This window comes from Micromys minutus, assembly GCF_963924665.1.
Source record: "Micromys minutus genome assembly, chromosome: 20".
In the NCBI taxonomy this organism is placed as follows: Eukaryota; Metazoa; Chordata; class Mammalia; order Rodentia; family Muridae; genus Micromys; species Micromys minutus.
In genome coordinates this window covers 20,802,737-21,091,094 of record NC_137955.1, presented here as the reverse complement: position 1 = coordinate 21,091,094, position 288,358 = coordinate 20,802,737, and the positions used below count along the sequence as shown (strand labels likewise).

Sequence of the window (288,358 nt, the reverse complement as noted above, 5' to 3'; positions counted from 1 at the left end):
ATATCCAAGGTGTACAAGGAACTCAAAAAGCTAGACACCAGAGAATCAAATAACCCTATTAAAAAATGGGGTACAGAGCTAAACAAATCATTTTCAGTTGAGGAACACCGAATGGCCGAGAAACATCTGAGGAAGTGCTCGACATCCTTAGCCATCAGGGAAATGCAAACCAAAACAACCCTAAGATTCCACCTCACACCAGTCAGATTGGCCAAGATCCAAAACTCAGATGACAGCAGATGCTGGTGAGGCTGCGGAGAAATAGGAACACTTCTCCACTGTTGGTGGGGTTGCAAGCTAATACAACCACTCTGGAAATCTGTCTGGCGATACCTCAGAAAATTGGATATAGTACTACCTGAAGATCCAGCTATTCCACTTCTGGGCATATACCCCAGAGACACTTTAATACACAACAAAGATATATGCACCACAATGTTCATAGCGGCTCTATTTATAATAGCCAGAAGCTGGAAGGAACCCAGATGTCCTTCAGAAGACGAATGGATACAAAAATTGTGGTACATATACACAATGGAATACTACTCAGCCACCAGAAACAATGACTTAACCAAATTCTTAAGAAAATGGCTGCATCTAGAGAAGATCATCCTGAGTGAGATAACCCAGTCACAAAAGAACAGACATAATATGCAGTCACTGATAGTGGGATGCTAACCCCAGAGGCTTGCACTCCCCGAGAAACAACTCACAGACTGTACGAAGTCCAAGAAATAAAGAAAACAAAAAATATACATATATTCACAAAACAAGAAGACTTTGACTATTTCCATGTTGCGTTTTGTTTTGCATGTACTTTACGCTTATTGCAACTAGTCGGTTTTCAATGCATACTGTCAAGCCCTTGAAAAAATCAAGTACTGACTAAAAAACATATTCACATGGTTTTATGTAAAATTTATTTTAATGTCTGAAAAAACAGTACTGACAAAAATGTATAATTTTAAGCAAAAAATGTTTAAAATCTTTACATTTATCTTTGTTTTGCAAAATAAAGTCGTTTTAAAAAAAAGAGTGACTATGGGGCACTGGAATGGTGCTTTCTGTGTTCAGGTTTATTCTAAAGAAGCAACAATCATCAAGATTATGAGGTCTTTGCTATCTTAAAATTTACTGAGCACATCAACAGTCCTAATTCAACCCAAATCACAGATAAACTGAATTATTCAATTCATACCTTGCCTTGATTTTTCTTACTTAGTAGTCTTTGCTCTTTGAATTTAATTGTTCTACTCTTCAGGCATACATATGCACATATATACATAGAAACATGGAACTTTTTGTATAAAGTTATCTATCAGTTTCCTTTGGGTGTGTGGCGAACTCACAGATGAAAATATCCAGAAAATCTGCCTTTCAAACTTTGAAAAATTTCAAAAAGTCGACTAATGTCTGAGTCACATCTAAAGCAATTCTAACATAGGTGAAACTGAGATATAATATTTTTATAGCTTCTCAAAATATAAGAAAGAGGTCTGGAAATTCTGGGATTAATCAAATAAATACAAGAGGCAAGTTGAAGAAGCTTTCAGTAAACAAGTCTGGGGTAATCAGACAAAGATATTAATGATGATTTAAGGAATAAAATAAAATGCTATATGTCCATATTAAATAAATATAGCAATTCTTTATAGTAAAATTCCTAATAATAACGGTATGCAGATAATTGGGGAGGGGTCTATTACATGATAATAATGGTTGTTAACAAAAATCACAAATGGATAGAAAAGCTATAGAGAAGTATAGTAAGGATTATAGTTATGCATGGCCCTCTGAATGTCTTACCAATGTGAAAAACAGTAACAACTTCTGGCAGAAGACATGGTGTGATCCAAGCCTGGTCATATAGGATTGTATCCACATTATGTACCTCCTGATATGATGATTGCACCCCCTGATTTGAACTGTTGCAGAACTACTAAATAAGCCTAAATTAAGGAACATTCTACAATACAACTGGCCAAAACTGTTTAAATGTACCAAAGACCTAACACACAAAAACAAAGAGACTTCTCTCTATGTCAAAAAGATATTGGAAAAATAAAAATTAGATGAAACATACTGTCCTGGATTAAATGCTGAATCACACAGAGACCTATAGTGGGTCAGTGGATAATATATGAAAAGGCCTGATGATTAGCTTAAAATATTACATTTTCTTAGTCAGTGTTTTATTGTTGTAAAGAGATACCATGAAGATACCCTTTCTGTCACTGTGCCTGCCTTCTGCTGTACAGAAACTTCTTAATTTCATTTAGTTTCTGCTGGGATTCTGTAAATCCCACTCCACAGTTACCTGACAACAGCCAGCTATGCTCTGCCCCACAGTCACCTGACACTATAAAAGGGGGCTATTTGCCCCCTCGTCCCTCTCTTTGTCTCCCTTGGCCTCTCTCCTTCCTGCTCTCTTGCTCTCCCCCCTTGCCTCCTCTTCCCATTCCCTCCCCCTCTCTCCAAGTGCTCATGGCCTGCCTCTGCTTCTCTACTCCTCTCTCCTCTCTCTCTGTCCCCACTACCCTCTTAACTCCCCTCCCCATGCTCTGAATAAACTCTATTATATACTATACTGTCTTTGGCTGGTCCCTCAGGGGGAAGAGATTCCCAACATGGGATCCTTCAGAAGCATCCCCCTTGCCCCCATGCCTCGCCGCACCTCCATGGAGCATAACCGCCCACCCCCATTTTGCATCTTTTTCCTAACAGTTTCTCTTATTTTTCTATTTATTATGTTTGTGCTTTAGGTGAGATCCTTGCCAATACCAATTTCAAGAAACATTTTTTCTGTTTGCCTTTTTAAGTATTGTTCAGTTTCTAGTCTTATGTTTAGGTATAATCTACTTTGATTTGACTTCTCTGTCTAGTATAAGGATCTAGTTTTTTGATTTTGTTATAAATTCCCAATTTTCTCAGCACCATTCAATGAACAAAGTATCACTTTCTCACATATACTTATATCTTTATATTTTTTATATATTTATGTGCAATTATATAGAAATGTATATGTTAATATCTTTATATGTATTTTATATACATAAGAAACTTAAAAGAAAAGTTGGAAATTGATAGACCATATTTGTTGGTGGAATTTCTTATCTTCTCTGCTACCACAATGCAATGTCTCTTTGTCTGTATTTCTAAGCTACAAAAATATAGTTTTAATCACTTTTTTCGTAACATAAATTAAAATTAAGAAGAGAGTGATGTTTCAGATTTTTACATGAGCAAAAATCTTATCCAGGATAGTTTTATCCAGATAAACTGAGACATCATGTCGTAAAATCCTATCTACATAGTATCTGTCTAGAGAGTATGGGCTACTGTAATTCAACCCTGAAAAAAAGAGTACTTCATTGATAAAAACAAGTTAAGTACTTGTTGCTGAATAGGAAAGCCTCAGAACACTAGACACATACGGTGAGTTACAACACAAAAGTGATGTGGTCATGCTTTAAGCAGGGCCCAAACCAGCCTTGAGAATTCTGGGAAAGGAAGAACATTTCCAGACTTGAAGAACAGCTCACTCTGGGGAGAGGATTAACATTCAGGAGATTTTACAACTGTTTAGTTTGGGTTTTTCTCAGAAAAAATGATTCTGAAATAGCACACAGGAGGACATTCCTCTTATACCTCAGGTTTTGTTTTCTTCCCTTTCCCCCAGTAAGTTTTGAATATGTGGAAGAAGGATTTGAAGTTGAAAAATGTAAAGAAGCTCTACTTACACCACTTAGGCGAATTCTAACTACTCATTGCTGCTGGGCTCTGTTTTGTTCCCTAGAAAGTAATTTTTTCTAGAATCTAACTCAGTGGTCCTCAACCTTCCTAATTCTTCAGCACTTTAATAGAGTTCCTCATGTGGTGGTGACCCCCAGCCAAAACTTTTTTTTTCATTGCTGCTTCCTAACTGTAACTTTGCTACTGTTGTGAGTCACAATGTAAACATCTGTTTTATCTTAGGTGACCCCTGTGAAATGGTCGTTTGACCTCAGAGGGGGTTGAGACTCACAGGTTGAGAACTGCTCATCTAGACTCATCTTTCAGCCTTGGAGTCGAGAAAGGAGTCATGTGAGAATTCTGAGTCCTTGTGAGAAAACTCCAAGAAAACAAGACAAGAGTCTTGTGACCTCAGTTTTTTTTTTTATTTTTTTAACCACAGAATAGTTCTTGGAATGTGTTTTCATGCTCCTCCTAGATGTAGCAGACAGGAGTGAGTTTTACTTGAGTTGCTGTTATTCAGATGTCTCTATGAAAAAACGGGTTTCTGGCTTATGTGGATTGACCTTTTGCCTACATATTTTACTCCTGTGACTCTTCCTAACCTTCACAGTATAAGTTTCCTGGTGCTCTAATACAGAGCATTAGTCTTCAGTACCCTTCGTTTGTAGGTCCTGCTTTCTCAGGTTCATGTTACCAACTTGAGCAGTCAGTGAGTGGTACCATAAATCAGAGTCCTGAGGTCAGCTAAGAGACCGGGTGAAAGTATTCTAGCTGGCCTGAGAATAGCAAACATTGCTCTGGCAGGCCTTCCTTGCCTTTCTCTCTCATTCTTTCTACCTTGTTCCAACCATTAAATTTTATCCCTAAACCTCTCAGGTCTATTCCTTTATTTGCCCATGCCCTCCTTATAATGCTGACTTCCAAGGACCAGCTCTCAAAGGATTGAAATTCAGCTTTCAAAAGCCCCCTTTGATGTCTTAATTAACCTGACTAATCAAAATTAAACATCATCCTAACATGGGCTTTCTCATTCACCTTTATAAACTGTCATCTGCCTATCCAGAAGCAGTCCTTGTTATCCAGGACAAACCCTCATACCCACCTCCCTTGCTTCTTTCTCCCTTGCCCTTATCCCCTCTCTCCTGTCTTTGTGTTTTATTTCCTGTCCTTTGTCTCTCTGGGGCAAACAAACCTCTTTTGTCCTGAGAACTTAGTCTCATGTGTTTTATACCAATACTGGTTCCTTTAATGGGGACACTCACAGAAGTCATGAGTGAGAATAATGGGGCAGAAACAAGGTATCATTTATTTTTAATGTAAGGAAGAATAAAGGTATATTCTCTGTTTTTCAGAGGAAGGAACTTTAGATGAAGAAGTATATGACAAATTCTGGAAGAATATTGAAGGTGCACCAACAGGGAGGAAAGATTCCTGCTCCATGTTGGGTCACTTGGGCACAGATTCAAACTGTTACTAAAATACTTAAGGAAGATGCGAATGTAAATACTTAAGGAAGATGCAAATATTAATCATGAGACAGAGGTGGCTAATTCTCTGAATGACTATAAACTGGATGATCAAACGTTAAAATTGTGGAAAGAGTCAACAAAAGGTCACCATTCAGGCAGCATTGAAAGTAAAGACATCAATCGCCACACGCATCTATGCCAGTGCTGGTGACCAGAGCCGCCTTTAGATATGTATCCTCGATTGCCTGAAAATGAGCCTGCAGCACGGGGTAGGTAAAGAATCTAAAATTCCAATACTGAGTTATTCCTGCTTTTTGATATGCATGTAGGAAAGCCCATGAAAGAGCTAACTTTACAACCTAGGCAAGTCAGGGCACTGCGAGCAAATGGGAGCCTTGATCAGCTTCTCCCTGGCCCTATGAGTTGCACTTGGTATATGTTGTGCAATTTCAACAAAATCAAAATGTGTATATGCATGAACCAACCTAGTTAAAACTCTAGAAGGAGAGGTAGCTTTGGACAGTCCTTGGATATTATCTTGAGAGACAAGAAACAAATTACAGCTATTTAAATCCAGACTAAAAGAAGCATTTGTGTGTTGCGTGGATTCTTTGCTGCCTTTAAACTTAGTTGTTTTTTTCCCACTAAAATGTCTCCTACAGGAATTATAGCATTAGAGGTTAGAGCTTTGAAATGGATTTATTTACATGAAAATAACTACTTACCTTACAATTCTCCTTCAATTAGTAAATCAGAAGAGATCCTGATGTCAAGAATTATACAGCTTTGATCCTTGTATCATATTAACCTTAACTAATAATCATTTTTAAGAGCACAATACAGCTCTGTGAATTTATAAATTTTACTTGCAGATTACTTTGGAAGGACAGGAAAATCATCATTCAGCTGTAATCTATGGGATTGTCTGATATAAACTGACTTGGGATTACAAAATTGTCCACCCTTTCTCTTATTCTGCAAGCATGTACTCATTTAATTTATAGCTCTCCTAATGGTATCAGAGGGATTCACGGGCTCAATGTTGACCCATTTTCTTTAGCCCAACAGGTTCATCTGGCTGTTTTGATTCATCTATTATGGCTAATTTATAAACCCTTAAGAATTGTTTCAGATTTTGCTTTTTGTTTTAGAATTATTTTCAGCAATAGACTCATAGTCTCCTGCACACACTAACCTTCCTGGTTTTATTGCAGAAGGAAATAGGCAGCTGGTGCATTAACCTGCCCTATTTTTACTTCTTCAGAAGAAAATTGGATCCACTAAAACATTATGGATTCTTCTCTGACTCCTCTGGCCTTGAGCTATCAAGGACATGGCAGAGGGTGAGAGACAGTGAAAGAGCAAATCTTCAGTTAAAGGGGAGAAGGAGATATCTATTTTATCTTCAGAATTCAAGTCTGGCCTTCTTAGAAGGGAGAGCAAAACATTCATGGGAGGAAATAAAGGGACCAATAGAGGAGCAGGGATTGGAGAAAAGATCATCCAGAGACTGTCTCACCTGGGGATCCACCCCATATGCAGCCACTAAACCCAAGCACTATTGCTGATGCCAAGTAGTGCTTACTGGCAGGAACCTGATATGGATGCCTCCTCGGAGGCTCTGCCAGAGCCATACTGATACAGAGGAAGATGCTTGCAGATAACTATCAGACTGAACACTAGTGAAGGAGCTAGAGAAAGGACTGAAGGAGCTGAAAGGGTCTGCAACCCCATGGGAAGAACAAAATGATCAGCTAACAAAATCCACCATGACTCCCAGGGACTAAAACACCAATGATGAGTTCTTATAGAGAGACCCATGGCTCCAGATGCATATGCAGAAGAAGACAGCATTTTCTGGCATCAGTGGGAGAAGAGGTCTTTGGTTCACTGAAGGCTCATTTTCCCAGTGTAGGGGAATGCCAAGGTGCTGAGGTGGGAGAGGATAGTTGGGAGAGGGAGCACCTTCATGGAGGCAATGGGGGGGGGGGGTTGGAGGAAGGGGATAACATCTGGAATATAAATGCAGAGAATATCCAATAAAAAAAGAATTCAAGTCTGCTCATCTGGGGCCATGTTAGGGCCCTATGCACCAAGGAAGAAGTCATTTTACTAATGACTGTGTCTATGAATCGACCTTGGAACTGTAATAGACTCATTCATTCATCTGAAAAAGGAACTATGTTTAATTTTTTCTTAGGATTAAATCACTTTCATTTGCAGAGAACACCATAACATTTGTATCTCTATTAAAGACCAAAATGGGCTTACATTCTGTTCATAGCTTGGGTCTCTGTTCTTGGTGGCAGGTATTACATTACAATGGTCCCACTGTCCTAATGTTACAATTTTATTTGTAAAATTAAATTTTGCTTATAGGATATTCATGCATTGGTTGACAATTATGTTTAACCACAAAATCCCAAATAAAAACTGTTTTGTATATTCACCTTTTAAGTATAAATAGGGAGGTGTTGGAACATGGAGTTGTGTGAAAATCCAGAACGCTTTGAGAAATCTCCGAGAACAAGAGTCTTGCGACAGCTGTTTCTTCGAAGCAGAGAGTCATTCTCGGAAGGTGTTTCCGTGACTTCCCAGGTGTAGCAGATAGGCGTGCCTTTACTTTAGACTCTGCAGAAAAACATGTTTTTGGCACCTGGGTCTTGTCCTTAAGATTGTCTACTCTGTCTGCTTCATTCCAGGTGGTTCTTCTGAACCCTCAGAATGTAAACTGCCTGATGCTCTCGATAAAGATCACGATTGCATGAGACTTTAGTCAGACTCATTCTTAACCCCCTCTCTCTACCTGCTCTCCCTGGATCATGTTGCCACATAGAGCAGCAAACACACCCGTAATTCTCAGCCATGAAAGGTAAGGAAAACAGTGTGGGTATTATAGCAGATTAGGGACCAGGGACACATTGCAACAAAGAGATTCTGATTGAAGCCTAGAAAAGGCCCTAAACTGGGAAATGGGAAAAGCAAGAAAACGAACTTACAGCAATGCTCATTTTCCAGCTTTTGACTGTCATCCACCGGGAAAGGCACAGTGTAGAGTACAATACTTTCTGTGGTAGTTTTCAGTCTTTCTTCATGTCTAAAATGACTTCAAAATCAGACTTTAAATACTGGTTCTATTTGACATTTGTTTACATGTATGTCATGCATGCGAGTGTTTGTCTGACTTTATGCTTGTGAAGCACATGAATACTGTGCTTCAGGAAGCGAGGGGAGATGTCAGATTCCCAGGGACTGGAGCCACTACAGAGGGTGTGAACTGCCCTGTGGGTGCGATGCCCTCAGGAAGAGCAGCCGACGCTTTTTTTTTTTTACCTTTTAACCATTTCTCCAGCCCCAAATGTTATTTCTGAAAATGACGCATGAAGTCAAGTATACCCTGGCTTGTGTGAATTTTACAGACACTTTTTCTTTCCATAGATAAAATCGGTTGTATTGGGACGCGGCCGCCATGGTTAGTAGAGGAAGTGCATTTTGAAGAATTCACATAAATGTCCTGGAATTCTCTGGACTAGCAACAGAATCATAAAGACCGGGGAGTATTTCCTTCTTCTTGGTACTTGATTTAGAACACCGTAGATATTTCTAGAACACTATTGATTTGTTCTCACGTAACTGAACCCAGCAAAAGCTGGTTTCTCAAGGAGCTGCCTAGTGTAGAAGAAAGTGGCTATGCTGCATACAAAACTCTTTCTGGTTCCTTAAGCATCTGTTTCTCCCCATCCACCTTTGTATCTATCTGATGCTCAATACTGTTCCTCTTTCATTACCCTTTGATGTAAAGTGAAGACATATGTTAGAAAAATTCCAATATATATACATATTGTATGTGTACATATATATATATATAGGCATATGTATATTTTCATTAATTCTCATAGTATCCACAGGCAAGCACAGCTAGTCCTAAATGCAATTAGTCAGTTCACATTTGCTATTATAATTCTAAATCCTGTGGTTTTTCTCAAATAGCATTTTCCCCATCAATCACTCCTTTTTACACAAGCAGCTCATTCCCACTAAAGGAGAAAGGAATCCAAAAGCATTAATTATACTATTAATATAATTAATACCTGTCACACTTAATCATTTTCCACTCATGAATGACCCAGAGGACTGTACACAGTGCTATGTGTTACACCAACCTCAGTGAGCAGGAAAAGTTCCCAGCCAGCCAATAGCTTGAGTGTGAAGATGGGGATTTAAAAACATACAACTTTGGAGCAAGATGCCAACTTTGCAAGTGTGGTGGTTTGAGTATCCTTAGTCTAGGGAGTGGCACTAATTGAAGATATGGTCTTATTGGCAGAAGCTCGTCAGTGAAGGCTTTGAAACCCTTCTCTGCCTAGATGCCAGTCTTCTCCTGTCTGCCTTTGGAACAAGATGTAGAACTCTCAACTCCTCCAGCACTATGTCTGCCTGGACATTGCCATGCTTCCTACCTTGATGGTAATGGACTGAACCTCTGAACCTCTACACCAGCCCCAATTAAATGTCGTCCTTTATAAGAATTGCATTGGTCATGGTGTCTCTTCATAGCAATAAAACCATTACCAAGACAGTAAGTTATTGACAATGTCTATCAGCAGAGCTCAGGTCCACCCTGGGCCTCTCATAGACAGTTCTTGGGTACAATTTGGTTTGCTTCTTCCATGCAAATGTGAAAACATCCAGAGAAAGGCCCTCGTAAGACATTGATCCTCAGTTGCTTCCGGGTGTGAAAATAGTATTCAGAGATTGTGCATCTTGTTAATTAATAGATATTTTAGGGCAACAACTGGGACGCACAACATACTGAGTGGATCACAATTTCTATCCAGGGTTTCTCATGGATCCTTTCTTTCCCATTCAACCAAAGTTAAAATACTGAGAATTTCCTAGAATTCTTATTCAAATTTCACCTGTTTTCCCATTAATATCCTATGGCGTTCACAGGATGGCCCTTTGCATATGGCTGTAAAGAACCTTTGGGTTCAATCTTCCACTGTACCTAATGAAATAGTTTCTGACTAATTATATAGGGTTGGTTGGAGCCAATGAGATCTTCTTCAAGAAATCGATACACCACAAGTAAACAGGGACCTATAATACTGCGCAACCTTGCTTTTCACCAGTTTTCCGACAGGACAGAGCAGAAATCAAGAGTGTCTGGGGCCTTCTGCCCCACATGTAAGGTACTCTTGTGTTTTACTGTATCTTTAGAAATTTTAAGTGCCTACAACTCTCCTCAAGTCATGCATGTCTATTTTGATTCAGAAAGAATGTTTCTCTTGTACCCACACTAACACGCCAGGGAGATTCGCCATGTTTGCTCTGTGTGTGAAATGTCATTTATCACTATGCTATTGTCAAGTCTGGTCTGAAAGACCCTGCCTCAGATGTCTAACTGTGCATGACACAATCTATCATGACCAACACTGTCTGTAGCCACCACCTAAAACTATTCCTTTGGGTAAAGATTCTCCAAATCACAAGCAACTGTCTTAAAAACAAACTTTTGGCCCACAATCCATTTATAAATTGGGAACTGTTTGTACTAATACAAATGCTTTTAGTACTTGCCATAAGTTTTTTTTTTTTTTAGAAAAAAAAAAATCAACTTCTATGTTCAAGTTATATGGCTGCCTTTTCTTCTAGATTACAAACGGACCTGCAGCAAGCTCCCTAGTATGCATATCTAGCTGGCAACATAGCCCAAAGACAACAAAAAAGATAAATGAGAAACCCAGTTTGAACAGAACACATTTTAACACAAGAGGCTTTGATTCTGGGCTTTGTTCCTTGGCTTTAGAATTCAATTTCCCTGCTCAATTTTCTGCTGTTCAAATGATGCAGTCATTTTGGGTGCCTGTCGATGACTTGGTTGGCCCCAGTTCTGAGAGCAACAATGTTGGTGAAAGGCTCAGAGGAAGCTGGCTCCTTCGTTTTTTTTCTTTGTCAAGGCTCTTTGTAACTTCAAAGCAAGCAAAAGCACAGGCAGGTTGAAATGATAATGCGGTCAGTGAACGCCGTGAGGGGTGGACTCTGGATGTTTGTTGTTCGTGGAAGACAGTTTCCACTGAAGACAGGAAGAGAGCTGGCTTTGTATAAACACATCCTAGGGGTCACCGGGGTCAAACTTCGAGCAGCTTAGCTTCCATTTTAGACTGAGGCTTTTGCCTTTACTGGTTCTATCTGTGGCAAGCTTCTGTCAGGTGCTGAAAACCTTTTATTTCTCTTGGAAGATCATCACTATTCCTGCCGCCAACCTCCTTTCAGGTATGTGCATAGTAGCAGCAAGTCTTTCATGATCCTTACTGGGTATGGGCAACTGAGGATGTAAAGCAACACAGGAGAGGACTTGGAAAGGAACAAGAGAAGGACAGAGGAGACTTTAGAACAAGTCACTTCTGAGTAGTAAAGAACAATGCAGAAACAGAAGTAGAAATACGGGAAAGAGAGTGCAGCTAGTAAGAAGCTTTGCAAAAACCGAGTTGTGCATAGGTCATTGTTTCTCCCTTGCATAAAGAAAGTTTTCTGAACCAGGCAACTCCAACATCTGTTGCTTGGTAGGAAGAGAGCCTGAGTGAAAGACCAACAGATTTACTGATGGATGAGAAGGAAGAGCAGGATAATCAGAAGACAGAAGTATACTGGAAGGAGATAGAGCATTGAAAATTAGTTTTAACAACAGTGATGCATTAAAAAAAATGTTTCTGTATTTTTACCATTGGTCTTTTAAAAATTAAAACTTAAACATAAGCTTACTATATAAAAGGTATAAAGTTGTCCTGTCTCTCAACCATGTACACACACACCTCTTTCTCCATGAGTTTCCACAGTGTTCTCAAAGACCCCTCTCCCACAAAGTGAAAAAAATAATTGTCACTTTCTCATCCAACTGGAGAGAGTCTTGACTTTGGGGGGCGGGTTATTTTGAACCTAACTGGGAGGAAAGAGAAGGATATAAAAGATTGTCAAAAGTTTCCTTTCACACTGGTCTTGCACAACTGCCTTGAATGGTTTGTAGTGATGCTGTTTCAAATAATACTGCTGAGTTGACTACTTTCAGGTTTAAGCGATATTACAGTTCTTATAAATGTTAGCTTACAATGCCTGTGTGTCTACTGTAGGTCTTTTGGTTGTGATGCTGAGTGACTCCTCTTTCAGATTAAGAGCCATTCTTTCACTTCCAAATGCTGCATGTATGAAGTCTAGTAGATTAGAATTCCATGAAACCCAAATGAGTATGCATGTTTTACTAGCAGGGTGCCCAGGATCACACTAATCTTTTTCTCTAAAGAGTTCTTCACTCGTTCTCACTCTTTGCCCTCACGTGTCCAAGTTTTAGAAGACTGAGGTTTCCCATACCATGTTCCTTGTTTATTTGTTCAAATGATCAGAATCACCCACATTAGGAAGCGCGCACACACACACACACACACACACACACACACACACACTCACACTGTTGGGGTTTGAATGAGAATTGTCTACCACAGAATTATGTAATTGGTCTCCTATAGGCAATCATGCTTGGGGAGCCTTATTGGAGAAAGTATAGCTGGGCATTAGTTTTAAGAGATTATAGCATTATCTCACTCCCATTTTGTTCTCTCTGTGGCTAAAAATGGAATCAGCTAGATTCCTGCTCCTTCTGTCTGGGGCCCTATATCCTTGGCCATAATAGCCCTTCCCTCTGGAAACCCAAGCCAAATTAAGGTCTCCATTGTATGAGCAGTTTTTTGTCACATTATTTCATCAACACACACACACACACACACACACACACACGCACACGAGTGCACACACACACACTTTAAAAAATGACAACATGTCGTTCATTATTTGGACTTTGAAAACTGCATTAGCAGCATTTGTACTTTAAACAGAATGATCTACTATCTTGGAACATTCACTCAGATATGAACAATTAGGAACAGACAAATGACATCATATTCCTCAGTCTTCCCTCTAAATGTGGTCTAATGAAAGCTTTTATTTTCTATCAATTCTGCCCTCACAAGAAATACCAAAATTGTTAGCCCCAAGGTACCAGTTACCTGTACCAATTACGCAGAAGACTTCCTTAAGAATCCTATGACATCCAGTGTGAGTTCTCCAAAAGCACACAAAATGCTTTGTGATCGAGATTTCCTGTAAATCAAGTTGTTCATGTAAAAACAGAATCACTACCTATGCTCTCTACAATTGTTTCCGCTGTGAGCTGAAATCACAGGAAATTCTGCTAAATAAATCATTCCAGGCTGTGATTCAGCATGTGTAATGCTTACTGTCTCTGAATGACTTTTCTGTGTAAGGACATAAATTAGGGAAGAAAATTATTTCTATTGCACAGGTTGTTATAACTGAACAAAGGCATTGGGTTAACACAAAAGGACCATTTTTTCTTATGCAGATGTCCCGTCCAAATCAAGAGTACTTCAGAGCAGTAACACACACATTCTGACCAGAGTCATAAACCACTGTCAGATGGTTAAACCTCTAAAACATGCCGAGTTCTGTTCCCTCAGACTGATCCGCAAATGGATTGTTTGTGTCCTACTCCAGCCTGAAAAAAAAATTGAACTCTGTGTTCATACATGAAAGCATGTGAAGGTCAGAAAAATATCATCGGATTAAATGCCTTATGAGTCTGGAAATGAATTTCAGAGATAAAAAATTACTTTAGAATATTGTGATTCTTTTTGTAGTGTATCTCTGGCTTGCCGGCAGGACAAGGAAGGCGATGAGCTGATTGTTTTATGTGGAGAGGAAGGAAGAAGGTCAAGAGGTATGAAGTTAGCTGCTATACTGAGAATTAGTGTGAAAACAATTTATATGCTAATGGGGACCTGGACATGGAAGTAATGGTATTAATCCCAGTAATAGGGAAACATAGGCAGGCAGATCTCTGTGGGTTCTAGGTCAACCTGCTCTATATAGTCAGAAACCAGGGTTGGATAGTGAGGCTCTATCTCAAAAAAAAAAAAAAAAATCTAATGGGGATCAGTAGAGAAACTCAAATCTATTGGAAACAGATGGAATGGTTAATGGGAGGCTCCTGCCTGGAGCCCTAACAAGTTGCAGTGTTTAGAACAGGCTGGATAACGGTAGAATGTAAGAACATCAAACAAAACATTAACTGTCTGCTGTTAGCTGGCAAAGCCTTGTGTTGCAGTGTTGGTTGGCAGACAGCAATTTCAAAACACTGACCACAAGTCTAATTCTGAGAATCATCTCAGAGCCCAGGGTCTGTTCACAAGAGCCATTCAATGAAATAAGAACATGAATAAAATACATTGGAATATGCCATACCAATGATCTGAAGCTACAATCTACAATAAAGGGTTGGCTCCTGCCCTTTAGGTACAGGCATTCTAATGAGATGGACAAAATACACTGGGGAAGACTTCCAAGGAGCAATCTTCAAAAACTCCTCAAACATCTCCATATTGAGCCAGAACCTGGTCACAGTGTACCTGGAAGAAGGGACCAGAAATACCTAGTTATTTCTTTTTAATATTTTTTTTACATATAGTAAAAGGCACTTGGCATAACTTTAAATTGTTATGAACTGGGTATTTGTGCTTTTAAATTCATATTCAGAACTGTAACAGCATACTATCATGAAACCAAGGTGGGACTTCTGGAACATAACACCATTTCAGACCCCACACTATGCCCTTTGAGACTAGGTGAGGAGGGGCTTTGCTTATTTTATCTCTTGCTCCATCCCATTTGACGATCCAAAGAGAGAGCAGCCACCTCTAAACCAGAAATGAAGTTTTCTGAAATCCTGGTTCAAGATAGTGGACTATTCAACTGCACACACGCAGCAAACAAGGGATGCTGATGAGAGCAGTTGTGTAATTCAAAACAGGTTCTCAATCCCAACCTTTTGTCATTAGCAGAATGAAGACATGGAATCTCTGCAGTGTCTATCAGCCTTCACATTTACAGTTTTGGATATTAGGTTCTTGAGCCTCAGAATTGGCTCTGACACATATCAGTGAGGACATCCAGATAGTTGGCAGTCTCTACCAAAAGGCTTGGGCTTTGATGAGTTTATAAGATTAGTGAGTCTAACATGATAATCTCTCAGCTGTACTTTCCCACTCTGTCCATCCATGCACATATCTCTGTGTTCCCAAGATGCCTAAACTTGCTGAGCTATTCCCATGCCTACAAACTCTACCCATTCCCATCAGTTATACATTTCTACAAAGCAATCACCCAAATCCTAATGGTTTAAGTTTTTAGCCTTATAGTAACGGGTTTTTTTCTCTTTTTTCTCATGCAGGAGAGATGGGCTGGGCAGAACGTTTGATCTGGTCATCAACTGATTTCAGCTTGGCTCGCTTGTAATTCTTCAATCAATTAAGTCAATATGGCCTGCACTACCCAGGCTGGCTTGCATGAAAGGACAGGGTTTCAAAAGAAAGCATTCAAGAGCTAAGAATATAGCCTTATGGCAATTTTTGGTATTCAAAAATTATTATGTTTAATCTGTACACACCAAGAAAACTCTGACTGTTTCCATGTTACATTCTGTTCTACATGTACTTTAAGCTTATGGTAACTAGTAAGATTTCAATGCATGCTATCAAACCTTTAAAAGAATCAAGTACTGACAAAATATATTCATATAGTGTTAAGCCAAAATGCCTTTAAAATCTGCACATGTATCTCTCTTTTAAAAATAAAATTGTAAAAAAAAAAAAAAGAAAGCATACAATTGCTCTTATGCTTACACTTGGATGTGTTATCATCTCCTTCCCATATTTTATTAGCAATTTATGAGGTCAAATTCTACCTCTAAATAGGAGATAAGAAATCAAATTCTAAAAGACAGCATTATTGAGAAAAGAATCCAGACACTACTGAAAATGTGGGCTATTTTTCTTGTAATCAATTTATCATCAAGAATTAATTTTCTCACTAATGTCTCAGATACTTGCTAAGTGATGTTATACAATGTTTCATGAATAAAGGCTATGAGTTCTTTAAAGATTCAAAGATGAATATATATATAATCTCATTTCATTTATTACTCGTTTTCTTCTGGGGGAACACAATCCATTCCTATACTAGGGAACATTGTACTAATATCAGATAACAACTAGATAAAACAAGGGAAACTAATGTCATTGAGAAATTCTCAATATAGGTTGAGGTACTTTGTAATGATGTTATATAGCACTACAGTTCATTTTCTATATGGCTTAAGAAAGAGCAGCTTATCTTGTCTCCTTTCACTGGGAGCTATTTAGGATGTTATGGTTACTTATATGTTTAGCTCTGATGCCCGTATAACAACATTGTTGAAATCTTATTCACCATTTACAATTATGTTGAAAGTCTGTACTTCCAGAAATTGGTAGGCAGAGGCAGGAGGATTAGGAGGTTTAAGTCACTCTTGGTTAAATCATGAGTTCACAAGACCCTGGGTGATAGATACTATTTATTATCATCATCTCAATTTCTAGAATTATCTAGGGGCAAGCTTCTAAGCACACCTGTGAGGAACTGTCTTGGTTAAGTTAGCCACTGGCCAAGCTTGTGGGAGATTATCTTGATTAGGTTAACTAAAGTAAGAAAATGGATTCTAAAAGTGGGCGGTACCATTCCCTAGGCCTGTGTCCTAAGCTGTACAAACTGAAGTACAGTATAGTGAGTGAGATATATGATCTCTGCTTCTTGATTGTGGATGCAGTGTGATCAGCTCTCTCAAGTGCCTGCTGCTGGAATATTTTTGTTGTGGTAAATAATAGCCTCACACTATGAACCAAAATAAATCATTCATTTCTTAAGCTACTTTTGTCAGGATATTTTACCAAAGAAAGAGAAAAGAAAACTAAATAAAAGCAATAGTAAAAAATCTTTGCCGCAAGCTGGTTCTTCCTGTTAAGGATTGGATTTGTTAAGGCTTACTAACTGTCTTAATATGTAAGGAATTATTCTCTAAGGAGGGTAGAACATGAGAAGCATATTACTTATGGCTTGTTATTTCTTAGAGGAAGAAGCTGTATACAAAATAGTAATATGGACAGCAACTTAAGTTTTCATTAATTTCACAATAATAGTTTCCCCAAGAAACAATGAAAACATTGGGACAAATTGCAAGTTAGGACATTGGTTCACATTGTTTTCATCAGTGTAGGTTTGGATTATGGCTAACATTGACGATTGTTTAGAGTTCTATTAGTTCCTTTCTGTTTTCTTTGTAAGCAGAAATTATAACAGAACACATTCAATAGAGTATCTGTCAGAGCTAAATTACCCAATTTAAGCGAATATTAACTATAATGTCTAGCACATAGTAAATTATCATCACCACTAGCTCTGGTAATGATTCATGGATTACTCATTGCTTTTCCAAATAAATGGGTCTTGATGTTTTATTTCAACATGTGATGGCATTGCCTTCTAGCCAATCATAGAGTTTGGTACTATCATTGATCATAATCATATTAATAATGGTTACTAGAAATAACATATCACCTTTTCCAAAGAACTTACTTAGTAAAAAGAGAGTCCAAAGCACAATAGTACCACCAAACCTAAATGAATAACCTCTATGGAAAAGATTCTAAGATAAATTTCAGCATCCAGAAGGTACTGATAACTTGCAAAGGCACAGAATTGGTTGCAAAGCAAAATTGGGTGTTAATGCCAAATAAATATGTATAGAAATAAATTAAAACTATAGCCCAAGAATAAAAACACACATTTAAATTTATTGAGTTAAAAATATAAAAATTTTATAGGAACTAAATGTACCATATATAAGGTCTCATAAATAAATTTTATCGATCCTTGATAGAGAAAATATATGCTGCCTAGATGTCAATTGGTTAGTATATCAAAATATTTATAAATGAATGAAAAAATTTATCTAAGGAAAATGCCTAAGATATTAAAGAATGGTAATCAGAATACTGAATAGCCACTAAATATTAGAGAACACATTATACTTCCACAGTCCCTATTTAAAATAACAACGAGAGTCTATAAAACTTCTCAGCCTCACAAAATGTGTCAACAGTAATAATTGAGAACATGAGTCATTGCTGAGTGGGAAAAGGATTGGTAGCATTCTGGGAGTCCTTTATCATATTTAGAAAAATGTAACAGCTTGCAAATTGCATAACCTCGATATAACAATGTCCACTAAATTATCACAGAGAGTATTTCATGTACATAAGAAAAAGTCTGCATAAATAGGACGTACAGAATTAGCTGTAGATACGCAATTTATAAAATTCTTGGGAATTATAGGACCTAAAGGCAAACCTACTATCATTATTTTCTAAGTGGACACATTTAGAAAAAAATTGTCCTCTAAATTCATGTCTCAGAACCTACAGCTTACCATATATGCCTTTAGACCTCATTAGAGAAGTTTTTCTGTTCAGTGGATGGAAGTTAATACAGAAACTCACAATTGGTCAAGGTGTTGGGGAAAATTGAGGAGTGCTCGGCTATAAACAGAACAACTCTATCAAACATCTCTAGAGTTCACAGACCGTTGTGGAAGAGGTGGCAGAAAGATTATAAAAGCCAGTGGTTGGGGGGAATGACCCACCGCAGTGTCTTCTAGAAATGACAAGGCTGACACACTCATAATCTCAGTGTGGTTGACTGCACAGCATAAAGCCAGTCAATGGTTCAGTGTGGAGTAGGTGGATGCATAGGATTCCCTCACTTCTATTTATTGACAGTGGGTGGCTTCTGGGGAAGAGTCAGTCTTCTTTAGGGGGAATAGCCACTTGGTAGGTCAACTGCAACTCAAGTGCATGGCCACATACCCTCCACTATGTGGACAATACACAGTAGAGTCAGTGGGTTAAATAAATAAAAAGAGGACACAACATTCGGAAAGGGTGAAGAGGTGTGTGAAAGAGTTGCAGAGAGAGTAGAGGTACATATGATCAAAATATATTGTGTTCATGTATGGAATCATCAAGAATTAATAAAAGCACTGTATCAAAAAGGAACATCAGTTATTCCCATAATATATTTAAAAACTAAGCAATTTTTAAATAAATATGACTAAATAGAAGCATTATACATATATATGTATATATATTATATTTAAAGATGATTTTGAATTTTGGAAATAATCCTAATGAAAATGGAAAATGAACCAATCATTTAGGAACATTTATAGAGCCTCTAGTAAACCAATCTGTGCGACATCTCTGTCGCTGCTGCTGTGTGAACTCATCGTTATAACTATTATTACAAGAAATCCTCAGCCATTATTTACATCTTACTGGATCTAACCTTACTGGGTCTTAATATGCTGAAAGCAATAAAATAAGCAAAATGTTACTAGAAAAATAAACAGTGATAACAATATGTTTAAAATATACCTGGGCTGTCAGTATTCGTTAATAAATCTAGAGCTGGGGGTGAGTCTCATGAGTGTAAGTCTAGCCTCAGAGACATAGTCAACTCCAAATGAACCCTAGCTACATGAAAAGACACCATCTCAGAAACAAAAATAAACAAGCCACAACAATTAATTTTAACAGAATCATATGAAATGTATATAAGGTAACCCATAAAATCCTTTAATATTATACCAAAAGGCACAATATTTGTTGATGATAATACCAAATAATTGATAACATTTGCTATCTTATTTAATGTACATTAGCCTTTTCCATTTTCTTTAGAAAGAACATTAAAAATGTTAACTTTTAAATTTTTGAAAGAATGGGCTTTTTTTCTGTTTTAATAAAAGTTTTAACCAAAAATGTTAAAACTCCAAGGCTGGAAAATTATAGCACAGCTTAAAACCAGAAGCTTTAGAAGGTACAGAACACACCATTCCTTTAGATTCAGTTGGTATTTTTATGTATACAGCTTCCCAGGGAGTGTGTTTGGAATTGGTTATTAGTGGCGCAAAGGGGAAAGGCTGTTCTTACAGAACAAGGAGTAATTCTAAAATTCCTTATGTACAGACTTACCTCTTGAATGCTTATGTACCTAGGAATCTTCAACATATGTAATGTACCATAACCTATTTTTATATTAGTTCTCATCAAACTGTGACCTTTCTAGTTTAACTGAAGTCATTTGATGAACAGGCAAATACTTTTAAAAAGTAAATTGAACTTGAGTATGCTAATTTGCAAAGAACAAACAAACAACAAAAGGTCATGATGAAATATTTGGTGGTTTTCTACAAATCAATGCTTCTTAAATTGATGTGAGAAAACCTGTCTTGTAATACTGCCTTCTTGGCTGGAAATCTGAAAAATCTTATGCATGGCAGGTGCCTGTACATTCTTATGAATGGCTCTTTAGGATCAAAGTGCCATTTAACTCAATGGTGCCTAAATATTACCTGGAAGCTTTCTATTTTATCTGCTCTAATGACATCTTCTAAATATGGACATGTAGCTTTGAATAACTTCCTTTTATTTCCTAGATTAAAAACATTTAATTTTTTAAATAATTATACATATGTCTTAGTTAGGGTTTTACAGCTGTGAACAGACACATGACCAAGACAAGTCCTATAAAGGACACCTGGGGCTGGCTTATGGGTTCAGTGGTTCAGCCCATTATCATCAAGGAGCATGGCAGCATCCAGGCAGGCATGGTGCAGGCAGAGCTGAGAGTTCTACATCTTCAACTGAAGGCTGCTAGTGGAAGACTGACTTCCAGGTAGCTAGGACTAGGGTATTATAGCTTACATCCACAGTGACACACCTACTCTAACAAGTGCCACTCCCTGGGCCAAGCATCTACAAATCTAATAGTGCCATTCCCTTGGCCAAACAAAAACAAATCATCACAATATATAATAACCATTGTGCTGACAATATATATATAAATCAGACTAAACAAGGGATTTCTTCTCATCCATTTTTGCCCTTTCCCTATTTTCTCTCACATACCCAAATATACGCATTTTAGTCTTAAGTGCATTGTATAATACTCATATGTCATTTTTAAATTTTCTATTCACTTAAATGAGGCAGGGAAATATAACAAAGCATCCAAGTAAATTTACAAATAATACCACTGTAGGACAAATACTCCATTTACAAGTTAAACAAGTCAACTGGTAAGTCTTTCAGACCTTGTGATGCTCTAAAGGTAAAAGAGGAAAAGTAATTTGATGGTGGCAGAGAGAAAGATGAGGTACTACAGGTCTCACAGATGGCTAAAATACCTGCCTGAATTTAGATTAAAGAAAAAAAAAGTGCAGGCAGGTGATTGTCTCAGTGACTGTCATTTCATCACTCTTAGGAGGCAGAGGCAGGGGGATCACCAACTGTGGTAATTAGTGTGTTCGAAGACTAATGTGGACCATGGCATCCTGTCTGAGTAAAATACAAAAACTTAAGTAGTCTTGTCCAAAAATAAGTAAAATTACACAACACGCAAACATAACTATCAAGATATGTGGCAATCTCTAGTTTAGAATTTGGTCTCAGTTCCGAGACACAATGAGTAAGAGGTAGTTTGAGTCTGAAGTTTGAATAAATGCACAGCCCAGTTTTAAGTGTGCTATGATATACCATCTGATGAGGTGACCTAATGAGGCTTCCTGATGAACAGTACCAGCTCTTGGCAAGGACATGCGCCTTTCTTGTTTGCTTCTCTGCTGGTGCCACCACATTATTATAATGTTTCTCCAGTCTGCAAGAAAGTAGCCTGATGCAACAATCAGAGTCTATGCGGAGCTTAGCAAAACATACTTGAAGTCGAGACAAGGGAATGTTATGCTCCGTAAGTACTTGTTACGAGTAGAAAAAAATATTAAGAACTCAAAAAGCCCCACTGCTGACTCAGCAAAAGACACTAGCCATTACAGTCAAAATAAGTCAGAATAGAGTTACAATTTTATTTAGGAATGTGGCAGCAGTGCCTTCTCTTCTAGGGTCTTATGACCCCCATGGCTATGTTTAAAGTACCCGCATGAATTCCTTCCTAGGGGGTGTGAACCAGATGTTTATCCGCAGAGATCTCCGGCCAGGTGGGAGCACTCAAGGGAAGAGGGCTGGGCTAGCAAACAGGGGTGCAGCAGAGCTTTTAGTGAAGAAGGCTTAGAGAAAGCGTTTCTTTCTTTTTAAAAAATTATTCATTCCATTTGCTTACATTCAAATGATAACTCACTTCCTGGTTATGCCTCCACAAAACCCTCATCCCACACCTGCCCTTTCCTCCCTCTTCTTTGCTTCTATGAGTGTGCTCCTGCCTCACTCCAGCATCGCCCCACTCTGGGGCATCAAACCTCCACAGGACCAAGGACATACCCTCTTACTCCCCCCCCCACTGATGTCAGGAATGGCCATCCTCTGCTTCATATGTATCTAGAGCCATGGATTTCTCCCTGTGCACTCCTTAGTTGGTGGTCTAGTCCCTGGGAGTACCAGGTGATCCGGCCAGTTGATGTTCTTCCTATGGGGTTGCACCCACCCACCCCGAGGGTGTTGTTTTTCCAAGAAGTGTAACAGCTCTTATACTACTGGTGCTCTCAGACAATGGATCTTATATACAGTTTTGGGGTAAGCTGGGGTCTGAGGGCGGGTATTTCCTATTGGCTTGATCTGAGATGTTAGGTATGAGTCATCTATATGTGGAGCGGTTTGGGGACACTGTTCCTATGTGATTGATGACCAGAACTCTCTTTGGGAAACTGTAGCTACTTCACAGGCGCCTGCTTTTGGGTGAAGCTCCTAGCATCCGTTTGGGTTGCCTGGGCTTTCAACCCAACTCAACCTTCCCAGGCTTCCCCTCACAGTAAACCACCTCACAAGTTGGTTTCTTCCCCCATTACTCCTTCCCCTTCTCTTCAGAGGAGGAGCCCACTATGAGTACTTCCCCATACACACATCAAGCAGCATCACTAAGCACATCCTCCCCCACTAAGACCAGACAAAGCAGCCCAAATAGAAGAAGGGGACCCAAAGTCAGGCAACAAACTCATAGCCAGCCCCCACTCCAATTATTTGGAGACCCACTTAAAGACAAAGCTGCATATCTACTACATATGTGCAGGGGGTCTATGTTCAGCCCACGCATGCTCTTTGGTTGGTGGTTTATTCTCTGTGAGCCTGGATGAGTCCAGGTTAGTTGACTCTGTAGGTCTCCTTCTGGTATCCTTGAGTCCTCCAGCTCCCTCAAAGCAACCTCCTCCCCATGCTTCTGCAAGACTGTCTGAGCTCTTCCTAATGTTTAGCCATGGGTCTCTGCATCTGTTCCATCAGCTGCTGGATGAAGCCCCTCAGAGGACAGTTATGCTAGGTTCCTGTCCACAAGCAGAGCAGAGCATCATTAACAGTGTCAAGGGTTGTCTCTCTCCCATAGGATGATCTCAAATTGAACCAGCCATTGTTTGGCCATTCCGTCAATCTCTACTCCATCTTTCTCCCTTTACATCTTCTGGGCAGCAGAAATTTTGAGTCAAAGATTTTGTGGGTAGATGGATATCCCTCTCCTCCACTAAAATTCCAACCTGGATGAAGAAAGTGGCCACATACCACTCCTGGGCATGCAGCCAACAGATGGCCCACTAAACCACAGTACATTTGCTCAGCTATGTTCATAGCAGCTTTATTCATAATAGACAGAAACTGGAAAAAACCTAGAGGTCCATCAACTGAAGAATGGATAAAGAAAACACATTACATTTATACAATGGAATAATACTCGGGTATTAAAAATAAGGACATTATGAAATTTGCAGTCAAGTGAATAGAACTAGATTTTTTTGAGGCTATTGTGATTGGGGGCATTTCCTTTATCTCCTTGTTAGTGTATTTATTGTTGGTATATAGAAAGGCTACTGATTTTTGTAAGTTAATTTGGTATACTGCCACTTTGCTGCAAGTGTTGATGGCTACTAGAAGTTTTCCAGTGGAATTCTTGGGATCTCTTATGTATAGTAGCATATCATCTGCAAGTAGAGATAATGTTTTTCTTTCCCTGCTTATATCTTTACAAATTTCTTCTACTGTCTTACTGCTCTAGTTAGTTCTTCAAGCACTAAATTGCAAAGGAGTTGGCATTCTGGAAAACTTTGTGTCATTTCTGAGTTCAGTGAGATTGCTTTAAAGTTTTTTCTCCATGTGGTATGTTTGTCCTATATGGCCTCTATTAGGCAGATAGTGTCTTCCATATATGTTAGGAAGCTGCATCCAAGAAATCTCAACCATCTGCTTTCATAAGCAAGACCTGAACAAAGACTATATACCACTTAATGTACCAATATAGGTGAGGGAAATCTCACAAGGATCTACCCCAAGAAGAAGAGCTCAAATTAATGGCTACAAAGAGAGGGAGAATCAGCCTTGTCCAGGGAAAAATCTGATAGTCTATCCAGTCTCAAGTGATCAATCCTAGACACAACAGGTAATATAAGAGTAACACTAAATGGACTCAGCTGGTTACATAATACATATACATATACACATACACATACATATACAATTATATACATACATACACATAATACATACTTACTTATATACATACACATACATAATACATACTTATATATATTCATACATATAAACATACATACACATACATACATAATACTTATATACACACAATACATACATGAATACATACATATATGTGTGTATGTATGACAATAATAATTAATAGAGGAAGCATCATGAATTTGAGAGGGAGTGGGGATGATATACAAGGAGTTGGTAGGACAAGAGTTAGAAATGATATAAATATAGTAGTTGGGTATGAAGTTCTGAAAGTATTATTTTAACTTCAAAATAAAGAAAATAAGCTGGATATGAAGTCAACCTGTCTATCTGAGTGTGATGTCACAGGAAGCTGGGGAGTAACAGTAGCTGGCCTGAAAGGATGGAAGGAATAGAAACAGATGGTGATTCCAATATACTTCCTTTGGGATACCCTCCATTACTCTATTTTAAAGACATTTTCATAAAGTCTCCTGCTTCTGGCTACTCTTAGAGAACTTACAGTAATGTGTTACTCTAATATGTTCTTCTTATACAACTATCTCTGCAACAGAGTAATCACAGTTAGGACTTTTCTACCTACATGGATGATAGACTATACTGGGAGATGACCTTGATATTTATTGGCATCTCCCTTCACATCTACAGGGCTTTCATTGCAAAGTACACGGGGCTGTTGTCCTTGTGTTCCACACATCACCATAGATACTATAGGCCATCGTCCAAGTTACAGAACCAGTTCCCTTAAGTTGAATAATTTCCACACGTCTTGGAAAGTTGTGATTTCCCATTTAGAATCACTTTCTCACATTATTCACTGGGGCAGAGCGCATTGCTACCAGGAATTGGTTTTTGTGTGACTCTTTCCATGTCAAGTACCCATAAGCCCAGGATATAGTCAGTGCTGGATGCCAAAGGCTTGTTTCTTCACCAATGGAATTCTTTAGAAATACCATTTCTGTAGCTTTGTTCTTTTGCCAGCACCAGTAACAGTCATGTTGAAATGTTAGCATTACCTTGGATATTGAGTAAGAGAAACATAACTTTCAGCTTGACTATCCAGGTGAGATGATTCACACTGGATACAGAGTAACTGTCATGATTGATTCAGTCTTTTATGTATTGAAAAGTGTCTTGGAAATGTCTGGCCTTCTAACACACACACTGGGAGTTTAGAGCTGCTGGGAACCTGTCTTGAGATTCAGAAGAGTATGTACTTGTCACATGCTCTCTTATTGGATACTGGGGATATAATTGAAGAAAGAAGGTCACAGGCAATGAATGTAAAAAGAAAAATATATAAACATATGTATTTATATATAAAATGAAATTCTAATAGTTTTTAGCCCTTCTGGTGTTTGGAAATTGATTTTCCCTATGCATGTTTTTATCTGTTTTTGAACAAGTATAAGAATTTGAAAGGGCCAATGGTCTCCTCCTCATCTTCTTCTAAGCTTACGATGTGTCCCTCCACGTGCTGTAAATCATGGGGAACCATCATGTTTCCTCCCTTCCCTTCAAAATACATACACACTTCCTTTTCTCCAATGTCTACTAATACATTTTTACTTTACTCATGAAAGTCCTTTTAGTAAAAATGTTCTCATATTTTGCCTGTGCGGGTGTTTTGCCCGCATGTATGCCAGTGTACCGTGTGTGTCCAGTGTCCTTGAAGAGCAGAAGAGTAAGTCTGACATCTTTGCGCTAGAGTTACAGATGGTTGTAAGCCATCCATGTGAGTGCCAGGAACTGACCCCCAGCCCTCTGCAAGAGCAAACCAGTATTCTTACCCACTTAACTACCACCTAACCCCTTAAATTAAATTTTCAAATGAAAACTAACTAAGAAAAAATAAAACTAGGAAGACATGGAAACGGTTTAGAAAAATGAGACTTCTTGTGAGTTGTGTATTCATGAGCCAAGTTTACGTAAGTTTGACAAGTTAGATTGGCTAGGACACTCACTTTCCTGCGCTTCCTTTTTAATGGTGGAACCCTGTCCACACTCAGCACACTGGCCACTGAGAACAACCTCTGTGCTTAGGACTGAGTTAAGTCGCCAGCTCCTTCGCATTCGACCATGTGGTTTACAGCAGCTCTGTGCCTTTCTGCTGAAAACAAAACCGAATCGAAAGAGGAGAGGCATGTCTTTTTTAAACTCCATTCATTCCCCAATGTCTTTAAAGACAAGGCTAGACGTGTTGCCCGCTCTACTGAACCACTATGGAGTTGCTCCCCCTTCCATTGCTCCGAAGTTATTCCCAGTGTGGTCAGCGGTCAGCCGTCAGCCACAAGTCTGATTGCCAAACTCAGTTCCCACATTGCAGCTGGTTCTTTGACCCTGTTGGCCAATCCCCATTCTTGAACTATCTTCCCTCATTTCTGTGATCCCAGTTAAACCCTTACCAGGAAAGTCTCATGTTTATTAGTTTCAAAATTCACGTCCAAGGGCTGATAATCAGTGTAAGTTTCTGCCATATGCCCTTCAACAGCTTGGACCATCTCCTTACCGACAAATCTCTTTTGTCTAATCCTGCTTCTCCGGATGCTAATCCTGCTGTTCTCTTGGTTAGCAGAAGGAAATAAAAGTAATCTTCACTGTCACTGTTACTGGCAACCATGACACACTTTTGTATCTTGATAGTTTTCTTGCTCTTTAAGGAATCATTTGAATTGTACTTCATTTTCTAGTCAATCATCTTTTTATCAACCCAGAAGCCCTTGACTTTAAGACCCTTAACAGTATGTTATAAAAATTGGTCCACTTGTGTTGTTTGATGGGGTTAAGGCTAGATAACTTAACACTTTAAATGCAGAAATCTGCCTTGACTGATTACGCTGATTAACACGGTGACTTGTACTTGTTCATTCACATGTTCACTTATTCTCCTTAAGAAATAATTATAGGATAGATGGTAGGTCATGGCTGTAAGCTCAACACTAGAGAGCTAAGGGAGATAGAGGCAGGAGACTCTCAGCAAGTTCAATGGCAAGTCGCTGGATGTTAGTGAGTCACAAGCCAGCCAGGACTGTATAGCAAGAACTTGTCTCAAAAATAGAAGTAAATAAAACCAAAATAAAACAAAACATAAATAGTATGTAAATGTGTGTGTGTGTGTGTGTGTGTGTGTGTGTGTGTATTGAACAGCAACCCATGGTAGATACAATTCTCGATATTAGAACCACAATGCTTCACAAGACAAATGTAGGGTCTACTCTCAAGGGACCAGTTCAGAAAAATAAAACAAAGAACAAGAAGCAAGCAAACAAAGTGAAAACAAACAAATAAACAAACCTGTAGGGCTTTTTTTTTCAAAGCTCACAAACTCTGCAACTGTTATAAACCCGGCCAAATTTAAATTCATCTCCTATAGCAACCACCTTCCTCTCTCCCTCTCCCTCTCCCCTCCCCCTCCCGCTTCCCCTTCCCCATTCTCCCCTCCCCTCCCCTTCTCTCTCTCTCTCTCTCTCTCTCTCTCTCTCTCTCTCTCTCTCTCTCTCTCTTTCTCTCTTTCTCTCTCTCTCTCTCTTTCTCTCTCCCTCCAACTTCAGTTCCATTTGTTTATGTTTGTGTTATTTATATATCTGAGTAACTGAGTTTGAGGATTTACTTTTTACTTTTTACAAAATTTGACTTACAGAACAGATGCACAATTGAGCAAAGATTTTCTGTCATTGTATCCTGGCTTTTTCTGCTTTAATATATTTTTCATATGATAGAACATTTACAAAGGGCAAAGCAGATTCATTCAGATTTTACCAAGTTTTTCTCACTAACCCTTCTTTTATATACTACAGGAGTCATTATTGTATATCAGATTAAAGCAAACTATGCAACAAAGCCCCAATGAATCTCATTGTATAAGTAAATATCTTTGAAATATGGTTAAGACTATTTTTATTACCTTTGACCACAGTTATACTTAAACAATAGCAGTGGATTGTTATAACAAACACCACAGAGCCACAAACTCTCAAATGTTTGATGCTTGACACCTTATATTAGTGAATCTATTCCTGACTTAGACATGTAGCCCTGTGTCACTTAAAAATGTTTCCATCAGCAATAGACCCTGTATGACAGTGACCCCATATGACTGTCATCTTTAGTGTAGTTGAAAACATCAGCATTACCTAGTGGTGTCACCTCCAACATGATATCACACCACAGTGTAAAGATCATGTGCTTGTGGTGCTGCTGGAGAATGTCCCTACTATGTTACCATATGAAAGTACATGTAGTTATATACAGTAAGTATTACTAGACAATGATAATAAATGATTGCTACTGATTATGTGTTTTTTCTACCATGTGTCAATAATTTTAGATTTTGTAATTATGCTTAAATAAAACAAGAACTAGGAACACACATGTGCATATGTGCTGGAAGCAGCCTCATGCATCTCAGAGTTACTGTCTCCTGATTGCATCATTTTCTCCTTTGCTTGATTTAACCTTTCACCATTTTACTTATGCCTGTAACTGTATAAATTCCACTATTATTGTCGCCAGTGAGAATATATGAGGGCTGATAACCTGGAAATGAATAAATAAATATCTTCAATGATGGATATTCAAAGATATTCCTATTCAAGGAATGGCAGTCAAATTACAGTTTACTATGCATAATGCTATTCCATTTCAAACCTTATCATGACATATTTCTCAGACTATATCTCCATTAGTAAGTATTTGATCTGATTCCATTGGGAAATTCTTGAAGCTATTTCATGAAATACTATTCTATTCAGAAAGTTTTGTTTATCTTGAAGAATTTTCCCTATATTTTCTCTAGAGGTTTCTGCATTTTGGAATTTAAATAGAAATCTTTGATCCACTTTGAATTGATTTTTGTAAAGGGTCAGGGATATAATTCTAATTTAATTCTCTATCAAGTGTATATCCAGTTTTGGCAACAATATTTATTAAATAAACCACCTTTTTCTGGCTGACAAAATTTGGTGTCTCCAGCTGTGCATGGATTTGTTTCTAAATACTCTATTTTAGTTTGGTTAGGGGTTTATAAATCTTGCTAATTTTTCAAATACACCAACATTTGTTTGATTAATTTGTTGAATTGAGCCTCTATTTCATTAATTTATGCCTTTTATTTCTTATTATTTATTTATTTGTTTATTTATCTATACTGTTTCTTGCTATCTGCTATGCTGGGATATGATATCTTTTAAATTTAAGATTGTTAAGGTACAACTAAATGCTTAAGGATATAAACTTCTCTCTCAATGTTGCCTTGGTTCTGTCCTAGAGGTTCCAATGGCTGTGTTTTCTTTTTTTTTTTTTTTACTTCACTTTAGGATTTTACATTTTTCTTCTTTATTTCTTTATTGATTCACTATTTATCAAAAGTATACTGTCTGATCTCTAATTAGCATGTATTTTCTGATGTTATCCTTGCTATTGTTTCTAGGAGATTGTTAATTCACCACGATGCTAAATTATACTTCTAACATGTCACTCAGAAAGGCTCATTACAATAAATATTCCCAATGGACCATTTTCACCCACTGCCACTAGTAACCTGGCTTTCTTTTTATCAGTGATGAGACAATCACTTCCCTACAGTAAGAGAAAATTTCAGTTTGTTGCCTTAGCCAACAACAACAACAACAAAATGTTATAAATCCCAGTAGCAAAGCTGTTGTCCTGAAAATACACCCACAGAAGTAACATTATACAGAGTCAGCAAGTTACTCTTTGACAATTTAAATCTCTCTCTCTCTCTCTCTCTCTCTCTCTCTCTCTCTCTCTCTCTCTCTCTCTCTCTCTCTCTCTCATCTATCTTCTCTATTTATGGTCATACATATGTGATGCTATTATATGAACATATTAGCATATAAACAAAGAAAAGAGAGTAGAGGCAATGGCTTTGAAAGAGAGCAAGAGGGAACATGAGAGGGTTTGAAGGTGAAAAGGGAAAATAAATGGATTTTTGAGAAGGTTCCACATGCTTCTAAAAGAGTATGTGTTCCCTATATTCTGTGTAATATCCAATAAATATCTTTTAAATGCCATTGATATGTGATACCATTTAGTTATATATTTCTCTGCTAAATTTTAGTTTTTGAGCTCTACCAAGATTTAGGAGAGTGAAAAGCAAGCCCTTCTTAGCATCCCAGTTCCATCAACCTGAAGCCACCACACTACCAAACCCAACCTCAGAGGTGCAGCATGATTGCTTTCTACTTCTGGGACACATCCAGAACATCACACTGGACTTAACTGACATACCCTGGCCAGGTGAGGAATGGATCTACTTCACAGATGGGTCAGCAGCAGTTTCCAGACTTCCTCAACAACAGTATTTAGATATCCCCAGCAATAGTTTCCAGCCCCTTGTGCCCCAGCAATGATTATGGAATGTCCCTGGAGATAGAGCCATCAGATTAAAATAGAGGTCATCTACCCTTTTTCAGAATTCCCCTGATGTGCTTTAAATTGGATCGGTGAGCTCACTTGGGCACCTCCATCTTAGAAGATGGTAGACCCCACTATCCTGAACTTCTGCAGAATAAAAAGCTTTTGCACACTTTGAGTATGGGTACCATTTTTTGGCAAATCACAAACCCTTACAATAACCTGGTACCACGGCAAGTGCAAAAGTTAACATACTAAAATAATTAAAATGATACACACATAATTAAAAACTAAAAATTAAAAAAATAAATACTAAAACAGTACAAAGACAAATGGGCAATAAAACAAAATATGAAGTTTTATGTTTTGAGCCAATGCTTCTTCCTGAATTATTTTTAATTAATTAAGTTTTACATGTATAAGTGTTTTGTCTGCATGCATCTCTATAACACAAGCATACATACACTTTTGGCCTGAAAATAGCATCAAATCACTTAGGATTTGAGTTACAGATAGTTGTAAGCTACCATATGGCCATATGGGTGCTAGGAATTAAACTCCAGTTCTCTGGAAAGGCAGCCAGTTTTGTTAACCACTGAGTCATCTCTCTAGCCCTCTTGGTTTTATTGTTTTAAGCAAATTAAGCTTCATAAAAATGTGGCAACTCTGAGTCCTAGAAGTAACAGAAGGAGGTTTTATGTTGGAGTCAAAACTCAAAGGCATGAGACCTCATAAAGTGCATAGTGTGCTTGTTATTATTCCCTTCTAGGTCAAACTGACACAGAATCAAAATATTTTCTCTCAGAGCTACTGTCTAATTTTTACATTGTTTACTTTGCTTTTTGTTTGTTAGTTTTTCTTTGTATTAATTACTTCCTTTAGTTATGACACAGATGAAGTAAAAGTAATTCTCTTATGCATATTAATTGGGACTATTCTGCATTTTAACATGTTCATGTTTTCTACATGATACCCTTGCATAGATGAGGTTGTTTCTAAACATCTTTGTTTTTTCCTAGTATTAAGGGGAAACATGAAAAGCATTTGTGGATTAACTAGGATGCTTCTAAACTGATATATATATATATATATATATATGTATATATATATATATATATATCCATATCCATATCCATATCCATATCCATATCCATATCCATATACATATCCGTATACATATACGTATACATATACATATACATCATATACATATACATCATATACATATACATCATATACATATACATATACATATACATATACATATACATATACATATACATATACATATACATATATATTTACTTCTATGGGATCTCTGTGAGCTAAGAGAGCCAAGGAATTGAGCCTTGCCATGGACTAGAACACAACTCGAAGGGTAAGTCCCGAGCAATCATGAGATATTTGAGTTATAGGAATAGATTAAAGATCAAGGCTGACATTGAGTAGAATTTTGGCTGTATTTGCTGTGCAGAAGTCTCAGAAGTATAATTCTGAGCTTTCTTTCTACTGCCAGATCTGACACCTAGCCCATGATTACTCTAATTTCAGTCTTATACTTCAAAGGCCATAAAAGAAGAAATATAAACGAAGATGTTGCTTTCTATTGATTTTATGGATTCACTAGTTCTTTTGTGATTGGTTTCAAAAATAATAATAAAGAATAGCCTTATGACAGATTTTCCTTTCCCCAAATATATAGTTTACAGCAAGTACTGTATGATCAACATATATTTAGAAACTGGAATATACAGGGAAAATAAGCAAAGTTCAGACATCCTGGGATAAGTGAAGATGGTTGGGATAAAATAAATGAAGAAAGATACATAAACCACCTAACTGCTGAGAATGTTTTTAAAGAAAAATGAACCAATCAGAACACAGACCAAAGGGGCAGTCTTATGGTAGTGAAGTTCACTAACACAAACAAAAACTTACTAAGACTTTTGAGTCTTAGTAAGCCAGTCTTTCAAACACTTATGTGTATTGTTAGTTGTTGAGTTTTAGATTAGACTCTTTCAACTACTCTTTCAGTTTTACAAATAGATGAGAGTAAAGATACCTAAATTCAGGAGGCATACATGTTCTAAGTGACTTTTAAAAATAAAAAATGAAAATGTAGTCATCCAAGCTTGATGAATCATAATGTAAAATAGGGTATACATAATGAGAATAACTTTAAACAATGGATAAGAGGGAGTGGCATTCTATCTAAGTTGGTAGAATGCTTGCCTAGAGCACATTAAAATGCTGGGTTCAAACTCTACACCACATTTACTAAGTGTAGTATCATATACTAACAATCTTAACATTTGAATACACACAGTAAGATCAGGAGTTAAAAAACTTACTTTAGTTACATTGTGACTTTGAGACTAATCTATTACAAAAAGAGAGGATAGCCTGGTATACAGAGAGAGAGAGAGAGAGAGAGAGAGAGAGAGAGAGAGAGAGAGAGAAAGAGAGAGAGAGAGACAGAGAGAGACACACACAGAGAGAGAGACAGAGAGAGAGACAGAGAGAGAAGAAGAAGAAGAAGAAGAAGAAAAAGAAGAAGGAGGAGGAGGAGGAGGAGGAGGAGGAGGAGGAGCAAATGGAGAAGAAGAATAAGGAGTCAGAAAGGAATACAAGGAGGAAAAGAAGCATAAGGAAGAAGAAAAGTACAGAAAGTAAGAGGTGAAGAAAAAGAGCAGAAGGAAGAAGATGAGGAATTATAGAAAGTAGTGGTAGAGGAGTAGAGGAGTAGGAGGAAGAGAAGAATTATCAGTGAATAATGTCTAGCAGAGGAGAGGATCAAGAACTGAATTCCTGGGGATCCATTCTAAATGGGTAACTTTCTTTGGAGTAACAATGAATGTTGAAGAAAAGCTACAAAATCACAGAGTAAAACCTCAGCAATCCCTGAGTACCTACTATGAATAGATGTTCTAGGTATATTCATATCATAGCTAGTGGTAAACAGGGTGGCAAATATTTTAACCTCTCAGTAGTATTTTTTACCTACATCTCTCTAGCAAAATAAATCTTCATCTACAAACTGAGTTTTGCAATCTGAGGTAATGTCTGAAAATATTTTATCAGCCCTAGGTGGGTGGGCTCCTCACTTTATCCTTCCCCTCACCCCAGTTACATTTCTACTGGTACCTCAGTTCTACACAGTGATAGGCTAAAGGTTTTATCATATGATTCTCTTTTTGCCTACAAATGGATACCTCCCATTATCTCGTAGTACATACTGATTCCTCTCATGGTTTAAGAGTATTTTCCTCATGTTTTATTTGTACCTAAATACTATTTACCCCCAGTTTTATAAAGAAGCAAACATAATTCTACCTCTAAGAATAAGATAGCAGGAAACAACCATCACTATTGATTAATATCTCTTAACATCAATGGACTCAATTCCCCAATAAAAAGACATAGACTGTCAGACTGGATACTTAAATAAGATCTAACATTTTGCTGCATACAGAAAACTCATTTTAGCAACAAAGACAACCACTACCCCCGAGTAAAAGGTTGGGGAAAAACTTCCTAAGCAAATGGTCCCAAGAAACATGCTGGAGCCATTCTAATAGCAAATAAAATAGATTTTCAACAACAACAAAAAAAAATCATCAAAAAAGATAAGGAAGGACACTTTTTACTCATCACAGGAAAACTATCAAGATGAACTCTCAATCCTGAACATCTAGGCTCTAAGTAAAAGGGCACCCACATCCATAACATAAACTCTGCTAAACTCAAAGCATATATTGCACTACACATAATAGAAGTAGGAGACTTCAATATCTAACTCTCATCAATGGACAGATCATGGAAGAAGAAAATGAACAGAGACACAGTGAAACTGGCAGAGGTTATGAACCAAATGGATTTAACAGACATCTATAGAATGTGTCATCCTAAAACAAAAGAATATATCTTCTTCTCAGCACCTCACATTACCTTCTCCAAAACTGACCAGATAATTGGTCACAAAACAGGCCTCAACAGATATAAGAAGATTGAAATAATTCATGCATCTTATCAGATCAACATATACAATGTCCATCTTGCCTAAGGCAATCTACAGATTCCATACAATCTCCATCAAAATTCCAACTCAATTCTTACAGAATTAGAAAGAACAATTTGTAAATTCATTTGGAATAATAAATAAATCTAGGAAATAAATCTATTTTCAAAAATAAAAAAAAAAACTTCTCGGTGAATTATCATCTCTGCCTTCAAGCTGTATAAGAGATCAATTGTGACAAAAACTTCATGGTATTTGTACAGAGACAGGCAGGTAGATCAAGGGAATACAAGAAATGAACCCACATACCTATGGTCACTTGATCGTCAACAAAGAAACTAAAAGCATTCAATGAAAAAATGACAGGCTCTTCAACAAATGGTACTGTTTCAACTGGCAGTCAGCATGCAGAAGAATGCATATCGATCTTTTCTTATCTCCTTATACAAAGCTCAAGTGCAAGTGGATCAAAGACCTCCACATAAAACCAGGTACACTGAAACTAATAGAACCGAATGTGGGGAAGAGCTTAGAACACATAGGAACAGGGGAAATTTTCCTGAACAGAACATCAATGACTAATGCTGTAAGAGTGAGAATCGACAAATGGGACCTCCTAAAATTGCAAAGTTTCCATAAGGCTAGGACACTGTCAAGAAAACAAAATGGCAGCCAACAGAGTGGGAAAAGATCTTTACCAATTCTACATCTGATAGAGGGCTAATATCCAATATATACAAAGAACTCAAAAAGTTAGCCTCTATAAAACTAAATAATCCTATTAAAGTTGGGGTACAGAGCTAAACAAAGAATTCTCAACTGAGAAATATCGAATGGCTGAGAAGCACCTAAAGAAATGCTCTACATCCCTAGTCATCAGGGAAATGCAAATCAAAACAGCCCTGAGATTCCACCTCACATTAGTCATAATGACTAAGATAAAAAACTCAGGTGACAGCAAATGCTGGTAAGAATGTGGAGAAAAAGGAACAAACACTCGTTTACTGTTTGTGGGATTATAAACTGGTACAACCACTCTGGAAAGCAGTCTTGTGGTTCCTCAGATAATTGATCATAGTACTACCCGAGGACCCAGCTATACCACTCATGGGCATATACCCAAAAGAAGTTCTAACATCTAACAAGGACACATGCTATGAAGGACATGTTCATAGCAGCCTTATTTGTAATAGCCAGAAGCTCAAAAGAACACAGATGTCCTTCAGTAGACAAACGGATACCGACATTGTGGTACATATACACAATGGAGTGCTCAGGTATCAAAAACAACGACTTCATGAAATTCTTAGGCATATGGATGGAACTTGAAGCTATCATCCTGACTGAGGTAATCCAGTCACAAAAGAACACTCATAGTGTGTACTCACTGATAAGTGGATGCTAGCCCCAAATGTTTGGAATATCTTCAAACAATTCACCGAACTTAAGAAGCACAAAGAGAATGAAGGTCAGAAGGTGGATGCCTTAGTCCTTCTTAGAAGGGAGAACAAAACACTCAAGGGAGAAAATAAAGGGACAAATAGAGAAGCAGAAATTAGAGAAATTATTATCCAGAAAATGTCTCACCTGAGGATCCACCCCATATGCAGCCACTAAATCCAAGCACTATTGCTAATGCCAAGTAGTGCCTACTGGCAGGAACCTGAAATAGATGCCTCCTCAGAGGCTCTCCCAGATTCATACTGATACAGATAAAGATGCTTCCAGCTAACTATCAGACTGAACACAGGACCCTATTGAAGATGCTAGAGAAAGGACTGAAGGAGCTGAAAGGGTCTGCAACCCCATGGGAAGAGCAAAATGATCAACTAACCAAACCCATCACAGCCCTCAGGGACTAAAACAACAACCAATGAGTACCCATAGAGAGACCCATGGCTCCAAGTACATATGCAGCAGAGGATAGCAGTGTCTGGCATCAATGGGAGGAAAGGCCTTTGGTCCAGAGAAGACTTGTTTTCCCAGTGTAGGGGAATGCCAAGGTGCTGAGTTGTGAGAGGGTGGTTGGGAGAGGGAGCACCTTCATGGAAGCAATGGGAGGGGGAGGAGAGATGGGATTGGGGGAAGGGGATAACATCTGAAATGTAAATGGAGAGAATATCCAATTAAACAGTACTATTTACTAAAATCGTGTTTTTATTTTATATTCATTTAAGCTGTTCTTCATTTTCTCTCCTATTAAAATAATATTAAGGCAAGCTAGCATTGCTCTTACTACCTATTATATCCCTATCCCAATCCACTGCCTGGTTTAGGGCTATTGTTCAGTTAAACAGTTAAGGGAATGGCTAAGATTGCTTCTGATATGAAAACCATGGTCTTTCTGAAATAATTTGTTCATGTTGTAAATTTCCAATCTAGATCATATCTTTATGCTTGAGAAATATTTTGCCTATATGTAAATCTGAACCCCAACCCCCAGATATTTGGACTTATTTCTTATGAAGTGAAGCCCAGAAATCTTTGTTTTTACATTAAGCCTTTTAAGTGTGTCTGATACAAATAGTCTATGGTGAGTATTTTGAAAAACATTGCCACGGACCAGATGTTTCCAAAGAAAGTAAGTAAAAATTTGTTCTCCCCTTGGGTTAGATCCAAACTAAAGATAATTAGTAGGAGGAATAAAACATGCCTGTAGATTCAGATGGAGCTACAGAACACAAATAAAGGGTTTAGAATAGCTCTAGAAAAGGAGGTAGTTAAATCCTGAATTATTATATTTTGTATCTTTAGTATCTTCTTAGTACAGTTGTCAAAAAAAAAACATATGTCAATATGCTTCTATATATCTTGAATAGTCTTCTTTTACATGAAGTTCAAGATAACAAGAAAATGTAGCAAAATTTTATTAAAGGTGAGTTTTTCTGTGAGGAATTCCAATTTGAAAGTTTAGTGTCTGGATAGAAAAAATTATCCTGAAAATAAATCAACTTCTCTCAATACGTCTTGGTTTGGGGGGATTTTTTTGTTGGTGTTTTTAACCCAAATCATAGAAATAGTTTATTTATCCAAAATAGTATAGTTGGCATCTGAATCCTTTTGGCACAGTTGTGAGGATGCATTCTTACCATCAATTTGAAACAACACCCCAAACTTAGTATCTCTGCTGGTCAAAATCTTGGCAACCAGTTCTTTGTAAAGGCTCTTTGAGTTGTTACTATGCAAAAAGATCTTCGTTAATGAACATTAATCATAGAGATTATGACCCTATAAAATAATCATTTTGTGTAACATTCATCACAAAAGGCTTTAGTTATTCTGGAGCATGCATCTTTAAATATATATATGTATGTATGTTAGGACAGTGTTGGCATTCTGTTGTTAAATGGGAAAAGCATAATCTACATAAGAAATTCATGGCTAAAAGTCAGGAATGGTCATATCACTGGAGAAAGAAAGTATGAAGAAGTAGATCTAGCAGTTAAATTATAAATCAGTCTTCTATATGAGAAATGGGATACTAATGAAGGATACAATAGAAACCAAATGAGATATTTAGCAGAGCAATAAGGGAACTATTCACAAATATATGGAGAAAGTTAAGCAAAATCATAAGAGATGGTTTTTCTTAAAGGGCATGAAGAAAAACAAGAGGTAGAGGGAGGTTCAGAGTATCCAGAGCCTGAAGGTGCTGAAATCATGGGAGACAGTTTACCTTTGAGAAGACTTAAGAGGACCAGCCACTACCAGCTAAGAGAGGAATTTTGGAGAATAATCATTGAGATTATTGTTCTTCTTGGTTTTGCTAGTGTGTCCCACTGAGAAAACATAGAAGGAAGAGGGCAACAGAACTCAGTTAATGTAATCCATAGAGACAAATTTGCCAAGGACCAGCCTTGGCTTGGAGAGGGATTCTGGGAGCCATTTAACAAATGACTCAAAGTCAAATTGTAGTTCAGAGCTTATGGCCTAGGCTTGTGACAGCTTGCCAGACAGCTCTATGTTCTGCTCAAGAAAACTTTCTCTGGAGATCTCCAAAAGCTCTTTGCCCAAGACAGGTTATTTTTATTTTTGTTTGGATTTTTTGGTTGTTGTTGCTGTTATTTTATTTATTTATTTATTTATTTATTTATTTATTTATTTATTTATTTGCTTGCTATTCTAATAACTCTCTGGACAGCTCATCTCTTGCAGAGCAAAAGCCTGGTCTTTAATCTATTTATCAATTCAGTTATCACCTCAGATTTTTTTTGATTATCCCATGATGCTCTCCCCTTGATTCTTAGAAAGAGAGAGCAAGCACAAGTACAGACAATAAGATAGCTGGATTGGACACACACACACACACACACACACACACACACACACACACACCTAAAATTACTATTTGTTCCATCCCTACCATGCCTGGGCCTGGACCTAAACTCCTTCTTTCCCAGGCTGACCTTGAACTTGAGAATATACCTGCTTTTATAAGCATAAACAAAAAACTTAGATGAGTGAGATCTTGCCCTGTGATCATTACCCCCTAAATCTCTTTATTTCCTTCCTTAGCATCTTTCTGACAAGCTGGTTCATAGTGTAGCTGTCTCTGTTCCTTTAGACCTATGAAGTTCCTTATACAATTCATATTGCATCTGTGTATTTTGCATATTAGAGAAATTATATATTTTTGAACTCATGTTTTCATGATTTTTTCCCACAGCCTTAAGTACTGTCCTGAAGTTCACAGCATTCTACCATGTTTTTGAAACAGATATACCCTCACCTCCCAGACTTGTGCTGCCTCTGATGATTGTATAGTCATAAACTTGGCAGAGAGAGTATTCCCCAGTAATCTTGGCAGGGAAAATTTTTTCCAACAGAGAAACATGAAGTAAAATATATAATTTTTTTTACAAACAAGACTTATGCTTACAGAAACCATCAACACTCCTATTAATTTAGAACAAATGGGGTTTTTGTTTGTTTTGTTTAAAGGGGAAAGGGTCTAAGTCAGGATCTATGTAGCTCTGTCTGTACTAAAACTCACTATGTAGACCAGGCTAGCGTCAAACTCACAGAGCTCCACCTGTTTCTGCCTTTCAAGTGCTTGAATTAAAGGCATGTGCCTCAACACCCAGCCTCTAAAATGATTGAAATTGTGTAATATTAAGTATTTTATCAAGGAGCATGGACTTTCATGCTTAAACACATATTTACTTTTTTATTTTTTAAAAATATTTCATACCGTAAGTTTTACTCATGATTATTTTCCTCTTGATTTCTCCTATCTACCCAACTTCATGTTCTTTCTTTCTGTGTGCCACTCTCTCAAGAAATAAAACAAACAAACAAATAAAAAGCAATTAAACAAAAGGTAAAACAAAAGGGACACGCATACACATGTATATACATCTACACACACACATGCACACACACACACACACACACACACACACACACACAAATGGAGTCCATTTTGTTTTGTTCAACTATTCCTGGGTATATGGCCTTGCAGTGTGGTTAATACACCCAGTAACACTCAACTGGAGAAAACTTTTTTTTCCCTTTGCTAGTAATTATCAGTTCCAAACAGTTTCTTGTTTGTAGTGGAACTTTGTGTGTATTTCCATTCTCAGGTCTAGGACCACTCTGGCTTGAGCCTATGCAGTCCTGCATGCTGCCACAGTCTCTGTGCATATGTGCACCATCCACATGTGCACATTCATATGCACATTCATGTGTGCATCAGTTCTGTTGCATCTGGAAGGCACTGTTTGTTTGGTCTGGTAGCAGGCATCTACCACCTCTGGCTTTTACAATTTTTTACATCATCTTTCACATAGTTATCTGGGACTTTAGGAGAAGGGTTTTGATAAAGACATCCCATTTAAAGTAGAGTGCTCAACATTCTCTCACTTTTCTCACGTTGTCTGATTGTGGATCTCTGTGCTACTTCTCATCTACTGAGAGAAGAAGCTTCCCTGATGGCAGTTCATTCATGCAGTGATCTGTGGAGACAGCAACACATCATTTTATTGCTTTGTTCCTTAAGCAGAAGTCCATGATCTATCTAGTCTCAAGTTCTTCACCCCTTTACAGTGTCAGGAATGGATTTCATCTCATGGAGTGGTACTTACATCCAGTCAAAAAATGACCGATTACTCACATAACATTGGTGACATTTTTGAACCAGTATACCTCAGAAGTAGGCTGATGATGTAGGCTGTAGGGTTTGTAACTGGGTGATATTAATTATTGCTTTTAGCTTCTGGTAGCAGGCAGCACACCTTTCACACCATGAATGCCAATCAGCCATGGAGACACTTCTCGTTAGGCCCCATCTTTACTTCTCCAAGTTTAATCATATCACATAAGTGAATAAGTGAACTCTCCTCAAAAAGTGCTGTCCCTTTTCTTCAAAAATTCATTCCTAAACATGCTATTAAAATGGAGACTCTTGTAAATAAGATTGTTGCTTCATTCCTATTGATTTTTAAACTATTTTGAAAGTGATGATACATGCATACAAGTCAAAGTCTAAAACACTCCAGAACACCCCACGAAAGCCATCTTCTGGCACTTTTCCCAGACTTCCCCCTGTGGTTTTAAAAGATCTTTTCACATGTTTGATTTTCAAACAACAGAAATAATCTTATAGATAAAAAGTTACAGAAAATGTCTTCTATCCATTTCCATTCAGCTACACTAAAGCTCAGCATTATGTCACCCATTTGACCTCTTTCTCTGAGATACCTACTGAAAACATTTACATAATACCGGATGTCTTTGTAACTTATTTGATCAATCTCAATGAATGAACAACTTTACTACATCTGACAGTTTAGTCAATATTGATGTAAATATTCCTTATTTGCCTTATGCTCTTGTCTACTTCCTTTCCTAACCTCTAAATATTAAGATTCTTAGAGGAATGAGCTTGGACCACCTTTACATTCTCTGTTTGACTCCTTGATCCAAACATCATCTAGTTTTAAATATTTACGTATTTACTATGCCCAAATTATACCTCTATTCCTTTTCTGCATATGAAAATCTCCAATGACGCCCTGGCTTATCTCATGGCTGTTTTGTGGTCTGTTCTTCATCTCTGTGTAAATTGCTCACTTTTTCAAGGAAATATGCTTATCTAATAAGTCATCAGATTCTATGAGGAATAACATGTTGCTGCTGTGAATCCATGTATTTCTCTTGAAAGGACTTCAATAGACAGTTAACTGGAACATTCATTTTATCTTTGTGTTTCTACACTCATTCATTTGCCATAGGACAATCACTCTTTTCAAAGCACTCAAAGTCCTCTGCTTTATAGTTCCTCAGCATGGAACAAAGTTACTTGCTGCTCATGATTTAGTTTACGCCACCAAGAAAGAGGAGGTTTCTGCACAGACACTTTCTGAACAGCCTCCTCGGGCTATTTTCTAGGAGAGTGCCTCACTGTATGACAAATAGAAAATATCATAAACTAAAATGGTTCCATTTCCATAACATTTGCATTGCATTTTTCTTTGCAAGTAGGCTGTACGATAAATTCTCTCCAACAGGATCATTTAGTAGCAGAATGCCGGATTTTGTTCTAAGGCCTCTGGGAAATAAAGGGGCAAATAAATACCTCAGTACTGAGAGATGTAAGCCATAAAACTTGTTCCTACACCCATGCACATGCTTGCAGCACTAACTAGACTCCATGGGGTTTTTATTTTTTTAAAAGAAAGATCCCATGAACCTGGGAGGAAAAAGGTTATAGTGAGGACTAGAGAGGAGTTAGAGGGGAGAGAATGGTGGTAGATTTGAATAAATCATACTATATGCATGTGTGGAATTCTCAAACAATAAAAATTGGTATCCTGAGAAACACAGCAAGACAGAATAAGGGTAAGAGTGGATTTAAGAGACAGAAACTAATCATAGTGTAGGTTGAAGACAAAAAAATGTGAGTTTAATGGGAAATCAAGAGGAAATGAGTAGAAATAGCAGGAAAACAAAATCTTTCCTGGAACCAAGATGAAACTCAATTAATGTTAATAATAATAATAATGATAATAATAATAATAATAATAATAATAATAATAATAATAACTTATTAAATAAGAAGCAGAAATGCAGAGAAATGAATACATTCTCTATATATCAGGCCTCGAAACAGCACTGTCAAAGATTTTGGAAAGCTATAGTAGGTACGAGAGTGGGAGAAGCGTCTGGGAATGGAAACAGCAGAGAGAAAGTGTCTGCCTCCATGGGTTCCAGGAAGCAGCAAGACTGTGAAGTAGAGACAACAGAGTTTAGTGGTATCTTTAGGTGTTTAGAAAATGCATGCTACTATTAAGATTATAATCAGAAAGTTGAGGAATTCTCTAAAATAGAGTCTCACATTCTGTAAGAAATGTTAATACAACTGGGCCAAGGAAAGAGAAAGAATAAGATTCCTTCACAAGAATTTAAAGTAATTTTATTTCTGAAATTCACAACTGCAAAAAAACAAAAAATAAAAAAATAACAAAACAAGCAGACAAACAAACCTAAACTAGTGAGAAGAACCTTCTAATAAAAAGACAAGTACAATTACATGGGAGAAGAAGTTCTTACTCAGTTTTCTATCATCTGAGATGCAAGAATTTTACCAAAGGTTCAAGAATATGGCTCAGTTTGTAAAATGCTTGCCGTGGGAGTCTGGAAACGAAAGAGATCAGTCCCCATAGCCCATAGTAGAAAGAGAGAAGTGACTCCCCAAAAGTTGTCCTCTGTTTTTTACATGTGTGCCATGCCATATACCTCCACTTTCATACATGTACATCCTACACATAGACACACACACACACACACACATGCACAATAATAACAATTAATAATAAAAAGATTTTAAGTGAAATTGTGAATGCACATATTTTTCTTTAATCATATGTATTTCCCAGTCTATTGATCACCATCTTAAGATACTAATGTTTCTTTGACTCTAAGATACCTGGAATTGCTGACTAATGCTTTCCTGGCTCATCACCATTTCAGCCTGTCACAGCAGAATCCTCTTTAAAACCCAGTAGTTACTTACATGTAGGAGGAAAATGTAGTGAAGCATGAACAATGCTGTCTTAAAGGAAAGATGAAACAACAAAGTAGAATTCATCTGCTAGTTTATAGACTTTCAGTCACGTGCACCTGTTGCTTCTTAATAATCATTAAACTCAATATAAGGTGTACTTTATTGTTTCCATTGTGAAAATTAAACATAATCTCTACAATGACTGGTTTGGAATTTTTAAAAATTGAATGGCAAGTTACATATAGAAACACAAACAGGTAATTGTACAATAGAGTAACTTCTTACATATGTAAGTAGATATCACCCATGGATACAAAATGTCCCTAGCATTCTATTTGTCCCACCTCATACTTTCCTTCTTTTGTAGGATAAGAGTATATATTTTTCTTTTATTAAAAAATGTTTTTTCTCACATAATATACAATTATAGCTTCCCCATCCCCTACCGTTCCCAGTTCTGCTTTACCTCTCTTCACCTATGGATACTTCTTTCTGTCTCTCATAGAAAACAGCCAATAATGATGCATGCCATTAATCTCAGCACTAGGGATGAAGAAGCAAGTGGATCTTTGTGAGTTCAAGGAAAAAAACTGTTCTATCAAGTGATTTGCAGGACAGCCAGGACTGTGACAAGAGGCACCCTCTTGGGAAAAAAAAAAAAAAAAAAAAACAATTAAAAAGCAACAATAACAGACAGTCCCCTAAAGGAGAGAAATAAAATCAAATACAATTACTGAAAATAAAAATAACACATTGGAATAGAACAACAACAACAAAACCGCAAAGGAATGCAGGAACCACCTTATTCATTCATGACAGAGCAAAGGGTGTGTGGGATAAGAGAAAAAATGTATAATAAAGTAAAACAAAAATCAAGAATAAGATTCAAAACAAATAAACAGAAAACAAACAAAACAGAAGAGCCCTGATCCAACATTATGAGACAAGGAAACTCCAAAGATGCAAATGAGTTAATTTTGTTTCTCTTTTTTTATCCTTTCCCTCTATTGCAGATTTTTTATTTCCATTTCAAATGTTATCCCCTTTTCTGGTTTTCCTTTCAACCCCCCCTTCTACTTCTATGAGGGTGCTCCCCCCACCCACCTACCTACTCCCTCCTGCCTACCCTTCCTGTCATTCCCTACACTGGGGCATTGAGCCTTGGTTGCTCTCTGTGTACTCTTTGGTTGATGGTTTGGTCCCTGGAAGCCAAAATACTAACAGGAGGAAATACCAGGCAAAGTGTGGTGTGAGTTCATTTTTTGTTGGCTTAGAAGTAGTTTATTTCCCCATTAAGAGTCTCTTAGAGAAAACTCAAAAATGTAGTTGCAGATGGGATATTGTTAGGGGATGGTTTCTGGGTTAGGGACAGGGGCATGTGTTTACTTATTTCAGCTCTAGTCCTGCATCTGGTGCAGGTCCAGCATATGCTGTCTCAGTGAGGAGTTCATGTGTACAAAGATCATGTTGATTTAGAGGCCCTTGTTCTCTTGGTGTTCTACACCCCAGCTGTCTCCTCACTCTTCTGACCCCATCTTCCACAGGGTTCTTTGATCCTAAGGGGAGGGATTTGGTGGAGACATGCCATTTGATTGACAGGGGGGAGGGCTGAGTGTTCCAAGGTCTCTCAGTCTCGGTGTCACGTCTGGCTGTGGATCTCTCTGTGTTCCCCTCTGCTGCAGGAGGAAGCTCCTCTGATGATGGCTGAGCATGTCACTGATCTGCAGAGCTGCAATGCTGCCTTACGATACACAACAGAGATGTCTAGCCATGAAACTAAAAGAAAAGTTAAAGCAAATAATTAGAGGATATTACAGTAAAAGGGAAAAAAAGAAACTAAGATGAGGGAATTCTTGGAGCCCAGTGAGACCCAAGGGTGTATTTAACAGCAAATTGTTAAATTGCAGAACTAGTTTTATTGAGGAAAAATATCTCACAGAGGATTTGTAGGACATGATCTCTGGTCTCCATGGGAAAAAGCAGGGAAGAGCACAGGTCATTCCTAAGGGACCACTGTGCCTACTTCTATATGACTAAAGCATTGCCATCTACTTTGCAACATCCAACCACTTAACCAGCAGGTCCCTGAGTCTTGCTTTCATAGGCAAAAGAAAGCTTAATAATAATAATAATAATAATAATAATAATAATAATAATAATAATAATAACACACAAAGTTGGGTGGGTAAGGAAGGGGAATGTAAATCTGAGAAGAGTTTGGGTAGGGTAAATATGATCACAATTCACATAAAGAACTACTGGGAAAGTCGGATCATCTAGAAAAAGAAGAAATGAGGACTGAGAGCTGATAACAGGATTTAGCAGACTGTCACAATGTTAGAGGAAGTTATAGAGGAAAACCCTGGGTAGAAGGCAGCAAGAACAAAGGTGGAAATAGTGAGTGTAGGAAACCTCTGAAAGGAGTTTGGCTGCTAAGTGAGCGGTTGGGGTGAATACTATTCTTTTCTTCTTAAAGCAGTGGTTCTCAACTTTCTGAATGCTTTGACCCTTTAACATAGCTCAGCACGATGTGGTGACCCCAGCCACCAAATTATTTTTTTTGTAACTACCTAACTGTAATTTTTGCTACTGTTATGAACCATAATGTAAATATCTGATATGTAAAATATCTGATTTGTGATCCCCTCCCCTGCCAAAAAAGTCATAATTCACGAGTTGAGAACTGTTGTCTTAAAGCAAAAGCAAACATGGTACTTTTTCATGTAATTCCAGAGAAATGAAAGGGAACAAATGCTAATAGCAGAAGATGAGGATTACATCAAGGTCCGGATTGACATGAGCTTGTACCCAAGAGTCTTGCTTTCATGGGTAAAAGACAGTTAAACTACTAGTTTATGGATATAGCAACATATCATATGTGGATTGATGCTGGCAGGTGTGGAAGGTATGTTGGGTGGACAGAGAGTCCACCTGCATCCCTGAGTCCTTCAGTTTTCTTAGTGATGTCAACTGATCAGACAAGCTATGTTGGATATTTGAGGGAGATGGGAAGTCTGAGTACTCCAGGGAACTTACATGATCTTGTACATAGCTGGTAAGTCATTCTTGATGGCCTCAGACTGGGAGTAAGTAGCATTAGTCAGAAAATAAGTAGTTGAAATCCTAAGCATTATTCACCCAGAAAATAATCTAAGTCAAATTTATCCAGAAAAAAATATGAGCATGTCTGAGCACACGGCACTCATAAAGCATAAATCCTCAGTTATCTTTTATGGCTTAGTGCAGAAGAACTGAGTTTCAACATGTCTGCTTGTCATTGCAACATTTCACCTAGGCTACTGGGAACCATAGGCCAGCTCCCTTTTACACTCTCTGCATTTTACTTTAGTTATTATTTAACAGGAGCCATATCAGCTATGAGGCACATCAAGGGGAAGGGTCAGTTTTTGAGTTTCTGTTAAGATAGACGTGAGATTCTGCCTTACCTTGTTTCTCTGTTCCCAATGGCCTGTTTTCTGTGACTTGTGAGAAAAATCCAGTCTTTTCTGCTTCATGTTGGTGACACTGAGTCAGGAGGCCACGGACCTTATGAGAGACTCAGTTGATGAGGTTGGCGCCCCTCATAGGGACTCTCTGATACTATAGTTGGTCAATATTATCAAACTAGGAAGTTTAGGGTACATGTAAATGAAGAAAGAGATTTATCATTCTAAACACTATTTGATTCATTAAAGTTTATAATGAGAAACACTAATTAAAATTTTGTTGGAGGTATAGAGATTATTTAATTTATGAGTGAATTCAGTCATATATATATGCATTATATATTATATAAAATATTATATATATATTCTACAGTGATTCATTTATTTTAGATGATGATGTCTAGACTTCTTTCTGGCATTATACAGTCCCTACTCATTAGGCAAGGCTAAGTCCAACATTTTCTTTTCTTGTTATGTATGTCCTATTTTGTGTTAGAAAAATAGAGGAATAGAAATTCAAGTTTCAGAAGACTTGGTCATACTCAGCCATCAAAGGTGGAGGCCTCTACCCTAAATCACAGGTAATGCTTTTCTAGGAAATATGTTGCATACAATTTCTAATGTAGATTGGTTGCAGAGTAAAGAAATACAGTGTCAAGAAGGAGCTCTTAAAAAGGTTAGGACATCCAAGTATCTTCAGTTAAAGGCATTCTCCTCCCAGAAGTATTGGTGGAGATGTTCGTGTTATTTCAGATGCTGCCTGGCCTCTATCATTTGGTATGCAGGGCATTTCAGAAAGATATGTGTGTTTATAAAAGCATAAGCTAGAAGTTAAGACCAGTTCCCATTAAAATCCCTGATAAGCTGATAGCCACTCAATGTTGAACAAGTTACACAACATTTCTAAAGCTGGCTTCTTTATCTTAAGAAAAAGATAAGAGCATGGAACAGGATTATGTTGCATATTACAAGAAAAATAAACGCAGTAATTCACAGCACACACAAATGCATGATAAAATTTCAAAGAAAATGTACAAATCCTTGATGGAATTTTTGGTGATACTGAAATATGAAATAAACATAGTCTTCCTTATCTAACAGAATTTTAAATGGAATGGAATTTTAAAGAAAGCTTAAATTTTTACCTTTTGGTTTTATTATCTGCTTGGAAATTAATAGTGAGTCCAGCAGGTGATGCACCTAAAGAATCTATGTAAAACCAAAATCACTTCGAAGGATTTCTATACAAGCAAAAGGGTTGGTTATTATGCATACCCTTCTGAGGGACAAATGAGACATAATATAAACACACTCATTCCACTATAGTTTTCAGTATAGTGCCCAAGGCAGCAGCTCAAGCAATAAGATGAAACAGAAATTAAAGTGACAGGCGTAGAAAATAAAAACCCAAATTATCCTTTTATAAGTAATTAGTTTATTTACTTACATTCCAAATGTCTCTCCCTTCCTGGTACCCTCTCCCAGAGTTCTTTACCCCATCCCCCTCCTTTTTGCATCTGAGAAGGCACGCAAACCCACCCTACCCACCCACTCGACCCTCTATGAACATAATGGGACATGTGTCCTTGTGGCATGGTGGAGAATCTTTTGGGTATATGCCCAGTAGCAATATAGCTGGGTCATTAGGTAGAACTTCTGAAGAGCCACTGTATTGACTTTCAGAGTGGTTGTACCAATTTACAACCCCACCAGCAATGAAGGACTATTTTTGTTCACATCCTTGCCAGCAAGGGCTATCACTTGAGTTTTTTATCTTAGTCATTCTGATTGGTATAAGGTGGAATCTCAGGACCATTTAGATTTTCATTTCCCTGAGGACTAAAGATATTAAACATTTTTAAGTACTTCTGAGCCATTCAAGAATCCTCTTTTGAGAGTTCTATGTTTAGCTCTGTACCCATTTTTAACTGAGATGTTTGGTATCTTGGTGTAACTCCAACCAAACAAGTGAAAGATCTGTGTGAAAAGAACTTCAAGTCCTTGAAAAAAAGAAATCAAAGAAGACCTCAAAGAATGAAAAGATCTACCATGCTCATTGATCAGTAAGATTAACATAGTAAAAATGGTTATTTTACCAAAAGCAATCTACAGATTCAATACAATCTCCATCAAAATGCCTACACAATTCTTCACAGACATGGATAAAGCAATTCTCAACTTCATGTGGAAAAACAAAAACCAAGGATAGCCAAATTAATTCTCAGCAATAAAAAAAACTTCTGGGGAAATCGTCATCCCTGAAGTCAAGCTGTACTACGAAGCAGTAGAGATTAAAAACTGCATGGTGTTGGTACAGAGACAGACGGGTTGATCAATGGGATAGAATTGAAGATCCAGAAATAAAATTACACAGTTACAGACATGTAATCTTTGACAAAAAAGCCAAAATTATCCAATAGGGAAAAGGAAAGCATTTTCAACAAATGGTGCTGGTATAACTGGCTGTCTGCATGTAGAAGAATGCAAATTGACCCATATTTATCACCTTGAACAAAGCTCAAGTCCAAGTGGAGCAAGGACTTCAACATAAAACCATATGCACTGAATCTGATAGAAGAGAAAGTGGGAAAGAGCCTTGAACCCATTGGCATAGGGGGAAACTTTCTGAATAGAACACCAATGGTTCAGGATCTAAGATCAACAACTGACCAATTGGACCTCATGAAACTGAAAATCTTCTGTAAGACAATGGACACTGTCAATAGGAAACATGACAACCAACAGATTGGGTAAAGATCTTCACTAACCCATACCCAATAGAGGGCTAATGTCCAAATTACATAAAGAATCCAAATTAGTCTTACTTGTAGATTATAAGATATTATACCTAAGAAATTTAAAAAATTCTACCTAAAATCTTCTAGAAAAAAAACTGTTTTTTGAACAAACTGGTAGAATACAAAATTAATTTATAAAACTTAATAAACTTTCTATATATCAACAACAAACATGCAGAGAGAGATTCTAAAAACACTCTCGTTAACCATAAAAATCTAGAAATAAACCTTGCCAAGGAAAATAAACCTCTATAATGAAACCTTTAAAAATCTGAAGAGATTAAGGACGGTAAAGCAAAAATGTAAAAAAAAAAAAAAAAAAAAAAAGAAAGAAAGAAAGAAAGAAAAAGAAAGGAAAGAGGAAGGAAGGAAAGAAGAAAGGAAGGAAGGAAGGAAGGTAAGAAGAAAGAAAAGAAGGAATCAGCTTAAACGCATGGATTGATTATATCAATCTTGTGAAATAACCATTGTACCAAAATTAAGTTAGAGATTAAATGTAATCCTAATCAAAATGCCCATAACATTCTTCACAGAAATAGAAAAAAAATCTCAAAAGGCATCTTAATAGGGAATGGTGCTGTAGGCATGAACACCCCAGATTCCAATCTTTACTACAGAGCTGTAGGCATCGAGACACCAAGACACTTATCCAAAAACAGATTTGTAGATCAATGGAACAAAAAACAGAAAACCCAATACTAAATAAATCCCTAGATTACATTTATGAATGTGTATGTATAGATACATATGTAACAATGTTAGGTAGGACTTCTCACCTGGCTTGATAACTGTGCCACACTTTAACATAGATAATTCTCTTTGAAAGGAATTCTTAATCTCCAGTTCTATGTCTTAAGTGAGAGTCCTCAAGTCAGACTACTCCAAGTGCTTATCCCAGCTTTCACGTGGAGCAGCCCAGGTACGTGTTCTCCTATAAAGACAATAATGCCTTGGATAGAAAGTCAGTGGTCTTTCTTTGATAACCCTGCAGAGACTTGATGCACTGGGAAGGGTTACAGGGGGCACCCTCTCAGAGGAGAAGTGAGGGAGAGGACGAACTCTGTGATAGGGAGACCAGGGAGGGAAAGCAGTGATAGGATGTAAAAAATAAATCAATAAAGGTAATTATGAAAAATACTCTTCTGGAGTGTTTGGCAATCCACTGCTTGCTGTGTTGGGGGAGCTGGGTTCTGATGTTGCCAGGTTGTCTTGGTTTCCATTGCATAAGTTCTTTAGCTTTCCTCTTGCCATCTTGTTGTCTGTGATTATACGTGGTCTTGTCAGTAGTTGGTACCCATCACTCCCTGGACCTGAGGGCCCTTGGGTTCAGGAGGAAAACAGCTTCTGAGTGTTCGGCTTTTAGTGGGCAGGCAGTGAGTTCTGGTAGCAGTAACTCAGCTCTGTCTCTGTGGGCTCAGATGTGGGAGCTCTTGTGAGGCTGTTCTGGTAGCTCAACCCTGTGCCCACAGGTCCTGAGTACTACAGGCAGGGACCTGGTTCTTTCTCTAGGCCACAACGGATCCTTTTCCAGATAGCACAGTATTTTCTGCTCTTTGAGGACTCCCGATGTCCTCTCCCTGGGCTATGTGTCAGACTCCCAGAAAGCTCTGAATACCCCAGAAACAACTCACAGGCCATATGAAGCTCAAGAGAAACAAAGGCCAAAAAGTAAAAGCCTCAGTCCTTCTTAGGAAAAAAAAAATGTATAGCACCTCTCAGAGTGTGGTACACTTGGACCTTAAATCATTAATAATCCAAGAGCTAAGAATATAGCCTTGTGGCAATTTTTGGTATTCAAAGCTCATTATGCTTAATCTATACACACCAAGAAAACTGACTGTTTCCATGTTACGTTCTGTCCTACATGTACTTTATATTTATGGTAACTAGTGGGATTTCAGTGCATACTATCAAACCTCTAAAAGAATTAAGTACTGACAAAAATATATTCATATAGTGTTATGCCAAAATCTCTTCAGAAATCTGTACATGTATCTCTCTTTTTTGAAAAATAAAGTTGTAAGAGTAAAAAAAAAAAAGAAAAATACTCTTAAAACTATTTGCTTCTTAAGCCAATATACATGTGCTACTTTCGTCTTTACAAAAATAATTTCTTTAAAATGTTAGTTATCCTTCAAAGTGAAAATAAGTTCTTTATAAAATTGTATAAAGAATAAATACATTGACGCATAAACTTGCATTGTAGAATAAAAAATGAATGTCTGTCTTCCCACACATGTCTTGTCTAGTCATTTCTACCCCTAGAGACAACCAGCTCTTTGCTAGGCACCTTTACAGAAGTTAGTTTGTATTTTAGGTATGTTTCTGCAACTGTTGTTTTTCAATATTACTGACAGCCTCCCACAGCAGTGATTCCTTCTGTGCCCTATTCTTCCCGAAACTGTGCTCTTATCTGCTATATAAATGTTTATTAAGTGATCCACTACTCGCATCAGATTTTCTCTATTACCACTCCATTCAAGATAAATGTCCCCACTCATGAGTATCTTCAGCCAGTAAGCTTTGCGGCTACTTTAAGTGGACTCCAGAACAAAAACTAATGGATCAGAACATGCAGAATTTAACTTCTATTGTTTATTATTAAATTGCCTCCTTTAAAAATATTACTAGTAACCCATTGGCTGTTGCTAAATGGTTTTCTCTGCACTTTTGCTGTCAGTAGGAGATTTAGTAAGGCTCCAGCATGATTGTTCACACCTGAACACCTCTGAAAACAATAATACTTTCAAGAGATACGCTTTAAAATATGGAAATATGAAAATATCATTTCATTTATATCAATGTTTTAAGGTTCTGCAAGATATTAGTGCATTTTTATTATGGAAAAATTAAGAATTGTAAAATTAGATTTTTGCATCAGCTGCAAGTTGTTTGCTTCTCTTATTTGGGGCTCACAAAAGTTGCATGAATAGAAGGTTGTGATAGTGACCTCCAAGCTAGCTTCAAGGTTTCAGACTTCTCCATATGCCAAGATCAAGGCGGACATAGCAGGGACTTTAAAATTTGAACTGAAGTGGGACATCATTCCCATTCTTAGTGAACAAACCCCTGGGCTGCTCCTCTACCCTTAGTTTCCTGAGATGAAAGGAAGAGGTGCTGTTTCTCCACAGGGGCAACCATGTAACACTGAGCACAACAAATAGTTAAAAGGGATGATAAGCAAATTGAGAATTCTTTCATAAAAGCAATGAGCCATTTGTGACAGTCTTAATATTCACTGAGTTCTACCCCAAGAGCCTCAATTTTTAAAGTTCATGGGAAAGAAAAACTTTATAGAACATTTTGCCACTTGCTCTTAGATGGAACTCTTACATTAACTTTGTCACCACTAAAGGAATACACATGGACCCAAACAAATCCAAACAGTAAGTATTATCCTTATGGCACTGCCAGAGAAGCCTTGAGCTGGTTTTCTTCCAACCATATCCTTATTCTAGGAACAAGAAATACTTGGGTGAATGGGAAGTACCCACATACAAGTGTGCTTCCTTCTTCACTGGACCACACTCAGGGTGTTTTGGTTTGGAGTTTACAGCTTAAATATCCTAAAGTCTTAGGATTAGGCAGGAGCTTCTTCAGGGCATGAGAGTTGAGGTTCAAGCACATGTAGAGGAGCACCATGTATACACAGAGGAAAAAGTCACAAGGAAAGCAATGAGTCTGAGTAGTGAGCGTCAAACTAACCACCGGAAGACTTCAAGAGTGTTTTCATGGGTAGAAGTTCCTAACAAGTGAAATGTTTAAATTCAAACCTGTCTCTCTCTATCATTACGAATGTTTAGTTCTCAAAGCAAGATGAGGAAATACATTCTCCTTAGCAACTCGTCAGCTCAAACAGAACACATATGGAGACTTACTAGTCTCCACGTGCACTCGTATGGATTGCCTGTACAAGACCAGCTACTAAAGGCGAAATAGAGGAATCTCTCCTGTGCTCTCTGGTCACTACCATTAAGTATTTTGGTGCTTAGGAATTAGAGGACAATTTTAGTTCCTGCCACACATAGAGGCTGGCGCTGCTTTGGAAATGTTAATTTCTTTCCTCTGTTTTGATAAAAGGCAGTGGTACTTTACAGAACAACAGAATGGCCAAAGCAAAATCCTAGTCTCTGATAGCTGTAAGGTTTATAAAATGTATCACATGAAGCTGTGTAACCAGAGAGATTAAAACCTAGACCTAGTTTTGTAAATGTGAATATACCTAGTCTGATATCTAATTGCTTCCACTCTTTTGAACTATGAATTATATTTCTGGTTGAGCTGTCTGTGGTGGGGATAAGGAATGGGATGTTAGAAGGTATCCTTCTACATAGTAAAATACATTGGTCAAGATAGGGTTCAATGACAAGGCAATATTTAAGCAAAGATAAAGGATCGTGCAAACATTCAGAGAAGGGTGTTTGCAGCTGAAGAAATGGCACGAACTGTCTATAAGTTATGAGTGTGTTTGGTCTGCATAAGAGAGAACAAGGGAGTCCAGTGTGCCAGGAGCAAACTGAGTTCATGGGAGGTTAATGGCAATGGGGTGCAGGGCAGAAATACACAGCCCTTATGTGTCATTTATATTTGTGTATTAGTTCAAATGGGGATTCAGGCAGCAAAGGAATGGCATGGCTTGGTGCTTAAAAAGAATTCCATTCCTGACTTAGTTTAGACTGTGCATTGGATAAAGGCTGTTGGTAACAAGAAAAGCGAGAGTTGTTGGAACAGGGAGAGTAGTTGAATTTATAAAACAGGGCAGCAATAGAGGTAAGATTCTAATGTTTCAAGATAATTGCTTTTTGACCTCTCTACCAAGTAGACAAATGCTAAGTATGGAATTCCAGAGACAAAGAAGAGGCAAGCATGACCACAAATGTTCGGAATATCAGTAACTGGGGAGATGTAGTTGTTGTCTATTGAGAAGAAGACCAGAAAAGCTCTCATTGGAGAAGGAATCAGAGTTCTGACTTGAATATAGTTAGGGTTGAGATGTCTCTAAAACATCTATCTAACAATGGCTTACTGCTAGCCTGGAGATCTGTAGAGACATGAAGTTTGGGAATATGAATTCAAAATCTCTATCTATAGATTATTCTTTACTATTTACTTTATAGATAAAGCTTTATGATTTGCTAGCACTGTTCCAGACATTCCAAGTACAGATAGTAAGAACTCACTATTTTTCTAATAGTTAATGGAAGAACTCAGCAGGAAAAAAAAGCAACATATAACAACTGTAATATATAAAGGCTTCGATACAGGGAAAATGAAATAATTCCACATTTGAGATGACCCAGGAAGAGCTTCAGAGAGAAAATAAACAGTTGAGCTGGACTTGAAGGCTGGGGAGGATTACTGTGGGTGGGCAAAGTGGGGTGTCTCAGGAAGAACAGAGCACATGAGTCAAATGCAATTTCACTTCCATTGCTTGATGATAAAGTTTACTCACCACAAGGTTGTCACCTCAGTGCCAATACATTTCCCTTCCTAAATGGAAAATATATAAAGCATGTACTACTTATGGACTTACATATAGTCATCCATGAGACCAAGAAATACCTATTTCTGGAATTAATAAAGGGTGTGCTCCATATAAATTACAAGTTGTGCCTTGTATTAGTTAGGACAAGAAGCTGTTTACAGAAACTGGGCTTATATTTATTTCTTTTATATTTTATTTAATTTCTTATATGTGTATAGGCATGTGTGCATGTTCACAGGGGCTGGAGATACATGTGCACATTCATGCTCATGTTTGTGGAGGCCAGAGGTCGACCTCAGATGTCTTTGCTCACCTGTCCTCTCTCTGTCTTCTCAGTTATTTTGAGACAGTGTCTCCCAAAGGGACCCAGAAGTCTCTAATTACCATGACTGGCCAGTGAGCTCCAGGTTGCTGCCTGTCTTCCTCCCTGGAGCAGTGCTGACTGTGCACCAGCAAGCCACCAAGCTCTCCTTGCTTTTGTTTCCTGGTGCTAGGAACTCGGGTCCCAGGGCTTGCACAGCAAGTACCTTAGTCACTGAAGCATCTCTTCATCTCTGGTTTATTTTGACTTGGAGTTGAAGAGGATCCATTTATCCTGGGGCGGGGGGAGACAGGCTGCAGAAGAGCAGAGCAGCTGAACCGAGTGTGTCTACAGGCAGGAAGCAGAGAGAGAAGAACACCATTGTTTAGCTCTTCTCCTTTTTCTTGAGCCAGAGCTCTTAGCCCTTACAACGGTGCTTTCCACCTCAGTCAACTCAAACTAGGAAGCCACTCACAAAATGCCCAGAGATTTGTCTCCCAGGGCATGCTAGACCCTGTCAAGTTACATCACAACCCGTTTCCTTAATATCCCACACAAGCAAGTGTGTCTTTTCATATGCTGCCTATCCACGATGACATTTCTGTCCAGAGAAATCTGCTTTCATGTCTAACAGAATGGAGGCTGTAGTTGAAGCCAGAGCAGCACAAGGACAAGCTTTTGTTTAAGCATGGCCCTGAAATCAGCTTGGAACATGATCAGAATGTAGAAAATTTTCCACGAGCCTCTATGACCCTTCTTAGACTAGGTTCTAGATCAAGGAACTAAACTAGGAACCTGGATCAAGATTCTTTGGTCTCTGAGAGAGGGGGAAGTTGAAGAGGATCGAACACAGAGGGGACATAAGGAGATAGGATGTTACTGTCAGAACCCAAGGTGCACCGGTGGAAGGTCACCTAGGACAGAAATGGAGTCAGCTTGGTCCCCACGCCTGTCAGTACTGCCCTTTTAGCCAGCTTGGCAAGCACAGACCACCCAGCAGGAGTTTTGCCTGACCTCATGGTTTCCTTTCTCGGGTTTCTCTATCTGGGCAGCTCTCCCTTTAAAAGCTCCAGAGTCAGTAAGTACCCATCTAGCCTGGAAATCAAGGGACTGAGAGTACAGTGTCTTAGAGAAAGACCACCTGTGAAACAGGGCTGCTTCCATCCCACCCTCTATGCCTAACTGGTACTGGTACAGTCATGGTCATGATGTGTATCATCTCCAGAATCTCTCCCCCCCTTTCTGTATTCTAGGCCCATAAGACACAGCTGGAACACAGCTGCTCTCCTGAGAAAGGATACTAAGAAAGTTTCCAAATGTACGGTTACTTTGAAAACAGAAGTCCCAGAGATTTTGGTCCTCCGTTTCTACTTTTTTTTTTTTTTCACCCCATCCATCACCCTAGTGTAGAATTGGTATTTTATTCTTTTCAAGTGCTTAAACATTTAACTGTGACTCTGGGTCTGAAAGCAAGTGGGAAGAGGGGGCAGGGGTCCTTTTTTAAAGCAGAAGCTGTTAGGAAGGTTACAGATAAGGGAGATTACAACTAGCTGTCAGTACAAAGCAAACAGTAAAAAGACCACATGACCAGTTGTTCCTCCAGATGGGACAGCTGGACCGCCCCAGGCTGGTCTTTTTTACCTTTGTACTCTTTGCCTGGAGAAGCCAGTGGTAATTGGCCGTCAGGTGCTTCAGGGTGATACTTACACAGCACTCTGACTTTGGGAAGTGCTTTGACAACTCTGGTCTTGGGGTTTTTGTTGTTGTTGCTGCTGTTTTCAACTAATTGGAATGAGGTAGCAAGAACCTGTGTCTGATAGACAAACTATGTCTTTCCCTAGGTCACAAAGACAAACCTCAGGCTGGGTCCTATTCCTGCCCTTCCTGCAGACCTGTGTTCTGTACTAACAGAACTCTCTTCAAACACAAATGCGTTCTTAGTAAATTACCTGCTTTGTCTCCATTTTTTTTAACCTCTCGGATTGGGAATGTCCTTTATACTGAATCCCAGTGAGCAGGAGTCTGAAAATTGGAACCAACTAGACCGGTAAAGTCTAGGAGACTCATCACACTTCCCAAGGTGACGTCTTCCCGTACTCCGGTACCGGGAGGAGGTGCACTGCTCTTTTTGAACGTACAGCCTGCTCTTGAGGACTTCTAGAGACTGCCCTTCTTTGGGGGAACCTGGTGGGTGGAGAGGAGGAAAGTCTCCCGCAACTACCAATATTTTCCTCTAGGTGGAGCCCTGCCGCCCAGTTGAGAGTGACACGCACCAACTCGCAACTCCTTGCCAGAAAGCTTCATCCCAGCCCCTCGGACTGAGTGACTGAGTAGCGGGGGGCGGCGCTCAGCCTCCCCGCAGTGGCCCCGGAGCCGGCCGCCCTCAACTCCTGCTGCCCTTCTCCTGGGTCCCCGCGGCGGCGGCGGGTCCCTCGCTGAGCTGACCGCCTGTCGCCTTTTCCCACCCCTCCCCTCCCTTCCTCTCCCCTCCCCTCCTCCCTTCCCGTTTCACCCCGCCCCCTTCCTCCTCCCCAAGCCTGACAGCCCACGAGCTGCCAAGCAGGGCGCAGCCATGGGAAGAGGCGGTCTGGGGAGCGGCGGCGGCACTGGCAGAGGTGGCTGCTACAGCGGCGGTGGCGGCGACGGCTGCTGCTGAGCCCCGGCAGCCGCGGGGACCCCGGGCTGGGGCCACGCGGGCCTGAGGCCTCCGTTCCAGCAGCCCCCAAGCGGACGCGAACCCGCGCTCTGTCTCCCGAGGCGAAGCTCCAAGGTACTGGAGGGGGACTCCGGGAGTCCTGCTCGTATTTCCCTCAGTTTGTGCCAGGAGATCTGGGAGTAGACTCTGGCATGCCAACTGCTTATAATAATGGGGGTCATTTTTATGTATGTGCCCCGATTATTATTATTATTATTATTATTATTATTATTATTATTATTATTATTATTATTATCATTATCATTTTATTTATTTTTTTGGATGAGTTTAGGGTGGGTTGTATTCCCTTCTCAAAAGTTGTTTTCTGCTGATGGGTTGGTGTAACCTGATCCGTGTCCTGGAAGTGTGTGTGTGTGTGTGTGTGTGTGTGTGTGTGTGTGTGTGTGTAAATTGCTCTTAGTGCGGTGTGAAGCTGAAAGTTGGGGGGCAGCAGGAGAACCTTCCCAACCTGGAGCCCTCTCCAACCAGGCTGTGAGTTTCAAGGAGAGCTTTCTTCCTAAGACAGTTTTCTTAGACTTAAAAGTTTCGAGAGTGTGTTTGTCATCCTCAGCCTGCCAGCCTGGAGCAAGGACTGGAAAGGCTGCTGCTGCTGTCCGAAGGAGTCCCGGGGTGTAATGGTCTCAGGGAATCGGAGGGTGGGCAGTGAGCGTGCGGACCCCTGCAGCGCGCTGTCCTTGCACCTCTGTGCAGGCTGTAGCTGCGAGACAGCAGCAGAGGAGCTGGAGTCACGGCCACCAGTCTCCATGAACTGGGGTGGGTGGAAATTGTGGCAAGCCAAACTGTCCCAGCTCTGGACACACTCGTGATTATGAAATCAACCAGGCTCAAAGTTCTGATAGAACTGCAAAGTCTTGAGCGCTCAGCGGGTGAGTCGGGCAGGAGCAAGTCTGGAGAGAAAGAGAGAGAGCTGGCTGCAAGTAGTGGGTGCAGGATAGGACTGTCCACTTGTGGGTGCGTGGGGAAATCTATTTCTGGGCAAGGACTTTATATATAGCCCCCGGGAGTACGGTTCGCTGAGACCAGGCTGCAGGATTCCCGTGGTGTAAGCTCTGGTGTGTGTGCTGAAGGAGTGTGCAGTGTATATGTGCCGTGCGTGTCTCTGCACGCGTGTGTGGGAGCACACTGGGAGGTGTGTTGCTCTCCTGAAACAGAGTGTCGAGAGAAAGAAACCAGAAATGCTGCCTGCTGTTGGTATCTCCAGGAGATCTTGGCGGGACAGGGAAAGGTAGTGGGGATGTAGAGAGCTGGGAAGACACAGCTGTTCCTGAATAGGAACGGATTTCCTGGAGTTAAAAATACCTAACTTACCTGCCTTGGAAGGGCTGGGGGCTGGAAATGGTGGTTTCTGGAGTTCTTAGGAAAGCTGGGTGGGAGGGTATCGTTTGAGCATGTAGGAGATATGAGCTTGTGTGGTTACAGAGTCTGAGAGACCAGAGCAGATTCGCTGTGTCTCTGTGTGTCTCTCAGGGTGCTGCTGTTCGTGTCCAGAGGGATAAGAGGTCTCAGACAGGAGTGTTTACGCCTCAACTCCCCGGATGTGGCTGAGACACTGCTTACCTCTTACAGAAACTGGTTGTGTGGTAGCAACTAGTACTCTCGGCTGCTTTCTGCATAGATCTCAGGAGGTGTCTGTCCCCTTATTTTTGGGGTGGCTGCTACTGAAATATTTTCACAGATTAAAATGTTACATAGAAATGAAGTAAAATAACAGAAAACAAAGATTATATACATGTATATTATATATGTATATATTATATGTGTATATATGTATAGTATATATGTAATATTGTCTATGTTATACATATATACTCTATATGCTAGGCACACATATATGTATGTATGTACTTATGCATGTATGCAAATTTGAATGTATACGCCATAGCTGGGAAATTATCTTCCCTTTTGAGAAAAGCAAAGCTCTGCTGTGATGTGGGATTAGATGACAAGAGGTCTCCAGTCACTCGTTTCCCCTTTAGATAGGCCTCTGGATGGAAGGGTACACGCTTGCCAAGAAATTCTGGGCAAGTATCATTTGTAGACTACAAAGCCCTATCCAGTCTTCATTGCCTTCTTCTGTCCTTATAAACTTTTCCCTTCACATTAGTCTAGAGGAAAAAAATTGGTCAATCAACACTCAAATGTCCCTTCTTTTCTTTGGGGAGTAAATAGATCCCAGTGAGATCCCAGCTTTGCTCTCCTGAATACCCTGGAAAGCCAGTGGTTAATGAGAAAGGTGTGAAATGGATCTGGAAATGCAGCGAGCGCAACGTGAGGACATTACTGCATAACGTCCCAACACGAGCGTAACTCTGCCTGGCAAATATTTGTTTCCGTCAGGGTTTGCGGCTGCGTTTTGGATTCTTCACTTTTTAAACAGTAGGCTGTGCCTCATAAACCACTTTCAAAGGGACACAAGAGGCCTTGACTAGGCTATCTCTGGCGCCCGTGTTAACAGATGTTTACAGTGCTTGGTAACCTATGGGACTGTCATGTGGAGTGTCTTGTTAGCTCAGGACATAATGTTTATAGCACAGTGTAATAAATGAAGCCGCAGTTGCAGCCGGCTTCTGCCAAGTGCATGAAACACCCCAGTGTGGAAACAAATCTTGAAGTCACTCCAATTTGGCCAGTCTTTTTGGCTATCAGCTGCTAAGCATTGTTAACGTACAGATAAATCCTAGTGATATGAAGGAATACGGGACAGCAGATTGTTTAACTTACAAAAAAAGCATGGTCTCTACTTGTAAAAGTCTACTAACTGGAGGATTAAACTGCTTAGCTTTTTCCACCAGCAAATGTTATAGTTTTGGAGGTACAGTTGCTTTACACCCAGTCTTAGCCAAAAGACCAACAAGCAGTGTGTGCTTGCTCTCAAAGACTGGAGTGCTAAATATGTCAATAATGAAAATACTTCTGCTTCTTGGTGTGTGGCTCACCATTTTCTTTATAAAAGAAGGCTGGATGTAGCCGAGAGTCAACACTTAGTATGTGTAATGCACTAGGGTCAACCCGAAGCATGCAGGAGGGGGGAGAGGGGGGAGAGAGGGGAGAGGGGGGAGAGGGGAGAGAGGGGGGAGAGGGCTACCCTGATGGAGTCATGATTTGAATAATATGAGCACTTACATTTGAGTTGGTGAGAATTTGAGTTTGACAAGACTGAAGTCAACCCCTCAGCCAGTTGTGTAAGCAGAGCCGAAGGTCCTTTTTAGAACGTGGCGTTTTCCCCATCTGGAACAGCTGTAGTGACAACGTTATACCCAACAACAGCTGCTTAGCTTGATGGCTATTTAAAAGGTAACTTTAGGTAGTGTGTGAGTCTCCGCTTCAGTATCTCCACTTCGCCTCCTAGGAATAATGAATCGCAATCTCTCGTTCTCCCTGGCCAATCTAGTATAGAACTTCCTTTGGAGAACATTCTACCTGTACCAAATCAACTTTAAAAAAAAAAAAAAAAACTATTTTTCTACTCTTCAGTTGAATCTAATTTTTTTCCTGTTGCTTAGAAATCTTCCTATATTCAGAAGCCCTGTTCCCTTTTCATTTATTCTTGTTGCCTGTCCTAGGAGACTTTCTTACCACCATGGAACCTTACCTTTGCCAGGAATAATTTGTCTCAAGTTCCCCATTCTCTCTGCCCATATATATAAAATACAGAATTCTTGGTTTTATACATTCTATATCTATAAAAACATCTTAATATCTATGGTGTTTAATCAGGCATCTGATTTTTACCATTAGCTAATTTCAACCCTGTAGGGAAGATAACAATGTGTTCTTTTCAGATTACTGTGTATCTATTGTTAAGGTTGTGACCATTTCATGAGTTCTTCAAGCCCTCACTTGCTATAAATCCATACAAAGTGCAATAATAGAGAAAAATATAATTTAATATACTACGTAGATAGCTCATTAACTCCCCTCCCCCATCAAGGATTACCTATCAAGAAAATTATAGGATTAGAATTTTTCTGAAGATAAGGGAGTTAGTTGCAGCTTCCTGTTGCAGACAGGTTCTGACTATGATGCATTTCTTTCTTGGACCTTATTGTGGCTGCTTTCATGAACATGAGTCACTAATGGCAATCAAACATTTATTGAAGGCTTGTTCTGCCTGAGTCCCATAGAGTGTGCCATCTGGCCCCAAATGAGGTGAAAGTGCACTGGACAGAAATGCTTCCTTTGGCAACTGGGTTTGAGATGCAGGTAGAGGACAGGACTAAATCAACAACCTGCTTTTTACTCAGGAGGTAAATGGCTTGCTAATGTCACAGGCAACACTAAAGTGCTCAGTTTCCATTAGAAACTATAGTCGAACATCCGTATAAAATTAGGTCCCCATACCCTGCAGTATGTCTAACTGGGAAATGGATGAATGTTCTGCTCCTCATGATTTGTAAGGTCTAAGCAACCTTGATGTGAGACAGGAAAGCTGGCTTACATGTGAAAAGGGTGTGGCTAAAAAAAGCAAGCCCTTTAGGGCTTGTTGACTGGGAATTTACCACTCATGTGCTGATGAGTTCCTCTGGCACTTTTTTTCTTCCCTAAGAATATAGTAAGGTCTACCTTGTATTTCTGCATAGGATCTTTAGCATCTGTGACTCATAAAGTAAATATCTGTCTGCTGTGATTGGTTTGAGGTCTTCGGATTCTTAACAAATTATGAATCTTCTTGCTTCTTGCTCAGAATTGGCCGCAAGCATGTCTTCCTATGGGGGATTATTCATGGTGGATGACAATGATATCATTTCTTTGGAGGAAGATGATCCTGATACCAGTGAATTATACTTATCAGGTTATAAATGTGTTGAAGCAGAAGGAAGCCTATATCTGTATGGTTGAGTCAAAGTTAAAAGGACACCTTAGCAAGGAGATTGCATGTTAGGAACAGAGCAGAGGTGGTAGAAAATTCTTGGAAGAAAAAAAAACCACTTCAAAATTGGAACATACCCAGATTTTGCAAACTGAAGGTGCACTTTTATGAACCTTCCATCAAGAAACAACTTACAGTGATCCATATTCACATCTGATACAATAACTACTTGATTGTTTCTTCACTAGCTTAGAAAATAAAACAAATTTTAAAAAAAGATTTTCATTCAAAAACCTTAAAAGAGACATTTTTTTTTGTTCCTCTGATGTACTGGGGACTTAGGACAATTCATTTGTCAAAAAAAAAAAAATCTTTATTATTTTGCTTTGCAAATACAGTTAATGTATTAAGAATCATGTCCACTTTTCTCCTGGTGTTGTCACTGAAAGGAAAAGCAGACTGCAGCTATGCAGAAGAGTCACAGCAGGTCCCTCGCTTGCTTACAGCTCTTGTGATATCTGATGCTGTAAGCCCATCTGGACTTTGATGATGGCTGATCAGCTCAAACTTCATTCTTTCTTTCTAATTGTCAAGAAGTCAACTTTGTTGGGCAGTGTGATGGCTCAGGATTTGTCCTGTTAATTGCCTTTCCAGGGACTTTCAGACTATGTGCTTTTCAGCCTGGGAAATGTCAATTTGGCAAAACAAAGTGAAAATTTGCCTGGTAAAAGATAGATGGATGATAAATTGTAAAAATTGTATATATTTTTTTCAAAGTTGTTCTCTCATAAGGACAGAGAAAAGTACCAGAATCCTTGAAAAAGGTCATAGTAGCTGAAAAAATATGCAAATGTTTATATTGAGCAAATAAAAGATATTAAAACGAGAAGACAGAGAATGAAGAAAAATAAAATCTCTCATATTAGCACCATTGTATGCTATCTTTCTGAAAGATATTGCCCAAGCGGTATCTTACTTTTCACAGATTCTAAAGAAATATTCCATTGATGGCGTTGCCCTAGTGGTAGGACGACATACTGAGCAGTCCAAAGGATAACAGGAGACTTTAGGGCAAAGAAATGTAGAGAATGATAACACCTGAAATCTATCTAAGCATATTATGCAATTTCGTTGGAGTTCCTTAGTTCAATAATGGCATTTGATGACAAGTATCCCAAAGTGAGTCCTTCCCACAGAATCTTGAAACATCTACAAATTCAAGCAGAATGGAGATATTATGTTATTTTTTATTGAAAATTATTTGTATGTATATGGGTGCCTTGCCTGCATGTAAGACTGCACACCACATGATGCTCACAGAGATCCTAAAAGGGACTAACCTCTCAACTGCATGTACAGCCAGTTATGGCCTCCATGTGTTTGTTCAGTCCCTTGGAATAGTGCAAGCACTCGTCATTCGAGAGACACCTCTCTAGTCCCTTCTTAGGTATAATTAGGCTGGGTCTTCATACACCCTCATCATAGTCATGAAGTTTTAAGTTTGCTTGTGTAAAGTTGAGTATTTCTATGAGAATTATATCATCTGAAAAGTTACTTTTAAAATAATTAGGGGAACAATGCTGAATAATTAGTCCCTTCCCCCTAGATGCAAGTTTGGTCAAACCAAGTGGTATTATTATTATTACTATTTTGGTATCTTTGCAAAATATCAAAGACAGGGCATGTATTTGCTGAACCATTAATACATCCTTCGGATTGTGATAGACATTGGGACTGAAACAGCAGCATAATGTGTCACTCTGGAATTGGGACCCAGTGTTCAATTAAGTAAGCATTAATAATATATAATGATAAAATTATGGAACAACTGGTAAGAGTTGAATGAAAAGTAGTAAACTTTAAATCATAGAGTTTTCTTAAGTAGGGGAATTTATCTGGGCTGAAGGATTTAAAGAAAGAACTCAATAACTAAAGTAGGTCCGAAGGCAAGTCTTGTGATGTAGTAATTTCTTCTCTTATATACTAAGGATGTAAAATGTTTTATGCCAGGAAGTTGGAAACTGAGGGCCAGAATGTATACCCAATGCTCCCTAGGGTTATTAGTAGAAGATGGTGAGGTAGGACTTACTGTGGATTTGTCAGATTATAGAACCTCTTCCTGTACTTACAGATGTTGTGTATATATGCTTGCCACTTGAGTTGTGTATTCAGGAGGACATGTTGAGCCCAGGGCTTGCTGGAGTTGTGAGTAACTACTGAATGGTATTTCTGCAAACTTCTCCTTCTCAAATGTTATATATTTCAAATAGTAATAAATTTCAACATTTCTTCTCATGCCACCATTCTAAGAGGCCTATTAATGGTGCTAATAGTAAGATTTCTCTTTAAGAATATTCTTAAACAAGCCTTTTGAAGGAGGAGTCTGAGATGGGCTCCTTTCCTTCCATTTCCCTATCCCATGATGATCCCAACACCTGGTCTAAGATACCCTGAGGCTTTCTACCTTAAGGTCATGAACCTATTACTCTAAACTCTGCTTCTAAGCCTTGTAATGTAGAGGGCATTTGACAATATATTTACTATGAGAACTTAAAAGAGTTATATTTTTAATTCAGGGTTGCTGAATTTTGTGAGACCATCTTCATAAAAGATGAAAATAGGAGTTCCCTACCATGGGAAAGTGACAGATTTATAACTCAATTCTCTCTTTCTGCTGGGCTTTGTTATATTTTGGGTTTCTCCTATTAACCTAGATTATGAAAATAAAATATTTTTCTTAATATGGTTTCCATTGTTAACAGCATAATATTTGCTTGATCAATAATGTATAAAATAGGGTTGTTTTAGCTAACAGCCTGAACGGCTATGGATGTCAGGACACATATGAAGATTTTTATACTGCTGTCAGTTCGTAGTCAGTGCAAGGTAATACATAACAAGCGGCAGGGGACGAGAAAACGTGTCTTGCCTGGTCTTTTCCTCTCCTCTTGCAAAGCCATAACTATTTGGTCATAGGAGTCCCACCCCAGTGATCTTATCTAGTTCTAATAACCTCCCAAAGGCCTCGTCTGTAAACATCATACTTGGATCAACTTTCTACCCTTTCACTACCTCATAGGGATTAAATTTCAACACATAAATCCTTAGAGGACACATTCTGGCTACAACAAAATTGCTTATTTATGCCATTCATATGGAAGAGTGACAGTTAGTTGGGTTAACTATCCAAGTGGATAGATTGTGAGCTGAGATACCTGATACACTTGACCAACAGTTCTTTCTGCTGCAACCACACACAGATTTGCCATAAATTTCCGTTGGCAGATGCCTGTGAAGTGTCAGCTATTATGAAAGCCTAAAGATAGTCTGGTATTCTACACGAGACTGGTAGACGTTGAGATCACAGAGGAATGGCTTGTTTATTTGTATCCAGCTCTGCCTAGTTTTATTGGCTTTCTTTATGAATCTGAGCAGGTTAAATGTTCCTTAGATTTCTCGGCAAAAATAGCAGCAACAATCCTTACTTCACAAGGCTTCTGTAATTTAAATGACTGGAAACCGTGCCTGATACATATTGGACTCAGCAGAGATGGCTGGCTTTACATACTCGATACGTGTGTGTGTGTGTGTGTGTGTGTGTGTGTGTGTGTGTGTGTGTGCACGTTTGTGTGTTTAATTCTTTCTCTTTCTACAGGACAACTAAATTAGTGCTTTAATGAGTTCCTCGTGTGCTCATTTGTCCTGAGTTATTGAAATGTGTCTCTTTCCAAAAGCACTGTTCATCAGAGATTAACTTCTTGTGACATCTCAGTTACTGCCTAAGCTGTTACTATATTACAAAATATATATAATTTTTGGTGACTTGTGATGCTTTGGCTTTCACATCAATATTAGATGTCATCCTTGATACATGTATCTCTCAGGGATACATGCCTATGTTGGGAGATCCTCCCTAACCAAGGGGATGCTTTAGGAAAGTTAAAAGATGATTGACAGTTGACCCATTGAATGGTGATGGTTAGGTGTGGACATTTCTGGGTAAAGAATAGCCTCTGGCAAATACAGTGCAAAATACTGGAACCTGGGGAATCCATACAAAGGAACTTAACAATTTTAGTTTTGACACTTGTACTGGCTAGTTTTGTTTCAACTTGACACAAGCTGGAGTTATCACAGAGAAATAAGCCTAGGTTGGGGAAATGCCTCCATGAGATCCAGCTGTAAGGCATTTTCTCAACTAGTGATCAAGGTGGGAGGGCCCAGCCCATTGTGGGTGGTGCCATCCCTGGGCTGTTGGACCTGGGTTCTATAGGAAAGCAGGCTGAACAAGCCAGAGGAAGCAAGCCAGTAAGTAACATCCCTCCATGGCCTCTGCATCAGCTCCTGCTTTCTGACCTACTTGAGTTCCAGTCCTGACTTCCTCTGGCGGTGAAGAGCAATGTGGAAGTGTAAGCTGAATAAACCCTTTCCTCCCCAACTTGCTTCTTGGTCATGATGTTTGTGCAGGAACAGAAACCCTGACTCAGACACCACTGAAGAAATAAATTGTCCTACATAAACAAGTGGGCACACAATTTTTCAACTGTAGGAAAATTAAAAATTATGCATTGAAGAGTAATTGTTTAAAAAAGTTAAATACATAGCTCTACTACAATTGTAAAAGGAACACATAACTATAACACAGACATTAATGAGTAAACATGAAGAAATAACCATTTCAAGGGAGTAAAATAAACCTTTATGTAGTAAAAAAAAAATATGACATGAATTTGCCAGAAACAGGTCTATCTTTTCTGCTGGGTACGACCGATTTGCATTTATATAGATAAAAATAATTTTCAAACTGTCAATAATTTTTTAAACATTAGATTAGGACTCCTCATAAGCATGAAATAGCCTTATCAAAGAGAGACTCAGGCCATCTATAAGGCCATATATTTTTCAGATCAGCTTTTGGCTATGGGAAAATTTAAGTGCAAAGTAAAGAGAGTAGTATTTTGAGTCCCCGGTAACTGATTAGACAACTTACAATCATTTATATCAGAGCCCTTCTTTTCATTAGATATGAATTCTTTGGTATGCAACTTCAACCGAAACATCCCCTATTTTAAATATACATTTGGGTAGAGAGACTATGTTTTTGTCAGGCCAAACTTGGCTTACTAAAGAAAGCAAGTTCTGATAGACAAAGATTTTAGCACAGTAAGAAAGTGTATAGAGATCTCTTCTACACACAAGGCCATTTCTTTTCTCGTTCAAACCTTCTTGTCAGAAAGTGCTTCTCAGACCCTAACTACTGCAACTTCTGCTAATGAGGTCAAGTTTTGATTTGATCCTGTTATTTTTTTTTTTTTTTGGTACTCTTCATCATTGATATTATCTTATTTATTAATTTGTGACAAATTTAAAAAACAAAATGAATACAATACTGTCAGACAAGTTTTGGATATCTAGTTCCCCAATGCTCTGCTCCTGCTAACTGTGAGTTGCTTTTGTTATCTTTGACAGAAAAAAAAAGAGAGAGTCAGTTAAGTTTCTTGTCAGTGATGCACAGTAAGTAACAGGTAATTCTTCTCTTTTCTTTAATGCTCTAGTAATTTCTACCCTTCTACATATGCCTAGACACTAGCCTTGGTAATTTTGTTCTAGAAATCCAGTGTTTAAAAATTATGTCTTATCAAACTGCAATCAGAAACTGAATTAAGAGTCAGCCTTGAATTTGAAAATCATTTTAAACCTTATGCTTGTAAAAACTTGTTATTTTTAATAACCAATTTGCACATAAAATGACAGTGAAAGCTCTTTAGAAAGTTAACCATACTCCATTTATTAGTAAGCGATGTTTTGATACAGACCGATAGCACACATGAAGGCAAGTGTGTCCACGGCAGGATATTAATGCTGCACTAGGATTCAAAGAACTTTGTAATTTGTAGTATGTCTGAGTTCAAACCATTGACCATTTTTTCTCAATCTTTCTACAGTTACTGGGTATTTTTTGTCTGAGCTGTTACATGGGGGATGTAGACTATTTGGTGAGATTTCTGAGTAATCCTGTGTTTCCAATGCTCCAGCTAAAAATTACCCTCCATTGGGTTGGAACGTGGGGCATGAAGTTGAGAAATATGAGTTCTTGTAAATAATTTGAACTTTGACTCCGGGAAGACAAACAGCATGTGTGTTGGGGCTAACCAACACTGAAATTTCTCTAACCTCTAAATCTAAATTGAGAAAAGAATGAGCTTTCAGGTTTTTTGTTTATTTTTGTCTTGATTATAAGTTGCTGAAAATCTAGAGTTAGTATCTAATAACATAACATCTATGCAAAACACAAATTATTGACTTAGAAAGATATCTAATTTCTAAGATAAACACAGAAAATCATGTAAAATAGATTTTTTTCCTCAGAAGGAATAAGTAGAGATTGAATAAAAGGCAATATTTTGTGTATTTCAATACATAAAATATTAAACTTTTAAAAAACATGGTCATTCAGAACACATATATGAGATTGTTAGTTTTTACTTAAATGACTACATTAAATTGGTGTAGTTTTCAACAATGACCTTTGATCCTTTATATAAGCAATTATGAGCACAATCTACAAATCCATATTTGCAAAATGTACCTCATTACGCCTCCTCAGAGACCGTGTGATGTACGGAGGGCAGATGCAGATGACTGTTCTGTATGCCTCTAGCCAGAAAAAGGCTGTGCATTGATCCTTTCTACGCACATCACATCTTAAATCATTTAAATTGCAGAGACACATTTCTTCTTTTAACAAAATTCGCCCTGGGAAGATGACTCGGAGGATAAAGGCTTTGTCCACATAAGACAGACAGCATAAAGCAAACATGAAAAGCTGGAGGTGGAAGCTAAAGAGATAGCTTAATAGTTAAAAGCATTGGCTGCATTTCTACAGGACCTAGGTTCAGCCAGAGACGGAAGAACACTCCAAGGCTCACAAACTAGTTAGCTCAGAATAAGTAAGAGACCCTGTTCAGCAGCACAGAAGGAGAGACCTGACTCAGCTGTTCTCTGACACATGCATGTCATGGCACAAACACCCATATGCACACATACACACACACACACACACACACACACACACAATATACAAAAATAAAAATGTAACTCTAAGCATTTAGTGTAATTCTCTTTGTGTGTGTGTGTGTGTGTGTGTGTGTTTGTGTGTGTGTTTGTGTTTGTGTGTGTGTGTGTTTGTGTGTTTGTGTGTGTGTGTGTGTGTGTGTGGTGATGCTCTTTTTTCAGTTTCTAGCTAGGAAATACCCCAATTTATAGAGGGGAAAAAGGCACATTACTCTTTCAATGTCTGAGTTTCAGGATTACTTTTGTAAATGCTATCTTTAAGCATTTACCAAGCAAAGTACTATGAATTCTTATTTCTGCCTTTTTTAAAATAGATTGCTTATTCTGGGCTAACTAGCTTTTTAAAAATTTTTATGGGCCAATACATAACCTACAGAGCCCAATGATGCCTCTCTCATCCTTCTAAAAGGAAATATTAACTTCACCAAACTTAACATTTTTTCTTTTGTTTTATTTTTATTGGATATTTTATTTATTTACATTTCAAATGTTATCCCTTTTCCCGTTTTCCCCTCTGGAAACCCCCGATTGCATCCTCCTTCTGCATGCTTCTATAAAGGTGCTTCATCTATGTTATCTTCTGCCCCTGAGATTCTCTCTTCTGTCTCCTGTATTCTGTTGGGGATGCTTATGTCTGTTACTCCTGATCTCTTTCCTAGGCTTTCTATCTCCAGTGCGGTCTCCCTTTGTTATTTCTTTATTGTTTCTATTTCCATTTTTAAGTCCTGGATGGTTTTGTTCAATTTCTTCACCTGTTAGGCTTGTGTTTTCCTGTAATTCTTTAAGGGATTTCGTGTTTTCTCTTTAAGGGCTTCTACTTGTTTACCTGTGTTCTCCTGTATTTCTTTAAGGGAGTTATTTATGACCTTCTTGAAGGTCTCTATCATCATCGTAAGATGTGATTATAATTCAGAATCTTGCTTTTCCAGTGAGTTGGGGTATTCATGACTTGCTATCGTGAAAGAACTAGGTACTGATGATGCCAAGTAGCCTTGGTTTCTGTTGCTTAGATTCTTGTGCTTGCCTCTCACCATCTGGTATCTCTGGTGGTAGTTGGTCTTGCTGTGTCTGACTGGAGCCTGTTCCTCCCATGAGCCTTTGAGCCTGTGGTCTTAGGGGTGTCAGCACTCCTGGGAGACCAGCTCTCTCCAGGTGGGATCTGAGTCTGAAAAGCTATCCTCAGGTTAAATCTGGGGCGTAAATTCAAATTTAACATTTTAACACATTGATAAAGCAAGATGAGACTTTAAAAAAAGATTCTCTACCACATTTAAGTTGTAAACGGCAAGCAGAAAGAACACAATGTAGCAATGGCTGTGGAAATCTACGATTTCAGGTCATCTAGCTGGCTAAGTAGGTAAAGGTATTTAGTGAATCCTGGCAAAGTAAACCCACCTTCCAAACCTCAGGTGGTGGAAGGAGGCAACTCCTGCACGTTGTCCTCTGGTTTCTGTTCTCATACCCATACATACACAAACAGAAAGAGTAAATAAATACATTTTTTCCTGAAATTCATGATTTCAGAAGGATATTAATAACACTGTTTTTGATGATAGCATGTCAGACTTAAGAAAACAACCTTTGTGGGCAAATTTGGGAACAAGTTTGTTGACCTGTTCATCGCTCATGGTCTGAAACTGTCAAGAGCAAGATTTACTTTGCATGGTTTAAGGGAGATATGAAGCAAGGTTAGGTTTTAACCTCTTCCTTGGTTTCCCTCAGCTTTTCAGCAGAGTTCTGAGGGCCCATGAGTAAGGGCATGTCTTCCTTTCCTTTGCTTTACAAATTACAACCATTCTGCTTTATTGCCACTTGCTGTTTAATGAATGACTTGGGCTTGATTCCTATCTTTAGGAATCGAGTCCAAGAATTTGTATGAGATGCAGAAATACGGCATTCTAAGCTCATCTAAAGATGGACTCCGAGAAGGATAGATGGTGATCTACATTAATTTGTGTTCGTGTGCACATCCCACATTTGAGACATTTTAACTTCTTAAACAGATGCTTATTGACTTGTCTCTTAAAATCATATGCAAGTGACATTTTCTGTTATACTGACAACAAAGCTAAAGGAACCAAAGAATTCACTCATAAAGTAGATACTGGAAGTTCTTGTTTAGTATTCCAAGTGACTGCAAAGTAGAAATGCACATGCATACGCCTATATGTACGTGTGTGTATGTATGTATAAATACATAGATGTATAAGCTGTCATACTGCAGTTGAATATTTCCATGCAAACAGAAGACCTAGAGGCTATTCAGTGTCAATGACAAGAGATTTTATAAATGACGCACTTTGTATAGTAAAAATGCCACAGCAGGTAAGAGAATCTTGGGTGCTTGCAGATGGTAAAGAAACAAGATGCCCACCTCTGGCTGATGGTCTTTTGCATTTAGAAACTTTGCAAAGTTCCTGTTCCTCTGGGGGAATGACAGGGATTCATAAATGTGAAGTTAAAGCCAGAATGTTAAGAAGCAAAACAGTTGAAAATACTAACATGCTGTCTGTAGACAGAAGCCATAGTTGCCATGGGAACTGGGAGCGTCGGGAAAACCCCTCATTGTCCTCTTCCACACAAGAGGAGCAGCAGTAGTTGTTTGAATGCTGCAGGTTCCCATTGAGTGACTGTGTGGGTTCATCACTACGGACGTGCTGACTATGAGGCACCAGCTCTGGAGAGTAAGGTCGTTCATAGTGTATTCCAGTGGGAGACCAGAGTCCCACTAAAAGCAGTGACAGATGTCTGTCCCTGAAGAACAGACATGCAGTCTGGGTCTTAAAAGTTCGCGTGTTGTCGCTGCTGTTGTTTGGATAAATTTTACTTCTCGAGACAGAATCTCGGGATTGCAGTCCATACTGTAACACAAGCATATACTTCTCCTGACCCATCTCCTGAGGGCTGAGATTATAGGTATGTAACAACACCCCTGACTGATTCCAGAAAGTTCTGTAAGGTCAATCAGTAAAGGAGGGAATTACATGTTTTTTTAATTGCAAAGATATAATAAGGGTTTGGGAGTTAGAGATACGAACAACGTGAAATGACTGTGCCAGGGAGTGTCTGTGGACAGGTGAACAAAATGGAGGTGAGAAAAGTAGGCAGGGATCATATGCTCTGTTCAAGAATTTGGTTTTTATCTAGGAATCAGCAGCTACCTGTGCACAGATCTTTTCACATGGGTAATTGCCCTGATCATATTTGCTATTATACAAGTAACTCATACTAAAAGTTCTTTAAGAGGTACATTGGTAAAGAGACTAGAGTCTAGTCTCTTTACCAATGAGCTGGAGCTGAGTCATCATTGGAAATAGACTATTAAATATTTTCCTGGGAGGGAAAAACGGTGTGAGGACAGTCTGCATATGGTGAGAGCACAGGACTGTGTGAAGTGCAGACAGGCAGGGCAACCAGCAGCTCTGTGTCACATTCAGACAAGAAATCAGACCGAAAATGTACGCTAAGGCTGTTGCTTTTGGCAAAGGGTTCAGCTCCCCCCAAAAAGAAAAACTTCAAGTTACCGGCAGTAATGGTATTAGCAGGAAATAAATTGCCTTTTCTCTTCTGTGTTGTTGCTAGGAAAAGGAAGCCGAAAATGGAATGAAATCTGTTCTTGTGAACAGCAGGTTTTGTAACTTCTGCTTCTGCTCTTTACGGGCTGTCTGTCCACAGCGACACCCCCCCCCTCCTCCGTTCCCCTCCTGTGGGGGGCGCTCACTTGTTCCCTCCGGCTTGGATCTACATAAGCCTTTGTATGTTTGATTTTCCTTTTGAGCGTCACAGAAATTTCTTCCCGATATATAGTATAATAGAACTTTGAACAACTTGGAAAGTTACTCATTGACCAGGGAATATTGCCTGAAGCAATCGTACATATACCGCTGTGGGTGAAATAATTCCTTTGCCTTTGGAGTTTACAACCTAACATTGTTGCCTGTCAGTCAGTTTAGAAGAGACTCTAGCATAAAAACTGGACACATTTTTCAGCAAGATACTCAATAGTCTCTCTACATTAAAGATTACACACACCACTGCTTTTTAACAACATGCGGTGGAAAGAGATGAGATTTTCATCTGCATTCTTTTCCTCCTGAGGCAGTGGATGGCTGTAATCTCTAGGCCACAATTTTCTTATCTGTCTTTCTGATGACCAGCAGTTTAATGGCCCTTAAATCATTCTGCACATTTAAATCATTTGGTCCTTGATCAAATTAATCAGAATTTATGTTGGAGAAAAGAGGCTGGTAAAGATGTTTATAAACTTCCAAGTAATCATCCTTTCTTAAGTCAGGGTTAAAAAAATCACCAATTAAGGCAAGACCTTTCATTTGAAATGTACATGAGTTTTCTCTGTGTTAGGTATGATACCTTAATATTCTGAAGTTCATTGGATCTCTCTCTCTCTCTCTCTCTCTCTCTCTCTCTCTCTCTCTCTCCCTCCCTCCCTCCCTCCCTCCCTCCCTCCCTCTCTCTCTCCCACCCTCCCTCTGATTCATGTGAAAACACTAATGAACACTAATGGTTAGTTGATAATTATACATATTCTTGTCTAGTGAAGAGTTAACTAAATGAGCCAGTCTCTACCTGGTCTACTGTGTTCCCTGGCTTTACCTTCCTGACCCATGAAGACATCATATCCAAAACTAAGTTTGATGATCAAATCATAAATTATTTGAATTTCTTCTTTCCAAAGCCAGAGAGAGAGAGAGAGAGAGAGAGAGAGAGAGAGAGAGAGAGAGAGAAAGGAGTCTCACACTTCTCACACTCTTTGCTGATTGTCCTATGAAACCAATGAGAAATGAGTCTTTAAGGGTGGAAAAACCCCAGGGCCCAGTGGGAAGAGTTGCAGCTTGTTAAGAGTAGAGCTCCAGGCACTACTATGTGAAGGACGGGTGCTTATGGTCGAGGGGAAGGGCTGGAGAGCTCTAAATCCTCTCTGAGGATGTTTAATGAGGCTTCCCCACAGATGTGCTTTTTTCATCCTTTCCTGTGTGAAAGCTGAATCTTTAATTGGGAAGTGATTTCCTTACCCTGAAGGACAGGGAAAAAAAAGAAAAAAGGAAAAACAAAAGGATTGTTAGAGGTTTTAAACTCTCCCTTTATCTGCGGCATGATGATCCAGGTTCTGCTGTCCTTCAGTTTCCCGTGACTTCCATCCTGGCTCTTGTGTCCTCTGAGAGCATTTTCCTGAGTGGATGGGACTAATGGGGGCTTTATTAACAGTTATCTGGCATGGGGATTATCTGCATGTATTACTTGCCTTTTGTGTTGCTGTGACCAAATGGGCTCACAGAAATGACTGGAGGAGGGATGTGTTTATTTTCTCTCACAGTTTTCTAGGGTTGCCATCTAACAAGAGAGGGAAGGCATGATAGGGCTCAAGATGGAGGCGCATGTGGCAGCAACTGCAGTGACTAGGAAGCCAGTAAACAGGTTAGAACCAGGATCCAGTACAAACTTCCAAGACCCAAATCCTGGTGAGGTGCGCTGTCAGCCAGACTTTCCACAACTTCTAAAATTGTGCCATGAACTGGAGAGCAAGTGTTCAAGACATGAGCCCATGGAGAACATATCAGAGAGAAATCACAAGAGTGGGTGTGTTGCAGTCATAAGATTTTTTTATTTTACTTTCCCCAGGTTAATAATATGTACCTGAATTTTTTTTCTTCTTTCAACTGTATGCTGAAAATGTATTTCATTAGCCTGCTGATTCCCAGCAAAGTTGCCTTCTGTGATCTCTCAAGTTAACTTCGAGCAAGTCTTTTTCAGTCTGAGAAATAAATAAATAAATAAATAAATAAATAAATAAATAAATAAATAAATAACAAAGTAGGGGGTTGATTTCCCTTGAAGGCAATCTGTTCTTCAGTGCTGACACATCACAAATTTGTGTCCTCCACCCCTGCAAGAGGTGGGACACATTGTTCCTCTTGTGTAGCTCATTTTAACTTGTCAGTAAAAGATTTGTTGGGTACACAAGGGGAACTAAGGAGACCATATCTCCTCCCCTGTCTGCTTAATAATTTATTTGTCGAGGCCTTCACGCACTGTTTTGGGGGCAGGAAGGCTTGCTAGTTTAAACTATGCATTAGCTTTATGGCAGAAATTGCTGTGTTTTAAAATTGTACAAAATGCAAAATGACCCTTATTTTTCTCAGGTCTTAATTCTTGGGGAAGTGTGTGTGTGTGTGTGTGTGTGTTATAGACCGATGAGGAGGTCTGCTCATACTGTCACTAGTCCTCAGTATCATTCTTGTGGCCAATTCAACACTGGCAATAACAACTAAAGAGGACAGGAGTTGTGATCTTCACAACTAAACACATCAGCTACCAAGAAACTCATTTGTCTTTTTTATTGTGGGACAAAATAAATATTTATTCTAAAACAGCTCTCACAGAGGGTGCCACTGGGCACTCATAAAACCAGCATTTTTGAAGTCTTAGAGCAAACTGTAACTCCTGACATTTATCAGCATTTAATCTTACAAAGACAATGAAGGATATTCTGAAATCTATATCTATTTTGTGCAAAGATTTATAAAGCAGGTGACTTGAAAGGATTTATTTCCAGTGTAAGCAATTTACACGTGTATAGAACATAATATATATTATGTTTTTACAAACATAAGAATGTCTCCATGTTTTGATAATATATTTTTTGAGCTTTATATTCTTCTTAACTATTTTTAAGATCGCTATGGATACAGAAATTTAGCTCTTTTCGATTCTAAATCAATTAGTAGAAATCTCTGCTTCAAAGAGAAGCTTTCAATGCAACTTCCAAAGCAACACGACTAGAGCAAAAAGGATGCTAAATTCAAGAACTTATACAAATAACATCATCACACATCTTTCTTTCAGAGACAAATGAACTTTTAGCACTAAGTTTCCAAATTGTATCCATTTATCTCCATGTTCATAGTTCAGTTTTGAATGCATGGATGTCATCTTTGCTTATGCTTTAGCTACAGGGTTTCACTAAAATGTGTTACCTGATAGAAGACATGAACAGAGTGCTGTATTATAACCGGGGTGATTTTTAATCAGGTCTATGTGTTGAGGCTGTAACTGAAGCAAACATAATAACTGGAATGTCATAAACTGAATGATAAGCACGGTGTGCTCCGTGCTTATGTCTGTCTGCTGGGGCGGAGGCTACAGGACTGATAAGTCATTTTCCATTTCTTAGCATGACAGTGGTTGGCTAGCTCTAGAAACCAGAAATGTTGAGCCTCTTCTTATAAGAGATGATATGGGTGTCTGAGTACAAGTCCATGCAGAGCCCACAGGACGATGTGAGTGTGTGAATACATGTATCCATGCAGAGCCTATTGAGTACATGTATGCATGCAGACCCTATGGAGAACATGTATGCATGCAGAGCCTATTGAGTACATGTATCCATGCAGAGTCTATTGAGTACATGTATGCATGCAGAGCCTATTGAGTACATGTATGCATGCAGAGCCTATTGAGTACATGTATCCATGCAGAGCCTATTGAGTACATGTATGCATGCAGAGTCTATTGAGTACATGTATGCATGCAGAGCCTATTGAGTACATGTATCCATGTAGAGCCTATGGAGTACATGTATGCATGCAGAGCATATTGAGTACATGTATGCATGCAGAGCCTATGGAGAACATGTATGCATGCAGAGCCTATTTAGTACATGTATGCATGCAGAGCATATTGAGTACATGTATCCATACAGAGCCTATTGAGTACAAGTATTCATGCAGACCCTATGGAGAACATGTATGCATGCAGAGCCTACTTAGTACATGTATGCATGCAGAGCCTATTGAGTACATGTATGCATGCAGAGCCCATAGGTTGATGTCTAGAACTTTCCTTAACAGTGTGCCACCCTATATATTGAGGTGGTTCTCTCACTAAAATGGAAGCTTGCTGATCCCTTTGTCTAGTTGGGCTGCTTGCTCTGGGGAGTTTCTGTCTTCAGCTTTAGAAGTAGGCAGTGCAGTGAGGCCAACATACAACATACATGTTGAGCCTTTCTATGTACGTGCTAAGGACCCACACTCCAGTCCTCATACTTGTGTGGCAAGTGTTTCACCCACTGAGCCATCCCCCCGACCCACATGTCCTCATTAGTAAAGGCAGGTTTTTTTGTTTTTCCTTTTGCCCTTGAATATTGCTGTTCTGAGATTGAGGTCTTTGCTTTAGATGTTTGGTCATGAAGTGTGTGTGTGCATGTTCATCTGTGTGTGTATGAGAGACAGAGACAGATAGAGAGACAAATATAGACAAACAGACAGAGAGACAATGTATAGATGTACATGTAGGTAACCCTTCGATCCAGATACCCATCTACAGGGATGAAACACCAGTACTTTCCATTTTACAGTTTTATGTTGAAAAGCTGCCATCAAACACATTATTGAAGGGGGAATTACAATGTGTTAAAATGAGTATAGTAGTTACATTAAGTTACATACATTAAGGTATGACAAACATACCTACCATCCGACTTAAACTTTAAAAACAAAAATTACAAAATGGTTGGTAAGTTTCAGTAATGATAAATATTTCAAGAAAAAGTCAGAAAAACAGAGGGAACGAGTTACTATTTTAAAGGTCATATTCTAATTCCTGTGAAATTGCAGTATTTATTTAACTTCCTTGTTATTTAATTTAGAATGTCATATCTCTAAGCACTTAGGTAATATTGCTTCATTTACTTTTACATTAACAATTGCTAAGGCAAATAAAGAGTCTTGACAAATGAGATATAACTTAATAAGCCAGGTATTTCTGAGTAGAAAACTAATCAGAGTCGACTTCAAATGTGTATTGAGGGAGTAGCAGAACAGATAAGATTAAAAAAATTACTTGATGATATAACATCAACGAAAGTGTTTTTATGCCTTATTGCCCATCTCTTTGAATACTTTCATTGTAAACATGATTATATTGCCAAAGTATGCGGGTTGTAGAATATTATAATTAGATATTTAGTTCCTAAAGTGATTTACCGCAATATGAACATAGACACAGACTATAAGTTACATCTTGAAAGAAGGTTATTATGACATCATTTTATATAAATTACAATAGAAGAAGCAAATGTTTTCATGAAAATTTTCCAAAGGAGATAAATATTCATCTTTTTGCCTATATAAAATAAAGAACAGAGCTGGCTGGACTGAAAATGTCAACAGCGGCCTTTCAACTGTTACCCATCACTTATAAGTTGCATCATCATACAATTATTTGATTAATTGATTAAGTAATTAATGTACTGATTTATTCTACATCCTGACCACAGTTTCCCCCTCCCTCCTCTCCTCCCAATCCCTCTCTCCACCTTTCATACCATCCTCTCTTCCTCTGAAGGGACGGGCCTCCAATGGATATCAACCAGCTATGGTGTATCTGCTGCAGTTAGCACTAGGCACCCCCTCTCGTATTAAGGATGGGCAAGCAACCCAGTGGGAGGGAAGGGTCCCAAAAGCAGACGGAAGAGTCAGAGGCAGCCCCTACTCCCACCCTCAGGAGTCCCACAACTGTAACATATGTGCAGAAATTCGGTATCAGTCCCACACAAGGTCCTATACAGGGTCCCTGGTTGGCAGTTCAGTCTATGTGAGCTTCTGAGAGAGCAGGTTTGTTGATTCTGTGAGTTTTCTTGGAATTCTTAAAACAGAAAATACTTTGAAAATGATTTAATGCAAATTATTCTTCTTTTGCTGTTTGCTTTGCCTTTTGTGGAGAATAGTTTTATTTCCCTTATAATATATCCTGACCATGCTTTCTCCTCCCTCTGCTCCCCCCAGGTTCTTCCCACCTCCCTCCCATCCAGATCCACCCCTGTTTCTGTCTCTCATTAGAAAACAAACAGGCTGCTGAGGGATGTTAATATAAACACGATGAAATAAAATATAGCAATATAAGGCAAAACTGATCACATTGAAGTTGAGCAAGACAAAGCAAAAAAGGAGCCCAAGAGAAGGCACAAGAATCAGAGACCCAGTCACTGACATGCTCAAAACTCCTATGGAAACACTGAACTGGAGACATAGTATATACACAGAGGACCTGGTTCAGACCTGTGTATGTGCCGTAATCCTACCTCAGCTGTGGTGTATTCGTATGAGCTTTGATCGTGTTGATTTAGAGAACCTTGTGATTCTGGTGTCCTATCCCCTCTGGCTCTTATACCCTTTCTTTCTCCTGTTTTTGGATTCTTTGAGCTCTGAGAGGAAGGATTTGATGGAGACATCTCATTTAGAGGGGCTGTGTGTTCCAAGGTCTCGCTCTGTCTGTCTGTCTGTTTGTCTGTCTGTCTGTCTGTCTGTCTGTATCTATCTATCTATCTATCTATCTATCTATCTATCTATCTATCTATCTATCTATCTATCTCCGTCTCTCTCTCTCTCCTCTCTATATGTGTTTTCATCTCCTGCAGATCTTAAAACAAGTAACCTGATTAAAAGTGGGTTCCGTATCTAAACAGAATTCTCAGTAGAGGAAACTCAAATGGCTGGGAAACACTTAAATTTTCAATATCTTTTTAGCCACCAGGGAATGCAAATCAAAACTACTTTAAAATTTCCTCTCACATCAGTTAGAATAGCTAAGATCGATAACACAGTGACAGCTCATACTGGCAAGAATGTGGGATAAAGGGAACGGACACTCATCCATTGCTGGTGAGAGTGCAAACTTGTGCTGTCACTATGGTAATCTGTGTGGTGGTTCCATAAAAAGTTGGACATCGACCCACATCGAGATCCAACTATACCACTCTTAAGCATATACCCAAAGGATGTTCTGAAATCCTACCACAAGAATATGTTCACCAAGATTTTACTATAACAACCAGAAACTGGAAATAACCTAGATGTCCCTCAACAGAAGAATGGATAAAGAATATGTCATACATTTACACAATGAAGTATTATTATTCAGACAGCAAAACATAATGGCACCATAAGATTCACAAATAAATGGATTCAACTAGAAGGTATCCCAGACCCAGGAAGACAAATAAGGTCAGTACCTTGCTCAGCTATCATTAGAGAAGCAAAATTACTCTTTTAAGTAAAACAATAATAAAAAAATGTCCAAAGCCATAGGGCTTAACTCAGTCAGAGATAGACAGGTTGAGCGTGCCTTATTCAAATATCTGAAATCTAAAGTATTTCAAAAGTCAAAACTTTTTGAGAATTGACATTTTATCCCAGGTGCAGAATCCCACACTTGACTTTGTAGATGAGTTGTAGTAAAAATGAAAGTGAGCTAAATTATTGTATAGTACTTTGGGCTATGTAGATAAAGTATATACACAAAAACATTAGTATTCAACTGGATTCTTGTTTCTAAGATGTGTAAAGATGTCCAAATATTACAAATTCTGAAACACTTCTGATGCTAATCATCTCTGATAGGGAAACTCAACCTGCCCGGTCCTATGGTTTCTCATTTGCTTTCTTCTATAACGTGCTACCTGCTGCTGCTGTTGGGCCTTAGAGCTCCTCTGTGGTCTTCCTGTAGATTATACATCTGTGATGTACAGGTTCTTCCCTTAGTGGCAGAGATACGATGTTCCATAGAGTTTCCTGACTTGAAAATTAGTCTTCTATCCTATTCTGATTGATAGTCTCTGTTGCTTCTGTCTATAAAACAGAGTTGTGAGGTGGAGCGCTGTTCACTTGAAACTTTAGAGAATTTGTGGTGAGACAATGTGACGAGAAACATGGTCATGAAGATAACAGATTTGCCACGGGATGGTATCTCTGAAGCATGCAAAAGGATGTGATGGCCTAAATCCTGGACAGACAGTGGACACAGTCAAGAGAAAATTAAAAAAAAGAGAGAAAGGCAGGTGTAGGAGAGTAATGGCCATGGAAATTCTAGCCAAAGGACCTGTCAGTGTGGTAAGCACATCAGTGGTCAAATAACAGTTGAACTAGAGTTAGGCTGGCTAGAGTTCTTTATAGACCTGTGTTCTAAATTATGGATGGCTGTGTGAAGATGTTTATCATTATGTGTCTTTTGTCTTCTCCATGACAACTAGAGGTAGAGCATCAGACACTTTTTCCATGGTATAGGTGCCTAGACCATAGTCACCCAAATGAATGGATTAGACTGACTTAAATGGTGAGCTAAAATATATTCATTTAGGGAGAAATAACAAAGAAATGAAACAGGAAAGTGATTCTCTTTGGAGGTATCATTTGTTTCTGTTGCCAAGTGCATGTCTGTGAGTATCCATACTTCATAGATAAACTTCATAGAAATACAGTGTGCCAGAATTGTTAAACACTAGAGTTGCTGGTATCCTGGGGCAGTGCAAAGTTTCTTAAAGTTTGAGTTAGATATAATGAACAATCCTCTGTTACGCAGAGAGCATCTGAGCCAAGAACAAAAGCAGAACAGATGGGCCCAGAGGCTGGTGTTAACTCAACAGAGCCAGAAGAGTATATTTGGACATAAAGTATGGCTCTCTTTCAGATGAATGTGATGATTTAGAGGACATTTCTTAAAGCTTAACTGCAACTATCAAGCAATGTACATTTCAAAATATATTTCTACTTAATTGTGACTTTGGGATTAATTAAGACGTTTTCTAGATAACTATTCTAGAAGAAGCTCTTTGGTTCTGAAAAAGGGAGATTTGGAGAAACTAAAGCCAAGCCGGTATTATCTGTTTTATAACTTACATCTAACAAATTGCCTTTTCTGAGTCCTTGCTGGAAAGGGTACAGGTGGTGACACTGTGATAGCCTAATGGGATGTGAGAAGGCAACTCATTGGATGCTTGTGGTCCTTGTGTAGTTCACATAGGAAATGCTATAGGAATGAGTGGAATACACACTGGGCTTTTCGTGGATAATCTCCTAAAGAAGATGAAGCGGAATAACTATTTTGACCCTATGGCAAGGAGGTTTGACTCAGACATTTTCATTTTCACTTCTAGTACTTTCTACTTTGATAGATCAATCTAGTAGATGCCCCATCACACACCAGAATAGGCATTCAAGGAAGGATTGATGAGAGGATGTGATGGAGAAGGGCCTGACTGTGCCTTTCTCTTCCTCTGCCCACTCCTCATGTCGCTGCAGAGCATGTTCAAGAGCCTTGTCTGACAGTCACATGAAAACTTCCTCCTTGGCCAGAATTAAGCCATATTCCCTAAATTCTGATTCTTCTATCAATAGTCTCTGCCAGGATGTCAAAACCAGGTGCTGAAAGGAGAGCTCACTTTCAGCCCTCCAGAGACTTGGGACACCCCTAGTTTGTTGGTCTGTTTTGTTTCCTTTTTCTAGAAAGTTCCTGTGGGCATTTACTTCATGACACAAGGATTCATTTTTGTCTTTTAGAAATGATAAATGTTCCCAATAATCTCAAGCATTTGAACACAATCCCTAGTTGGTAGTATTCTGGGGGGAAGTTTAGGGAATGCAGTCTTGCTGGGAGAACTCCATCACTTCTAGTTCACTTGCTCTGCCTTGTGCTATGGTCACAGATGTTAGCCCCAGCCTTTTGCTCCAGCGGCCATGTCTGATGCATGCTTCTCGGTAGTGATGGACTCCTACCCTTGGGGAGCCATTCGGCCCAAATAAACTCTCTTATAAGTCACTTTGGTCACTGAGTTCTATCACAACAGCAGAAGAATAACTGATATACACACGCCAAAGGAAACTTGTCAACAGTAAGTCTTTACCTTGTCAGTGGGGGTAAGAGTGGGGAGGGGTTGTCCATATGCATGTAAATATTCTCATATGCACATTTACTGCATCATTCATTCAGAATCACGTCTTAGACTTGTTACTGCTCTGTTTTTGAACTCCTCATCTAATGTGCAGAGGAACATTTTAAAATCACTAAATGCTAAACCTCAATTCCTATCTGTATTCTCAGTAGGTTTCTCCCAGAACGGCAGGGGATGGTTCTAACAACAGCTTGAGTTGAATATGTGTACCCTGCTGCTTCTTTCAAACTAGGTCTGACTTTTAATCACTTGAAGAGCAAACGATATTTAATATTTATAACTAATATCAGTCACTGTAAACTTCTTCCAGGAGTAAACTTCCCAGCACAAAAGGTTGAATTTAAATACTACATTCCCATAGAGCTTAGATCCAGCTTAAAGAGAGTGCTTTCTATGAGATTCACTATAAAACAGAAGCTGTTTCCTCAGGACTCTGCCTTGAAGAGATGCTGCTCTTGGATGCAGTGGAGAAATACTCAATTAAATCTTAATATAACTTTGAAAAGAATGCTACTCAGGGCTCTTTAACTATTTTTTTACCTGCTTTTTCCTTCCACACTATGTACTTTTAATTTTGTTCCATTTTCTTAATGCTGGAGACTAGAAGCCAGAACCTTGTGTATGTTGGGAAAGTGGTCTACCTCAGCCTTCCTAATGCTAATTCTTTAATACAGTTCCTCATGTTGTGGTGACCCCCCAATCATAAAATCATTTCCATTGCTGATTCATAACTGCAATTTTGTTTTTTAGTAGGAGACACTTTTAAAAGGGTCATTCGTGGCCCAAACGGGTTGTGACCCACAGGTTGAGAACCACAGCTCTAAACCCTCTCCCAAGTCCCATTCTTGAGGAAGCTGTTACTTAGCTTTAGTGAACTTGTTAGTTTTTATTTTGAAATAAAATTTTGCACCAGATCCTTTAGAACACATACAGTGAGATTTTTGCCATTCCTTGTAGATAGTTCGAAGGAATACTAGTGGGTAACCAACTCCATAGACACTCAAATCTCAAGAGAAGTTTGCATTTAACCTACACATATCCTCTCATATGCTTTAAATAATGCAAATAATCTCTATTTCATTTCTTACAGCAAAGCTAATGTAAATTTCTCCTTAAATAGTTATAGTGTATAGTTGGAGAGATAATGTTAAGCAACATTCTAGACATACTCAATACAGATGCAGATTTTTCAAATAGTTTTGGTCTGTGTGTGGTTGGATCTAAGGATGTAGAAGCCATAAACAGGTAAATCGGTCTGTTGACATCAAGGAAATACTGGATCCCTGCAGTCTTCCTATCTGCAGAAGAAACCAGTAACAAGACATTAAGTTCTCAGAGTTTCCTTGTCTGTGACGGTAGAAGTTGCAATGGATACTGTTTAAAATTCTCTGATAACGAGTGCCTTTCTGCCCATACACTGGGTGCATCAGGGCTTCACTCTGGAAAACTATGTTTTTCTGAGAAAATGTGCTTTTCCTTTTCCTTTGGCTTTCTATTGTCTACTATAGCACTTTTTGATTTGCTGTTGTTCTGTAAATAATGTCATTTGGCTCTCATGGTCCTTAACATTTCTGGGAAATATTTCCAACAGTTGTGATTGGAAAGAATCCAGATTCACTTTAGGTATTTGTATCCACTCTGCATTCAAGGCTTGGTATTTTTAATGTTTTCATTGGTTAGTAACTTTAAAAATAAATGTGATACAGAGGAGAATCAGCCACAAAACCTGTAGAAAATCAAACCATTTTTGATGTAACACAATCCTCGGTTATGCTAGGGTATGATCAGAAATTTTTCTTTCTCCTTAAACACTGTGATGTCACAGTTTGTGAAAGCAAGCGTGACAGTGGATAAGAAAGCAAATGAATGGCAGACTTCCCATTCAGATCAACTCTGGCACTAGTGAGCTACACCATCCAGCATAAATGAGCCTTTCTGAGTCTCAGTGATGGCTGTCCAGATATTGATGTCTGTCCAATACTTAGACAAAGGCCTGCGGAGTAACAGGGACATGTGTTTTGTTTAAATAATACAGGAAATCTTATAGTTATTCACATCGTTCAGCAAGAGTCATGGGAAGCTTGGGAAGTTCCTTGAAATTTGTTTGTTTGTTTGTTTCGAAGTTTCAGAGCCAGTTAATCGCACAGACAATGATACATATCATGACCCCCTGCTACAATGGAGTACTATAACTCTTAGGCGTGACATGGAGAATGAACATGGTGGTGTATGTCTTTAAGTCCAGCACTTAGGAGACAGAGGCAGGTAGGTCTCTGTGAGTTCAAGGCCAGCCAGTGCTACAAAAAGAAAATCTGTCTCAAACAAACACACAGCAGTCGACATTCTGAATGGAAGAACAGGAATCAAGTATTTATTTGTCTAATGCATTAACTATTTAGTGCCCACTGTGAGCTCTGGTGCTCTTACACATTCTAGTGATAGTGTTAAAAAAAACTTAGGAAATATTAACCTAAGTGTGATAATTTGTCTTTGGGGGTGGTGGGTGGTGACAGATCACTGATCACGCAGTAGAATTAAACTATAGGAGGACTTTGACAAATAGTGAAGTGCCACTTGAACATTAGGCAAATTTTGATGACAAGCTTGTTGACCTTAGAATGGCCAACTTGGAAATAAATCAGTGAGTGTGAGTGGGTTATGATGGAGCCCCGTGTTTTAAACACCAACTAGAAGATGATCATTTCAACATGCTATAACTACTTCTGGAGGCATGTGATATGCTCATGATAGAACTTGGCTTAGAGTATAATACGTTCCGGGTTTATATGTAATTAATAATGAGCTTCATTTGAGCCAAACGTCTGCGAGAGCTGTCCCCCAACGTTAACTCAGTTGTGGATTTTATGAATACTGTTACCTAAAATAAAAAAGTATATAGTGCAAATATTTCCAGTCGGGCCTTGCTAGGTTAATAACCTCAAGTCTAGGTCACATGCTTTAAAACAGATATTGAACATTTAAATAGCATGTTTAAAGTGAATGCCAGGATGCTTAAAGGGCAAGAGAGACCATGCCAAGCAGCAAAATGAGGATTAGACACAGAAGTGGAACATGCTTTATAACGCCAACAATTATCACTGACTACTTCTAATGTAGGAAGGTGGGGGGTTTGGAAGACTAACGCCTATAAGTAAACAAATCGACAGAAGGGATGTTAAATACAGGGTCACTTCCCAAAGGATCAGCCTACCCTGTAAAGGACAGAACCTCTTGTGTGTAGATGGTCATCTAATGTCAACTAAGCAAGCTTATGTGTTTAGAGATGAGAGTCCCATTTCTGGGTGGGAGATACAGGCATCTGACCTTCTTGTGGCAAGACCCTGTCACTTGGATTACACCAGATATTGTTGAAAGTCGCATGATGGCCAAAAAAATAAATGCAATGCTTTGACAAAATAATTTTGTTGATTATGCTTTGGTAATACACAGCTACAAGGACGGTAGCTGTTTCTCCATGGGAAACATGAATGGCTCAAGGATAATATTCTCCGGAGAGAGACATTTTATTCTAGGTCTTTGCTAAATACAATGGGGAATAACCAAAATTTAGCCTAGTTGAGAGCATTCATGGTGGTACATGGTGCCTTGTGTAGCTTGGAGGTTAATTAATCCTCAGGCTCAAAGAAAGCTCCAAAAGGCCGCTAAGTAAATTCGAGAGGCTGCTATTGAAATAGTTGCTTTCCAACATGCTTGTGAGATGACCCGTCTTCTGACTGCTTCTGCCTGGCAGCGGACTGTAGCTGTTATCCATCAAACCAGTTTACTGCTATGGAATCCAGGTTAGGCTTCTCAAAGTCACTCTAAGTGAGAGTTACCAAAATAATTAGCTTTTCTTTATCTACAGAAGATATGTCACAATAACCTCCCTCCCCCCAGTGGATGCCTGAAGATGTTGGAATCTAATGTCTTTTTACATCTTATGCTGAAACTTTAGATATACAGGAGTCAGGTAGCATTTGCAGTTTTATATGCAACAGTACAAACACATAACACAAATTTATTTATTTTTCATAATTTCATAGATTTACTCTTGACATACAGCTCTGCAATCATGGATTATATTTTTTTTTTTATTTCCTTTCCTTGAGAACCTTCATTTCCATCCTTAATGAAAGCACTTTCGATCATCTCGAATTGCTGGTGTTACTGCTTTTACGCTTTAGGGGGCCAGATTAATAGAATCAGGTTTACTTAAACACCGTATTGGGATATTGCAACAGTGAACATGATGGCTGGGAAACCTACTAAGTAACCATGCACTCCGTAGGTAGCTGGACATAAGGCACATCACTCCGGCATGAGATTTCCATATTTTCAAAGTGGCACAGTTTTAAAGTATGATTTTTGTTTGTTCCCAGAAATTTTCCATTTGACATTTTTAAACTGCTCATTAACTCAGGAACTAAAACCGAAGATAAGGGAGTATGCCGTAGAAGCAGGCAGAGATGCTTGGCAAATCATTTCTGAATGAAGTGTATCTGAGCATCTCTCGGGCACGAGGCTAGATGCACAGTGAATGAAATAACCCATCTGAACGAGAAGACGAGGTGTGAAGCCCTTACGAGAGAAGTGTGTTCTGTTCACTGCGTGCGTAATGAAAGGGAGTAGTTAAAGTCTGTAAAGATGGTATGCATTCAAAAAGATGCCTAGACAAATGGATAGTTTCATGGACTGAAACTTGTGTTTTTAGATAGAATATTTCATGAACCAACTGGATCAGGTTTTTCAATATTTGTGAGTCTAATTATAAACTTGTGTGATTTTAATAATATCTCTTTTGTCTGTGATTTTAATTATATCATTTTTGAGAACCTAAGTCATCTGTGTTAAAAGGAGCTGATAAATAGAGGTTCCTTCATTCTTGGCGAGCTAGTTGGGTTTTTTGGGCAACGTGACACAAACTTGTCATCTGAGAAAAAGGGACTTCATTTGAGAATTTACTTCCATCAGATCTTCCTGTGGCAGGTTTGTGGCCATAATTTCTTGATTGATGTAGGAGGCCTCAGCCTATGGTAGGTGCTGCCACCACTAGGCAGGTTGTGTTGGGCTGTATAAGGAAACAGGCTGAGCAGGCCATGTGGAGCTAGCTAGAAAGAGTCTTTCTCCATGGTCTCTGCATTAGCTCCTGCCTTCAGACCACTGATCTGCTTGGGTTTCTGCTGTGGTTTCCCTCAATGCTGGACTATGTCTTAGGTTTCTATTATAATAATGCACTCTGACCAAAGGCAGCTTGCAGAGGAAAGGGTTTATTTGTCTTATAGGTCACGGTCTACCTACCGTCTGAGGCCTGCAGGGCAGAAACACCAGGCAGGCACCTTCGGGCTAGAACCAGACCTTCAAGGCAGGTTTCCAGAGGAAAGTAGCTGTGTGATCGTGTAATCAATCCACTTAGAGCTCAATTCTTTTCTTAATTAATTTTCACTTATTCACTTTCCATCCCATTTACTGCTTCCTTCCGGTCACTGTCTCCCACAATCCTTCTCCTCTGAGCAGGTGGGGGGAACCTCTGGGTATCCTCCCACCCTTGTATATCAAGATAGAGCTCAATTTTTAGATATCAAATACTGGCATTATATAAACACAATGTTTAAAAACGAAACTTGCACAAGCCTAGAAAAATCAAGAATTGTGGCATATGGGCATATTCAAAGAGAAAAAATTGACACAGACTTTTATCTCAAATTTAGGACCCTTCTCTTTTGCTGTTATCTTTGTACAGAGTCCAAAGTAAGATCATAATAGTGCTTGAAACTAGTACATACGGCATCACATGATGAACAGTATGTATTCTAAAAGTGTATACCCTGGAGGGGACATATCTTCTTTAGAGTTTTAAGGCTGTAGACATCCTTAAAAAGACCAGAAAGGGCATTTTCATGAAGAATCATGTGACTTGCCAGATGTAAACTTAAAGCCCAGGAATGTGGTGCTCTTTGACTAAATCTTCAAGGCTGGTGCACCTGGCATACAATTTTTTAAGTAAGACTAAGATGCCTACACCACTGCCAGAGGACCACAATGGCCTCAGTGAGGATGCCTCATGAGCCTCCTCCTCTCAAAGGTTTCAGAATCGGGAATATGTGACAGAGAAATAAGCATTTTCCAGAAGTGGGAAGGAGGCAGGAGGATGTTATCGATCAGTCTGCTGCTGCTTAGCCCCGGGAGCATGAATTGGATCAGAATGAAATGAATGATTTCTTCGCCTTCTCTTCTGCAAATGCAGAGCCTGCTGCTCCTCTGTCTAACCATGCTGCTGTGCGGAGCCCAGAGCTGCTTTTAAATTCAAGAGGATAGCTGCTTTCTGCTCACTCAGGTCCTCTGAGACATGACCCAAGGCAGGAAAAGGGTGCTTAGCAGGGGCTTGTTGCCAGAGATCCAATATATGAATTTTACTATGAGAATAAAAACTTGGCCCACTTTTAAAAGGTTAATAAAAAATTTATTACAGTGTGTTCTTTCTTATGATGGAATCAATTTAAATTCTGGCCTCAGAGAAGCAATACTTTTCAAAGCAGCAAGCAACTGTTGTAAGTGTCCTCAGAAATGCCTAGAATCTTCCACGTTAGGAGTACGGAAAATCTGAGGAATGGACACTCCTTTCATAAATCACACTCCAGTCAGGAAGTGTTCTGAAAGAGGCACTTACCCAAAATTTAATATTCATGAACTATTGAAAAGGAGTAACTGACAATGTGCTATTCCCCTATTATTTTCAGACTAGTGAAACTTACTCATAACATTGATCTGAAAGATAAAAAGACCACTTCATTCCCCCATGGCTTTAGGACTGAAATCTACATTGGGCATTTCCATTCCCTAGGATGGCTGTATGCTTTCTTACACTTCCTTTATGGCCACCCATCTAGTGAATGTCTTCTGATTCTTTCTTTTCTAGCTCTGCTGTACATATGAGCAATTCCTTGCTTACTTTCATTAGAATTTATTGCTCTTTCCTCCCTGCGCTCCCTCCAAGCACCAATGCACCCATTCTCAACTCCATCACAAGGTGGTTCCCACTGGGGTTCTTGATGAGCGTATTTGATTTCCTTCCCTCATCTACTGTTTGAACAAATGAAAGCTGGATCTGTCTCTAACATGGGAGAAAAGAAAATCTAAGGAGTAGGAACCTCTCCAGAGGCACACAGCTGGTTGCAGCTTCACTTTGGGAAACTTTGTTCTACTCGATTTTCCTTCTCCATTTGTCCTAAGATAAACCATTTCTTCTCTGTTCTCACAAACTATCAGTGCATGATATTCTTGAGGAATCTCTAATTTAAAATCAAATCATCACTACTGGGTGGCCTTCTCCTATATGAGAAACAGAACATAGTTTTGATTTTAGTAGACATATTATCACTGTCTAGAGAATGTAGAGGCAGGACTTTGAAGCTCAGGAAGGGATGCTAAGTTCTCGTGGAGTTAGTGGCTTTTATTAGCTTCCTCATGACAATGGCTGTAAGTCTCCATTCCCAACACCCTCACCTGCCTTCCTGCTCTCAGCAGGTGGTCATCTCTCCTAAAATATTTCGTTCTCAAACATTAATATAAATAGTCCTATGGAAAGCATGTTGTGTCGTAGCTTTGTGTTTCCTTCTCCCCAGAGACTCTGTAAATTGGGATCAGGGTGGGTGCATAAACCTTGATTTTTCTTTTTCTTTTTTCTTTCTTTCTTTCTTTCTTTCTTTCTTTCTTTCTTTCTTTCTTTCTTTCTTTTTTTTTGGTTGCTTGCTTGCTTTTGTTTCTAGCCAGTTCATAGAGTATGTGAACGTAACTGGTCCCAGAGCAGAAGTTTGAGAACCACTGATTTAAGCCATCCTATGGGATCAGATATTCCCTCCGATATAAACATCTCTATATACCAGGAGTCTAGAGGCTGAGGCAAGTATGCAGAGCAAACCTGAATTCTATAGTAAGTCCCGGTTTCAAAAGAAAAAAAAAGCAACAAAAATTTGCTGTTGACTATTTATCCTTCTTCTTCTACTGTGAAGGAGAGCCCAGAGGAAGACCATTCTCAGGCTAACTGTTTCCCATGCACACTTACAGCCCATTCCATCTATTTCTGGGGTGTTTAGCCCTTCTTAGCATCTAGTCCACCTACCACTTTGAACATTTTATATCAACCACTCTTTTACCTTGACTTCTCTCCTACTTCACTTACAATAATACTGCTTCTTTCTTGGGTGCACTTCTTAAGATACATTGAACAATTGCAGAATTGTAAGCAATATTCTTTTCTGTAAGAATTGATGTTATTATCTACCTGTGAAATGAGCCAATTCAAACCAAGTTAAAGTATTTAAAGGCAGATTTACTGAGAAGCCACTCTTGAGGGGTTTCACTGGTTTGAAGGAACAAGGCAGGGGCAGGGAGACACAAGGAAGGGAATGAGAATGATAGAGGGCCCACATACAGCAAGAGAGCAAATGCAGAAAGAGAAAGAGAGGAGAGGGAACAAAATGTTTGCATTATATAGGGAAAGCTTCTGGGGGCGGGGAAGCCCAGCACCTCAGCTGGAAAGTTCTGAGCAGAGGATGAGCTGTGCCAACTAGGCTCTCTAACAGGATGGGACTGGGGCTGCTGGGAGAACCTGGAAGCCAGGTTCATTTTAGTATATTAAATATGCAGTTCAGCTGTTTGTCCTGCATCTGAATCCCAACTTCCCAGCCTCTTGATGATAATAAATCAATAGGGGACAATGTAATCATCTATAACTACTTCCTGCTGACATTGGAGCACCATTATTGGAGGGGTCCAGAAAGCTGGAATGTTTGCCGAGTCCAGGTAGAGCAGGCTGTCTCTCTTGTCCAGATCATCTGTCTGTTTACTTTTGGAGCTGTCCTGGATGCAGATTTTGAAAGAACACCTGTATCTGGCAGGATGCTGGGACAGATACATTATGGCAGAAAATAAGATTAAGGAGTTTAAGAAGAAAACCATTTTCTTTGGCATGCATTTAAAACTTTTAGGCCCGTGGTCTTGGTAGTTTAAGTGGGGGTTGTCCAATGACCAGAGATAGAGGAATAGATCCCACCCCCAGGAATAGGCAGATAGGGAGGGAAACAGCCTGTTGATTGACATCACTTATCTGGAGTCTATTTGACTTGGATTTAAGTTTATTTCTTGAAACTTATAAGAATCTCTTTTAAGCTTACAAAGAAGATAAAGTTTAGATTTGTTAATATGACCACCATTTAATGCTGAAGCTCTGAACTTTGAAGTCTCAGAAGCACAGAGAGGGGACAAGATCTGAAACAGATTTTCATTTCTTTTACACAACTTAGAACACTTCCTTATCATTTAGGTTTTCCGTGTCCTTTAACCTTCACAACATGCATTTACTCTCAACACTTACCCTCAAACACTTTCTTAGATGCTTTTGTAACCTCAAATCTTACAAGAATGCCTAAGGATTCAGAGTTCAAGTAGTTGACTAGGAGCTGGGGGCTTCCATGGTTTAGAAACTGGTCTCTGAACATCTAAATTTAGAGCCAAGTTTAATTGTTTTTTTACAGAGATGACTATAGAGACACCATAAAAGAGTAACTAACTGCATATAATTCTGTAAACTAGCAAGATATGGATCTTCTAGTTCTCAGGAAGCAGACTCAGCTCAAGGAGCTGAATTGGTTCTCCTGGGTGGCCTGGGGGAGCTGCGTTCCAGTCTTTAAGTGAGGTAGGGATGGTAAAAGGTACTAGTGAGCTCTGAAATGTTTTACAATGAACCTTCTGCACTCTAGTGATTGTTCTTGTCTACAGAACCTTGCTGCATACAGAGGCTTTGTCCTTCAACTGAGCACTTAAACTTTTCCTTTGTGTTAATTAAAGTTCCTTTGTATGAATTAAAACCATAATCTTACCCAGTCCTATGTGATACACTCCTATCTTCATTCTTAACACTGGTTAAGTATCCTTTATCTGAAGTAATAAAGACCACAAGTGGTTTAGATTTTAGATGTGAGGGTTAGGGAAGATATGTACAAATTAGGTGAGATATCTTAAAGATCCTATGTAAGTTTAAATACAAAAATTATATCGGTTTTATATAAAACTTGCCAGAAGGTAATTTTGTACAGTATTTTTTAAAACTTGTATTATGCATTTGGGTAATTGGGGGGGGGGGTGTCTGTTAGAGTCATCTGTGGAATTTTCATCATGTCATTTACTCAACATGTTTTGATTTTGCAACATTTTATATGTACATTTAGCTTTGTGACTATTCACCCTATAGCATTTTCTACTTGTGATAACTTGCTGATAATTCATCATGTTAATTTTAACCTAATTCTTGACGAGCACATTTAAACAAACAAACGTTGCCTTCTTTGGACATTTTGGTTAATTTCTGAGTGATTCCTTTTTCTCCCACCTATTTTGCTCCCTCTCTTCGATTCTTCCTTCCTTCCTTCCTTCTTTCCTTCCTTCCCTCTTTTTGATATGGAACCCAATCTTTCTGTGTGTCCCAGGTTGGAACATGCCCAACCTTCCCACTCCAGCTTCCTACGTGTTGAGATTGCAGGTGTAAGCTGCCACACACAGCTTGTATTTATTAATTTAAAAATATACATACTTGTCATTATCCAGTTTGTCAGTAAGTAGAGGTAAGGAAAGAGGATACTAAAGAAAACAGAACATTGCAGTAGAAATGAGAAATTACTGCAAATCCACTGCAACATCAAATATCTATATGTGCTTTCTCTTGACAGAAGGTCATATTCGTTCCTCAGTTTACCAGTAGGGTCATTGATTACTGGCATTCTGAATCTTTAGTCATGCTTCTTAGTATGTAAGACCTACTGAACACTTTTCATTTTGCGTGATAGGAATTATACTGTCTATATTTTTTATTTTCTCCTCTAAAATAAGGGCATAGGTGGAGGAACCCCTGAGCTGTTTGTTTGGGAACATTTCATTGAGCCATGTGCATACAGATGGCCCCAGGTGTCTATCACCATCTTCTTAATTAGTGTGTACTCTGTACCAGTCAAGCAATGAAGAGATGATTTTATTTACTCTTACAGCGAGACTATGAATTAGATTGCATTGTCATTTCCATGGCAAATGACATTAACTAGGCTCATCCAATGTCTCCCGAACTCCAAGCACCCACACACTTAGCCAGCTCACACCATATCTTAGTTAGGGTTTCCACTGCTTTGAAGAATAACATTTCATTGGGGCTGGCTTACAGTTTTAGAAATTCAGTCCATTGTCACGACAGGAAGCATGGCAGCAAGCAGGCAAACATGGTGCTGGAGGAGCTGAGAGTTCAATATATCAATCGGGAGGCTCTCTTCTGCACTAAGCAGAGAGATCCCCCACCCTAACCCCCCATAGTTATGCTCTTCCTCCAACAAGGCCACACCTATTCCAGCAGTGCCATACCTCCTAATAATGCCACTTTCCATGGGCTAAGCAGATTCGAACCACCACCCGCTGTAAAGTGCCGTCCATTCTTGCTACTGCTCTCCTTTACAATCAGCTGCCCTTTCTGCTTCCCTATGCTGTCCTCTGCTTCCCAATGGCGGGCGTCCTGAGCACACCTGTTCCACCCTCCTGCCATCTCCTGTTTGCTCCCTTCTCCTGGATTTCTTTCTATTCGTCAATTGGCCCTTTCAGTTCCCTTTTTTTCAGTCCCTTTGCCCCCCCTTTCATTCTTTTTGTTTTTATGACTCACTTATCTTTTGAAAATTTGCTTCATGCCTGATAATATATTCTCTAGTTCTGGGTATTCTAATGATAACCATGATAACTTGATAAGTAATATATATATATATATATATATATATATATATATATATATATATATATATATATATATATATATATATATATGATATACACATACATGTGTGTATGTGTGTGTTAAACAAGTCTCTTTTATGCTGCAAATGTAGATAACCTGAGACTGTAACACATGTGTAACTGTTTTATAAAATGATTGCAATTTAGTAGGAAGCTTATTTCTGGCAATGTGAAAATGGCTAAAAAGAGAGTTTACATGCCTGTGGTGCTTGGGGTTGGGCCAAGGCCTTATGCATGTTAGCAAATGCTCTAGGACTGAGCTACCCAATGCTGCCCCTGCAAAAGAATTAAGTTACACTCCATGCATTGACTTGTTCTACCGTGTAGAGAGCTGCTTGGGGATCAGAGTTGAGTGATATGGATTATCACTGATGTTTATTGACCTGTTTGTCTGGCCTCAGGCATTTTTGTTTCCTCTGCAGGTTTTAAGTTATGGCCATTCATATTCATAAATAAACTTTCCAAGTGAGGCAAACTCAGAAAATAGATATCTGACAGCATGTTGGATATATTCAGCTAAATAAGCTCCCCTTCTTGTTTAGCTATAGACTCTAAATCTCATCTAAATGTCCTTTCTCCTTTTCCTCTTTAAACATGGCGAGGGGACCTGCCATAGATTCTAAAGGAAAATATAACAAAGAAACTTTTGTTAAAATAGATTCTCACATAGACTGCTGTGAGAATTGGGCAAGTACCTGCACTTGATTTCAATTTGGAAGAGGAACTCTGAAATAAAGTTCCCTCCCAGGTTATGGAACAGTGTGGCTACATTTTGATCCTAAAGAGCACCACCAGTATTTACTCAATGAAACACCAGAACTCCTCTTCCCCTGGCTTTGACTCTATTTCTTTCAGACAGATTACGTTGTGTACAATCCAAATCTCTGAGAAGTGAGATCACCACTTTCTGATACACAATCTGTGCACAGACAGATTCCACTCACACCTTACGACTGTGTAAACCGAGGTGCAGCTCTGGCAAAGAAATCTAAACCATATTAGTAATGTTAGGCTACATAGTGAGTTCTACTCAGTTACACTTGTGTTTATGAAAACTGAAGTGGCTTTCATTGGCATATGCCACATTTCTGTGCCTGAAAACAAACAGTTCAATATTAAGTGACCAACAGATTTGTTCTCATAGACATACTGACCTAGTTAAATATGTCCTCAACATTAACCAAAGTCCTGCCTGGTCTTTTTAGGTCAAAATCCCTTTGACAAATGTCTTTCGTTGATACTAACTTTCTTTATATCTTTTTTTAAAATAAAGGAACAGCAAAATACACTTTGTTCAAAGGGGAAAAAACCTAAAATGATGCATAATTCTTCATCTTCCAATAAAAACAAAACACAGAGCAGCAGCAAAACAATTGAAAATGAAGATTAAAGACCATCTCTTATGACAAAACCAACATTGCAGCACCTGTTGTTCCATATCTTCTGATTATATAGCATGAAACATATAATAATAAATATATATACTGAAATTCAGTTCTGGAAGACTCTGACCGTTATAGTCTGTAACACTGAGGCTAATTTGCCCTTATAAAGTAAGTTTTCTGTGTCCAATCATCAGACAAATTGATTACTAAGGGGCAAGTAAAGGCTTTAATTTGGAGGTAGTTCTAACCCAGCACCTCAAGAAAGACACTAAGTTTTACTGGGAAAAAAATGAAAAATTGGACACCAAAAGTGGCAATGCTAATGTTGTCTTCCTACTTTTTTTATTTTCTATAATTTATTATTTTATACACATTACATCTCAATTGCAGCCCCGCTTACCTCCTCTCCTCTCAGTCCCACTCTTACAAAATCCTTCCCTCATTCCATCCACCCCTGCTCCTCTGAGAAGGAGACTCACCCCTTGGGTACCACCCTATTCTGGAACATCTAGTGCCAACAGGACCTCGCCCACTGAGGCCCAACCAGACAGTCCAGGTAGGAGAAGAGAATGCAGTGACAGGCAACTGTGTCAGAGACAAACCCCCAATCAAATTGTTAGGGGACCTACATGAAGATCAAGTGGGACAACTGCTACATATGGTGAGGGGGACCTAGATCCAGCCCCTGCATGAACTTTGCTGGTGGTTTAGTCTCTCTGGGAATAGGTTTGTTGACTCTGTAGGTCTTTCTTATGGTGTCCTTGACTTCTCCAATTTTCTCAATTCTATCTCCCATTATTCCACAAGAACGCTGAGCTCTCCCTGATATTTGACTATGGGTCTCTGTGTCTGTTTCCACCTGCTGCTGGATGAAGCCTCTCAGGACACAGTTTTGCCAGGCTCCTGTCTGAAAGCATAGAAGAGTATCATTAATCGTGTCAAAGGTTGACTCTCTCCCATGGGGTGAGTCTCAAGTCGGTGGCCACCCCATCAGTCTCTGCTCCATCATTATTCCTGCACATATTGTAGGTAAGATAAATTTTGGGTTGAAGGTTTTGGCGTTCCCCCACTTCCACTGAAAGTTCTACCTGGCTATAGGAGGTGGCCACTTCAGTCTCTATATCCTCTGTTGGTGGAAATCTAAGTTAGTGTCACCTCCATAGATTCCCATGTAGCCTCCCCATCCCAGGGCTCCAGCTAGTCCCACAGATGTCCTGCATCAACTTCCATTCTCACTCTCAGGCCTTTCCTAACCCCCACACCTGACTGCAATCCCCATCCCCCTCCTAACCCCCCTCCCACCCAGTTCCTACTCTCCATCCACCTCTGATGACTATTTTGTTTCCCCTTCTGAAAGAGAGTCAAACATCCTTCTTTGAACCTTCCTTATTACACAGTTTCTTTGGATTTGTGTATTCTACCATGGCTATCTTGTTCTTTATGGCAAATGTCCATTTATAAGTGAGTGCATGTCATATGTGTCTTTTCTTGACCTGGGTTACTTCACACAGGATATGTTCAAGTTCTGTTTGCTTGCAAGTGTCATGATGTCTTTGATCCTAATAACTGAATAGTATTCGATTGTGAGATGTACCACAGTTTCTTTATCCATTCTTCAGTTGTGGGACATCTAGGTTGTTTTTAGTTTCTGGCTACTATGAATGAAGTCGCTATGAACATAACTGAACAAGTAGCCAAATGGTATGGTGAGGCATCTTTTGGGTATATGTCCAGAAATGGTATGGCTGGGTCTTGAGGTAGAACTATTCCCAGTTTTCTGAGTAACTGCCAAATTGACTTCCATGGTGATTATGCAAGTTTGCCCTGCCACCAGAAATTAAAGAATGTTCTCCTTGCTCCACGTTCTCACCAGCATGTGCTGTCACTTGACCTTAGCCATTCTGATAGGTGGGTATAAGATGGCATCTCATAAGTTTATTTTGTTTTGCATTTTCTTGATAACTAAGGATTCTGAACATTTCTTTAAGTGTTTCTCGGGCATTCAGTATTCCTCTGTTGAGAATTCTCTGTTTAACTCTGTATCCTATTTTTAATTGGTTTATTTAGTTAGTTGATATCTAACTTGTTGAGTGATATCCTTGGATATTAGTCCCCTGTCAGATATAGGGTTGGTGAAGATCATTTTTCTTAATCCGTAGGCTTCCACTTTTGTCCTATTGATAATGTCTTTTGCCTTACCTAAACTTTTCAGTTCCATGAGGTCCTAATTGTCAATTGTTGAATTTCGAGCCTAAGTCATTGGTGTTCTATTAAGGAAGTTGCCTCCTGTACCAAGAAGTTCAAGGCTATTCCCTACTTTCTCTTCTATAAGATTTAGTGTATCTGGTTTGTTAATGTCTATGATCCACTTGGACTTGAGTTATGTACAGGGTGATAAATATGAGTCTATTGCATTGTTTTACATGCAGACATCCAGTTAGGCCAGCAGATGTGCCTCCAGGTAATGCCATATCATTGGAATCTAAACTTTCCCTGAATATTCATAAAATTGCCATAGAATAAAAAAATTTGAAAAATCAGTAGTACACAGACCTAATTTTAAATAATATACTTTCCAAAAGTATTAACAGACATGGTTCTCAGAACTGCATGGCTCTAGATTCTACTAAATAATTAGTCTTATCCAAATAAGGCCCTAGCCCATTGAATACAACTTATTAGGTTTCGTTTCTTCTTGTATAAATTTTAGATAGCTGCCATGTAACATGAACAATTAGAAATGATTGCAGAATAATTGAATTGCTTTGTGATCACTGATTTTCTAGAACAAATGTGTCTTATTGCATATACTCCATCAGGCAGAATGTGAAAAATGCTACCTGAAGGCCTCCTGGAATTCCCTGTGAGCCTCAAGGAACCAGAAATTGAGAGTGTAGGCTGGAGCTAAGACATGAAGCCAGATCTTCACTAATTAGGCAGAGGGAGGAGGCATTCCATGATTGGTGTAGATGTCAGCACAGAATGAAAACAGGAGTGGACAGCATGTTCAGAGTGACAGGTTGGGGACTTTTAAGTATGAATGGACACTAGAACATGAAGTAGAGAAGGGATTCATGGAAGAACAATTGCAAGCTAGAGAGAAGAAAACTCACTAGGCTTCCTTTCTTCTCTCCCTTTCCTTCTTGCCCACAGTATGTTCAGGTGTTGCTTGCTTTTATTTATACTGTTTCTGAAAGCAATTTACATTTGTGCCATCTGTGTGCCCACCTGTTTGTGCACAAATGTCATTTTGAGTATTTTTCTTCTCTTCTTTCTTTTCTGTCTTTCCCTTCCCATCACTTTCATTCCCTTCCCGTCCCCTCCCTTCCCTTTCCCTCCCCTCTTCTCCCTTTCCTTTCCTTTCCCTCCCCTCCTTTCCCTTTCCTTCCCTTCCTTTTTCTTCCCTTCCCTTCCCCTCCCTTTGCCTCCTTTCCCTTCCTTTCCCTTCTCTTTCTTTCCCTTCCCTCCTTTCCTCCCTTCCTACACCCTTTCCTTCCTTTCTTCCCTTTGTTTATTTGAAAACAAAGCTTCTCACTGAACATAGAGCCAAACTGTTTCAGATAAAGCAGTTGGCCAGAAAATCTCTGGGACGTTCCATATTGAAGTTACTGATATTCACAGTCATAGTTAGCTTTTCTCTTATTTATTTTTTTAAACCTGGGTACTGCAGATCCAAAAGAGAATCTCATGCTTGAACAGTAAGCACTTCATCCACTGAGCAATCGCTCCAGTTCTGTATTTTAAAGGAAAAAGAAAAACTAAGAATACAGAATGGGTGAAAGTGAGTCAGTTTTAGATCTGCATTTGTAGAATCACTGTGAAGCTGTCAGATTTTTTTCTTCATATTTCTAGATGGTGTGAAAATGATTAGGGAAGAAGCTGGTGTGAGTTATGAGACTGGAAAATCCAAATAGTGGATACCGAATAGAAAAACAAATGGTGTCTACTATTGAGGAATGGGAGAGTATCCATAGAATAAAATATGAATCAAGGGGGGAAATGTAAAAATAAAGAATTATTTATTATTCAAGTTAAACTGGATATAAATGATACAGATCAGTGAAGCACTATGCTTAATACATGTCATTAAAAATTGACTGAGATCTGTCCACACTGCTAGTTTTTACAAAGACTACGAAGTAGCTGAGGGATATTTTCTGTGGGAAGCTGATAGCATTCTATTTAGATAAAAAACTAGAACAAAATTAACTAGACACCATGAACAGGGCTGGGATTTTATTGGCTATAAGGCTGTGCAGAAGAAAGGGTCACTTTTAAAAACAATTAGTTAACCATGCATCGTGAAGTCATGGCTACAAATGTGGGCTGTGATTCTGTTTGTCCACTTTCTCCCGATTCAGAAAAAAAAAAAATCTCTGGAATAACATATCTGAAACAGTGAAATGTTATTAGTTTAGGGATTATCTTGCTGTCACAACTTCAGAATATCCCTAAGAAAACTGAAAATATACATCCTATGTGCATTCAAATTCAAGACATGATAACTAAACACTGTTCCCTGGATAAAGGTTCTGTCAAACAGTGAGCAAAAATTACCTTCAAACTCAGATAAGCCCGAAAGAATTTAAAGGGTGGGGACATCTATGAGTAGTTTCAGAAATAGTTTAGATCCCTACAAGTAAAGTGCATTCATGAAAGGAATGTGCAAAAGGAATTCGGAACTTCTGCTAACAGAAGTTTAAAGAATCATGAAGCAATGCCATTATTTGGTACTGTTGAGAGAAAAAGAAAAACACTGTTTTCATAGGGCTAACTAAGCCTTCCAGTTCATGAGTGATGGGGCATCTTCTGGTTTCCGTGACTCTGTAGGCACCAAACAGTCTTTGGTGCCCAGTGTGTTTGTTAAGGTGGGAGGCCAGGGAAGGGTTTGTGATGAAATAATGCTTTTTCTTAAAATAAAGCCAGTTTGTGTTAAAAATAGAGAAGGAATATGGCATACCATATTTACATAAAACTGCTGTTTTGAAAGTATTCTTTTTAAATGTTGGCTATTAAACAATTCTTTAAAATTACTTCCTACCTAAACAATTCAACATTCTATTAAAAAATGGTTTCTATGCCTATAATGATTTTAAATATGTAGCCATATGGATAGATATGATACATAATTTTAGACCCACATTTAGGAATCCTAGTGGAATTCTAGTGTCCATTGATAGATGACTTTTGTAGGAAAATCTAACATACAATTAGAAGGATCATGCACGGTCTGTTCTTAACTCATTGGACCAGCAGCAAATAAAGGACCATTGTAGGTTCTGTTAATGCTTATACAGCTAAAGATAAAGAGATATTTTTAAAGGTTGCCTTTAAGATTGTTTGAAAGCATTGATTAATTGAATTTGTGTGTACTTATTTGGGCACATGCATGCTATGAAGTGTATGTGGAGATCAGAAGACAACCTGTAGGACTCAGTTCTCTCCTTCCACCCTGTAGGTTCTGGGGAATAAGCTCAGGTCCTCAGACTTGGAAGCAAGCACCTTTATCTGCCCAGCCTCCTTGCTAGCTGAGGACTACTTTCATTTGTTTATGCCAACTTGACAGTTTTCTACACACAAACACAGTAAGTCTACTATCCCATGCTCTCATTTGCCAAGACAAAGCATATGATCACTAGCAAAGAGTCTAGACTGTGGGGTGCTGTGAACCTTTCATCAGAATCCCGGCTGAGGTGGAGCTAACTGTTTATGGTCATACATAATTAGCATATGCAAATCATTTCAGAGACTGACCTTGAGGTCTTGGAGGGAAGAAAGTAAAGTTAAAGTCTTCTGAGTTTATCCCTCATTGCAGCTGATAAAAAAATAAATGTTCTAACAAATGCTCAAATGACTGAGAGAATCTTTATCCTGTAGGACAAAGGCTCATTTCTACCTTTCATGACAAACCTTTCCATGTGTTCTCTAGCTAAGCGACTTTCGGTCTATAAATCACAATAAGAATTGATGAATATACCAACAGCAAAACTGGAACTAAGACTCCTCAACTAGCGTTGGACTTCTTTTCCTCTTGGAACTATTAGAAGTTAGGCGTGATTATTTTAAGAAGGGAAGAATAGGCCAAGAGTTTCTAGCACATCCTTTCTGGTTGTCATAGTAGTATGCTCAGAAGGCAGTGAAGTCCTACCCACACTCCTCAGAATGGGAAACCAACTCTCATCATTTTAAGTATTGGCAAAACATTTCCTGTGTCTTCTGTTCAGAGTTCTATAATTGTCATTGAGCATGTATGGATATAAGCAAAAATTACAGTATCCAGAAGGTATGAAGGAATGGCAGCCATATAATTAACCCAGTAAATAAAGCATGTTGCAGTTCTAAGAATTTACTCATAACTGTTTTCTAGAGTGTTTTTTTTTTAACATTTAAGTCTAGCTTCTCACAAACATAAGAGTAAAATGAAAGTGAATTGTCTTATAATTTCTGTGCACCAACTAATTCTTAGCCAAGTTGATGACATCATCACCTACTTAAAATGTCAGTAAAGATCCTTTGTGAAATACTGAATCTTCATTCCTCTTCATTGCCCTTTTACAGGTAAGCTGCAGTGAAGGTGTTTATTGGTACTATAAAAATGCATTTTTTTTTCTAGTAAGGGACTTAGCTGTTATCACCAAAGATAGTAAGTGGTTAGAATTATTTTCCAATTGGATGTTCCCACATCATGTTCTGCTTCTGAATCTGCCACTTTTCTTAGACAATGGGCCAGTGTATAGAATGTTATCTCACAGGTACAAAACTGACATATTTGTCAAGTCTCCCCTTTGGGGGAGAGAGATTGCTTTAGGGTGGTTGTTGCTTTTATAGACAAGCAAGAAAGAAATTATTTGCTGTGATAACTCCTAACAATAGTTAGGAGGAAGTTGTGCCCATGTTATATGCAAGTAACTTTATCAAAGTAATAAATGCTTATAAAAATTTTCCAGATACCATAAATGGATTTTTTTGTGTGTGTTGGGAAATACACAGAAAAATATACTAATAGATTCATTTGAGAGTGGCATGGTGTGACCAAAGAGTGAATATAAATTTTCTTTTCCAAATGTAGACATTTATGAATTATTTATTAGCTATTTTTCCCACTAGTTTATATTTATTTCAACGGCTGTCTGTCAATTTACTAGATTAGTATCTTTTGTCTCACTTATTCATATATTTTCTTGATATACGTTAGTCATGGCTCACTTCTACCCCAGGCCACATTCTTTATTTTTTTAATCAATTGACAGTTTATCATTTCAATAATAATGTGTCATCAGAAAAATTTGCATGGGGCAAATGTTGTGACCTTTGAATGTGATTCCAGATACTTAGGAAGCTGAGTTGGAAAGCTAATGAATTCACACTGCCTCCTTGACAGATCTTACCGGAGAGGGAAAAGAACTAGAGAAGAGATGAGGTAGGGAGGTGAAAAAGAAGGAGGAAAGGGAGAAGACTAAAAAGGAAAGTAATGCACCCAACTAGAAGAATTAGCCCAACCCAGACGTATAGGATGTCACTTTGTGTAAGCTGACTAGAGAGTTGTTGGTTCAGCTAACAAAAGCTTCGATACACATCTTCAAGTTGTGAGGAGACCTTAGAGTAGAGGCATGAAAGCCATTGCCAGATGTGGTCTTGTGGAGGTGAAGTTTGGGACTCTCTGTTATGCAGAAGATTGCATTGAATACCTCAGCTGTTGCCCCTGATGAATTTTGAGAGCATCATTGAAGTTTCCCTGGAGATCAAGCTAAACCTGTCTGTGTTTCTATTCTCCTTATACATGAATTCACCCTTGAAAACAATTCTGTCATCGAAGACACCTGCTGCAATTTTCATCAATAACCTTTCTTTCTGAAAAGAAAAGAGCCAGGAAAATGCAAAGGATGGGAAAGATGAGGAGGTGAAACCAAAAAGAGAGAAGAGGGGAAGATAGATGGGAGGAGAGGAGGAAAGAGGAGAAAACTCCATGTTCCTTGGATCTTGCTCTCTGAGATTTAGCCCTTGGTAAAGAGTATCACAAACTGAGATGGTGCCAGGCTGTGACTCATCTCCTCTCTTGTTAAGACCAGTTGAGGCAATCCCTTAAGGAACTTCTAAGCTTTGTGAAGAGGTACTTTAGGTCAAAAGGAAAACCATAGGCACAGTCATAATTAGGCTTTGCAAGCTCAGAGAATTAGTTCTTGATTAGTGAGCAACCACAACAACTTACAAGGCCAAAAGTATTGTCAACTAATTCACTCATTAAGCTCCTTCATTATTTCTAAGGACGTGCTCCCTCTTTGCAGGCCATTTGCAAATTACTCTCTTAAAATGTTGCTGCAGCGCTAATGATGGATCATGAGATAGCTTGAGTCCTGGTGTCTCGGATACATCTGTATTAATCCAGAACATACCAAACAGAAAGCCAGGCAGTGTGTCGGAGGTCCCGAGTTCTAGAAATAGAGAAAACATAATTGGGCTTGGATTTTTTTCTGTCAGGTATGTTGCACAGCTATTGAAGTATACACTTTGGATTCAGAAGACTGTTCACCCTAGAGTGATTAAGTACAAGAGTAGGAATTGGGTATAGTGCCCTACAATGGATGATGAATCTGAGGCTAATCTGGGATATGCAGTGAGATTCTGTCTAAAAGAAACAAAAATTAGACAGAGTAGGCAATATCTTAACAGAAAACCTCTTCACTCCTATCTGAACCCCATCTTCTGAGTTGGGACATTGATTCTGTTGTAGGACATGTGGCTTTTCACTCCCCATTTTACTCAATGGATTCTCTTCCTAGATCTATATATTTCACCTCTGTGGCTCAGGGCTAAGTAAAGCTGTAAAGAAGCTTTCATTAGGCAGGAACAGGCTATGCGTTGGGATTAGCTTTCTCAGAGTTAGTTTGTAGGTCATAAGTTAACAGTCTTACTACGTAAGTAGACTTATCTTCTAGGACAGTTAATCCATGTTTTTCAACTAGTAGATATGACAGTTGAAATCCTCATTAGCTGCTCATCTAAGATTTCTCAGATGATAAATTCTGGGCTAAAGTTACCCAAAGAAAATAGTCTTAGAACCATGCTTCGAATATGATTTCATGGTGTCTTTTCTCCTGGTATATAATTGATTGTCTCATATTTCCTTCCACAGAGCTTGTAGTTTTCAGCCTCTGATCCCATGATTATCAACTGCCAACTGCGATGTTCTTCCTTCTTATACTTCCTTGTACCCTGAGCAAACCCATGTGGCCATGAGCAGGTGGTGACATATTGGCGAGGTCACTAAGGGCTATATGCTTGTGCTACGAGAATATTTTTATGACATAACCACAGAGGGAGTAGGCTCCAGGTTGTTTGTCTTCCCAGAACAAGAACAATATACTCCCTTTCATTCTTTCTGAATTCTTCCCTTCAGTTTTCAAATACTTGTCAAAGGTAGGAGAAACTGTGTGTGTGTGCTGGCAAAATACTATTAAGTCTAGAATATCCTCCTTGACTTAATTATAAACCTCAGAAGATTTCTACTTCTAAATGTGTATGCAGCTCGTAGTATATAGGCCCCTCAAGCTTATGTATGTCCAACCACCACATATCCATTACCCAGTTTAAATAGTTAATAACACTTGACCAATCATATCAGTGCTGCCCTCACCAAGCTGCTCCCGCCCACATTGTTTTGAAACAAATGCAGGCATCATTTCTCTTTACTCATCATGTTTCAATAACTATATCCATAACATTATAAATTATTGAATATTCAGATAATGGTCAAGTTACGATTGTCTCATAAATGTTATGGCCTACTTTTTATATATATTTTGTTTAAATGGGCTACCAAATAACACTCAGGTGTTGTAAATGGTTACAAATCTTTTAAGCCACTTTTAATCTGTAGGTCAAATCCTCATCCTGCTCCTCTTTGCTTCTTTTCCCCTCCCTCTCCCCCGTCTCTTTACTCTATCTCCAAAATGTATTTACTGAAGAAATTGAGTTGAGGTCTTGGCAAATTCCATACTGACTGGCATGTGTAGATTGTTTCCACATGTGTGTTTGTGCATGTTTCTAAATGTCCTTGGTTTCTACAAATTGGTAATTGTATCTAAATGTTGCATTAGACAACTTTCTTGAGAAAGTGACCGAATATATACTCATACACATCGAAGGATGAAGTACAGTTATTGCTCTGAGGTTTCTGATCTGCGATGAGGGAATGATGACCTACAGTCTTGGAATAAGCTTTGGGTTGAGCACACAGTCTGGAGCCACAATGTCTGTATTGCACTCCAAGTCACACCACTTGCTAGCTGCATAAACTCGGAGAATGTCACTTGACATCTCTTGGCTTCAGATATCTCATCTGTACCCTAGTCATGGGAGTGTGAGGATCAACAGAATAGACATGTGTGTATACAGCATGCCTAGAACACTGTATAATGTAAACCACTTATATGTCTTAGTGCTATTTGTGAAAGAAAACTTAGACAGGGGTTCAAAGCAAGTAAAATGGGTAAAAAATCTATCTATCTGAGGGAGCAAATGACACAGCCACAGAGTGGACCAACTCCAGCCTTCCCCAAAGCTTTCGCAATCCAGAGCATGCTCCTCTGGCTGGTTTGTCTGCTTTTGTGTTTGCTCTCTATGCATTTAGCCTCTCCCGTGGCATGTCCCATGTGAGTTATTCATAGCACATGAGATATTTGCATACAAGTCAGTGAAGAAAGTGAACTGAGGGCACCCATGCCCAGCAGCCTCAGAGCTAGACTGGAAGATGTCTGCTTCACCACTAGGCTCTGCTCAGCTACCGGTCCATAAAGCAGACTTCATGTCTGCTTCTTATCCTGTTTACTCTTAGAGTCAAAGGGTGATAGTCTTATCTGTGTTTCCCACCCACCCTTAACAGATGCAGTCCTTAAAAGGAACCTTCTTGCTCTAGTCCACAGAGTATTTAATTTTATTTCAGCATGTTTATCTTGAAGTGTGTGGGGGGGGCTTAAATCCAATCGCACTCTGCTTCGCCTTTCTTAGCTCATTTTACATTAACCCCTGGGCACTTGAATCTGGCTGTTCATGGTGGTGAGTCCATTCTTGTGACAATGCTTCTCTCTCCCATGCCTTTCTTACTGGCGAATTTCTAGGCAAGCCCTGTAGCTTAGCTGGTTTTACAGTACTGATTCCTGGTGAGAAAAAGTTACCTATTACCAAATATTTCTTATTTGGTTTCACATAGCCCCTTGAAAGCAGGGACCAAAAGACTGCAAGCTACCAGTCTGGGGCTATTTAACAAGAACACGGGCCTTCCTGGGCATACCACCTGCGGCCATGTATTCACTCCACATACAAGCAAAAGAAAGGTAGGACCTCTGCACACCACTGTGGAAAGCAAAGCCTAAAATACTTAACATCTGACTGAACAGACAGCTCATCTGATCTCTCTTTTAAGAGGACTTCGGTAGCAGAGTGGTTTAGTATGAAAGTAAATAAACACGAACCCACTTAGTAGGAAAGAGAAGTTGCAGAATGATATAACTTTCTTTAAAAAGTGCAAAGCACCAGAAAGAGTTACCGATTCCCAGGTGAAGAGGTTCCTGACAGCAATCACTATGCATGATTTAGAGGCTGGCACTGAGGCAGGCCCTCCTCTATGCCTGTGCCTCTGGGACAAGGAGGCACACAGGGAGCTTTTCCCTTTTGCTGTGCTGTCCCAGGAAAGGCAAGTGTCTTAGGCTGTAAGAAGACTGGGAAACTTTCTAAAGCTTTTTTTTTTTTTTAAACTCAGACATTGTTCTGTTCCCTACCCAGCAATGTCACACCTTCTCTCTGCCTCAGCCTGATGGGGCTGCCTATCTTGAGTTTCTGCTCTTGACAATGAAGGGAAATCTCTTTCAGGTTCCTAGGACCCTATTTACTCAAGGACAGATGGGCACCATCTACCAAGTTCAAAGCCTCTCTCGGTAGAGAAGGCTGTTTTAAAGTGTTAGCCAGTAGCAAGTAATTCTGGGTTAATTTCTTCTTGAGTTGGAGGTATGGTTGAAAGGGTAAATGAGAAAAAAAAAATCTATTAGTTGATTGGCCTGACTGATTTCTAACATCCAGAGGCAATTTCATATGTATATCTTATTTAAATAATCCCCATAAAAACCCTGCATGGGAGGAGGCTTATTGCTGTATTTTGTGATTCTAAGACTTAGAAAATAAATAAAATCTCCACATTGTAAGTTTTATAGTTTCCTCCACAATGCCATGAGCTTCTAGCTTTCTACTATGTCCGTGTTAATCTATTTATTAGATTCAAAAACTAGCTGCAAGAGGTCCAGGCACCGTGTCTTTAGATAATGAAGCACAGGGTAAAGAGAAAAGACATAACAATTCAGCCAGATTTGTCTTCTTTCTTATATTCTTGGTTGGCACTTTCAGCTGTTGCATACTTCATCAGCTCTTAGGATTCTTTTTTCCTAAAGAGACATGGAAAATTTTGCCCTAAGCTGGTTCCATACACACCACACACACACACACACACACACACACACACACACACACACATATTGTAAGCATATTGTAAGTGTATTCTGTAGACACAAAAGCAGGAGAGATGTATTACTAAGTAAGTCTCTGTTTACACAGTCAAAAATTGAAACTCTGGTCCAAACACATGTAAGTCTTCAGAAGAACTTGACAGAACAGAGGCTCCCATACTATCGCTGGCATCCTGGCATGAAACAGAGATCTAAAAGGTGAACCAATTTCCCTTTGTCTCTAAGTCAAATCAAGGAAGCTCCAGTGAGGAAGGCAATTGCTAAGGGCATCCTTAGCCAGATTGGAGGCCAGGAGATGATGCTGTCCACATCCTTACTGAGTATCAGGTGTCTCTGCAGACCAGGGCAACCATCCCTGTGGTAAGGACACAGGCAGGCTATGTGGAGTTTCTGGATCCCATTGGCTTGGCAGAGACAAAGGGCCGTGTACCGAAGCTTAAGCCAGGAAGGAGAGTGTCTGGCACTCACCAGATGAGGACTGTTCACTCAGCAAAATCTTTTCTCTTCCAGTTGCCCCCAAGCCACAAGCTTGAGCTAGGGTTGTTTTGCCATCAAAAGTAACAACAACAAACAGAGATGCCTTTACCATGTAAATGATCATGCACACAGTTTTCCTGCAGGTAGGGAAGTGCTCCAAGCAGAGCAGTTATCAGGCACAGGACACCAAGACCAAAGTTATGTGGGTTTCTTTTTTCTTTTCTTTTCTTTTTCCTCTGCCAGGCAAGGAACAAGAGAACAGTATGTCCCACAAAACAGCTTGCACAGGAAAACAGAATCCACCCTGTCGGTCACCTGAGGGAGTCAGCTAGCTCAGGGAAGCTACACTAGTTTTCTGTTCATCTGCATAAAGGAGGAAACATAGTCACAGTATCATGATTGGACTATTTATAAGAAGGAACAAGGAGCAGATTTTAAAAGGAAATACCAGAATGTGCTATACAGAGGTCACAGCTTGTGGGGAAAAGCATTCCTGGCAGTTCCCAAAAATGTGTGGGTTGAGTCTCTTCTAGACAAATTGCTGTTACCTGGAGCTTTGGTTATAATTCATCCTTTTGTGCCCCCTTCGTGGAAACCTGCCATTTGTAACTTTGTATGAATAATCCATGGAACTTGTTTCATTAGTGTTACTAACCACGGATGTCACTAGCTCATCTGGCCCTTTTGTCCATATTAGAAAAGACCATTCCTTTCCTCATGCTACTCCCATAACTGTGCAAGTCAAAGGAAAGGCAGAACTATGCTCCCTTACACAAGCTGCCCAGGTGGATATGGCACACCCCCAAAGTTACTGCTGGCTCACAAGCCAAACAAAGCCTATCTGTGGACAACACTCAGCCCACAGCCTGCAGCCTAACATTTTGCCGCCTCTGTAGTAGTAGTTCAAACAAAATCCTGGGGTCAAGCCACCTGGCTTTAAATCAGAACTCTGCCAGTTATACAAAAAAAAAAAATCTCTGCCTTAGTCATCCCTGCATCTGGATAACTGTACATTAGAACCTACCTCATAGTATTCTTACGAAGACAAAATTAAATAGTCAGGAAAGAGAAAACCATTCAGACTCTACTGTGTACAGTTAAAACATTCAGTAAGTGTTACACAGTTTCAAAATAACGTGAAAGACTAAACTGACTCTTTGGTTCGTCTCCGAGGGTCAAGTTTTATTAAACAATTCTAAGCATATAGAATAGATGAGAACATAGGTTTCAAGGCCTAGGAATTTGTTGTAACTCACCCTGAGGTCACTTTGGGAAGGTAAGGAACTCTGAAACAGCAGGTATCAATTCCCCTTGCCCTGCTAATCAGCAAAAACCTCAGTTAAAAGTAAATGCTTTACATGAAGCCCTGTTCCTGGCACAGGTGGGTAGCTAACATTTGTCTTAGTTAGGGTTTTATTGCTGGGAAGAGACACCGTAACCACAGCAACACTCATAAAGGAAAGCATTTAATTGGGACTGGCTTACAGATTCAGAGGTGTAGTCCCTTACCATCATGTTGGGAAACATGGCAGTGTCCAGGCAGAGATGGTACTGGAGAGGAGCCGAGAGTTCTCCATCCTGGTCTGAAGGCAGCAGGAGACTGTGTGCCCACTAGGCCTACTTTGAGCATGTAAGACCTCAAAGGCTACTCCTACAGTGACACACTTCCTCCAGCAAGGCCAAACTACTCGGACAAGGCCACGCCTCCTAACAGTGCCGCTCCCTACAGGCCAAGTATTCAAACAAATGAGTCTATAAGGCCCATTCCTATTCAAACCATCACAACATCCTTTGCAATGATATTTTAAAGCCACTAAGAGAAGATTACACACAGTAGCATGTGTTATAAACGCCAAAGATGTGTGGGTTATATTTTTAGAATAACTTACAGTGAAACAGTTACAAAGCATTGGGGTTCATTCAGTGTGGGAAGTACTTCACTATTTGACGTCATCTTCAGAACTGGGTATTTCTCACAGAGATAATTCTCTATGTTTAGGAGCCATCACAGCTGTTTTTACCTTCGTGATGTATTAGGCTCTGCACAAAAGACTGGGTCTTGGCCCCAGGTCAACACTGGAAGGAGGATGATGGCTGCCGACCATAGTGAAATATGTGTTTAGCTAAAAGGACTTGGGACTAAAAAGAGACTGAATCCAGTAGCCTTGGTCTACTAGACCCAATCACGTCTAAATGTCTTATTGATTTATAAAAAGTGCAATCTATCAGATAGACTATAAAACATGTCACTTTGTTCATGTAAAAGCCTCCCATACATACTTATTAAGTCATACGTGTTTGTTCATACGGGCCATTTGACATGAAAAGACAATGGTAACCCTACATTTCTGTTTTACTTATTTTACACGAACTTGGCCAGGCCATCACCAATCTAAAGCTTCTCTCTTTAGCCCAGCTTAATATCTTCAATCTCGATATTCCTGATAGCTGGACCAGACATATCTGACTACTGATATTACTGGGGCAGGTATTTCTTCGCATTCTATGGAGAATGCATACTGTCCTAAGAGGTACTTAGTAGCATCCTTGGTCTCTAATGACTGGGTAACAACACTCCTCCCACCCTTTGCATTAAGCAAAATTGTGCACCAGAATTATCTTCTAGGAGGAAAAATATGAGGCTGAATCTGGTTCCTACTCTCTTCCATAGAGATAAAAGTTACCCTAAAGATGGGAAATTTTCACAAATAAGACCATCTACAAGTTATGCTGCTGAAATGCTAAGGCAGGAGCCCACAGTTACCATCTTTAACAAATGGATGCATGTGCCACACCTACTGGAAACTTGTCCACATGTCACATTGACTGATTTCAAACAAACGTCTCTAGAGGACCTGGATCGTCACCTCAGCCATCAAACTTTCGCATGTTTGTTCGGACATCTAGACACAGTAATGTTTGTTCATCTGCACCCACGTAAAAACTCAACAGGCCAGATCAGAATGATATGCATGGAGCTACATCCATGTAATCCAAGCATTCTGGAAACTGAGGTATGGGAATCATAAATTTAGGGATAGTCTGGACTACATAGTGAAATTGTTACTTCAAGAATAAAAAGACAGAGAAGGATATCACCAGAGATCGTCATTTTAAAGGATAAGGAGCCGAGGTCCAGAGACTAGGGTCTGCATCACAAATATCTCTAATAAGCCTCAGCCATTCAAGCCATAGCCTTAGAATTACAAAAATATAGGCATAGAATATACAATTTTGTTGACTAAAATGTTTTAAATTGCACTATTACAACAATTTTCAAAATCCAAGGAATAAGGAAGACAAACAAACAAAAAAGACAAGTAGAAATGTTCTTCCAATGGAAAGCACCAAAATTAAAGAAAACATCAGTTTGCCTTCTGCTTTGGCATCGGGAAATATGCATGTTTGTTATTTACGGCATAGGATTGCTCAGTATCAGCCAATTGTGAATGACTGATTTCCACCCACTTACTTAATCAGAGTTATGAATTTTGTCTATTGAATAAGTTATGGTTAAGATGCTGAAGAAATGGTGACTGGAAACTGCTCATTTTCCTTCCTTCTTCCAATCGATTCTGTGATCTTCGGTCAATTTGTACAAACTAGGATCATGTGACTGAGTCCACTCCACTGGTACAGGGTGACCATTTGATATACTGTTTTCATTCAGGAGGAAACCACTAACCACACATCTAACATCTATAGCATGTGCATGTGCTCTCTCTCTCTCTCTCTCTCTCTCTCTCTCTCTCTCTCTCTCTCTCTCTCTCTCTCAGTGTGTGTTGTATATGTGGTGTCATTTCCTTCATGTCATTCTTGATCTAAATGAATATGAACAAAGCAGAAAATTATCAAGTTCAGACAGTGTTCACGCAGTGAGTGAGAACGTGACGGAGAGAAAAGTAGAGCATGTTTTACCGGTGTGCACAAGTTTTGATTACAGGTACATTGCAGCCTGTTACCTGCTGCATGCCTGAGGCAGTCAGGCTTCCATTTGTGATTACCAGAACTAGGCGGTTATGGAGTTTACTTTTGTACAGTCATATTCCAGATCTCTCCCAGGGCCCAGTATTCTGTACAATATGAAGAAAGCTTCCTACTGTGGCTTTGTATAAAAGTTTTTGAAAAACCAGGAAATGCCTTTGACCTTGTTTGGAGCTTAAAATGAATGATCTCATTCAGAAATGTGTCCAGTGCCAAAATATGGAACGTGTTATTAAAATAAGCTCATGGTTTATTTAAAAACAAAACAGAACAAAGCTTGTCTTAGGGGTGGGGCGGCAGCCTAGTCTATCCAACTGCCTTAGGATTGGGTTGAAAGAGGTGTGGTATTTTAACCTAAGGCCCAGTAGACTACACAGTCACCTTTTGACAAGAATGTAAAATGAAGAATCTTTTTGGACACTGTGTACATTAAGAAAGAGCCTTCTGTTATGGGTAATACAAACCCCTCAAAGATTAGGTCAAAGTCTTTTCTTACATTTCATGCTTGGAGAAAATTATATATATATATATATATATATATAACAAGTATTGATAAATTCCAGGATGTATCCCAAAACATGGCAAAAACAAAGCATAGAATAGGCAAAGTGAGGTTGGAAGGAAGAGTTAGTGTGTTAGAATAGAGAATTGCCTTCAGAGAATTGAAAAAATTAAAAAGAAGGGGGTTGTGGATATCTGAAGAACACTATTAGAAATTAGACTATATGTTCCCATGGGCAATCCACTAGAGTATAAAACAACAGGCTGAAATATGCTTAGAAGAAGAAGGAGTTGGATAAAAGACGGGGTTGGGGGAAGCTTTGGGAAAACAAAAAGGAAGGTGTAGATGAATACATTGAGCTAAGCACAGCCATCACTGAGTGGACAAAGCATAAAAGTAGATTGTGTATCTGCGAATCTCATCCCTGGTTTTGTTAAGAATAAGACCAGAGCCTTGACAAACATCAGTAGAAAGATGTTAGTGAGTTATGCTGAACAAGAAGTTGTTCACTATTGGAACTTCCCTTCAAGGCTTGGAGTGCCTGGGTCGAATGGTGTTATGGATTTGGGTCAAGAGAAGCATCTAGATGATACCTGAGGGAAGGCATTGGTCCAGTTCACCAGACTGCTTCCTGAGTCCCCTGGGGATTGAGCTTTCAGGACTGAGCTGGAGACAAAGGGCAAAAGCAGTTACAGAGACAAGAGGAGAAAGAGGACACTACACACAGAATCCCATGCTAGCCAGACCCCATCTTTTCATGGCCAATAGAACTCTACAACCTTAGTCGTTAAGAGCAATTTGTTTTTCTGAAAGCTGAGGACTTTTGCTGGCTGAGACAAGAATGCTGGAATGCTGTCAGAACTTCTCTCGAAGAACGGCTTTTAGAATTTCTCATTTTTTTTTCTTCCTTTTATTGAAAATAGTTTTTTTTCTCACCTATTTCTTGATCACTGTTTCCCCTCTACCTGCTCCTCCTAGGTCCTACCTCCTCTCCCATCTGGATCCACCCCCTTTCTGTGTCTAATTAGAAAATAAGCAGGCTTCTAAAGGACAATAGCAAAAATATATATAATTTAAAAATAAGATAAAATAAAAACTAGCACTTCAGAAATGGACAAAGCCAAAAAATAAATAAAGAAAAAAAATCCGAGCTCAAGAGAAGGCACAAGAATCAGAGACCTACAAATCCTTACACCCAGGAGCCATCAAAACACTGAAATGGAAGATACAATATATCTGCAAAGTACTTGTTGGGTACGAAGTCAAGAAAAATATATACATAAAATTGTAAGAAAGTTTAATTGAAAAAAAGAAAGGAAGAGTACTTCCATGACAGTTCGAGACAAAGAACTTTTAATTTTTTTAGGTTGGTATTATAACATTTATTAAAATAATACTATGGGTTAATAGAAACAGCAAAGAATTAAAATGCAAGCTATGTTTAATCCCAACTAAAACCCAGAAGTGTCTAATGTATTCATTCATCAGCTAACTAAAAGCCCAAGAAAGACAAGACACCCAATATAATAAAGTACTGCAAAACAATTGGCAATTTTCAGTTATAAAAATTGTGGATTTTGCATTTTGTATCCTTTTCTCAATCAAGAAAAAAATTCTTTTGAATGTTATACAACATACATATAAAACAAGATAGAAAAATACATTATAAACTTGTAACAATGGCTGTAAATACATTATCTTACATGTTTCTCATAGGCAATGGGTTGGTTATGGTACATACACAGCATGAAACTACTAAGATAATAAAGAATAGACAAAAAATACATGTCAGCTGTATGATAACATACAAGCGACACTTCCATCTACCCATGCTAAAAAATTACATAATACTGTCAGGAAAAAAGTCTTGAAAACTACATACTTTAATTAAGAAAAAAAATTCAGTGGAGTGATAATACTGAGAACCAAGGCATTCAGAGATTCCAAAAGTCATGCTTTTTTTCAGTTGACTCAAAACACTGTCAACTAAGTTTTCAAAAGTTTGTTCAGAGCCAGCATTACTCATAAACGTCACACGTCTATTGGTTTACTCATTTACTTTCTTCCCCATAAAAGACCTTTGATAAACATCTAAAATGTCCAGGTATAACACAGCTGAGATGACATTGGATCAAATACTGGTACTGTTTCATGTTTTTTAAACTATCACCTCAACTGTTCTGAGTGTCACATATTTATTTAACCAACCAACCAAAATCAAAATCAAAATGGCACAGCATATATTGTAAATAAATCAAAACCACCACATGTGTAACAGAAAGACAAAGCAGTGGTACATTAACCAAAGCTAGCTGAGTACAAAATGGGGACTGTCTATTGCATAGTAAATAAACTGAAAATGGTTCCCAGTGAGACAGAATAGTGGAGAGGTCATCGACAAAGAACCTTTAAAAGTGCCATTGTCATCAGCATCTAATTCAGCCCTTAATAGTAGTTTGTTTTGAAGTCCCTTGGAGGGAACTAAAGTTTCATTTGCAAGTGGTTATCAATTGGAGATTGCTTCTAGGTTAGGGACGGATAGGGACATGTTTCCCCTTCTTCTTTCAGCTCTAGGACCCCAGCAGATACACACCCATGCGGGTGAACACACTGTGCTTGCTGCCTGACTCTGTGGGTCTGTATGTGCACAGATCCTATTGGTTTAGAGGTCTTTGTTATCTTGGTGTCCTCTATCCCCTCTGTGTCTTACACTCTTTCCACCTTGGTCTGTGTTTTCTTTATTTTATTTCCATTATTAAGGGCCTCAGTTATCTCAAGAAGGTTTGTCTTCTCTTTCAATGTGGAAAGAGGACAGCAGTGTGAGCTAGCTCTGTTCCTCTTAGCTAAGGAGTGCAGTGTGAGCTAGCTCTATTCCTCTTAGATAAGGAGTGCAATGTGAGCAAGCTCTGTTTCTCTTAGCTAAGAAGTGTTCCAGATTGTTGAATACTTAACTTTAAAACACAGTCCCAGTTGGAGGCAGTTTCTCTGTTTCAAGGGCAGATTTTACCTACTAACCTCTCAGGCTTTCCCTGCCTCAGGGGCATTAAGCATGCATGTTGGGAGCTGTCACCCATTAGAGAAAGTGGGACTGGCATGGGACCAACAGAGAATATGCTGGAAGTCTGTTCAAGCCCAGTCTTGGTACTGTTGACTCAAGAGTGACAAAAAGTAGCAAGGACACGTGTTCTGGTAGAGGACAGAGTCCATGTGCAAGTCTTGAATGATTTTGTGCATGTTTTACTTCATTTGCTGTATATGAATATATGTATATGTATCTCTTCTTTTCTGTTGTAATTTATAATTTTCCCTTTTAAAGTGCTATAGACCATATATTTTGGAAAACAGGTGTTTATCATGTACAGAGTTCCACAATCTCTAATTTGCAGATTTTAAAAACACATCCCACTGTACTTGCAATCCTGGTATTCATAGTTTTGTTTTCCTTTGATAAAAGAATTCGAGAGAAAGGAGAAAGAAAGCATAGCAATTCAAAATTTAAAAAAAATAATTTAGAGATCGAGAGAGAGATTCATGGCAGGTATGAAACCAAGGAGACATTAATAAAAACAGAGTCATGGGCTAAAGGTAGCTCTCAGATTTTAACCCAAAATGCCTTTGTAAGATCCCCTAGCCTATTTAACTGTATGAATAGCAGTCATAAATAGGCCTTATATTTGACCGACAATCTTCTAGTGTTAGTAAGCCACTTGATCATACTAACTATACCTACCAGTTACTGTAAAAAAAAAAAAGAGAGAGAGAGAGAGAGAGAGAACAGATTCTTTATGGTTTGTTTTCCCTCTCAAAGTATTCAGTGTTTTGGATCAAAATCTTTAGGATGGAGGCCTCAATATACATTTTGTCATAGTGCCAGCAGAGAGGATCACAAGAAAACTTGAACATTTATTGAGGACCTGTGTTGCAGCTAAGTGCTATGTATGATAGACTCTTTATATTCTTGTATTATTCACTGCATGTAGCACACTGGGGGAGATAAATAACCTAGTCCTATTGATCAGATTATAAATGTGTCCTTTTCTAGTCATATATATTTGACATGAGGATACAATCTGCAACTTATAAGAGCATTCGAAAATGGATGCATCTAGAGAATATCATCCTGAGTGAGATAACCCAGTCACAAAAGAACAGAAATAATATGCAGTCACTGATAGTGGAATCCTAACCCCAGAGGCTCGGACTGCCCCAGAAACAACTCACAGACTGTGTGAAGTTCAAGAAAAAAAGAAAACAAAAAAAAAAAAAAAAAAAAAAAAAAAAAAAAAAAGTCATGCTCAATCCTTACACACCAAGAAAACGTTGACTAATTCCAGGTTACACCCTGTTTTACATGTACTTTTTGCTCATTGTAACTAGTAAGACCTTAATGCAGAGTATCAAACCTTTAAAAAAAAGAAAAATAAAGCCAAGCACTGACACAATTGTATTTGTATACATTTATGCAAAAATGTTTAAAATTTTTTTCTTTTACCTTTGTTTTCTAAAATAAATTTTTTTAAAAAAAGAGCATTCAATATGGATCATTTTCATTCTCCATACCTGTTTCAAAGATGTTGTGTTTTAGAACTGATTGTCTCTTTGAAGCAAAAAGAATGATTTTTTTTTTAACTTGGATGGTGCGGCTGAAGATAATGAGACCATGAAAAGTGTCCCTGAGCTCTCCTTCAGAAGATTGTATCCTGCTCTGTTCTGCTGCTTGTGGGCAAAAATAAGAACTGTTGCTTTTGTACAAGTCTCATTTTTCTTCACTTACATATTCTATGCATTGAGTATTTATAAGAATGTGTGTGTCACTATTGCTGGACTTTACATACTCTATATCTCATAAATGAAGTGTGTGTGTGCATGTGTATGCAACTTTATATATATAAAGGAATTTGGCGTAAATACACCTGGATGAGAGGAGAAGTTTCCCTAGACTATCAGAATCTTAAAAGTCTGAGTTCTTACAAGGATCAAGGGTTGTAATTATTAACCATTGATTATGAAGCAAATTCATTGAAAATTAACTGCAGTATTCTTTGACCCTCAGTATTTGTAACCCAAACTGCTAATCTTGGATAAATACAAGATTATGTTACTAATCTAATGGCATTTAGCACAAATTAGCCATCAAATTGGCCACTTGTAAGTATTGGAAAGTTCCGAAGTATATTAAAATTACTTCATTTCCCATGTTTCTTCTTTTAATACAGAATCTTGGGTCCTTTCTAGGTCAGAGATATTTCCAAGCAAGCTAATCACTAGCACAGTAATTGCCCATGATGCCAAGTCAGCCCTATCATCAAGGTGATTCCAGTTTTAAGTTCACCTAGTGAAAAAGATTGCTAGACTTTGTCAATAACACTTGATTTGGGAAGCAAGACTTGTATTGTATACTTGCATTCTGTCCACAGCAGTCAGTTGCCCATTGATCCTTTTTGACTCTGCTTTTTTAATGGCAAATAGGTATTACGAATTCACCCATGCTAATGAAGGAAGGTATGGGCATGTTGCACATGCTTAACACGTGCCTTTCTTTTTCAGTGGCCCTCTGATTAAGCAGCTTTGACTTGGAAGTGCAATGTAAAATTACATGTGGTGAAATTTGAATAGCCTATTAGTCAAGGTCCTGCCCATGTTTAGGCTCATGTACTATAATCACCCCCAGACCTGAAGATGCTAAGGGGGGAAATGGTATCACTGTAGCCCTGGGCAAGTGAAAACCATGGCAGAGATTCCACGGCAGAAGATGAAGTTCTGGAGTGACCCAGGCTCTTCTAAAAAACAGATGAATGGGAAAGATATCCTTGACTTTTCTTTCAACCTTCTGATTGCCGTTGTTCAAAGCAAAGAAGCAAGATGAAAATGAGTCTGAAGACTGTGCCCACGGCACTCAGCTTTATGAATATAGAACTGGGTATAGGGCCAACCAAGAAAGAACTACCCCAGATTAGAAATGCTATTTTAAAACTCAAAATCTGCCAAGAGAGGGGAGGGTGAGAGAGAGGGAGAGAGATAGGGAGAGAGAAGGAAAGAGGGAGAGAAAGAGAATGGCATATTTATTTAAGGAATTCAGAGCCCTGACCTCATTTGATCTTGGATTAATATTTACTTTCTGATATTTTCTTCCAAGTGTGACGCAGGCATCTGAGAGCAGCCAAGAGAATTGTTTGTCAACTCAGCCTGTCTCAGCCTTAGTTGTAAGGTCTGTAACTGTGGGGCCAGACCCTTATTTCTCCCCAGTGCAGAATATCCAGCAAGAAAAGGGTAACAATAAAAATTCCTCAGACTCTCATCAGGAGGAACTTGAGCTAGCAATGAGTGATTATTTGGTAAGGAAGTCCATCATAGGCAGATGCATGAAAATGATTTTCAAATGTTTTCACAACTGCATGTTGTTTTGACCCGCGCATCTGCTGAACCCTGAAAGCTTTATTTGCAAGCACGTCTGACATGTTTTACTGATTGGCGAACTCCAAAAGAGGATAAAGTGCTCTATAAGTGTGGTTACTATACATTCTATCCATCTCTCAAAGGGGAGATGTTTTTGTTCTTGTTTTGGTGTTGCTTATCCACCTCTGCATGTTTCATCCCGGGCATCCAAATGCCTTCTCCTCTTATTAACAGAGGACTTCTATAAAATATGAACCTCTATGCGACTCTTGCTCCCTCTCTTGCTTCAAGGACATTAAAGTCAATCATTCTTTCCCTCTACTTACATCATTGCCTCTCCATATTGTTCCAGACTTCATGCAAACATACCATTGTATCTCTAATCTTATAAAGAGCAAATACATAATTGTTGATTTGGTGTTTTTCATTAGCCACTGCCATACTTTTCTGTTCCTATTTCCTTCTGTTAGACGCTTTAAGAACTTTATCTATATGGCTAATTATGAGACAGAGATGAGTTGTACTTAGTTACTGTGACAGTCTCTCACTTAGCCCCTTTACAAATGCTGAACAAATTTTTATTATGTTTGATATATTTGATTCAATTCATTTGTCTCTGAGATTTCCCCTTTCCCTGAGTTTTCCCACCCTCACAGATCCTCTCCTAAGTTCCCTTCCATGTCTTATTCATTATTTCTGCATTTTTAGGATAATACAAAAACATTAAGCCTAAGAATGTCTCTGTTCCTCACTCTTTCTCTCTCCCTGCCTACTTCTTTTCTTTTCTTCCTTTCTTATCTTTCTTTCTTATTTCCTTTACCACAATAATCACTCCCTGCTTTGTTCCAGACAGGCAAACTTTATGATAAAAAGTTAAAAGAATCAAGCTACTAAAATTGTAATAGTAGTCTATGCATTAGCTGCTAGTAAGTTGCTTGGAGGAAAGATTAACATTTTTATGAGAGATCGAATATATTATTCTTGTAACTTTGGACCGTTTATGGACCAAAATCCTTCAATTTCACTTCCTTCAAATTCTAGGCATACTTATTCATCTACCTCATTGATAACGCTACATAAATGCCTCAAACTTAATTTTCCTTAAGCTGAATTCATCATCCACCTATCTAAGTCATAATTCGATCATTTAGACCTCAGTGGATAACAGTTATTTTTTAAGTTAGTTACATTAAAATATTGAGATAATATCTGACTCCTTTCTTTGTCCTATTGCCTAAGACCCAGTTATTAGCAAATCTTGGGCACCTCCTGCTATTTTCATCACTACCAACTTCTTTCCAAGCCACCATCCTCAGTCACGTGGCTTACTGTAAATGCTCTTGAGTATTCTGTACTGGTGCTTCCTTATGTTCCCATTCCCTGGCTCTTCAGTTCTTTTTGAGCACATAACAAAATTTTACACCTCCACTCAAAGACCTCCAGGATTACCTATAAGGCCTTTACTAATTGGACTTTATGTAAGTCTTGACATCATATAGGTAACCATTTCTACTGTGACACTGTTAATATGGCCTTCTAAAGCAATGGTTCTCAACCTGTGGGTGGCAACCCCACGTTGACTGCCTATCATATATTTACACTATCATTCATAACAGTACAAAATCACAGTGATGGAGTAGCAACAAAATAATTTTATGATTGGTGGTCATCACATGAGGAACTACAGTAAGTGGATCAAGGCATTAGGAAGGTTGAGAACCACTGTTCTAAAGCCTGGCATTTCATAAAGTATATCTTAAAAGTAACAGAGACTATGAGACAATTAAGATTGTGGGAGATCATCTGCACCTTACAAAACATTATTTTAAAATACAAATAAGAGAATCCGGGAGATGCCTGCTGAAGAGTCCAGACAGTGATGATGGATGGAGATCTAAGTGAGCCTGCTGTTGAGGTACAGTCTCCCAGAACAGAGAGCTGTGTCAGGTAGGAGGAAGACGCCTTACTGAAGAGAAAGTTCTGGGTTTTGGTGCTCACTTTAAATTCACCTCATGGGGAGCAGTCAACCTGAGGGCTTTCTGCTTTCTGGCTAAGCTTCTAATTCTAGCGCTCTTCTGGATTCTCTTTCCCTAGAGCAATCTACTTTTCATGTTATAGCTACATCATTCTGCTATCTGCCTATGCATCTGAGCTAATTTTTACAGAAACGTGTGGTAACACAACAGTCTATTAGCAATTAGTAGTAGAAAGTAGTACAGAGAAAAATAAAAACGGAATCTTCACCCACCCACAGCATGCCTACTTTTTGTCATTGCTTACGCTTGTCTGTATTGCTTTCTATTACTCTCTTACTATCTGACACACCTCCGGAAGTGTGTGTGTGAGACTGGATAGGAAGGGTTGTGAGGTCATTTCTGTCTGATTGGGTTTGGCTGAGTTTGTTTTCTTATTTTTGTTTTCTGTTCCTTACTTCCTTGCTTGTTTCCTTCCCGCGTTCTCTCTGTTTTGTAGCTGGCCGAAAGCCCAGCATATTTGAGGCATTGAATAAATGTTGGATGAATAAATGAAATGTCAACTAACTCAGAATTCATCTGTTTCTTCTTTATCTAGAGAATAGTCCATTTCCCTGGTTTGTTTTGGGGCACGGCAGGTTTCTTGGTTTAATTGTTGATTTGTTTGGTTTTCCCTGAATCTGTTTGTATGTTGGAGGATTTTAGTGAACCGGACATCTTGTTTTTGGTGTATACTATAGCTTTGACATGGAGTGTTCTCCCTGACCCCAAAGGCATGTGTGTTAAGTTTTCTGTGCTCAGGGTGGCTTTTGTGGTAGAAATTTTGAGAGGCGGGACTCGGTGGAAGGTGTGCTGGGAGAATACTCTTAGGTCAATGAGGATATGCCCTGAGTAGCACACCCTCCTGGCCGATGTAGTGAGCAGGCCTGTTCTATCACACGCTCTCACTGTGTTGTTCAATGTACCACCTGCCCAGTGGAATGATGAATTGGAGCGTAAACATTTTCTCATTCTCAGTTAGTTCTATTGGGTACTTTGATAGTCATGCTTTGATCATATTATCTCACCAGGTTTCCTTCTTACCACCTCCGCCAATCATCCTTGGCTTTGTAAACTGTCCAATGGAAGCCTGTGTGACCAGAGAGCATACTCCAGGATAAGCAACCGACAGATGAAGACCTACGAGTTCATATCTATACATGAGCTTTACATATTCATTTCTAGACTTGTCCCACTGTAAAACTTCAACATCCATGGGGACTTGACTGATACCACCCATAAGAAGTGGGCTCTAGAATCTATAAACAGATAAATGTGGAGTAAGCAGATAGTTTTCTGCCTTGGATTAAACACCCTGATACATTCTCTCTCTGATCTTAGGTTCTTTCTCCCATTCTGCCTTATCTTTGAAATTCTGAACATATTATCCCTTTTACAATCAAAATGCTTTTTTTTTTAACCCTGAGGGTCTTGCATTGGTGTTTTGAACTTCTAACTCAAGTGAAATAAAGTTGAATTTGAAAAGTTCCTAGTGAGGCTGGTAATAAAATCAGTTCCCTGCTACAGAGTGTTAGTCCTGCCATGAAAGGCTTGTTATGAGAACGTTCTCTCATACTCCTGGGTCTCTGGTGACTAATAAAAAAATTACTAAAGACCTTAACTTTAAGAAATGTACCTTTAATTGAAAGTCCAATTGGTTTGGGTTGGTTATTTTGAAGAATATATTTTCTAAGGTGCTTAAGTCGTGTTTCAAACACACACACAAACACATACACATACAAAAACACACACACATATATAAATATATATGCATGTATGTACATATATATGTGTGTGTATGTATACATATACATATGTATACAGCTTCTACCTTGTAATCCCAGTGGCTTTGTAGAGTATCAGGCCTTTAATCTTCTTGTCTTGAGGTCAGTTACCTTTGGCCACTTGACAGCTCATTAGCAGCTCAGATAGAAGGAAAGAAAATAGATGAGACACAATTTAGAACTATCACAGGTTATTTCCTGGGAGTTCTGATAAAACGGTTTAGCTGGAGAGATTAAAACTTGATTAGAGGGCTTTGCTGGGACTGTAGAGTTCTCTATCACTGTCGGTCTCGTCTTTCCTATTAATATCCTTATTTCTAGGTATTAGGCATGAGTTGGCTATGAACATTAATGAGAACAACAAGGAAAATGTTAACTCTCCTGAAGATTATTGAAAAGTTATTTACCACATACTGGAAAACAAACCATAGAAAGGTAAAATTGACAGCCCCCAGAATTTTGATTTCCTAGTTCAAAATGAGAAATTCCTTTAACCTCAATTTTTCTTGAAGACAAAGTGCTAAAATGACATGTGAGGTTCTGGAGTCTGTGTGGGATGCCTGCTTCTGAGCTTATAGGTGTAGGCCTCCAGACCAGACTATTTTTCCTGCAAATTTCCCAGGAGCGATATTGAGAGTGGCAGATAACATTGGGAAAATAAGTTCCCACTTTTCACCTTTCTGGGGTTTCCAGTTGTTCTCCTTTAACAACCAAGCTTCCCTTTGCTTCTCTGAAAATGTGTAGCTGTCAAAGTAAGTGTTTCCCATGGGTTCATTCTAACTTTCTGCCCAAAGACATGGGTGATTCAAGGTATAAGAAAAATAAAATATTCATAAATATACAGAGATAGATAAAACTGGAAAATCCAGAACTAGGTGTTGTATTGGAGAAATACAGATAAAAGATAAGGGTAGGACCAAGGTGAGGTGGAAACTTGGACAATGACTAGACAGGAATTTCTGGTCAAGTAATGCCAAAACCTGATTCAGGAAATCACTGAGGTCATGGGTGAAAAATTGTGTTCATTGAATGCATGGAAAAGAAGTGGAAAGAAGATATTTAGTGAGAGTTACTGAAGACCCCTTCCTACATAGTGTGCCCCAGCCTCAACCCGATAGAGAAGCCATATGAACGAGTTAGTCATTTTTCTTATCACTGTGATCAAATATCTGATAGAAGCAACTTCTGGGGCAAGAGGTCTACTTTGGCTAACAATGTGAAGAGATGTTGTCCATTATGAGAGAAAGGGCATGAGGCTGAGCAGCTCCGTGGCAGCAGGACCATGCAACAGCTGCTTGTTACAAAGAACTCAGGAGACAGGTCAGAGCCAGAGACACCTAAAATCTTACAGCCGTGCCCTTAGAGCCCTTATCTGGTGAGTAGGTTCCACGTCCAATAGGTTCCTCAGCCTCCCAGAACAGTGCCATCATCTGGGGACTAAGTGTTCAAGCACATAAGTACCGTGCAGGCAAGTTCTGCAGCCAGGTATAGTCACAGCCTGGTCCCCTAAGGCCACAGATGCATGAGCCCCAAGTGCTTGCCTGGTTAACCCTAGAGAAAGCATTTCCCTTAGCATCTTTGCTCGAGCAGGGTGCCCTTGAAGCTCAGACTTCTCAGATACTCTTTCTTCAGGCTTTCTCTTGTCCAACTATTTTTAAAATGTATTTTTCCCTTAGAGAATTCCTTGCATATGTATTTTAATCACACCCACCTCTCACTACACTCCCTTTTATGTTTCTCCTGCTCCCGAATACCCTTGATTTACATTATTGTGTTCTAGAGAGCTAGATAGGTAGGATCTTGCCATATGGATCGGGTCTTGTACTAGACACACCATTTTTATTGTACTGGTTTCAATTCCATGCTTTCTTTTTAATGCTTCTAGTTTCCTTTAACAAATACTGGTATTGTTCACATTCATTCTTCCTTGCCTACAAGCTTACCCATTTTCACACTCCAAGAAGCACACTTTCATATCGTTCTGTTCTGCTTCTTACTTTAGTAAACCTCATTAAAAAAAATTGAGCCATAACAATGCCAGGGTTAAGATGTTAAGCTGTCTCGAAATTTCTTTCACCAATAGACTTCAGGACACAGATTGATCTATTTTTTATAATATAACAGGAATGGCCTCTAGTTAGCTCTCAATCAAATTTTTATTCTCACTGAAACTTCCCGAGTGTTGCCTTCTCTGTCTTCGTCACTCTTTGTTCTGCTGGTCTCTCACCAGAGTACCATACTAAGTATTCTAAAGGTTAGGCAGCCGACAGCTCCAAATCTTGCCACATCCTTCCCCTAAACCAGTCCCAAAAGCTTATGAACCCTATAGTCAGGTTGCATTGACTAGAGAAAAAAAAAAAGTTTCATTTGGTGGAGTGGGTGGGCTGGCTCCATGGAAAAGAAGCAGGTGATATTTGGTTATACAGGTCACCAACCAGGAATCAGAGAGGCTCGGGCTTTAGGGAAAACCCTTTGTCTGCCAGCTGTGTTCCAAGTCTAAAAAGTCTTGTAGCCTCCCCAACAAAAATCTATCACCAGACAACTAAAAACATTTACACTGCATGTATACCTTAACAGCAAGGTGTCTTGACTCAGTCTCTGACCTCTGCTTAGACTTTCAAGGACCTATTTGTTGGACCTTTTTAGACGTGTTTGATGAAGAAGAGTTTCTGAGACAGGTGCCGCTTACAATCAAGATCTTTAAGCAAACAGTCTCCTGAGAGGTGCCAGGTAAAGGGCAGTCACCTTTGATCAAGGGTACTGATGCAAACTGTTGAAACTGGCTAGGCCATAGGTTATATAAAGCACAATTTGGGCTTAACCGAAATGTGGTACCTTAGACATGATAGGCCCTTGATACCAATATGCAAAACATGCCTTCACTGCTGCTTTTTCCTCATTTCATCATATTTCCATGAATACTCCTAGCCTGACTCCTCTCCAAAAAAATAAAGAAATAGCCATCAGGGAAAATGAGTGCAAATCCAGAGAGCAGCTTTGTCTTTCTGGATAAGACCTTCCCTCGTAGTTTATTTTGGCATAGGCAAAGTCTTCCATGCAGCTAGCTACTGTTTACAACTGCTAGCGATGTCCTTCATGCAGAATTTGCTACTGTTTACACTTCTTATCATGCTTCTGTCTTCATCTTCCTGAGCCTTCACTTCCTGTTGTTAAATATCGCCATCAATAAACCCAGCATCCTGAGCCGCTGCACTTCGGTCCAGTGGTCACACTCTGTGTCATACAGAATTGGGTTGGCTTTTAGAGCCTCGGGCAATATTCAGATGAAGGGAGGGTGGGTGATGATGAGTACAAGTTAGGCACTTAGCTAATGAATGTTTATTTGCCAGTAGCTTTCACTGGGATCCTGGTTTCACACTCTTGGATGCAGTCTGTGTCCTGCTGGAACTCACTCTTGAATTAACGATGGGTGGCTATAAAAAAAAAGAAAAAAAAAAAACCCAAGAATTTTGCACTTCTTTCGACTGTAGCTGTTTATTTAGCTGGGGATATTTAGTGGGTGGTCCAGTCTTCCAATCCTCAGAACCAGGAAGAGTAGGACACAGTTGCAGTCACTGGTAAAAGGAAGACGGAAGCAGCCATGTTGTTTCTCCTGCTTTATCACAGACTCTGAATTAGTTCATTGGATACGCTTGTCTCAAAGGAGTTACTTTTCTAGCCTTCAAGCCCATCAAACTGTTTAATTCAAACCTAAAACTTTACCCCAGTGAAAACTCTGCTTGATCACAGAAACAAAGAGCAGTAATAAATGGTACCAGACCCCAAACTCTGGTTTGGTTTATTTGGGCGTGTGGGTAAAGCAATAACTGTGACACTTACGAAGTTAGAGTTTTGTTCTTTATTAACTTTTTGCCATTTGCTGAGGGTCATTATTGCCTCTTATTAGTATTTTAATCCTGCTTTCATCAGTGGGCCTCATTATAGAAGAGGCAAGACTTGAGGTGGAAAAAGTAATGCGGATCACCTCAATGGAGTGTTCTGTCAGCCGGCTACCTTTAAAACCAACTGTGTGGCAGTTTGATGAAGTAAGAGTTGGGGTTCCCTCAAGTGCATCAGAAGCTAATTGCATAGATACCACAGCTAGCTCCCTACTTAAAACCCATAAACAGTCCCTGCCCATCCTGAGTGCAACTTAGAGAAGACCAGAAAAGACTACACAGTACAGTGGCTGCTGGTGACCGTAGGTGGCTCAGCTGCTTCCCAGCTGTGTAGCCTTCAGTCCCAGGGTCCCCTGCTCTGAAACATGACATACAACATGAACCCTGTGTAAATATTTACACATCCTGCCAATCAAGTGCAAACAACTGAGTTTCAAAGTTTGCCCCAGCCACCTGCCCATAAATTCATGGGCTGTGCCAATCTCATCACAAGAGCCAGCAGAAAATTGGCTAGGATCTAAGTATGATCATCTATGTGTGGGTCAATATGCAAAGCATGTTAGAGTGCGTCTGACCTTGGGAACAATTAGGGGAGAAACAGTGGGGAAAAGGGAAGAACACTGGCTTGGGAATACGAGATGGAGAGAGAACTTAAGGAATAATGTAAAAATCTCAAATTTGGGATGACTACTGATTGGGTTATTGGTTTTTATTTTGTTTTGTTTTGTTGTTTTTTTTCTTGAGGAGAGATATGTGGGCATAATGAAGAATCCGAAATTGCCTAAAGTTTGTCAGCAAAAAGACAAGAATTTATACTTGAAGCAGAAGTGTTGGCATGAAAGGACGTTTGTCCTGGTTAGTTGCCTGGTGTGCCTTTTGCTGAAACTGGCAGAGTGAAAACATTTAGAGACAGGTGGTCGGAATAAACTTTGAAACTTGGCTGTTTGCACTTGATTGGCAGAATGTGTAATTATTTACAGGTGTTCAGCAAAGATGTACATATTTTAGAGGAGAGGAGATAAAATGTAACATTTGAAAGTATTTTTCAGGTAACCCATTCTGACATCCGTTAGAGTACACATCATAGCATGTAACACCAGATTGACTGGTTAAGAAATTTATTGTTTGGAACAAAAAACATCAGAGGGTTGAGAAAATGCAGTTTGGGAAAGAAAATAATAAGAATTTTCCTTAGATGAAGTTTTCACCTCAAAAGCCTGAACTGAGACTTTATTAAGAGTAACTGAACTTTGAAATAAACACAGCTGGATTAAGAGATGAGGGATTTGTTGTGATGATTAGGACTATAATGTTCAACCCAGTCATAGCTGAGTGAATAGCATGATATTGGCATCAGCATAGTTGAACCTTGGACTAGTAAGAGAACTAGAGTTCATGCGTAAACCAAAGCTGTGGTCCACATCTTTGATGGATCATTGCTCTTTTGTGATTGGTTCCTACTGCTTTTGCTCTAATTAAACATGATGTAAAGGGGGGGAAAGGAAACAAAGAGAAGTGTTCTGCATTCATATTGCATTTGGACACCTGAAATGAGTTTAATATAAACTTGTCCTAGGTCCAGCTGTATAGGAACTCTCATGTGCTTCTGCTAGAACTCTTTATTCAGACAAGTAGTCTGTCACTCAGAGAAGATGTGTTTTCCATTATTAAAATATTCTGTAGTCTGGGGATGCTGTGAATTTCAGAAGTGTGTTTGTTGTCTCTGTGCTTGTCTGTTGCCATTGCAGGATTCAATGACACAGTGGGGTCTTGTTTCCTAATAATCTTTCATATGTTTTAGTATATGCTCTGTCCATTTATACAACTGGAAGGCTTCATTCAGTTGTCGGATCTTCAATTGAATTGTTATCTACCAGCTTGAAGTTTAGAGATGAAAGATAATTATATTCTCTTCCATTTATCTGTTCTCTTTCTTTCCTTAAATTGGTATTTGGATCTTTGATACTACTAATTCACAATATTATACATATAGTGCATTGTAATAATAATTAATGGTACTTATAGTTCTCATTAATGAGTTCTAGTATATGTGTAGGCATACATATACAGAGAAAGGTATTGATTGGTGAACACTTTGGCTGTTATATATGTCATTGCCCTCCTCATTCCCTTTGTAGCCCAAATAGCACAGTCTTATTAGGATGTTGGGAAAGCATATACTTTGAAAACAGCATCCTTACTTTTGTGAGTATGGTTGACACATAAAAAAAAATTATGGAATATGAGGAACTCATATTCTTTTGCTAGAATAATGGGTAAAACAATACTCTGGGGAAAAGAGCTCAAACAGATGTAAGATTTACCATGCTTTCTTCTGGCAGAGTTGGTCTCCTCATCAGCAGGTTTTCCCTGCCTCTGAGAGGCACTTTGGGCACAACTAAAGCCCCCAAGTTCTCTGTCAGAATTAGCTAGTCATACTAATCCATCTCTCTGTCCTCGGTGAACAGAACGCTGCGAGGCCACGTTTTACCTTCCTGCCATCCTCATTGAGCCTAGATGGCTAAATCTAATAGAAGGTTGGGAGAGAGTCTGGCATTTACACCAGAACAAATTGATATCTGATCCACCCATGGTAGAAATGTAGCAAAATGAAAAGAGATGGTTCTTTGGGACTCTGAAAATACAAATACCAGTAAAACCCAAAGCTGAAGGCTCCACTTGAAAGTCAAAAGAAAAAAATTTCTAGACTCTCTGTTGGTCATGGGACTGATTCTTGGCATTCAAGGAACCAGGAGGCTCTTGTGGTCTAATCTGGAAAGAGTCACTAACTTGTTGTGTCACCTTGGCAAATGGGTAGTACTCCTTGGGCTGCTGTCACCTTGGCAAATGGGTAGTACTCCTTGGGCTGCAGGGCTCTGTCCAGCTGTGAACAGGATGAAAGCAAGACCTCACTGAAACCAGATGCTGTCTCTTCGAGAAGCTTTCAGCAATAAATAATATCATATATACTTTGTTCCTGGCACAGATGCTGAACTATTATAACCCCTGTTTTCACTTGCTTCTAAATTTCTGGAAATTTCTCTTTTGGGCTTGGATTTTTCCATTCTTGTCTTCTGCCCAAAACTTTTTTGGAAAGTTTGACCAATATTTCATTTAGCTGTTTTTCCTGAGTGATAGGAGAGTATGGGCAATGCATTGTTTTTTAAAACACACAATGATTTAATTTTTTTTTTTTTGTACCTCAGTGGGGGTTGGGTGAAGGTAGCTGAGCTTCTAGATTTAAAGTATTTACAACTAGTAAAAGAATTTGGGAAGTAGAAAATAAATGGCTTGCCTGTTAAAGAGTACTTGCTACTCTTCCAGAGGACCTGAATTTGGTTCCCAGCATGTAGGTCAGGTGGTTCACAACCACCCATGACTCCATCTCCATCAGATCTTATATCCTTGGCTTCTGTAGGCACCTGCACATACATATCACACACACACACACACACACACACACACACACACACACACACACACTTAAAGAATTATGGTATGCTTAAGAATATTAGAAAAACTTAGGTCACAGTATGTTCTCTTCCAACACAATTCCACATAAACAGGCAGCATTATCAAAGATTTCATCTTAAGAGCTTCCAACAATTATAAACATCATGTAGGTTATGTTTCTCATCCCCAGTTACCAAGAAGCAATTTGAGCAATCATAATTTGCTACTTTTACCATTTGTTTTGTGCCTGAACACATGATAAGTTGTCATGGTTATGTGCTGACACTTAGATTGGGATGAACTGTTTATTTTGACTGACCTTCAGAGAAGCCTGTGATGCTCATACTAGTTCATGCATCCCTTTTAGCATGGTATATGCTTGAATGAAGGCTTCAATAACATCTATGCTGTCACTAAGTTACAACTTCCATTTCAGCAGGGCCTACTTACATCTCTTTCCTTTCCCACTGTACCTGTACTACTCAGCTCAGTACTGAGCACAAATGACTCTAAGATACTGATCTTCTTTCTACCACTATATGAAAATAAGTGACATAGATATACAAACCAAGAAGAGGTTTTTCTTGGCTCATGTTTTTAGAGGTTCAAGTCCAAGATCAGATAGCCTCATTGGTTTGGGCTGATGGCAAGAACAACATGTCAGAGTACACAGCAGTGGTACATGTCAGAATAGAGGCTCTGTTCACATCTCATGCCAAGACAGGGAGAAAGGAAATTTCTGAGGTCACAAAAGCTCTTTAAAAACCACTCTGCTAATTATACAAGGACTTCCCACTAGGCTTCACTATCGAAGGAGCCACATCACTTCCCAGTATCCCCTCATTGGGGTCAAAGCCTTTACAAATTGGCCTTTGAAGGAAAGTCATCCAAAACATAACACACTGAGGCAATTATTGTTAGACTTTGTCCATAGCTTCGTCCACCCAAACATGAGTGCATTCAATAAACATCATTGAGTGTCTGTCTGTTCAAGTCTGTAATTAATAGGCATGCTGAGAATGTGTCTTTGTTTTGTCAGATCACAGAAATTCTTGAGGACTTATGACTTATACACAAAAACAAAATAATTGTACTATTTTGGCATCCTTGCTTACCTATAATTAAAACATTAGGCAATCAAATAAAAACCAATGCCAGGGAATTTATCACTTCCTGAGCATCTGTGAAGCGCCGGGTCCTTCGAAAAGTGCTAAGAAGAGATAAATGAATAACATAGTCTCAACCAGGGGCCCATTTATATGTTAACCATAGCAAACAGACAAATTCTATAGCATTCCCTACACAAGGTGGAAGATAGAAAGTAGCTTAGGGTGTGTAAAGTTGGAAAGAGATCACTGCACTTGCAGGATACTGTGTGATCTTGTGCACTGCTGAAGTTTCTGGAAAAGCTTCATGATATGGTTGGGCAGTGACTTGTAGTTCCTTTTATAGCCACAACCTGTTTCCATGTACTCAGTGCCTTCAGTGTCTAGAAACTTGTCAAATCCACTGCTGGAGAATAAACTGGAATGAGCCTTTAGCTTTTTACCCCAGTGGCCCTAATCATTATTATTAAGTACATAATTCCCCTCAAAGAACTTGATCCTTTGGAGATCTTTCCTTGATCTACCTCAACTTTTAAGGATATGTTACAGTGGTTTTTGTATGTGTACCATCTTAGTTAGAGACACATATTCTGGAGTCTGTAACTACAAGTGTTAAGGTCAGCCGGCTTTTCATGGTTGAATTCAATATTTTCGGTTCTAGGCCTTTTGGTCACCTGCTACTCGGTCCTGTAGATGTAATTTAAGATTCTGCCTCACAATTAAGATTGCTTACACTGCAGATCTTCTCTGAACTGCCAATGACTGATTTTTTTCCCTCAGTTTTACAGTTTCTCTTGCTAATGATTTTCATCTGCCAAAGAGATTGTCTGCTTTACAAGCAGATCACTAAAAACTGTTTTGGCACATGTTTTCCTTACTGCTTAGGTTGAATTTTTTTTTTAATTTAATTCAGTTTCTTTGTCTTTGGGTACAACACCTATTTTGAAAAGAAGAGAATGTTTTTTCTGCTTTAGGAAAAGAAGATATGACTTGGGTTGAGGTAGTAGTTACATAAAAGAAAGGTATGTAAATTAGAACTACATCAATAGCCAGAGAAGTTTTTTGGAAATAGTTTGGCACACGCATGGATCCTATTAGCTAATTTAAAAATAATTTTAAGAAGCTTATTGTGTTCCCTAAATTTTATATTTTGGCCAAATAGAAAGGCTAAAGTCATGGTTTTTTTTTTCTCTGCTTGACTTTTTGGGTGTTATTAATTTATAAGTAGAATTTTGTGTTGGAGAACATAGAAGAAACTTTGTACAAAATCGTTAAGCCAAAATAAACAGCCCATTGTTCCATGGTTTTGTATTACACACAGGAAAACATTATTATCATTATTTTATTAAATGGATACAGATTATCCGATTTGCAAGAGAAGGCCAGTGGTTAGTTGGTGTATGAGAGGTAGTGAGTGTTGACTGCCAAATTTCCATCAACACAAGAAAAAGCATTCATATATCAAAGTATTTTCTCATTTATTATGTAAGAAAATTGTGCTTGTTAGTACACACCAGCATAAATCTCACAGATATTTTTCATTTTTAGTAGTCTGCTGAAATACTACCTTTCTCTTTGAAGATTAAAAGGGGTCACATGAAATAGGTGTATCCAGTTTTAATGGAATTATTTTTTATGATTTTATTACATGCTTTCTCTCTGCTAGCCATATTGAAATCAACATATATTTATCCACAAGGTCAAAAACTTCTGCTCATCTTCAACTTATTTTATCCATTTTGTCTTTTATTGAAACTAGATATTTTTCTCACATAATATATCCCAGTTATTGTTTCTCTCACTCTACCCCCCATAAACTCTCTTTCTTTCTTTCACTTAAAAAAGAACAGGATTCTAAGATATAATAATACTATAATAGATAAAACAGAAACTGTCACATCAGAGTTGGACATGACAGACAGATGATGTTCTTCTGTTGTGGGTGCCTCTAGTCAGAAACCTACTCTTAACATTCCCAGTGATTTAGGGTCTGGTTTTCACTGTGGCCTGATGTGAGTACTTGATGACATTATGGCTGATGATTAGCAACTTTGCCTCTCACCGAATAACCACCTGTTCAGTTCAAGAAGCAAGAAAAGCCATGGCTATCACTCAGAGTGGCAAGTGTGGTTTCTTGTCCCTTTTCACCTCTTGGCTCTAAAGTAGAGACAGCATCAGAACAGAAGGGAATTTAAACAGAAGCTGTTGCTTTTTGAGGGGGAAGGTAACAAAGGTGATAAGATGTCCTACGTAATCCATGCAACTCACAGGTTGCAGTGGACACGGCTTTTCAAATTAAACCTCTCATTCACGTAGGGTTCCAGTTACGCTGGAATACACTAAGCAGTGGATGGTTGATTCTGACTAAGGCACCCATTCTCAGTTGTTTCTTACTTCTTCCATAGAGAATAGCTAAGTAGAGGGATGGTAAGTTAGCGATTGAAACTGGAATCTGGAATGCATCTGTAACGGATAACTGGGAATGCTCATATAAATGCATAGTGATTTTTGGAATAATAAAAGAAGTAAAAATTTTAAGCTCACTGCTTCTCTCTTGGAGAAATCTTGGCAAGCACTTCTGAATGGATTCTCAATAGTTATCACTTATTAACTGCAGGGAAAAAAAGAAAAGTTCTTATGGGCTTCCCTCAAACAGTCCCTGACATCTTTGAAGATAGCGACCTTTTGGCTATGTTGACAGGAGCTCAGGAATTCGCAGGTGTGTGACATTTAGTTTGAATTCCTAAGTCCTTTACAGAAAATTTACAGTCCCTTTTATTGTTATAATATTACCATTTTATATTTACCAAAGATATCAGTTTTGTTGGAGCAGGAAGAACGAAACAGACTCTGTAGCAAATGAAGTCAGAGATCGTGGACAGGAGATGATTAGATAAGACTTTCAGAACACAGTAGGTGCTTTGTCCTTCACCCTTTAAGTGAGACAGGACACCAGTCAAAGTGTGTTAAACCAAGGGAATGGCACATTCTCTTACGACTGAGATCAATTTACCAACCTATTGTCAAGATCCTTATAAGAAATAAGATTACATACTGGGAAAAAAATTGGAGATAAAAATATAACTGCTTTGCAAAAAGCTTTTTTTGTTAACTTCTTATTGATTAATTGTGGATTTCACATTATGCACTCCAATTATACTCATCTCCCCTATGCATTTATATCTGCCTTCTGCCTTTGCATCCCCCCAAAGAGAGCAAAACATAATGATTAAAAACAACAACAAAGGAAAAATATGTACCATTAGAAAAAACAAACTAAAAAAATAAATCATCTTGCTGTAGTGTGTCACAGCGTGCCCCACAGTATACCCTTTTACACAAAGAGCTTTACTTGTAAATGTTCATTGCAATGAGACTTTGGTCTGGTTCGAGGGCTCTGGCTTCTGCTACACTATCAATACTGGATGCTCACCAGGATTCCTCTCTGATATGCTGTTGTTGACCTGTGTCATGGAGATCCTGCAGCTTTGGATATACAAGATGGGTTTCTTCTTGAACTCCAGCATCTCATAGATGGGGTAAGGGTTGGGCTGCACCGTCTTAAAGCCCTGGATCTAACCTGCCAGTTCTCCATCACCTGTCACCAGCACCAGCTCTCACATCAGGCTGATCCTCACCACCCAGGTCTGCCCTCTTCTTTGTGCACACACCATTCCATTCTCTTTCTCTCCCATCTCTCCACTACGTGTTTGCTCATCGTATCACTGCCTCTGGGGACCTTCTACCCACCCACCCAGTCTGCATGGTGTCTGGGTGTCTCTGGATGTCTTCAGCCCTTCTGCTACTGAATGGTGGTGAACATACCTCTTTCAAAAAGTTTTGATTTCAAAAGAAATAGAGGAATAAGCCAATAACTTCGATGGTACTGATTGGAATAACTGAGAGAGATATTTTGGTTGTTTTGGTTTTGTTTTGGTCTTGCTTGTTTTGTTATTTTAAAGAAAAAACTTTTAGAATGCAACTACATAGCTCTTATAATGTACAATCTAAATACAACTTTTGAGGTAGTAAACTGTCATAACCTACTTAGTGTTTAGTGATAGTTTAGTTGGATATAAAATTTAAATTGTGAGTTGATTGTTTTTCCTCTACCAGTTCAAAGGTTTTTATTTATAACCTAGCACCTTCTGTTGCTAAAGAAAAAATCTTTTACTATATTCCTCTGAGCTCCCTCTTATTTGAAGTACTTTTTAAAGATTTTCTTTATTCTAATGCCTTGTAGTACTCTTTAGTGACTAATACAGGCTTTTAATTATACTCTGAATTTTTTCTTTGCTTTATAAACTTATCATTTATACCATTCTTTTTTCTTCTGAGTTGAATTAAATTATTTCTTACTGAAACTTTTTATGAAATTTATGTACAAGATTATCAACCCATACTTCATTAATGGTAACTGCTTATTCAAATGTTTCACAGATATTGTCCTCATGTTAAAATGTAAAGTAAACCTAAAATTGCAGTGTCTGGCACAAAGAAAAACCTCACATTTCAAGCCTCTAATGTCACATTATCCAGCAGTTCTGGCACTTGTTATATTTTGAAGTCATTATTAAGGTACACTTTTGATTGGGCACTTAATTTTGAAAACCAAGAGAAATTTAAAAAAAAAAAAAAACACAAACTAAAGTATTCTGACCTCAGCATAACAAGATCAATCCAGCTGATCAGAATGTCTTCTCTTATTACTTCTTTCTCTCATTTCCTCATCTCTAGTAAAGAACAATGACAGTTAGATCCTTAAATTGAAATGTGTACAAATCCAGAGAACAGAGGGAGGGACCGTCAACTAGGAAGAGTCCAACAAAAAAATGATAGCTAGCAGTTTTAGATAGTTCACAGGAGACGCCTAAAAGAATATCCAGCGTCAACCATCTTTAAATTTCTGCCCACTAAAAACAATGGCAGATCACGATTTCTATTAAATTATCAATAATAAGAGGGAAGAAAAACTGACCTAGCAACTATAACTGTGAAATTGAGATTCCCTGTTAATGTGACATGACAGGAGATTTGGACAGATGGATGACCTGAGGAAAACCTCTCATCAGTTCTACCATTTGTGCGGTGACAGTGCTTCTGGGAACCAACTATGAGAGAATGAGTGAAAGTACACTAGAACCCACCCTCCATCATCCCAGAGATGCTTATTGTGATGACTTTCATGTTAGTGAAAAACTTGCAATACTTGATATCAATGGACGTGCAAGCCTTTCAATTATCAGATCCTAACAACAAAATGTAGAGTTCGAAAAACCATATACAGGCATTCAAGGTTTCACATGAAGAAACTGATTGCTCTTTTCCATTCACTGAAACACAGAAACAACAGATATTGGGTTTAACCCATTGAATATTGATTTTATAGCTGAAAGATGGGTTGTGGCTCACAGTTGAAAAGTTACTGACCTGAATAGCAGGTAGTCAATACATCATGAAATATTAATTAATATAGTCATTCAATTTTATGTCACTTTTCTGTTTATCTTGTGGCATGAATGGGAGATGCTGCACTTCTTCCTCCAGTGAAAAAGAAGAATACTGAGTGCTTCCAGGCATATAATGAAGATTTCTCTGTAAGATGTATAATTCCTAGAAACTCCCACCTGCAACAGCAGCCTATCATGGATCATTAATGGATGCTTTGTGTTCTTCTTAAATCCTCTCCCCATATACTTTACAACTTCTGCAAGTAGATAGGATCCTTCTAGGTAAGCCAATACCTGATATCCAGCATCCTTTTTAATCAGCCCTTCACATTAAATTTTCATTCTTGGCATATTCAGATAATATCAACAAAGCTGAGCTGATTTCGCGTGAATTAACAGAGAACAAAAGGCCTCTTCTAGAAAAAGAGTGTAACAGTATATCCGGTAAGTACTGAGGAGATTCTAAGAAAAATGAAACAAAAATCAAAATGAAAATAGAAAACATTTTATATAAAGTCTTTAAAATTCTTCTTTACACATTTTTATTACATGATCCTTTCTCTCTCCTCCTTACCTTCCTTCCTCTCTCCACATACATCCATGCATATGGTTACTAAACTTCCATGTACCCAAGTGTGCATTTATGATAGAAGATCAAAACTGACTCCATGGAAGTGATAGTTTTGTAAACAGACTTCTCGTACTTACAGTATTATTGAGCTCATCTTCTTAAAATAAATACAACATGCCCAAGGCTGCAATTCTGTTTGAAACTGAAGATCTCAGTTTGCTCTGCTCGAGTTATCTCCAAGTTCACTGCTTCTTGTTCAAGTGGTTTGTAGGGAGCCAGTATAAACCTTAGAAAGGGATGGTCGAGGCTTATTTGCTAGGTGTCCTCTCTCTTCTTCTCCTAGTCTAATTTTTTTTTTAATTTGATGAAGCCCCGGGTAGCTTCAGATGTAAAAGTATCATGTGGGATAACATGGGACAAAATGTCATCTATTTTCTTTATTAGGCCAAAGTAACATTCTTATCTAACAATGACTTTGCTTCTGTAAAGTTTAATAATTTCCCCTAATAAAACTTGTCACTGACAATAAAAACACTTAATTAAATGGAATAAAAACCTACTGAGAAGTTCTAACTAATCCAAATATATCTGACTTCAACACTATAATGGGATTTATCCCTCTCTTGAAAACAGATAAGTTATTCTTGAAGATTTATCAGCCTCTTTTATGTCTCAGAATGTATTTTAAGAGGTTTTTATATGCATTGATTTCTTTTGCTATTGCCCTTGAAATAGGACATGTAATTAGAAAAGAGCAGGGTTTTGAGATTTCTCAGGAAAAAAATTCTGAATAGAAACAAGAGTCACCAAATTTTTTTAAAAAGAAAGAAATACAGATACAAACATTATGCACTTAGGTACATTGTCATTCAATGAATACTTGGGCAATATTTTAAGTTATCTCATTACACATGTTTTTCACTCCTTTCCCCTCATCTTACACTGGAATCTTAAAAGGAAAGTTTCCTTTCAATGATAAATTTGGAAGGCCTAGATCTGCATAGTAATCTTCATTATCTACATTACACAACATCCAATACAGTAGGAGAAGAAAAAGAGATGATTATTCCCTAAAATTACATGCCACTCCCACTCATGACTTGATGGCTAGTTTATAGGCATATAACTACAGATGGCTACAAGGCTATCTGTCAACATCTTTTACTGGTTCCTATTACTAATTCAAATTTAAAGTGTAGATAAAACCAGCAATTAGTAACTTAGAGCATGTTATAGACTGTTGTATTAATCCTATGAATAAAGCCATTTAAATGTTTATTCAAAAGGTTGTCATTTTTAGTAATTATGGTGTGTGGGGGATGTTTGTAAACATGAATTGGAGATTTTTCAAAAAATATCCTTCAAGTCTAAGTTAGAATGGTGGCTAGGACTTGGGCATTTCTAGTAGAAAAGTTAACAAGAATATAACGGATTCAAAATTAACTGAAAAGGCAACTTGAAGATTTGATAAGCAAAGGAGACAGAGAACGCCCCTAGATAACTCGTAGACTTCTAATATGTAATGCAGACTATTCAGACAGGTATTCATAGGTTCTTGAATTTTGTTTTATAAATCTGTTTCAGAGGCTTCTACCATGCTATTGGTTTCTGTGTGTTCAAAACATGATTTCAGAAACAAAGCAGTCACAGAGAAATCACTGAAATTCTCAATGCTAGTCATTGTTAACTATTTAAAGAAATGCTCTTTCTGAGGCTGTCCTATCCTAAAGGAGTTTGCATTTATCACATGTCACAGAATGGTGCATTTCATACATACTTCAAAGAGCTAACTGCATGGACAAATCTAATAACCAGCACATTAATTCTGTCAACAGTCATAGATCACAACTGTCTTCTTGTGGTAATAGTGTGGACAGGACTGTCGCTCACATCGTGGAATGTTTGTTTTAAAGTCTTCTATGTGGAATTATTCAGTTTACACCTTAGAAGAACCGTGACTGTTCTGACTACACGAGTAGTTATAAGAACTGTGGCATATTCCAGACTGGGGAAGTTCTTCTCATTTTGTATTGCTCATGTAGGCATTTGAATAAATGCTTGGCCTTTTGTAAGGACTCTTGACTCATGCCCTTTTTTATCTGAAAGAGCTAGATCATAAGGTAATTAAAAACCATCCAAAAAGCAAAGCCCAGTGGTGCACATCTGTATTTAGAGTATTCAGCAACTAGGGGCTTAAGCAAGAGGATGTAGAGTTCAAGGTCATCCTTGGCTACATAACAAACACATTCTTGGGAAACTTTCTCATAAAGAAGGAAAAGGAAGAGAAGAAGACAGAGAACTAAATAAAATATAAATATATTCTCTAAGTGCATGCTCCTCAATTAATTATTCTTTGGTGGTCAGGTGAGCTGAGATGAAGAAAGAAAGCAATATTTACAGAACACACTCAAGGTATTCCAGTGAAAGACACTATTATGATGAATAATTAAATGTTTACAATAGAATAAAATTCATTAGGATCTTCAATGCACTCTGAGGCCTTGGGAAACTTAAATTTTGTATTAGCGGACTTCTGTTCCTGTTCTTACTCTTCTTAGAGATGGCACAGGATCAGATTAAAATTACCCAGTGAGCCCTGGGTGGTGGTGGCACACCCCTTTAATTCCAGCATGCAAGGCAGAGGTGAGTGGATCTTTGAGTTTGAGGCCAGCCTGATCTATAGAGTTACAGAACAGCCAAAGCTACACCGAGACACTGCATAGAAAAACACACACACAAAAACTTACCCAATTATTATATTCCATTTTTTTAGGTGAGAAACATGATCTGTGTTGAGTTCTAACATCCAACTCTTCTTAAATGATCTTGTGGTCTCAGGTAGACTCTAGCCCAGTTTGGACTTCACTTCAGTTGGAAGCATCTAAAACTGTTCTGGGCAAAGAGCAACAGCTGCATTAGATGAAGCAATCATCTGGGATGAATGATACACTCTTCTGGGACCAGGTGTGTGTGAGAGAGCGGGAGAGACCACAAGATAGAGGATTATTAATTTATGGGGCTTTTTTGAGATTTATATACCCAAGCAACAACTCCTAGAAGCTACAGACCAAGACACACCACGAAATAACCACGAAACTTCTACAAAATTTTACTTTCAACCCTAGCTTCTCTACCAGATTTAACTAAACAAGATCTTCTTGCAAAGGTAAATAAACAGAGAAAAGGGATTCTTGATATAAATTCTGAAGGAAATTCTAAGAATATCCAGCCTCCATTTCAGATGGATCTTAAGGACTCTGTTCGTATTTCTTTCTGGCTAACTTGGATTACGAGTTCCTAAGTCAGATCAGATCTCTGTTGCTGTTTCTACTGGCTTTCGAATTTTTAAGAAATAAATTTCTATCCAAGCTAAGCTTGGATTTTTCTTTATTGTTCCAGTTTATTGGGTTTTTTTTTTTCTTTATCTGGATCTCTCTGTATCTGTCTTCTCTCTAAGTTAATTTTTTTCCAAGTGCAGGAGAATCCTTTTGACTGCTTGATTTTTTTGGTCACTGAATTCAGGCTTCTAAAGTCTATCCACTGGAGGAAGGGCTAGTTTCCTGAGCATTAATCTGTCTGTGGAACTGGCACACTTGCAAAGATTATGGTATGAAATGCCTCCCTTTGGCTCTTCAGCATTAGCGAATCTTATTGTGTGAACAGCTTCGTGCAGATTTCTTGTAGTTTCTTTTTTTATTTAAACATAACGTAACGTCATTGCAATTGCTTGAAATGTGAAAATTCCATTCAGATCACTTCCATTTGAAAAAAAAAGAGGAATGTTTTATCTCTGTTATACAAGTATCAGCATCACAGATTTCATTTAATGGTGTTTTAGAAAAAAAAAGTATTTCAAGTGTTTACTCTTGTGTGAATGACAGTGTATGAATAGTGGTTGGGTCCCAGTTAGGCTCAGCTTGTTTCTTACGCTGCTTCTTCATGGTCCATCTGTTTTAAAAGAAACACAGCCAGGTCACTTAATTATAATTATCTGAGATGCACTTTGGTGAGCTGCTCAGAAAGTAAATATAAATATCTTTGGAATTAAATGTTTCCTTCAGAAGGATAAGAAACAAGCCCCTTCCAGTAGAGCCAAGATTTATGTGATATGCCACCAAGACAGACTGACCAGCACAGACTCAGTCAGTCTTACCCTTTCCCCAGTCAGTGATAGGTTTCACCACTGGTTTTAATTTACATTCCTGCCAATATATTCTAGTGTTTAAATTCCCTAGTTTGCCCTTGGATTAAGATAAAAAGCAAGGCCAACAAACTCATAAAGACAATATCCTCTATACTTTTTTCTTTTCCCTTGGATAATCTCATGTAGATTTATTGGTTCAAAATGAATGCTGTTCGGTGGCCCAGAGGAAGTCAAATACCAAAGCCTGATTTACACAGGCCAAAGTCAAGAGAAAAGACCAATGCTCCTGAACAAAACATTTTGTTTTTCATCCTTCACTGCACTGTAAAAAAAATTCTGTTACAGTTGACTGCTTTATTATTTTTTAAAATAAACATAGAAAAATAAGTTAAAATTCAGAGGATGACATGTTGAACATAGAGATGAAATATAGGAGAATCGATGTTCTGAGAGACACTGCAGCTGTCTCCACTGAGACAGTCTACTTCTTAAGTCAAAGACTTCTTATCCCAGGAAACAGCAGGAGACAAAACTATAAATTATTTAGTATCAGATTTCTTTGTAGCACCTTATAACAATTGTCGGTATACATTATCGCTAAAGTCCCTATTGGATCCAGATTTCTATATGCAGATAACTTTGAATCATTTATTCTCTTCTCGATCTAGGAAGTCAGCCTAAGACTTAATCATAGACTTTTAGAGCCTGTCTTAATTTTCAGTTGCTTCTGTAACAAATTGCCACAAATTTTAGTGACTTAAAACACTCCCCTATTACTTCACAATTATGTAGATGTCTGGGCCTACCATGACTCCATTGGGTTCTCTGCTTAGAGTTCACAGGGATAAACTTGAAGTATCCTAAAGGGAGTGCTGCTTTGTGGAAGCTCCCTCCCAGATTATTGGAGTTGTTGGCTGGCTTCAGGTCCTCGCTGCCATGAGACTGTATTTCAGTTTCCTTGCTTGTAGACAGCCAGAAGCCAGTTGGTGCTGCCAGTTTGAACTGGACTTCAAGCTCTTCCTCTACCAAGGCAGATAGTCTGTCTCAAATTTATAATTTCTCTGCTTCTCCCCCACTGAAGGAACTCTTCCACTTGAGCTTTCATAGGTTCCTGTGATAGGATATTCTCCTCATTATAAAATTAGTAGATTGGTCATTTTAGTTACAGCTGTAAAGTCCCCTGATGGCGGAACCTAAATTGGACAACACTGGCTGGAGTAATTAGAAAATCTTGGAGGGATCCCATCATTTGGCCTTCCCTCCACTCATCATCTACAGTTTCAAACATTGCCTGTGTGATTTCATCTCTATATGTGCATTTCTTTGACGTGATACTTCATAGGATAGGAGCTGTGGTAGCTAATTTTGTGTTTACTATTTCAACCATTCAACCGAGAAAGTTAACTTACAAGCTAGGCATAGAGGCTTAAGTTCAAGGGCAGCTTAGTCTGGCTTATATAACAGGCTCTAGGACAGGCTGGGCTACACGAAACCTTGTCCCTGAAAACTGAAACAGAAAGATAAAAAAGGTAAAGGAAGGAGGGAGAAGGGAGGGAGAGAGGGAGACGGCGGGGGTGGGGGGGAGAAACTACCATATACACACATTCCACTCCTGGGCATATAGTCCAGGAACTCTGTACCCTCCATGGAGGTATTTCCATACCCATGTCTATTACTGCTCTATCCATGAGAGCGAGGAAATGGAACCAACTTAGATGTCTATCAGAGGTGAGTGACAGACACACATGGAATCTTATTTGGCTTTGAGAAGAATGAAATCATGACCATCTGTAGGAGGACTTAGAAAGTATGACTTCAAGTCAGGTGACCTAACTTAGAAAGGAGCCTACAAGTTTTTCCTCATGTGCTCGTCCTAATCTACATGTGTATACATGTGCATGTGTGCATAAAAAGAGCTATGTGGCTATAAAATTTAGGAAGGAGACCAAGAGAGGCTAATCTTAGGTGACAAGGAAGAGCAGACAACAGAAAAAGGACACAGGAGTCATGAAAACATAAAGCTGTGTGTGTGTGTGTGTGTGTGTGTGTGTGTGTGTGTGTGTGTTACTGTTTATTTTATTGTTGGTGGTGGTTAGGTTTCATTTGGTTTGGTTTGGTTTGGTTGGTTTGGTTGGTTTGGTTTGGTTTGATTTGGTTTGGTTTGGTTTGGTTGGTTTGGTTTGGTTTGGTTTGGTTTGGTTTGGTTTGGTTTGATTTGGTTTGGTTTGGTTTGGTTTGGTTTGTGTTTGTTTCAAAAAACCTCAGGGTTTCTTTCTTTTTCTTTTTTGTGGAGAATAAACCATCAGAAACAATCAGTAGTGATAATCAATAGGGACAGTCTGACTTGTTATATTGCTTACTGTTGGATCACTATCTTATCAAGATAGAAATGTTTTTGTTTAAAGACTGTGTTCAATGAGAAGCTACCATAGTCTATGGTGTAACCTCCTCTCACACCAGTTAAAACAAGAAGCATTTCTGTTGTAGAGCACAAAAGAAATTTCATTACTTTTAAAATTGTTTAAATAGTCTTTTCCATGTTCTACCATTGTCGCTACTAGTCATCAACCCAAGACGAACAACTACAGGCAGCTAAGAAATGCTAAGAGCAGGAGAAAGAGTCTTCCACAGGGAGGAGTACACTAACTTACTAAATACAAAGTCAGCCCTGAAAGCATATGTACAACTAACACCCTACAGACAGAGAAAATTACATTTGGGAATATATGTACTTATACATATATGCAGGTAACAACAATTAACAAAAAGAGACCATAGGGGAGTAAATAGGGGATATGGGAGGGTTTGGAAGGAGGAAAGGGAAGGGAAAAATCATATTATATTATAATCTCAAAAATTTACAACTTTTAAAGGAGTCTCTTGTGGAAGAAGAGAAACCAGGAAACCAGTAATGCATTTTCTTTTTCAAGTTCTAATTTGGAAAAAGAAATAAAAGGCTGATCAAGGAAATAGCATAAAGAACTGTAAAACGGGACACTACTGACATCAGCACCACAGATTGATTTTTCTCTGCTACAGAAAAAATCATGCCTTCATTGGGAATCCATAATGTACCAAATGAATCAGACTGGGTGAGCTGAGGAGTCCCCGCCCCCCACAGCCCAGTGATCCTCAACCTTCCTAAGGCTTCAACCCTTTAATGCAGTCCCTTAGGTTGTGATGACTCCAAACCATAAAATTATTTCATTGCTACTTTGTAACTGTAATTTTGCTACTGGCATGAATCATAATGAAAAATATCTGAAGTGCAAGATATCTGATATGCAGCCCTTGTGTAAAGGTCATTCGACGCCCAGGTTGGGAAGTACTGCTCTAGACTCTAACATCTAGAGAACCTGTGGAAATTTGCTGTGATGTGCTCAGCTCACACTGCTGACTTTAAATAGAATGCCAGACAGTAAGGAAATCCTCTCTGAGTAGGACAGTCAGGCACAGCGATAAGAAGAGCTCCAGGTGCACATACATCAGAGGACAGCATTGTCTGGCATCAGTGGGAGGAGAGGCCTTTGGTCCAGTGAAGTCTTCTTTTCCCAGTGTAGAGAAATGCCAATGTGCTGAGGTGGAAGAGGGTGGTTGGGAGAGGGAGCACCTTCATGGAGGCAAGGGGAGGGGGAAGGGTTGGGGGAGGGGTAACATGTAAAATGTAAATGCAGAGAATATCCAATAAAAAAAGAAAAAGAAAATTTAAAACAACTACAACAAAAACAAAAGTTGGCATTTAAAAAAAAGAAGAAGCGCTCCAAACACCTCGTTAGCAAAATGTTCTTTCTGCTCTAAGTCCATAGAGGAAGGTGAGGCCTTGCCCCCTCTGTGTTGTCCCAGGAAGGGTTTCTGCCTGAATCAAGCCAGTTCTTAGAGTGTTAGAATCCATCTACTCAGTCAGCTCTAAAAATCTATACTTGACAAAACACATGATCCAAATCCCATAATAAGATCAGAAACAATTACTGGAATAATATTACAACCCTTAGGATATTTGCCACACAATTGGACCTCTAATGTAATGCCTGTTAAATTCCCTGCACACCTAAATACAAACCTAAACTATGACTCCTGCATAACTCTAGGAAAATGTGTTACATGAGTGTAAACTTTTCCCTTCTCGGCACCCTCATGGGATGTAAATTGACTTCGTTACCATCCACACAGTCTTAGGTTTCATATAGTATATAAATAAAGCCCTACTCTTGGTCTGCTCCAGGGGAACAATGTAGTACCATTCTCAGAACTCTAATAATTATAAATTTATGGGAGAATAAAGACATGAGTTGAGTAAGTCACTTCATCTAGTTCTGAGGTTATTGTTGGCTGTTGTTTTTGTTGTTGTTCTTTTGCAAAAGTATTCCTACTAAGGGGAGTAAAGGCTGGATTTGAACCCAGCATTCTCTGACTCAAGAACACATTTACTTGACTACTTATCTCACCCCGTCTGTAAATAAAGACCAAGGCGAGAAGGCTGTGACAATGTCTGTAGACCCAGGTTTGCCTCTCTGGGTGATTATTAACTAAGCAAGATCTGCTGACAGCAGATCGGATGTCATTAGATGAAATCAAATGTCCAGGGTTCGCTCGGAAGCCCTCATACATTTTGTGTCCCAGTCAGCAGATTCCTCAGTCTTTGTACCTGATACTTTACATAGAACTAGCCAGTGACAGTCCCTTTTGCTGTCAGTGATGAGCTGGAACCGGCTTCTACTGGGTTCTTATGGGTAGGCTAAAATCAGCTTTGGCAGAGGCATTTATGCCACAGAGGTTGGCAAAAGCAGATTGTGGTCCTTTTGTAATTCCAAAGAGACAGTAAGGAGACATTTGCCTGTGCACTGAAAAGGCAGACACATGTGGATAGTCTGCTTATGGAAGTAAAAATAACACCCACTCTAAGAAATGCCAACAAAACCCCAGGCAAATGTCATCTCCTAAAGTCTCCAAAGACTTCCATGAATCTTGGGTCCTGTTCAGCATTTGTGAGGACCTCTGAAAATGAGCTCAGAATGTTTATGTGATTAAAAATACTTTAAATTGCTCATTGTTTTGTTACAGAATATTTGCTGATAAGTAATGTGAGCATTGATGAGCTTAATGTTTAAATGTATATATATAGGTATATATATACCACAAAATGTATGACCAGTGTTGTCAAGTGAAAACTTATTGCATACCACATATTTTAAATTTTTAACTAATCACATTTGAAAAATAAGATAGGAAGGTTAATTATAGTAATATATTTAGCTATCTAAATTATGCATTCAATATGCAGTCAGGCATATTGATAGATATACTCTATCTATTTTTTTACCAAGTCTTTAAGATCTATATATAGTTGTTACAAACATATCTCAACTTAGCTGCTAAATTTTATGGCCCTAATTTAGGTCATAAAATGTACAACTGGAAAAACATATTCACTTTTCAACCTTTTCTAAATGCATGTAAGTGCTTAATTAAAACAATCAATTAGCATTATATGAGACATAAAATTACTTTACTCCTCAGTTATATTAGCATATTCCAAATTCTTTGTAACCACTGATAACTTAAGTCAGTCAACTCTGACATAAACAAGATATGTTCATTTGTTAGGTAGAAAAAAAGATCAACACTATTCCAGACCATTTTTTACATTTGCCTGTCAGTATACATATCTAAAATTCCCATCCTAGACTCCCACTAGATTCCAGAGAAAAGAGCAATCTCAAAAACTTGTAGCCCTGTTCTCCATAACTATGTTTCAGACCATACTGAGGAGTGCTCCCAGACATTATAATGATGAGAAGTTCCGTTTGTCTCTTCACTTTCTGACATGGTTCCCACATGACTCAGGTTTGGGTAACTAGGGGCGGGGTTAGGGTTGGTATTAGGGGGAATGCTAGGGTAAGATGAACCTGCTGCATTATCTGTCGCACTGAGCTAACTGTGGCAAATACACTTGCTAGTAATGGTGATAACTAATGATGCTACAGGTCCACGTGTTTGCTTTGGCACTGTACTTCCTTCCATGGCTTTAGGGTATATACCTACTTGTGAAAATAAAAGGGACCATTTGGTTACTGTATTCTGATTGCATCAGCATCTCTTGCAACAATCTCCTGTTGTTAGTTCATCATGACCTAGGCAATACCACATGCATTTATATGAACATATAGGTGCATGTATCTTATTAACACTTAAAACATATGATATACAGGAGGATATATTTATAATATATATGAAACACATGTGATATGTTTATAATTTATATCATTATCTATATATTGAGACATAGATATCAGGTAGAGTGGGCTATACCATCTAGATTAGTCTAAGTGAACTTTAGAGTGTTCAAATGACAAAGTCACCTAACAACATTCTTCTCAGGATCTGTCCACACTCTTAAGCAGCATACAACTTTTGCTATCATTATTTTTTTAATGTCTGGGGCTGGGAAATGGATTAGTGAACAAAGCACTTTCCATGCAAGCTTAACGGTCTGCATTAGATCCCCAAAACTGCCTTAAGGAAGGCAAGAACTGAGTCCACACTATTGTCCTGACCTCCAGACATGTACAGTGGTGTACACACCTGTGCCCCCCCACACAAAAGTAATATTTTTAATTGAAAAAAAATCTCTGTATGCTTTTCTTTCCTCCACTAGGGGGAAGAAAATAAATTGATTTAACGCATTTGTATCTGACCAGTTTTCTAATGATCCCCACAGTACAAATGTCTTAACATAAACTCTACATGCAAACTATCCAAATAGATACTCAGTGCTAATTAGAAGAGGTGATTTGTGGTATCATTTGGATTGGCCTTTGCAGTTTTCCCTGCTAAGATAATACAGTTTCACAACATTTTTATTACTGATACACACCAACACTGGGTAGCTCACGTTTATTCACTTATCTTCTGAAAGTCTGTGCTATTCAACACAAACAGTTCTGTTTCAACTGGACTTTTGAAATCAGCTCTTTTCAATATATATATAAATGAGTGAAATTGTCAAAATGAGAGTTTAAGGGGACTTAGTGTTTCTGGCTAACTTAGCTGTCATCATGGAGTTGCTCCTGGCTTTCTTGTCAGGACTCCAGCCCCAACTCCATCTTAACTTCTCCCACATATCAATATGCTAGCAGTGTATTTTAAGGGAGCTGTTGTTTAATTTCTTTTAAAATACTTAACCAGAGACAGGGAATCTGAGTGGTTTGAGATGGTTGCTTATCTTGTTTCTGCTAACTATAAACAAGCCGCAAGAGTAGATGTCCCTCGAGTCATTAATGCGCATTTTAACAGTCCTTTTGACTGAGTTAGGCATTTTTCACAAGACAGTCTAGTCAATGTGTTAAGTTTACCTCACACTCATCTGTTTACAACTGCCACACTCATGCCTTCTGTCCATGTAACCCTTCTGTTTGCACCTTGAGCTTCACACTAGACAACTCTCACATTTCTGGAAGCCTCATGAAGGTGTCATTCACCAAGTAGCCCAATCTTGAGACCTTCTCTTCCCCCTTAGCAACTCGAATCCCAGCATCCTCACCTCTGCCTTTTATTCATCCACGTGTTCACTCATCATTTATTGTAGACGTGTCCTCCCTTATCTTCTCCTGTATCCAGTTATCACGGATCTTTTCAGTATACCTGGATGTGATTAAATGAAGGAAGCATGAGAGGCAATGTTACCTTAAAGAAACTCCATGTTTGCATTATATCCTCTGCAAAGTCTAATCTCCTTTGCTGACCCAGGTTTACCTATAAACCCGGGCAATGATCTCTGTTCACTAGCGTCAGGTATTACCAAGTCGCCCTCAGATCCCATCCTCACCCCGGATCATTGGCATTGACCTTTGGTCCATACAAGTTTATCATAGCTTGTCTCGCTGTCTTTACACATCAAAATCATATCTATCATTTAGTTCTAATTTCAAAACCCTCAACTCAACAACTAGTCTCTTTTTCCTAGTTTGACTTTTCATTCTTCATTGGAACCCATCTTTCCTCAGTTTCGGATGTTGCCTGGTGCTCATAGTTAAGAAGCACAATGTGGATAATTCCCTGCAGCGCTTTTGTTCATTTCCAGCAGCCACTAATCGGTCCAAAAATACTTGTTCCTTTTCATTTAAAACAATGCAGCCCATGCCCTTTTTACCTGGAGTTGGTCGTAATGTGTTTAGGGAAATGTCATATCCCATATGTATCTCCTCTTTTGTGTCTGTAAACTATGTCATAGTCACAGCATGATCAATGTATCATAGGCCTCATTGTCTAACTTGGGAGCATTCTTTACTGGGCAACTTAAAGAATACACCAGCTGGATTATTTTATTTTTCAACTGTTTCTCTCTGAAGGAAGGAGAAAAGCAGGCAAAATGCCTTAGCCCTGGAGAGTGGAAATGGTGTGAGTTCCATTATGTAAGAAAAGAAGCCTATTTTCTCCCTCTTCCTGAAAATATTCCAAGAGGCTGTAGCCAAAGAGTGAATAAATATCACAAGAAATTTCAAGTAGGATTTTTTTTCTTTAGGAAAATACTGCAAACCTTGAATTTAAATTTGGAATATTCCTCTGGGAAAAAAAATGCCTGCCTTTAATAAATGCCTCTTAGAGGTGTACATCTGATGAACTCTTCTATCTCGAGGTTAATGGATCATTGTAAGTTTGGGCATTTGGGGGGAAAGCTTGAAGAAGGGGATCTCTCTAGCATCTGGCACATGCGATTGTATTAAATGAAACTTTCAAACTCTGTGTGACAGAACTCAGTCCTCTCCCAAGTCCATAATGACTCTTAAATGTCAGATGAGACATTTGATCTCAGCTAGAGCCTCGTATAGAAGAGTCCAGACATCCAGAAGGTTCGCCTGGAGTTCTGCAAAGATGGCAGGGACAGCAAACAATCAAAGCCAATGGCAAAGTCTCTAGACTGTGTCTGCTGAGACACCAATGAAGGGGGAGGGGAGGCTGGATTCTGATACAGCAGCTAACTCCTACTGAATCCAACGACACTTCTGTGTCCTCCTTCTGGTCCTTCTGCCACCGGTATGTTCCAGGTGGCAATGAACTGTTCTGATCCCCTGCCGGAGAGGACTACAGCTTTAACTAACCTTGTTTCTGTGACAGGAGATGAAAATGAACTCCTTGCTAATTTGTTTTTGCATCCCAGTTTGTTCTGTGTGTGTGTGTGTGTGTGTGTGTGTGTGTGTGTGTGTGACATACAAACGTGGAGCTATACTCATCTTATAACAGTGTTGTAGTTACTTATTTGAGAGAAGTTAAAATTCCTGTGCATGAATTAGCCTGGGAAAGACTGGAGACTAAGGCAGAATGCAATTCAGGGACAGAACCTACCTAACATGTACAATGTGGCTTTCTGGGCCCTCAAAATGAAGAAAGCACAAAACCTTGAGGGGTAAGGAAAGTTGGTCTACTAGTTTTCTCACCTAAGTCCCACTTGTTTCTGGCACCTGCCTTGTCTTTTTAAAATGCTTGAAGATCTGATTTCTAAGGCATGGATGGCGTCTTTTAAGAAATGCAAACATTTCCGTCTACCTAACTTGGAAAGAAAAATAAACAACAAAGGAATTGAGAATCCATTCTTCCAGTCTGCTATCAAGTTAGTACACGGTAGTAGGAGCTTCCACCGTAACTGTAATTATGTCCTGAAACGACAAGTTAAATTATCGTTACTTTAGAGTCTGCTTCCTCAGTTTGTTCCCTATTTCTTTTTTTTTTTAATGAGAGTAAAAGAAATTTCACACTATAGGATTTTCAGTCAATTGTATACTTGATCTAGCTGTTTAATGCATTTCTGCTAGAGGCTCCGAAATAACACTACATGACCTGTATTCCCAGAAGTAGGAACAGAGAGCTAGTGATTAACATTTGGGAAGTAAATGAAGGCAAAGCTACCAGTTAAGAATCCAAATATGCCGATGGGTCATAGCAACATCCCACTTGCTGAAAACCTCCCAGTTAACATTCACAGTTGGTTCTTCTTTCCAAGTTTGGAAGGGTATGAACATGCAAGTATATTCAGACACAAGAAAATACTTGGTTTGCATAGATATGTGTTTTGTTAAGTGAAAATGCTTAGAGAACAGGGAATTGAAATGTCATCCTCTTTCTACAAAGGAAAATGTAAAACAATGGGCATTTTATAGCTCTTCATAATTCCATGGCTGTTACCAGAACCACAGCTACAGACCCATGAAAGCAGTTTCACCTTGATTAGGAATAACAAGAGGGGTTATGTCAGTAGCGTGAAGTTTGCAAGTGATTAAAGAGATCCGCAGAGGCCATTGAAGAATAGGGGTCGTGTTGATTAAGACCTGTCTAGTGTGTCTAGGTGACTTGTAAATAGGGCAGTACTTATGAAAATATTGGGACTAAATATCAAAGTGGCTGGCACTATTTGTCAAATGCAGCAATCATTCTCCAATGAGTAGAGTTCTGAGATCCTTTCCAATCCACACTTGTCTCTAGAGAAGCTTGGACATAGACACCACAGGTTATTTTTCCAAAGAAGTGTATTTCCTTCAGATAAAGGTATGTGCTTACTGAGCCCATTGATGGATCCCTCGTTCATGAGACTGAAAAGCTAAAGGGACAGCCACACTTGGGCTTCTAAGTGACTAGAAAGACGGAGACGAATGGCTCTCTGTGAACATATGCCTGGGTGTTACAGAGCACACAATCATTGTGAGATCAAAACCTCCCAGGGCTCCCTTACCTTCACGTCTCAGCTCCTCTCGAGGTATGCCTCCCTGGGATCAGTACAGTGTCTTTAAAGTACAAATTAAACTCCTTTGGTCTTTGTGAAACAAGTATGAGAAATGTTAGTATTATAAAAGATTGGTTTATTTTATTTCTTGTCTTCTCTGAGCAAATTTTTCTATCTCCAGATTAAATTAAAAATGAATTACACTCGCCCTGTTATTGGAGCAGTGTGTGGGGGTCATTTGCTGTGAGTTGGTCTTGTGGCTGTCAGCCAGAACCTGAAAAATCTGTCCTACCCATGCTGTTTCATGAGGCAAGTGCTCATGAAATGGAGAATGGATTCCAAACTGCTCTGTGCATACCCATGACACATAAGTATGGTGGTTCTGAAGTCTAAGGCAATGCTAGCCTTGCTAAGATTTCTTCTACAATGGTCTTCTCTGCACACTCGCTACATCACAGAGCTTTGAATGTTAAATCACGACCATGGTTTGTGGCTGCTTGTCTTAATCCTGTGTCCTTCTGATTTGCAGGTCTCAGGTATGGATCTTTGGCAGATGTTCTTAACCTTGGCACTGGCAGTCTCCAGCAACACGTTTTCTGGAAGTGGGGGTGAGTTCTGCATTCCTTTTCTCATCATGTGGTATTAAGAAACACAGTAGATCTGTGTTAAATCCAAATGAAATCATCTATGTTCTAGGTAACAGCAAACAGGAAACCTGCCTTACCTTTAAAATCATAACCCACGAGGGCCACTCTGGGGATGTGTAAGTGGGGCTATAGTAGTAGGCTTTGGTATCTGGTATTTTCATATTAGAAATTGATGTTATATAATGTGCTATTTATGGTGAAGACAAGTCAGATCTCCACAAGAGATATTAAAATCACACCAAAGCGTTATTAGCCTACTAATCACTTAGCTCGACTGTGACCAGGCATAGTGGAGTCTGTTTCCAGAGCTTGGAATGCAATGCTCTTAATCATATTCCCTGAGATGGAAATCTCAGGCTTCCAATGAATGTGTGCCCCTGTTCTCTGAATGACTTCCATTTGGCTGAGTTCCAGAGGAAAAAGACGCCCAAACTAAGTGACCGAGGTACACAGAAGTTGTGAGCTACCTCAGCCGTCTGAATAGTTTCCCTTATATTTTTCTTCTATACTCTCCTGGTAGTCTCAATATTTCCAGACTCACCTGTCATCGCAGAAACATCGAAGAATAAATGCAGGTGTTGGGGGGGCGTCTGTCTGGAAAGAAAAGTGTCCTCACAAAGAGTTGGTGAATTTTTTTGAAGAGTCCTGAGCACGTAGCAGTTTTCTTTGCCTGGGTTTTACTGGAGGGTAGAAACAATACATTTTGCTATGTTGTGGCACCGGACTCTGTTGATGCTTTGAGCGTAGCCAATTCCCTTACTCAACACCCAGCTCATGTTGGAAAACACAGTTTAACAAGTGACTTAATGCCTTAAGATGTCCTGCTGACCTTGTGACCAAAAATAAATGCCCGGTAGTGAGCTGCTGACTGTGTTAAGAGAGGCTTGGAAAGGGGAAAAGCTAGAATGTCCTATTTCATGTCTTAAAGCGATCCCAAAATATTTATAGAAAAGACATCATAATTGTTTGAAATACCTTTGGGTCTCTCTGGTGTTACAATGTCAACATTATGCAAGTCAGATGTGGAGAGAGTCCCATACTCCACCTCAGCAGCTTTTCCCATGGCTGCTTTTAGAGCCTGGTTCTGAGCCAGAGAATTACAGCTCAGATCCTCTGCTGTTCCAGAGTCATGGTGGTTTAATCTCCCCTTTCTTCACTAAGGTGACTTTCAGTCCACGGGGTAAGGCATGAGGAATGTACAAGCCTGTGAAGTGAAAAGTACAGTGAAAGAATCATTAAAGAAGTTGGAAAAGGCATCCCAGACTAAGAAATGAGAGCTTAAAGTGTTTTCAAACCTAGAGAATTTCCAAGTTCTGTTTAACAGTTTAAACATTTGCATGGCCTTCAACTTCATAAGAAGACTGAAGACCAAATAATAATAATAATAATAATAATAATAATAATAATAATAATAATAATAATAATAATAATAATAAATGGCTTATTTGAAATTAATTTCATTGTATATATTTATGATATACAATGTTATAAGCAGTGTGTGTGTGTGTGTGTGTGTGTGTGTGTGTGTGTTTATCTGCCACATACCTAATAGCTTCAGTCGAACTTAGCACATGACACATTGTAGGTCATGTTCTCGGATACCATTCATGGACCATGTGTTTCTTTTATTTTATTTTAGATTTCCCTCTTCCAGTATAAGACAGACTAGAAACTATAGGCAGAGAATAACATACAACGGGGTTTTATAATTTATTATTTTGTTTGGCTTGATCAGTGTGATATGTGGCAGTGTTGAGTGGGTTATCATAAGAGAATCACATGTAAAACTCTGCCCCGGAGGTAGACTGAAGCTGACAGGTTTGTACAGGAAGGGAGAGCTGCCTCTTGGCTACTTAAGCAGGGCTCTACTTGTTAGGGCAAATCCACAACTGGAAATATATTGGGAGTGAGAGGATTTTTTTTTAATTGAATTTAATTGCCCTATGGGAAACGCTATGGGAACTCAACTTTGAACAATACCGTCATTGTATTGTTTTTAATGTTGTAATGGTGGGGTTTTTAATCACTCATCCTTAATATGAGGCTTCATATTCCTCCTCAGTGCAAGTTATATATTCTCATGGATAATTCCTTATCCATCCTTAAGAATGGGCAGTGTTGTCTTATCGCTAGAAGACTTTACCAGGTCGATCAATGCACTAGCTGTGGAATATTGCTGTTGAAAATGAGCAAAAAGATCCCGTGTACATACAAGTGCCTGATATAAAGTACACCATCTATCCTTATACAGCACACAGTCAGCAACTCAGCTTGGGCCTCGGCAGCCCCAGAAAGACACAAACAAATCCCTAATGTCCAGAGAAGTTCAGTCTGGCTAGAATAGCAAGAGTTTCTGGAAATGTTTGACTCTTTAATGTCTGGCTTTCAAAATGAAGGCAAGTCATCAAGATTCTCTGAACAAAGTAACTCAAAGTGATCATGGAATCATCAGTTCAGCAAGGCTGCTGCTAAGACAACTTCAGCGCGTCCTGTTTTCACAGCTTGAATGTGGGGGCCATGAGGAACTCAAGGAAAGTCTTCAATAAGTTACCATGACAGTAGGTAAGTAGAGCGAGAGTTAGGGGATCAGGCTTTATACATGAACTGTGGGAATGGCCCAAATCACACTACATAGGAGTAGCACTGAACATAGAAAACTGTTCATTCAGTTACCAGTTATACCATGTTCAGTGAATGAGTATGCAAAGGGTAGTTCCATTATATGCATTTAAAAATCAACAAATATCTACTGAGCACTCCCTTTGTAGACAAGAAAGGTGTCATTTGGCAGAACTCACTGTACATGAGCACTCTGTTTGTTTCTCTTGGAAATAGACTTAAGGCAGTTGATTTCAGTAGAATTATACAGTCTACAGATGGTGAACGGATTCACAGGCAAAGACAGGACTTGTCTGGCCTCGAAAACCTGTCAGTTTATGAAAAGGAAGAAAAAGTATGTGCCAAATCTATAAAATGATAATCTTTCTCAAAGCTGGAAGCATGCCACTCAAGACAAAAGCGCTGAACATAGGATGGAACATTATTGACACATTTTTAGTATTTATAGACTACATATATATTATTTAGGTATGGTATTTATATATAATATATGAAGGTTTATTTGTGTATATATACATATAAATTATATAACCTATTAAAAACACCTATAAACAAAGCTCATAATTCACCTCTCCCCACTCTGAAGAAGGCTTCTGCAAAACACATTGTATCTTTCTATACCATTTAAGAGAAAGCCTTTTCTACAATGGTATGCCATGTTCTAAAGGAACCAAATTCAGCAAGAATTGTTCTCTTTATATTTTTGAACAGTCTTTATACTCATATGCAGAACAACATGATGTTTAGTTGGAAGATTCTGCTGATCTTACTGTTCAACAGAAAATAATAGCGCAGTAGGTTTTTTTTTTTAATTTTTTAAACAAACTCTACAGCACTACAATTGAAGCTACACATAGCTGTTAGAAGTTGCCAAGCCATCCTGGATATAGTTCAAAGAAGTATTAGAGTCACAGTTGAAGTTGATAAACATTAAAGGGTGTCCCTTTAAACACTGTCAAAAAGAAGTAACTTAGAGCTTTGGCTTCTGAAGTGAGTGGGGGAGCCACAGATCTTTCAACCTTAGCTTTCTTGACCATCCAAAGCAGGAAGAGTTTCATAATCTGTCTAATGTCATGGCTCATGTCCATGTACATCAACAATACTGTGTCACCTTGACCTCTTCATATCACAACTGTACTTTGACATTAGACTTCGGCATGTTGGAGCAATCCAGATGACTATAGATGGTGCCAATGAGAGATATAAGCAAGGTCATTTGTAAACAATGGCACAAAATATGCTTTCAATATATACTTTTTTTCAATTATACTTTTTGGGTGCCGAGAGGAAATTAAAATTTATGTTCATGACTTCAAGGAGCCCATAATTTACAGAAGGCAAGGCAGAGATGTAAATATAATTCAGTTTTGAGAACCTTTAGTGATTTCAGAGTTTTAGGCTAGTATTTTAGAATTCCACCCTGTAAATAATAGTAGTGATAAGAATAATTTGAATGAATGAGTGAACTGAATTCATTATGTTAAAAGAAAGATGGTCTAAAGGTGACAGAATTGTTAAATAAATAAATAAATAAATAAATAAATAAATAAATAAATAAATCGTGATCAGAGAAATATTAGGGATATCCCAAGTGGACTTCTTGTGGTTCAATTAACAGTAGAATTTTGAGAATATCAGTATGTTCTTATTCAACCCAGTTCTGTTTCTACACATTTAATGAAATGTTATTAAGAAAGCATTGGTTCACTTTTACTATAGTGGAGTCATGGAACACAGTCATGACAGTAAAATGGTAGAGGCTGCAGGGTAGTCCCCCTCTGCATAGGAACATATTAACCCCAGGGAGAGAACATCCTGTCTTTAACACTGTATCTGGCATTCTTTTTCTAAACTCTTTTTACCTATGCCTAGCCCAACTCTTATGACCCTCTAGTCACCTGCATTTCTGGCTGGCACATGCCGTAGATGACCATACAGTGGCAAGTCTATCGTATGGACAACAGACTGAACTCTCTTTTCATTAAAGTCTTTAAACATTCATGACTGTATCTCAAGACCTTGACACACACACTCTTAAACATTATATCATTGCAGAATATGTACTTACCTCATACAATGCAACAAAAAGCAAGCAGGGAGATGTACAATGCTTTGTGCTGGGCAGAATCCTAGAAGGTGGCTAGGTTCACACAGCAGCTGAGTCAGCCCAGTGAAGACTCTGGCAGTGTAGATGATTAAGTTTGTGTCTCCGCTAATTTTTAAGTTAAAGGCTTTGGACCACCCTTGATAGATCATTTATCCACTTATCTGCCTTGGACCCCAGTTTTTCTAGGACAAGAAACTGTCCTGATTTACAAAATGTTGCCACAGCACATTGATTCAGGAACCCAAACTAAGACTTCTTTTTTGAGTTGACAGGGAAGAGACTGATAAAAGTTCATTGGTGTGCGATACCTGGAAAAAGTGGATGTTCATAAGCACACCTGGCTATCTACCTCTGGCTAGAGGCCAATCTAGTCTCAACTACGCAGAAGCCCATGTTAGTTTGGACTAACTCAGCCAGGGTCCATCAGTCAATCACAGAGCACCTAGGAGAACCCTCAGAGATCTAACTACCTTGGAGTCTTCTGACCTGTGGTTGGTGGTTTTAATTTTCTCCTGATTGCCATCCTCCTTTTCCTCCTCCTCTTCCTCCTGCTCCTCTTCTTCCCATTTCTCCCTCTCCTTCTCCATCCTCTATTGAAGTTAATGTAGCTGTTTTCCCAGAACTGGTTCTAGTTAAAACTTTAAACTCCATGTGGTAAAGAGATATAGGTCTATCAGATTTATCAACCAAAGTGCCTCCATGACTTGGCTTCCGGTCCATCTAACTGCTTATCCTCACTACTGTGCCCCTAACTTGTCATCAAGCACTTACCACCATCCCCCAAACCAAGAAGAACACTCGTTTCTTTTCAGAACAGCAGGCCTTGGGGCCCCATATTATTGTTGCCAACAACACTAGCTCGCATGTTTCACATGTTTACATAATGCTACCAACATCTTTAGCCCAGAGCAGTGTTTCTTTGCTGTTTATGGTAGAAATGTAGGCATAAATGCTACCAGAGAGAGTATTCCTTGGTGTCCTAAGACAGACCAAGGGGTCCTGAGGCCTGGAGAGTTTCATCAACCTCAGCTGTAAGTTTTTTTCTGGTCCCTTATTCCCCACAGTGACTCAAAATGAACCAACAGAATCTCATCAGATACATTTGCCAGAAGTCTCTGTTTCTGGTCCCATGACAATGTGTCATCTGAAGTCGTATCCTTAGCAGTGTTTCCATTATACTTCCATGGCATCGTTGCACAGATAAAAGCTTGTGTCTCAATCCACTAAAGACGTGTTTCAGAATACTTTTCTATAATCTTTTACCAGGAATACATGTGGGAAGACGTGTATAGGGGACTGGCATAAGGCTTGGGTCTATTCCCTAATTGAAGTTGTGATATCTATGCTTCAAGCTGTGTACCAAGTTTGGATTGAACTTGAAGGAAACGGCTTCAAAGGACTGACATAGTGCTGTTACATATCTTCTGTAATAAAGCATTATTGATGTGGAAGTCACTAGGCCTTCCGATATGAAGAACACTCTTCTCAACCTTGTGTCTCATCCTCCAGCACTCTGATGAATATCTACTTATTTGTTAGATGAATGAATAAATCAGCATCAAAATCTTGGCCTGGGATTTCTCCAGTCCAGTCCCACAGTTGTCCCTGCTACTTTGAATAGGCAAATCTAAGCGGGGCACAGGTTTAACTTGGATTCCCTTTCTGTAGGAAGCATCTAAAATTAACTCTTCAATGACAGAAACTGGGATTTAGGACTTTTCTTTGAAGCTGGGATGATTTTATTTACTGCTTTATATGAGTCTGATGACACCAGGACCATAATTTTGAACCAGTCATTAATGACCTCTTAGAATAATGCCCTTCCTACATTCAGGTCACTGAACCCAGTCTCCTCCCAGCACACCAGCCACTGGCCAATGCTGTACAATGAATGAACTGCACCCCAACACCATCCCCTGACACCATCTCTATCTGTGCCCCACCTACCAATAAATCTACTCAAATATTGACAGACACAGAAACAGAAGACTTATAGATCCCGAATCAAAGTTCTCACTGGCCTTCTGTACATTGAACTTGAGACTATGAAAGACTCTGACTGCAGATCTTATAAATGCCTGAATCTGTTTTTGAACCAATTCCTTAAATAAGAGACTGCTCTAGTAGAAGATGTGAAGCTCTCCAGATTATTGAAAGTAAACATGATATTAGAAAAATCTTTAACTTTTTAAGCTCTAAATATGAAAAAGATTTTGTGTGCCTTGTTTAAATTTTAGCCTTGCAAATGTATGGAAAAGGAAATAATGCTTTGACATCTGGATTTTGGACAGGAATGTGATTTGTGTAAACCTCATTAACATCTTGACATTAGTGGGGAGAGAATTTGTGTTGCACCATGCCAGAGGCTGGCAAAGCTTGGGGTCCCCCGTGCAAAAAAAGAAGAAGAAAATTAATAGAAACTATAATTGATTATAACTGTCAAACCTGTGAGGGTTAGAACACAATCCACTGAAAGAAAATACACTTAGCATGCATAAAGCACTTAGGAGCCGTTTATTCTCAAGAAGGATGACTTTCTCCCCACTAACTTTTAGCATCATTTCTCCTCCACCCTTCATTGACCTGCTGCTCCTTTGATTTGCAGAGTGGGAGGCAAGCTTTTCTTAGGAATAGCTATGCTAAAAGTATGTGCTACAGAGAGGACAGGAGCCTAGGGAAGCAAATGAAAGACAGTTGCTTCAGTAGCTTCATCCTAAGTCAGGCAGCTTGTTAAGGGTAATCTATGTTTAACAAGTGGTTCTCAATCTTTCTAATGCTTCAGTCTTTAAATGCAGTTCCTTGTGCTGTGGTGACCTCCAGCCATAAAATTATTTTTGTTGCTACTTCATAAATATAATTTTGCTACTGTTATAGATACTAATAATGATACCAGTGTTTTCCAGTGGCCTTAGGTGAGCTCCATGAAAATTTTACATGACCCACCAAATAATACACCAAACGGGTTGAGAATACTTGGGTAGACTGAAGCAATGTACCCAAGGTGCCATGCTCAAATTGCCCTGAACAGGCAAACAAACTTGTGTATCATTATGACCAGAGTTTTCTTCATTGGCTAGACCAGGATCACATTTTCTGAATGTTCCTAAGTGTGGTTGTCTATCTCTGTGGTCATTATCTTTAGTTCCCAAAACTTTCCTGACTAGTATTAGTTATATGCTAGTATAAATTTAAATTGTACATCTCTGTTTAATCTGCATGCTTGCTTAGGCCATAGGTTTTGCAGTACCTCAACTTGAGGCCAGAAACAGTCACCGGTAACTGGATGTGTATACACTCTTTCTACATTGCCTTAGTGGTTATTTACTTGTTGAAGGCTTTAAACAGGTTATTCATCTTCTGTGTAAAAAATGATAAAACTGAGAAACCAAATGTAAGCAACGTAAGAAACCAAAGCCACTCTAGAGGATACTGTCATTTGTGGTAGACCACTTTGCCCCTACGGGGCACAGAGATTGCTCTGGGCTTTCATTCCTAACACCTACCACTTTCATCCTCCTCTACTACCTCAGGCAACTAGAACCACTTTCCATGGGCCCTGAGAGCTGATAGTGTTGTTTGTATCTTTGGGGTTTTCCTTATCCACCATCAGAGAATTATCAGCACAGCTCCCAAGGGAACTGAGCCAGATACTCACATCTTCCCAGTACCCCACCAAGGGACAATGCCGTCACATGCTCTGATGTGGAGTTGTTTGTGTGTGTGTGTGTGTGTGTGTGTGTGTGTGTCAGAGAGAGAGAGAGAGAGAGAGAGAGAGAGAGAGAGAGAGAGAGAGAGAGAGAGAGAGAGAGAGAGAGAGAACTGGGTATGTACATGAATAGGACAGAGGTCAATCTTCCTCAGTGCTATTCCTCCAGATCTGCTCACTATTTTTGAGACAGGGTCTATCATAGGCTAGGCTAGTTAGCCAGATAATGCTAGGGATCTGCCTGTCTTCTGCTCTCTACCACTGGGATTACAAGTCTGCACTTGCATGCCTTTTAAAAATTATTTCTTTGATTTTTTGAGATTATATATCATCCCTTCCTTTTCCTCCCTCCATACTATCCCATATTCCTCTTCTTGCTCTCTTTCAAATACATGTCCTCTTTTCAATTTTTTAAAATGTGAGTGCTGCATTGAACTTAGTCTCCAAGCTTACACAACAAGTACTTTCCTGTCAACTCAGCTGCCTCCTCAACTCCAAAACAGTTTAATACCTCATAACCACACGAATATTTGTCTCGGGAGCTTACTTGAAAGAACTTAATCTAAAAACTTTACACTGCTCATAAATGGTATTTAAATGCAAATCTGATAAAGTTCAGTTGATCTAGTATAAGTCCATAAAGTCCCCGATACTTAAAACTTATTTTAGGGTTACGGAAACCTGGCTTAACTTTTTTTTTGTAATGTTTTTCTCTTTTTATATTTATCTGATTGCTTCCTATCACTGGAGTAAGTATTTTGAAAAAGAGGAAAAATAGAAGTTGTCTTTGAAAAGACTTCAAGTCTGAAGTTGCTCGTTCAGATTTTAATAGCACTGCAAGAATGGGCCAGAGAGATGATAATACTTCAAGCTGTGTGGATACCGTCAGCACACATCTTAAATGTCATGGACAATATGCATGAATTTGTGACATTTCATGCAAGGGCAACAGTCACTATCAGCGAATAATTCCTGGGTTCCTGTGTTCAACTTTAATTGCATGACCTCACCGGGTTGCTATTGTCTCTGCTGCTGCAGAAGCAGCCTCCTCTCTAATCTCACCCCCAGCACACACACTGGGGTGGGCACTCACAACACTTTGTATACTTTAGAAGCATACATTTGCTATGGCATATCTCACACGATCACTTTTTTTAGTGTGGCCCTTTTAGCTGGAAACCTTTGCCTTCTTAAAGGCTAACTTATGGATTTTTTACCACCTGGTTGAAAAAAAAAACTCTGTTCAATAAAAGAACAAATAAACCTTTGAGAAGATATACTGTGACTGACTGTGTAAATATTTGCTTTACTTTAAAAGTGCCCTGATAGGTTTCATCTCAGTTGGTGTAGTAATTCCAGGACAGTCAGTTCAACATGCACCCAATGGATTCAGACTAATGGTTTTCAAATAGATTTTTTTAATGCCCCACCTGCTTGGAGACACTTAACCCTATGTGGAGGCACTTTGGGTGTGAGCTGATAAGAAAGCATTACTGGTCTCTGGTATATAGAAGTCATGATGTCACAAACATGTGATAATACACAGAACATATACTACCCCAGAAAGACTATCTGACCTAACGTGTCAATAATGTCCACCAAGAGCAAAAAATACTCACATAGAGTCTTGATCTCTGACTCTATTATAACCACATGTTTTCTGAGTTTCTGCCTAAAATACGGTTCTGATTTACTATCTCTTATAAGAAAATACTCAAGGTTCCATAAAGGATTAGAGTTTTAGTGAGTCATCTCTCTCATACAGAGAAAGTAACCAAAAGGCAGAGAAATGAAAAGTTCAGGGTTTGATTCCTAATTCTTGACCATAGATGAATGTTTGCTTTCCTAGAGAAGGCACGTGGGCATAGGTGCCACCCAGCCATTTCTGGGAAAAGAAAACTATCTGAACTCTCCTAGAAAATTTACAGATTCAACTTCCTTGATTAAGGATCCCGAGATAACTGGAAAATGCTAAATGAACTTAAATGACAGCTGTTAAAAGAAAAGCTAAAATGTGAACGCATCAGTTTCATTCTTTGCTTCAAAGCAAGCCAAGCCACGAGTGTGTGGCAGTGGGCATGAGGTGGCAGTACTGGAATCGTGCAGAGACGCCTAAAGCATCACCCAGAAATCCTGTATGTCTGTCACAACTGAATGTGTACCTATTGTTTATAGAAATGATTCTCTGAGTAGGTGTATCGGAGTCATACACTTTGCTTTTGCTAATGATCTTCGTATGATGGTCAGTCTCCAGCAGTAACTCCTGTGCCTAGAGAATAGCAATCCCCACAATGGAGATATGCTTAGACCAAGAAAAACAAAACAAAACTACTATGACCTTACCCACTGTTTTTTTTACCTTAAAATAAGTGTTATATGAAGCTATGCTTAGGCAAGGATAGGACCCAGAATGCTTTGGCAAGTCCATTATTTACATCCACCATTATCTCCAACCCTGCCTGATCTCAGTTCCAAGTATGCACTTCAAACAAAGGAAATGTGTGTGTGTGTGTGTGTGTGTGTGTGTGTTGGTTTTGTTGACCCAAAAAGAAACACAGAGAACACCATAAACACCTGCTTGCAAACTCAGAATCTGATTCTATGTATATAGCCAGGAATATTTCAGTCTTAGTCACAAGAAAATTGAATGACTATCACAGAATTTCCAGACTCCATTCCACTGAGTTCTACAGTAAATAGCCCATAACCAGGAAATTCCACGTAAAAGCTGGTGTTCTGGGTGGGACCATGTTTCTATTAAAGGCTACACAATTTCTCATCTAAAGCTCCCGTGGAGGTCAATGATTCCCTGTTCTGATCCAGAGGCACTCATGGGTCACACAGAACAGTAGCGTGTGTCGCACTTACAATTATGACTCACGTTTGCTTTGAAAGTCACCATTAAAGGCTGTCATTCATGCTTATTTATATGGAATGAAACAACTTAAACATCAGTTGATGCATCCCCATGAATGACAGTCACATCTGAGGGCTCCCAACCAAGGCTTCCTGTCATTTGTCCCCCGACAGCCTCAGAATGTAAAGCCTGGTAGAAGCTCACTTACAGACAAATGTGAGCATTTATTACAAGGAATGTGGGAGGGGATGAACCTACAAAACCAACTGTTGATAGTACTGTAATCACTGTGAGATTAAATTTCATCACTCTTAAGGCTTGCTTTTTGCCAGCAGAAAAAAAAATCTCTTATATTTTTGGTTTTATCCATACAGAACATTTCTCCTGATGAGATGGGACCAGCTTTTGAAACAATCATGCCACACTGGGCTTTTAACCCTATAAGGGAAACACATAGCTGCCAGGGAGATCTTCCGGCATATCCAGCTATTTGTGAGACTTTCTCAGTATTTGAAAATTCCAGCTTGATTATTATACACCACAGCCTCCATGTGCATCCTTGCAGTCAACCAATCCTAGGACGAAACTATCCTCTTTTTTTCTCCCCAGTGTTGGGAAACAAACCCTTGCATTTGCACATGTCGATATGGTGCTCTATGCTTGAGCCAGTGCACCGGTACTAATTGCATAGATTTTTTTTTTTAACAATTACTATTTTTTATATTTACTCTCTCAAATCTCAAAAACCAGCAGGTATATCATATTGGGTGGAATAAGTGTTATAAAACACCGGTTATATGCAACTAGTGTACCACGTTAGTTCAAAGGCCTTAAACCTGAATGAACGCTGGCCTGTTAGCCATCCTCAGACAATTCCCCACAGGTGACTAGGCACAATGGACTTGTCGTAGAAGAAATAGCTCTACCACGTGTCACATAATCATGGATCGATAGCCTTCATGTGGCAGCTGACTCTGAATCGGAAATCCGTGTTAGAAGGTAAATTATCTCTAATGTCTCTAACTTGAAATTGAGCATGCTTTCCATACATGTATATAGCAGGCAATAAGATGTTTGACAAGTACATTTTAGCATTTACTAGCTTCCATAGTATCTCTATGTTGCTATAATAATTCAGTGAACAAAAAATTTGAAAATAAGAATAAAACCCTGATGTCAGGAAGCTTTCTTGAGTGAAACTTGGAAAGGTGGGAAATAGGAGGACGGATGAGAAAGACAACAGCCTGCAAAAAAATAATAATAATAATAATTAAACCACGTGGTATTTTAGATTAGGTGTAGAATGCTGCAGAAGACTGTCCATTTTCTCTCCATCCACTCATATGCAGAAGCTGATCTTGAATATTTTATGTCAAGCCCGCCTGAGGGTTAGAAGTTAGAATCTAGTTTAAGAGCATAAAACTGAATCTCAGTGTCTTTGGTGGGAAGCTTTAGACATCTAATGTTGGAGGGGAAATACACACTCAGAGAAGTCAATGGGTTACCCAAGATTCAATGTGCTTAGCAAAGGCAGGACGAAAAGACAGCCTCTACCTGTATGGAGGTTAGTCTTTGACAGCAAGAGTCAGTGGAGTCTGTTTGAGGATCTCAGAACAAAGCTGCCTGTCTCCCTGAAGAGTGTCTATCAGGAGAAAGAGCTGAGCTATATGCTTCAGGTTCAGACAATGGCATTAGGAAATCACTGTGCTTTTCTGTGGGGCAAAAGTTTGTTCCTTGACCCATGAAACCTTGACCTGCACATGACTTGAAGGTTTCTTCTCGGAAACGTGATTCTTGGAGTTCCACTAACTTATATGACAAAAAATGATTCATTCTAAACTCCCGGTTAGAACAGAATTGAGACAGCAGTGAGCACTGAAAAGCAGATAATAAAAAGTTCAAAGTCATTACTTAAGGTCTCACTGGTGTGACCTTGCTGGAACTTCAGCCACCAGTGGGGTGAAGAATCTTTCTACCCACAGGTTTGTGGTGTGAATTAAAAAGTTAAGAGAGTCCTGGCACAGTCCTCTGAAAACTGTAAATGTCAAACAAACTATAGCGAGTTCTGTTACCTCTGCCCTTTCTCTAAAAAAAAAAAAAAAAAAAAAAAAAAAAAAAAAAAAAAAAAAAAAAATCAAAAGAGATAAGTTTGAACGTTTTGAAGATTTTTTAAACTTGTAGTGCGTTCATGAAGTTGGTCTGTTTAAACTTGGGAAAGAGACCTCAGAGTTCCTATATAAGACCGACATTGTCTGGGCTTAGAATAAGGATTGATATTTTGAAAATTATGAATTCACAAGCCCCAAACCTACAGATAATGAAAAAGTAAAAAAATTATCTGGAGTCTGAATGAAGTACACATGTGTGGATGTATGTGTGGGAATGTGTGTGTGTGTGTGTGTGTGTGTGTGTGTCTGTCTGTCTGTCTGTCTGTCTGTCTGTGTATCTTTGTGTGTGTCTATGTGTGTGTGTGACAGTGTGAATGAATGTGTGTCTCTGTGCTGTGTGTGCCTATGTGTGTGTGCACGTATGTCTATATCTAGTCATGTGCCTGTGAATGTGTGTGTGTGTGTGTGTGTGTGTGTGTGTGTGTGTGTGTGCTTGAAAACTCCAAACATAACCAAAGGGGCTCCTTTGATAACCTTTTCCATCCTGCTCCTGATGCTGAGCTCTCTCAGTCATCCAGGCTTCCTGTAGAAATGGACACCCACTAGTTATGAGAATCGCTTCCCCGCTCAATGTATGTGTTGTCTCCCTTAGTACTCAACCTTGACAACCTGTCATCAAATACCAATGTTAATCCTTTCTGACATCCTCGCCTTTCCACCTGCTGCCCTCTAGTGGAAGTGCTGACAAGTAGCAAAATAGTAACCAACCAAGAACTGACTAGTGCACACAGATCACCACATGTCTCCACTGGAAGTCACTGACCATAGCTATGTCATAGGACTGCCTCAAGCTGTTTAGACACCATTGGCACACATGTGACTGGCATCTCTCCATGAGCTTCCTTTCAGGCTTCTGAAATCTGCCACAAGAGTACCCCGACTCCCTTCTCTCCCCACCCTCTTCTTTTTTCTAATATAAACCCAAAATTCCACTCTCTGGAAAAATAAAATAGTTCTTTATCTACCTCCTCAACATATGGAATTTGTAAAAAAGTTAAAGTTGTAGGTTTTTTTCTTTCAGGCACCAAGTGACAAGGCGAAAGGCGATCATGTGATTGGGTATTATCAATGTGAGTGATTGCATCCTAGGTCCTTTGACATCCTGGGGTGGTTCTGTCTTATCCAAGAGGCAAGGAAATTAAAGGGCTCTTAAAAGTCACACAGCAAGTGGAATGGCTGGCACCGAAATGCAGCCTGGAGAAAGGAAGGCCCTCCTGTATTTCTTTAAGGTTCTCATATAGTGCTTAATAATTGTTTGATCTTCTACTTAGTAATATGAAAATAATGACTTCCATGGAAATGAAAAAGTGCAAATGGGAAATTCAGTCCCATAGAATTGTACTTACCATACCCATGGCAAAAACCACTCAGCTTTCGTGTTGTTGTTTAATAATCACCCTGTCTCTCTACAATCCCCTTTTCATTTGAAGACTCCTGGATCCACAATTGCTTAGCAGAGGAGCTAATTTGGGATGACTTTGGGTTAAGACTGTCAAAGCTACACAGCTGATGCAGTTGACCATAGATTCCACAAAGCAGTTGCTATCTTCTCCTACAAGCTTTGGGGAAAACAAAATAGTTATTTATTTGATAACCAGCAGAACAAAATCTTGACTCAAGTGCCAATATAAATGCCCACCCCTCTTTTGCCCCCAGATCATGTGTGATTGCCATCACTTTGAGCTCAGCTTACTCTTTTTAGTGTGTGATGGTTTTTCATATTCTTCTTTTGTTAGCTTATTTTTGTAATATTGTTCTTTAAGTCATATAACTAATGTGAGGTTTCAGCTATGCAGCATTATTCTTAGTAGCATACCCTCATACAACATCGCAGATGGTTGTGTGGTGTGCAGGCTGTATGGCTGTTGGCAGTCAGGAGAGAGGCTGGATTCCACTCTGACCCTGCTGACCTCACAGAAGTGACTTCACTGCCCTATGCTTCCATTTTCTCATTTGTAAATGGGGATAATGATACTTAACACAAAGCGTTATTGAGAGGATGAAGACATATAATGAACATTCAAAACTATATGGTTCAAAAGGCCTTTATAAACATAAGCTGTTATCAAGGTTAGAAGAAACCAGACGTTACACAGTCTTTAGGAACCTCGGAACATGGTTTCTTTCTCATTCCTCCTTCTTAGGCTTCTCTTACTGACCATCTTTGCCCATCCAACCCATGCTTGTATCCCCCTAACTTTCAAAGAGTCCATAAAAGTGTTTAGAAAGAAAGGGGTGCATATGTGTCAGACTTTGTGATGGTTAATAATAATACTTTCCAACTAAAGCAGTCACATCCAGTGAAAATGGGCTTTACGGCAAGAGAAAGCACGTTTCTTCTAACACTGTATTTAAATGGGTGGTTCTTTAAAAAGGTAGAAATGCACCCTACACGATTAATAGATGCCAAATGCTGAGAGCAGATGAAGCCTCTTCTCTACAGACAAGCCCCCATAGGTCACCAGATCCTAAGCATTCATCCCTAGACACGTTTATATATGAACAACAATAGATTAACGCAGCATGTTAGTTAGATATGTATGCATGTATTCATGCATGTATGCATGTGCATCTGTGCATAACCGTAATAGTTAAAAACTAAAAGGCCACGAATTTGAGAAGCTCGGAGAAGGAAGGGCATAAATTATGTAACTACAGTAATGGTATATGAAATTCTCAAAATATAAATTTAAAGATTTTTAATTAAAACAGAAATTGGCCATATTTTTTAAAAAGCCATTTGGCTTGAGTAGAAAGAACAAGCAGTCTGGGGATTTCATACCTACTCTTAGGCAAGAAGTTACCCTTGGGCAGCGCTTGTCTTTATCAGTTTGGGGTACATTTTGTACAGGTAATGCTCATGAAAAGCAACATGAAGCAGAGTTATCCTTCAAGAGAGCAGTGTACTTGGAATATCTTTCCAGACTCTCTCTACCGCTTCTCTCCCCAGGCCCCACTGACCTCAAAGATCCCCTCTTGCCAGGCCATAGAGGACATCTGAACCAGAGGACTGGGACTCCAGCCAAAGCTAGTAAAGGTGAAGAATACGTGACTAAAAAAGCCCAAACATGTGGCACTGAGCACAGTAGACACGGCTTTTGGTTTTGCTTGTTTGTTTGATTAATATTTGGAAAAATGGTTTATAAATAACATGGTAATTTTCAAGTGTCAAAATATTGAGTTGTCACAAACATGAGACCAGTCATTCCTAACATAAGCCCAAGAGTCATATATACCAAAAAGGAGGGTGTGCCCACCTTGTCTTATTTCTTCTTACTGGGTTATTTATCCGCTAGCATTTTTATGATAAAGAATCACCTTTGTTTGAAATACAGTAGGCTGAAAAATATGTATCTACATTTCAGAACAAACAAACAAAAAAGCACAAAGACAAACTTATACTTTCTGGAAACTAAGTTGAGGCACTATAGAAATGGGAATATTTAAGAATCTTATTTAAAAGTTTTAATTTTCTCAACAAGCACCTATCACTAAGACAAGGGAGAGAGGGAAGGAGGAAGGGAAGGAGGGGGAGGATTGAAGATAGATAGATAGATAGATAGATAGATAGATAGATAGATAGATAGATAGATAGATAGGCAGGCAGGCAGACAGACAGACAGACAGACAGACGGATAAATATACATGTTTCTGGCTTGACTGTGTTTTGATTATTCCTTGTCAAAGCCAGAGGGAATCTGATTTGTAATCCAGAACTCCCAAGACCAAAGGGTTAGGGAAAGGCAGACAGTGTCTGTAAGCTTTGACCTTAGTGGTCCAAACTCTTTCTTTCTCCCTGGGAACTGTGTGCAAACATGGCCATTTTATCTTCTGTGTTGTCTCCAAACCCTTGCTCCTTTTGCTTTCGTATGAGAACTTTAACGTTGGGGATGTCTTTCCATTGCTCCTTTTACTCTTTTTTAAGAAATTAGGATGTGACTTTAGTCTTGCAAATCCTTTCCTTGTCAGGAAGAGTTCACAAACTAACAAAAAACGGTGAGATGCTTGTAAAAATTGGACCACATGCTTTTCCCAAGCCTGAATCCTGTTTTCTCCCCACTGTTGTGCCTTCTTTTCCGCAGCCCCCTGTACTTTGTAGATATCATTGTTTGCTGTCAGCTGCCTGTCTCTGTCAGAGAGGGCGGAGCCTAGAAGACTAAGATCCTCAGTGCTAAAATGTAGATTGGTAAGACCGTGATTTGCTCTTTTGCTTTGAAGTGTGTTTCAAAATGAAAGCAATGCCTTGACTGAGATTAGACTGGAACAAATTCTACAGGCATCAGGGATGCGTGTGTGAGTACATTTGTCCGCTGTGGGTCTACCAGGAGCAGGTGGTTATATGACAAGTCTGTGGTGTTTGCAGTAGAATTTTGAATCTAGACTTGGGGATTCAGATTTTCTTAAAACTTAATGTTCATTGATCAGATAAAATAAACTGGAAAATCTGCACTTGCACCCTTCATGACAGAATTAAGTACATTTTTTTAAAGTTATTTCATATGAAAACATTTAGAAAATCTGTTTTAAAGCATTTTGCAACATACCCTGAAGGGCAATGTGAACAAGAGCTGTAATTAATTTCTAAAACTTTTTTTCCCCAAACCATAGCTAAATTTATTTAACTTCATGATCATTGGGGCCACAATAATGTACTTCATTCATGGAAGAAATGCGGTCACCTGCTACAGTGAAATTGAGAAACATTACAGGTCAACACTTCTCATAACTATCGTCCAATAATCCATCCATGAAGGGAAAGGAAGGGCATTTCTTTTAAGAGTTGTTCTCAGTGGAACTATGTGGGCTCCTGCTGCTTCCTTTTCAGGCATGCAGGAACAGTCTAACAATTCATTGTTTAAAAATTAAAAAAAAGAACCACTACTCAGAGTTCAGGTCAAAGGCAGAGGTTTAAGAACTGACCTTTTAAACCAATTTGAACAGTGGTATATATCTCACCTCCAACAGTGAGCAGAAACCATCAGTTTATCCGTTTGTTGATGTTGTCAGCATGTGGGATGAAATGCATCAGGTCTTGAATAGTTGAGTCTGCCATTATGAACTTATTAGTCTGTATTAGCTTCACATGATTGTCTTCAGTAAGAAAGGGTTTCTGTAACAGTTTCTGTCTCCAAGGCTGGGGAGATGACTTAGTGGTTACAAGTATTTACTGTTCTCAAGGACCCAGGACATTCACATTAGGTGGCTCACAACTGCCTGTAACTCCAGTTCCAGGAGACCCTGGCTTTCAATGGCACCTGCACTCCCATGATACACATAAACCCATGTAGGCACACACGGAAGAACATTAAACTACATAAGAAGTCTTTTTTAAAAAACATTTCCTCTTTGTTAGCCTTTTCTTCCCTGTGTTGAATAATCTTGTTTTCATATCATTTTAGAATTTTTATGAGAAGCGTTTAAATTTATCTCAGCTGATAACTTGGCCTTTCAGATGGAAAGTCTTTGAAGAATAGATGGTGTCAGATTTTCCTTTAACAATAATCTATAAAGCATGTGTATGGGGTGTGGGTGTGTGAGAGGGAGGGAGACATCAGTGTAAACTTGGTCTTTGTCTTTCCAGTATACAGTGAGTATCTAAAGCGCCATTTGTATAATACGTAGAGTGAGGTACCACCCATTTGTAAGACTGAGGTGGAAACAAATCCTTGGGCTATGTTTGAAATAAATAACAAGCCTTAAAAATTGCAATCTGGATCTAACTTAGATAAGCAAATTTTATCTCATTTGCTATCATTACTTGGCAAGACCCACCAAGCGAAAGTCGCGGAGTTCAAGTGGAGAAGGGTGATAATGAGCAAGCCGGAGGCAGAGAGGGCCAGAGGGAGGATGCTCGGACACTTGTGCTTGGCTCTGGGACCAAGTCGAGAGGAGGTAATTGGGAAGTTAGATAACAGAAAGGCATCGCTAATGATGTGATACTCCTGGCCACAGATTCTAGTTGGGAGTGTACTGCCTTGCCTGTCTGGCACCATCCTAGGTCCACTAAAATAAGGCCAGAGATGGGCACTGGGAAGGTGAGAATAGGGGCGGAGGTTGGCCAGCGCAGTGTAGATCCACTATTCCACTCTGAACTCACGCCAAGCTCATAGAGTAAAAGCTACAGACAAATTTTGCTTTCAAGTGTGAGGTTTCAAATAATGAAAACCTATTTAGAACAGTCTTTCTTTAGCCATTTAGAGACTTAAGATTAAAGTTAGGAACAAGAAAAGGAGTTTCTGTGGAGAAGACTGTTTAAAAAATTAGCCTCTTCTAACCTGCTACAGGAGATGTATTTTAGATTTTTTTCCCCTCTCAGTGGACTTTCTTGTGGCATAGAGAAGGCTATATTGTCAGCTGCATTTTAGAGATGCAAATTACGATTCTGGAAACATCATTTTTTATTCAAGAGCTACTGTCTTTCCAAAAGTGAACATAGACCTTCCGTTTTTTCAATCGTATATCCAGAATGCAAATATAGAATGATAAATAGAGTTGGTATAATCAATTATACTAGCACTTTTGTATTTAAATTCTGCTGTGATAAATGTAAGCACAGACCAGCCCAAAATGACTTAATTGTGACATTAAGCAGTGTTACTTATACTGATAGATACACAGACACCTCCTTATTGGTGTTCTAGAGGGTGACCTGCTAACAAAACTGCAGGCATAGGACCATCATGTATATGACTAGATCTGCTGTGGCTGTCCATAGCAAAAGGGAAATGACCCCTCATCTTTCTTCCTTACTGGATTTCTTTATCCAGCTCTATGGGTTACGGAGCTGGGATTGATTTTCCTGATGTAAGCCTAGCAACTTGTTTCACAGTTCCGCCCGGAGAAAACGCAAGTGGGCGAGAATGCTCTGTTGGCCACCCACCTCAGAGTCCCTCAAAGGGAGCTCTGTGAGAAAGCATTCCACATTAAGCAAATGTACATGTCTGCAATCAGGATGAAAAACACTTGAGTCCAACCATCTACACTCGGCTCTAGCTGATAGAAAGGAATGCAGGGAACTCTGGGAGTTTAAGTGGCTTTGGCAGGAAAGGAAACAGCTGTAAAGTTAGGGTTGTCTGTGGGAGCCATACCAGCTGCTGACAGCATCAAGAGTGCCCAGAAATAGGGAAGGCGCCTTTGGTTAACGCAACTAGGTCCAGGAAGTGAACTCGTGACCCCATGTGAGGCATCCAACTTCCATGAGCTCCGTCCTGTCATTCTTCAGATTGGATATCTCTTTTAGAACCAGAGGATAGTATGTTTAAATTTTGAACTGTTTGACTTCTAAAACAGAAACGTGTTTACATAGATGCAAGCAGAAAGAGTGGGAGGTAAAGAAAGGAGCTTGGCAATCATGCAAGGAAGTGTTCCAGTATGTATTAGATTGCTCCAGAGTTAGCCATGCAGTTAAGAAGGTTGTTTTTTTATGAATTAAAGTCCTTCAAAGTTCTTTGAAGCTCCTTCTCCTGTCTCTATGACTTGTGTTCATCCATGTAATTCAGCACCCTCCCACTATCTCTTGTTTGGGCTCTCCTTTGCAGCTTCTTCACCAGGTCTGGTCTTCTCAAAATAATTCCACACCTTGACCTGTGCCATCTACTTCAAGACCTATTCAGTCTTAAGTTGGTGGCTGGGAAGAATCAAGTGACCTAATTTATGTTGTGGTCTGATGACCTGGGAATTCTGAATAATAGCTCTCTCAATGGAGAGCACATTTTAATAGAGGACCATTCTTCATCCAGATGAATGCATCTCTAATAGCAAAATTTATTTTCTCTATGAACAAAAGAGAGCCTCTTTCCTAGCATTCCTCAAGTTATTCGCCCCCCCATGTGTGTGTATGTGTGTGTGTGTGTGTGTGTGTATGTGTGTGTGTGTGTGTGTTTAGAAATAATCCGTGATAAGGACATCAGTCTTTAAAATGCCCATTAATTATGCAAGCCTTCTTTATTGTTACCAAATAATAGATATTGTGAAACTTATTTATTATGATAATCAGCATTAAACTTCAGTTTTCAGCTATGAGGTTACTGCAGACTCAACTTCTGGCTGTAAACACTTCATGCATATATAGCATCTGGAAATGGTTTTGTTTAAAGTAGGCAATTAACAGACAATTTTATATAAACAGTCAATCTAGTTTCAGGATTTATTTTATTTTAATTTGTTTCTCTTTAGGGTATGAAGTATGAAATTAAGGGAAGCTATATCTTTAAGTGCTTATGTAAAAAAACTAATGCCCTGTTTTGTTTTGTTTTTTTCATAAACAAGTATAGTCAGCTGATGTGGTAAATGTTTATAGTGCCCACTTGTAAGAAAGTTTTGTTTTGAGTACTGGGCTGCATAAGAAGAATGAAGCATGTGTGCCGCTATTTTGCACCTTAACTTGACTTTGAGAAAGCTCAAAGTCAAAGCCATAGAGCTATGTCCCTGTAGAAACCAAGCTGTGTTAAAGGGTCACAAAGCTAGTGGCTGATGGTTGATGTTTCTGAAGGCAGTGCCCTGGGATGCAAATCCTGAGATAGGAATGTGCAGTAAGGCCAAAGGCACTGCTTACACTTCTCATTTGTGGGGGAATTCCCTTGGCTGAAAATAGACAGAGACTTCAGATACTTGATCCAAATGCTCTTCCTTTTCAGTTAAATTGGTCATTAGCTACTCTTGAAGATCTGAAATGGTGAGGGAGCTTTCTAGTAGAGCTCTCAGCTGCCAGTTTCAAGTTGAAAGATTGAAATACGACCATAGGCTGAGCTTAGAATGGGGGGTAGGGGTGGGAAAAAAGTCTACCCACCCACACAGTCACCACCCAATATTGTATTCGATCCTTCATAAGAGTATGAAAAGAATCTCCCAGTTACCAAAACTTTTATTACTCGAATTTTTCTGTATGACTCATCTCACCTAAATGCTGTGTGTGTGTGTGTGTGTGTGTGTGTGTGTGTGTGTGTGTGTGTGTGTGTGTGTGTGTTGTATACATGTAGAGGCCAGAGGCTGGCTTTGGGACTTGCCTTTTTCTATTGCTCTTCACACTCTATTTTAGACAGGGTCTCTCACTGAACCTGGAATTCATCATCTCAGCTGGACTGGATAGCCACTGATGCCCTAGAACCCACTGGAACCTGGCCCCCAGTACTCGAATTGCAGGCACGTGCCTTCACACCAGCTTTTGGGCGGTGCTCGGGTCTGAGCTTAGGTCCTCGCACTTAGGTTAAAAAAAGACTTTTACCCACCAAGTCATCTCCCAGCTTCTAAGTAGCTCCTTGTGAAATTCCTCAACATTCGTCAGTGTTGTGCTCAGAAAACTTCTCATGTCTAGGTGTGCTCTGTCGCTTAGAATTTTCTCAGTTCTAGTCTGTAAGATGTTAAACTCTGTAAGTGGGACCCTCTTGGCAGTAGAGTTCTCCTTGTGGCACTTTTCCTTACTAAAGTACTGGGTGACAGAGAGGGCAGGAGCCTTTCACTCTCAGTGGTGAGATGACTCCTATACTTATTGATGCCGTCCACAGGTTAAACCTGAATAATCCTCACTTCCCCATTATCTTTTGACCCATCTCCTATGCCTTCCTATCTTCTTTCTTTTTTTTTTTTTATCCAGCCACACCTAGAAATAACATTAGCATCGTTACCAATGTAGTGTTTAAAGCCAGATTTATTTTCTTAGCCAGAGATGTCTTGATGCCAACTGTGGATTCTCTGTAATCACCTTGAACACTAGCACACTGTGACTTCCAGAGCTCTTGGACAACCTGTGTACACAATGGTCCCCAGGGGTTGTTTTTACTTTTGTCTCAAGGCCCCTTTGTTTATCTTTTTAAAACTGTCAAAGGTAAAAAAAAAAGCTTTGTTTGCTTTGGCTTTAGTTATTACTGTTTGGTGTTTTATTTATTCCAGCAAAAAAATGCAAAAATAGTGCATCCCATTAGATATGAGGATGGTGACATCATTGCCTGCCACAAAGCATCTGAAATCTCCATAGTATACCCAGGGAAGAAAAATCAAGCTAGAAATGATGTTTATAGTAATAATTAATAATAATAATTTGACTTTGTGAACCTGCTATAATAAAACATTCTTAACTCAATCCTTAACATCTATAATCCAAGGCCTAAAGTAAACTCTATGCTCTCAGGAAGAGTGAGAGAGAGAAAAAAGGCAGACAGACAGACAGACAAGCCAGTATGCTTCTATACTTAGTTTTGCCTAGCTCCTTATTAACAAGCCTAGACAACTGTTACTGTTGATTCACCTTTTTAACGAGGCAGCTCTATAAAATGTGTCATCACAATGTTATCAGTAATTGGAGCTCACTGCTCCCTTTTATAAAGGTCCATAGATGAAGTGGATCAGTTGGAGAAATATCTGATGTAGTAAATACCCCTTCTTAGAATTTTGAATAGTCTTCTCTTGCAGTAGTTGTAAATTTCCTATCTATTCTCTCTGGGCTGCTTTACACACAATTGGAGATCTAATTTATATTTTCTTATTGAATAGAACCCAATAGCATGGTTTGTATTTACAATTTTTCTTGGAATTTTTATATTCCTTAGAAGTTATTTGTCCTTTCAACTGATTTGTGACTCATTCTGTATGTTTCTTAATATGTTTCTGTTCCTTATTCTCCAATGGGAATGAATGGATTATTACGTGAGAAAGATGGGATCCAGTTGAGAGGGATGGCTGGAGTATCTGGCCTGGTACCAGCATAGCTGTATTATGTTTCACTAATGAAACAGATCTTAAGTGGAGATTAAGAAGAAGAGGAAGTGGGTTGATGGGGACATGGGTGTTTCTTCATACGAAAGACTGGCTGTAAGGCAAGTGCAGTTGTGGAGTGACTGAGTGATGTGCTTAGCGCTGTAAGGAGATCTGTCTGACTGTGGTACCAGGACTGCCTGCCTTGTTGTGTTTTGTTTGATTGAAGAGGCATCTGGGGGTGGATCAGAGCTCTAGAAAGATGGAGTAACGGTTTCCTAAAAAGGATAGATGCTCATTTCAGTTGATAAATCGTAAGGGAGAAAACAGAAGTCTGAAGGCTGATTAGGAGGCTGTTCTGCTGGTCAGCATGGAAGTGAGCGAAAGAACAAAAGCAGGTGAAGACAGGAAGGTCCGTGGGCTTCTCGGCTCATTTGAGTTAATCGTTAGTTCCTGCAGCAGCTACTTATTGACTGCTCACCAGGTCTGCTTTAGTCATCACTGCGCCTGATATTCCCAGTCAGCCTCTGTGGCTGCACACCAGCTCCTCTCCTTGGTCTAATGAAGAGACTGGGACTCACAGCAGAACTGATTGCCTGGAGCCTTGAGCTAGAACGCTCCCACAGTCCTTTGCAGGAAACCAGTTCCATAGGCTGGATGCCAACTTACAGAAAGATGAATCGTGAACAAAATAGTCCTTAACTCCTGACTTTCTAATCTCACTTAAAAGTGTCCTCCAAGCATTGGACATCACTGGGTAACCAATCTGATTTCAGCCTGTAATGCCTATGAGTTTGGCTGTGGCTTGCTTTAGGACAAGGTTGGAAGAGGGGTTTGAGTGGATGAATGAACTCTGGGAGCAGGGACCAGGTGGTTCTCTCAAGGCTGGGCCATGAGGACAGTCACAGTGGTGTGTCACTCAAAGCTTTACTGTTGTGGATCCCTTGCAGTATTTGATGACTTCTATAGTATTCTTACTTTGCCAACATGACTCAAAGTAGAAGGTGGATGTAGCCAACAACTACGTGGTATTTCTAGCAGGTAAATGTCATAGACAAAAATACCTTCAAAAGCATAGACAAAAATTAAATTCAGTTAAATGACTGCAGTGTGATTGATTTAGGTATCACTTTGCTTTTAATACAATTTAACTTGAAGTTGCTATAATGAAGTTTTGAATGAAGGCTTTAAGTGCTTGCTCACAAAATTGCTGAATATATAACTACTAGATGATGTGATCTGCTGAAAGCCAGGCTTTCATACCACTAGCAAGGAAGTCTACTTCAAGAAGTATGTGTTTCTTTCATGAAAGCTATCATGACCAGCAAAGATGGCACCCTGACAGAATTATGAATTAGCCTGCATAGCTTTCTTAGACTCGGATCCTAGGATCCTTGGGTGTCAGCCAGTATCATTTCCACATACTGCAAGGGACCACTATTCATTTTCCGAGAGTCAGAGAAGCACTGAGAGTAGAGCATCTTTGTCAGAAGACATCGAGATGTCTGTCAGTTCCCCTCCCGCTGGAGCCTGGTATTAAGGGAAAAGTCCAGTGGTACCCAGGGCTCTATTACCAGTGCACGATTTCCCAAGGAATTTCCAGGACAATCTGGATTTTTATCTTATTCAAGTATAAGATCATTGAGATAAAGAGAGGCGGGAGGGGGGGACTTGTGATCATAGCTCAGAGGTGGGCCAAAGAAAAGTATAGAAAACAAATGTTCCTAGGTTAGATCTTTAATGATGTCTAGAGATGAAATTGTGCCTTTAATGATTTCCAGAGTCTACTGCACGGTGATGTGTCAAGGCTTTGAAAAGGAAGCATTCCAAGCAAGACGGTGTAGGAAAATGAAGGAGCACGGGCTGCTGATATTGCCTACGGGTTTCTCTTAGTTCAACATATTTACCTTTCAGGGCTTGTCTGTTACCTGTTCTTAAAGGGGATGTTCTCAAAGACAGTGAGGTCATAGCTCATAAATTTGCCAAGGAAAACTACAAAGAAAAGGGTGTACTTGCGTTGTGTCTTCGTGGTGACCATTACTGAGTAGTAGTCTTATATCTGAAATTAATCTACTCCTTTCTGAATGGAAAATCTGAAAAGTAGTACATCTTTAATCAAGAAAATTTAACTGTGATTATTTAAATAAATACCACTGTCTGGGTTAAAAGAAAAATTTACTTTTCTTAATATGTACTTAAATATGTAAGATCCTAAAACTGTCCTTAAGTTTGCTAGCGACTCCTTTTTTCCCTTGGGTTCTAGATTTTCTTTCTTATCATTAAGAAAGCTATTTGTAAGAATTTGTATATTTGAAAAGACATTTATTTCTTTTAAAAAAAAACTGTTAAGCACCAGCTTCTTGAAAAGATCTTAGAAAAACCTGAAGTAGATGTATCAGTGGGATTTGCAACTGAATGTGAAATATGAAAAACATCTGCAGACAGACACTTCTCATAAGAGTCTATTTCATTTAAAACTCAAGTCATACAGCATCCTTTCAAAGGCCTGTGGTTAAAAAAAAATTCTACCAAGATGAGCTCCTGAGCTCATTAGCATAACCACGGGGAGGGACAGAGAACAAAGCCTTAGCTGGGGAGTCAGAGTCACTGAAAGAATGACTCTTTGAGACAGGTTAGACTGGACTCCTGGGCTCAAACACCTCAGGTTTGGTGCAGGATGTCTTGTCCAGCAGAAATTTGAAAGGCCAGCCAGCTTCCAAATGTTCTTCTGGAATTGGCCCCCAGGGCCTGTCAACCACAGAGATCGTATCACTGAGGTTATAAATGCATGCTCCTAAGCCAAATGCAGTACACACTGTTTTCTTTGGCTCATGCAGAAGGCTAGGCTTTGTTTTTGTTGTTTTGTTTTTTAATTAAGCTGAATTAGGTATTGCTTAAAAATTGAAGTATCGAAAATATAAGAACGTTCTTGTTTCTGCATTTTTTTTAAACTAGTTGAGCCAGTTTGGGCCTGGATTCTTTAAACAATTGGCTACACCTATGTAGGTGCTCCATCACCACCATGCCTTTTTTAAAGATTTATTTATTTTATGTGAGAACACTGTAGCTGTTTTTCAGACAAACCGGAAGAGGACGCCAGATCCCATTACAGATGGCTGTGAGCCACCATGTGGTTGCTGGGAATTGAACTCAGGACCTCTGGTAGAGTGGTCAGTGCTCTTAACCACTGAACCATCTCTCCAGCCCAATGCTTCGGCTTTTAAGTGAGGAGAGTGTTTTTCTCTTTTCCACGGTTCCCTTCCCAGATACTCTGAACTATGCCAATGGTCTCAGTAGGCTGAGGTCATATTTAAGCATTGATTAGCAAGTCTTTTACAAGCATTTCCTTCAGCACTGGGTCAGTCCTAGAGCTTGATTCCATCAGACTAGACCTTAGACTCTTCGTTGCATGCCTGAGGAAAGGCTCCGAAAGTCCTGGAAAAAGGCCTAGGGAAACAATTTGGAGAACGAGGTGCTCAGAAACTTGTACTTACAGCTTCATATCAACTAACATGGAAGTCCTTTTGAGAGGTAAGAGAAATTATTCCAGGCATATTCCTGGAAACTAAACCCTGAGATAAAAATTAGCATGTATTTATTTATTTTTTTATTTAAACATCTTCATTTTAAAAAACAGATAAATGTACAGATTTTTTTTCTTACAACTTTATTTTTAAAATGAGGGAGATACATGTACAGATTTTTAAAAGCATTTTGGCATAAAACTATATGAATATATTTTTGTCAGTACTTGATTTTTTTAAAGGTTTGATATTATGCATTGAAATCTTACTAATTATCATAAGCATAAAGTACATGTAAAACAAGATGTAACATGGAAATAGTCAAAGTTTTCTTGGTGTGTATAGATTAAAAATAATGATTTTTAAATACTAAAAGTTGCTACAAGGCTATCTTCTTAGCTCTTGAGTTATTAATGATTTAAGGTCTAGGTGTACCACACTCTGAGTGGGTGCTATACACTTGTTGCTGTTGTTTTTGTTGTTGTTTTGGGGTTTTTTTGTTTGTTTTGTTTTCTAAGAAGAACTGAGACTTCCACTTTTTGGTCTTTTTTTTTTTTTTTTTTTTTTTTTTTTTTTTTTTTTTTGAGCTTCATATGATCTGTGAGTTGTTTCTGGGGTATTCAGAGCTTTCTGTGGTTAGAATCCAATTATCAGTGACTGTATATTATGTCTGTTATTTTGTGATTGGGTTACCTCACTCAGGATGATATTCTCTAGATACATCCATTTTCCTAGGAATTTCATAAAGTCATTGTTTCTAGTATCTGAGTAGTATTCCCTTGTGTAAATATACCACAATTTTTGTATCCATTCATCTACTGAAGGACATCTGGATACTTTCCAGCTTCTGGCTATTATAAATAAGGCTGCTATGAACATTGTGGTGCATGTGTCTTTGTTGTATGTTAGAGCTTCTCTGGGTATATGCCCAGAACTGGAATAACTGGGTCTTCAGGTACAATTATGTCCAATTTTTGAGGAACTGATTTCCAGAGTGGTTGTACCTGCTTAAAACCCCACCAACAGTAGAAGAGTGTTCTTTCTCTGCATCCTCGCCAGCATATGCTGTCATCTGAGTTTTTGATCTCAGCCATTCTGACTGGTATGAGGCAGAATCTCAAAGTTGTTTTGATTTGCATTTTCCTGATGACTAGAGATGTTGAGCATTTCCTTAGGTGCTTCTCAGCAATTCGATATTCCTCGGTTGAGAATTCTTTGTTTAGCTCTGTACCCCCATTTTTAATAGGATTGTTTGATTCTCTGGAGTCTAACTTCTTGAGTTCTTTGTATATATTTGATATTAGACCTCTATCAGATGTGAGATTGATAAAGATTCTTTCCTAGTCTGTTGGCTGCCATTTTGTTTTCTTGACAGTGTCTTTAGCCTTACAGAAACTTTGCAATCTCATTAAGTCCCATTTATTGATTCTTGATCTTAGACCATAAGCCATTAGTGTTCTGTTCAGAAAAATTTCCTCTGTGCCTATGTGTTGTAAGCTTTTCCTCACTTTCTCTTCTAATAGTTTCAGTGTTCCTGGTTTTGTGTGGAGATCTTTGATCCACTTGCACTTGAGCTTTTTACAAGGACATGCTGAGAAAAAAATTAGGGAAAAAGATACCCTTCACAATAGTTACAAACAATATGAAATATCTTGGTGTGACCCTAACTAAGCACGTGAAGAAGCTGTATGAGTAGAACTTCAAATCTCTGAAGAAGGAAATTGAAGAAGATCTCAGAAGATGGAAAGATCTTCCAAGTTCATGGATTGGAAGGATCAACATTGTAAAAATGGCCATCTTACCAAAAGAAATCTACAGATTCAGTGCAATCCCCATCAAAATTCCAATTCAATTCCTCATAGAGTTGGAAAGAACAATTTGCAAATTCATTTAGAATAACCAAAAACCTAGAATAGCGAAATCTATTCTCAATAACAAGAAAACTTCTGCAGGAATTACCATCCCTGACCTCAAGCTATATTACAAAGCAATTGTGTTTAAAAAAAAAAAAAAAAAAAAAAAACGCATGGCATTGGTACAGAGATAGGCTGGTAGATCAATGGAACAGAATAGATAATCCAGAAATGAACTCTCACATATATGGTCACTTGATCTTTGACAAGGGAGTTGAAAACATTCAATGGAAAAAGGACAGTATCTTCAACAAATGTTGGTTCAACTGGCATGTATTTATTAAGGAGCATCCAGTGGATTAATCTGAACAGCTGAGAGCAAACCTCAGCTTACCCATACAGCACTCTGGAGCCCTGAAATCCCTTTATTACATTTCCCCCAGGTCCAAGATGGTAGTCTATTCTACTCACCTGCATAACACATTGCATGTAGGGAGAATTTAGACATTGAGAGAGGTAATCATTTACCATTGAAGCTGTCCCTCTAGAGTAAGAAATTGAAGGCTGTTCACTGAGTACTTCCAATACTAACACACCTTCTAAAAAAGGCTTTGGACATTAGACTGCCCACAGGGCCAGCAGCTACACTAGACTCAACATATTAATATCAAATGAATCCCAGAAGCATAGCTGTGACCTGCCCTTCAGTGTTCCCCTTCAGTGTCCCCTAGGCTAGTCTCTAGTCCAAAAGAGATCAGTGGGTGCTATCATTCTCAACCCAGACATCATTGATTTATCATTTTAAAAGCTCTGTCTTCATCCTCAATACTGTCTCCTATTAACCATTCTTCACTATACCTTAACATATAGCCTTGTCATGCCATAACCCTGGACTGTATTTTGGGAAAGACTAAAATCTTCTCTCCAAAACCTAAAGTTCTACAGAGTTTACCACACAATGAATAATGACATCTTAAACCATAGCCTATTATATAATTGCTAGTGTAATGTTACTTTTACATATTTATTTCATTTTTAATCTGTTTATGACATCATGGAATTTCTTAAAACGTCTTACTCCACGGTTTTAGAGATGATACCCCCAGAGGGAGTTTAAGGACTTCAACTCATTAATAGATATAATTTTCTAACTGGTTATCAAGTATTTGTCCCAAAGAAGAAACTAAATTCAAAACACATTGTAGCCTTATTCTTTTCCAAGGTCTCATTAAAGCATCAGCACAAATGGAATTTTTCTACTTCCCTGCCTTCTCTCATCCCTGACAGCATTAACATTGTTAATTGCTAAAGCTGACTATGATTCATTGCAAGTTAATGTTAGATTATGGAGTCTAATTCAACTGCCCACGGTGTCAAATCATAAAGGATTTCTTACTATGACCATGGTACTATCTCTTGTCTTCTGTGCCTTTGATCCGGTCTTCCACCAATCTAACTGAAGCTCACTATGAGTCAATCACTCTAAAGGTGTTCAGAGCCAAATTTCTTTTTTCTCCAGCCTAGGAATATATATGGAAATGAGGCCAATTTGAGAATATGAAAATAAATCTGACGTGTATAACAACTTAAATGACGTCTCCTGTAAAGAATTTATTCAGTAGACCACATTTTCTTTAATTTACAATTTTTTTTAGTTAGAGTCTCACTGTGTTGTCCTGGCTGGCCTGAAACCTGATATATAGACCAAGCTGGTTTTAAATTTACAGAGATTCACATATCTCTGCCTCCTAAGTGATGAAATTAAAGATATGTGCCATTCTATATTTTATTATTTATTGGTTTCATTATTTATACTATTATAATCATACATATTATATATATATATATGTCACCTTAAAGTTAAAAAAATTCTGAGCATATTTTCAATGTAAAATGTATATTATTGATAGTGTGCTTGTATGTGCATACCATAATGCGCATGTGGAGGTCAGAGGGCAATTGGCAGGGGTCATTCTCTCCTCCCACCATCCGAATACCAGATTCAGTCCCTTGACCTAAGCTTCTGATACATTTCTTCGTTGAATTTCTTTAAGTTCATTTGTCATCCATTTCAGATCCTTCATTTCTGTGCAGTACTTTATATATTCTGTCTTTGCTGAAATCACATTTAGCTCATACACTTCTCTCTTGACCTTGGCCATGACCTTGCAGCTCTTATCATATATTCTCTGTGGATAAGTTACTCATCAGTGTCCTAAAGTCAGTTTCCATAGATTTGCTGGACTATTTCCTCAGAACACGGTTTTCTTGTTTTTTTCAATTTGTTGGCCATTGTCTGAGTTTTGGTGGATAAGACCAGTGTCTCTCAAGCTTGTCAGTCTGGCTGCTGCAGTAAGTAAACCTCACTAATCAACCCAGACGTACCGCTCAGACTTATTTTACTCATTCAGATCAATAGTTTTATAGTTGGTGACCCTCAAGATATTAACATATCAAGGCTTATTAGTTCCCCCAAGGTAGAGAAGATAAAAGTTTGTTCATTGGAAAGTAGCTGGAGTAGACAGGGTAATACGTACATAACCTGCTCCATCCTCTCATCAGTAATAAGCCAGCAGCTGGAGCTCCACACTCACCCTTTATTAGGCCAGGAAGACTGTATATCTGCCATACATATATGCATATATATGCAAATACATGTTTTACACCACAGGTGTTACAAGCCCCTTATAACTCTTTGCACTCCCAGGGACCACTGAATGACAGAATCTATCAGCTCTGAGGAATAAGTGGGGCTTATTGCAGGCTTGATTCTCTCTTTGAAGCTGGCAAGGGGAAGGAGCTATGGGACATGGCCACGAGCCTGTTCAGCCTCTCAGAAGACAATCAGAGACGCTGCCTCAATTTAAGCCTTACCCATACAGGTCTGGGCAGCAGCTTGGAAAGTCAGGTTTTTAAGTGCATGGCCAATAACCTTCCACAGAGAAAGTAGGAGCTCTGATTTTTGCCTGCTTGCCCTGTGCTGAGCAGAAGAAAGAGTTGCTTGGTATATTCTCGTGACTACTTAAAACCACCTGTTGTTCTCTGGGCTCCTGGAGCAATCATGATTATCACGCTCTAATAGCTCCCAGACATGGGCTATTTTCAAACCAGTCCCTTAAGTGGGGGTTGGAAGAGTTAGGTATTTAACGGAGAATAAAATCCATCCAATGAGAAATCAGAACACTACCCCCATCCCTGAAGCGCACTGAAAAATTGAGGCTCCCTTCCAAATTGTAAGGTGTCATGTTCAGAGTGGTGTTTTCACTAAGAGCTAAGGATTATCTAGTCATCCAAAAGCTTAGTTGCTCCTATTATAAGAGGACATGGTCTAGTTTGAAGTTTTAAAATATATGCATATAAAGTAATACCAAAAGTAACAAGGAAAAATAGCCAGTTGCTAACATTTCGGCAGAGTGTAAATGCGGATAGAACTTCAAATACTGCAAAGGGCCCTGGGAACTGGAATGAGAAAAAGAGCAGGAACATGAAGATGCTTAATCTGGGCATAGAAAACATGATTTGAATTCCAAATGGGAAAAACAAAGAGGGCCATTCCAGTCTAGTAACAATAACAGGAACAGTGGGCATAAGTGAGGGAAAGCAGCAGTCTCCTGCTAGCAAACCTAATAATGGTCTCTTGACAGCTCTACATTTTTAAATTATCCACCTCCACGTCATTAAAACTTCTCTGTCAAAGTGAGAGTGGCAAACATCCTTATTACTTTACAGTTAGGGTTAGTAACTTAATTTTACTTTGCAATTATTTAAAATTACCTATGAGCTACCTATAAAAGCCACAAAAAGTTAGCACTCCAGTCTGAACGTGGAAACCCGTGTTGTCTGGCAACGGGGCCTGACTAAATCACTTCACCTTGAGCCCTGATATTTGCATTGTTCTGACTGCTACTGAAGCCATCAAATCATACTATTGAATATGAAAATCCTGTCCTAGCTATAAGAATAAAAAAAGAATGGGTAAGATCAAAAACTCAGATGACAGCAGATGCTGGCGAGGAACACTTCTCCACTGTTGGTGGGATTGGAAATCAGTCTGGCAGTTCCTCGGAAAATTGGACATAGTACTACCTAAAGATCCAGTTATTCTACTTCTGGGCATATACCCCAAAGATGCTCCAACATATAACAAGGACTCATGCTCCACCATGTTTATAGCAGCCTTATTTATAATAGCCAGAAGCTGGAAAGTACCCAGATGTCCTTCAACAGAGGAATGGATACAAAAATTATGGTATATTTACACAATGGAGTACTACTCAGCTATTAGAAACAATGACTTTATAAAATTTACTAGGCAAATGGATGGAACTAGAAAATATCATCCTGAGTGAGATAACCCAGTCGCAAAAGAACAGACATAATATTCAGTCACTGATAATTTCATACTAGCCCCAGAAAGCTCTGAATACTCAAGAAACAATTCTCAGACCATATGAAGCTCAAAAAGAAGAAAGGCGAAAATGTGGAAGTCTCAGTCCTTCTTAGAAAAATAAAAAAAAAAGAAAAAAAATGTGTATTCATCATATATTATTATGAAACAAATTTTGTGAGCTATAATATTTATAAAATAAATTAATTAATAAAAAATCAGTATTTTATGCTCTTTACTCAATTATATTTATATAAATGATCTTAAAGTAAGGAGACTATTGAATTCACCATTATATCATGGATTTGGACTTGTTTTATAAAGGTAATGTGCTCAACTGTACCTTTTGCGTGATAAACAGCAGCTGTCAGTTTAGCATAGTCTGTCTACTGCTCTTTAATGGAAATTTCTAGAGCAGAAGCATAAACTGCAACCTATATCATCGAAGATTTTTAACTTTACAGTAAAGATAAGGATTTTGAGGCTCATAGGAGCATAAAAGAGGTGCTTATCAGTCAAAACGTAAAATGTGCTTCCTTTGTGGATTGGTGTTTAAAAATATATTTAAGCCACTGCACTGCGGAGCACTAAGTCGTCCTTTTCTGAAACCCTCAGGCTTAACCAAAAGTGATACACTTCACAGAGAAGCTGCATTATGTAAATAAAGTGAGGTTCTGGCGAAATGAGACAAGAAACCATGCGCTCTGCATTTTTTTCTATTGTCTGATGTTAAAATGTTACTTCACTGCTACCTCCAAAGGAAAGAGATCAGGCACAGTCAGCATGCTGCGGCCATTAGTACCTGAGTGTAGAAAGCAAATGCTTCATTTCCTTCCATCAAATCCTGAAAGAGTTTAGCCCACACCTCAGAGGCTGCTTGTGTGTGGAGCCATCAAATCAATGGGGGATTTTTATTCAGCTGTTCCTTCTCAAAAGCTTCTAAGAACATTGAGAAGAGCTTCACTTCGAGAACTCCACCATCTGAGTGTTAGGCATTTTAGAAAGTGTGAAGAAATCAATGTGTGACAATAATAGTATTATAAAATGGCATTCAGACAGAATGTGAGTCAAATGAATCAAGTTATAGACTCCAGTGATAAAAAAAGCTATCTTAAAAACATCTCTTCATGAAGCATTTTAATTAAAAAAAAAAAAAAAAAAGACATCCCATTGAACATTTCCTGATGTTTTGATGCCTCATGCAGGCAGACTCTGAGACAAGAGAGGAAAGAGATGTTGTAGTCAAGGTCTAAACCTCGAGTGATGTATTATTTTATGTTTCATTTCCTTGCAGCTCTTAAGATGCTTGTTTTTGAATACTACTCATCAACATTATAGAATGAAAATTCTATTCTATTTATTAGTCTGGGTCTAGAAAGAAAAAGATGGCAAACCCAAAAGACTTGTCTGGAAAAAGAAAAAGAAAAAGAAAAAGCACACTGATATTATCAGCTTACAAAAAGGTTAGGAGAGTTAAGAAAATCAGCCAGGAAGGGTGAACAGGGCAAACAGCTGAGAATTCTCTCATCTCCAATTCTGAAAGAGCATAGCAATCGAGATTACTGGTAAAACTCTGGACAATGCAATGGGAGCCTCATGAACAGGAGGCATCACTGTGGAGCATGGTGCCTCCCAGAATCAGAAAGAGGCATGAGACTGAGGTCATGTAACAATGGCTCCCAGTAGCCAAACTCAACTCACAATGGGGGAGCCTAGAACTCTGGGTGATACTGTCTGCAGAAGCCAGTCTCCTGCATCACAAAATCATGGAGGGAAGGACAGAAATGGATCTAGGACAGCAAATGGGTAGAAACTAGGACCCTGCTATTGAATTATTGCTGTTATTATTACTTCATACAGTGACATATACATCTTCTACCCAATTCAGTTTTCTCCCATTATTTTCTGTTGCAGCAATCTGTCTTACTTAACTCAACTTAGTACACCCTTCAGTGTGCTCATAGAAGAGCAGGGGAAAGATACATTAGTGAATCCACTGGATAACTTGTCCATTGGCTTAGCAAATGCTTGTTTGAAGAAAATTATAAGGCACTACTTAAACTATTTTCATATGTGTACCTAAATTATCAGTGATATACCTGGCTCTGCAGTTTGATATTGATAGAAAGCATAATCTGAGATGGGGTTTTGGTAGCAGAATGCTTGTTAAAGACAAGACATAAAGAGAGGCTTTGCCTGGTTCCCATTGGGTAATCTCCCCCTTTCAAATTCCTCTCCAACTCCCACCTTGGTTAATACAACCAGGCTTTCTTGTCAGCCAATCACTGAGACTTGGATGTAGGCCATTCTAGAAAACCATGAACTCCAGCAAGTGTCTCTGCAGTGCAAGAAATCTTTAAATGGTTTGAGGGTTTTTTTTAAAGCCATATTTCTTTCTTCAAGGGAATCCTGGCTATGGGAGAAATCATATCATATTTGGGACACTGATTCAAAGCACATATCACCTTCTGGAGAACCGTGTCCCAGCCTCTCCAGCTGCTGACACCTAATTGGTGCTGTAATTGTGTCTTCAAAAGATCATTCCATCTTTCTATCAGGACAGCTGCTTCAGGGTGGTGGGAAGCAGGGTAAGACCAGTGGATTCCATGGTTGTTGACCCACTGTGCACTTTCTCTGACTGTGAAGTGAGTTATTTGGTCAGAAACAATATGTGTAGAATACAGTGACAGTGGATAAGGCATTCTGTAAGTCCATGAACGGTGGGTTTGGCAGAAGCATCATGTGCAGAAAAGGCGAAACTAAAATCAGAATAAATATTTATTCCAGTAATGACCAAATGTTGTCCTTCCCACATAAGAAGTAGTCCAATATGGTAAAACTGTCACCAGATCGCTGGTGTTCACCCTTGGAAGAAGTGGCATGTCTAGGGCTCAGTCATCTTCTCTGTTTTAGGCAGATCTGGCACTTAGCCGAAGCTACAGCCAGGTCAGCATTGGTGAGTGGAGGTCCTGTTGTTGAGACCATTCATAACCCTCATCTCTGCCACCATGGCTACTTTATTCATGGGCCCATTGGGCAGTGACAAGAATGGCTGAGGAAAGAGGCTGACTATCCACAGAACAGGTTATCCTGTCTACTTGATTAATGACTTCCTCAGCTGAATCCACCTTTTGATGAACATTTATAAATATCTTCACATCGTTTGCCCATTTGGAGATATTGATCCACCTACTTCTCCAGATGTCCTCACCAGTTTTCCAATCATGCTCTTTCCAAGGCCCTGACCATCCAGGCAATGCATTTGCTATAGCCCATGAATCAGTGACAATCACACAATTGGCCATTTCTCCTTCCACACAAAATGTATGATCATGTGTAATTCCCAAAGTTCTGCCCCCTGAAGATTTTGCTTCACTGGTATCTTTCAGGGTTGTCTCAGAAGGGGGTTCTTCACTTCTTGGTGTTGCCTGTATAATGTGCAAAACCATCAGCAAACCAGACCTTAGTCTTTTCTTTCTCAGTCAACTGATTATAGGGCACATCCCATGAGGCCTCTCTCCATAAACATACTTTTCTTAAATACTTTGAGGCATACATTTCTCCAAGTTTAGAAAAGGCTATCTCCTTTGAAAAGGACAAGGCATTAACAATTGTTAGGAATCAAGATGGCACCCAAGCTGTAACCCTCTCAGGAAAATTAAATTTTTTATTTAATTTTAGTACTTTATAATCCTGTTTGTGAGGTCTGGGGGTTTGTTTGCTTGGAACTCTTCCTGGTGGATAATAATCTCTTCAAGCTCCCCAAAATGCCTAGAAGTTAAATGAGAAAAGTTATCTCTCATAAATGCAACTATTCATGAATTTCTGTAATGTTTTCATGTGAGAAGAGTCAACTAATAGTTTCCTGGTGTTTCATTTGTGTTGTATAGGCAGATTCTGAGACAGGAGACTAAAACATGAAAAAGAAGACCAAGCTGTTAGAGTAGTGGTTCTCAACCTGTGGGGGTTGCATATCAGATATCCTGAATATCATATATTTACATTTTGGTTCCTAATAGTAGCAATTTTGAAGTAGCAGTAAAATAATATGGTTGGGGGTCACCACAAACTAAGAAACTGTACTAAAGAGTTGTAGCATTCGGAAGGTTGAGAACTTCTGTGGTAGAAAGTAAACTTCGATGTTGTCTATCCTCTGTTGCTATAACAATATCTCAGAAGACTAAATTGCTAATCAGAAGGGCTTTGTATGACCCCAAATTCTGAGGTCATGGATTCCACCTTTTGGCATCTTGGCATCCCTGTCTGGTAAGAGTCTTGGCGGGGCGATGACTTCACACAAGGATGAGCTCACAAAGTAGAGAAATGCAGGTGTGTGTGGGAGAGATAAAGGGTAACTAGAGAAGCAAAACTCAACCCCTGAACAAAGACAGCAAAAAGCACAAGCATCTAAAACAGATTTAAAGACCGAACATGTTCAAGAGGAAAATGAAAAGTAAAAGAAACAGCCATGGATGACGAGGGCAGCAATGCTATTCTACAGCCAAACATCCCGGCCCCACCCATTGGCACACACACCACTGGCATGGAGTTAACCTGAACATGAACCCCTCCGGGTCCTTGAGACTGTCTCTCCACTTCACAGCTTGCCAGCCTTTTATACTCAGTGCATGTACTTCATTCTTAGAAGAAAAACAAAGCTAAGTGGCTCATAAGGTCAGAGTACAGTGCCCCCAGTCTTCTGCAGCCAGCTAGCTCTTGACTAATAGAAATCATTTTGTTTGCCCAAGATGTCTGGAGCCTGAGAATGCTCGGTATGGATTTTCCCGAAATGCTAGCTTGGATTTTCTGAAATGCAAACCTGAGGAATAGGTACTGGGATATTAGAGATGTGACTGATTTATTAGGAGAAATGTCTGAGAAGGAAAGGGAGGTTCGAGAAGAGCAGATTCAAAATTCAATCTCTATGGAGCAGGAAAGGAAAAAGGTGATAAAAAGGGAAAGGGAAAAGGGAGATGAAAAGAAAGGAAAGAGGAAGGAAGGTGTCTTTGAAAACAGGATCCTGCTAAGAACACTTCTGCAAGGCTGATACTCTTCAAGTCAAATTTACTGGCTGGAGTGACACCCATTCTCTGGGGAATGAACTTGTCTTGGTGTCTTTATCGAGATCAGTAACTGGATAAATAGATTCTAGATCACAGAAGCTGTCCTTCGACCACAGGAAATCCGAGAGATACATTTCTCAGTCACTACAATTGCTACAAGAACTCCCCAGTAGTGTTTGGAGATGTCCTGATAGTGTTATTTTTGTGGTCCATACTGCTCCATCAGACTAAGATTAATCAATCAACATATACTTTCTTGTGCCCTTCTCCTGTGCCAAGCACTGTACTTCGAACTGGTTGTGTGCTCCAGAGTAAGACAGATGTCACTTGAGTTTTTTTGTGCTACCAATGGAGCAAATTTTAGTGGATAGGTTGTATGGAATCACACAAAAAGTAGAGGAACAAGGTTCCTTATAGACCAGCAAAGAAGGGTTGAATTTCTGTAATCAGAAAGGAACGTGAGTAAAAATGAATGGCTGTATAAGGAGCTGAAGCCCTTCTGATAGGAATTCCATCATCTTAACAATATCGCCATGGTCTCCACAGCATTTCCTTCATTGGACACAACCATCTTAGCCTTTTATTATATTCATTTTGTAGAACACATGTATATACCACATAAAGGTGTCCTTGTGTTTGTCTAGAATATTGTAAGATGTTGCAATGTTCACTACATGTATGATTCACCTCTAAATCATGCGTGATACTTAACTATCCAACAAATACTCATTTACTTAATAAAACACTGTCCTACTCTGAGCACAGTTGTTTTTATGATGCTTGACAAAAATTGTAGAAGGAATGAGACATTGCATGTAAGACTTGAAAAAAATATTTCGCATGAGCCAGAGCTCTGTGTTACAACCGTCATCAGATCTGAAGCAGGAAAGAGCATTTCTGTTGAAGAACTTAGCTAGACATTCATTCCCTCAAAGGAGGACTGTGTAAGTGTCTAGTCTATTTGTTAATCCATCATTACACATCAGGTTCAGAAAGGAAGCCTCACTCAGTGATAGGTCATATATAACTCTGAAATAGCTCTTCATAGGTAATTAGCATTTAAAGAATCTAACGGGCCATTTGAATCTATCGAGATAGCATGTAATATCCTAAAACTACTTTGGGAATGTTCTTTGCCCTGAAAAAAGAATCACTGTCTCTGAAGAACATAACTTTAAGTCTTTTGGGGGTAAAAATATATATATCAAATGTTATTCCCTTTCTCCTTGGCAACTTTCCTATCCCACTCTCCTCCCCCTGCTTCTATGAGGGTGCTCCCTCACCTACCCACCCACTCCTGCCTCTCCACCCTGGCTTCCCCTACACTGGGGCATGGAGTCTTCACAGGACCTCTTCCCATTGATGTTAGACAATGCCATCCCCTACTACATATGCGGCTGGAGCCATGGGTCACTTCATGTGTCCTCTTTGGTTGGTGGTTTAGTCTCTGGAAGCTCTAGGGTGTCTAGTTGGCTTATGTTGTTGTTCTTCCTATGAAGTTTCAAACCCCATCAGCTCCTTCAGTTCTTCTCCTAATTCCTTCATTGGGGTCCCTGTGCTCAGTCCAGTGATTGGCTGCCAACATCTGCATCTGTATTTGTCAGGCTATGGCAGCGTCTCCCCTGAGAAAGCTATATCGGGGTCTGTCCGCAAGCACTTCCTAGCATCAACACTAGTGACTGAGTTTGGAACCTGTGTAAGGGATGGGTCCCCAGGTGGGGCAGTCTCTGGATGGCCTTCCCTTCAGTCTCTGCTCCACTTTTTGTCCCCATATTTCCTTTACACAGGAGCAATTTGGGGTTAAAATTTTGGAGATGAGTGGATGGCCCCCATCACCCTTAAGTCTTAACTGGAGGGTGTACGACATGTTTTCAAAAGAACAAAACAAATACTATTCACATAACTTTCATACCTGTTTTTACCAACTTCAGAGAATTCTCAGAAACAGGTAGTTAGTTATATTACAAACTTGGGACAAAAATGAACCAGTACCAAGTACAGAATGCTTTTGTACATGTTCTAGGTGTTTTTCACGTATTATAAAAATGTAACCTAATATTTATACATTTCAATTCTATGTTAGATATTTGATTGCCACAAAACTTACATTTATGTTCACCTGCTGACTGACAGATACTAATCATCACTGGTTTTTGAAGAAACTTAAATTTCTTCCTGATTCTATGTCTCCATTTTGTTCCATTCTCCCAGACTACACCTCCCCTGGACTATGGCTACATCTTCCAGAACAGAAAAACTCCTTTTCTGTTTAATTAATTACTCTATCATTAATTACATACATATGTGTGTTTCTATGTTCTTACATTTCATTTAAATATTTTCATCTATCGATGCACCTGTGACTGATAAAAACAGAAAGCAAACAAAGGGAATATATAAGTGTACACTATTATTTCCTGGACTCTAACTTATAAACCAACATCATGCTTCGATCTATACACTTTCAGACTTCCACATTCCCCTAGGCTTTACTTTAAAATGGATAGAGTATGTGACGGGTGAGTAACAAAGAACCTTGATGGAAATGAAAACTGGGAAAAGAACACTTAGGTTACAAGTTCAACATAATTACTAAGGAGTTCTGTGGTTTTGATCATTTTGTTCCTTAACTCTTGGGAACCTGCTTATTTCATCCGTAAATTGGTGGCTCATTTAGCAACTAAGTCTTCTTAATGCTGTCTCTTTATCAGCTTCATTTACTACCACTAGATTCCAGTAATGAGACAATTGAAGTGATCCATAAACCAAATACTCAAAAAAATGCCTACTCAATTTTAGGATTTTAGGGGTGAATATCAGTGCCTCCAGCAGGCTTGAGACCCTGACTAAATCACTGTATCTGTGGGTCCTAGAGTAGAATTTAATGCTAACCACAGTCAGCAGTCTGGGTGGATAAACTAGTGGTTCAGAAGGAAAGAAAAGAGAATTCTTATCATAGATTTAATTTATGAACTGATATAATTGCACAGCAACATCTCTGAACCCATTTACACATCCAGAATGAAGCGGCAAACTTACTCATTTCTGCCTGTAGTGAGTTAGAATTTTCCAAAATGCCAAAGTTCTAAAAAAAAAAAAATGATACGTAGAAAAGTGTCAAAAGGGTCCATTTGTCCTTTTGTTTAGTTAGAGAAGAAAATCTACTTAATTTACTGTCATGGTAAATTATTATTAAAATCAAGGATAAAACAAATGGGGTGAAGATAAAGCAGAGACATGCATAAGAGGCCACACCATGGGAATATAAAAGCACAAAGGTGTCTGCAGAGGTCCACAGTAGCAACAGGCCATGAATTCTATGCCCATCGACACTGAAATAAGTATTTCTGGGAAGAGAGGGGGACCATAGCTTACCTGATTCCTTTAAGTTGGGATGACTGAAAGTCATCAAATGTTCATGTCATGTTGAACTTACAGAGAGCATGGAACATTGATTTGTCCTAGAGCTATAGCCATTCTACCTCTCAGAAATGGTTTCCATAAGCATGTTAGGAGATCCAACTGTTTCTCATAACTTTCATAACTTGATAATCTTAATAATTAATAAGTAACTTTTTAAACATGGAGGATTAATATGACAAGCTGGTATTTTGTTTTTTAAAAAGTTTGTTTTTTTTTCTGTTTTGTTCCTTACACCTTTATTTAAAATAAAACAGAGATACATGTACAGATTTTTAAAGGCATTTTGGCATAAAATGATATGAATATATTTTTGTCAGTACTTGATTTTTTTAAAGGTTTGATAGTATGTATTGAAATCTTACTAGTTACCATAAGCATAAAGTACATGTAAAACAAAACATAAGTGAAGGACCTGTATGACAAAAACTTCAAATCTCTGAAGAAGGAAATTGAAGAAGATCTCAGAAGATGGAAAGATCTCCCACGCTCGTGGATTGGAAGGATCAAAATAGTAAAAATGCCCATCTTACTAAAAGTAATCTACAGATTCAATGCAATCCCCATTAAAATTCCAGCTCAATTCTTTATAGAGTTGGAAAGAGCAATTTGCAAATTCATCTGGAATAACAAAAAACCTAGAATAGCAAAATCTATTCTCAACAAGAAAGCTTCTGCAGGAATCACCATCCCTGACCTCAAGCTATATTACAAAGCAATTGTGTTAAAAACTGCATGGTACTGGTACAGAGTCAGGCAGGTAGATCAATGGAACAGAATAGAAGGTCCAGAAATGAGCCCTCGCATATGTTCACTTGATTTTTGACAAAGGAGCTGGAAACATTCAATGGAAAAAGAACAGCCTCTTCAACAGATGGTGTTGGTTCAACTGGCAGTCAGCATGCAGAAGAAGGAAAATAGATCCTTTCTTATCTCCTTGTATGAAAAAAAAAGTTTTTAAAGCATCCTTGTATGGGAGCTAAGACTGTAGTGAATGCCATTATAGTGCAGAATTGGATGGTGACTGTCGTCTTAGTTGGAAATGAAGAAGAATGAGTCAAATAGGAAGATGACCCTGAGGAAAGTATTTTACTTACCACTGGGTTCTGATTTCTAGACCATGTGATCTTTACAGCTATGTGGTTAGGGATCCTTGTTTGGTTTTGGTTTTGAGATGGCAGCTCATTATGCAACTCTGATTGCCTGGAACTTGCTATGTAGATACACTGCCCCTGAACTCACAAAGAGCTCCCCACCTCTGGCTCTTAAGTGCTGGGAATAAAGGCAGGCACTGTTATGCATGGCAGTCACACGGTTTTGTATTAAAGTATTTTTCTTGTGTTAACTTACTGGGATTTATGTTTATGGTGTGTGTGTGTGTGTGTGTGTGTGTGTGTGTGTGTGTGTATGTGTGTGTGTGTTGTGTGTATGGCGTATATGTGAATGTATGTGTGGCATGTGTGTATATCTTTGTATGTTCATGTGTGTAGCTTGATGATTAACTATATATATATATATATATATATATATATATATATATATATATGAATCATGTGATAAATATCTTTTGTTTTAATGGGCACACCATTTAGTATTGGAAACTGTTTATTGTTCTCAGCCCTGAAAACATATATACTATATGTATTGAGCATGTTTGCATTTATATATGTAAGACTATATTCCTACTTGTATGTATACATAAATATATATTTATATATAGAAATATATATACATACATCATCAACACACATGTGTATGTGTTCTGTCTAACAATTATTAAAGGAAAAGTCATAGAGTTTAATGAGAGCAAGGGGTTTACATGGGAGGGCTTGGGGGATTGGAAATGATGCAGTTATATTAATTTTTTTAAAGCCTTTTTTTTTCAAGAAAAAACTTCATCTGTGAATTATGTTGATGAGGCAAACCGAGGTCAGCTTCCTTTGGTGATGCTGCTAAATTTTTCTTGTGTTGCCAGCAGAGTATGACAATAAAGCGCTTTAAGCAGAAGGAAAGTGGGCACATTAAGTGCTTTCTCGGGAGAACACAATAATGCCAGGTACCACTATGAAAAGCCACATAATTTAGCGCACAGTTTTTCAGAAGCAGGAAAAGAAAACACTTGCAAACTATTAGAGGAATTTGGCTAACATTACCTTGGAGACATGAATAAGCCTTCAAATTTGATTCTTAAAAGTAGACAAAATGTGGAACTGAACTGACAATCTGTTTTTCTTCTCTGATCGATCCCACAGGGTTGAGACCGAGGACTGAGGAAGAACAAATATTCCCAGTCCTTGACCTACTACAGTTAGGGGCATTATAAGAGAGAAATATCTGGGTAAAGGATAAATTGACATTACAAAGTGTAAATTGTTAACCCAAGTGCAAATTTTATTAGCCAAACTGAACCTATTAGCTTTTAAAAACTACTTGTGACAAGGCTCAGAAGAAGTCTCGCTGTCTGGAGTAAGCAGGTCATTACCACATTTGGGATCCAGACCAAAGACTGGCCTCATATTTCTCAAATTACAGCTTAGTGATGCCAGCTTAGACAGTCCCTCCACACACGGGTTAGTAAAATTAACAGCATAAATTTAGAAGCAGAGTGCAACTATGCTTTGTTCCCAACAGAAGTAAACAGTGAATGTTTTTCCCATTTCAAGTTTGTTGTGGGCAGGATGCCCCTGCATCTAACAGTAGGAATCTTTTTGTTATTGATTGGGGGTGGGGGTGTTTGCTTTGGTTTTGGATTGGCTTGGTTGTAAGATAAAAGATCTTAAAGAAATCCAAGGACAGCTTCAGTTTGAAGAATGGGAAAGGAAAGGGACTAGAAAAAACATCTAGGTATAATTGTGGTACGAAGGAAAGAACCATCAGGGGACCTTACTGAAATGCAGGTCCTGATTCTGAGGTATAGACTGCTGCCTAAGATTCCCATCCCTAACAAGTGTCTGTTTCTGCAAGCCCTACACCCCATCATCTCACACAGCAGCTCATAAGACATGAAGGGTGTATATGTGTGTGTGTGTGTATGTCTACATGTGTTTGTGTGTGTATTTGTGTCTATATGTGTGTGTATGTATGTGTGTTTGTGCGTGTGTGTCTGTATATGCATGTATGAATGTGTGTGTATATGTGTGTATATGTGTCTCCGTGTGTGTGTTTCTGTGCATGTGTGTGTGTGTCTGTGTTCATTTTCTGTTTCTGTGAGTGTATCTGTGTATGTGTCTGTGTCTCTCTGTGTGTGACATCACGGTTCTACTCCCTGTTATGTTTCCCAGGAAATGGTGACTAAAAGCCTTTCAACACTTTTCAGTCACTTAGTATTAGTGTAAGGTGAAACTGGCTGCTTAGCATGAGGCAGGAAAGTTGCTTGGTAGATTAATGTGTGCTTTGTTCCTGCAAAGTCTTTTATTCTCTTGATTCTGGATACTTTACTTCTATAGTATGACTTTTCATCCCTGGGTTTATATTCAAATAGTAGGAGGAAGCCTTTCATCTTTGGAGTTAAGGAGAATTAGGATCCTAGATGAAAAAGAAAGGAAAAAGGAAGAAACGACGATGATAGTAAGAGCTCCAAAGACCTCATTTTGATCAAAGAGCAGAAATGGCAATGTTGTGACAAATAAAGTCCAATATTTCACCCGTATGGTGAGGCTTGAGAAGCTTCAAAGTTAGACCTGAATCGGCTTCTAGAAATTTCAATTCTATGGCATTCTCTGTGTCCTGGGGACATGCACGTACTTCCTAGCTCCTTCTCCGGAACTTATTAAATTTGGATGTTTATAAATGCCTTTAGAAAACTTAAAGTCCACAACAACAAATTCTAAAGAGAAAACACAGCTATCCCCCCCCCAGCAGTATCCGTGAGCTTTACAATCTTATTTGTCCTGTTATACATTACAGAAACTTTGCTCTCACATCACTAAGTGCAGAAGCATTCAGACCACACATGTCTCTGCCACTTTCTATATATCTTACGAATCAGTCAGCCCTAAACTCAAGAGCTTCTTGTGGCCTCTCCTCTGAGAGTTTTCCTCCTTGACTACTCTGCAACTGCTGAGCTTGTCAATCATGTCTTCGCTTCTTCCTTTAGTCCTAACCTTGCAAAACACTGCACCTTTAGGAAACAGGACACTCACTAAACCGGTTTTAGTGGAATAAATGAAACCGCCTTTTGTTGTTATGAAATGTCTTAAGGAAGATGTCTTCAAGTACCGTACACATATCATCTCCTTACCTAGAGTTGCATTCTTCCACTTATAAATTAAGATTAATTAAAGTGAAAATCAAGACTCAGGAGGGTACCTTTAATGTCTGCAGATACTCACTGGTGGAAATTTGGGAAAATGGAGAGGGGTTTTCATTAAAGAAATTTGTGACTGTAAAATATAATACTTCTATGTTTGCCTATTGTAAAATGCCCACAGAGGAAGATGACATAAATTGCTATCCTAGAAGCTCTAGCTAGAGTTTTTGGAAGACAGTTCTGTAAATAGTCTACATTCTAACTGGACTTATAGAACATTTTGTAATTTCTTGTGTCCTCCAACATGGTTGTACCTACTTGATTACAACTCGTGTCACATGTATTTTTCTGTAGAGTCGTCTCAAAGGTAAACTATAAAGATTTTACTCTGTTATTTCTCACCAGTGTTTTTCAGAAAAAGAAAATTACTGAAAGAAAGCTTTAGTGCTCATTCAAGGAGAAGAGTAAACTATGATAAACTGACAAAATAGAGCCTTGGTCAAGACAGGAATTCTGGAAAGAAATAGAGATGATTCTTTGGAGAGGGGGTGTACTGGCTGATTTTATGTCAGCTTGACAGAGTCTAGAGAATCATAAATGAGGAAGCTTCTAGTGAAAAAAAAAAATGCCTCCAGGAGATGAGGCTGTAGGCAAACCTGGCGCATACTTTCTTAATTAGTGATTGATGAGGAAGGGCACATCCCATTGTGGGCGGTGTCATTCCTCGGCTGTGGTCCTGTGTTGTATAAGGAAGCAGGCTGAGCAAGTCATGAAAAGCAATCCAGTAAGCAACACCCCTTCATGAACTCTGCATCATCTCCTGCCTCCAGGTCCCTGCCCTGCTTGAGATGCTGCCTTAACTTTCTCTGATGATGAACTATGATGGACAATCATAAGCCAAATAAACCACTCTCCTCCCCAAGATGCTTTGGGCATGGTGTTTCACACATCAATAGTAACCAAGAGACGGGCCAATGAAAATTTTCAACGTAAGAGAAGAATAAAAAGCAAAAGCTTATGGGGATAGAAACAAGACATGGGCCGAGAAAGGGAAGGATGCTTATTGTCTAAAGCACATGGGGAAAAAAAATAGAGGAGAGACAGCTCTTTCTAAAGAAATGCTAAGTGATGAGCCCAGACTTAAGCTAGTGAAGTGCTGTTGCTTGATTCCACAGCAGAGGCATGGCAGGATAAAAATTCCACTTTAGAAGGGTTAAGGTCTATATCCCTACACAGAACATAAATAACAGAAGGTTCCGAAGTAGGGAGTGGAAGAGGAAAGGGGGTCCCATTACAGAACTGCTAATAGTGAAAACAGGCAAGGAATGGGTCTAAATACTTAAAAAAATGGCCCAAATGTCTGTTTGGCTAGGGAAATAAAGAGAGAGAAATAAGCTAGTCCCAGGATTGAAGTCAAAGAGTCAGGAAATAGTGATATTCACCATCGCTAGGCAATAGATAAAAAACACTACCTTCTCCTGTTTAATATAGATTTTATTAGTAAATCTGCATTGTACGTGCTAATGGGTTCCATCGGGGTTCCTTACAATTAGATCATTTTTAAGTGTTATTTCCCTCTTCCCTTCCTTTTCCTCCGGCTCCCTTTTAAATTCACAGTTCTTTATACTCGAAGAGTCTGTCTTTACATTCAACTGACCAAATTAGGAAATGTTTCTTCAATTCTAATATAAAGAAAACACCACAGCTTTATCTAGAAAAGTGTTTGAAGTTGTAGCTTTAGAGCACAAAACCTTTGGCCCTTAAAGTCGTTACAGATAATACGAAGAAAGTAGGTGAGAACCAGTACTATAAGCTCCCAGGCTCCATCTATGCCTGTGCCTACCCAATAAAAGTTTATGTGTCTGTCCTATAACACAGAATGGACATTTATGTGTCTGTCCTATAACACAGAATGGACATTTATGTGTCTGTCCTATAACACAGAATGAACGCTTATGTGTCTGTCCTATAACACAGAATGGACGTTTATGTGACTGTCCTATAACACAGACTGAACATTTTGGTTTTCAGATCTCATATTCTGATAGGGAGACAATAGGAATATACATGCTTTAAAAAACATGAAATGGTTAAACACAAAGATAAATTAGAGCTGTGAAGAATACAAACATTATGCTACGCTAGAAGTAATTTTGAAAGTCTCTTAGATTGTTTGGTAGGAGCAAGTTTTCCTGGGAAGGTGTTGAGCCCAGACCTGAGTTAGTAACACAAAGACCACTCATGAGCTACAAGTGGCAAGAAATGAGGTTGGCAGAAGCTTGGCACATTTAAGGGCTGGGCCTAACACCAAGAAGACTTTGGCAGAAGAAGTTAGAGCGGTAGACTGAGGCCCATTTTGGAATGTATCAGTCAAGAACAAGGCAAATAACAGAACCATAATTCAAGCTGACTTAAGTAGCAAGTAAACCAACTCATTTGAGTAACTGGAAAACCAGAGGAGAGACAGCATTTAGGATTGACTAAGTCCAGGTAACCCAAATTCATTTTCCAAAAGCTGATTTGCCTTTGGCCTCTTGAGTCCATCAGCTTCATCTTTGGGGCTAGGAAGAAATACGTGAAGAAAAGAGACTGCACTATCCTGTATATGTTTTTTTTTTCCTTAAACTTTCTAGAAGCAGCATTCCCACTTTGCTCCCTCTTCTAGAACCAGCCATGACAGCAGAGCATAGGAGCACCCTCAGTAGAACCACATCTATTGGAGCAGTGAGTCAGCTCAGCTTCTTTGAGCAATGAACTGCTTAGGTGAAGGATGGATGGCTGAACAAAGTTAAGGTTCTATTAATAAGAAGGAAAGGGGATAGAATTAAATGATGCAGAATGACAGGATGCAGGCAAAGGGACACATGAATCATGACAGATGATAGAAAGCTAGCTTTTTAAAGTTATTTCTCTAGTCTTAACTTCATTTTTCTCTTGTGGATAAGTGAATAAAGATGCAATTGATAGTGAACATGCAAAACCCAAAGTGAATTTCCATTGCTTCAGAATGGCCATTTTAACTACAAAGAAGTTCACTAAGATGTATAGAGTTTGGGACTGTGCACATTAAACTAGGTATGTCATGTTTTTAATCTGTGAATTAACTAGACTAAAGCCACTTTATTTAAAAGGAGGATGAGAAAGGGGGAAAGGCAGGCTGGATGAAGTATAACAGTGTGGCCATGAGAGGAGTTTGAGTTTTCTGTGTACATAGGAGGTCAGTGGCTAATTTCAGTCAATAAAGTATCATAATCTGGTTTACACTTTAAATCAACTTTAATTTTTAGGTGATTAATTTAGTGGGAAAAAAATCACACGTGTGAGAAACAGGGAACTTCTTGAAAGTTGACTCTGCAGGATCTGGACACACAGGGCATACGGAGAAGTAAATCTGTGGACCTAGAAGTGACATTACTTGTTGCTGGAGTAAATGAGATGTCTGGGCTTATGGAAAGTGACGAGCAAAAGATGACACAGATTTTGGCGGAGGCGCTGGATGGATGATGAAAGACTAGAGAGATAACGCAGTACTGAGAAGGAACAAGTTCTGCCAGGCACTCAGTGTTTGAGTTAGAATAGAGACACCAACTGGAGAGACCAAACAGAGTCTAAAGTTTAATGGAGATATGTAAACTAAACATAATGATAAATTTGGCACCACCAATATATAGATGAGTTGTTTTTTCAGAGAAAGAGAACTGAAGCAACTGAGAGAAGAGAGTTCCATGACAGGTCAATGCTGAAGAGACAAGGTAAAATTAAAAAAACAAAAATACAAAAAGCAAAAGGGGCTGGGGGTTTCCAGAGAGGGAGACCAGAAAGAAAAGTCCTAGAGAAGGGAGAAGGAAAGCCAGCAAGTGGAATGCTGTGAGAGCTATGCAAAGTTTCTAGTTGTAAGCAGTGGTCCTGGCGAGACGAATCTAATGGTTGAGAAATGCAAAAACTGAAATAGCACCATTACATCTGACAAGAACCTGTTTCAAAGATGGAAATCTTCAAAACAACTGAAATGGGCCCAGAAGCAAAGGGAAACCTAGAAGTAGCCATTCAGATAAGAAGTTGGAAAACAAAGATGTTACTATGAGCAAAATGCTTCACAAGCCAAAAATAATATATACCTTCCAAGGTATAGTCTTTCAAAGATGCTGTCCCTTTAAGGAAGAGAAAAACTACTATGATCCTTGTTTAAAATTATGTTAGTGTTCTAGGTGTTCTGACTTCTATAGCTCTTTCTCCTGCGTATTCACTTTCTTATAAGGACATTGGGCCATTTAGATAATCTAATTTAGGCTTTCAGGATAATAGAAATTTTATAATACTACAGGCAGGAGAAGCCGAGAGCTTGCACTACAACTTATTCTGGATGTAGACAGAAGAGACTGTGTTAAGCTGAACTGACATAATTTATTGCTGACTAAGGGGTTAGACATTAGGAAAAATAAGAATGAAATGAGGCACAGTTGGGGTTTGAATGTTAGTACATATTATTCTGCTGGCTCTTCAATTGTATTAACTGATATACATACATATACATATATCCCAAATTTAAATTCTAGAGGTGCTAAGTCATCCTCGATTCCCTCTAACCAAAGGTGCCTTTTATACCTTTTAGACTGGCATCCACCAGAATGTCCAACAGGGAACAATCTCCTCAGAGTTCCCTCATCCTATACATCCCCCTTCACCTTCTGGCCTCAGTACAATGAATCTCTGTTCCCAGCTTGGCTAGCTGCTTCTTTTCCCACATTGGGTCAGGGACCATTTAAAGCTATACAGGGTCCTTGTCCTGCCAGAAGCCTATGGGCAGGGTGCCCCTTAGGGCTGACACAAAGACATACTGTGCGAGGCATCAGTGGCCTGAGAAGCCAGCCACATATGGATTATCAATAAGGCTTTTTATTTTGTTCATATCATATCATCAACAAATTAAATGCAATTCAAGCAAGGAAAGCAAACCTCCTGTTCTAGATTTTAACACTTTGCCTACCTTATAGCTGCAAAGACATATAACTACTTTTTTATTTAGTAGACTTTTTTTCCAGGTTAAAAATGGCATTATTAAAAAAAACAAAAAAGACAAAAGAGACCTTGTGCTCAGTATAATTTTATATTTGAATGACAGTGGTCCAATTGACTTTTTAATTTTTAACTTTAACTGTTAATATAAAACTAGATTTGTAATTAAGACATAATACCATGAAGGAAACCAGAAGGCACAAGAGGAAAAAAAAATTTTTAAAAAGCGCTAGCATCAGGCACACTCCCCAGGCTCACAGTGAACCATGGCATTGCCTACCCCTCATTTCAGGCAGCGTTTCTACTTCCTATCACAAATCATATGGATATCACTTCCTCATTAGCAGTAAAGCAGATTTGCAACAATTTTTCTCAAAATTCCCATTCAGAAAACGAATGTCAAATGTTTTCAGTGTTTGAGAGAAGCTTTATTGAGGCCTTCTGTCATTTTGCTATAAATGGGATGCATCTAGAAAATATTCCCCGGGCCGGAGAGATGGATCAGGGGTTCAGAGCACAGACTATTCTCTTCTAGAGGACCCACATCCAGTTTCCAGCAAGTTATGGATGCTCATACCCATCTATATTCCCGATCATTGGAAATCCAACACCCTTTTCTGGCCACCTCAGGCACCGGGCACACACATGGTGCACAGACGGTTATGCGGGCTAAACAAACATGCAGGCAAAACACCATACACATAAAACACAATAAAATATTCGAAATATGCATGCTCTTTCACCTGAGATGCTTTCTTTTCAACTAATAAGAAACAGTATCCGACAGATATTAATTTAAAAAGAGGATATTAGAACAAACAGTCGGGTAGTCATTGTGTTATAAGTACAGATTAAATGTCTGCTGTATACAGGGTCAGAAAGGATACAATATAGTTCTTTCAATAGTAAAAGATAGACAAAGACCTAAAACCAAGAATGTGCTACAAGGTAACTAAATTGCTCATTTAGTCTGGGTCTAAGGATGCCTCTAAAGGACCTGAGAATGAGTGCATCCTGGGACCTGTGTTTATCTACTCACTCTTTTTGTGCCTCATAGGTATTCAGTAAATATACGCTGAGCAAACATGTTCCAGCGGTCTTTGTCTATATACCAAACAAAGTGCTCTAGCCTAAAAGGGCTTAATTAAGACCATAAGCCATATGGCCTCGAGTCTCGTTCACAGCAGCTCCTATTTCACAACTGCTCCAGAAAGGACCAACGTGGGATGGCCACACCACACTGGGGATCGTCTGAGCTCCATCCCATCAGGGTCCGTTTAATGGACTCTGATGGCCACACCACACTGGGATCGTCTGAGCTCCATCCCATCAGGGTCCGTTTAATAGACTCTGGTGGGCTGAACTGTCCAAAAGGCCTTCTTCTGGCTGCAAGCAGACATGGCATCTGGCATCTCGGCTGCAACCCCGAGTATGGCCCTCCCCCCCACCCTCTCTTCTCCTACCACATAACCATCTGCTACTCCCCAGACCTATTTCAGGACCTGTGAGTTTGTTCTTCAGCCTGGAATGTTGTTTCACAAACATATGTGGCTCATTACCAGACTATGGTGTCTGGCGGATTGGTTTGTTTGTTTTCTCCACGTGTTACTCTTCTGAACGCTGACCTGGAACTATATTGCGTACCTGTTTGCCTCACTCCTTTAACTTCCCCAGCGCACACGCACAGAAGCATGGATCCAAGGCAGCTGAATTACATCTGCTCTTCTCTGCCATGGTGGCAGGGGCCGCCACACTGCTGCCACACAGAAGTTCTAACTCAAAGGCGCTTTATCTAGTTCGGAGATACCTACTTCCCAAGGGATTAAGAGTTTGTTCAAGAACTTCTTGGTAGAAGTTGACAAGTAAAGCCTAGGAGCCAGAGGCAGTGTGGCAGCAACGCAGACCAACCTGTTTATGAAAGATGGCTGTGCCCAGAGTGGGGAAAGACACACCTTGAAACCTGTGCCAAATATGTTCTCTCTTAAGACACTTTTGCCACGCCATGCTTCTGCCTGACACTGGGTATGAACAAGAAGATCCATTGCTTTGTCTTTCATTTCCCAGGACTTGAATATTTGTCGTTGCAAATAAACAAGGCTCCATCACCTCAGTGCTTTAAGGCCATTGTTCTTTGAGAAGTATATCCATTGCCAACAACAACAAGAAAGGGAGTAAAGAAAGTTAAGTCTCTAGCTTTACCATTTGTCGCTTTCACTTTGAAAGCTGGGGTATTAACCTAGAATAAAATATTATGAAAGCTAGTTGAAATGTGCTGACTGCCCTAGATTTTACTCATGACTCAAACTTGTTACCACATCTAATGATACATTTTATCACTTTTGTGTATGTTGAGACTTCAGAGATCACAAGATAGATGGTAAACTGTAGATCTAAACAAAGTTGTGATGTCTCCCAGCTTGTCCTGAACTGAGTCACTCAATAAATTTGTAGCTAAGTACTAAACACTTGTACTGTTGAAGAACTTGTACCGGTGTTGTGAGTGACCAATGGGGACAAGAAGAAAATATGAATATTACTTTCAATCTGTGAAATTTTTATTGGACAAGTCTGATAATTAAAATATGTAAAAAAATAGCAAATATCATAAACCAAATATTTTCTAAGTGTTTCGGAAACACAAAGAATGAGATTATATTTCATCTGAGACAAATGAAACAATTCTTTTTAGAAGGGAAGATATTCAAAGTGATATTGAAAAGCAGATGGGATTTTTCACAGCATTCAACAGAAGTGAAACCTATTTCAAATTCCAGTTTGCATGGTGTATATATTCCCACTCTGGATGACTTCAAATTGAGGACATGATGTCAGAGAATACACAGAGAAAGGCGCTATGCATGAATCACTATTTGAGGTTTCAGACTAATTTAGGATTAGCCTCTCTCTGCTGTTTTCAGTGGATGGATTAACATATATTAAAAGGATCTCAAACAACATTAAAAAGAAGGGACCGCTCCTGCCCTCCCTACACTTCAGCCTAACTCTGTAATATTCTCTTGGTTTGTTTTTCTGATCTTTGTTGTATCTCGCTGGCCGCCCTGCCCCCAGTTGATCTTGACCTGGTGCCAACCTGTGATTCCATTTGTTGCTTTTATCTTCACTGTGATTGATCTGGGTTCCTGTTATTACATGGCATGCCCCATTACTTGTTGCTCATGGCCTAAGGTTGACACCCCTGCTGTTTTTCATAATGAAAAGCAGCTTTGGGGGTGAGACAGCTGGGTAAGATGCTTGCCTACTCCTTAGCCATTAAAGGGGAAAGCAAAGGCAATTGCAAAGGAGCTTTTCACAAGGAAAACCAAAGCTGGTCTCAGCTGGCCCACAGCTTCCTTCTGAAAAGCCTCCTTGCAATTTTTTTCTGATTGCAAGGCAGTTCCTCTTTATTTTCCTTGTTGGGAAAAAAAAAAAAAAAAAAAAAAACGCCACTAATGTGTTTTTCAAAGTTCATTCACTATACCTTATAATGCAGCAAACTCAGCAAACTGTAGTTGAAAAGTCAGATTCCAGGATCTGTCTTTAATTGCAAGCAGATGTCCTCTGTTCACCCAGAAGTATCAGGAGGATATTTGTAAAGTTCCCAAGCAGAGAATTGAAGACAGAAAGGGGTGTGTGTAAAGATTGAAATTAAACAGGAGCTGTCCTCATTAGCCCCTCTGTGCCAGAGATAAATCCTGGGAGAAGGCAGGTCTAGAGTCTAAATACCTGCTGGCCAAGATATTCACAGGATACAAAGCAACTGCTGAAGATGTTTGCAAGCATAGGCTTCTTTTTAGTACTTTTGCTTTCCTTTCAATCGCCTTACATAGTATCTGGCTATCTAGAAGGTTTTCTGGTATGAAACCGTTCTTGCAATTACAATATTGCTTCAGGCCTGCCTCTTTGTTTTGTTAAACTTCCTGACTCCTATGATGAGCCCTGTGGTTTACTGTTCAAGTACTGAAGAGACATGTGCTTTATGGAGATGAGGAGCATTAACACTGTCCTTATAAGGGGCTCAGAGACTTTGTTTATATTACCTGGCCTCTTCATAGCTGCCAACAGTCACAATGAGATAATGCACTTCAATTCATAGACACTAGAAGTGGGAATTCAATTAATTTAATAAACCACAAGAGGAAAGAAATTCTCTATTAAACCATGATGGGATTGGGAGTGCCAAAGGACCGAGAGGGCAACTGTAGTCATAGGAGGTGCCTGGTACCAACTGCTGACAGTGATAGGAAGAGGTCCGGCTCAGAGAATGCCACACATCCTACCTGAAGGACATTTCTGCCCAAGCCTTCAGCAACCTAGCCTATCAATATGTTTTCTAGAATGTCCAAAGCATTCATATAAATCACTCTGCTACTCATCAAATTACTTCTAATGAGCCTAGGATAGGATGTATCACAGGATGGCCCTCAAAGTAGACCAGAGAGAACACTTGAAGAGTTTCCTACATGCATCGTGTCCTACGTGCAGGATTTCCTGAAGAGTATGGGAGGAAATGATTAACATATCCATAGGACTTTGCGACGTCCATATTGACCAATGCTTTGGGTATTCTATAAGTCTGGACCTTCGACTATAGATGTAATAAATGCCATGAACATCTTGACTTCGCAAGTTTGGGAAGCAGTGAAGTAAATAAAGTCAGTGTCTAGCTTCCATTCAAATACGAGTTCTAATATATAATTGCTAGGTAGCCTATGACAAGCTATTTACCTTCCCTGAGTTAAATACTTCAGAGATCAAATCCTTCACTTACCATGTGTAACTTATAACAATTTCTTTCCAGAAGGCTGTTGTGAGAATTAAGTGGGGGAAAAAACATTTTTTAAAAATGCTTAGTGTGGTTCCTAAGTGCATTTTAAGCATATTATATTTGGGATTTAAAAATTGCATTGCACTTTTTGAGAATCCCATTACACCAACTTCTTCAGGGGCAGCAGGATAGTCTGAGGTGCAGCAGCTGTGAATCCAAACAATAAATTTGATAATGAGCCCTTTGCAAACATAAATTAGGAAAAAGTACTCACTGGCAATGGAGTTGGTAATTTGACAAAAAAAAAAAAAGGTGGGTATAGGTCTGAAGGTTTTCAGAAACTGAGATCTAAGAAGAAATATTTTGTATAAACTATTATCAAAAAAAGAAGTAAACTTTATAAAGACGTAAAAGTCCTCAACAGATTTGAAAGTTCCCAAGTGGAGATTGTAATGCTAGGATGTTTGACTCTCTTGTGGCCCCAGGCAAACATTGATGGCCATTGTTGTTTTTGCAAATTGTATGACTGTACTAGGAACTATCTCCTGTGTCCCTAGTGATTCATAAAGACAGAAGCAGGAACACTTGCCCGGAGGATCTCATTGTGTACTCTTAGGTACGACAAGCAAATAAGCCCCAGCAGCAAGGGATGGAAGCGCAGCATCCACAGCTGCTGGGTGGAGGGCAATGAAGCTGCCCAGGGGAGGAAGCAAACCCTCTCAAAGGACATCTTGAGATGAGCATCTCATGACGCTTGCAGCAGCATCGGTGTTTCCATAGCAAACGTATGGTAACAGTAATGCGACAGTTCTCCTCACTTTGCACCAGGTTGCTTTGTGTGGTGCTTTGGATGCTTCACCTCCTGTCACTGGTTGGAATGGATGGCTCATGAAGTACTGTGTTTTCCTGACTTGTGTCTGCATTATTCACTAAGGACTGCTTATAACTGCCATTCTTACGCAAGTGGCGAAATCGCAGTATTTGCCAGAACATTGGTCCACCCACTTTTGCTCCCTTAATAATGCTAGAATCGGAGAGCTAGGATTGAGTGTGCTTAGCCTCAGATTGGACTGTGCTCATATAGATGGATTTCTGTCCTCCACTCTACTGGTATCCCTTCCCCAGAGTTCTTTCAGAAGGGAAATCTACTAACTACATATAGCCTACAGGAGTACCTAAGTAGAGTTCTGGGCTTTTGGCTGAATACTGTCCTGAATGAAGTACCATAACCCCACAAGACCCAATACAAAGTCAATGCTGAACTGTCCTTGGGAAAAGTCTTGCCCCACAGTTAAGGTAATGCCTACTAATAAAAATGACAACAATCATAACAGTAAAACTGTCTAACATTTAGGAATTACTTGCAATTATTTGTACGTAGGAGCTGGTTTCACCCTTACATAGAGACATGCAGGTCCCTGTTTTACAGACATAAACTGAGGTTCAGAAGCATGCTCCATTTAAAAGTACAATTAGAGCAAGTGCATTAGAGATAGCCATACTGCAATTAGATCTCCTCACAGGAGCCTGTTCCTGGACGAGTCCAATAGGAGGCACTCTACCTCAGAACACAACAAATCAGTAGACCCCTAATATTTACAGAATCAAAATTAAGTCTTTAGGCAAGATCATTCCCAAGGTATGCTTGATTTCATTTCTAACCCAACATATCCAAACTCACATATTCAATACACTGTCTGGGATCACAGTTCTTTGCCTGTAGACTGTGCCTTGCCGAAGCAGTTGTGCTATAGTGCTCTTGACTCAAACGCATCTGTCCTTCATCACCATTGCTTGTTGCCCTAAACTTGGCAACTGTTTCATAGAGCTGCTTTCCCCCAGGAAGCTTCTCTACAGTTACAGAAGGTACTATTTTGCTGCCCTTGCACCTCATGTTTGACTGCTTCTTTTACTGACCCCTGAGGTAGGGGAGGACTATAGACATTGTTAAAATGCCAGCATCTAAAGCTCCCTATAAATTTTTTATTGATCCCTTTGGGTTACACAATAAATGGGAGCCCTGCAGATCATAACCAAAACTGCTGTGCGCTGGCCTCATTAATTGTTATTGCTGTCAGAGTTGTGGTCTCTGCTCATGTTCTTTCGTTATTTGCCTTTCTTGCTGGTCAGAACTTAGAGACACTGGGTGCATGACTCTGACACTAATTTGAATTAATGAGTGAGCATGACACTTCCATTGCTAAGGCAGCATGTTGTGTGTTACATTTGTAACCAGTATCCACTTGGCACAGGCATAAATCTGTGGTCTTTCCACTAGAATGTCATCTATTCTTTATACGTCTTGATCCATTGCATGTTATGGAGTGCGTTAGTGAGTGGAGCTTTTGCTTTATAAAAATGTCCCTAAATGTGCCACAAAGAGGGAAACACCACAGTTCTTAGGGAACCGAGGTTCCTCAAGATTTTTCCAGCCCAGCCTTTTGGCTCAGACCCTAGTAATGGACACAGAACTGGCCTGCATATTTTCATCCTAGTTAAAATTCTGGGAAAACTTGTCAACGCTATTGGAAGTCTAAGACCTGCACACAGTGTCTTTTTTCTCAATTTCAAGTTGAAAATTGAGACAACTGCTGAGTAATTCCATAGGCACTCCTCACTCCCCCCTCACTCTTTCTCTGTCTCTTTCTCTCTCCCCTCCCCCTCTTTCTCCCTCCTTCCCTCCCTCCCCCTCTCTTCTCCTCTCTAGTTAAATTAATATTGTCCCCTTTGAACCATCTAAACTCAAATAGTATATAATTGTCAATAACATAGGTAACTTACAGTTGGAGAACATATACATTTATTTGGTTGGTTAGTTTTGTTTATTTATTTAGAGAAATGTAGTAAAGAGAGATTTAGTCAATGTGGCCACATTGAGAAGAGAGGCAAAGAGAACACCCAAGTCCATCTTTGAGGATCCTGAAGTAAGATTAAGTTTTAAATAGAAGATCAAAGATATGAACATCTAAAAACCCCTGGCCAAAGTGTCATCCTAGCTTAGGTTTCATGATGAGACCCTGTCTCAAACCAACAAGATGGAAAACCAAAGGTTATGAAAAATGGTTCCTACGCATGGCTACCTGACACTGTGTTGTCACCTTGGTTCCTACTTGCCATTTATTATATTTTTTTCAGATATCTAAATTTATCTAAATCTGTTTCAAATAATATTTGGGGGCTGGAGAGATGGTTCCACAGTTAAGAGCACTTGTTATGGGGGCACAGAACAGGGCTCTGCCAATCTGCCACATGGACCAGCAGAGTCCCAGAGATAAAGCACTGGTGAGAAGGGGATCCCAGTATCCAGAGAAACAGAGAGATCTCTGCCGAGCATGCAAGAAAAGCACACCCCTGCCCTGACTGATCCAGGGACCAGAAACCCAGCATTAGGACCTCTGTTCCCACCCAGTAGATTTGGGACACAGAACAGGGCTCAGACCATCCACCACCTGGACCAGCGGAGAGCCAGGGACACAGGCCAGGAACAAGGGAAAGGTGAGAACATATCACTGACAACAAGATGGAAAGAGGAAAGCAAAAGAGCATACCTCAGGGAAACCAAGACAACCTGGCAACACTAGAACCCAGCTCTCCCATCACAGCAAACAGCAGAAAGCAAAACACTCCAGAAAAAGAAGACTAAGACATGAAATCCTACCTCAAGATGATGATAGAGATCCTTAAACAAGAACAGGAGAAAAAGAATAAAGAATTAGAAGCTTTTAAAGAAGAAACAAGAAAAACACTCAAAGAACTAAAAGAACTAGAAGAAAACAAAACCAAAGAGATGAAGGAATGGAAGAAGGAATTTAAAACAGAAATGGACACAATAAAGAAAACATTAAAAAAAAACAACCCTAGAAGTAGAAATCCTAACAAAAAAAAATCAGGAGTCACAGATTCAAGCATTTCCAACACACTACAAGAGATGAAAGAGAGAATCTTGAGAACCGAAGACAACACTGAAAAATTAGACAAAACAGTCAGAGAAGATGCAAAAACCAAAAAGCTCCCAACCCAAAATGTCCAGGAGATCTAGGACTCAATGAGAAGACCAAACCTAAGGATAATAGGAATAGAAGAGGGAGAAGAGTATCAACTAAGAGGCACAGTAAATATCTTCAGCAAAATCGTAGAAGAAAACTTCCCTACCCTCAAGAATGAGATGACCATGAGCATAAAAGAAGCCTTCAGAACTCCAAATAGGTTGGACCAGAAAAGAAATACCTCCTAACACATAATAGTCAAAACACCAAGTGCCCAAAGCAAAGAAAGAATACTAAAAGCAGTAAGGGAAAAAGGTCAGGTAACATATAAAGGCAGACCAATCAGAATCACACCCGATTTCTCAACAGAGACTATGAAAGCTAGAAAAGCCTGGACAGACATCATGCAGACCCTAAGAGAGCACAAGTGCCAGCCCAAGCTGCTATACCCAGCAAAACTATCAATCACCATAGATGGAGAGATGAAGATATTCCAAGACAAATCTAAATTTACACAATATCTGACCACAAACCCAACACTACAATGAATTATAGGTGGAAAACCCAATACACTGAGGGGAACTACATCCTATTAAAAACAAGAAAACTCCTAAGCAAGAAAACCGAAAGAAGAAAGAGACACAGACACAATTCAACCTACAAAAGCAATAATAACAGGAAACAGCAACCACTATTCTTTGATATCTATTAAGATAAATGGATTTAACTCCCCAATAAAAAGACATAGCCTATCAGATTGGATACATGAACAAAATCCAGCATTTGGCTGCATAAAGGAAACTCATCTCAGAAACAAAGACAGACACTATCTCAGAGTAAAAGGATGGGGAAAAAACTTCCAAGCAAACAGCCCCAAGAATCAAGCTGGAGTGGCTATTCTAATATCGAATAAAGTAAATTTCCAACCAAAAGTTATCAAAAAAAGATAAGGAAGGACACTTTTTACTCATCACAGGGGAAATCTGTGAGGAGGAACTCTCAATCTTTAATATATGTGCTCCAAATACACAAGCACCCACATTCATAAAAGAAACCCTACTAAAGCTCAAAAAATACATTTCACCCCACACAATAATAGTGGGAGACTTTATTAGACCACTGTCACCAATGGACAGATCAGGGAAAGAGAAACTAAACAAGGACACTGTAAAACTAGCAGAAACTATGAACCAACTGGAATTAACAGACATCTACAAAACATATCATCCAAAAACAAAAGAACACACCTTCTTCTCAGCACCTTGTGGCACCTTCTCGAAAATTGACCACATAATTGGACACAAAACGAGCCTCAATCGATATAAAAAGATTGAAATACTTCCATGCATCCTTTCAGATCACCATGGGCTAAAGCTGATCTTTAATAACAACAAAGACAACAAAAAGCCCATATACATATGGAAACTAAACAATGCTCTATTAAATGATAGCAGGGCAAAGAAAAAAGAAAGAAAGAAATTAAGGATTTTCTAGAATTCAATGAAAACTAAAACACAACATACTGAAACCTATGGGATGCAATTAAAACAGTACTGAGAGGAAAACTCATAGCTTTAAGTGCTTCCAAAGAGAAACTGGAGAGAGCATACACTAGCAACCTGACAGCACAATTGAAAGCTCTAGAAGAAAGGAAGCAGATACACCCAAGAGGAGTAGACAGCAAGAAATAATCAAATGTAGGACAGAAATAGACCAAATAGAAACAAAAAGAACCATTGAAAGAATTAACAAAACGAAGAGCTGGTTCTTTGAGAAAATTAACAAGATTGATAAACCCTTAGCCAGACTTACTAGAGGGCAAGGAGAGAGTATCCAAATTAACAAAATCAGAAAGGAAAGTGGAGAAATAACAACTGAAACTGGGGAAATTCAAGAAATCATCAGATCCTACTACAAAAGCCTATCTCCACAAAGTTGAACAATCTGGAGGAAATGGATGAATTCCTAGACAAATACAAGATCCTAAAGTTAAACCAGGACCAGGAAAATCATCTAAATAATCCCATAACATGTAAAGAAATAGAAGAAGTCATCAAAAGCCTCCCAGCCAAAAAAAGCCCAGGTCCAGATGGGTTCAGTGCAGAATTTTATCAGACATTTATTGCTGACATAATACCAACACTCTCCAAAGTTTCCACAAGATAGAAGCAGATGGAATACTACCTAACTCATTTTTTAAAGCTACAATAACCCTCATTTCTAAACAACATAAAGACGCTACAAGGAAAGAGAACTTCAGACCAATCTCACTTACGAACATTGATGCAAAAGTACTCAACAAAATCCTTGCAAACTGAATCCAAGAACACATCAAAACGATCATTCACCATGACCAAGTAGGCTTCATCCCTGGGATGCAGGGATCGTTTAATATATGGAAATCCATCAATGTAATCTACCATATAAACAAACTCATAGAACAAAATCACATGGTCATCTCACTAGATGCTGAGAAATTATATGACAAAATTCAACACCCCTTCATGTTTAAAGTCTTAGAAAAAACAGGAATCCAAGGTCCATACCTAAACATAATAAAAGCAATATACAGCAAACCAACAGCCAACATCAAACCTAACGGTGGGAAACTTGAAGCAATCCCACTAAAATCAGGGACTCGACAAGGCTGCCCACTCTCCCCCTACCTATTCAACATAGTACTGGAAGTCCTGGCTGGAGCAATTAGACAGCAAAAGGAAATCAAAGGGATACAAATCAGAAAGAAAGAAGTAAAAACATCACATTTTGCAGATCACATGATAGTGTACTTAAGCAACCCCACAAATTCCACCAGAGAACTCCTACAGCTGATAAACAAGTTCAGCAAAGTGGCTGGATATAAAATTAACTCAAACAAATCAGTAGCCTTCCTATACTCAAAGGACAAACATGTGGAGAAAGAAATTAGGGAAAACATACCCTTTACAATAGTCACAAAAACAATGAAATCCCTTGGTATGACTCTAACTAAGCAAGTAAAGGACCTGTATGACAAGAACTTCAAACTTCTAAAGAAGGAAATCTCAGAAAATGGAAAGATCTCCCATGGTCATGGATTGGAAGGATCAACATTTTAAAAATGGCCATCCTACCAAAAGCAACAGATTCAATGCAATCCCCATCAAAATTCCAACCCAGTTCTTCATTGAGTTGGAAAGATCAATGTGCAATTTCATCTGGAATAACAAAAGACCTAGAATAGCGAAATCCATGCTCAACAACAAGAAAACATCTGCGAGAATCAATATCCCTGACCTCAAGTTATATTACAAGGCAATTGAGCTGAAAACTGCATAGTACTGGTACAGAAATAGGCACGTGGATCAATGGAATAGAATAGAAGATCCAGAAATAAGCCCTCACATATATGGTCACCTGATTTTTGACAAAGGAGCTGTAAACATTCAGTGAAAAAAGGACAGCCTATTCAACAAATGGTGTTGGTCCAACTAGCACTCAGCATGCAAAAGAATGAAAATAGACCCTTTCTTATCTCCTTGTACAAAGCTCAAGTGTAAGTGGATCAAAGATCTCCACATTAAACCTGATACACTGAAACTATTAGATGAGAAAGTAGGGAAAACCTGAGAACACAGGCACAGGAGAAAATTTTCTGAACAAAACACCAATGGCTCATGCTAAGGTCAAAGATAAACAAATGGGACTTAATGAGATTGCAAAGTTTCTGTAAGGCTAAGGACATTGTCAAGAAAACAAAACGGAAGCCAACAGAATGGGAAAAGATTTTTACCAACTCCACATCAGATAGAGGCCTAATATCCAAGGTATACAAAGAACTCAAAAAGGTAGACACCAGAGAATCAAACAACCCTATTAAAAAACGGGGTACAGAGATAAACAAAATGTTCTCAGTTGAGGAATATCGAATGGCCGAGAAACATCTAAGGAAGTGCTGGACATCCTTAGCCATCAGGGAAATGCAAATCAAAACTACCCTCAGATTCCACCTCAGACCAGTCAGATTGGCCAAGATCCAAAACTCAGATGACCGCAGATGCTGGCGAGGTTGTGGAGAAAGAGGAACACTTCTTCACTGTTGGTGGTGTTGTAAACTGATACAACCCCTCTGGAAATCAGTCTGGCGATTCCTCAGAAAATTGGATATAGTACTACCTGAAGACCCAGCTATCCCACTTCTGGGCATATACCCCAGAGACACTCCAATATACAACAAAGACGCATGCACCACAATGTTCATAACAGCTCTATTTATAATAGCCAGAAGCTGGAAAGAACCTACATGTCCTTCAGAAGATGAATGGATACAAAAACTGTGGTACATTTACACAATGGAATACTACTCAGCCACCAGAAACAATGACTTGACCAAATTCTTAAGAAAATGGCTGCATCTAGAGAATATCATCCTGAGTGAGATAACCCAGTCACAACAGAACAGACATAATATGCAATCACTGATAATGGGATGCTAACCCCAGAGGCTCGCACTGACCCAGAAACAACTCACAGACTGTGTGAATTTCAAGAAAAAACAAAACAAAAAACAAAACAAAACAAAAAACCATTTTACTCAATCCTTACACACCAAGAAAACGTTGACTAATTCTGGATTACATCCTGTTTTACATGTACTTTTTGCTCATTGTAACTAGTAAGACCTTAATGCAGAGTATCAAACCTTAAAAAAAAAAAAAGCCAAGCACTGACAAAAATGTATTCATGTACATTTATGCAAAAATGCTTAAAATTTGTTCTTTTATCTTTGTTTTTTAAAATAAAGTTTAAAAAATTCAAAAAATGAAATGTAAATGCATAGAATATCCAATAAAATTCAAAAAATATATAAATAAATAAAAGAGCACTTGTTATTCTTTTAAAGCACCAGGGTTAAGTTCCCAGCACCCCCATCCAGATCATAGCCATCTAGAGCTCCAGATCTATCAAATCCCTCTTCTGACCTAAGTATGTACCATACACACATGAGGTACACATATATACATATAGGTGAAGTCTTCATACACATAAAATTATAGTAATCATAATAATAAACACAAAAAAACTTAAAAGATTTTGTGCTCAATTTGAGGTAACAGATAATGAAATAAAATGGACTAATTAAAGACAAGAAATTAGGGATGGTGATGAGACTAGTCCAAAATACTAATGAGAATACTGGTGCAAATAATACATCTTCAGTTATGAAGGCAGCAGCTAGACTTAATGATATCGTATAAAATACAATTTTTGCTTGCCACTAGTACTAAAATTGATAGTTGGTAAATTGTTCATCCTGGGCAGTATGTATTGCCTGTTTTTATGTTAATTATTTATCTCATTCATTTCTGGTGTTAAATAAGATTCAATGAGTGAAAATGTATAAAAAGTAAATAGAAACTTTGAAAACCAATAAACATGAAATTTTAAATATTATAATAACAATTTAAAATTGGTTGATTCATCAGGGGGGAAAATCCAAACTTTTTTTTTTTTAGTATTTTTGTCAGTGATAATTTCCAGATACCCCCCTCAAGATACACTTTAAAAATTCTACTGATATTAGAATTCTCTATTTGATGAATAGCCTTAACACTATCTACTAGATTTTATTTTACATGTAACAGACAGGATTGACTGCTTCTCCCAGCGAAATACACTGGGAAGAGCTCATATAAACAGCCATGAAAAAGCACCTCTGGGAGCAGGTTGACTAAACTCATCAGGTCTGAAATTGGTATGTCAGCTCACTGCCCACTTCATCTTTCTTTTCTTTTCTTATTTTTAATTAATCAATTAGTTAATTAATTAATTAACATCCTAAACACTGCTTCCCCTCAAGGTCCCTCCCTCACAGTTCCTCCCTCTTCCCTTCTCCTCTGAGAGGGTGCTCCCCAGTAACCTCCCACCTAACATATATTTCTTATAGGCAGCAGGATGGTAGATGCTGCTTACATAACCAGTCTGCTAGTCTATCTTTTTATTGGTGAATTGCGCATTCAGTGATGTTGAGAGATATTAATGATTGATGATTATTAGTTCCTGTTATTTTGTTGTTGGAGGTGTTACTTTGTGTGTGTGTATGTGTGTGTGTGTGTGTGTGTGTGTGTGTGTGTGTGTGTGTGTGTTTCTCTTCTTTTGGTTTTGCTATGAGATGATTAATTTCTTACCTTTTCTTGGGTATAGTTTCTCTCCTTATGTTGGAATTTTCCCTTTAGTATCCTCTGTAGGGCTGGTTAAGTAAAATGATATTGCTTAAATTTGGTTGTAGCATAGAATATCTTGGTTTCTTTATCTATGGTAATTGAGAGTTTTTCTGGGTATAGTAACCTGGGTAGGCATTTGTATTCTCTTAGGGTCTGTATGCCATGTGGCCAGGATCTTCTGGCTTTTAGAGTCTCTGTTGAAAAGTCAGATGTAATTCTGATAAGATTATCTTTATATATTACTTGGACTTTTTCCCTTGCAGCTTTTAATATTTTTTCTTTGTTCTGTACACTAAATGTTTTGATTATTATGTGACAGGAGGATTTTCCTTTCTAATCTAACCTATTTGGTGTTCTATAAGCTTGTTGTACATTTATGGCCATCTCTTTCTTTACGTTAGGAATGTTTTCTTCTTTGATTTTGCTGAAGATATCTTCTGGCTCTTTGAGCTAGGAATTTTCACCCTTTTCTATTCCTATTATTCTTAGGTTCGTTCTTTTTATAGTGTCCAAAATGTTTTGGATGATTTGTGTTAGGAACTTTTTATACTTGGCATTTTCTTTGATCTATGTATTCATGTCTTCTATGGTGTCTTCTATGCCTGAGATTCTCTCTTTCATGTCTTGTATTCTATTGGTGTATCTATTGCATCAGTAGTTCCTGTTCTCTTTCCTAGGTTTTTCATATCCAGGATTGCCTCTATTTGTGTTTTCTGTATTGCTTCTATTTCTGATTTAGGTCTTGGATCATTTTATTCATTTTCTTCACCTGTTTGATTTTATTTTCCTGTATTCCTTTCAGGGATTTATTTGCTTTCTCTTTAAGGGCTTCTACTTGTTTTATTGTGCTTCCTTGTATTTCTTTAAAAGACTTATTTATATGCTTTTTAAATGGCTTTACCATCTTCTTGAGATGGGATTTAAGGTCACAGTCTTGCTCTTCAGGTGTGTTAGGATATCCGGGACTTGCTGCACTAGAAGAGCTTGATTCTGATGGCGCCATATTTCATTGGTTTCTGCTGATTATGTTCTTGTGCTTGCCTTTTGCCATCAGGTTGTCTCTGGTTTGGCTGCCCTGGGTGACATGTATTGAAGCAGGCCTCCCAGGATGCAGAAGAAGCTATGTGTATCAGGTTTGAGCAGGCCTCCTAGGAGGCAATGTGAGCTGTGAGTGTCAGGTTGGAGCAGGCCTTCTGGGAGGCAGGTGAGAGAGCTGATCTGTATCTGCTTTAGATGTAAGTGTGGACCAGAAGGAAGATGGAGCTCCAACAGGATGGAACAGAGCCTACAGCCTAGGCTTGCTGGGGTTCCCAGCAGGTGGGGCAGGGGGATTAAAGTGAGTGGGGAAGGGGGTATATGTTGGTTTAGAGCCACCTCTTGGGAGACAGGCTGAGCTGTAGTGTGGGTGTCAAGTAATGATCTGCCTTTTTTCTTTCTTCCCTGTGTTTTATGAGTCAGTTCTCAGTGTGTAGCCTTCTATTAAGAACTATGACAATATTGTCAGTTGTCTGAGAGAATGTAGAAGAAAACAAACATGATGTGTCTGACCACACTCCTGAAAACAGAATACTTGTGTGCATGCCCTTTAGTCACCAAAATGTTAAGCGAAAATACAATTGGCTGAACAGAGGTGAGAAGGAACATCTTAGAGTACAATTCAATTCTCATGCTGCCTACATGCAGATACTGTCACATCACACAGCTTGATAACTCAGTCCCATAAAACCACCTCCTACTTCAGATGACAAATGTATGTAATATACTTTTGAAAGATTTCTTAGCTATAAATTATAAATAGACTGCACTATAATTTTGAAAGGTTTTTTTTTCAGCTAAAAGGTACAGTTCTTATGACTCATTTATTAGATTTGATGAATTTACTACACTAGCTCACAGGACTCAGAGAAACATTAAATTAACAATTTTGGCTTATTACCAAGAGTATCACAAAGGATACAGATAATGAGGTGTTGTATTAATAAGCCTCTGCTACTGTAACAAATCTGAAACAATCAACTTATAAAGAGAAAGGGTTTACTTTGATTTACAGGTTTGGAGTATTCTGAAGTTTTTGGAGCATGATAATTTGGTCACACTGTTTTTGAGCCTATGTAATGGAGGACATTGTAGCGGCAGCATTGGATAAACCACTTTTACTTAGGGCTAAGAAATGGCTAAGGCTCCAGTTTTTATTTTAAAACCACTGTTCCCTCGGTGATGAGAAGATCTCCAAATTTACCCTTATCTTCTGAATTCCTACCACCTCAGAATAGCATCAGGCTGAGGATCATATGCTAAACCATAGCATATGAAGAACATGATGTAGCCCCCGTGCCCTCTAAGCATCTTCAGGTTATCAGCCAACTGAAAGCTTCCCGAACTCATACCATTAATGTTTTGGGAACATTGTGTTCTCTGGCATTTATTAAACTTCTGGCCATAGGTGATGAACTTAACCATTAGATCCTCCCTGCTCCCTAGAGGCTTTAGATAACTGAAAAAACCCCAGTTCTGCAACCATACATCTATGCTTTCCTGTGTCGGCTTCCACCCTGAGAGTGAACTCCTCAACCACTCATCAATTCATTAGTCTGTGAAAAAACGTATCGCTCTGAGTATTACAAATACTTTAAGAATTTATATGTTACCAGGATGTTGCATGGAAAAATCTCTCTCTCTCTCTCTCTCTCTCTCTCTCTCTCTCTCTCTCTCTCTCTCTCTCTCTCTCTCTCTCCTCTCCCTCTCCCTCTCCCTCTCCCTCTCTCTCCCTTTCCTTCTCCCTCTCTCAGTTTCTCTCTGTCTCTGTCTCTCTCTATCTCTGTCTCTCTGTCTGTCTCTGTCTCCCACCCCTGCCATGTCTGCCTATATCTCTGTCAGAAGTACGAAGTACACGTTTATGCACATATAATTTGTTGAGAAATTGAAAAAAGTGGTCTTTCCAATGGACTTTAAATCATGGTGAATTGTAATCATGTTTTTAAAAAATTGCATGTTAGTATACAGTAGGAAGATGTTGATTTGGCAGTGTCCTGCGTAGCTTCCTTTGCTTTCATTTAAATCTCAGTGTTTGTTGTGTCAGGGTGGTAACAGGAGTTGGTTTATCCAGTCCTCTTACATTCTTTTCCACCAAGACCAGACAACAGTCAGACCCTTTGTAACTGGGGCATTTGCAAAGGAACCCAGCTGCAGAGAGCCTCACTGACCACTTCCCACTGTCGCCTACACTGTCCAGGCAGCCTGCCCCTAGCTGCATTATAACGACTGACTTACTGCTCATCAAAAACTCCAGGGCCTCCTTCCCCTTACTCTTCCCCATACCTAGGGATGTTCTCACTGACAGTATTTCCAAAAATAAACTTTTAAACTAAACGTGGGTTTTATTTTGTTTTTTTAAAGCAACTTGTGTTCTCCTTTTTATGTACAAGGGAAACTTGAGTCTGAACTCAAATGAGAGATGGTGGAGTTGTTTTCATTGTTCTGTACTGTGCCTGGGCATGGGACCTAAGGTAATGACAACTGAAGGCTTCCATTTGCTCTGTTTACAAGCTCTTTTAGTGCATTGATACATCTTTAATTTTAATGGGTTTTTTTTTTTTTTTTTTTTTTTTTTTTGTAACAGGGTCACAGCAGATCATTTTCCTACACGGATGACTAATGGTTTTCTTCTCTTTCTTTTTCAGCTACACCAGCTACTCTTGGCAAAGCTTCCCCGATTCTGCAAAAAATTAATCCAAGCCTGGGGAAAAGTAAGAATCTCTGTCGTTTTACTAACTTGCACTGATGGTTTGCATGCGTTACTATCACTCGGGCTCACTACCCTCTTCTCTCTTCGGGATGCTGGTAACAGGAAAAGTGACAAAAGTCAAAATGTTATGAGCAAAAAGGATTTTTCAGATTTTACACTTCAATTTCTCTATAGAGCTCTTTGTTTTTCTGTTCTGTTTATGTTTGCAAGTTAAGTGAAGTGTTTAATATGGATCAACAGTAATTTGTTGAACTTAAAAAACTGCCTTGTTTTACAAACTTGTTATTAACATTATTACTGTTATTATTTGGAAGTATTTATATAATGCTTGCATTGGCATAAGGTGAGATTTATCTGTCCATCCAACATTACTTATACCTCATAATGCTGCCTTCATATAAGCCACCGTATTTTTACATGTCATCAAGGATCCCCTCCCTGTCTTTGACCATCTTCCCTTTATGTGCCAAACTCAACCTTCAGCTCACAGAAAAAGGCTCAACAAATCCTCCAGGACTAGGTTTTTTGCCTTATCTTCTATTATGGTACTTTGTCCATTGTTCAACAATAACATTTGCCTCCTAAATGTTTTATTATTTGTGTATTTGTGTGTGTGTGTGTGTGTGTGTGTGTGTGTGTGTGTGTGTGTGTGTGTTGAGTGTGGTCACTTTGACCAGTGGTACAGCCACTAGTAAGTTGGTGCTGGGATCCAAAGTTCTCCACCTCAGTCCTCCTTACTGTGTGTATAAAGTTCAGTCAAATGCATGGCCTTCATGAATTAATTATAGTGTGCCTTTTAGTCAACAGTCATGTTTTACTCTCTTTGTATCTCCTTTACATCACCAAATATCGCTTAGTAAGAATTCGTTTAACTAGATTGATTGTAGGGATAGATATTTTATTTTAAAAAGTATATACTAGATGCCATTTCATGAAAAGAAAAAGACAAAGAAGGGAGAAGGGTATACCTAGATAATTCTAAGATGTTACTCATATTGTTTGTAATGAGTGTTATACAACAATAATTTGGGTTGTATGAGTAAATTGCACAGTAAATTTCTAGTGTGTGATTTAAATATCATTCCCTTGGAGGTGACCCTAAGTGTAGACTGATAAGTCTTTCAGCAAATCTCATGTCTTTGTCATGTGTGCCAGACAGCAAGCCCTCTCTGATTCTCCTGCTTTGGAAGGGTCAAACATGTTCATGTGTTCCCTAAAAAGTATGAGAGGCTGCAGAGCGCGAGGCAGTATGAGTTATATTTGGGTTACTTGGCAGCTTTGCAATAAATGGAGGCTACCTCCATTGGTTCTTTTGTGTGGGTTGACAGGGCAGGATGGCAGAAACAGCACATTGGAACCATCCTCTACACATAAACAGTACACACCACTGTCGTCCTTTCAACTGATGAACATCACGATCTCCCACAAGCCATTTCCTTTACCGGCTCACAAGGTCTGCAGAGCATAACCATCACCTCTTGTTGAAATCTGAGGTTGATCCTGGCTGCCCTATCATTTTGGATGTGATGATTAACTGTTTGTGATGAATAAGAAAGCTGGAGAAAAGCTGAAGACTTGTTGCTCAGATCTGGTAAATTACGCATTCTGATATTCTCAGGGAAAAAGAATAGCCCATCCAATTTTTCTTTATTGAACGTTACTTCCTTTATCCTAGAGATAATTTGATAAATCAAGCCCTGTGCTAAACAAGGTTTGTATAGTGGACCTGAGCCATACAGAACATTCGAGAGCGGCTCATTCAGGATGGATAGTCCCAAATGCTCACATCAACTTATTATGTGTCACACTATACCATAAACACTTAACTGTGATGTGCACATAATGCAGAAGTCTACCCCCGTGCCAAAATACTAGCCTGATTCTAGCAAGGACTTCTTTTTCTTTTTCTAATGAAGTAGAGTTACCTGATAAGGTAGTGGTGTTCAACATAAAAGAACACAACCAATAAACATACATTCAAGTTTATAAACTCTCAGATTGGAAACAATGCCCCATGAGAAGAAAATAAAATAAAAACCCTTTTAGAGATTTGGTGAACTTTAAACAAAATGTTTAAGATTTTTATTAAGCACACAGAGAGGTTTTGCACAATTATGTGTCCTTCTAAAGAAACTGTCCCCCTCATTTTAAAAGGCCATCTTCTTACTGTTTGTTCTCTGACACCACACAGGCATGTACAGAAGATAAATAACTTCCCACAGGTGCAGCTGAAATCTTATCTCCAAGGTGATCCCAGACCCTGTCAGGTTGACAGGGTGTACCAACCATCATACTAAGATCACACTGAACACTCAAGAGATTCTGCAGCAGTAATCTTAAAATCTTTTCTACCTAGTCCTGGGCACCCTTGTGTATGCATGTTTTTATTTATTTATTTATCTATTATTTATTTATTCATCTGTTATTTATTTATTTGTTTATTTGGGTTATAGGCTGAATAATCCCACAATGGCCATCTGCATGTTGTAGGACTAAAAATACGTAATACATAATCCCAGTCCAAGGTCAGGGGTCACCTAAAGAGTCTATCACCAGCATGAGTCCTTATCAAAAGGCTGAAGAAGATGGGCACAATGGCCAGAGCAGACTATAGCATCAACAGAGGCATCGTCCAAAGTAGTGTGCTGACATGAACTGAGCTTTTCTGCCTTCCAGCTTTGTTCCACTGGGGCCCCAGCCTATTGGAGAGCGTTACATACTTTTCAACAGTTATTTTTCCTTATCGGCATCTTAGTCTCCTCTAGAATTATACCCACCCATAAGTGTATTCAGTTCTTCTGCATCTTGAGCTGATCAAGTTAAGGGTCACAATGAGATACCAAAACCTCCAGACTTCTGTTCCTTGAATTGTTTTTTTAAGTTTTTTTTTATTTCTATGCATTGAAGTCTCTCTCTCTCTCTCTCTCTCTCTCTCTCTCTCTCTCTCTCTCTCTCTCTCTCTCTCATTTTAGGTAATAAAATTGCATTTTATTTGTATTGAGAAAACCATAGTGAATTTAATGTGTTTCAACCAAATCCATTCTCTGCAACCTCCCCTCTACCTTTTCTTGAACTTTCCCAACCACCACTGTTTCCTCCCAACCTCACGTACTCTCTTTTAAACTCCCTGAGTCTTAGTACTGCCAGTGTACTATGGGTGGAGTTTATCTATTGAAACATGAGCTATCAGGGATGCATCTGAAAAAAATGAACTCTCCCTATCCCAGCAGCCATCAGTTGTAGTTCTCATGAAACCCTCCCGCATCTGTGCTAGAACTGTTTCTGCCTTGATCTTGTCCAGGTCTTGGGCATCAGTCATAAATGCTGGGAGTTTGTGTGTGCAACAGCCAATGGCATGCCTGTTCAATAAACACTATTCCCTGCAACCATTCACGTCTTCCCGCTCTGGTGATCTTTCTAATCCCTGGGATGTAGAGGGTGTGATACAGATGTCTCATTTAAAGCTGAACACTTCAGTCTTTTACTGGCTAGTCACGGATCTCTGAATTAATCACCATCTGCTGCAGAAAGAGGCTTCTCCAGAGAGGCTTAAAAGCTGCAGTGATCTACAAAGACAAGTATTTAGGTGGCAGATTAATTCTATGTCCGTTTAGCAGAAGTGTCTCTAAATGTTAATAACAGCTACTTCATAAAGTTCTCAGAAAAATTATATTTAAGCAGAAGTATTCAGTCCCTCTCTAAACTTATATGGTATGTATTGTACACTCTTATGACTCACACTTTAGTACAACATATATTAGATTCAATACTGTGCATCTACCTCTACTCAACTCTATTCTGTGTACTAAAAATCATAGGTTGACCTTAATGTGAACTTTTGTGCATTTTCTATCTCCTATTAATAAACCTTACAAGCCTTAAGATTTGGGGCCTTGTCTTATAATCCTTGTACCTTATAGTTTCTGGTAAGGACTTAGAACATTCTGCATTTTCAATGAGCAGTTGAAATTTACACTCAAAAGAAATGCAGGGGACAAAAAGGTTCTCCCAACACTACTTCATGGCCTTACGTGTCCTTCATTGGGCATTCATAAAAAGGGTGGAAAAAGCAGAGAGAGAGAGATGGACATTTCTCTCATCCATTGCTGCGTATATTTAGACTCCTAAAAGTCTTCAGTTGAGATTTACTATCTGGGATCACCATGACATGGAGTTAGAGTCATAGTGTGATATTGGTGTATGTTGTATGTCTCTATACAATCATTACTGTATCCTGACAGCACTTCCACTACCAAGGGTAAGAAAGCCTTACTCATAACGTAGTACATCACTGCTTCAACAAGAGCTAAAGCACCCCCTGAGTGCCTAGAATTCTTTCCTTATTGAATAATGTCAACAATAAGATCTAGTTGTCTTACTCGCAAATGAAATTATTTCCTCCAAAGAAATCTCACTGGGAAGACCAGCTACTCCTAGGGTAGACTGCATGCCCAGCAGTATATATCTACAGAAAACATCTACAAAGGCATTTTTTGAAGGTTTTTGTCCTATAATATCATGTCAGGACATACCGGTTGTTAGACTTTAGCTTTTATATTATTTATATTTTTTCATCTCTTTTTTAACCCTCTGGTCCCTCTGGGTATAAATTCTGCCTCCAGTTTACTTTATTCTGGCATTGCTGAGTGTGCAAAAGAATCATTTTTTACATCTATATCTACTTCTTGTGCCTTTTTCTGAACTCTCTTCCTTGTGTTTGTTTGATTTGTACCATTCCAATGAGTTAGTTTTTGTTTTGTCTTCTATTTCATCTTACTTTATTTTATTACTATTTCTTAAAAGACTATGTTTTCTAGGGAAGAGACAGAAGGGGAATGGATCCAGACGGAAGCAAAGAGGAACTAGGAGGAGTAGAGGGAGGGAAATTAATCAGAATATATTATATAAGGGGGGATGTATTTTCAGTAAAGGGAAAAAAACATGCTGCCTAGTAGTACAGCTAAAAGAGGTTCAACATAAAGGAAGTGTGAACACACAGCATCCCTTTGTTACAGAAGACTTGAGCTCTGGGCATGCGTTGGAAAACAGCACTGACCTGAGCTCTGACAATGAAGCTGACTCTGAGTTCTTGACAGTCTCGTTGTTTATTAAGGGTTCAGTCAGCGACTCAGTAAGTAAACATGGATTCTGGTGATTGTTTTTAAGGAGACAGTGTTTATGTTGGCTCTCTCTAGAAGCCAAATGAGTGGTAAACTCTCCCTGACTCACATGAAGCACTAATCTCCAAATGATGCCAGGCAGCCTAGTGGGTACTCTCCATCCCTCTTCCTTGCTTTCAAAAGCAGCAGGCAGGAAGAATTATGCACTTTATGCAACGAAAATGGAGGTACAGAGAAGATGGCTTACTAAGCACTCTCAATGGATCAGTTGAGAGTACAATGTATCCATTCTTAGTTTAGCAAAACTAAACAAGTGTAGTGGGGTTGGGGGCAATCACAGCTCATGGGAAATCCCAACATGGAGGTCAGTAGTTCAAGACAAGCCTCAGTTACTTAACAAGGCCAAGGTGAGTCTCAGTTATGTGAGACCATGCCTCAGGAAGAAAAATAACTTAGATAATTCTTCAAACAGACATATCAATATTTTTTTGTTAGTGACACTTTTCCAACCTCAAATACCCAGATAAAGACTATAATCACCACAATGTATATGTTAACACTTTGTTGCACAGTGGCTGTTTTCACATGGAGTGCGTGGAAAAGAAGGGCTCATTATAAAAAGATAAAAATCCAGTCATAGTATTATTTAAATGATCCTTCAATTTCTAACAGTGTTCTGAGTCATAATAAGTGGCAATTCTGTGTTTACTACCTACATACAACAAACTTATTCTCTCTTTCTCTCCACATGCTTCAGCCACTTAGTGAAATCTCTGTAACAGTTTCTTTTGGTCTACATATGTAGTATGCTCTTTTGTTTCTTTGGGCCTGAGATTAAAAAGTTAGAGAGTGATTACACTTTACTTTAGAAGTCTGCTAAGTATTTTTAAGCACTTTCCTAAAACTTACAGTGTGCCGGTGTGTACTCTGTATACAGATTCCTAGCGGGCTTTTTTTTTTCCTTTGCAAAGTATAGCATACATGTTCAAGGATAAAAACCAAAATAAACATTCCCTTGCCCTAGGTGGCCAGGGACAGTAGATAATGTAATGAGGACCCTTTAATGCCGATGGAAAGTTCAGCAGCCCACAGTTTGTTGTGACCTTTTCAGTATTGTCTGTAGCCTACTAATTTCTTGATTCATTAGTTTCACTGCTTTAAACCAATTCTTTAATCACCAGAGAGCCATAGATCCTATATAGTAGATGTAGATTCCATCTTGCCAGGAGAGAACATCTACACCTATTGTTTCAGAAAGGTTCTTGGTCCACATAGCTCCCATGTATGATAAAGAATTCTGTTTTGTTTATTGTTTTTTATAAGTAATGTACAATTATGCATTGATGAAAACTATTTAATCTTCCATGGGTATGTCATGTGCTTAATATAAGTTAATCTCAGTGTTTACTGAGAAAGAAGAATCCATACTGCATTTTCTAAAAGATGCATGGATTTAATAAAGAGTTGAAGCATAAATACCAGGATTACATTTCAAGTAATGGAGTATCTAGTGGCAAGCATGCAATATGACACAATACGAGTGTGAACCAAAACCACTCAAGAGGAGATTGCTTTCTAAACAGAGAGCTTGGAACTTAGTGATGGTGGTATACAGCTTTTTTCTTAAGCTGTTAAAATGTAGGACTTCTTGAATATATTTTTTGCTCATGAACCATAATATGTGGTATATATTAGTCCATCACAAACCCACAAGGCTTTTCTTTAGTGTTTCTTAAGAGCAGTTTAAAGTTCAATCTCTCATGGGTGTGCCTTTGACCCATCTTGACTAGGGATTTTTGCAAACATGACGGAGTTGGGAAACTATACTCTTCTTTTTCATGTGGATATTTGATTTCCCCATAATTATTTAAATTTTTTCATAAAAATTACTTTACCATAAAGGGTTGTCATGCAGTCAAAGTAGCTATTGAACCTGCCAGAAATCGCCTATGTGAAACCAACACAATGTGCAGTTATTTACAACAATAATAAAATGTAAGTTTTATAAACAATGTATTTGCCTACATTCAACAATACCAGTTATTAAATAAGCTACTTTGGGTCTTTTTTTTCCTTAGGTCAACATTTATTTAAACCAGAGGTTGTAAACTAACTTTCAGTCTTGATACATATGCTATAAATAAGTTTTATTGGAACACAGCCATGACCATTTGTTTCAGCTTGTTTATGACTCCTTCGGGGTAGTTAAGATACAAAGCATAGGCCTAAAACACTAAAATAGTCCTGTCTTAGTCAGGGTTTCTATTCCTGCACAAAACATCAAGTTGGGGAGGAAGGGTTTATTCAGCTTACACTTCCACATTGCTGTTCATCACCAAAGGAAGTCAGGACTGGAACTCAAGCAGGTCAGGAGGCAGGAGGTGATGCAGAGGCCATGAAGGGATGTTACTTCCTGGCTTGCTCAGCTTGCTTTCTTATAGAACCCAGGATTACCAGCCCAGGGATGGCACCACACAATGGGCCCTCCCCCTTGATCACTAGTTGAGAAAATGCCTTAAAGCTGGATCTCATGGAGGCATTTCCTCAACTGAGGCTCCTTTCTCTGTGATTAACTCCAGCTTGTATCAAGTTGACACACAAAACCAGCCAGTACAAGTCTTATCTTGGCTCTTAAAAAATGATACCAAAAACTGTTCTAATCACACAAATGATTCTATTTGCAGTATGGTATTTTATGAAATTAAGCCTCCATTTTATGCTGGTGGCCATCTTTTAGTTTCCTGTAAAAATGATCTTCAGTTAGGTAACACATTAATGCGAACACAACATTCATTTTACTGGTCTATTTCACAATCGACTCCTCTGAAATAAACTATACGGAAAAAAAATTAACTCTCTGGACATTGATATGGACTTGTGCATTTGTTGCTATGAAAGATACTCCATTAAATGGAAGCTAAACACATTTCAATATTTGATGATAGTTTCCAAGAGCAATTATTGGCACTAACTATGAGAAATGGCATTATCATGCTAAATACTTACACTTGAAAAGTCAGGACAACAGACAGCTCTCGTTTGACTTTGCACGGTTGTGCATCTTTTATAAACTAACTGCTGCTGTTAAATTCATGATCCAAAATAAAAGATGAAAGACTTCCCTTAGGGTAGGGAGGGAGGAACTGGGAAGTGTGGAGGGAAAGAAAACTGAATTAGGATTTATTGTATGAGCAAAAAAAATCTATTTTTAATAAAAGAAAAAGAAAGGGACTCGGGGAGATGTGCATCATTAAATATTATAAAGCTGAAACACTACACTATTATGATAGACATATTTCAGAGTCCACTTATGAGTCCTTGAGGTATTGTTAAGTGTCACGTGTGCCTTTATTTTGGGGTAGGCTCTCTTGAGTGTTCGTGTATTATTGAGAATTAGCCTCTGACTTTTTCTTTTCTCTTTCATAAAAACATATTAAACCCAAATTTGAATTAGTGTGAAGGCATAAATTGTATAGAGCTAGTCTTTGCTGTGTTGTCAGTACATATTGCTTTCTACACCTGCCACCATGAAGTTTTGCCGGGATACTGCACACAGGTCCCCAGGAGATAGAGAAACACCAGTGCCTACCCTACTGTAATAGAAGCTCTCCTTCCCGTGAACTGAAAAAACTTTCTAAAATTGGGTCCCTTTAGCATTGAACCACAAGTCTCAGCTATAGTGACCTGGCTATGGGAAGTCCTACCTGCCTCGCCCTTTTTTCACTACTTAGCTTTTTCTCTCATCTCCAGAGTTCTAGAAAAGACCCTGCCTCTAGTGCAGAATATCCCACATCAAGTAACATTTCTTCAGGAAGTGAGTTTCACAGACTCTGAGACAATTTTGTGGAGAAGAAATTTTTTTAAATAAAATTTTAGTGTTACAAATTTTTTTAGTTACTGTTTACATCTATAAAGAGTTGCAAAAGTTGAGTCATCCCAGTTCCCTTCTCCACCACCATGTCAGCTTGGGTGAGATATTAGTTCATCCATTTACAGGAGAAAGGCGGGGAGACCAAAAGGCCTGGGGGGCTCACCAGTGTCTACATAGCTGGGGTACCTAATGGAACCTAATGAGAAAGGTAGGGTCACAAGCATAGAGGAAGAAAAACAGCTCCAGCCTGGCTAACTTGCTTCAATGTCCTCCCAGAGCTAATTCTATAAAATGTTTAGAACAGTGCTTGGCACTGAGAAAACTGTTAACCTGCACCCTTCCCCCTGCTAGAAATTGTTGCTAGGAATAAAAAAAGATGAATTTTGTTTGTACAGATAAATGTTCTGCCATTTTAACAACATTTTTTCGTTTCCAAAATGGCAGGTCCATCACTTATTGGATGAACCTCAATTCAAAGCTCCTTTCTCTTTTGGGAGACTTGTTGCATAGACAAAGTATGTGTTCCTCACCGAGGGACTATGGGCTGTTGATTAGTGTTGAGTGAGGAGTTTCACTTTCTTCAGTGGTGTAACAACTGATATGTTGCCCATGCTCTAGTAAACAATCCCACTCATGTTCACAAAACAACCATGATTAAACTTAGTAGATAAAAAAGGAAACACTTCACCAAAATAGGAGGAAGCTTGTTGGAAAGGGGAGTTTCAATGGGAGAGGAAAGGAGATGAGAGGAAGATAACATGGTTGAGTGGGGAGGTTGAGGGGACCTGGCAGGACTTCTAGGAGAGAGTATAATATCATCAAGATACATAATATGAAAATTTTAATACAAAATAAATAAGGACGAAAGGGGAAAGGAAATGGTAGGTCTTAATCCAAAGCTGACTAAGTGAAGTGTTGGTGTCCAAGGCAGGACAGATGAGTCTACATCAATTATCACCGATGACAAAGCTTTCTTTTGACTCACTCGGGTTAATAAGCAGAGGACAAGTCTAACTTACATTAGAATTGGGTTCCACGAGAGCAGAAGTTTCTATTTGGTTCTTGCAGTTTACTTAACATTTTGAACGATGTCTGGCTCATAAATGGATACAACTAAAATCTGTCTTAGGGGAATGAGTGGGTCTGCTGGATGAACATTCACTGTCATTGGGCCAGTGGTGATCATGGATGATCATATCCTAGGAGAAAAAATTACAACCAATGAATGCCTACAAATAGACAAGAGGAGCTCAGCCATAGTCTGTACAACAAGGCACATCAAGTGAGGGAGCCCAGAGATGCAAGCCCACCAGCATGCTAGCCTCCATAATCCTGCCCAACCTGGGCTTTCAAATCAAGAGTCATTGTGGGATTGGGCTGGCACTCAATTGTGCTCTTTCTCATTTGGGATTGCGGACTCTGGGTTTTATTTTCACTTTTAGATTCTTGGTATCTGAAGCTGTTGTTCAGAAAACAGTATTAGGACCATGACTCTTTCATTCCTACATATTTCAGTTACCAACAGAGGAGGCGAATGGATCGCTTAAAATGAAACAATTCCACCCCTTTTAGTACACTGTAAACATAGCCTTAGCTTTAACTGTAATTATAGTGTGTGGGTGATGCTGCTGAAAAATGCTGTAATTATAACATTATAGTTGAGAAGCATCTCAGTAGAAAACACTGAGCTTTGTTGTACACAGCTTAAGATGCCACCATAGTCCTCTTCAGTACGAACGAGACTGATTAACCCATTGCAACAACGACACTGAGTATGTTAATGATATAAGATCAAGAGCCAGAGTGAAATTACAGGGAATGTGTTGCCTATGACTTTCCTGTGCCCCTAAAAAACCTTGTGTAAACGTCAAGTATAGAGCAGGGGAGCTTGCCGACTTGAACAAAATCACAGGGAGAAACAAAACGTGAAAGACCAGCTCCCTAGTTTCCTTTGCTTCTGCTCCTGGCAAAAGAGCCTTGCATAAGTTGATGGCATTCTTTTTTAAAGTTTGCTTCCCTGAATAGTTTTCTTTCCTCTTTAGCAGACAAGTTCAGTGGCTCTAGGTGCTTTGATGTCCGGGATGTTTCTAATACCACTGAAGCATAAGCTAAAAATTGTACTTGGATGATTCGACTCTATTTCATTTTTAAAAAATTAAAGTCTGGAGATTTCCAGAAGCAGCAGCGGCAGCAACAACAACAACAAATTGTCTTAAGGTAAAAAGAGCACAGTCAGAGAACCTGGCCTGGGGAACCTAAGCAAAGGCATGTACTGTTGGATACCTGCTGTCAACAGGGGAACATGTGTGCTTTCATTGCACAGCAGGTGTGACAAAGGCATATGTGTCCCTAACAAAGGATGGAGCAATCGCTAAACCACAGCAGTCTGGAGTTTATTGCCACAGAGAGGCAACTGCATGTGGTTCCAAATGCTGAATTGGATTGACAGGGAATTTGGGGCATGAAAACAGGTATTGTTATCTTCTAATGTAAAGGTGGACATGGTCAGCCATTCAGAGCGTATAAATGTACATTTGTGTGCGTTTTGGAGTATGACAGGGGAGATAATTCTTTCCCTTGGCTTTCTCTTTATTCCCAGATTTTACTAGAGCCTGTTCATCTCCCCACAGAAGGCCCCAAAGAGATCCTCACCCTCCCTGTTAATATAGGAACACAAGATTTCCTTTTGACCTCCTATTCTATTCCCTCGCTCTGCTCTGAATATATAAGAAAGAGAAAGAGGGAGGAGAAAGACTGATATGAAAATACAAGAACTATTTCTTAAACCCCATTGGCACCTTATGTGACAGCTACCTGAACTTAGATGGTTTCTCAATTTGTTTGTGGCATCCTCAGCAAGCCAATCATCTGCAAAGTTACCAGCCCTTAAGCTCCTGCCTCTCAGATTAACCAGAACAAATTGTTCCTTAAACAGTAATGACAATCTTTCCTATCTGAAAATGTCCTGAAGCTCATTTCAGGCATCTGAGAGATGACGTTCAAGGAGGAGCCATCTCGGAAACCCAGCTACATATCTGATGTAGTCTGCTGCATGATCATCTGTCAGTGAGAACATGTACTGCTACCACAGAAGTGTCCCATGAGCATGAGGCTGTCCAGATCTGCGAATACATGGTGTAGTGCTTCACTAACATGTCACTAACACAGAGAAGAGTACATGCATACACACAACCCAACATCTAAGGGCCTTCGGGATATTCTTATAAGGCACTTTTTTCTGCATTCAATTATCTCCTTTTATTATTTTAACTAATTAGTTAATTAATCCAATTTTATAGCTACATTTGGGGATCAGCCTCATGGCACATCAACAAAGGAATGGATAGAGAAAATGTGGCATATGTACAATGGAATTTAATTCACCCATAAAGATGTACAAAATTATGTCCTTTTTTTTTTTTTTTTTTTTTTTTTGGAAAAATGTAAGCACCTGGAAAAGACCATATAAGGAAATTCAGCCTATTCCAGAAGGACAAATATTGTATTATTTTCTCATTTGTGACTCATAGAATTCATATAGATACTTAAAATTACATATTGTAGATGACAAACTGGCTGGGGTTAAAAAGAAGGACTCAGAAAAAGGAAGGGGAGGAGTCAGAGAGACATAGAGGTTGACGTAGGAGACATGCCCGAAGCAAATAAAAGAGACCAATTTCAATTTTATAAAAAGAATGCGAATGTTTTAAAACTAATGCCAATGATTAATTCAAAATTAATTAGTTAATTAAAACAGAATACCCTAATTAATGAACTGGAGGCAGAGAGAGCTGGGGTGATGCTAATAGTCAAGGAAAAATATTTAATGAAAGGCATTCTGAAGGTAATAAAATAGTGTCGTGCATTGTTTCACAGTGAGGACACTTCCTAAGAAACGTGTGATACTGTGCTTTACTTACTGTGAGAAACTAAGTGGACGAGCAAAGAAATGACTGGACACCATCACAGGAAGACTGTTAATCACTGTCTCAAATGTCATAAGGTGGAACATGACTTTCCTCAATGTTTGTAATGCCACAGAAACCCACGGAAGAACAGGCAAGTCATTCTGAAAAGGAGGAGCTCCCTAAGAAGGACTCTTGGCTGCAGGCATTTGCAGAAAGGCCCCTTGTTCTATGAGCTTTACTTCATAATCTAGTTCAATGTCATCCTCGTTCTCATTTTTTAAAAAATAGCCAGGATAACTGCACAGGAGATGAAAAGGTTTATCAGAACCTGCTAAGTTAGTTAAATATGAAAAGCATGCTCTTGGGCATGAAGCAGGCTGATTTCTGCAGCATTTTGAAAGCAACGGCTCTGTTTTAACTGCTTCCAATCAGCATGACTATTTGAGAAACCCAGGGTAGGGGGAAGAAATAATGCAAAATCCTGAAAATTTGGTAAGCAGACAAACTCCAGGTGAAAAACCAGAATTTCTTCAAGAAATGTAGATTTCAGTTGGAAAAATAATTAGAAGCAGGTGGTTTTAAAGTTTTAAAGGGCTGGGAGTTAAGGAAGTTTATTTGCCAAAGACTACTTTGTGAAGACTTGGCTAGAAAGAAAATGAAGTCATGTAATAGAGAACAGTAATGGTGTTTGTCTGATGTCTCTATTCTAGAAAAGAGACCCATGCCAAGGTTTCAATCCTCAACCTACAAATGAATTGAGGAGATTTACTGAGCACCTACTTACAGTATCATATTTATAGTCCCAGGTGTCATGGTTCACACCATTATATCCATCCCTGAAGAGACAAAGGTAAATGGATCATTGTGAGCTTTAGAAAATGGGATCTAGGCCAGTCAGGGATACATCACCATGAAAACCTATCTCTAAAACAAGAAAGAAATGAAACTCAAGCTGGAGAAGTAGTTCATCATTTAAGAAAATACACTCCTCTTGCAGGGGACTGAGTTTTGGTCTCACAATTGTGTATGACTCAAGTTCTAGGCCATCTGACACCCTTTTCTAGTACATATTGTCACCAGGACTCAACATATATGACCACCACATGCATTTATAGTCCATGTAGAGTTAAAAATAAAATAATTCTGTTTTTTTTTTAACATCTTGGGAAATAGAGAAGGCAGAGTAGAAAACTTGAAAGAATGAAGGTATAGCTCTCAGATCAAAAGTGTTAGAGTTATGTGCCAGAAGCTATTGTCCCCGTTTTAGCAGACTACGGTCTTATTAAAAGTCATGTACAGAGGCATATTATGTGCTGAGCTGTGTTACACAAAGCAACAGTAACAACGAAATGCTTGTATTTTTGTTCATTGTGCTAGTTATCTGTGGTTGCCTTGGGAATTTGCAAGCAAGGGCAAGAAAATAACCAGTACTAGCCAGTTTCAGATAATGAAAACATTTGCTCCAAAGTTGTTCCTGCATTTTTAGATGCTATTAGGCTGGAACTAAAAAGTAATAAGACTTATTTTCATGAATGTGTCATAAATAAAATTAAAGAGAATTCCAAAGAACTTTTACAATCACTTAAGCCATTGTGATACTGCAAGAGTGTATTTAAATTTTCCCAAGGTGTGTCTTTTTAAAGATATCAGTAAGTGTGTGGATGTTGGAATAATGATTAAAATTATAGTTTGGATCACTTAGAAATCAAATCATATAGTACTAGCATTAAAATAAAATCTATGACTTTGATGACTTTGATGATAATATATAGCACAAAGAAGTCTTCCTCTCAAACACCTGACTGCCCTGTAGGCATGCTAAAGTGGGTTCTCCAAACAAGCATAGAATATAGCTTATTTTTAATTTTTGTATTTTTCTTAAATTAAAAAAAATGTACATTTCTCATGCTCACTTAATTTTTGGAAAGAGACAGGAAGTATCTTTCTTTTTACATAGCAAATGAACTCAGAGATCTGCCTGATTTTGTAAGCACAAACAATAAGTTTAGCTTCGTAGGATCCTGTCTTGGGATCACCATTCCGAGCATGCCTGGACCTAAACTTGCTCTGCCCCAAGCTGACCTTGAACTCAGAAAACTATCTGCCTTTATATTTTACTGACAAGCTGACTCATTTAGTGCAGCTGCCATTATTCTTTTAGGTCTGTGAAGCTCCTCATACAATTTATATTTCATCCTTGTAATTTGTATAGTTGAGAAACTATATATTCTTGAACTCATATTTTCAGAGTTTTTTCCCTCAGCCTTAAGGACTGTCTTGCAGGACATAGCCTTTACGATTGTGCTGAAAAACACATTCTTTTAGGGAGTCATTAACCTTAACAGGGAGAAGATTTCCCCAAGGATGAACATGAAAATATGCACATTACTATACAAACAAGCCCCACACCCACAGCAACTATCAGCACTCATGGAGGCCCACACCCTGCTAGCTCTGCTCCAGGGGTGGGAACTGTGTCACTGTGTCACACCATTCCTCCTGCATGGCAGGACTTGGCACTCACTCTGTCTCATGTTCATTCTCTTATCACCCTCACCCTCCCCCATCTCTTCTCACTGATCACCCTTCTCTCTCTCTCTCTCTCTCTCTCTCTCTCTCTCTCTCTCTCTCTCTCTCTCTCTCTCTCTCTCTCTCTCTTCCCCCCTCCCTCCTTCACTTCCCCCCCTGTGTGAGTGTGTGTGTGTGTGTGTGTGTGTGTGTAGGTATTTGTGTGTGAGAGAGAGAGAGAGAGAGATAGAGACAGAGAGAGAGAGATGATGATGATGATAAAGCAGAATGAGTGGGGGGGGGGCAGATGTGCATATTACAGCCATAAACTCCAAGGTGAGCCTAAAATCTGAAAAATCATAGGTCTTAATTGGAATAAGACAAGCTGAACCTTTTAAATCTGTGCCATTAGGATTTTTCTGAGGAGGAAACAAAGCTGTTGAATAAGGGGAAAGATAGCAGTAATAAGTTTCACCTAAGATCTCCGCCAGACTACAAAGGACCCAGAAATTGATCCCGGGAGGACTTCCAGGATGGTGACAAACTTGAGGCCTTGTGGTTAGATAAAGAGACCACAATACACTGGTTCTCCCAAGTGCCTCAGCTGAGTCGGAAGCTATCCACATCTGTAGCTGTTGGATCTTAAATTTTACTCAAGTCCCATACAAACTCGTTTCTAATCTTGGTGTTGCGTTCTCTGCATCATGAAAGTATCAAGAATGCCAGAGAGTCTCAATGTTCTCAAGGCTGGGCTTAGTTGTCAAGACACACTAACTGCTGTCAAGGGAGAAAGCTGAACAGAGCATCACCCAGGTCAGGAGACATGTTTCTCTCTTGGGTGAACCACTGGACACACTGGTCCATGTGGGTCTGCCCTGACTGCCTCCATCCTGCTCAACCAGCCATACCTCATCTACCCCATCCCCTTAATTCATCTGCCCAACAACCACTAGAAAAAGGATAGATGGTATGTTTTATTAGAATAGAAAAGCCATGTTTTCGATAACATTTGCTCTCCTCCCACTTCCATGTGATGTTCCTGTGCTGAGGCTACACAGTATATCTGCCTTATTCTTATATTAAATTCCTGGTTCAAAAGCTATCCCATAAACACAAAACGTTAATACACCACCTTAAGTTCTACAAAATATGTTGGGCATGATTCATTGTAGCTTGTATTTAGAGACCTGTAGATGCTGCTTCTTTCTACTTCTTAAACCACAAGATTTGGGATGCTAGAAGAAAACTTAGAATTTGAACTTGATGGATTGCTCACAATAAAATTTAAGTGAAATGTTTCTTTTATCCCACTTCTTAAAAGATTAAATGAAAGCACAAGAATTTATATCACATTATTTGTGAAAATTATAGTAAATTATGACCTTTTCAAATGTTAATGTCTTGAACTTGTGGTATGGGGCCTTTAAAAATAAATCTGACATAGCAACTATAATATAAATCTCAAAATTACAGACTGTATCATGGGGTTGACACTCTCTTGTGGTACAGCTGAAAATCAAATAGAATCTCTGGGCTTATTATAAATTACCATTCCTTTATTCTTGCCCTGTGATTTCAAGGACCTAACATATATGTCTTAGTATTATGCATATCACAAGGTCTGAGGTAAGTTGTTACATAAAGAAAACAGTGAGGTGTTCTAATAGATAAAACACCAGCAGAGCTGCTATCTGATACAAACTTGTAAGAAGTTTTGAAAAGAACAAGAAAAGATTCACCTCCAGACTCACCTTTGAAAATGCTTTTTGATGTAGTATTTTACCATGCTCTGAACATTTCACATATTTTAAACAGCTCAGAGTCCCTATATTAAGTTTCTAATGCAGATTATATTTTCCATATCTCACCAAAGTCTAGATTAGAGCAGGGAGAAAAACGTGACTTGTCCAAAGCATCGCGCCTAAGAGATCCTGATGTGTGGTTCAATTTCAGACATTCAAACTCAGGGAATTACACACACACACACACACACACACACACACACACACACACACACACACACGTTCCATGGCCCGTTTACCTGCTCTTGCTCTAGAAGTTGTTCTCTAAACTCAGAGTGTTGGGAAGAAGTTGAGAATGTGAGCTTTGAGGTGGAACTTCCCAAGCATGGTGGCCCCACCTCTGAATCCACTTTCCACATATTTACCAAGGTCTTCAAACCAACCACCCCCCTTGCTACTCTGGATAAGAGGACTGAACAAGATAATACACCAAAAGGATAGTCACTGTAACTAATGATTTACAGCCCATTATATGCTCTCTGGGGGAGAAATTAGAATTAACTTTAGAGTGTGGATTATGGTATCCAAATCTCCTAGGACAGAGGTGATAAGCACTGATTAAACCTGTACTGTTTGGAGAGTTCCTCCTAGTGATTCTCTGTGGTTACGCTTGCTATTCCCATTTTGTTTATCTGGAGAAGACTGATGCTGTGGGAGAGAAGACGGGTTTTCTAATATCAAAAGGGAAGGTTTCACACTCAGGCTTCACTTTCCCAGAGTCTGGGTTCCTTCCCTGCATTTTTAAACCCGGGTTTGTTCATTTAGTCCTCATTCATGGCTGAAGAAGCATGAACAAAAGTCACAGGAGAAACAGTAGTATTGACCTTGCAAAACGTCTTCATGGGCAGGTAATGTAACTCAGCCACAAGGCTCAGGGAATACGCACCTGAATCTGTAAGTAACATACAACATGGGAAGAGACCACCCAAGGCACCAGTGTTGTGTTGGTGTCAGAAGTGGCCACTGTGGCTCTGAATCCAAAAATACTGCTTTCGAATCAGTGCTGGACCATTGCTCTCCAGTGGTGGGTGGAGGTGGACATTAAGCCTCCTCTGTCAATGGATATGTGAAATTCAGCAGCTGATCTGACCACTTGCTCCTGTTGACATTCTATAAAATTTCCCCTGAGACTGGAACTCTGTGTTCCAGTCCAAATTAAGTGACTATTTCCTGTTTGTTGACCTACAGCTTCAAGGTTACTAAGTCATCAGCTCAGAAAGGTTCATTATTCCATTCTGTTCTAACAAACACTAGGTTCTATTAATGGTCCAAGTAAATAGCTTATATTCCCTTCATACCAGCTACATCAGCCAATCCCTCTATGTTATGAAGCAAGGGATTCCCATATCTTCCTCTTACTAGTTCAGTGAAGATGAGTAAGACATTCAACCTCTCAAAGACTCAATTCCATATCTGTAAGTGAAAATAATGGAGACTCCTCCTGTATTTGTCTTGAACTGAGTTGTCCTGCATTGTCTTTGGGGTTTCTGCTTCTGATACTCAGCTGCCTGTAGAAAATACCTGGTTTCTGTGTAGGCAGACACATCTCAAAGACACACAGGTCTTTTTCAAAAGGAGGGTTTAAAGTCTTTCCTTTAATGCATCCAATTCCACAGTTTAATACCCTGTATAGCTACATATTGTTTTACATCCTACATCTCACATCATAAAGTGAGTTCAACTGTCTTTCAAATGTGAGTGTCTGCTACCTTAACTCCAGTAGAGGGGCCTCTGAGCTTGAATCTTCTCCTTTTTCAAGTACCAGACTGATCACTCTGCCTGGGAATTGAGACCTACAACCATATAAATCAAGACGGGGGATTAAAAACAAATATGCCCAAGCTAACAAGTCAGTAGGTCTAGGGTAGAGCCCACATGCCCAGTGATGATCAGAAACACTCCTCGGCTGGCACTGGCTTAGAATTCATGAGTCTATATGCCAAGTGTTGGCTCACAGGAAGGGGATAAACCTTCTCTAGTCCAATTCGTATAAACTATTGCCACAAACAACAAAGCTGTACAAAGGAAAAAAATGATGATGGCTGTGGTAGAACACATCATTAAATCCAGCACTCAAGAGGCAGAGACACAGAGGCTTTGGAGACTTTGAGGCCAGCCTGGTCTACATGGTCAGTCATGGGCCCTTCAGGGATGTATAGCAAGACCCTCCCCACAAAAAAAGGGAGGAGAGAGGAAAGAAGGGATGAAGGGAGACAGAAGGGGAGAAAAGAATGAACAAAAGAACAGTCTGTTGGCAGAGAAAATCATCACAGCCATAAAAACTTCTCATCTGGAAAGGAAATTCTCCATGTGTCCACCTCATAATAGCAAACTGACCTCTCCACACCCCTGTACACAACTTTTACTTAAGCCATATATACATATAGTGCAAAATACTGGAGACAATTTTAAGAGTTTGGATTTGTTTTTGTTTTTGTTTTTACCTAATTGGGAAGATTTAAAGATAAGAAAAGTGTTGGCTCATTCTAGAGTATTGCTCTCCTCAGAAGTCTGCTCCCTTCCTTTCCACATAGCTACATTTTATCTGATGGGCAGGTGCCTTCTCTTTAATAGTTCCTTCAACTCTGCTTCCAACAGAACAAGCTTTAAGGATAAAGGTATCTGGAGCATTTGAAGGGAATAAAAAAAAATCTCAACTCTATATTCTTGGATCTGTGCACAAAAGTGTATACCTAGCAACATCAGGGGAAAATGTGGAAGTCAGGGAGAATAAAATAGAAGTGTTTAAATAACAAATTGACACTTTATTTTCTGTAGAGATGCTGTTGTTTCTATATGGAGTGTCTCCAAAAATATCCATGTCAGAAACTTGCTTCCAATATGGCAGTTTCATGAGATGGTGGGACTTTAAGAAGCTGTGTTTAGAAAAAGGTTCTTCAATTATTGAAAGCCTTAACTTTGGAAGGGATTAATATAGTTCTTAGCAGATCACAATTCATTCTCAAGAAAGATATTCTTTAAAACCATGTGGCACTAACTCCTTAGTCTCTCTGGCTTCCTGTGTTACCATGAGATCTCTATCACCCATAGTCACAACCTTACATGGCCATCCCTCATGAGAACCTCAACAAAGATAAACAGCAGCTATAGGCTTGATCTTGAATCTCAGAACTGCAAAATAAATAAATGTCTTTTTTTAGAAATTCCTAAGCCTCAGATATTTCACAATGGTAATGGAAACCGGACTAATTCAGAAGACTGATAGTTTAAGTCTCCTACTTCATCGTATTTATTTATCTATAAATATATTGAGCCATCTCATGTCACAAAACTTTGAATTCTGTATCCCATTAGTAATAGTCACATAGCTACAGTTTACATGTTTTCATGTTTATAAATTGCTTACAAGCACAAAGTACTCAGATATTTTGTTTGTAATAGGATATACATAAAAATTAATGTATAGGGTGAGGCTATAACTCAGAGGTAGAGAGCTTTCCTAGATTGTTCACAGGCCCTGAATTCAATTCATATCACTACAATCTATATGCATATGTATATGTGTATATTTTAAAATTGTATATGCATATGTAAAATTTTAGATTTCCATGAGCATATGTATATATACATATGTAAAAGTTGAATATAGTTGAATCAAATGCAATTCTAAAATGTTTAATATTTATTAGAGGAAAATGCTTCTTGAAATATATTTTTAACAAATATAGTAACTTAGGAAAAGATAACTCTCCTTTAGTGGTTTATAAAAGATAAATTTGGAAGCAGAGTGAGTCTATATCTTGTCTGCCAGTGTGTTATTTTAAAGGTGTTACAGTGCACATAAAATTAGAGATTAATCCATAGTAAGAATAAAAGTCAATCTTTGTTCAAATAGTCTTCAGAGCCTTTTCTAACTTGGAGGTCAACTTCTATCAGGTTTTCTTGGAGCTCATGAGACCTTGTTCTAAGGCTATGAAAAGCATCCCATCAGCCACTTTCTGATCAGTAATGGACTTACATTATCAGCTCACCTTTAATTTGAAACTTCTTCATAGGGATCTTTTTAGCCAGCTTATTTGTTACAAGATGATTATAGCTGAACCACACCATATCTCTTCAGTCCGTATAGACTTTAAATCAGCCAATATGAACCTGAGAAACTCCTGCTATGTGGAGAGATGAGGGATGATTCTATGAACAAGCACCCTGAATCGTGACTCCCCCCCCCCCCAGTTCTTTCTGTGAAGTTCCTCTCATAACATGGCATGTGACTCATGTACACAGGCTTAGTGAAGACTCTGTGTGAGTCTGATCCACAGTGTTGGAAATCATTACTTTTCTATGTGAGACAAATAGCACATAAAATACATTTTTTCTCTCCCTCAATGGATCACCTGACATAACCAACTGAGACACATCTTTTGGATCCCTGTGTATATAAATGTGCAGACATTCATTTTACTTGATTTCTGATATCTCTGCTGCCAGGATTCATGGCCAGTCTTTTCTGACATCTTTTTCTCTGCCCTGTGATTCTGGAGAATATTCTGCAACATGTTCCCTTAAAACTGTCCTTTCATGTCTGCCCATTCCTTTGCCTGATTGCTACTCTCCATCCTGTATCCAAAAAAAAAAAAAAAAAACCATTCTTGAAACACAGAGCACATTGCCTTTTCTCTCCAGGAAACAGCAGCTGCACAGCTCCTAGCTCTCCGAGCTGTAGCTGTCCACCACTGACCGTTTTTTAAGGGGAAACCTCGGGGAAGAACGCTTATGAGACGAGCCCTTGCTTTGGCACGCATGTTTGAGAACATCAAGAGATTAGTCCCCTCGCATTAGATCCCAAAGCTTGGTTTCATTTTGTTTCCAGTCTGCCGGGCTATTGGCTGTGTACCTAAATACATATTTGCTGCCACCTAGTGTGTTGAAATGTGCAGTGGCATGTGGAATTGGAACTCTTTGGATGCTGGAACATTACTACTCAGAATAATCCTTCATTTTGCGATTCGCATATGCTTCCAATTTATTACTGTAATCCAAACATCATCATAGCTTTTTGTCATACAGTCTAGGGGCTCAGGTACAAACCAAGCCCTGCAAGTGGAACACTTGGATATTAATTAGGCTTTGACACTCTCAGGTACTTCGTAAGTATAGAAGAGCAATATTCAACCAGAAACCATGACTTCCATTTCGTACATGGCATTGAACAGATACCCTCACACTTCACCAACCATGGGATCATCAGCAGTTTGGTTTGCCTTTGGACAGCATCTTCTTCTGCGTGTGGTACAATAGAATGACAAAACTTGTTAGCTTCAAGCACTAACAAGCCAAAGTCATGCCCCAGAAGACAGTTCTGTGCTTGTAATGAATGTGAATATCTGACCTCTGGTTATAGCTAGAAGTGAGCAGAGCTCCTGACTTGGAAAAGGAAGAACCAAATATAGGCCATGATTTTATTTCATGCATTCTTGAGAGCTGTCGCTGGACTATTGTCCACCAACATATAGGCTAATCATATTATGTCTCCAGCCTCCTGGTCTCTCACAGAAATTTAGAAGTAGAATCTTGTAAATAACCCATTTCCCAAGCTAATTTAGAATGTTGCATCCCCTTATTTAAACAACTCTACATAGTGTTTTCAGTATACGCTACAATGTTCCATTTGGGGGTTGCCTTATGAGTCTTATTTTCTGAGTCAGAAAGTTTTCTGAGTCTGGGACATCTTCAGTTTCTCATTTCTGTGAAAAACATCTGGCACATCCTGAAGGCAATGCATATGTTTCTCATAATGATGATGTTTTTCCATTTGTGTCACATACATAAGAGTAAAAGGTTAAATATAAGACCTTTTCAGATTGAGTCTCTAGACTCTGGTTTCTACAGCTATCTAGCAGTTCATAGATGCCTATAACTCTTTGAACATAATGCCAAAAAGGAAAAAAATGCTGCAGCATACCATAGGGGAGAAAAGCTTTGAAGTGAGAAAATTGTGATTTTATGTCCCAGCCATACTATTTACTGCATCTGTGTTTTACCTAGACATTATCTGACCTCTCAGAAACAGCCCCTTAGCTATAAATGAGGCTCATAACACAAACACAAACATTTTACGCACAAGAAGCACCTGTATGAAATGACAAAGCACATGCTGGGAGTGTGGCACACGGTAGGAACCTTGTCTCTTCTAAAATACATTTATACATTGCTTAACTAAATGTTCTGCTTATATACAAAGCAGGGTGGGGGGACTGAAGAGATGGCTCAGTTGGTAAAAACACTTGCCATGAAAGCATAAGAACTCACTTCAGATTTCCAGAACCCATGGTACAAGAGTGTACATCTCTAATACCTCAGAAGCTCGTGGGTGGTCATCTCTCTTGGTACAGGCAATGATGAAGAACAAAAAAAGTGACTCAAGGCAGAAGGTGAGAACCAACAACCAAGCCTGTTCTCTGACTTACACACACCATAAAATGTTCACACCTACACACACATAAACATACACATATACACACCATACGCATACTACACACAAAAATATTTTCAATTACTCAAATTAAGATTAATCAGAACAGTAACCTGATACATTTCCATTCAGAAGCTATTATTACCAAATGTAACTCTGTTGCCCAAGAGGTAAATTCTGGGAATGTGGAGACATGTAGCGGTCATTCAAAGAGTGTTCCTAGCATCTAGTAGGCAAAGAGCAGAAATGATGTTAAATATTTTAAATGCACAAGAAAACATTAAGAACACAGATTACCTAGTCCAAAATACCAAAAGTGCAGAGGTGGAAAATGTTCTGTTGAATTCTATACTCTTAACATAGAAATCCTGAGTAGACAAGTAGATATAAAAAAAGAAACTTCCACTGTGGTTAACTCTAAAGAGTTTCACCTTGCCAAGGGTTTCTATTTTAATTATGAAGTGTTTTTAGATTAAGATCAAGTAAAATTGTGCTGTTTTTTTTTTTTTTCCTTAAAAGTCAATTCCCAGAGGTATCTGGATCTACCAATGCACCAGAAATGGTGAGTTGCTCTCCTTGGTCCTGGTAGTAGTCATTTGCCAAAAACTAAACAAAGTCAAGTACTTAGTGTTACTCACTTCTCCGTGACTAGAAAGAACTATAATTCTGCCAGCAAGTTGTACATTTGAGACTCATTTATATATCCCACTGGCCTCCAAGCTTGTCTTTCCACAGTTATATTAATGATGTGCCCTATGAGCAGTTGTAACTCTCTGCCATGGCTCTTCTCTCTGGGCTGACACAGAGATGAAGTCTGGGAGTCAACCTTGCTCTCAGGATCTGCATCCAAGAATCTAACACTAACTTCTATGACTCAACAACTTACACAGCTGAACTCGCAGCACCAAACATATTAGAAACTACAATGGGAGAAGCCCCGGAACACAGCTGTGAGCTTGCGTTTGAAGTTAAGACCTGATCTACTTGAGAGACAGCAAACCAATCATAGACAGTAGAGAGTCAAGTTGGGCATGCTGCCATCCTCTGAGAGCTACAGAAGCAGTTTTGCATCCTCATTACATAGAATCTCCCACTCACCTGCTTCCCCAGGACTCAGTGCATTCTGCTTCACCTTGCTAATGCAATCCCTATGGCTTGTTTGTCCCTAAGAGTCTGTATTTGAAGAGCCTTTCAATATAAACACTTGAGAAACTCATTGCTGTGCTAGTATTGTTCTATTCAGTGATCCTCAACTCATCACAATCACCTGGAGCATTTCAACAATGCTCAGGCATCACCCCAATCTAATTGAATTAGATTAGTCCTCCAAGGTTTTGTTTTTAATGTTCCAAGTGATAATAATATGCTCCCAGAACATAGACACTCTAGTCCAATTGGAAAGAGTTAGCATGCAGGTACCCGATCCATGGTTCTCATTTTTTTTTCTTTACTTTTACAATATTTCTCTTTTTTGTTTCCTCCTTCCAAACCTTCTCCTGTATCCCTCTCTACTCTCCTTCAAACTCATGACTTCTTTTTTATTAGTTACTAATGCATGCATATATGTATTTATATACATATACACATGTATATATGTACATATATACTTATATACATATATACACATATACATTTCTAAATATAATCTGTTCCATCTGTATAATGTTACTTGTATATGTGCTTTCATGGCTATTTGGCGTTAGGTAGCCAATTGATGTGCTCTTCTCTGGGGAAAATCACTTCTTCCACTCCAGGATTTCTTCAGTTACCTATAGTTCTTTGTGTAATGTTGAGGTCTCATGGGCCCTCCCCACCCTCCATTCACTTTGGCATGCCTGTTGTTCAGGTATATTTAAGTAGTCATATTGGTAAAACATTGTGGGCATATTTTTTGATATTCCTAGGAGACACAATTTCACTGTAAACTTTGTGATCCTCTGGATCCTACAGTATTCCAAGCCCCTCCTTAGCCATGTTCTCTGAGTCTTAGGTGTGGAGGTATTTTGTAGATTCATTTATTGGGATTGGACTACAATTGTATTTATTGGTTGTGGTTTTCTGAAGTGGTCTTGATCTGTTGCAAATAGGCACTTCCTTAGTGAGGAGTAAAGACTACATTTATCTGTGTATGTAAGGACAAGTGTTTGTAGATTGTTGTTAGGGGTTATGCTGGTTTAATAAAGAACTGGTTGTGGATTTCCTCCAACAGCCATGACTCCATTAACAATGAAAATTCCAATAACAAGCATGGTTTCCATCTTGTTGAGTGTGTCTTAAATTTAAGAGAGTTGTTACCACCAAGATATGTGTGTCACTACTGCACCTTTAGGGGTTTTGTCCCATCCTGGTCATTGATATGGTTCATGAGTGTCACCGCTAAATAGAAATGTTGTTTGCCACCATCATTTTCAGGTTTGCATGACACCTTCTGCTACAGTGAAATCTAGCCCCATGGGTTGCAGTCTTCATATGCAGAGACAGATAGTCAAAGAGCATGTAGAATGATGATCTTGATTTATTAGATACATAACTCTAACATGCTAATTACTGATGATGTTTGGTTAGTAAACTTCATCTGCTTGATTTTCATCCCAGGAAACTAGATAGAGCTGTTTATTAAATCCTTCCTCCTCTTTGTAACCTTCCTCTATCCTTGGATACACTGACCTTCAGTTCTTTGTAACCATTTCTTTCTCTGATTTACTAAAGCAATCATTGCCTTTTAACTACCTTGATTCTTAGCTACTTCTGCATATGTGCATACATTATTTTATCTGAAGCCTTTTACCTCTTCAAAAGCAAAATCCATATACAATGTTATTTTCATGTTTCTTAGTACAACTTAAGAGTGCCAGCCAGGCTTCATAAATGCTTCTGAATTCACTGAAACATTGATTGTCTGACATGAATTGCTGTAAACTATCTTATGGACTTGAAAATGCAAAACATTTTTCTTTGTTGAGAAACAACAACAACAACAATACAAAGTTTAGATAAGCCATGGAGTAAGAGAGATTGAAGCTGTGGATATTTGCATATTTATTTCATTCTATGTACACATATTAAATGTTAGAAAAGTATTCTGTACCCTTATGCTATAGTTTATTTGGAACAAGGCAGGACTGACATTAGTCCAGATTTTGTTTGCCCTGCCCACTGTCCTGTGCATTGTTCACATTTCTATTAGCTGCCAGCATCACCTCTCTACCAAGACTTGGTGATCAACAATGGCTCCAGTTTTTGCCAAATGTCTACTGGGAAGGAAACAAAACCTTATTTGAGAACTCTTGGTTGATAAGGTGTTACCTAGCTACATGTAGCACCAGTACATACCTGAGTATGTTAAGAATAATATTAATGGTGCACACATAAGAGAATGGTAGTTCACTGTGTTCTTAAAAGTACATTTTTAAGAATTTAAAAAAAAATTTCTTTTTGTTGTTTACAGAACATATCTAAGTATATGATATGTATTATTATATTTGCCAGGTTGGTCATTCTCATGCAATACAAATGTGCCGTACACATAAACTAATTTTAAAATATGAATATATACATAAGAACTCAAAAGTGAAGTGATAGGAACTTCACTTAACAAGAGACTATACGAAGGACAGAAATTACTAAGAAACAGTAACTCATGGTTTTCTCCCCTCAGGAATCTCACCCAACCATTTTATGTAAAATATTCTGTCTGGTTTGCCATGATTCTTGAACTAAATATACTACTTAAGGAAGTGAAGATTATTACTCTTTACTACCCGTAAGTAATTGCTCAGTGATTGCTGAGCACTGCACAAATAAATGAATGGAGCCTGACACTAGAACCAAAAGCTTTTAGTGTACCATTCTACTTATTTTTTTTGTTGCTATGATAAAATACCTGAACAGTAGCAACATGGGGAAGAAAGGGTTCATTTTACCTCAAAAATGCCAGTCATAGTCCAGCATTATAGGGAAGCCAAGCCACAAGAGTTTGAAGCAGTCAGTCACATCTGTAGTCAAGAGCAGGGAGACAATATAAGCCTACACCTGCTTCCTTCCTACCTTCCTTCACTCTTACATATTCAGGATGTCCTGACCTGGTGTCACGCACAGTGAACAAGTCTTCCCACTTCAATTAATGTAATCATGGCAGTCCCCAACAGACATGCCCACAGACCAAGATAATGTAGACAATCCTTAAGAAGCCTCTTTCCAGGTGATGTAAGATGGCGCTGACTTAAACTAACATCACATGGGCTCATTACAAAAGTGTGCTCATTGCATTTGGAACTGTATCTCTGACTCTTGGCCTGCTCTTGGGACTCTTTTTCTCCTATTGGGTTGCCCTGTCTAGCCTTGATATGAGGGCTTTTGTTTTGTCTTATTGTCATCTTGTTCTGTCCTGTTTGGCTGTTGTCTCTTGGAGGCCCACTCTTTTCTGAAGGGGGAATGAAACTAGGAGTGGATCTGAGGCAGAGGGAAGATGAGGGGATCCAGAGGCAGAAGGAAGATGGGGGGATCCAGAGAAATGGAGGGAGGGAGACATGTAGTTGGGATTTATTGTATGAGAGAAGAATCTATTTTCAATAATTTTTTAAAAGAGAAGATGAGGTTATATAAAGGGATATATCATTGTCATACAGAATTAATGTCCTCAACAAAACGACAATGAATCCAGACTCATTTGCCCACTACTTTCCTCTGGTAATAAGGCTTCCTCTTCAGATTCCAAGTTTTTAATGACATCAACTTGATTTTGGGAAAGTCGTTGCTATACTTTCAGGCTTGCACTGTAACGTTCCAACATTCCTTTCTCCTGCTGTTCCTGGCTAACAATGAACATGTCCAGACGAGACCCTCCAGTGAGTGGCAGCAATCACAGTGCCTGCTGATTCTCAGCAAGGAAATTGTGATGTGACCTAGTGGTTCCTAAATTAACCATCAAATGCTACTTATGAAAGCCACTGGGGAAGATTTAAAAGTCCAGTACACAAACAAATCATTGGCCCATAAATTACCAACTAAATCAAATGCTAATGGATGGAACATAAACATCAATATTTGCTTACTTCTTCAATAAATGTATTATTTCTGGCTGTGGATTGCTTACCAGGAATTTGAATTTCAAAGAACCTTACAGTCCCACATAAAAATTGCTTCAGCTAAATCCCACTGAGGAGCTTTTCATATGGCCATGGGATGGAGCAGTGTTGTTTTGTTTGTCTGTTTGTTTATGTGCCGTGAATTATAAAACTCTGAAGTCAGGACAGTGGAGGCCCAAATTAATAGAATGGCTTTAGAATTTCAACAGTGACTATCCAATAGAAGATACCAAGGAATTTTAAGTTGCCTTATAGTTAATGAACTTCATGTTATAACTTATTGCCTTACATATTTTAAATATGATTTTAATAAAATAACTGTATTTTATTGGATAGTTTAACAGACTGACTTTACAAACAGATGGTAAAATGTCATAGCAACACATCAGATGCCCCAAGCTAGAAACTGTCCAATCTCACAATCAACGTAAATGCCATAGTTATCAAGTTGTGGACATACTTGCTATATTCACACAGGAGACTTGGACTATGTAATTTACACACTTTCATTTTAAAATAAGAAAAAAATCAGATTCAGCACAAAACAGGTACTTTCTTTGCTATAAATATTAATCAAATTTAGGAATGTATGAGTCTCTAAACAAATGGAGCTAAGAATGGGGTGATAACATAAAACTTATTTACAAGTCTTCAAATGTTCTCAAAAATATCACATGAGAAGTAAACTAATAGAAGTGGTCAGCTCTTGAAGCATTTAGCAAGCTCCAGTGAGCATCACTGCCTGCAGGGAGGTGGGTAGCTTGATGAAACTGTACGAAAGCCCAAGAACCGACAGGGTTGTCAAAGACTCAAATGATGCCTGACGACTGAATATTAAATTCGGCGATAAATCTCTGCAATGCGTTGGTATGTGAGGTGCGTCTTTCAGTTGATCTTCCATTTTCAGATTGAGATAAAAACATATTTTCTGTGTCAAAATAGAGTAAAATATAAGAGATTTTAAATGTGTAAGTAATTTTAAAATACCAAAAATGGCAATCTTCTTGCTAAATTTTGTCAAAGAAAAACACATATTGAAGACTCAGAAGTAAAGCAAAAAGTCCCCATAAAAGGTTTTTTTTTTTGATGAATTGTCAATAGATTTCATAATTGTTAGTATTTTCAATGTAGAGTTATGATTTTTATCTTATAACTATCAAGAGAATGTTCAAGTCAGTATTTTCTTAAAGTGAATAGATTTTACTTCGTGCTGAACTTTGTGTAACCAGCATCACTTTCTAATTCTGGAACATTCCCATTGCTCCATCAAAGAATCTTATGCCCTCTTAGCAGTCTCCCCAGTCCCCCACTTGCCTCACTCTCTGGTAACTATTAATCTTTTGTCTATGAATTTGAGTATTTTAACACTTTGAGGAACACTATATTATGGAATCTTTTGTGCCTGTCCACTTTCACACAGGCTTCATCTATGTTGTACATGTGTCATTATATCATTCCTTTAGGTCACTAAATATTATCTATGTGACCGTATCATGTATTTTTTTTTTCATTCATCAGTTGGTAGACATTTGGGTTGTTCCTGCTCTTGAGGCTATTATAAGTCATTTTCCCATGGACTCTCTTGTGCTTATTTTTATATAACTATGTTTTCAGATCTTTTGAACATAATATATCTAGGAGCAGTATTGCTAGGACAGTGACACATTACATAGGGACGGATAGCCTCGAACTCACAATCATTCTTCAGTCGCCCAAGTGTTGAGATTATATCTATGTACCACTATGTCCAACCTTGTATTTAGTTTCTGTAGAAAATGCAAAACCACTAAACTGGTTTTCAGCGATGGCTATACTAGGTCGCATCCCTGTCAGACGGTTCCAGTTATGCATTTTAGGTATTATTTATTTAATTATATTAATGAGAATAAGCTTTATCATATTTTCAACCAGAAAATAAACTTTGCAGAAATCAGTGATAATTCTTTTATAATTTTCTCTGAGAAAAGTCATGCTAGGCAATGCAAGTTTTTTCTTTCTTTTAATTATATTTGCTCTTTGACAATTTCATAAATATTGTCTCAGTTGGGGTTACTATTGCTATGAAGAAATACCATGACCAAAGAGCTCGGAAAGGATATGGCTTATCCTTCCATATCGCTGTTCATCATCAAAGGAAGTCAAGACAGGAATTCAACAAGGCAAAAGCAAGGAGCTCATGCAGAGGCCATGGAGGGGTGCAACATACTGGCTTGCTCAGTTAGCTTTCAAATTGAAACTAGGACCACCAGCCCAGGGATGGCTACACCCACAATGGTCTGGACCCTCCCCCATCAATAGCTAATTAAGAAAATACCTTACAGACTGGTCTTAATGGACATATTTTCTTAATTGAAGTTCTCTCCTTTCAGATAAGTCTACCTAATGACAAGCTGACATAAAACTATGCAACACACATGCATCCTGGTCATGCTTGCCCCTCCCACTCTCTCTATCCTACCCCAACCCCTGTCAACGCTGCTCTGCCTTCCAAGTGCCTTTCTCACATCCCTGTGAGAATTTGCTTTTATTCTGTGACCTGTTGAGTTTTACAAAGGCCATCTGCGTGACCATGGTTTGGAAATATCTATCAGAGCCTGGTGGGCTCACTCATAATACATAGCTGAAGACTATGACTGCCCTTCAGTCAGAATCTATCAGTAATCAATAATTCTGCAGAGATAGGATAGGACCTCATAACTCTCTTTGTGATCCATGATGACTGATGACAGGCCCAGTTTTGTGCAGGCTCAGTAGTGGAAACCTCACCTACTGGAAGAAGGTAATGTGACTGTGTCGTGCCCAGAAGATAGCGTCGTTCAGCCCTTCTCACTACCTTGTGGCTTTAGATTCTTCCTGCCCCCTTCTACGTTATTCTCTAAGCTTAGAAGTGATTGTACAAATGTCCTGTTCAGGGTTTGACAGTCAACTACCATTCACTCTCAGCACCAAAAGCAGCCATAAGTCTCTGCATTTACTACTGTTCATTGCACAAAGAAGTTTAAGATTAAAACTGAGAGTCTATGGGCGTAAACACAAATATGCAGAAGGTGGCTCGGCTACAAGAATAGAAAGGCCTAAGCCATCCTGAGCCATAGGATTTCGACAGGGTATGAATTGGTTCCCATAGAGTGAGCCTCAAACCTAGAGAGCAACTGATCACTTCCTGACAGTCGTGCCTGTACAACAGTGGCTACACTTTGCCTGACAGATGTTGAGGTTCATGGAGTTTCTAGCTGTTTAAGACTGTTGATGCCTTCTCTCACCCAGCAAGCAGTCTAGCACTTCCTAAAATTATAAAAGATAGCCACCAGAGCAGAAGCCTCCTGCTTGATGTTTTCATATTCCTCAACATTTCAGGTGTTACAAGCTGGGACCCTCGTCTTTTGTTTCTGTTTTTACTCTTTTTCAAAATCCCACGCATATATACAATGTATCCGGGGGATGTCATCTGAATCCCTTCCAGCCTCCAGCTCCTCCTGCCCCTGCTTCAACTTGTCTTCTGTCTCAAGTTCGTATCTTAGAATCCTCACGTTTTAAATGAAAACATTGGGGTCTGAGGAGATGGCCAATGAGTTAAAGCATGAGATATGAGGTTCTGAGTTTGGATCCCCATCATCCACATAAAACTAAGACATGTGGTACATATATTTAATCCTGGTACTGAGAGGCAGAGAAGCAGATTCCTGGAACTTACTGGTCAGTCAACCTACCTGAATGGCAAAGCTCCAAATTCAGTAAGAGACTCTATCTAAAAAATGAGATAAGAGCCAGAGAGGGAGGGAAAGGTCAACCTGTAGCCTACACACACACACACACACACACACACACACACACACACACACACAAACACACACGTACATACAGATATGTGCACACATGTGTATACATGCTACTGAGCACACTCATATATATATATATATATATATATATATATATATATACACACAATATATATATATGTGTGTGTATGCATACACACACACACACACAAAGCCTCCAAAGAAGAAATACAAATGAGTGCTAATGCTCTTTCAGTATCTTTGAGTACAAGCAGTGTTAATTCTAAAGTTTCTTCAGAACATAGGACATCTTCGGTTCCAACACTCATTTGTACAAGTGGGAATTAATCTGGGGGACAAAGGTTGAACTCTCTTCCAAATTGCAATATCTTTTCTGGGATGCTGTAAGTGGATCTTAAACAATACCACCTTTAGGTTTAAGCATTGTTCCTGAGACCCTTCTGCTCTCGAGCTGTTAGCACACTTCTAGTCCTACACATTCCTTCCAAATGAACTACCTGCCCCCACATCCTTCCCACTAGCTCTTTGTCTTAAACAGGTTCTAAGGAATTGTTCGAGAAATAAGGCCACAACTGTTTGGCTTCAGAACTGATGGCTGACAATAGCAAGGAATTGATGCTGAGATGGTGAACCAGGAAAACAGCTTCTCCAGAAACTGGCTTTATCTCTGTAGTTCCCGCTTTACATGTGTCAACAGTATGTTTCATGGGAACGTCACATGACCCTCCTTATTCCATATGTGCCTTCTCTCCTTATTCTGCAGGTTCCTCTGGAAAGCCTCGATTCACCAAGTGTCGTTCCCCTGAACTGGAGACATTCTCATGCTACTGGACAGAAGGAGATAATCGTGATTTAAAGATCCCAGGATCTATCCAGCTCTATTATGCTAAAAGGTGAAGGCTTCATGCCCCCTCTGACTTTTTCCTCTACTGGTTTGTCAGTTTAGATTGTGTGGAGAGATTCAGATTCTGAGTGACAGCATGTATGTATATGTGAGCGTGTGCAGAGGCTTCAGTGATGTTTGAAATTAAGGAGGTCTCTCGGACCTCTCTAATGCAGCTAAATTGGGGGGGGGGATGAAGTGAGAAAAACTGTGTAAGTGTATGAGGGAAAGGCTTTGGAGGCAAAGAAACTTGCAGGCGCATTGTTCCAGTGGCCATGTCGGCATGTCTGAGAATCAGAAGAGCCTGCACAGGTGACACAAGACTTTAACTTGGGACAGTGATATGTGAAGGGGTCAGAGGCCTACTCAGAGACTGCCAATGCTTGTTGGCCAGGGAAGACAACTGAATCTTACTTTGTGTTTCTTTTAATGTGTTTTAAGAGCCTCCATTACTTGTTTTCTTTATAAGAATAAGCCATTGTCTTTAATTAATTACACTGAATGAGGGAACTTGCTCTTTCATTTTTATCCACATTGTCCGGAATGACACTCGATGAGGAAAGCAAACATCTGGAGATGTGATTGTCACCCAGTCACTAAGTGTCATTCCCTAGACATGTCCCTCTTTTCTCTCCTTCTACTGTTACTATGCAGTATTCTGTGATATTTTAATACATCTGCATGATGTGTAATTCTCAAACCAGGACAGTTGGTGCATCTATCACTTGAGGCATTTATCATTTCTTTGTGCTGGGGCCATCCAAAATCCTCTCTACTAGATATTTCGAAATACATAATAAATCATTTTCAACTGTAATTACCCTCCTTTGCTATAGAACAAAACTTTGCCATTTTAAATGTTAAAGTTAAATACTTTCTTGTCTTTCTTTTCTACACAAACCTCCCGGGAAGGCCAACAACAAGCTACAGGGTTTGTAACGACCTTTTGTCTTAGACTCTCATCCAAGGATCCGAAAAAGATGTGTTCCACTCCATAGAAGATAGGGAAGGGAAGGAAGAGATGGGGGAGGCAGTTAGTCTGAGCTAGCCTCCTTCAGTGTGTCCTGGCTTCAGTACTTGCTCACCAAGTAACAGCCAGCAAATTAGTTAAGCTAAGCCTCCTTGCTTCTAGGAACCATATTATAGACTTAGCTCATAGCTTCTTAAGAGGAGTTTTGTTAGACAGAAAAATTCCTGACACTGATTCTACATAGTAAGTACATAGTTAATCAACTGATCAATCAAGAAGCAGGATTTTCTTAGTATATGATAATACTTTAAAATAATAATAATATACAACCCAGATTCCTGAGATATAAAAAGTAATTCCTTGTTACTTATGGTTATTAATCGACTATAAGGACTTTCCAATGCATACCTGAGTGTTTAATTTACAGACAAAAAAAAAAAAAAAAAAAAAAAAAAAAAAACTTTAAGTGAACAATGAAGACTGACCCTATCACCTTCTAAATATGGATGGGATCACAACATATCCCCTGCCAAAAGCACACAGAGATGAGGCAGTTTGGCACCAATTACAGCATTTATTTACCTTGAGGTTGATACTGTAAAGAGGTATGGGGTCAATAAAGTAGAGGCAGGCAGGCGGACAGACGGATAGGTACTCAGATGAGAAGCTAAGGTGTTTAGAAACACTTTGAAAGTATATGAATTGATTCTGTTGTTTCTAAAATGAAAAGAGAGAGAAACACACTAGATGCCATCTTTACACATTGCTTCAGTAGTTCCAACAACTTAGAGACATCAAAGCAACTGAGAGTTTTTTCATACAGGCACCATTGACCAAACCAATCCAAGTAGCAATGGGATAACATCTTGAACCAGTTCTATTCCAGGAAAATGATTTTTCTACCCTGATAGCACCCTCCTAGCAGTCACCTAACCTAGCTGTGAGCCAAAGGGTAAATCCAGAGAGAGGAAGCCCTCACAAGCATCCTTATCACTTACTTTCTTCCATCAGAGCCACACAACTGTGTCTGCAGGTCTCCTTCTCACATCCCAAGCTACCCAGCATCCCCCAGTCTACACTCACACTGGGAACTAACAAGAAGTCTGCTGCAAGTGTGACCAGGGGAAAAGAAAATATCAGACATGTGCAAAAGAACATCCTGTTTTAGCCCTAATTGGAACCTAGAATCCCAGGAGGAAAATATTCCCACCTCCCTAAATGCTATGAATACAAGCAAACTCATGACCAAGTGCCAAACCAAATCAGGAGTTTGTATTTTCTCTACAGAAAAAAAAAAAAAAAAAAAAAAAAAAAAAAAAAAAAACTTTGAACATTCTAGCCAAACCTACAAAAGCCCTCAGCCCTGTTTGTCTGAGCATCAACTGTAAAATCAAGGGTTAGTCTATCAGAATGTGATACATGGGCTCTCCGTGACCACTTACACAGAGGCAAAGGCACAGAGGGGACATCCAACTCTTGTTATTGCTTTTGAGAGTTTGTTTCTAGACCACCCCTAAAACTATAGAATCCTGCCTCTCGTCCCTTACCCACAACACAACAGCATGCTTTAACTCAACATTCATAGTCTGTGGAGGCAGAAAGAACCAGAAGATGTGGTAGTGTGACTGGGCTGTTCTTGGAATCCAAAGCATACATGAATCTAAGCATGCTGGGCTGTCAACACGACAGAAGAGCACAGGCCTGCATGTGTTCTGCTTGGATCCGATCCTGGCCAGGTAAGCTGGCAGAGGAGACCGCCCAGCTTAAGCAAGCAGCCTATTCACAGCGGTCTCTGAAGCCCTGTGATTGAGATCCTGCCAAACCCAGCCTCCGCACTTGAAGGCAACTGGGCTCGAAAGGAAAGCAGAGCCACAGCAGAAAGAGGCACTGCAGTGTGGTGGGGATCTGGGAAGGCTTCCCGAGAGCAAGTTGAAGCCTATCAACATCAACCTTGTTCCACTCTTTTTACCATTGATTTTAACTGAAAAAAAAAAAAAAATTCTATCATCAGACTTCATCCTAAAGGATTTGATACCTAGTTCACTAGGGTGTAGGGTGACAACTAATCTGTCTCTTTCTTGTTAGAGGAGGTTGGTTGACCGTCCCTGAAGTTTATGCCAGAGAGAGGTGGGATGTATGTATGGCCTGTGTGTTCAAGGGACTCCAAATAACCCAGCGGCTCTTAATGGAAGGAGATGGTCATGGTGGTTAACAGTTGGCATCCCCTAGCTGGAATTATTTAATGTTTGTGGGCCTGGAATCTGGTTTTATTTTTATGACTTCTCTGTTCTTTATTTTTACTCCAATTCAAACCTTTAGAGAGAAATACTGCTTTCACTCTCTATTTTAAATGAAATCTCTTCTGGTCCTTATTCCTGTCACAAGATAGTCTTGTGGCAAATCAAAAGAACTTCATTTTGAGGGCTAAGAAGAAGAAAGTAGCTTCCTTAGATTATCTTATGCTTGTATAGAACATGGGGAAGAGAGGTGATTTCATGTTTCATGAGGTTATTTGGGTTTTGGCCAAGATTTATTAACTTAAGAGATCCATTTTAGGTATGGTGGCAGGCCTTTAGTCCCAGCACTTGGAAGGCAGAAGTCAGTGGATCTCTAAGTTAAAAGCCAGACACGGACCTAGCTACCCTGAACCTTTGCACCGTCTTAAGACTTACTTTTGAAAACTGGCACAATTAATTACATGAGGCACATGTGATATCTTCTCTGGTATTGATGAATGCCCAATGTTCTGAACCATTTTAGTAGAACTTTCTAATTCACACTCAGTTTGAATGTCAAATTAAACAAGAATACTACCATTCAGTGAGTCGCCTGTCTCTGACCTTTTCACTGTTACACCCCAGTGCTCAGGCATGCACAGACACACACACCTCATCTCTCCCTTTGCTTTTCTCCACTTACTTTCCCTGTAATAGAAGAACCTCCTTTTCACCAAAGACATGCAGCTTTTAAGGCTCTCAACCAGAATTTAAGCAACAGTTCACTGTCTCCAATTCTGAGTTCTCTCCTGTTTTCATCACAAGTGGATCCAAACAGCTGATGGGCAGCTGTCTCAGTGGCCCCTGGTTCTACATAAGTCCCATGAGCTGACGGGCAGCTGTCTCAATGGTCCCTGGTTCTACATAAGTCCCATGAGCTGACGGGCAGCTGTCTCAATGGTCCCTGGTTCTACATAAGTCCCATGAGCTGACGGGCAGCTGTCTCAATGGCTCCTGGTTCTACATAAGTCCCATGAGCTGACGGGCAGCTGTCTCAATGGCCCCTGGTTCTACATAAGTCCCATGAGCTGACAGGCAGCTGTCCCAATGGCCCCTGGTTCTATATAAGTCATAAGTCCCAGGTACCAAATAGCCAGCCTGAGAAACAGCTGTTGAGAAGGAAACGTAAATGTGACTGACTTCAGTGATTTTTATTCCGTCCTGCCCTCCCCACAGCCTGTGTTCTTACTGCTCACTGCTGCCAGAACCACCCAACAGTGGGAAACTCTCAAGCATGCACAGCTAGCTTGCCAGACCCAGCACCTGTGCCTGCACAGTCATCCCTGTCACGGTGTGTGTGTGTGTGTGTGTGTGTTTGTGTGTGTGTGTGTGTGTGTGTCTGTCTGTCTGTCTGTCTGTCTATCATCTGTCTGTATATGTACATGTTCATATGTGTGCACAGATGTGTGTGCTGGTATATGTTCACATATGGACATGCTTGTGCACAGATGTTATGTTTATATGTGTGTGGTGTAGAAGGCCAAGGTTGATATCAAATGTTTTCTTTCATTGCTCATCACCTTTTAATTTTTAAGATAGAGACTCAGTGAACCTGGAGCCTTGTCCAATTGGCTAGACTAGCTAACTAAGCAAGCCAGAGGGATGCTTCCTGTCCACCTCCCTAGCACTGGGATCCCATGTGCTTCTCACCCAGCTTCCTCATGGGTTCTTGGAATCTAATTCTGGTCCCTGTGTTTTCACAGCACTCCCTTACCAACTGAAGCATCTAGCAGCCCCTATTTTAACCTTCTTTCTTAACCAAAGGTACTGTAGCTGTGCATCCTCCTCACCAGTAACCATATTCTCAACTGCAGCAGGCTAGTAAATAAAAGGAAGAGAGAATGAATTATCCCACCTGTGTTTAACAAGCATCATGTGGGAGAAACAATTTAAAGGAGGAGGGGTTTACTTTACCCCACGTCTCAGAGGGTTCAGTCCATGGTAGCCTGAATAGGTTGCTATGGGCCTCTGGAAGGCATAAAATAGCAGTGGTTGTAGCATGTGCAAATCTGGCTACTCGGTTTATACTGTCAAGAAAGAAGAGAGACCGTCAAGGGGAGGGGCTAGGAAGGAGATAACACTATCCAAAGTCACAGCCTCGGTGCCCTGGTTTCTCCAGCCAGCCCACCTTCTGTTTTTCTACCACTCCCAATAACACCATCAAATTATGATTCAATCGATGGTTAATCCAGTGATTGGGTCACTGAGGAATTATTGGGTCTACCAGCTGGGAACTCATAGCATATATGTTCAATAAACGGATAGTTTTATTTTAAGGCAGAAGTACCATATATGCTCCTGACAATATTCAGATTCTAATAACACTGTCTATAGATGTGATGTTTCTAAGAAATGGTACTACTGAAATGTTAAAATCTTATGTTGTAATATATTTGTGTCTTAGCTTATCAAATCTGGCTGCCAGCTATGGTGTATCTTGGGGAATGATTAATCTTTCTTTACCCTCCATTTCAGAATTGGTCATGAGTGGACCCCGGAATGGAAAGAATGTCCTGATTATGTCTCTGCTGGAGAAAACAGCTGTTACTTCAACTCATCGTATACCTCCATTTGGATACCCTACTGCATCAACCTAACGACAAATGGTGATTTGTTGGACCAAAAGTGTTTCAGTGTTGATGAAATAGGTAAGCCACAGGTTTGTTTCATTTGACAGAGATTTAGACTAAATATTAATGAAGCCCTAATTTCCAAATATAATCAAGTAGAAAAACTTTGTAGTTTTAGGTATGTGGTGTCTGTCTCATGGGAGTCTAAAAGAATACAGTTTAAAAAGACAGTTAACTTGATTCTAGCTTTAAAGAAGCCTAGCAATGGGACTAGAGAGATACTCAGTGCCTAGGAGCGTCAGCTACTCTCCAGAGGACCCAGGGTTGTTTCCTACCACTTACATAGCAACTAACAACCAAATTAAATGTAAGGGAATCTGATACCTTCTTCTGGTCTTCAAACACAAGACACACAGTGCACAGATGTGCGTTCAGACAAAACACTCATACAAATAAATAAGCTTTTTAAGTTTAAAAGGTAAACACCTGGTAGTAGATGCTATGAAGAAATGAATCAGGGGCTGAGAGATGGCACCAAAATTAAGAGCACATGCTGCTCTTCCAGAGGACCCATCAGCCACATGGCGGTTCACAACTACCTGTAACTCTGGTTGCAGGAATCTTCTAAGCTCTGTGGTGTCTGGTGTGCACATAGTGCCCATACTATAATCAGGCAAAACAATAGAATCATAGCCTAGATTTTCTTGATCACAAAACAACCATAGCCACAAAACAAAATTTACCAAACAGCCACAATCAGGGCAAAGTCGTGTTTATATGACCTCAAACAAACACTGAAGAAAACAGCTTGAGAAAACAAGTCAGAGAGCCATAGGGATGACTTATTTCCCATCCTGTAGACATAAAGAAGAACTGAAACAAGTAGCCATCAGTAGGATATCTGTCTTTACAGCATAATTGTATAAACAGCGAAGGGCAGGGAATCAACAAAGGATTTCCAGAGCTGACCTGGGTGCTTTAAAAATCTATCCACAAGAGCCCATTTTTTTCTCGTATGAACAGTCGCTTCTAGCAAATGTTGCTTCTTGGGCAGCAACAGCCTGGAAGTCAGTGGGGAATGTGGCTGACTGCTGCAGATAGAAGCCAGCAAAAGGGAGTCTGCCTTCCAGAGAGAGGGTCGGAAAACTGTAAGGAGCAGAAAAGATTGTCTCATGGGTTCTAGAGGCTAAATATTTAATGGTCTCCTCCCAGCTGCAGAGCTGAAGCTAAGAGAGAAAGAGGGTGGGTTAGTTGTAAGGACACTGGTTTAAGACCCATGCTTTGTGTCCTCACCCCTATTGGTAGCTAGCCTTTATGTGACTCTCACTGAGCTCCTTCATGCATGTTGAGTATACAGGATACAGTCAAGTAGTGGGATTGGGCAGTTCAAAAATAATTGCAGGACAATGTACCATAAGACAATATGGCAGGTCCCGGACTTGTGTTTGGATGCATAAAAACAAAGTAGTGATCAAATGCATAAATGACCTGCTATACTGTAAGAAGAGGTGCTACCCCAACTGAACTCTAATAGTTCAGCTACCTCATATGTGTGAATGAGAGTTACCAAGAGTCACAGACCTTCCAGAAACATCAGTTGTAATGGTGACAAAAAAAAAAAGAAGAAGAAGAAGAAGAAGAAGAAATATTAAAGGACTCAACAGCAATTGCATAGACCTAACTGCCCCCTGTGGAGGGAGTGGGGCTTGACCTTACTGCCAAAGTTATATTTGCATGTATTTAAATGAGGAACTAACTAACCCAGATACTGTCTAAGATACTGACTTAATGGTCATAAGAGAGAGGCTCTATTACAAATCCCATTAAACAGATACTGCAACTGAGACTCAGAACTGTTAAAGAAAGTGACTTAGCCATTTGTGTTGATAGACTGAAGCAGGGACAAACTAGAGCCCATAGAAGACTTTGATAGTCACATGAAAAATGACTAAAAGAGTCACAATGGTAGCACAGAGAAAAGAAGAGGGACCGGGTTAAATAAAAGTCTACGGTGACCCTGGTACATTCTGAGAAGAGATACCAGTGGCCTGAATCCACAGTTGACTCATGCATTGTACATATATTGTCCTTCACAGGGCTGCTCTTTGGATTTAGATGGCATGATAGATTAGTTAGATGTTTGCCATTCATTCATTCAGTTCACTCTGAAAATACCATGTCCTTACCTTGGGCCAGGCAGTGTTCCATGTGCTGAGAAAGAAAATGTCTACCTGGTGGTATTAAATCCCAATGAGGGTGGAAAGGGCCAGTGCCATACAGAAATGCTGAGCAAAAAGCTCCAGGGTGTAGGAGAGGCTGCAGCATTAAGTCAGGTTGGGTGGATTGGTTTCCCTGACGACAGGTTCAACTGAGAAAAGAACACACCTGTAAGTTGCTGAGAGAAAAGCATTTCAGCAGGAAGGCAAAGGTGACAACTCTGAGATGTAAGCATGCCTTTTGCATGAAGCACGCAGCAGGCTGCAGAGGACTGGCACAGACTGGGAGGGACGGGAGAGGAGTGGGAAGAGATTTGAGTCATTTTTAGGCTGTTATAATGGCTTCTCTTTGGAGTGAGATAGAAAAGCTGGGATGGTTTTTGGTGATTGCTGTGATGCTCTAACTTAAAAGGTAAGAGGATGCTGTATCTTTGGGTTGTGTGGAGATTAAGACTGGAAGAGAGGGGACAAAGATCTGAGGAGCAGGGCAGGGGCTAACACAAGTGAAAAGGAATAATTCTATTTTCAGATAGAAGCTGACAGAACATATGGTCCCGACAAAAAGATAAGAGTCCATGGTTTATTACTCAGGAGTAATTGGAAGGTTAAGGTGGAAGATGAGAGAGGAGCAGACAGATGTTGGGCAGGGAGACCAGAAACTTTTTCTGCATGCATTGTTTCAAGTACTCTTAAATATCTTCAAGGAATTGTCAGCTAAGGCTTGTAGGATGACAGTTTCCAAAACATACTTTAATAAGTGTACTCAAATGTTTTAACCTCTTCTTAAGCCTATCACCCACCAGAAGTAGTAGAAAAGCGAGGTTAACAGGACAAAGGAGGATGTGGAGGGTTCCAATTTCTTCTTCTGGCCTCTGCTGGTGTTCATTCGTGTGGAATATGTGTGTACATGCAGATTAACACTCATACACATAAAATAAAATATAAACTTAAAAATATGAGGAAAGAGATGTTCATGAAGTTAGAAGGGGTCATAAAATAACAGGAGAGTATCTTGTGGAGGAGGACAAATGGAAGACCGTGAAACTTGAAAGCAGAGGTAGAGATCATGTTCTTGGGGGAAGGGACAAGCAAATAGAAGACTCTAGGCAGTGAAGAAATCCAATGAAGATGAATAAAAAGAATGTACACTAATACATACATGTGAAAATATCATAATGAGTATACTACTTCCTATGCTAACTTTAAAAAGTCAATTGAAATGCAAATACACACTCACAACTAGTCACTTAAAAAAGTTAAGCCTGTGGCTATTCCTAAGTTCCTAACAAATCCAGGAAAAAGTAGTTCTGCTGTTGGATTGGACTATGCCGCTTGAACACCCTTCAAATTAATTCTTAAATGTATTCATGTATATATGAAATTAATATTTTTAAATGAGAAAAATCTTTATGTGTTAAAAAAGAAAATATTTATGTGACAGTGCCCATAACATTCCTTTCCATTATAGGTAGGTCAGTGCAAGAGTTTCTCTCTTTGTCTCAATAAAAGCTCCTTGTAACATGTATTTGTAGGCTTTTTTGTGGTTAATTCCAGGGATCCAAACTTTCTAAGTAGCTATTTACATTTGTTAAGAAATAAATTAAAATTGAATTCTGTATCTTCAAGCATTTTCAGAAGGCCTATCCATCAACACTTTGCTTGAGACATGGCAAAACTTAGATAGAAATTTAAGTTTTGGAATCTATACTTGTCTTTTTCATCCTTCATGAAACTGTGTTCTTTATGGTCCTCATAAAAATACAAAGATATTTCTAAGAATATAAGAGAGGGTTACTAGCAGAAACTGAGCAGAATGCAGTCTCAAACTGCTTACTTGACTGAATCATCAGTCATAGGGGCATAATGCCTTCTTCCTTATGACTAAGAAACAAAATAGGATGGCAAGGAAGAAAGAAAAACTGGAAAGCAAGTGCAGAGGGCTCAGGGACTGGACTGTAGCAACACAGGGATGCATAAAGAAAGGCCCTTCTTCAGTTCATTCGTGGTTTGGAGGGGAAAATCCTCTGCTTCCTGTAGTGGGCCATATTTAAAAAGTGAAGTCTTTTTGATTCTCTACTTCTTCATTTTTTTTATTTTTGTTCTTATTTATTTGTTCGTTTGTGTTTGTGTGTATGTGTGTGTGTGAGTGCACCAAAATCCTAAAATATGAATGTTATTAGAGTTAAAGAAATATGTAAAATAACAACTCCTTCAGTGAGTTTCAGATTTGAGACTTAAAAAGAGAATGGGAGGAGCTTTTATAAATATTTATTTTTTAATGAAACACTGTCCCTACATTTAGAAAAAATGTTACTCCGTTTAAAGTAGAGTTCTAGTGATGTGGATTGTTGGAAGAATTAGGAGTGTGGTGAAAATGAATGAAGGGATCTAGTCTCTGAGGGAAACTGACTATCGCTATCAAGAGTGTTTCTCTGGGGACTGATTCTCCATTGAATTTACAGTACAACCTGACCCACCCATTGGACTCAACTGGACTTTACTAAACATCAGCTTGACCGGGATTCGTGGAGACATCCAAGTGAGTTGGCAGCCACCACCCAGTGCAGATGTCCTGAAAGGGTGGATAATTCTGGAGTATGAAATTCAGCACAAAGAAGTAAATGAAACAAAATGGAAAGTGGTAAGAGTCACTTCCTCCTACACTTTGACTTTTCTTCTTCCTAATTCGATAATCACTTTCTTATTTGTAATAACCTAGTTTCTTCTTTCTTTTCACCCTAGTACCTCATGCCCAAGTTGTGTGCCTTATACGTTGTTATTAAAGGAAGATTGATATCATCTTAATACCTTAAAAGTCTCTAAGACAACAAATACTAATGTAAATCTTCCATGTAGATATACATTGGGAGAAGAAACCCATTTTCCTAATCATCTTTGGTGTTCAGATTAACCATAGAGTGAAGTTGAAGACTCACTACTCTGCTATCTTTAGAGATGTGGCTGAACTTAACTAGGATCATGATCAAGGTTGATAGCAGGCTATGGCCAAATATCATCCCATGATTTTAACTGCTGCTGTTTATAAGACCTTTATTAGTATCTGTCTTTGGGTATCTCCAGAAAAGAGGCATAAAGAAGGAATTTACTCCACAGAGGTTTTTAGAAAGATGTTCTTTCACAGACCTCAGAGAAAATCAAGCTGAGAGGCCACTTCATAGGGGAGAAGAAAGCAAATTGGCCTGTGATCTTCTCACTTCCCTGCCAAGCACTTGGGAACTCGGCACTGAGATAAATTCCGCATGGCACACAACAAGAGGGGAAACAGGATTACCATGCCATTCCAAATATAACTAATTCTAAATCAGTCTAACCACAGCCACAGCCCTGGCCAAGCCAAGCAGCTGCTGGATAGGCATGAGGTTGTACCCAGCACCCTGCCAGGGTTCACTCCCCAAATTTTGAGACACGAGGTTCTGTCTATTCAGTGTAGCAGCAAAAAAAGAAGCCAATTTTGTCATTAGCAGAGAATACAACTTGGGCTGCCTCAAACAGCTACCTCTTCTGTTCAAGGTCCTTTTTTTCTGAACCATTCTAATTTAGATATCTGGTTTATAACTTGGTACCAAAAAGGGGCTGGTTGGATGTTAATTCAAACATGGCTTTTCAAACCCGAGTCATTAATCAAACATTTATTTACCAACCAAGTATAGAAACAACTACTCTGCACAAGGTACCAAGGGCACCTGAGGCAGCAATTTTAAAAATGAGAATCATGTACCTCTGAGGACTCTTGAGACCATTGCAAGGGAGCAGATGAGGTCAACACTAATTTCACACTAATAACGTGTTTGTGACATAGTAGAAAAACAGTGGTAAGAAAACTGCTACCTCTTGGCATGATTCAAGGAAATGGTCCCATTGTTTACCAACAGTCACATTGTGAAGATCACATTGAAGGCTGGGGCTGTTTCAGAGGAGCCTCTGTTTAACTCTCAGTCTTGGAGTGTAACACTGTCTACGTTTCTGTGTGGCACATGGAGAGCACACACTGTACTCATCTACGTTCCAAGGTAATGATGGGTCCAAACACTTAAATGATTCAGCAAGTGGACTAGCAGCTCTTTTGCATGAAGCACAAATTTTATCCGAAGGACAACACTGTCAAAGATTTCTCAAGAAAAAGTTTACACTTCTAGGGAACATCTGACAATGTTTGCACCAAGGATAAATTTAAACTTTCAGGCAGAACATAGAATTTTTGAAAATGTATACCTATAACCATGATTTGCTAGCCTTCCGACATACAAAGACTTACTCCTAAAGGATCCATGTGATATTAGCAAAAGTGGTGGTTTTATACACTAATTATATAATTGTATATGTGTAATAATTATCATCATTAATTATCATGTTAATGATGTTTTGAAATGTTTATATGTGGTAAGATGGTTCAGCAGAGCTATTCATGGATGTATTTTTCCACAGATGCTTTTGAACTGACAGTTCCAAATCTACTCTCCTGTGCATATTCCAATATATCCCATTTTTCCCCATTTGTTCATCAATGGGCTCAGGCTGATTCATATTTTGGCTACAGTTATCATGATCAGGCAAATGTATCTTTAACATACTGATCATATTTCCTTGGGATATAAATTATTAATAAAAATCACTAGATTATATGGTAACTTTAGTTTTTATTATTTGAATAACTTCCATACTCTTTTCCATAGTTACTGTACTATTTTAGTTCCTATAAACAAGTTAGAAAAGCCATCAATAGTCCTACCCTGCCGTGAATGTTTCAAGATGCTGGTCAGGAAGGATAAGCCACTGGAAGTAGTAAGAATATTAAAGGAATAACTAACTATTTTCCACTTAGATTTAAAGCCTTCTACACAAGCAGTAAATACACTGAATATTATGGGGGGGGGGGAGAACTAGTATACCTACTCTAAGTTGGGGAGGGAGAGAAGTACTGGATGTTTAAGGAAAGAATGAGAGGTGAGGGGTAGGTTTGATCAAAATATAGGAGAGACTTATGAATAATAAATAGGATTTTTCTCAGTTTATATTAGTTGGTCATTGGAGGCCAAAGTTCACAATTAAATAAAACACTTTTTAAAAGCATGTTTTCTGTCAATCCTTTTCAATATTTTTCTAGTCTCACTTTCATCTGTTCCTGCTCTCACTCCTGCCGCCCCCTCTCTTCCTTCTGCTTTCTTTGGGATCGGTTTGCACTGTTTCTAGTTCCTAGAGGTCTGATGTTTGGTCCTTGTTTGATGCAGTTGGAAGTTCCCTCAGAACACTGAAAGGCAGTATAGAAAGACAGAGATGGGAGGGACCAACCGTGGGTTAACTTCCTGGGCTCCCTATAGGTTATTTACAATTGTTATTGAAATCTATAAATAATACCAATGACAATGGCTGAGAAACCAGGCCTTGCTCCAAGCATGAAACCCAAGCTTTCAAAACTATTTAATGAAAAACAAGAACATTGAAAATTCAGAGTACCGCTCCAAAGAAAACATTTTAGACATACAAATTCTGCATACAGAGGCTCCTGTAAGGAGACCTACCCCTGTCATAGACACAAAGGGGGAAAGAGTACTTTGTGCATGGAAAACAACTGGGGTGAAAACAAATTTGTTTCAGATGTTGAGGTGAAGCTTCTAACTTAATAAGACAAACCATGGGTTTATTTATGTGGAAAGCTATGCTGCTGAAAAGGTGGGTACTCCACTTTCTTTATTAACAGGAACTAAGTATCCCACTCAAAACATGCAAAAACACATCAAGCACCATGTACATTAAGTGTTTGACTTAGAGCAGTGGTTTTCAACATTCCTAATGCTGCACAGTTCCTCATGTTGTGATGATTCCCCAAAGAGAGAATTATTTTTTTGCTATTCCATAACTCTAATATTGCTACCATTTTGAATCATAATCTAAATATATGCTATGTGACCCCCACTAACTTACAGGAAAGTGTTGTGATAATGTAGACCTTGGATCTGTCTCTCTAATAGCAACATCTTAGAATGCTAACTCTCTACTCTCACTTCCTTTGACTGGGGAGAGAGAGAATATCCTAAGTTTCAAAACTCAGTGCTCAGGGTATCTAGTGGCTTTCTGTCATGTGTATTTTCTTGGGGAGATGTGACTATCTAGTCCCTCTAGATAGAGTACCAATGACCAGTCAACAAAACTGTTTCACCTAATCCTAGGTTACAGAACCAGCAAGGTTATTCAATGCCGAAAGGAGAATGCATGAGGTTTACTTACAGGAGTACCTTTGACTCAAACAGCTACACTCACAGTAGACAGGATGACTCACAAAGAATACGTCCCTGCTGCTGTCTGTGAAGCTCACAGGACGCTCAGCTGATCGGACAGTTTCCTCTTCTCAGCAACAGTTGTTCTGTGCATGACTTTATGGAAGGGCCTTGTGAATTATTTAGGTTTCAGAAACTTCCAACCTTTGCTGACTTCCAAAGAAAGTCTGAAGACCCTCCTTCCAGAAGAGAGTGTTTCTGTTCTGAGGAAATGGCTATCTCACATTTTTCTATGCAGATTCTTGAGCAAAAGACTGTTCTGAGGCAGGTTTAAGGCCTCTGGAGTAAATAAAGTATGTAGCTGCTTTCAGTAAAATCATTGGGCAGTTCAAGACAACTATGGTATTTCTAGAACCGTTTCAAATTCTGTGATTATTAATAAATGACTACGATCTAGATTTTTCAAGGAATACATATGATTTGCTTGTGGCCATCCTTTGTTTGGGTGTGGGAATTTGGGGTTTCCTGTTCTAATATTGCTCTATACAAAACTATAATGTCCCAGATAAGGAACATACCGATGTTCTTCTTGCATCTCTGCCATGCCTAAGTCTATAATAACTTAATCTTAGTCGATTATTCAAGAACCTAATTCAAACACATGGCTGCAGTTTTAAGCAAATGTATAGCTTTGGGTTGATACTAAAATAAATCTGAGAATTATCATTTTAACAAAATTGTTCTTTACATAATTCATCTCAGTCTATCTTATTGGATAGCCAATTCCTTCTGGGCATGTTAAAATATTACTCACTTTCTAGAAAGCCAGTTTGAAGAGAAAAGGGAGAAAAAAACACTTGAAGAATATGAGCATCAAGTTGTTGATGACTGAGGCGATATGTTTTTACATTTTGTCTTGAAAGATTGGCTCTATATGGTCAACATCAGTTCCACTGTATTCTTTGAGACTGGATAAAGAGCATGAAGTGCGTGTGAGATCCAAACAACGGAGCTTCGAAAAGTACAGCGAGTTCAGCGAAGTGCTCCGAGTAACATTTCCTCAGACGAATGCACTGGCATTATGTGAAGAAGGTAAAGTATATGTGAGTGTCTGTGTATGTGTGTGTGTGTGTGTGTGTGTGTGTGTGTGTGTGTGTGTGTGTAAATGAAAGCTAGCAGGACTCTTGGCAATATATGCTGACATATGCCTCCACTTGTTAGTATGTTGTCTAGGTCAACAAACTCTAGGTTCACATGTCAGGGGCAAGACATTGACGTCACTATCTGTAGAAGATGTTTGCAATGAGAAAGAAACAAAAGGAGGGGCTGGAGATATGGCTCGGTGGTTAAGAGCACTTCCTGTTCTTCTACAGGACCCAAGTTCAATTCCCAGCACCCACATCAAGAGATTGACAACCACCTGTAACACCAGCTCCAGAAGATCTGCCATCCCTAGCCTTCTGGGCACCTGCATTCATGTGCCCATGCACACATACACATAATTACAAACAATAAAATAAAAATTTTAAAAATAACAAAAAGATTTGTTTCCAAATTATTTGATTTAGGAAAGTTTTCAGGGCAGGTGGAAACTCAGAGAGAAAATACAGTGTTTGTCCCTGAACAACAGAATTCCTGGGGAGTTGTGGGGTTTTTTTTTTCTTCTTCTTCTTCTTTGTATGTTTCTGTATTCCCGATTTTTTTCTACAATGTGAGTGTTTTGAATTTGAATTCAGAAGAAATAAATGTATCTAAAGTTTGAAAAAGGAAATGTGGTGCTCATGGGTTTGGGAAAGTGCAGGTGTGATGCCTACTAAGTCATACAGTAAGTCATGTGCTAGTCATATCCCAGGGACACAGGAAGCAATTGGAGCTCCTACACAGGAGAACTGCAGGGAAGAGGTAGGGTTGCTCTGTGTCTGTATTGAAAAGTACTTAGATTCTGCCTCTATGGTAAGAATATTGGAAACCAACCTCAAGGAGACTAGGGGGCATTTAGTCCTAAAAAAAGAGATGGAAGTGTCACAAACAAATTCTCCCATGGCTCATGGAGTATATCAGTATGTGAACAGCCTCAGCACAGTGTACATAAACACACAGTATTAAAGCAATAACAATGTGTTCTGCATGCCTCGGTATATCACAGTGACTCTGGCCTCATAATTTTGATATATCCTCAATGTGGAAACTAACAGATATCATTACAGTTTAAAGTATCAGGTGGACATTATTGACTTAGGTTTAACAAGCAACAGTTTCTTTCTGCTGCTAAAGCCCTGGTGATATTTGATATTTGGACATATGAGAAGCTTATAGGTTTAGGGCTTTGTGCAACGTGTTTGAAACATGTGGTTTTCATTTTGATTTTTTTCCTTTTTTATAATAATTTTATTTTCAATTGTAATACAATTACACCATCTCCCCTTCCCTTTGCTCCCTTCGACCCTCCCGTGCACTACCAACTCCACGATACTGATGGCCATCACTCACTTTTTCTCAGATTTTTGGCATCTTATTCTTTAACTGTTTTACATATATATGTGTAAAATATATTATATAATGTATTTATATATATTTATATTAAAATATGTTATATATGTATATATCTTACACACATAAAAATTATGTGTATATACATATATGTACATGTATATACATATAGGTATATGTATACATATATACATTTATATATGTATATGATTCATATATATAAATATATATGTGCTTAAAAACAGTTAAAGAAAAAGAGGCCAAGAATTTGAGAAAAAGTGGGGAAGTGACCATCAGAGATCACATATACATACATGTATGTATATAAATTATGTATGTATATTAGCATGTATATGTATGAAATATATATATATACATACATATATATGGATGCAATGGACAAGCATGCTTTACGCTTAGAAAAGAAAAATCCCAAGCCATCCTACTATGTTTCCATGGTTATAAAGTGAAACAGTAATTTTTCCATATGAATTCAAATTAACAGATATTTTCAAGTGGGGAAGGGCAGTACAATCTGAACTTTGCTTTGGTTATTCATAATTCTGTTAGTGAAATATTCTTTCCTGTTTTAGATTTCCGGTTTCCATGGTTCTTAATTATTATCTTTGGAATATTTGGAGTAGCAGTGATGCTATTCGTAGTTATATTTTCAAAGCAGCAAAGGTAGGTATGAAACACTCTCTTTAACACGTTTTCACACGTTCTGATTTCCATGTGGACTCCCATGTATTATTTGAAATACTCTCTTGCATAGCCTGAGTGGCCTTCTTAATTAACTCAGAAAATTTTCGTTTCTGGTTTTACCACATCTATACTCAGTCTGTCATGTCCACCTTAGAAAATGGATGGTTAAAATTAAGACGTTTAGGCTCATCCCCTCATATGACTGGACAAGGCAACCCAGTAGGGGGGACAAGGGACAAAAAAGCAGGCAAAAGCATCAAAACCAACCTCTCCTTTCTCTGTTAGGAGTACCACAGAAACACCAAGCTACGCAATTATAACATATACAGAGGGTCTACACTGGACCTACGAAGGCTCTCTGATCACTGGTTCAGTGTCATTGTGCTTCTATGGGTCCAGGTATCCTGACACCTCCGGCTCCTCTTTGGTAGAATTCTATAAGCTCTGCCTAACATGTGATTGTGTCTCTGCATCTGCTTCCACCAGTTACTGAAGGAAGTCTCTCCAGTCTATGAATGAGTATAATACAATATCATTGGGTATCATTTCACTGACTTTTTCTTTTTTTGGCAGTTCTTGTTTGGTTCTATCCTAGCCTCTCTGGGCTTGTGGATTATAGTATGATTTTCCTTTACTTAATATTAATATCCATTCGTAAGTGAGTAGAAACTGTGATTGTCTTTCTGGGTCTAAGTTACCTAACTCAGGATGATGGTTTTCTAGTTAGTTCCATCTACTTGCCTGAAATTTTCATGATTTCATTGTTTTTAACAGATGAGCAATATTCCATTGTATGAATATACCACATTTTCTTTATTTATTCTTCTGTGAAAGGAGCTTTCAGAATGTAAAGAAATTCTATTTTGTGTTCTCTTGGGGCCTGGGGGAGTTGAGTACTGGTGTTTGAACATCTTTGTATCACTTAATTTCCCTGAAACCCTACATTTGTGTCCATGTGATCTTTTAAATCACTTAGAATAACAAAATGCCATTTTTTTTCTCTTGGAACAAAACTTAGAGTGCAGAAAATGTTTTATGCAACATGCAGGAAAAAATATTGCTATCATTTGCCCTTTGTTTGCATTTAACATAGTTTCAACACCATGTGGCATTGTGAGCTTTCTGGGACTGCCACTTTCAAGATTCCAAGACTCAGTTGGTCTTTGCACTGTAAGCCCTGTGTCCTGGGAAATCCCCCAGTTCTGGGATAATTGGTTACTCTAACCAAGCTATTCAGATGAAATCAAGAAGCATCAGTGACTCAACATAGAATATAGGATCAAATGTATGGTAAAGGCTTTTAGTTGTAGTACTAATGCAGCCTTCTCATACCTCAAAATTAGCCACCCTTAAGTAGAGTTTTAGCAAAAGTAATTTGGGTAATGCCAATATTCTTGAGTGTCAATATTGAGAGACTTTAACTGAATGAACTTAATTTTCAGCAGGGTTTCATCATCAATATCATAATGTAAATGAGGAGAAACTCACTGCACAATTTCATTTTGAACTTAGCTTTTACACCAGATTCCTGTTTTGCAAAAACATATACTACAGGGTTTTCAGTTGTTTGAGGAAAGTCAATTTATCTGTAGAATTTTATGTAAGACATGAGTAAGAATAGGGCCAACATAAGTCAAATTAATTGATTTAAGTTCATTAGTCTATAGAGCCAGTGAAATTCCAAATTTTATATGGAACTATAGTAAATAAATTTGCTCTCTATATAAAACTATTCACCAGTAACACCAGACCATTTTGGGTCATAAAAGCTAAGAAAACATGTGAGGTTGTCTACTAACACTAGTTGACAATATATGGAATAAAAATATCATCTTCTCAATAAGTACCATACAAAGATCTATACATTAGCCTCGGTTTTGTTTGTCCAGACTAGATAATCTTCAACTTCTGATCCTCTCGCCTCCAACATTCTCAGTTTTATATTGTGCTAAAAATTCTACCCAAGGCTCCACGCATGCTAGGCAAGCACCACCCCACCTGAACTCAGTCATCAGCCTCTAAATAAAGAGATGTTTTGTTTTCATATTATTACGTAATTTTGGTTAGGAGACAAAGAACTGGTTTCACAGCAATATTTCCATGTATTCATCATCCTGCTTTGCTCTTATTCTCTCCAATTTTCCTCCTCTGCTGGCCTCCTCCTTTTCTGGTTCTCTTTCTTCTCCCAAGCAGAGCCCTCTTTTCCTTTGCCTGTATATACCACATTGTTATCCCTGCCCTCTGCCTTCCTCCAGAGCTCTTCCTCAGCTATCATAGTACCCTTTCCACTTTCTTTTCCTGTATGTGTGTGCCTACATAGTGAAATTTAAATCCCCATTCTGTACCTGAGTGAAATCGTGGTGACACCTGTTTTCCGGCATGTGCCTTGTTTCAGTGAACGGAACAGTCTCCAGTTCCATCCATTTTCCCGAAAATGTGGTTCAATTTTTTTCCTGTGGTAGAATAAATAAATATATGCACCATACTTCCTGAAAGTATATTTTTCTATGAATAATGAGGCTCCCACCAAACTGTAATGTTTACACTCAAATTCAACAGCTTGTGAAATTTGTTCAAAATCTTTACTGCATTCCCATTATCCTGTGGTAAATTGAGTTTTTATTTAAAAAAGAAAAAAATCAATTTCTTTCATTTTCCTACAGAAACCTGTATTGCTATCCGAATTTGCATGTTGTGATAAAAGCACAAAATGAAAAAAAAAAAAAAAAGCACCAACTGGCACAGAACTAACACATGATCCCAAAATGTAAAAAGCTATTTTGTTTTTTTTTTAAATCTTGCTCAAAATCCTAGGGATATTGAGGGCTCCAGGATAAATATGTCTTTTAAATTTTGTGAAAGAACTTTACTCTGTTATAATCCAAATAATTGAAAGTAAAATCCTGCAAGGTTTGTATTGACATTTGCATTTGAATAAAGTAAATTTGGACAGTTTCAACAGGTTAGCTTTTCTCTGAACTTGTTCCCACCATATGACCAACCCAGAGTTACTGATTCATGAAAGAGCTGCACCCCATACAGCAGAAGTGGGGGAATGAGGAACTGTGGGTCCACCCTGAAACGTTGGTGCCTGTTTTGGGGGAAGGAGTTTGCTATAAAGAATGAGAATTTGTGACAATCCTAATCATGGGAGCAGGCGTATCTCTGACTCCTTTGCTGGCTCTTACAACTCTTTTCCTTCTATTGCGTTGCCTTGTCCAGCCTTGATAGAAGGCTTTTGCCTTGGCTTATCTTAGCTTGATTTGAAGAACTGTTCTTTTCTAAAGAGAAAACTAAGAAGGGGTGAGTTCTTAGGGAGAGCAGAGGTAAGAGGAGTTAGAAAGAGTGGAGGGAAGGGAAACCATGGACTGCATTATATGAGAGAATAATATATTTTCGATTTTTAAAAAGTGAACGTAAATGCTAAAATGTGTGCTTAAGCCAGGCTGATCTTCCTGTGCTGTGCATGAGCTGAAGAGCTTCCCTGCTTTCCCAATTGAGGACATGCACAGATTATCGTCTATCATCCTTGATTGATTGAATTGAGGGTTCTCTGTGGCTTAAGATCATCACAACTATGGAAAATTACCAACAAGTGTCAAAATAGATCACATTTTTCAAAAAGGAGACATACATGCCACAAAATGAAACATTAGCCATTGGGAAATCTTTGTTTCATATCATTGCGGTTACTTTGCATGTTTAAACCTTTGAAAGCTTGAAGGATGCATTTATAGATGAAGAAGCAAACTAAAGAACAGCACAGCACAGGACAGACAGCTGGCTTTGGAGCAATCACTCTGGGCCTGAACACCAGCCCTACAAATGGTCTTCATTGGAGTGCAGGGATAGTATCATCTCCCTTTCCTGGTAGTTGAAAGGATTCAATGAAATGTTTAACGGCCTAGAGCTGTAGTTCAGCAACTGAGAGTGTATAGTGTGCTCTTGTAAAGAACCCAAGTTCAATTCCAAGGACCCAAGTTCAATTCCCAGCACCCTCATAGAGTGGCTCGCATCTGTCTGTAACTCCAGCTTCAGGGCATCTGACATCCTCTTCTGCTCTCCCTATGGTACTTCCTCATTCATAGAATATAATCACAGATGGACACATAAAATAAAAATAAAAATGACAAATCTAGAGGGGGTGTTACATGGAAGGGATTCTAGAAAGGGAAACTGGGAGGGGCTGGAGGAATTAAAGGGAAAAGGGGAAAACAATTTTAATTAAAGTATTAGTAATAGATTTTTTTAAATCAGTATTTGAAAGAGAAAATATAAATACATCTTGGTAGTATACATACAAATCTACCTTCATTAGATATGATTCAGATATGTCTATCCTATTTTAAGTGATACATGCAATATCATGTTGCCTAGAAATCATCTTCAATGCTTTTTGGTTACTATGGACTGTGTGATGCGAACTTAGTCCAGCCCATTTTTTTTCAAGGTTGACAATAACTTTGGTTCCATTTTATTGATTGTCTTGTTTTCTATTTGGTGTTACATACTAGCTTTAAAGGCATCTTATTCGTATCTTATTTATAAAGTACATGGAAGATGTCTTGAGACAGACTTAGATTCCTTATTGCCAAGTACTCACCAATAATGCTAAGAAAAAAAGTAAGAGTTAAACTAAATGATCTCAAATTAAGGCCATTAGGTGTTCCCCCCCACCTGGAACTTTTGTTACCTACTTACTGCTTAGAACTCTCCCTCCCCTTCCAATATTCTGCTCATACAAGATATAAGAATGTACGGCCATGTTTTATTTCTACCTTTTTGAGATTAATTTTAAAGATGTAAAGTAAAGATGTAAAAATAACACTTTATTTGTTTCCAAGGATTAAGATGCTGATTTTACCCCCAGTACCTGTTCCAAAGATTAAAGGGATTGATCCAGATCTTCTCAAGGTAACTAAGCCTAAATTGTGGATCATACAATTAAGTAGTACCTAAAGAATACTATCCTCTGTTGAGAAGGTTGGTGATGGTTGGTTGGTTTGTTGTTTGGGTTGGTTGTTCTGTTTTGTTTTGTTGGTGGTGTTGTTTTTTTCTTTGGGGCTTTTTTTTTTTTTTTTTTTTTTGGTTTATGTTTTGAAATCTCAGTGCATCCTATTTAAAATTATATAACGATTTTGAGTTGCTCTTCATAGATCTCCACTTTCTCTCTGCCTCACAGGAAGGAAAATTGGAGGAGGTGAACACCATCTTAGGCATTCATGATAACTACAAACCCGACTTCTACAATGATGACTCCTGGGTTGAGTTCATTGAGCTAGATATTGATGACGCAGATGAGAAGACGGAAGGGTCAGACACAGACAGACTTTTAAGCGATGACCATGAGAAATCGGCTGGGATCCTTGGAGCAAAGGATGATGATTCTGGACGTACCAGCTGTTATGACCCTGACATTTTGGATACTGATTTCCACACCGGTGACATATGTGATGGTACCTCGGAGTCTGCTCAGTCGCAGAAGTTGAAAGCAGAAGCTGATCTCTTGTGCCTTGACCAGAAGAATCTGAAGAACTTGCCTTATGATGCTTCCCTCTGCTCTCTGCACCCCTCCGTTACCCTGACAGTGGAGGACAAGCCACAGCCACTTCTGGGCAGCGAAACTGAGTCAACCCACCAACTTGCCTCTGCACCAATAAGCAATCCCGTGTCACTGGCAAACATTGATTTTTATGCCCAAGTAAGTGACATTACACCAGCAGGTGGTGTAGTCCTTTCTCCAGGCCAAAAGAGTAAGGCAGGGATAGCCCAGGGCAATACCCAGCCGGAGGTGGCCACGCCCTGCCAAGAAAATTACAGTGCCTACTTCTGTGAGTCAGATGCCAAAATGTGCATCGCTGCGGCCCCTCACATGGAGGCCACATCATGTGTAAAACCAAGCTTTAATCAAGAGGACATTTACATCACCACAGAAAGCCTTACCATTACTGCCCGGATGTCCGAGACAGCAGATACTGCTCCAGATGTTGAGATGCCTGTCCCAGACTATACCACGGTTCACACCGTGCAGTCTCCAAGGGGCCTTATACTCAATGCGACTGCTTTGCCTTTGCCTGACAAAAAGAAGTTTCTCTCCTCGTGTGGCTATGTGAGCACAGACCAACTGAACAAAATCATGCAGTAGCCTTTCCTCTCTTTAATGGCAAAGAAATGCCTGGACATGAACGCTTAAACCAAAACTATGTTTTAAATCTGTGTTGGGAGAGCGCGAGAGTGAATGTGGATTCTAAAATACACCTTTTCTGGAAATGTCGAAACCATAGCAAAACGTGGAAAATCGAGAATACGTAATCAGATACTCCCATTGTGAATTTTAAATATTTTAAAGAATTGTCTTTGAAAGACTGTTTAGTGGCAGTGATTGTCTGTACTGTGGGTCTTATTTTGTGATACTAAGTATTAAATAGCTATTTTTTTTATATATGTAGATCATGCTTTTTGAAAAAGCAAACCAACCAGGTAGCTTTTGCAGTTCAGGAAATTGAATGCAGATTATAACACAGGCTGATTTCTTTTCCTTTTTAAATAACTGGGAGCTAAAACTCTAGGGGAGAAGGTAAAAGTAGTTTGGATATGCAAAACATTTATTTTGACATGAAATTGATAAAGATATTTTTAATAATTTACACTTGAAGCATGAGTATTTTATAATACACTACACATATATTGTAGTTCACATCAATCTGTCTAAGGATGTAGCAACTACAGTGTAAAGAGGGTTTAACGCTTTGGTCAATGACCCAAAAGAAAAACAAACAAGTTAGATTTTTACAAAGCCCTTTTTATAACTCTCAAAACTTCTTAAATCTAAAAATGTCTAGTAACCTGCATTACTGGAACAAACCCATTTTAAATTTGTAAACGAATATTTTTTTCAATTCTGAAAACTTTAATGTTTTTAATACAGATTAACATAGCATGTACCAAACAGTAACAGAAGTCATAATAGTGGAAGAAACACTCTATTCGCCAAATTTCCATTCAAGCCATGAGACTCATATAGGAGAAGTAGAAGTGTTGTGGTGTGGTAGGTTTAGAGAGCCCAGGGGTCAGGAAGAGGAGGCTCTCACTGAAACACAGCTTGGTTTTTATAGTGACCTAAGAATTAGTGCATACAGGCAGAAGCTTCACATGTGTGAAATTCAATCGCAGATGGGTAAAGTGAAGCAGGTTCTAGCACAGGAAATTAAAGACCTAAATCTTTGTTTCTCAGTCAGACACATACTTTTAATTCAGGGAGAAAAGGGACAGAATAAATGACTTCCCAGCCACAGAGCACACCTCAGAAGTAATTAAAGAAGTAACAGAAACCTTGTCATCAAACCTTTGGTAAGATGTATTTTAAATAGTAAGCAGTATTTCATTGCTTCTTACCCTCCCAGGAAGACTGATCTCAAATAAGGTAGAAAAACATACAATATAAAAATCACTTTTTGATTCTGAAAAAAACATAAACATAGTTCTTTGGGTCAGACCCCCAAAAGATTTATGGGAGAAAGAGGACTCTCAGCCAACTGAAGAATACTTCTCGTTTTAAGTATTTTTTTAGATGCTTGAAATTTTAAAATTATCTGTAACTTTAATGGCATTTACCATTTTGCCAAGACCTTTGTGGGGAAACAAGCTTAATGTTTAGTGGTTTTAAAATCTCTTTTGTACAGAAGAGACAGTGAAAAATCTCGCCTTGGGTGTTTAAGGTTCACCGTGTTACTTTGTAATAGATTTTTCTGCTACCTTGCTGCTATGGTTTCTCCAATGGCTACATGATTTAGTTCATATGAAGTATCATCAACTTAGAATCTATTCAGCTTAAAGATGTGTGTTTTGATGAGCTATCTTACCATTTCACCATAGGCTGACCACATTTCTATAGCCAAAAATAGCTAAATACCTCAATCAGTCCCAGAATGTCATTTTTTTTTTTTTTTTTTTTTTTTTTTTTTTTTTTTTTTTTGGTACTTTGCTGGCCACACAAGCCATTGTTCACCGTATGACTAGGTGTGTCCCGCAGTTTATATTTACCTTTCTTTTATGTCTGTGGATTTTTCCCTTCAAGGTTCAATAAATTTATTTTCTTGGACTTCTGATCATGTGTTTCTATTTCTTCACTAGTGTTTCTCCACCATGAAGCTCCCTCACCCAGACTGTGTACTGAGACAAGCAGTAAAGGACTTAGCAGAGTTCATTTAAATAAATCATCAAGTAGTGGGTCACAAAGCAGCAGAAGGGCAGGGTGTGGTTAAGATATTACTTTTCTTTTATGGACTGTGTCTTCTCCTTAGGGTACCACTCATGAAGACAGAGACTTACAGAGTCATGCTTTGAACACATCCTAAAAGTTAAATGCTGTGTCCAAGCTGATGTGGAGTTGTGGGAAATGGAAAGAGGGACATGTTTGGCATTGTCTCTAAGCTATATTACTAGCTTGTGAGTGTGTTAACTGGGATCGGGAAGACAGGTTCTCCCTGGACTCATGTATTGGCAGAGTTTTTTCTTTCGATGACCTGTCATCACAGGAGGCCAACGATGAGTGTGTATACTACTTGTCTTTCTCATTGCCTGAATAACTTAGGGGCAAGAGGTTTGTTATGGTTCACAGTTTAGAGGGTGGAAAAAGCAGGGCAGCTGGAGTGCCTGAACTATAACAGTGGGAGCTTGCAACATGACTTGTTCACATCCTGAAGGAAAAGGAAACAGAAGGCTCCAGCTGGAACTAGAGGCAAATACGACTTTCAGTCTTTACCCCCAGCTACATAGTTTTATGTACCTAGACCCAAAGGTTCTACAACTTCTAAAGCAGAGCCACCATCTTGAAAACATTTGAGCCTCTGGAAGACATTTTCTATTCAAGCCATAAGTTTCTTCCTCCTGTGTGGAGAGCATTTTGGCACCACTGGACAGTTGATGGCAGGAATTTTTTATATCACCAAGGACAATCAGAAGCTAGTCAAGGCAGAAGTCTGATTCTGGTGCTATACTCCAGAAACTGGCCTGGATTAAGAACATTTACATTTGAAGCTCAGGGCAGGCTTATTGCATGTAAGTGTATCAGTCTTTTTGTCTCTTGGGACCCTCTTCTGTCCCTCATCTCTCCACCTAGTCTTCAGAAAGAAGTTTGCAGGTTCTTTGATCATTAACTTGCTTGTTCCCTGACTCAGAACTGATGTTATCTTTCCGCATGTGATTAAAGTGGTTTAAAGGAGGACCAAATTTAAAAAGGCTTCACTTCAGCCTCAGGACTGGCTGAAGTCATGTTACAATTTTGACTCTCTTTTTTCTTTTAATCCTCACTCCTACCGTGGGGAACCTGTTGTTTGACCACTCCTGGGATGAAGGTTGGTCAGGCAGATTGTATGAGTCAAAATGGAGAGGGCAGTAAAGCCATGAAGCTTACCTGAGGTTTCAAGTGGTGGGTCACATGCTTTCAGGCATGCATTAAGGCCTAGGAGGTAGAAGGCTGACATTGGAATTACTCAGCCACTGAACAGCCATTTACTGTTTCAGCCAGTTTCATAAACTGCCAAAACTACACAGAATACTTTGTGACTGTTGTGATGGTTTGTACATACTTGGGCTAGGGAATAGCACTGTTGGAAGGTGTGGTCTTGTTGGAGTAGGTGTAGCCTTGTAAGTTTGGGCTTTAATACCCTTGTCCTAGCTGTCTGGGAGAGAGTATTCTGCTAGCAGTCTTTAGATGAAGATGTAGAACTCTCAGCTCTGCCTGCACCAGGCCTGCCTGAATGCTGCCATGTTCTTGCCTTGATGATAATGGACTGAACCTCTGAACCTGTAAGCCAGCCCCAATTCAATGTTGACCTTATGGAGGGGTAACCAGAAAGTGGGATATCATTTGAAATGTAAATGAATGGAATGATTACTTAAAAAAAAAAAAAAAAGTTGCTTTGGTCATGATGTCTGTTTACAGCAGTAAAACCCTAATTAAGACAGAAGTTGGTACCATGGACTAGGATACTGTTGTGATAGACCTGACTATGCTTTTGTTTGGAGAAAAGTGGATTTGGGAACTTTGGAAAGCAGTGCAATGCTTTAAGTTGGACTTAATGGGCTATCCTAGTAGGAATGTGGAAGATTTTGTATGATTTGAACTGTGCAGACTTGGCCCACGAGGGTTCATTGGAGAAGAATTTCAAAATGTCGCCTAAACACTGGTTTTCTGGTATTTTGTTGAAAACTGTGGCCACTTTTTGCCTTTGTAAGAAGAGTCTACCCGAGTCTAAGGTAAAGAGATTTATATTAATTTCATTGACAAAGGTAGTCTCAAAAAAGCCCAGCAGATATTTTGTTCTCTGGTTAAGTCTCATAAAGAATATTTTGAACAAGCATAGTAAGTTTAGAAAAATATAAAATATATGGTCAAGTATTAAACAGACGCTAGGAAGCGAAATGGCAGTGAATCCTAACTCTAGAAAATAGCAGACTAAGGGACTTTGGGGCAAGATCCTACCAAGCTAAATTTAGATCTAGGCATGTTGTTGCACATCTTTAATTTCAGAAGATGAAGCCAAGCAGATCTCTGAGCTCTCAAAGCTTTAGTTTAGAATAAAGGCTGGAACAGAGCAAGTTCTAGGTGAAGAAAAGCTTAAGTCCTGGTGTGGTGGTGCACACCTTTAATTCCAGGAGACAGACATGCAGATCTCTGAGTACAAGATCAATCTACAGAGCAAGATCCAGAACAGCCAAGCTTAGGCAGTGGCAGTGAAGGAGCTGGAAAAGAGGAAGCTAATGATAATAGAACAAGGGCCATGTTCTAGCTCCAGCAAGCAGCAGAACTCAGCAGCTTTGGCCATGTGGTTCTTGCTTGCATTAGAGTCCAGAATAGAAGGGAACTACTGGGACAACTAATGCTGGTTAACTGGAGCTAAGAAATTATCAGTGAGACCAGCATCACTGAGGCAAAATCTTCTGGGAAGTGTTTTCTGTGAGCACAAAGAGGCTGTGTTCCAAAGATAGCCAAGGTTGTGCCTTGTGCTGCAGCTGTACTTGGTAATCTGTAAGAGTCACCCAGGTGGTACTGATTTTGATGGCATAAAGGTGTCATGGAGAACAGCTGGGGATTGTCACTGTAAGAGGCCATGGAAGGCCATTGGTGAAGGTGAAACTTCAGTTGCAGTTGAAGGACCAGGACTGAAGGGGTCATACAAAGTATTTGAGGTTTGGCACCATGAAGAAAGCCAGTGAGAGGTTATTGGTGAAGCCTAGTTGTAGGGAAGACTCTGGTGTATTTTATATGTCAATACCATGGGATGATCATCAAGAACAGTAGCAACAGTTGAGTGAATCAACCTGAGCTTAGAGTGCTACAGAGGGCAGAACTGGAGAAGTGATGGCAGTCCTTTGGAGGAGCCCAGAAGATCATGTGTTGATCACAGAGATTAAAATAAGAAGCTGTAACATTGAAGCTACCTTGGAGACCCCAAGAAGTTCCAGATGCCAGTGCCATGGGATATCTGCTGAGGAAAGCTGCTAATGGGGAGTGGAACCAGCCCAGGAGAAAAAAAGTTTGTTGCAGTCAACAAAGATGAAAAGGGAGTTAGAGATCTGAAAACTGCTTTGACATCAGACATGGAGATGCAGAGTTTGGAGTTTTCCCAACTGGTTTCCTGTCTTGATTCAGGGATTACAGCTAAGTGATTAGATGGTTCTCAAAAGAGACTTTGAACTTTGTATTTTTGACATTGGTAATACTGCTATGGACTATGGGGTCTTTAAAAATTAGACTAAATATACTTTATAAATTGTTCTATAGCTAGATATGGCCCCTCAGACTCATGTGTTTAAACA

At 39.0% G+C, this 288,358-nt stretch overlaps 1 protein-coding gene across 3 annotated transcripts; it reads left to right on the top strand.

Moving 5' to 3' along the window:
* The first annotated feature begins 58,465 nt into the window (after positions 1–58,465).
* On the top strand, positions 58,466–284,467 carry GHR (growth hormone receptor). Of its 3 annotated transcripts, none has more exons than XM_080933685.1 (10): positions 58,466–58,867; positions 155,186–155,264; positions 225,596–225,661; positions 258,953–259,082; positions 264,794–264,966; positions 269,567–269,745; positions 274,264–274,432; positions 276,424–276,514; positions 281,380–281,449; positions 281,718–284,467. In XM_080933685.1, the coding sequence occupies exons 2-10, from the start codon at positions 155,195–155,197 to the stop codon at positions 282,678–282,680; spliced, it is 1,911 nt and encodes a 636-aa protein (XP_080789811.1). In that variant the 5' UTR covers positions 58,466–58,867; positions 155,186–155,194; the 3' UTR covers positions 282,681–284,467. The 3 variants fall into 3 exon arrangements, with proteins under 3 accessions (XP_080789811.1, XP_080789813.1, XP_080789812.1); XM_080933686.1 differs by lacking the exon at positions 58,466–58,867 and adding an exon at positions 59,656–59,679; XM_080933687.1 differs by lacking the exons at positions 276,424–276,514; positions 281,380–281,449; positions 281,718–284,467 and adding an exon at positions 274,714–274,851 and having other exon boundaries at positions 58,479–58,867.
* Positions 284,468–288,358: the final 3,891 nt, after the last annotated feature.

Excerpts from the sequence above, each read along its gene's own strand:
- GHR (XM_080933685.1), top strand. The coding sequence starts at position 155,195 with ATGGATCTTTGGCAGATGTTCTTAACCTTGGCACTGGCAGTCTCCAGC. Across the intron at positions 264,967-269,566 it reads TTTCAGTGTTGATGAAATAG|TACAACCTGACCCACCCATT; the intron begins GTAAGCCACAGG and ends TTGAATTTACAG. Across the intron at positions 274,433-276,423 it reads ACTGGCATTATGTGAAGAAG|ATTTCCGGTTTCCATGGTTC; the intron begins GTAAAGTATATG and ends TTCCTGTTTTAG.